We start from the raw sequence: 284,405 nt of genomic DNA, 5'->3' as shown, positions 1-284,405 counted from the left end.
AGGAGAAAAAAAAAACGGAGAAAAGAGATGAAAAGAGGGTGTTTTTTTTATTTTTTATGTCATGGTAGGCATTTGCTTTCTATCATGAAGGTTTCTATTTTACTTCTCACATACACTTTTAATTTTTAGTCTTCAGATTAGATGAATTGAAGCAAATCAAATAACATTAATTAATAAGGGGTATGTGAGAAGTAAAAAAATGTGTGTGGATAGCACAACCCAAAATTTACTGAAGCTTTTGAAAAAGTTTGCATTAGTTCTATCATGCTAAAAGGTTTCTTGAGGTTTTTTTTATTTGAGGGGGGTACGTGCAAAAGATATAAAAGAAAGTATTTTAAATATTTGAGTTGGTCTAAGTTCCTTGGCTTAGTGACAAAGATTTGATTTATTTTCTATTATTGTATTCCTATAAATACCTCGGTATGAAAAAAGAATAATTACAATTATATTTGAGTTTATGAGATTATTAGACAACTTTAAATTTACCCTAAATCTTTTATTTTCATCCATAAGAGAACGAGATGTATATCTGGATGACATGAAAGATCTTCCCAGCCGTATATGCTCTCACATGGGTAGTGTCTACTTGTTAATTAATTGCACATATGTTGGACCTTTGATGTGATCATGCATGTACATACATATGTACATAATTATTTTTAAAAAAATAGTGTTTTTTTTAACAAACGTTATTATCTACACTAAGGGGAGGAGAGTGAACTAAACTTTACAATGGGCTAGCTATGTAGTTCAAATTCACCTTTAGATAATCGAACTTAAAACTTTTCACTTACCAATAAAGAGAAATACCACTAAATTATAATATTAAGTGACAAAAATAATTTGTTTTCACCATCGAGATACTTTGGGATTTGATTTGGTTTCTTTTGTAGGTTAAGATTCAAGGACAATCAATTTTTTCCCATGACAGAGCTTTCAGGTGAATGTTTTATCAAATTAAACTGCTGGTGGATGATTTATATATAACTAATAACAAGATTTGATTTGTGATTACAAATTAATTATTTAGATAGAAAGGTGCACCGTGCACAGTCATAGGCAGATGGGGACAACCGGACAACCACACCCACATGTTCATGTAAATACAAACTTTGTAGGTACATGCATGGTCCCTCACGAATATCATTGATATTATTCCACCTTAACTGCTTATTACAAGTTATTGAGTTTTATCGTAAAATATCTTTATAATATGAAAGGTGTAAACTCTCATATATTAATTGTATATTATTTTATCATACGACCAATGTGGAATCTTATTCTCCAACACAGCCCCCTAACAAGTGGCCCCATATATAGAGATGTGTGTAGAGAAAACTAATTTCTATATCGAAAACTAGTACAAGCCATTATACCAAAGCTAACACAATTTTTCGAAAGCCTGGCCATCAGTAAGTGACTAGAGCCAATGCAACTTTTTCAGGGTCCAATCATCAATATCCTTAATCTGAAGCTAGCACAACTTTTTGAAAGTCCAACTTAAGAAGACAAATTCGAGACCATTAAATTGGGCCCATGACACGTTGAAAGAATATAGCATGCTATGATACTATGATAAAATTTATAGGTCCATGCACAGTTTGCCATCATCACTAACATCTTCTTAACTTAGTTACCTATTACTATGTGTTAGTTTTTATCATAAGGCTTTTGTGATATTAAGGGTAGTTTTTATCACAAGGCTTTTGTGATATCAAGGGTAACGAGTCTCATACATTAATTATATCTATCTTATCATTTGGTCGACGTGAAATCCAATTCTCCAACTATGTGTAGAGACATATATACGACTTTTATTTTAAATTTTATGAAGCTCGAGAGCAGATGGGAAAGATTACTGCACATGTAGGTTCAAATACGGACAATCATTCCACGTGCATTCTCATCTCTCACGCTTACAAAAGATAGCCCTTCGTTCCCTCCAGTTCAGCAGTTTTATCTTCAACTTCTTCAAGATATACACACACACACACACACAGAGGAAGTCTTTAAGAAAATGAATCTTTATTTTTTTTATAAAAATGAGGATTAGTTGTAGGATTTACATCACATCGAACTTTAACGATCTGAACTTTTATTTTGCAAGTTGTACCTCATAAATTATCCTTGAAAAATATTAGTCAAATTGAAAATGTTTATGACATCTAATTGGGTCCAAATAAATGAACGAATACTTTGTTAAAACAACGAAATTTGATCTTGATAACTAAATAGGCAAATGGTTTCATATTGAATTGAATTTTTGCAATGATGATTGATCTATGAATCCAGATTTAAAAAATAGACGGTTCATGATCGTTGAAATTCGATGTGAAGTGAGCCCGATACCTAATTCTCATTTTTTTCAAAAAGGGAAAATTCCTTTGCATAAATAGCCTATATATATATATATATTTATAAATATATATATATAAGGCCCTAATAGTCATGTACATGCATGCATGAAAATTCAATAATTCAACCGTCCACATCACTGTCATTTTCTAGCTGAGGCTAAGACCCTCCTCCTCAACCAATGCTTCCACAAATATGAAAGGGACTAAAGATTATAGCTCTACTACCTGTTCTTGCTAGTAACCATGTCAAGAGACATGAATGCATGTATTCATACTATGTGATATATATATATATCATATATGTGTTATATTATATGTATATCATGTATGTGTTATATATATAACTCACTGATTTGATATCATCTCATGTGATCAGATCCTTGTCACCTCTCCACGCTCGCACATGCTAGTTTCTATCCCTAACCTAACACAGTACACAGATATATGTATTCTCTCTCCAAAGTCCCTAACCTAACACAGTACCCCCAAATAACTTTAAAACAAAAAAGAATAAAGAGAACACCCCCCGCCCAAATAAAATAAGCCATAAAAAAACAATGAGCATGCATGCCTGATGCCAACATGTTCTACACTTTGAGGTCGATTGGTACCAAAGTCTTGTCGATGTCATTCTTGCCACGAGTCGATTAGGAACCCTGTTCTTAAACTTACTGTGTCCACTTGATAATGATCTCATCTTAGGTTTTGCTATTCTCAGCCTTAGTAATTGTGATGATTTCTGACCGTTGAACAAATTGTAAATTATATATCATATACAAATTAAGGGGTCTTTTAATTTAGATTTAACGATCGTGATAATTTTTGACCGTTGAACAAATTGTGGATTAAATATATATAGATCAAGGGGTCTTTTGATTTTGATCCAGTCGAGTTATGGAAAAAACTCACATATTTTATTTTGTCAATTAACTTTGTTATCTTAGACAGTAATCATTTATTTCAAAATTTTATTCCCATTTTGCCATTAAATTAAATGAAGAAAATAAGTTTGAAATCCCTAATTAGTATTTATATGCATCTTTAACTTCATATTTTGATATATGAAATCTGGATATTGTGTTGCTAAATGCCATGATGCACCTACAATCGGACCAAGCTTGAAATTGTGACACTAGACCTCCCTGTGATTTTACAGAAAATTGAACCTCCTAATGAAAAGGTAGAAAACCTCCAACAGAGGTAGTCATGAAATACCAAATTGAAGATGTAGATCTCACTCAAGCTACAACCATAACGTTTTTTTTTCTTACCCAAAACAAAAAGGTAAAATACCAAAAAAAAAAAAAAAAAAGGAAAAACAACAACAACAACAATAGCAACTACTACTATTTTTAATTAGACCTGACATTCGTGTCGTTTTCGTGTCATACCCGTTAAAATAAACGGGTAAAATGACCCGACCCGATAAATTAACAGGTAGTATGACCCGACCTGTTACCCGTTAAGGAAAATATATTTTAAACCAATAAATAATCAAATGAAAAACATAATACTAACTAAGTATATACATACCATATTGTCACATCCAAAACATAAAAATGCATTTTTCTTTAAGTATATTTTCGCTTACCTAAATTGATTGCTCTAGCCTTTTTCTTTGCAATACTCGTATTTGCATTGTCTATCTTTTGCTTCCAAGATTCGTTCTGTTCCCATTATAATCTTCACGGACTCCTCATCACTAAGGTTTACTGAATCTAAATCTCTAGCATCCATTGCTTCTGAAACAAAATAGGTATAAATTAATTAATAGCTTAATTAATTAAGTAAAGTCTTTAATAGTTTTTTAATTAATGTAGAAGTGTAAAAAATATAGAAAAAATATATAAACGCTTGTAATGACAAGCTTTACATCTTTCATGAAGAGCTTAACTTCGAAATTCGCCACTATAATCATATAAATCATAGATCAAAATTTAACCGTTGATTGTTGTTTAAATTTACGCTTCATTGTTCTCATCAAATTTTGTTTTTTTTTTTTTGAAAACATGATCGATTAGAGGATGTAGGAAAATGAATGGTTTGGATCGTTGATATTATATTCAGAGTTTTACGGTTAGTGAAAATATTGCTTGATGTTTATAAAGTTTCTACAAACTATATGACATCAACTCATATTTCAGTTAACCGTAAATATCAAAATGTGATATCAAAGATCTGAACCGTTCATCTTTTTACATCCGCTAGATGATCATGTTTTCAAAAAAGAAATTTTAAAAATGAAATTCAAGAAGAAGAATAAAGCATAAATGACAATCGACGGTTAAATATAAATTTAAAGTTTATGGATTATAGTGTTGGATTTCGAAGCTAACCCCTCTATGAAAGTTGTAAAGTTTGTCACTATGAGTGACTGTATATATATTTTTTACATTTTTTTACACTTCTACAATAATTATTATTAATTTTATTAATTTTGCCCTCAAATAAAAAACATTATTCATGAGGGTTTGGAGGATTTTAAAAATCTAAACAATAATATAAGTGTAATCATTATCTATTCGTGGAGGAATAATGATGAATCACGAGTGTTTATATATTCTTTCACTTTTTCATACTTGTATGTATGTCCTATTAGTTCTTGCCTATACAAATAGTATACTAATTTATTTTAATTTTGAACAACAACATGTTAAGTAAAATTTATCCTAGTAGTAGTGATAATAAGGAACTCTCATAATAAAAATAAATAATGACTAAAACTCTTTTTTTTTTAACTTATATAGAATAATAATACAAAACTATATATTTAATATAGAATATATTGTATATATTAATATGGCTATCATATTTTATAATAAATCTTTTAGCAATTAAACTTTAAAATTATCAAAATATTTTTTTTCTTAACGGGTTGAAACGGATTACCCACGTGTTACGCCGCGTGTATACCCGTTAATGACCAGATTAGTTATCGTGTTGACCAGAAACCCGTTATTTTCGTGTCGTGTCAAAAACTACCGGGTCTATTTATAATCTACATATGCTAACATATATAAACTATTACTTACCCATGAAGAAGATTGACACCACTACTATTTACTTGTAACCGAAACATAATAATGAAGAAGAATTAAGTACCTACCACATAGGTTGCACTAGATAAAAATATAAGACGAATGCTTGACATATATATTGTTAGAAGATAAGCCTCATTAACTCGAACCAAGTTACAAAAACAAAAAAGGGGTTTTTTGAAATAGGTCCAAAGTAACTAAAAATTGGACCTATTTCAAAAATCAAAAGTCACTAAAAATTGGATCTATTTCAAAAGGTAGTCTATAAAATTAGACCTATTTCAAATTTTCCCAACAAAAAAATGTAAATACACATAAACCCATGTCACATTTACAAGAAAAAAAACATGAAGAATAAGAGAAGCAGAACAACAAAGAAAAAGGAAAAAGGAGTGGAAGGGGAGAAGCAGAACGAAGAAGAAGAAAAAGAAAAAAGGAGAGAGCGGGTTGAAGAAAAGGAGGAATAGATTAAAAACATGGAACTATAAATATCGTCTGACTTAAACATATTCATTATCCTGAGCTTATTCTGAAGCTTCTTCACTCTGTAGTTTATGTTTGTGTGCTCTTGGTGAAGACTCTACATTCTTCGACTTTCGTGCTTTTGCTCTCATTTATTTTTATTATGTTTTCTTCTAATTAACCAAAAAAATATGTTTTACAGTAGTATTGTTATGAAACAAAAACCTTATATCAACTAGCCTTCCTTACTTGTTTACCATTTTGCATGACATAATGTTGTTTACATTGAAACCATGCATATATGGAATAGAGGAAGAATTTATCTTGAAAGAAAATTTTCATAACTGCAGTTTAGAGCCATAATTATTAATTTTTTGTTCAACTTCAATGTAAGAACTTATAAAGAAGTTCGATGCTTATGATATAACTATCTCCACGTTAATTTTTTTTTTTTTTTTGTGACTCCATTACCGTCTTTTGATTAAAAAATTTCGTTCAAATACCAAAAAAAAAAAAAATAAATAAACCTTCAAATTTCTCCTATTAGTTATATATATATATATATATTTTTTTTTTTGTCAAAATTTTTGCATATGCCTTATAGGCATTTCCTAGCCTTGATTTATGGCTTTGCCACTGATCATTATGGTAAGTTTGCTGACATAGCAAGCTGATCAAATGGTTTAATTGACAATATATAACTTTTGGGTTTTCACTAAAATACACCAACATAATTGGGCGAAATTTCAAATTTTTTCTGATGAATTAATCATCAAACTTACATACGTGTGTCTGACTGATTGTAGCACAACTTATTATTTTATTGTGTGCATGTTTCTTTGCTTGCGTACATAAATATTCCTTTTTATTTTTAAAAAGAGACAAGCTGGTGATTTGTACCATTACAGTTCACCTTTTTCAAGACCACAATATTCCACCCTTTTCAAGGCCTAGAAAACTGACAGAGACTTTTAAGCCTCTCCTAATGATTATCGTGTGATGTACTAACATCAGAAATCGAACTCAGAACGTGTCGTAATACTACTGTAGATGAGGCCGCGGGCACACGTACGAGTGTGCCTCAGCCTGCCATGTTATCACTTGTCAAAGCTTAAACGTGACAGCGCTTACACTACATAATTTAGTCAAACAAATTGATTTAGGCCGAAAGTTTTATTAAAATTTATACACAAATACCACACCTGTATTAATTTGTAGAGCAAAGTTGGTAAGCGTGTGACCTTTGAAACCGGCCTCCCGCTGGGACTTATTGGTCCATGTAATCCATCCATTAATATAATACAATATAAAATGGTTTAAGTCGTGAGATGCCTTAAGAGGAAACTCTAAAATAGGAGAAATCTTTAGTTGTGATAGGAATACGGATGGTACATCATGTGTTTTTATGTAAATGATGAAAAATTTTAATTTTTAAGTTATTAATCTTTTAACACACCCACTATTTATATAAGGACACGTGATGTATCACATCGTGTGATGATCATATTGAAAAATCTCTTGTAAAATAGCAACAGCTTACTAGGTTTAAGCATGCAAATTTCAACTACCAACAAAATGTGTGGAAAGAGATGGAGAAATACCAAAAAACAAAAAAAAGGTAAGTTCGGTAAGCTTGCCAGTGCCAGTTGAAGTGTTGAATTATCAACTAGGTCAGTCATGGGCAACTGCAAAAATTCAAAAAAGTGTTTTGGCCAGCAGGACCAGCCAAAACCTAAACCAGCAATAGCCCTATAGCAGGTAACGACGGTTTGGGTGGATCATCATGATTCATGACACTAGAGGCAAGATTGTGTGGGCCAAACTGCATGCGCAATCTAGTTTTGTGAACCAAATGTCTTACTTACATATAACTCCAAGGACGTGAAGAGTTGTTCCACATCTAAAAGTTATATAATGATACATAATTTATAAGTTAATCTACTTTGCAGTTACTAATGAATTGATTTTGGGATTAGAGCTTCAACTTTTTTCGTGGTATTAGAACTTTAATTCCTTCAAAGACCTCGTATTGATGCTACTTATCATTCGTTATAAGCAATTCCATCCAATATGTTTGTAGAAGAAAGAAACCATTTAATCTTAGGTTGGTGCTATCCATAGTCTTTTTTTTATAACAGTGCACAGAGAATCAAAGAAAACTAGAAAAACTTAGAGATAGAGAGAAAGAGAATTGTAGAGATAGAACAAAGGAAATGAATTTCTATGTATTGCTTCGAATGAATTACTACAAGATTCTAGCTCAATGCTACCTTATCTCTTAAGCTTTTGATGCTAATAGCTCTAACTAACTAACTAACTGCCTTACTTAACTGTTTGCCACATCATCACCATTTTAATCCTTTGGACCATACTACCTTTCTTATGTTAGTCAATATCCCCCCTCAATCTTAACTTGGGTTACCAAGTTTAAGATTGTCACAATGCTTAACAAATGACGGACCATGTAATCCCTTAGTTAAGATATCGGCAGATTGATCTTCAGTAGGAATGTAGGAGACTTCCAAATCACCTTGTTGCACCTTCTCCCGAACGAAGTGGTAATCCGTATCCAGGTGCTTGATTCTGGAATGAAACACTAGATTTGCACTTAATGCAATCACAGACATGTTATCACAGTGTATAACTGGTGGTGTTGGCAAAAACAACTCCAAATCCTTCAAGACTGCCCTTATCTAAGCTAGATTAGCTGCAGTGTGAGCCAAGGCTTTGTATTCCGCTTCAGTAGAGCTTCTGGATACAGAACTTTGCTTCTTTGACTGCCACGAAATTGGATTATTCCATGGAAGACTATAAAGCCAGTCACTGACCTTCAAGTGTTTAAATCAGCAGCCCAATCTGAGTCTAAGAAAGCATTGAGACTTGGTTTTGTAGTTGTTAAATACACAATACCATACTGTAATGTACCTTTAAGATACCTCAAAATTATTTTCACAGCTCCAACATGAACATCAGATGGTGATTTCATAAATTGACACACATAGTTAACTGCAAAAGCAATATCTAGCCTATTAAAGGTCAGATATTGTAGAGAACCTACAATACTTCTGTAAAGTGTAGGATCATTCAATGACACTCCTTGTGTGATGAGTAATGAGTTGTGTGGCTTACATGGTGTTGTGGCTAGCTTACAAGAGTCTATTCCAGCTTTATGAATCAAGTCTGTTATGTACTTCGATTGGTTTACAAATATATCACCATTTGGTTGATATGAAGTCTGTAGACCCAAGAAATAACTGAGTTTTCCCAAATCTTTTAAGTCAAACACTTCTGATAATTCATGAATAACCTGTTGAACTTGTATAGAACTAGAACCTATCAAAATTATATCATCCACATGCAAAAGGAGTATGATGACATCAACACCATTTTTCTTTACAAACAAACTTGTGTCAAACAATGAAGCATGAAATCTCATAGCACACAAATAGCTAGTAAATTTAGAGTTACATGCCCTTAGTGCTTATTTAAGTTCGTACAATGATTTGACAAGTTTACAGACATGAGTGGGACAAATAGGATCAATAAAACCTTGAGGTTGTTTCATATAAACTCCTCTTGTAACTCGCCATGCAAAAATGCATTTTTAATGTCTAACTGTTTCAACTCCCATTAATTTATTGCAGCCATAACAAGGATGATCCTTACTGTTGTGTGTCTAACAGGACCAAAAGTATATGAATAATCAATTCCATGCTCATGTGAAAAACCTTGAGCAACCAATTGAGCTTTGATCTTGATACACTGCCATCAGAATTCTTTTTCACCTTGTAATCACATTTACTACCAACAACAGATCTGTTACAACGAAGTGGAACTAACTGCCAGGTACCTTGGGCCCTAAGGGAATCATATTTTTCTTGCATAGCTTTCTGCCAATATGGAATACTGGCAGCTTTTCGAAAAATGGATGGTTCTGTAGTATTAGTTATCTCAGTCACAAATGAATACCCACCAGAAAACACCTCATCTTCTATAATTTGTAATGACTTTAATTCTGGAAAATATGCTAAGTATGCAGCATAATTCTGTCTTTGTATAGTCCCACTCTTCAATCTTGTAACCATGGGATGATTAGATAATGCATCTGTTGATATTGGATGATGTTTAGAATTTTCACTCAGTTGTGGAGAAATAAGAAGTAATACCTCTAGTTAAGAGCTGTGATGGACATGCATCAAGGGTGATTTATTGATTGTTGAATTAGAGTGATGATGATGGGAAGTTGATGTTGGAGAAAATTGTGACATACTTGAATTATTAACAGACTGGCCAGATGCTGAAACACCTTCCATATTAGAACTTGAATGCACATTTGAAGCTCGCTGCTGAAAGACAGTCTCTAAAATGAATCTGCTTGTAATTCATGAATAAACACACCACTTGATACTGGTAATGGACTATTAAATGCAGGAATAGGCATTTGAACCACAACCATATCATCTCTTATCCTTTTGGACTGCTCAGAATGACTATACTCTCGAGACAGTTTAGTTTTATATGGAAACACTTCTTCATTATGTATTACATACCTTGACAAGATCAACTTTCTATTGTTCAAATCATAGAATATTGCTCCTTTGTACCCCAAGGCATAGCCAAAAAAAAAAAAAACACACACACAGTGAAGATCGAGCTTGAAGCTTGTTGACAGTATATGGTCTCATTAAGGGATAAATGACAGTTCCAATGTAAGATCTCATATCGACCAACGGAGATGGGGTGATGTGCTTTATATGTGCATGCTCCCCTTCTTATAACACAAGGCATTTTGGGAACTCACTGGCTCCGGATCCTATAAGAACTCCAAAGTTAAGCGAGTTTAGGCGAGAGCAGTCATAGGATGAGTGACTTCCTTAGGAAGTTCTTGTGCTGAAACCCAAAAACAAAACCGTGACGGAATGGTAAGCCCAAAGCGGACAATATTGTGCTATGGCGGAGTTGAGCTGGGATGTGGCAATTTGGTATCAAAGCCACTCTGCCATTCGGTGCGGATGTGCCGGCGAGGACGCCAAGTTCCCCTTAAGTGGGGTGGATTATAAGATCCCACATCAACCAACAGAGAGGGGGTGATGTGCCTTATATGTACATGTTCCCCTCCCTATAGCTCGCAGCCTTTTGGAAACTCACTGGCTCCGGATCCTATAAGAACTTCAAAGTTAAGCGAGTTTGAGTGAGAGCAGTCCTAGAATGGGTAACCCCCTGGGAAGTTCTCGTGTCGAAACCCAAAAACAAAACCGTGAGGTAATGGTAAGCACAAAGCGGACAATATCGTTCTATGGTGGAGTCGAGTCTGAGATGTGACAATTTGGTATCAGAGCCACTCTGTTGTTCGGTGCGAATGTGCCAGCGAAGACACCGGGTTCCCCTTAAGTGGGGTGGATTGTAAGATGCCACATCAACCAACAGAGAGGGGGTGATGTGCCTTATATGTACATGTTCCCCTCCCTATAGCACGAGGCCTTTTGGGAACTCACTGACTTTGAATCCCATAAGAACTATGAAGTTAAGTGAGTTTGGGCGAGAGCAATCTTAGGATGGGTGACCCTCATGGGAATTTCTCGTGCCGAAACCCAAAAGCAAAATCGTGAGGGAATGGTAAGCTCAGAGCGGACAATATCGTTCTACGGCGGAGTCGAGCTGGGATGTGAAATCTAAATACCTTAAAATTATGGATCTCTGGAACTTTCCCAAACAGAAGATGATGTGGAGACTTAAACTCTAAGTTCTTAGATGGCATTCTGTTAATTAATAAGATTGCATGAGAACAAGTATAATACCAAAATATTTGTGGTAAATTTGCTTCTGTCATTAAAGTGATGGCAGTTTCCACTACATGATGATGTCTCATTTTAGCAATATCATTCTGCTGAGGGGTGTATGGACAAGAAATCATGTGTGAAATACCCTTGTTTGCTAAAAACTCTTTAAACCCTTTACTCATATATTCAACTCTTCCATCAAATTGAAAACATTTAATTGAGGCATTAAACTGATTAAACACAAAAGCAGTGAACTTCACAGAAATTGAACAAGCTTCTGATTTATTGATCATAGGAAATGTCCACATGAATCTGGAAAATTCATCTACAAAGATTATGTAATACTTATACCCTTCTACAGATTGTATTGGAGATGGTCCCTATACATCTAAATGAACTTTCTCAAACATACACTTAACTCTATCTTGTCTAATTGAAAATACTTGTCTACACATTTTTCTTTTTACACAAGAAGAACACATAGTTGGACAAGAATCTTTACTAGTAGTAATATCAGCAGCCTTCAACATTGTAGCCAAAACCTCCTCAAATGGATGTCCTAGCCTTTGATGCCAAATTGGAGTCCTTACTTTCTGTCCCAAGAATGCAGCACATCTACTTAACCTTGTAGCAAATGAATTATCAAACACATTCACTGGAATCTCGAAGAGTTCCTCACCATCACTTATTCCTTGGTACAAAATCACCTTTGAGGCCTTGTCCTATATAAAGAAATTCACATCATCACAAATAAACCAACATTCATTATCTTTGCATAATTTCTAAACAAAAAGAAGATTGACAGTTATTTGAGGCACATGCAAAATTAAAGCATTAGTAGGAGTCATAATTGTTAAAGAACCAATATTCTTGACTGCCAAACCTTCACCATTTCCAATTGTTATTTTCTTTTCTCTAGTGTAAAGATTGACTTGAGAGAGAGCATTGACATTATGAATCATATGGTGCGTAGCACCAGTGTCTAGGATCCAAGTATCTCCATTTGAAAACCCATGTCCATTGTTCTGTGGTGCATTATGTCCAATATTAGCTTATGCAGTCATTGTAGTTAGTGAGGAAGGTAATGGATTACCCTGATAAGAAAAATTATTTCGATGATAACACTCCAGTGCAATGTGTCATCTTTTCCCACAAATCTGGCAAGCAATGAAACCTGTATTACCAGTGTCAATTATGTGATAGCAATTAGCTGTTATGTGTCATCTCCTAGAACATATTTGATACTCAGGTGAAATACCAAATCTGTAAGTTGTATTGCCATTCCAAGTATTGTTCTTCTGAAAACCACTACCAGAAAAACTGTTTCCATTCTGTGATTGAAAATTTCTGCCATTGCCAGAAAAACTGCCATTGTTACTTCTGTGACCAAATTGATTTCCATTACCAGAAAAATTTCTAGAACTATTGTTATAGGTGCCATTATATTTTATATTCCCCCCCCAGAAAAGTTGCTCTTCTGCACAGACTTGTTGCCATTCCCCACAAAACCAGAACCTCCATGAAAACCAGACTGAAAAGCATTAGACTATTCTCCATCATATCCCCTTGATACCTCTGAGAATTTGAACTTTCACCAACTTCAAAACTGTTATGACCACTCTAGAACTCATTGGAACCAGATCCTTCGCCTTGAACATACATTGCTGCCATTGATGTACCTAAAGACTTTATTCTTGATTCAATGCTAGCCTCTGCACCAAGAAGTTGAGCCCTTAGATCTTTATAGGATATAGGAGAATCCCGAGCCAATATCACAATCTTTATCATTTCAAACTCAGGTGGTAATCTAGATAGCATAGCTATAAGGAAATCATTTGTAGTTATCCTTTCTCCAGCAGACACTAGTTGATCTTTAATTGCTTTAACTTATAAAATGAACCTATCCACGGATTCCCCACCTTTTTGAATAGTGTAAAATTTACTCTTCAGTTGATTAATTATGACCATGGAGACAGCAAATCGTTCTTGTAGACAAGTCTAGGCCTCACACGCAATCTTACAACTAATAATGTGCTCTATAACATCATCAAACAATGTAGCAATGAGAAGACTAAGTAATGCTAGATCTTTCTTCACCAAATCTTTATACACCACAATGACTTCTTTAGTAACTCCTACCTCTGTATCAATAACAAATCTCGGAGGACATAGAGCTTTACTCGTGAAATGATCGAATAGATCATATCCCCTAAGAACAAACTGAAATTGAAAACTCCATTTGACAAAATTATCATCCTAAAGCTTCACCGTGAGCATACCAAGTAACCCTTCAATCTTGACAGCAGATTCCGCCATTTGAACCTAAAAACAGACAAACAAGATTTGTTCTTGAACACCAAATATACTACCCTTGATTCGTTCCTTTTGGCTATCGGCCTTTTCCCAATGAATCAACTTACTAAGAATCAACAAATCTTGATCAAACAATGGCTATCGACCTCTTATGTGCTCAACAATGGCTATTGGCCTTTTTAATTGTCTAACAATGGCTATTGGCCTTCAAACTTTTAGAAAAATAACAGACATTCTTCGACTAGAACATAACGCAAGCAGATGGTGTGCACTGTGAAATCAGAAAGAAACCTCATCCACCATCAATCTTCAACCGATCGCAAGGAGTCGCACAGCGGAATTAAGATTGAGAGTCGACCGACGATTGATACCATGATAACAGTGCACAGAAAATCAAAGAAAACCAGAAAAACTTAGAGATAGAGAGAAAGAGAATTGTAGATAAAGAACAAAGGAAATGAATTTCTGTGTATTGCTTCGAATGAATTGCTACAAGATTCTCACACACTTATATAGCTCAATACTACCTTATCTCCTAAGCTTTTGATGCTAACAGCTCTAACTAACTAACTAACTAACTGCCTTACTTAACCGTTTGCCACATCAGCACCATTTTAATTCTTTGGACCATACTACCCTTCTTATGTTAGTCAATACTTTTTACCTTTCATACACTTCTTTAATTTGTCATCATTTGATCTTTTTCAATTCATTTGTTCAGATGGTCAAAAATTAAGAAGAGTATGTAAAAAGTAAAAAGATGGATTTCTGAACATGACACTAACTGTTCCTTTACACTCGATTCTCAAATTAAGAGAGAAAGAGGTGAATAGTTCTACACAAGTGAAGTTGAAGGCCCGTCTCAAAACGGTTCACATCTTATACAAAGTTTGCCTCAATGCAAGAGTCTGCATAGAAACTAGAAATCGTATAAGGACATGAGCTTATCAAGGGAAGACGTAATTCCACACCGCCATGGCAGGTGCTAACAAAGGCAGACTGATCTAATTTATTTCGTTGCTTTGCGCGCTAGATTATGCCTCAGATTTCGAAAATGATCTACACTTTGAGATGGATGGCACAGATGAAAAACGGAATAGACAGTTTACCGGCGAGACTCGGGAGATGATTGTATAAAGTTCCGACCAGTATTTGACAATGAAACAACACATTACCAGCATGTCTTGAATGAATCTACACATCCAAGTTTCGTTCATCGGTAATGGGGAGCTCTACTGTACGAATAATGTGTAGAGATTGGAACATCAGCCTCAGCTGAGTAAGAGGTCCCATGCAATGGTCTTTGAAGAGGATCAGCATACACCAAGCTCTGACCCTGACGGGTTGTCACTGGATAGTACCGTTGGTACGTTAATATTCGTTCATAAGACGGTGCTAAAGAATGCGAGTGCAGCATAACATGTGAGGCTGCAGCGGCGGGCAACTCTCGACTATAAGATTCGACCACATAATTGGAACGCAGAGCAATATCTCTCTCTCTCTCTCTCTCTCCTTCGACAAATGGGGCATGTCATACTCGCTTCCATACAAAACAACTTGATCCCTGGGAACCATCTCCTCTGCAAGTGTCACCCTATGCCTGTGAAAATGCATAAGAATGTTATCTATCATATGAGAATTATGCCCAAATCAATAAAAGTAATCCTCTCACGTGCTCAGGATGTGTGAGGATTAACTCTCACTGATGAAAATATAAAGATTGAAAATACGATATTGAGATAATGTAACTGCCGTGGTTTAGCGAGTGCGGTACTGTAAATAGGATAATAATGTAGATTAAGAGAGTTACATAGTTGTTTTATTATTTTTCAAGCTTGTATCAAATGACAAAACTATCCTAGTACATAAAGCTTCAAAAGTTATGAGAGGGATATTTCGGGGAGAAAACGTGAATAGAAAGGAATCTTCTTTGTATAATGAAATTGATGACATATAATGGAGACCGCTAAATGTGAAAAACACTACATAATAACAGCTGAAATAATTGGACAAAGAATGGAACAAATGAATATACCTTCTATACGCATCATGATGGGAAAGGTTTTCGGGCAAGTACCGCTCATGTGCCGCCGCTAAATAATACGAATCGGCATGATGTGGAAGAGAAGCATGCTGAACATGTTGAGGCACTAAGTCACGCCGTCAATCTTCCACATGTGTTTTGACCTCATATTTGATCATACAGTGGAAAAGGGATCGCCTGCCTGGATTGCAAATCAAGCGGCAATGCATGAGTGCGTTGCACACTATATGAATAGGAGCCCTCTTGATGGGACAGCCTTGCTGTTGGACGAAATCCTTCTTCTGCAATAGGAGATGGAAATGAGCCTGGTCTTGCCACATCTCGGAGAGGGGGAGCAGAAGTAGGCACTGACTCGGTAAGAGGCCAGAACAATGAGATTAAAGCATGCACCTTCATCAAACCAAAATGCGTAAGAATTTTTCCTTTAAAAATAATTTTAAGTGACAGGAAACTAGTTTCGAATAAATTTTAAATAAGGAGCTAAAAGATGTAAATGATGTTACTTACCTGTTTGCTATTGAGCTCTTGTTTGAACTTAGAACCTCCCTGGTAGTTGTCTCTGATAGCTGCTTTAAAAGCATTTTCCGGAAGAGGTAAACAATCCTTGAAAATCTTAAATCTGACCTCAATACAAGAACAAATTGCCAAAAAATGAAAGAAAAAAAAATCATAAATTAAGCAAACTGCAGAAGGCCACAAGTTCTGTTCTCAGTAAATTTACAACTTATTATTCTGCTCAGTACTACATATACAACAAACTAAACAACACGCACGGGTGAAACAAATCTTCTTAAAATTTTTAATTAAGTATCACAAAGCTTGATGTAATATCTGAAGAATACAGTAAGAACAAACAAGAAGTTTCGAACAGAAAAACAAGGAAAGGGCAATATATTGTCAAGTTCCAAATTTTGTGCTATCAAGCTGGATCCACCTCTTAAAACTTCTCAATGGAAGGCACCTTCTACCACACTACCACTTTTTACACACAACTTCTGTTGTCATGCCATAACTGCCATTAGCCCTTGTTCCCAATAACACTTACATACAGCTACAACCCTAGAAACCTTAAAAAAGAAACTACAACCTCATGAGAAACCTCCTATGTCCTATTACTAAGATTTGTGCACCATCATCATAGCCACCACTACCACAAAGACACAATTGTCAAAAACCACCACCACCACCATCGTTAATAATGTGCATTCACTTTTTAAGCTGTAACCAGCTGCATCTCCGCTTGAACAATAATCATGTTCACTATGCCATTCCAACCTCCACCATCCACTTGTCACAACGTCTTCTCCATAACCACAACTTTAATTATAATTTTAGGGACTCATTTGGTTTGTTTCCAGAAAGTTTTTATATAAAAGGGAAGAGAAGAAAAAAAAACATCGCTAGTCTTTTGTGACGAAATAGTTCTAGAAATACTAAAATTACATTCCCAGCAAGTTGACAACACATTAAGGGGACTAAACAACAACTTTTACCATTCAACAGTGTCGCATCTTGTTTTCATTATTATAAAACCACCACCAAAAATTGCCAATCCTTCAATTGTGGTTATATCACAGCTAGAAGGATGGAACCCTCAAAATTACAATTCAAGCTTGAGTTTGATATAACTTTGCCTACTTCCCGTTCACAATTTTTTTGTTTTGTTTTCCTGGCCATTGGAGGTTCATGAAACATAATCGGAGGCACTAGGCAGCCATCTTACATCCCATAATCCCTCTTCCTTTTAAAGGCTCAATGACATCTGCCAAAAACACTCATGTATTTATACATCACGAGCATCCAACCAAACCATTCGATAGTAATGATCGACACCTGTTTGGAAAATATGTATATTCATGTATAAACACACAAAAAATCTTGATCAAATAAGTAACTACGTTAAGTAGATAGTTTTAGTAAAGATCGACACCTGTTTGTAAAATATGTATATATACACAGATATATATATTCTCTCTCCAAAGTCCCTAACCTAACACGGTACCCCCAAATAACTTAAAAATAAAAAAGAATAAAGAGAACACCCCCCCCACCCAAATAAAATAAGCCATAAAAAGACAATGAGCATGCATGCCTGATGCCAACATGTTCTAGACTTTGAGGTCGATGTCATTCTTGCCACGAGTCGATTAGGAACCCTGTTCTTAAACTTACTGTGTCCACTTGATAATGATCTCATTTTAGGTTTTGCTATACTCGGTCTCAATGATCGTGATGTTTTTTGACCGTTGAACAAATTGTGAATTATATATCATATATAAATTAAGGGGTTTTTTTATTTAGATTCAACGATCGTGGTGATGATTCTTGACCGTTGAACAAATTATGAATTAAATATATATAAATCAAAGGATCCTTTGATTTTGATCCAATCGAGTTATGAAAAAAACTCACATATTTTATTTTGTCCATTAACTTTGTTATTTTTTACCCTAATCATTTATCTCATAATTTTATTCCCATTTTGCCATTAAATTAAATGAAGAAAATAAATTTGAACTCCCTAATTAGTATTTATATGCATCTTTAACTTCTTATTTTGATATATGAATTTTGGATATTGTGTTGCTCAATGCCATGACGCACCTACAATCAGACCAAGCTTGAAATTGTGACACTAGACCTCCCTATGATTTTACAGAAAATTGAACCTCCTAATGAAAAGGTAGAAACCTCCAACAGAGGTAGTCATGAAATCCCAAATTGAAACTCATGTCAAATGTTCTGTAAACTCAAGAATAATTGTAACCAATAAACGAGGTAGATCTCACTCAAGTTACAACCATAACATTTTTTTTCTTACCCAAAACAAAAAGGTAAAATACAAAAAAAAAAAAAAAAAAAAACAACAACAACAATAGCAATTACTACTATTTATAATCTACCTATGCTAACATATATAAACTATTACTTACCCACAAAGAAGATTGACACCGCTATTATTTACCTGTAACCGAAACATAATTATGAAGAAGAAGAAGAATTAAGTACCTACCACATAGGTTGCACTAGATAAAAATATAAGACGAATGCTTGACGTGTCTATTGTTAGAAGATAAGCCTCATTAACTCGAACCAAGATACCAAAAAAAAAAAAAAAAAAAAAAAAACGTAAATACACATAAGCCCATGTCACATTTACAAGAAAAAAAACATGAAGAATAAGAGAAGCAGAACCACGAAGAAAAAGGAAAAAGGAGAGGAAGGGGAGAAGCATAACGAAGAAGGAAAAAAAGGAAAGGGGGAGAGAGCGGGTTGAAGAAAAGGAGGAATAGATAAAAAACATGGAACTATAAATATCGTCTGACTTAAACATATTCATTAACCGGGGCCTATTCTGAAGTTTCTTCACTTTGTAGTCTATGTTTGTGTGCTGTTGGTGAATACTCTACATTCTTCGACTTACGTACTTTTTCTCCCATTTATCTCTATTATGTTTCTTCTAATTGGTCAAAAAAAATGTGTTTTACAGTAGTATTATTATGAAACGAAAACCTTCTATCAACTAGCCTTCCTTACTTATTCACCATTTTGCATGACACAATGTTGTGTACATTGAAACCATGTATATATGGAATAGAGGAAGAATTCATCTTTGAAAGAAAATTTTCATAACTGCAGTTTAGAGCCATAATTATTAATTTTTTGTTCAACTTCAATGTAGGAACTTATAAAGAAGTTCGATGCTTATGATATAACTATCTCAATGTTAATTTTTTTTTGTGACTCCATTACTGTCTTTTGATTAAAAAACTTCATTCAAATACCCAAAAAATCTTTAATTTTTCTCCCATTAATTATATATATATATATATATATATATTTTTTTTTTTTTGTCAAAATTTTTGCATATGGCTTATAGGGCTTTCCTAGTCTCGATTTATGGCTTTGCCACTGATCATTATGGTAAGTTTGCTGACATAGAAAGTTGATCAAATGGTTTAATTTGAAAATATATAACTTTTGGGTTTTCACTAAAATACACCAACATAATTGGGCGAAATTTCAATTTTTCTGATGAATTAATAATCAAACTTACCCACGCGTGTCTAACTGACTATGGCACAACTCGTTTTATCGTGTGCATGTTTCTTTGCTTGCATACGTACATATTCCTTCTTTTTTTTTTAAAGGAGATCAGTTGGTGGCTTTGTCATGGCAATCCACCCTTTTTAGGTCCACAACAATCCACCCTTTTCAGGGCATGGAAGACTCACAGAGATATTTCAGCCCCCCAATCACCATATTATGATTCACCAACACCAATAATCGAACTCAGGACGTATCGTAAGACTATTGTAGATGAGACATGGGGCCACATGCATATGTAGAAGTGTGCCTCAACCTGCCATGTTATCACTTATCAAAGCTTAAACGTGACGAGAGAGGATCCTTGCTGGATCCTCTTTGTGAGAATTCCAGAAATTCTTCAATCATATTCATTCATCGTATATCGTGCGGTTAGTTTTTGTCAGGTACGGTTTATATTCAATTTTAAATAAAAAAAATTACAATGATTTCTGACCGTACGATGTACGATGAATAAATGTAATTAGAGGATCTCCAGAATCCTCACAAAGAGGATCTGCTCCTGGAAACGTGACAGCCCTTACACAATATAATTTAGTCAAACAAATTGATTTAGGCAGAAAGTTTGGTTATAATTTATACATAAATATCACAACATCTGTACTAATTTGTAAAGCAAAGTTGGTAACAGTGTGACCTTTGAAACCGGCCTCCCGCTGGGACTTATTGGTCCATGTAATCCATCCTTAATATAATACAATATAAAATGGTTCAAGTCGTGAGATGCCTTAAGAGGAAGCTGTAAAATAGCAACAGCTTACTAGGTTTAGGCATGCAAATTTCAACCACCAACAAAATGAGTGGAAAGAGATGGAGAAATACCAAAAAAAAAAAAAAGGGTAAGTTCGGTAAAGCGCCAGTTGAAGTGTTGAACCATCAACTAGGTCGGTCAAGGGCGACTGCAAAAATTCAAAAAAAAGTGTTTTGGCCGGCGGGACCATCCTAAACCTAAAACAGCATATAGCCCTATAGCAGGCAGCGATGGTTTGGATCATCATGATTCATGACGCTAGAGGCAAGATTGTGTGGGCCAAACTGCATGCGCGATCTAGTAAAATTTAGGCGGTGGTGGTGGTGGGAGGTGGGGTGGTTTTCCCTGATACATCATAGTATCATACATGTCATAATCATTTTTAGTGAAACTAGTGTCTTACTTGCATATGACTTTAAGGATGTGAAGGGTTGTTCCACATAAAAAACTTATGCAATAATACATAATTTTATAAGAAGTTAATGTACCCTGCAGTTACTAATGGATTGATTTTGGGGTTAGAATTTCAATTTTTTTGGTGGTAGAACTCGACTCCTACGAATACCTGATATTGATGCTACACACCATTATAAGCGAATCCACTATGTTTGTCGAAGAGAGAAACCCATTTGACAGTTTTAACCTTAGGGTTACACATCCTTTTTTACCTCTCACACAACCCTATTAATTTCTTACATTTGGTCTTCTTCAATTCATTAGATCCAATAACCGAAAATTAAGAATATCATGTGGGAGGTAAAGAGGTGGGTTTCTGGACATGACACTAACTGTTTCTTTACACTCGATTATCAGATTAACAAAGACAGAGGTGAATAGTTGCACACAAGTTATGAAGTTGAAGACCCGTCTCAGAACCGGTTCACATCTTATACAAAGTTTCGACCAGTATTTGACAACGAAGCAACACAGTACCCGCATGTCATGAATGAATCTACACGTCCAAGTTTCGTTCATCGGTAACGGGGAGCTCTAGCGTACGAATAATGTGTAGAGATTGGAACATCTGCCTCAGCTGAGTAAGAGGTACCATGCAATGGTCTTCGAAGAGGATCAGCATACACCAAGCTCTGATCCTGATGGGTTGTTACTGGATAGTACCGTTGGTACGTTAATGTTCGTTCATAAGATGGTGCTAAAGAATGTGGCTGCAGCATAACATGTGAGGCTGCAGCGGTGGGCAACTGTCGACTATAAGATTCAGCCACATAATTGGAACGCAGAGCAATATCTCTTTCTCTCTCCTTCAACAACTGGGGCATGTCATACTCGCTTCCATACAAAACAACTTGATCCCTGGGAACCATCTCCTCTGCAAGTGTCACCCTATGCCTGTGAAAATGCATGAGAATGTTATCTACCATATGAGAATTATGCCCTAATTAGTAAAAGCTAAATGTGAAAAACACCACATAATAACAGCTGAAATAATTGGACAAAGAATGCAACAAATGAATGTACCTTCTATATCCGTCATGATGGGAAAGGTTTTCAGGCAAGTACGGCTCATGTGCTGCTGCTAAATAATATGAATCGGCATGATGTGGAAGAGAAGCATGCTGAACATGTTGAGGCTCCATGTTACGCCGCAAACATTCCACATGTGTTTTGACCTCATATTGATCATACAGTGGATACGGGATTGCCTGCCTGGATTGCGTATCAAGCGGCAATGCATGAGAACGTTGCACACCATATGAATAGGAGCCCTCTTGATGGAACAGCCTTGCTGTTGGATGAAATCCTTTTTCTGTAATAGGAGATGGAAATGAGCCTGGTCTTGCTACATCTCGGAGAGGGGGAGCAGTAGTAGGCACTAACTCGGTGAGAGGGCAGAACAATGAGATTAAAGCATGCACCTTCATCAAACCAAAATGCGTAAGAATTTTTCCTTCAAAAATAATTTCAAGTGACAGGCAACTAGTTTTGAATAAATTTTAAAAAGGCGCTAAAAGATGTAAATGATGTTACTTACCTGTTTGCTATTGAGCTCTTGTTTAAACTTAGAACCTCCCTGGTAGTTGTCTCTGATAGCTGCTTTAAAAGCATTTTCAGGAAGAGGTAAACAATCCTTGAAAATCTTAAATCTGACCTGAATACAAGAACATATTGCCAAAAAATGAAAGAAAAAAATACATAAATTAAGCAAAGTGCAGAAGGCTACAAGTTCTGCTCTCAGTAAATTTACAACATATTATTCTGCTATCAGTACTATACAAAACGCATGGGCGAAACAAATCTTCTTAATTTTTTAATTATCACAAAGCTTGATTTAACATCTGAAGATTCCAGTAAGAACAAACAAGAACTTCCGAACAGTAAAACAAGGAAAGGACAATATATTGTCAGTGGAAGGCACCTTCTACCACACTACCACTTTTTACACCACAACTTCTGTTGTCATGCCATAACTGTCATTAGCCCTTGCTCCCAATGACACTTACATATAGCTACAACCCCAGAAACCTTAAAAAAGAAACTACAACCAGAGAAACCTCCTATGTCCCATTACTAAGAATTGTGCACCATCATTGTAGCCACCACTACCACAAAGACACAATTGTCAAAAACCACCACTACCATCGTTAATAATGTGCATTCACTTTTTAAGCTGTAACCAGCTACATCTCCGCTTGAACAATACTCATGTTCAATATACCATTCCAACCTCCACCATCCACTTGTCACAACGTCTTCTCCATAACTACAACTTTAATTATAATTTTAGGGCTCATTTGGTTTGTTTCCAGGAAGTTGTTATATAAAAGGAACAGAGAAAATAAAACAAAATAAAGCATTGCTAGTCTTTTGTAACAAAACCATTTGACAGTAATGATCGACATCTGTTTAGAAAATATGTATACTCATATATAAACACACCCAAAATACTGATCAAATAAGTAACTAAGTTAGGTAGCTAGTTTAACAATAGCAATAAGCCCTTAAATCAGACACGGACAAAGTCAGGGGTTTACATTTTCTGGTCTTATTTTCTAGGAAATCATATAGAGCATTGTTACCTGTGCAGGGAATTTCCCCTTAAACGCAATTGGTTCCAAATCCAATCCTCCACTTGAAGTTGCCTTATACGTGCCATAAAGGAGCTTCAAGTCAAAATCGTATAGAAATAGCTTTGCACCCGGTCTAATTTTCTTCACAAGATCTACCTTTGCTAACGGCAGCCCAAAAACACGATAGCGATAACACTCGGGTTTCGTTTTCCCACTACACATAAATATAAAACCAGAATGAGAGTGCCCACTATCCTTCTCATTCTTTGTTGGCCGAACCTTTTTTCTACCAGTAGGATTAGCATGGCTAGACTGAAGTTGCATGAGCAACACTGGAAGTGGAAGGGCCGCTGTTAGGCACAGGAGCCGGCGTAGGCACTGAAGATGAACTTATCTTCATAGATTTCTTCTTGTTCTTCGTAAATTTCTTTTCTATCTTCTTCTTCCTATCATTGTGATTTACAGCTACATCTTTTCTTTTTAACGCCGCCTTCCCTCTTTTCTTTGCCATGAATAAACTGTTAAAGCTAAAAAGTTGCGTAATTCTTGCAATGTAATTAATAGTTATGGAAAGATTACATAAAATGTAGTTGATTCTTGAACACGACAATGCGATTCCTAAACATTGATCATCACATTCATCTTAAAAACATCAGTGTACCCTTGTAATCTTTGTTGATTCTTCTACTTCCTAACATGTTAAAATATTTTCGAATTTCGAATTTCAATAAATACAACTCAAGAAACCCAATTTTTACAAGAAAGATTCCAACTTGTCCAAAGCCTCCCATAGCATCAATTAATTATCACTCCATCTCCCTAAGTTACCTTTAAATTTCCATCATCCACCATTTAAATTACACTTTTTCTTCACCTCAAATGGCGATTCCATATTACCCGAAATGCTTGAAATCTTCTCTAAATTAATAACATTACGACAAACAAACGAATAAATCACCAAAATCGGAGAGAAGAGAGAGCAGAGGAGTGATTGGGTCGAAGAATACCTGTAAAATTGTCACGCTGCTGCTGTTGTTGTTGCTGGAGATTGAAGAGAAGACAGTGAAATTGGGGAGGAGACTGGGTGAATGGATGGGATTAACGGCTACAACGACGCCGTGTAGTTACTGATGTGGTGCATGAATTACGCGCATATGCCTCAGTCCAATTGGTGGTGGTTGCGGTGGGCGGGGGAGCTTGGAGACTTGGAGTCGGCGGTTCCATAACTGTTATTTTATAAATTAAGGTCATTAATACTACAATGTTATATATAACTAAAAGTTAGAGAGATAACTTTTACTAATGATAGGATTGAAGTGTAAAATATGTAACTTATAACACAAGGGATGACCAATAAAAAAGGGAGGGATAGATAATGTTATTGATCTTTCTTGTTTTATATGTATTTTGATAGTACATGAAGCGCTCTATTTATATAGCAACTCTAATCACACAACTTTTGAAAAATACGATCTCCTTCATTTTCAAAGTCCACATTACTATGTGGGTATTGAAAAATCTACTAATGTTTTCAATATTACTGTGGGCATTCATTAACCCACCAGTATTTTCAACCCTCCTTCTTGGATGCCCACATATCAACATTAGTTGCCTTGTTAAAACCTTGCTCAGAAAAACCCAGTGGAAAAAAACCATAGCGAAGGAAAAAGAGTACAACTTTATCTAGATTGTTGATATAGTGTTAAGTATACTTATATTGCCTCGTTAAAACCTTGATAGGAAAAACACAATGGGAAAAATCCTAATCGAAGGAAAAAGAGTACAACATGCATGTATCATGGATGCTCCCCCTGATATGTATCTCTTTCTTATTTCGCATTTTTCAAATTTATCTGATTAGTAAATCGACGTAATCCAATATTTTACACTAACTTCTGAAACGTGCACTTTGGTAGAGATTTGGTGAACAAGTCTGCCAGATTTTTATTGGAACGGATTTGTCTAACTTCAATAACTTTAGCATTCTGAAGCTCATGTGCACTGAAAAACTTTGGAGATATGTGTTTAATCTTATCGCCCTTGATGAATCCTTCTTTCATTTGAGCAACACAGACTGTATTGTCTTAACGGATGACAGTTTGAGTGTCTATCTTGGAAGGTAGACCACATGAATTCCGAATATGATGGATCATTGATCTTAACCAAGAACGTTCACAACTTGCTTCATGTAAAGTAAGTATTTCTGAATGATTTGAAGATGTAGCAACTAATGTTTGCTTTTATTTAGAGCCATGAGATTGATGTATCTTCATTGTTGAACACATATCCAGTTTGTGAGCGGGCTTTATAAGGATCAGAGAGAAAACCAGCATCTACATATCCAACAATGACTTGGTCATTTGTGGATTTCTCTGAGTAAAAGAGACCCATATCTGTTGTCCCACGAAGGTCTCGTAATACATCTTTAATTATCTTCCAATGACGAATTGTTGGAGCAGAGCTATACCTTACTAACAAGTTGACTGAAAATGATATATCTGGTCTAGTACATTGTGCTAAATACAGTAAAGCACCTATTGCACTCAAATATGGTACTTCTGGACCAATGACCAGTTCGTCATCTTCTTTTGGACGGAATGAATCTTTCTTAACGTCCAAAGAATTACGATCATTGACGTGCTTAGTGGATAAACATTGTCCATACCAAATCGCTTTAGGATTTTTTCAATGTAAGCTGATTAGTAGACCAAAATTCCACTAGTACAATGCTCGATCTGCAGATCGAGACAAAATTTTGTTTTTCCAAGGTCTTTCATTTCAAATTCGCTTTTCAGATATTCAGGCAGTTTTATTGAGCTCCTCAGGGATTCCAACTAGGTTCATATTATCGACATATACTGCTACTATAACAAATCCAGAGTTAGATTTCTTAATGAACACACAAAGACAAATAATATTGTCGATATACCCTTCTTTGATCAAATACTCACTGAGACGATTATACTACATTCGTCCAGATTGTTTTAGCCCATATAATGATCGCTTTAATTTGATTGAGAGCATACCTCATGGTTTGTTAGTTGTTTCAAGCAACTTAAGTCCTTTTGGACTTTCATATATATGTCAGTATTTAATTCTCCATATAGATACGCTGGTGATGACATCCATAAGTCGCATGTCAAGTTTTTCTGAAACCACACTTATTAAGTAATGGAACGTAATTGTGTCCATTACATGAGAGTATGTCTCCTCATAATCAATTCCAGGTTTTTTACAAAAAAACCTTGTGCAACGAGTTGTGCTTTATATCTTGCAATCTCATTTTTCTAATTGCGTTTTCTTGTGAATACTTATTTGTAACCCACGGGGTTTACACCAAGTAGGGTTTGGACTACTGGTCCAAAACATTTCGCCTTTCCAAGGAATTTAATTCTGTCTGGATTGCATCTTTCCACTTAGGCCAATCTTGTCTCTATTTGCATTCAACAACAGAGCAGGACTTAAGATCATCACTTAATATGATTTCATTGGCTACTACGAATGCGAACATGTCGTCGATGATTATTTCATTTTGATTCCACAATTCATTAGTACAAGTATAATTTATGAAGATTTATTTGCTTTCATATACCTCTGTGTCTTTAGGTACATATGTCTCATCAAGGATATTTTCTTTTTCTGAAAGTACAGAATTATGAATTGTGGATTTGTCATTCATTTTCTCTTCTTAAATGTTTTCATTTGGATTCAGTTGTGCCCTCATCTTTCTCTTTCGAGGGGTTGGATCTTTTGAACCTAGAGGTCTACCACGCTTCAAGCGTGCACTAGATGAATCATTCGCTGTCACTTTATTTTGTCCAACAAAGACATCAATTCTTGCAGATGCATTTACAGCTAGTATATTTGTCACTTTCATAGCATCACTAAATGCATCTGGCATTTGATTGACAATACTTTGAAGATGAACGATCATTTTTACTTCATTTTTACATTGAATGCTTCGAGGATCAAAATGAGATAAGATGGGAACAACTCATGTCAGCTCTTGCCGTTCTTCTCAAATAGTCATTTTCTCCCCCTAACGACAGGAGGACTGTCTCATCAAAGTGACAATCAGCAAAACGAGCTGTAAACATATCACCTGTCAAGGGTTTCAAATATCTAATGATAGATGGTAAATCAAAACCCACATAAATTCTCAGTCAGCACTTAGGTCTTATTTTAGTGCGTTGTGGTGGTGCAATAGGTACATAAACAGCACAACAAAAACTCGTAAATGTGAAAGATTTGGCTGATGTCCAAACACGAGTTGTACTGAGGAATATTGGTGGTTGGCTATAGGTCTTACTCGAACCGATGATGCAGCATATAAGATAGCATGTCTCCTTGCAGAGACTAGCAATTTTGTTTTCATGAGCAAAGTGTGGGCTATTAACTAAAGCCGCTTGATCAATACTTCTGCTAAACCATTTTGAGTATGGACATGAGGAGCAGGGTGTTAAACATCAATGCCCAATGTCATGCAGTAATCATCAAATGTTTGAGACGTAAATTTAACAGCGTTATCAAGTCGAATTGACTTAATGGGGTAATCTAGGAATTGTGCTCGCAACTTAATTATCTGAGTAAGAAGTCTCGCAAAAGCTACATTCCGAGTAAACAAGAGAGAAACATGTGATTATCGGGTAGATATATCAACTAAAACCATTAAATATCGGAATAGTCCTACATGATGGTTAAATAGGACCACAAATATCCCCTTGAATTCTTTGCAGAAATGATGGGGATTCAGCATCAACATTTAGTTGTAATGGTCTAATTACCAACTTCCTTGAGAACAAGCCTTGTAAGGGTTATTATTAAGATAACAATGTGTCTCCTCAATAATGGATGTTTATTAGAGTTGGTAATGATCCTACGCATTATGGTAGATCTGGGTGACCCAGACGGTCATGCCAAAGCATGTAAACTTTTCAATCAATGAACTTATGGTTCATGACAGTATGTGATTCAACTGTCTTTATGTATGTATAATACAATCCACTTGTCAAATCATGCATCTTCTCTAATATACACTTTTGGGTATCATTGGAGGTAATGCATATATACTCCATATTTTCTGCACTTTTCATTTCAATGTGGTATCCATTTAAACGTATGTCTTTAAAACTCAACAAATTTTAGGTAGATCGAGTAGTGTACAACGCATTATGTATGGACAATATTGTTCCATTTGGTAACATAATCTGGGTTTTCCCTGAGCCTTCAATTACATCTGAAGGACCTGATATTGTTGTTACCCTTACTTTTGTAAGCATTAATCTTGAGAAATACTTTCGATCTCAAAGTATTATATGTGTGGCTATGCAGTCTGCTAGACAAATATCTCCGTCATTTCTCATGTTTTGAGAATGACCATGGTTTTTATCCATGCTCTCTGAGTAAGGAATTACAGTTAAAATCAAGTTATAACAGGAAATTTAAACGCCACTTTTATTGAATTTGAAATGCTAGTTTTGAACTACAAGTTTAGTACATCAAATATAAACGATTTAGTCGGACCGGTATATTTCATTCCGCATTTCCACAATAAAATCTGAGACATCTAAGTGGGTTGTGTTCAACTTCTCTGATAAGTCACACATTGGATCATGTATATCTATTGGTTTAACCTGGTCGAGAAAACTGGTCTTAACACCCTTTTCCTTGATGGATGCTTGATATAAATCCATCAGATGTTTTGGGGTACGACAAGTTCGCGCCCAGTGCCCATTGCCACCATACCTATGACAGACTCCTTTAAAGTTTTTGAGAGCATTGTTCATAAGAGCTTTGCCTTTGTGGCGATTCACATTTTTAAAGCTCGGGCCTGAATTATGCCTTGGAATCTGGTTGTGAAACTGAACACCATGATTTTTACTTTTCCTGTTCCACCGTCCTCGCCTGTGGCCATGTTCTCGTTTATAATTATTACCACCAGAGGATGTGGTGTTCACTTCAAGGGAAGCAACATTCATTTTTAGGAATGATGCATATCTAGTAAGTCGGGACTGATAATTTTTCATTAGGAGCTTATTCTTTTGTTCAGCTACCAGGAACACAGATATCAGCTGGTTGTATTTAATGAAACCTCGTTCTCTATACTAATGCTACAGGAGCACGTTTGAGTCATGAAAGGTGTTGAAAGTCTTTTCCAGCATATTATCCTCATTGATGGTACTGCACCATCTTAGATTGCAGTAAGATTAAATTTACAGTTCAACATGGGCAATTGTACAGCACAATCTTGGATTGCAATAAAATTAACATAAATAAATACTAGGTTAGTAATCAAGATCTACACCAAACAAGAAATCAAAAATATATGTAACTGTTAGGTTGAGAACTAAAAACAGGCATGGTGCAAACAGTTCTTCGCAAGAGTATATCCAGCAATTGAGACAGAGAAAGAAGATGAACAGTAAAATCCTTAGAGGAAACTTTTTTTTTTCTCTTTCGTTCGGCGAAGAGAAATGAGAAAATGGTTAGATTTTAGAAAGTCGTGTTGATAATGTGTTATAAATAGGTAAAAGTTAGAGAAATAACATTTACTAGTGAAATGAGCGAAACAGATGTAAAATATCACATTGTAACTATAACACAAGGGGAGATGACCAATAAAAAAGGGAGGGATAGATAATGTTATTGATCTGTCTTGTTCTATCTGTATTTTGATAGTATACGGAGCACTCTATTTATAGAGCAATTCCAGCACACAACTTTTGAAAAATACGATCTCCTTCATTTCAAAGTCGACATTACTATGTCGGTATTGAAAAATCTACCAATGTTTTCAATATCACTGTGGGCATTCATTAACCCACCAATATTTTCAACATACAAATTATTGTATTTTTTATTTGTAAGTAAAATGTTTTATGTTCGACGACATATTTAATATAAGATTTGGACACCTAAATGGTTGGCTCATCGAAAATATTTTTAAAATATGTACGGAATTGTATTAACTGATTATGCGTTGTACTTAATAAAGGCTTGAAAAACAAGAAAATTGAGGTTCGAAAGTTACTTTTACAAAAATTTTGCACTTGCACATTTGAGCAAAACTAGTACAAATCAAACCATGTAAATAAATTTAACAAAATTTAAACTACAGTACCTGAAGGTTGAAGTGACAATGATTGTAAATCCTACCAATTGTGACCTTTTGGGCAAAGATATTTTTTGGCGCTTTAGTATAAAAGTACGATTTTGTTGTAAAAATGAATGGTCTCGTGTCTTCTGTCTATTATTTAGTTTGAAAGGATGACCTATACTTTTATAAAATTGTCAAATAGAATGGTTTGGTAGGTTTGTTAAGTTGAAAGACACTTTGCCTATAAAACAATAATCCAGGCAAAATAGGAGATATGCACGGCAAGAGAAGAGGAAAGAAAGATAGAAGGGAATTGAGAAGAAAAATATAAGTTAGCCATACCAAGGCTAGAGAGAACGAGAGAAAATAATGAAAGTTATTTTGTATTCCTATTATTTTAGATAATAAAAAAAAATATTATTCCAGTCCCCAAGACATAGGCACACTTATCGAATCTCATTTAAATTCAAAATTTTCAAACATTTTTCATTGATTTTTCATATATTTAACTACACATCTGTCCTCGATTTCACAACAAATTTTACTTTATAACGATATTTGTTTGTTTCTTACGTCAATTGGACGAGTAGGAAATGAAATTGAAGCATATGGATGTAAATTTGATGTGGTGAAGTGAATGAGTGAAAAAATGGGAAAAACAGGTCGCAAGTACAAAACTGACATCCAAACAGAAAGAAAATGTCAATCAACATAACACGCTTGCTGGACTCCACCGCGAAGGGTTTTTCCAATTCCCTTTTGCTTCATCAATCTTCAACGTAAACCAGAGAAGAAGCAGACGGCTGCCACTCCACTCCCATTTTCCAATTCGATCCCACGCCCAGGCTTCACGACGCCGTTTCACCCCTAGGTATGCCCCTACACTCTGATATGTCAGCTTCTTTGTATTCACCTCAATTTTACTTCTTTACTGCGAATTTCAATTGCTGTCCGCCAGTAGATTCTTGGGTTTTATTGGGTTTTAGCCACAAATCATGAGAACCCGGTTTCTTTCTTTAATTCTTGTTTTTGATCAATTGATTTGGACTAACAAATTTTCAGTATTCTGAAAAAAAATTGGAACTTTTAGTTGGTATTGGAATCTTGATAGTATTGGGTGTTCAATTATGTTGAATTTTGGATAAAGGAAGTGGAGGAATTAGGGTACGGATTTGTTTGAATGTGAGTGTTGTTTGTTGCTTGTTTTTGTGTGTGAATAGAGAATGCAGAATCCTGAGGGGGTCCAAGTGGATGGGGAAGTGGAGTCCTGCAGCATCGGTTGCAACACCCGAGTTTGATGAGTGGGCAAATTTTGGGGACCAAGATATCATGCAGCAGCACTCCGCGATTCGAGCAGAGGAGGCTGAGAAAATTCCCTTTCTTGGGGACAAGGCAATACTCAAATGTCTAGACTTTGTTAACATTCAATGTTATGCAACCGGGTTTTGAACCTTTTGTTGTGTGTTAAATGTGCAGGAACCACTCTCATCGCTGGCATCTGAATATCGATCAGGCAGCGCTATCTTGTTGGAGAAAATAAAGGTTTCCTAATTGTCGTCTGCTCTCTAGTTTGTCCCTTCCATTCTTTATGATATTAGGTTCTTATGGAACAAATTGTAACTACCCTTTATGCAGCTTCTCGGTGAACAATATGCTGCTATTCGGCGAACAAGAGGAGATGGGAACTGCTTCTTCCGAAGCTTTATGTTTTCATACCTTGTATGTCCCTTGGAACTGCATTCGTTTTTTTATATGTGGGGTGTCTACCTGTAAGCGTGACACAAGTATGTAGTCTGGTCTCTTGGCTGTTAATAAATTTTTGAGCTGTCCAAATAGGAGCATATTTTGGAATCACAAGATCAAAGTGAAGTTGACCGTATCAAGGCCAATGTTGAACAGTGCAGAAAAACACTTCAAAGCTTGGGTTACGCAGACTTTACTTTTGAGGATTTTTTTGCGGTAACTTCCTACTTTCACTTTTACACTGTATTGTTGGTTTATTCATTTCTCTTCTTCTATTCCGAATGCATATGTGATATTCAGTAAAGCCACTGGTTTTATGTGTAAGCCTTTTGGATTTGAACACGGCTTGACGCTTTGCAGATGAATAAGTTTTTTGTATGATCAACTATTGAAAGTCACATGATAGCTGATATATATGCACCATATATTTCATGCATTTAGAGAATATCAGCAGGGAATCACATATTTTACTACCCGATTTTCCAGAGCAGTTTTAGCCCAAATATAATAGAATTTCAAAGGCCTCAGGCATTCACATAAATCTGATCACATAGAATCAAGTTGGACAACCATGCATAGCTAACTCATAGGCCCATGGTTCTATGGTTTGATGCTCACTTTCATATACAAAAGCTACCAAAGAATTTCATCCATTGAGGGGTGATAAAACCATCTAGAATCTGGTGTCGTCCTGTCATGTGTAAGTTGGTCAGGCAAGATTCAAGAATGATGATACATCTATGCTTTTAAAGAAAATGAGATATTCACTTTCTTACATATAGTTATTTGGTCGACGAGGAGGTCTTCATGTCAATTTCAGGAAATAAGGATTTGTTTAAAGTTTCCAGTTAGTTTCATTCCGATCTTTTTCGTGTTCATAAACTTGGCCTGAATTTATAATATCATGAATATCCACTCGTAAAAAAAAAAAAACTATGATCTCAAATTCCTGGAAACTTTTCAGTTATTCCTTGAGCAGCTGGACAGTGTTCTTCAAGGAAATGAAGATTCCATAAGGTGTGGATAGTTCCTTTACGTGGCTTTTTGTTGACTATTAAATATTGAAAGTAGTTTGATGCTAGTTTTGAGATGTGTGCCTAACTGTAATCAGCATGATTTGTTATTTCTTACAGTCATGATGAGCTCATACGTAGGAGCCGAGATCAGTCAGTATCTGACTATGGTGAGTGGCTATAAATGAAACAGTTCTTAGTGTGCTGTTTTATCCCGCTACAATTACCTGACACATTTGGTTGGTTAGTTGTGATGTTTTTCAGATTTGTTACCTCTGGCGAAATACGGAAACGCTCAGAGTTTTTTGAACCTTTTATATTCGGATTGACCAATGCATCTGTAGAGCAGGTTTGTTCAATGAAAACTTTTCAACCAATGATTTATTTGTTCTATAGTGGTTGACCAAATTACTCAATTCAAGGCTACTGCGCAAAGTTTCTTGAGAAAGAATATGAAAATGATTAAATCATATATAATGTAAGATATAGTGATGTGTTTCAACTTTCAATCTATCTTGTCTAGAAAATGGTGGTCTCTTCGCTTCTTATCTACCTAATTCATGTTGGACTGTGCTGCTAATTTTGTTCTCTGCATTAAGCTACAAATTCCTGTGTGGTTGGAAGTCAATCTTGCCGAAAGAGTTTAATTCAGAAAGCAATTTGAGATTTCCATAAATGTCAATATCGGATTTCTCATATGTGGTTTTTCTTAATAGTTTTGCAAGTCAGCCGTGGAACCAATGGGTGAAGAAAGTGACCATGTGCACATCACTGCCCTGTCAGATGCACTTGGCGTGCCAATCCGTGTGGTGTACCTAGACCGTAGCTCATGTGATAATGGTGGTGTTAGCGTGAATCATCATGATTTCGTTCCTGCTGGAAGCGATGCTCCAAAAGCTAGTGAGGGCTCTGAGAAAGTGACTCCCTCTATTACCTTGCTATATCGCCCAGGCCACTACGATCTTCTCTACCCGAAGTGATGCTCTCACCTGTTCCTGTAAGTACATCTTGCATATGTTCAAGGGCTCTCATTTAGTTGGAGAATGTAACTTTGCTCTGAACTGTTGAAAGTAAGTGAGACCAGAAACACAACATTGCCTGAAAAAAAAAGGGAAATCGGTTTAGGACTGCCATCTGTAAGAGAGCAGGACGTAATTTCATCAACGATAAGAAATTGCAATTTAAATAGTGGCTGTTGCTTCTGTAATGGATGTTTGCAATTTGAAAAGGAACTGTTGCTTTGATTTCTGTAATGGTTGTTACTTCATTCATGCGCATGCTTAGGGTTCATTAAGTCGATTTCTTGCGACGAAAACATTTTGAACATAAATAAGTGAAAGTAGACGATTAACTGTTCCGGAGAGATTTACAAGGCGAAGTACTCAACCCCATGCAAGCTGAGTACTTCGACTCATTAATGTAGAAAGTTCATATCGAGCCACAACCAGTTACCATGATGTACGAGTGGGTGGCTGTCGATGAGTGATCGGCAGTTTCCGATCAATTATATGAAGCTATGCATCCCATGGAATCCAGCCACATTATTTCAACACAGAATCTATACAAGAACAATGAGTTTAATTATTCAAAAAAAAAAAAAAAATTAACGCTCTTATGTCTTAATGGTTACAAATGTGTTCCTCCAAAGAACTAAATAAAACATAAACCACAAGAAAAAAAATTACAATCTCTTCTTCCTGCTCAGAAACTGCTATACATAAATTATATTTTTGTTTCTCTTTAAGTAATTACTCTTAAGATCATCCAAAATTTCGAAGCTCCAGCCGATGCTCCTTTTCGTCCTTTGTACTAACTGTTTCGGAATTTAAAGAAAAATGGTGAAAGAAAACCTGGAAAATCGCTTAGCATTGGCTAAGCATTCGTCCTCTAAGGTTTAAACGGGCTTGTAAGAAACACCGCAAGATCTTTCCTTGGCCCTCTCTTAAGCCACCCTAAATATGCATCACCGAAGATTCGGGTGGAAGGAAATTAGAATCTTCTGTACTGTAAGGTTAGTGCCCGGGAAAATATGTGGTGCTTAGTCCGACTCCTTAGCAGAACGGGAACCTGCAGATGTCTCTCCGGTGTAAGAATGCTCTTCGTCTCCAAAACTTGGTGGACTCCCTACATAGCTCTCCTCATGGGTGACTGTTCGAGTTTTCCCAGGTCTTGTGCGAACATTAACCCCCATTGGGAAGGGCACCTGTTGGTCAAGAACTGTCAGTATGTAATCTCTCCATCTTGCATTAATAAGTGTTATCCTCTTATTGTTATTTGGATATCTTTTAAAATTTTGCATTTCCATTTTGAATTTAGTATGCATGCTCCGTCACCATCCGCGTACCTGATCACCGGCATTTGGGCCATCAGTGTTGAAGAGAATGGGACGGCATCGCTTATCCTCATTCATCAAGCTTGAATTCTGGAAGTGTGCAATCAGAGCAGCTTTTCCTTGAATTCGAGCATACGCGAGTGATGCCACCTTCTCACTGTTGAACTTCTCCCATTTCTTCCCGTTGAATGACTGCAAAAATTGGACATTCTTTTTAGCTTCAATTTGCATATGCGTTTTATCATTTTAAAGCTTTACAGAAAACAAACCTGATAAAATGGAACGATCATTCGAGGATCAGTCATATTGATGAACGCATAGCCCACATTGCATTTGTTCTGCAACAGATATGAAGACCATGTTCATCATACAGCTACAAGTGTGAGATTATATATCTGCCACAATATCACAGGAAATAATCCACACAGAACGTCACTTGCCTTAAAATCAATTGGTAGATAAATGAAATCGAAAGTTCCTCGATGGCGTTCATCAATTGCAGCCAATAGCATCTTTGAAGTATACCTATCATCATTCAAACACATTGATCCGAGAATTATTTAAGAGCCAAGAAAGTAATAAAAGGAGCCATTAACAATGAACTTTCTTTCTATTCAGAATTACTTGTTGGGAATGTTCTTTATCATAAGTGTTGTTCGGTTGTCTTCTCCTCGCATAATGCAGTCAACATCCAGTTCATACTGTTTCTTATTGTCTCCCTGATTAACCATGCCTTCATTTCTACGACTTCTTGTACGCTCAGCAGGCAGATCAAATGCATTCATGATGGGAATCATATGGCCTCTTCCAGGAAACATCATGCACCTCTGATGATGGGCTTGCTGCAGTCCTGCATTTTTGTGAGCAATTGGCAGGTCCATGCTGTTTCCACCAACATGAGGAAACATGTTATGAGAAACAAATTCCATTGAATGTGGTGAGTTATTTGAGATTCTCATATTCCCAAGAGAGCCTGGATGAAACCCAGATGCCTCGGGGGATTCCCCTCCATATGATTGTCGTCTGTCCCATAGAGAAGGATTAACCACTGGTGCTGACCCCACATGATGGTTATGCATGGGCAAACCTGGGTTTAACATATGAGATGGTGCTCTAGGAAGTCCATGAATCCGTGTTGGGGGATGGACTGCAGAAATGGGATGAGCTGAAGAAAGTCCATTGACAAATGATGGTAAGTTTGGCCATATCATTCCAGGAGGCTGAGGGTGATAGGAGTTGTTCCATGCATAATGATGTCCAGGAATAGGGCAGTTAACATTGTCGGCAGAGCCAAAAACTGAGGAAGAGAGCAAAAACAGAGGATCGAGATAAGAAAAGATATCAAACTGGAGAAAATTAAAGAAGTGCAGTAGTTTGTTAATCATTCACTTACCACCTTCATTTAGTTCAAATGAGTGCCCGTTGGAGCTTACTCTGGGGAAGTGCCTGTTATCATTTCTTTCTGTTGGTCTGGCATTGATAGATACATTGCCCGGTGAACTGCAGTTGACTGAATTAGTTAAACCACCATGATACTCTGGAAGTGAATGAGGATGGGAAGCTGGAGAGCCACGAATGTCAAATTTCAGCGAGCCTGGTGAATGGACAGACTCAACAAAGCCAGACTGATTCCCAACTGATTCAGCTCTCAGAACAGAAGGTAAGCTGTTAGGAACTCTAGAAGAGACCCCAAAGTGGAATGCATTTTCAAGGGACGCAGCTTGTGCTGCAGCGTGTACAGCCATGATACTTCCATTATCTGTGCAACTGGATGTAACTGATCCATGTGCAACTGGTCCTGTTAACAACTCTTTATGAGACCAAATAAAGAGAATCTGTGCTTCTAAACTAGATCGACGAGGGTTTTTTTAGATAAATACTTTACCAGAAAATCCAGTGATAGAGTCAGAAGGGCTAGTCTGCTGCAGATATAGGCCACATTCATCTTGCTCTAACAAATCTGGAGATAACTGTAGCCCCAAGCTGCAGTGAAAAAAATAATTACCAGATTATAAGAGATTAGTAATTTTCAAACACGGCTTGAGTAAAAAAACACGGAAAATATATACAAGCAAGGAAGCAAAGTAATTGTTCTAGGGCAATACCTCTGTCTTGCACCTCCAGGACGGCTTGGCTCAAGCTTAATTTGCTTCCCGGCAATATCACTCTTGTTTAAGGCATTAAGAGCAGCGTCTGCAGCTCTAATGTCATAAAATTCAATAAATTTGTTATGACTTCTGTTTGGGGTTTCACAGATCTGCAATCCAGATTCAAGAATGACAACGCATTAGAGCTTATGCTTTTGCCATGCACAACTACAAGAAACGGCAGGAAATACTCACCTCTTTGATTTCTCCATAGACACCAAAAACCTGGCGTAATTCATCATTTGAAACAGAAGAATCCAGGTTGAATACAACAAGAGCTCCCTGATTAACATCTTTCTCAGAAGGGTTGTCCTGACAAGAGATAACCCAATTAAAGCAATGTATAGACTACCAATGTAAATCCAACTGTATAACAATAATCATGAAAAATACTGACCCTCTCAAAGCAACCACATGCCTGGTAAAATAACAAAGTTATATCAATATCTAGAGGGATAACATCGTGGGTACTCACCTTTGGAATTGAGTAATGTATGTCAAGCTTGCGACGCCTCAATGGTTTATTCTGCAGTGATTTCATCGCATTACGAGCTGCTCTAATGTCATAATAGGATATCATAACAAAACCGCGGTGCTTGCAGGCTGTATAAAGAGTGCGAATATCTCCATATTGCTGCACATTCGAGTTATCAAAATTTCAGTACTCAATGGCCAAAGAACATGTAATGCTGAAAATGAATACAAATCCCACAACTAAGACGTCTAGCATACCTCAAACAGGGTTCTCAACTCAGAATCTTCAATGTTACTGTTTATATTTCTCACAAACAACGTCCGGGAAGGGTGTTCACCATAAGGGTGTTCCCCCACTACTGAACCATTGCACAACAGACCATTAGAAAGTTCTCCAGCATACTCAGAGTCCTTTAATCCAGTTGCCAAACCGCCATCTCCCAAATCCATCCCTCCAACACTGCTAAAAAGGTCCAACTCCTCCATATTATCCCTAGCACTCAGTTGGACCGAATAGTCAAGCCCATCGGTAACTCCAGAAAGCAACTCGTCATCGTTTGGGAGAAGATTTCCGATGGTTTGGGCCTCAATTTCTTCAAGGGATTCAAAAGCTTCCTCTTCATCATAGTGGGAGGCAACAGTATCAACAGAATGGCCATATAGTGTATTGTTCGACGATAATCTTACTGCATCAGAAGACTTTCATTTTCAACAAAAATCACATAGAAAATAAGCGACAAAACTGAATCAATCAAAGAAACTACAGCCTAGAACAGAGTGGATATCAGCAGAATGGCCATATTGTTTGACAATAATCTCACTGCATGAGAAATTCAACAAAAATCGTGCAGCAAATATGCAATGAAACTGAAGCTACCAAAACAACTACAGCATAGAACACATTAGTCACTAAGAAATTTGAATAAGGCTTCATTTAAGGTTCAAGCACATTAGCTGGCATTGGAAACAGAACTGCACGCAAGGAATACTGAAGTCAGAAGGCTTACACTTCCTACCAAATAGCTCCGACAATGAACTTGAAAAAAGGCTACTCTCATACTGAGCTCCCATCATATTGACTTTACCACCTTCTCCAAAATAAGATGCTGTCTCAACATTTGCATTAGATCTTGCTCCTGAATCATGGTTCATGGTTCTCGACAAATTCAAGGAATGATTTAAGGCTCTCTCTGCTCCCACTGCCTGTCTATTGAAGCCGGGATGCACTTTCTGGTCTTCCATTATGAAAAATTTGGGATGGTCCACAGAATTCACTGTCTGACACTTCTCCAGAGATGATGAAGCGAGTGACTTCTTGCTGGCTGCTCACAAGATTAGAAGCAATACTCAATTGTCAGAATGAAAAGGCATAACAAATACACTTCTTTTTTCCAGGTACAAAAGGGGGCTGACAGCTCTAATTCATACATTTGTTATTAATTCAGGAATTATACTCAATTGTCAGAATGAAAAGGCATAACAAATACACTTCTTTTTTCCAGGTACAAAAGGGGGCTGACAGCTCTACTTCATACATTTGTTATTAATTCAGGAATTACTATATAGTTACTCATGAATTATCCCAATAGAACTTGAGTAATAAGTTGTGACCGAACTTAGCATTGAGGGCGCACTCTGTAACACCCTATTTAATTATAGGCTATTAGGCATGAACATGAAAATTTTAAATGCGTTAGCAAGAGTGAAAACATGGACACGCTTCCAATCCATAATATCAGATTCGTGGGAGAAAGATGTTTCCGAAGAGGCAAAGGTTATGAAATTAATATTATCCACACCCAGAAGCTCAGATGGAATTCACTCAACATTGTAGATCTTCAACTAACTAGCTCAATAGCAAATTGTTACTCCAACCATCCTCTCATTTATTCCTCCACTCCTTATCTTTATCACTGTAATCGTACATTTCATCATGTGGATCGACACCATCAGGTCGTGCTCATCACCACTCCTATCGCCTACTCAAAATTCAGAACTATTTCACTTAACAATAAAACATATCCTCACATTAAAATCCCTCTCAACACCACATATCCATATCCTCCATCTCTTTTCAGGGAAGGTAAGAATAACTTCTGGAAAACTCAAGGTAGATCCAGTTAATGGATAGGTACCTAAGATGATTACTAGAGCTGATGGCACAAAATTACTTTCGGTATGAACACAAGTGGAAAATTCTGTACTGAAATGGTAATATAAAGCGGTAACGGAAACTTCTTGACAGGTTATAACTGTCAGGTAATTTGTCACAGCTGTGGATTAATTGCCACGACATCTTAGACTCTTAGTTCAACAATATATGGTAGTTAGTGGTTACCAAAAGCAAAATATTCTCCCTATTAATCATTAACAGCCTCTAACCGAAGGGTTTCTAATGAATGGTTTAGCAACAAGTTTGATAAGAATTAAAGGGCACGACTGAAACAGTATGCAAGTTGTGGACCAAAATGGTAAGGCAGCAGTTATAGATTGATGGTACTGACCATGATTATCAGGCAAGTTATCTGACTTCCAAAACCCACCCTGCCTCTGCCAAAGTTTTCAATACATAGAATAAGTAAGACTAGAACTAAACAGAAAAAAAGAATTAATAAAACCTCGTTAATATGATAAAACTGCGAATTCACTCAATTTTACTGCAGATAGGAACAGAAGGATGCACAACAAAAATGAATTAATAAAACCTCGTTAATATGACAAAACTGCGAATTCACTCAATTTTACTGCAGATAGGAACAGAAGGATGCACAATTGTTGATTCCTTACTTCATCGGAGAAGAACGACGAGGAGGACAAACCCTTGAGGTCCATTATCTCAGATGGCATGACGAAAATTATACTGCACAAACCAAAACTATTTCAAAAAAATAAAAATAAAAATAAAAGAAGATCTCCAGCGGCCACGTCTAGATACCTATTCAGAATTCTCCTTCCAGCATTTAAAAAAAAATTATGGCACGCCAAAAATCACAACAAACTTGGACAATTTCGATAGTACGAGTTTGGGTGAATTTATGAGATGGAATTCAAAGGGAAAACAATCTACAAGTGGAATGAGCTCAAGATCTCGAACAAATGCAGCTCAATTATGACGAATTCAGAGAAATTCAAACCGCATTTAATAAAAAGAAAGATAGAAATGCAATTCTATCGTAAATACCGAATCCAAAAGAATCACACAATTCATTTAGTACCAAATCCGCCAGCAATACACGAAGATCAGCGAGATCACGAACAACAATAATTAAACAACAAAAAAAAAAAAAAAAGGAAAATTAAATCACTCAGGCGAAAATTGAAGGAGGAATTCAGCTCACCTGTGAAGTTGCAGATTGCAAAATCAAAGTCCGAGCTGCTCAGCTGCCGAGAACACCAATCAAACGACGAACAGCCGAACTGGGACGTTGAAATCGCAATTGGAGTCCGGACCAGACAGAGGAACAAAGAGAGAGAAAGCCAGAGATAGAAGGAGGAGAGAACGAGAGGGGAATTTAAAACGAGGATGCGGAGGAGGAGGAGGGAGAGACGAGGAGGATACAAAAAAAGGAATAAATTACGGCATAAGGCAAGGGGATTGGAGAAGGGATCATCTAGGCATCTGTGCCGTGTAAGATTCTCTTAAGCTTCTCTGATGCTCTTTTTACCTGCATTGCACGTTAACCATTTTTTTTCTCTTCTTGTCTTTATGCCTTGTTCATTCTCTTTGCTGCACGTTTTCTCCTCCCCCTCCTGCTCTTTCAGCTCCGCCGGTCATCGGAATCTATGGAATTCTCCGGCGAGATGCGGAGCCCTCTCGCCAGAGAGAGAAAGCGAAAGAGAGGGATTTTGGGTTTTTCTTTTTTTTCTTTTTTTTGGTTTGGTTCAGTGGATTCTTCTGTTTTCTTCAGGGCAAACGGAAGAGAAATAGAAAACCGGATAGACTTGGACCAGGTTCCTAAAAACACGAGAGAGAAACGAGGGGGAGGTGGCCGTTAAAACTGTTTAACGGCGTTATACCCCCATCCGTTGTGTGGTATCAGCGTCGATGCCACACTGGCAAAGTGGGGAGAGAGATTGATGTCTTCCGGTTTGTGTTGAGCCGGTATTTTGTTAGAATATCTGAAAAAGAGTTGTCAAAACTGTTGTATTGATATATAACAATAAAAAAATGATAGTAAAATTTGTAGAGCTGAATCAATTGAAGACAAAGTTCTTTGACGTCATTTTTAACACTACTATCAAAATGATTTAATGATTTTTTTAATAGGTTTGATGCAATTCATAATAAACTTTGTTGTGTATATGAAGTATTTGATTAATTGTTTTAATTATTACACCTCACAAAGAGATGAAAAAAATTACAAAATGACATTCTTATTTAGCATATCTGGTGGGAGCAAAAAATTGTACACACTGTCAAATTGCCATATAAATTATTAAATATCATTTTGATGTTTTATATTTGATATCTCTTTTAAAGATATATGAAATGATGAAATGCTAATCCATTTTGAAATTGACTTTGTTGAAACGGCTATTACTTTTCAGGTAATTTGTTGACGGAGACAAACTGGCTAAGGGGTTTTGTGTCTAAGTTCTGCAAGGACACGTGATCCGGCCAGACTCCAAACTTTTTATTCGGGGTGAGCAATTTAGAAGGGGAATTAATTGTGACATTGATTATGTGTCATAGCATTGTATTGTTAGTTAAAAACGCTACAATGATAATATAAATGTTACATTCCAATCTTTTTCTAAACCATGACACATCGAAATACTATGACACATCAAAATACTTAATGAATATAACATTTGGTGTATACTAAATAAATTGTATTAAGAACCTTTCGTTGAGCATCTGGTGGGCACATGCCAATAGATGTCGACTATTACTGTGATTTTTATAGGCTTATTGAGGACAATTGCAGGAAAATGTCAAGTATTATTGAACACTACCAAAGCTTTCAACAAAGGCTCATCAAGCCCTCAGTCGCACAATAAAGTTACGCACAATAGAGAAAGCGAAGACAAATGAATGATAGAAGAAAATAGACAAGTAAGGCGGAGGAAGATGTTCTAATTTAGTTTATTTTTACCCTATTGAGTTTGCCCTAATTGTTTATAAGGATAAACACAAGTACACAAACAAATATACATAGGGTTGTGAAGTTGTTAGGGTCATGGGAAACCAACGATCACATTATGGCCCTGCTACTATTATAACATTTTAATACTTTTCAACTAATTGAGTGGTAATGGAGAGTAAGGCAATTGGTTAAGACTAGGATAGGTTAAGGTTTGAATCTCCCACTAAATAGTACGAGTTATCGTTTTTTGTGTTAGTGATGTGAGTAAATTTCAGAATTAGTTTATGAATTTTCATCGTAAATTTGATCTGGTCAATGGACTCAAGATTCGTAAACTTGATTACATGAAATAACATGACCTATAATGAAATTCACAATTACTAAATTTTGCTTTGGTGATTGAACACATATTTAAAACTGGTTATGAAAAACTCACATGTGATATATATCATACTAACATAATCTTTGTCAGAAATTAACATTAACCTCAAACAATAATGCCCGTTATGTAAGTTTAAAGAACCATTCAAAATTTATCTCTACTAATTTTATATTATCATAAGTATTGATCTTTGATCAACTCACGAATCGAAAGAAAACCGTCACAAATATAAATAGGTGTATCCGTATGTGGTCCATTGCATCTACTTCTTGTTGCGTTTGGTAGCAAACGGAAACGGGAAACACTCCTTCCCTCGCCTGGAGATGCGTGCGCGGTTTAAACTGTGACCGTCATGGGGGAAAACTGATCTCCTACAACATGAAACACGCTGTTATTTCCGGTTTTGTGGATGAGAAATGTACTTTACGATTTAACAGACACGCATCCAGCAACTACTAGCTGTACTTTTTTTAGTACATCAATACTTTTACACTAATAAAGAGTTCAGCTAATTCATGAACAATATAATTTGGTATCGAATTCGCTATTCACGAAATTTGAATATAATATCTTTTACTTTCAAATTAAAAAAAAATCATAAAACTGTAGTGCTGTACTTATTTTCTTTGCGCAAAATGCAATCAGAAATCGCTTTACCTGGTAAAATGGCGGTAGGCATGATGGCATTGGCAGTTTAGCGGCCATTATAGGACAAACAGAAAACGTGACCCCTCTGCATATGCGTTTGCCTATCATTTCGTTCATGAGAAATGACTAAAGAGCCCCTGCAGAAAGTATGATTAGCATGCGATGTAGTAAGGACTTTCACCGTGGGATGAGCATTCCAGAGAGACAAAATCTTCAGTTGCAGAAGCACTCTCATGATCAAGCAGGGCCTTCTATGTGGGATAAGCTGTAAAACTTAGAGACAAAGGTAGTTTCACTTCAATTGTATACACGGTCAATCGTGGGAAGCATATATTTATAATCTCTTTTAAATTACAAACAGGGTTTAAAAACCCTACTTACAAGGAAGGTTAAAATTCAAAAAATGCAAAACTGAAATCTACAAAGATTACCCACATCTTTAGTTACAAGAATAATTCAAAATGAAGTCCTACAAACAAGAAGATAAGACTTCTAAGCACAGCACAACTACTCAAGAAATGTTGGTGGTAATCAACTGTTGACTTCGTCTAACAGCTCCCCACAACCTAACAGGTTTTGGAACAACTGGAAGCTTGGATACTAACAACTTGAAACGGGATGAAGACAACCCTTTTGTAAACAAATCAGCGAGCTGATCTTGAAAGCAAATGTAGTTGACTAATAATTCAGCACGAACAACCTTTTCCTGTACGTAATGATAATCAACTTCTAAATGCTTTGTGCAGGATGGAAGACTGGATTGGAGACAAGTGCGATGGAAGAAATATTATCACACCAAATCATTGGTTGACTGAGATGCAATTGCAGATCCTTAAAAAGAGATATGAGCCACGATAACTTGGCTACAGTATAGGCTAACTGCCTATACTCAGCTTCCGCACTAGACCTCGAAACCGTCTTCTATTTTTTTGAACTCCATGAAACAAGATTAGAACCTAAGTAAATGCAGTAACCACCCATGGAACATCAGATATCTGAATTACCAGCATAGTCCGCATCTGAGAAAGCAGTCAACTGAGCACAGCACAACTCCTCAAGAAACGTTGGTGGTAACCAACTGTTGACTTCGTCTAACATTAGCATGCCATGTAGTTATCGTGACTTCTTCAATTAGTGATATATTAATGGGTACTTTGATTGAATTAATGATATATAAATTCATACTAATATATATACAGCACTTACGGCATAGATTAGTTTAACACAGTTAAACTTGTGATGGAGGTTGAAGAAAAAATTAAAATACGAATTAGGAGCAGTAAAAAGAATGAACAATATTTAACCCTAAAATTGGTACCAAAATATATTTTCTTTCATTATTAATTAATACCAAAGTAAAGTGGAATGTCCCGTTTAACAAAAGGCATCAAATTATAAACTCTATTTAAAAATCATAAACAAAAACCAAGAACCTTTCATGCTTGTCGGAAAAGCGCAAGAAAAAAAAATTTAGATGAATACATATTTGTGAGTTGGTGAATTCTTTTGATTGTATAAAGTACATAGAGAGTCAGTTGTTTTAAGTTGGGTCAGTGGACCAAAGAAGTATAGTTTACTCTTTACGTTGTAATTTCCGTTTAAATTCTTATTTTGGTAAATTACGATAGTATCTCAAATCGTAATAACAAAACATGTCAACAACAACAAAAAGACTTAAAAATCTTGATCAAGAATAAGGATTTATTGGATGATTGTTGTTCATAACCCAATCTGACGATTAAAATTTTTATTAATTTTATATCGTTGTTGGTATAATAACAAATTTCTTAAATGGCTGTTTGAAAGCCAATATAATATACAGTTGATCACGTTTGAATGATTGAAAGATATATGCATTTTTTCTCACATTAATTCTCGGATGTAGCGTTTATCATGGGAGCTTCACATAATTATCCAATTTTTTACGACATAATTAACCAATTAAAATAATATTTAATCTTGACCCCTTTAGATCGATGGTTTTAATTTATACGTTAATCAAGTCGCATGAATAGTCTTTAATTAATTTGTATTTTAAAATGGCAATCCTTGGTTCTCCTGCACAGTTGCACCGCATCATCATGTTTAAATCGAGGTGTATATTTTATTTTTCAATTGGTGATATTACGTGATAATTATCTAATAAATAGTGTATTTGAATGATTGAATACATAACAATTATTTATATGTTATTATGGTGTCAGAATCATCGTATCACCAAGACAATATATTGATTCCAAAAGAGTTTCATTCTTCATAAATGGCAAGTATAATGTCGGCACCACTGTGTCAGCAAGACAATATATTAATTTCAAGAGAGTTTCGCTCTTCAAAAAGGACCAGTGAAAACTAAAAACAAATGATATAATTTATATATAACACAAATGGCACAGTTAATAGGTACCTCGTGGACCATGCATGGTGTATCATACTATCAACATCAAATGGTACCTCCTAGACCATGCATGGTTTATCATAATTTGGAGGCTATTAATGCATGCATCTCTGTGTTGAGTTGATTTGTAATTTCCAGGGGATGCATGGAAGTTTAAAGGGGAACAGCCGAACAGGATGTGTATTAAAACCAAAATTAGTTCGGGAAATATTAGCTAAATATGTGAGGTATCTAACTTCCATGCATCCCCTTTAATATTGGAACTAACAATCGAAAATATTTGCAAAATATTAACTAAATGAAAAATATATGAGACACTTAATTAAGTTCAAAGAAATTGATGAACAATATATTATAAGAAACATGTGTAAATGGATTCAGAATGAATTGAATTTTTATAAAAATAATCTATGAATCGAGATTTACAAAATAGACGATTCGGATAATTAAAGTTTAGTATATATAGAGTGGATTTCATAGCTAATCTCCATTTTTTTACCTTCCCCCATAAAGGGCATATATATATATATATATATAGATGGGTGGACCTTCCCCATAAAGGGCATATAAATATATTATATATATATATATATATAGATAGGTGGACCTTCCCCTATAAAGGGCATATATATATACATATATATAGATATGCATTATGCGTCCTCACGATAACGTGAAGCAGAATAGTGATGTTGTCTTGTAAATGGATATGTACAGTTTTAGGTACATAACTGACAACCACAACTTTGCTACACAAGATCAGCATGAGTACTTCCTCATTTGTATGTATGTGGTCCTCTTGACCCAGTCATAGACTTGATCAGCCGTTACAGCTCACTACTGATCAGACGCACGTATGCCTACAGTAGTACGCACGCTTCCCCACGGTTCTGGTTTTTTTATGGTTTGCAATTGCTTGGTGCAAGGTGGTGCACCTATATATACTTGTTGCTCCCCGTAGTTGTGAGCACAAATAATGAAACTCCATATATATATATATATATATATATATATATATATCTATATATATCTGTCACACTTTGATTCTGAAATACATTAAAGAGTAACAAGTGACAGAAAAGTATAACGATATACATTGAGTCAAATATAACTCACTACACACATTTAACTCTAATTTGCAGGCGAACTAGGCTTCAAACCCTACTCTCTTAGCACATGCCGCTACACAACTTGAAATTCATCGCCTCTAACTGCTATATAATGTAACTATCCAAAAGCAACCCTACACCATGAAATGGTGTTTTTCTCCAAAGTAAATTAAAAGGTACCAAGTCAGTACCTGATAAACACGACAGCAGTTGTCAGATGAGCTAGGTCGTGGTATATAAGTTTTGTGATCTTAGTTTGCTGTCCATTACACATATATAATATATTGACAGCTTAACTGCAATATATTCATGCAAGTTGTAACTCGATCTTTCTTTTTCTTCGTTTTTTGGGGTAGCAGGTGGCTGCTGGGGGGTTAACGTGCGTACGCGTGCAGCTGCACACAAGTCATGACTTTCAACCAGGAAAGGACAAGGGCAACCACGTTTGATGAAGGACACTGAATTGCTCAACAGTTCCGGTCACTCCTTGGCTTTCCATGTGCATAAATTTGTCATCGTCCTTATAATTAACCAAAAGCACTCACGTACTAGTGCTACAAGCGAATTAGGCACAAAATTAAACTAAAACAATCTGAAGGGTACAAACCCTAATCTTTGAGCACACTGCACCCAATACCGCTACACAACTAATTCATCGCCTCTAACTGCTATATGTAACTGGCAAAAGCAACCCTACACCATGAAATGGTGTATCGGCTTCGGGTCTCTCTCTCTCTCCAAAGTAAAAAAAGGTACCAAGTCAATACCAAATAAACACGACAGCAGTTCCTTTCTTGCTGGTGCAGTGGCCAGCATCTACAAAGCTAGGTATCTCAGATGAGCTTAGTTTGCTGTCCGCTACACATATATAATTTATTGACAGCTTAATTGCAATATATTCATGCAAGTGAGTTTGTAACTCGATCTTTCTTTCTTGATTTCTTGGGTAGCAGGTGGCTGCTGGGGGGTACAGCTGCACACAATTCATGACTTTTAATTAAGCAGGAAAGGATAAGGACACTTCTCAACAGTTCCGGTCAGTCCTTGCCTTTCCATGTGAATAAAATTGTCATCATCCTTATAATTACCCAAATGCACTCACGTACTAGTGCTACACAAAGGCTGCATTCAAATATGTTGTTTTTTCATTCCACTCTTAAGAGCACTATGAAGCAAAACCTAGTTAGGTTTTAGAGGATATATCGAACGTACTATTTTTGAGATATATGTGTCATTTGTCATCTTAATTGGATGTTAGAGTATAATTAATTAAATCGGAATTCTCTCGTATTTATAGAAATGTACTATTCTATTTGTATTTAATTTAGAATTCCTTCCACATATTGATTTTGTCAAAGCCTATATATATTGCAGCCAGTGTACATTATTAATTTAATGAGTCATATTTCTACATTAGATTATTGTGATGACAATTCCAAACACTTTACAAAAACTTAGATATGGCCAGTCAACTATGTCATTCATAAAACACTTCTCACGAAAGTATGAGAATTCTTATAATTTTGTCCAATCGAACTCTATACTAGTCCCACACAATATGAGAGTCATTATGATATGATAGCCTTATTGAACTTTTTTTCAAACTCATATATGTGTTACATTTTTCGGTGTCATGAGAAGTGTAGGTTGACTGTACAAGGGTGGGAAGTTAAAGCTTAAAAATGTGTTGGAGATGGAGATTTGAATTTTGTATTATTTTATTTATTTTTTGTGTAGTGGCCAATACATTTTTTTTTTTTCGGTCGAAGATCAAATATTATTAAAGATGAATTGAAATGTTTACATCAAATGCTAGAGTATTAAACAACCACTCTGACTCAAATTGATCCCATAAATGAAAATCCCCTACACGTGTGACATAAGAAGCCACTTAATGCGTAGCCCCATTACAGGCACAAGGAGTAAATAAAAACTCTACTGAACTCAATTGTTGTCGAATAAGGTTCATATCCCATAAAATACCTTTCCAAAGCAGCCTCCGGAGCGAAAACACCATTAATCATATCCACCAAGACCTTCAAATCCGTCTCAAATTGAAGAACCCCGAACCCTAGTTCCACACAAGCCATCAATGCCAATCGCAATGCTTCTGCTTCCGCCATCAAACTCGATCCACATCTTATATTTCCCATACCACCAACAGCTTTAAAGATCCCAACAAAGCCCTCGCTACCCACCCACAACCCCCCACACTCGTTTGCTTGCACCAAGCACCATCACAATTCACCTTAATAGGACAAAAATGAGGCTTCACCCACCGCACCTGCATCTCCCCCTCAACGCTCTGCCTATAACCATTTTGCTACATAATTCGCCCGCTACTATCCACAATCTCTCTCACATGTTGGCTCAAAAGCTCCAGCACACCCATCGATGTAGGAATAACTTTCTCAAATACTGCACTATTTAGGCACTTCCAAATCTGCCACAACCCGCATACTACCCATCGCATAAATTGTTCCATGTCTTTAACCTCATCATATTTTCTGCATAGCCACTTCTAGCACTCCAAAAATCTTCACCCTCCACCTTAAGTACATCCAATTGGGGCGGGGAACCAAACCAAAATACACGAGCAAACGGACAACGGAAAAACAAATGTACCTATGTTTCCACCTCTTCATCACATAATGGGCAACAAGTCTCTAATCGAATACCCATTCGTATCAAATTATTCTGTATTACAAGAATATTTCGACAACCCCTCCAAATAAAATGGCATAGCTTGGGAAGAACCCCCAAACGCCATATTGCCCACCACATCGGATCCTTATTATCTACTGTACTTGATTGCCTATCACCCCTCCTCCCCAACTCCCTATTTCTATTCATCTCTTGAGCAACAAGATAGCCAGATTTAACCGAATATAGCCCATTACGAGTATAGTGCCACATAAGATGATCAGGACAACCATATTTGCTAAGCGGCATACATAGAATAATACCAACTTCCACCGTATTAAAGCATATTTCTATTTTCTCCCTGTCTTATTGCCCACCAGATGCTACAATGTCAGACACCCTACTAGGCATATCAATATGTCTCAACAAAGGCTTAAATTTTCTTGGTGTTGGCAATCATGGGTCAGATAAAATACGAATATGTCTTCCATCACCCACCCTCCATTGAACACCTGCCTTTAGTACTTTCCTTCCTTGTAATATACCTTTCCATCCCCACGAAGTTCTTCTACCCACCGGAGCATCAAGAAAAGATATCGAGGGATAGTATTTTGCTTGAAGCACTTTAGCCAGCATTGACTCCAGATTACCAATCACACGCCACCCCACTTTAGCAAGCATTGCTAAATTAAAGGCAATAATTTCCTTAAATCCAAGGCATCCGACTAATTTTTTCTTCACCACCTTACTTTAAGCCACCCAATGTACACCCTTATTAGTCTTCTGATCTACCCACCAAAATCGAGCAATAACCTGCTCAATTTCTTTTGCCAACTGAATTGGAAGTTGGAAGCACAACATTGTATAATTCGGTAAAGCAGACGCCACACTTTTAATAAATACCTCACTCCCAGCAACTGACAAAAACTGCTCCACCCACCCATTAATCCTCTCATCCAATCTATTTTGTACATCTTCGAACACTTTCTTTTTCGATGCCCCAAAGTTCGCTTGAATGCCCAAATATTTACGAAAGCCCTCATGATGTCGAATGCCTAATACATTTGATAATTGATCTTTCATAGTCTAAGAGCATCCCCCACTAAAATGCACCAAACTCTTCTCCAAATTAACAAATTGCCCAGACCCAATACATTTGATATTGCTTTAACAACCCTGTAACATTCCGAGCCTCTGTCTTTGTAGCCCGACATAAAAGAACCAAGTCATCCACAAAGAATACATGGGAAATGGGCTCAGCTAGGGCACTCACGGTGATACCCCTTATACGGTCAACCCTTTCCTCATTATGGATTAAAGATGAAAAACCCTTGGCACAAAGAAGGAATAAGAACGGGGACAATGGATCCCCTTGTCGGAGACCTCTACTCGGTTTAATGTTGCCCTTGGCTTCCCCATTAATTACCACACTATACAACACTGTTAGCACACACTCCATTACCCATTGACAAAAGACATCATCAAACCCCAACTTATGCATCACCGCATTCAAAAAAGACCATTCAACTCTATCATAGGCTTTAGCCATGTCCTATTTAAGTGCCATAAAATTAATACCTTCATCATTCCCTTGTCTCATTGAATGTAAAAGCTCATGAACCACCAAAATATTATTAGAGATTTGCCTTCCTGCTATAAATGCCGATTGATTCGGACTTATCACCTTAGGCAAAACCCTCTTTAACTGATTTGTTAGCACCTTTGAAATAACCTTGTACACCACATTACATAAAAAAATCGTTCTAAATTGAGACATTTTCCTTGGATTATCCACCTTAGGAATAAGCACTATATTGGTATGATTCAACTCATTTAGCATTCATCGCATTTAAAAAAAGGATTTGACCATCCCCATTACCACACCTCCCACCATTTCCCAATGATGATGAAAAAATCCGGCATTAAACCCATTAGGACCCGGCGATTTCGTTGGATGCATTTGATGAATAGCATTTTTAATTTCCGCATCAGTGATCTAAGTAATCAATTGCCTATTATCCACTTGGTCAACCTTACACGACACACATAGCATGAGTTACATTACATTTGCAGGTTGATTCGTGGTGAATAAATGCTGAAAATAACTCACGGTAATATCATGCAACCGCTGCTCATCAGTTCACCAAGTACCGTCCTCCTCCTCCAAACCAAGAATAACATTCCTCCATCTTCTTTTCAATGATTATGCATGAAAAAATCTAGTATTTTTATCACCCTCCTGTAACCACTGCACTCTTGACTTTGTTCACCAATAAACCTCTTCCATCCTAACTGCCCTTGTAAGGTCCACCTCCAATTGTCAGACTCGCTGGCCGTCAAACATCGGTTTTTGATACTCCTCACGAATGATCTCTTTCAATCGACAAATTTCTTTTTGCTCATTACGGCCTGATAGGATTAAAAGCACATCACAAAGTAGCACACAAATGTCCTATTGATTTTCCTTATTAACACTAAGATTTTTCAATTGTAGCATATGAATATAAGGGTCTTTCCTGTAGAAGATTGCTTTATCTACATACTTAAAATGTCACAAAAACTGGACTGATGTCCCTACTAACCAGCCACTGAAAAATAATTATTAGACTGACTTACACTTATCTAAAGTTTACAAAATTTTATATGAAGACACTAGATAAAGCTACACTCACACAAATTTTTGGGATTTTTGGAGTTGATTTGCTATTTAAATTAAATCGAACAAAAACAGGACAGAAACATATTTTAAGTAATAAAAATAGATTGTAATTCACAAGTTAAGAAAAACTCAAATTCCTTTTATTTCCGGATGAAGATGCTCAAGTTGGCTCAATGTTAAAACTCAACCTATTACTCTTTCTTATGTAGTATGTTAAGAGAATGACGTTTTCAACTTAACTTAGTCCCTAGCATGCAATCTAGAATGGCGTGTTCATAGATTTAACAAGTAGAAATCATTAAGAATGAAAAGAGTTTGAGTCATCACAAGGCATCGTAAATACTAGCGTTGTCTTACTGATCCTAGAAATTGGTTCATATGTTAATTGCAATTAACAAGTTCTACTCTAGAACATATGTAGGTTCTCATTTGACAAGGGTAGGCACACACATATTCATAGTGTTAGAATCCTAGATATGCTTACTAAGTATGCATCCGTAGAAAACACATAAAGAATTCATCAATGAGACAAGTAGTGAACCAATTTTCATCCATTCATAAAAGTAATTCAAACGAAATGTCATAACAAACCTGCAATCATATTCGGGGCTTCAAAACAACCCCTAACTTCTAAAAATTAGTTACACATAATCCTTAAATAAAACCAAAAGAAAGACATAAGTTTGAGAAGATAAAACCGAAAGAAGAGAATGTCAAGATTTTCTCCTTCCTCCTTTCCTTCCCCAACGCTGATGCCTTGTCTTTTTTCCTTCCTTTCCGTTGCAACCTGTAACCTTCTTTTTTTTTTCTTCTTAAAATTATTTCTATCAAAACTCCCTTTATTCCCTCCCCAATGCTCTTTTAAACCAATTCTTGCTGCATCATTTCCATAATTCCTCCCACTAATAGCAATTTAGTGATGACAATAAGTGAGAGAAAATGGTAAAACAATTGTAACTCTTTGGGCAGCCTTTATGCCAATTACTCCCACTTAATCATCATCTTTAATTCCATTTCCTCTAATATTTGAATAGGTGTCAACTGGTTTGTTCTTGCCTGCATCAGTTTTGGCTGTTAGATTTATTGGGTTTATTGTTTTCATTGGAGTTACAAATTGCTTAGCCTCTTGTGAACCTTTTAGTGTTAGAACGACCATAACTTCTTCTAAAAAAATGATATTAACAATCCACGAAATGCTCCAAAAAATAGATATATGTAGCTTTCCAAAAATATAAGGCTCATTCTCTAATTCATTTTGAGCTTTCCGCAACTTGCTTCCAAAGTCAGCTGATCTGCACAGGCAGTTTTGACGAATTTGTTACTTAAAATCTCACTTGTGCTATTTTTCTTTTCTTTGCTTGACAAATCCTACAAAACACAAAACAAAGTACATAGCTCAAAAATATAAGGAACTAACTAACAAAAGATAAGTGAATTTGATGTAAAAAATATATATAATATATATATGAGCTTATCACGGCCCGCCTTTTTCTTCCGCATCACTAAACCGTGTCTAACACGTTTTAAATTAGCCGCTAATTTACGGTCTGGAGCTCCACCAGATCCACTACCCCAACAGGATCGCATCACCTCTGCACACTGATCCTCCGGATTCCATCGAGGATCATACATAAATCTCTTCTTTCGCCTAGGTTGATCCACCTCCGTTGAAAGCACTAACATAGCATGATCAGACCCCTTAATCACCACATGCTTAACTACCGCTTGTTGATAACTTTGGACCCATTCATTAGCAGCAAGTGCACGATCAATTCTTTCTAAATAAAACCTTCTTCCCGCCTATTCCTCCATGTATACGGATAAATTCGTGGACTGTAACCTTTTTCATATAAATATATGGATTACCTTCCTTTCTTTCATCATTACTTTTCCTTTTTGCATAAATTCGTAGTTTACTTTCATTTTCAACATAAATCCGTAAATTACTTTCATTTTCTTTCTTTATTACTTTCTTTTTCTCAATAAATTCATAAATTACTTTCTTTTTCTTTCTTTCTTTATTTTGTTAATATTACGAAGACAAGTGTTATTAACTTTCCATATAATCAAAAGTGTACATCACATCGTCACTTAGTACTAGGATTTAATGATATTCTTCTTTACTTGTAAAAAGGTCTTAGGTTTGATTCTCACTAAGTACGAATTTTAATCACATTATCAGAAGCCCATTGTAAGCCTTAGTGTACTCCTTTAGTGTAGAATACCGTTTGTTAAAAAAAAAAAAATGTATATCACACTAGCCACGTGTTGAGTACAAGATGGTCGTAAAAAATTACATTTCTACAATTTTGCATTGATTTACAACCGACAAATGTCTAGATTAATAACGGAAAATTCTTACTTATTCTTGAATTAAATAAGTCCAACAGTTGTGGTACATGTGAATTGAGCTCAAGACGCCAATGATCACCGATCACATTAGTAAGAGTTGGTAGGATAGATGTTGACCGTTAATTCGAAACTACAAATAAAACGAAATTAGTCATCATATCGCATTTATTTGGGCACATGAGCTTATGATTACGTTTTCTATTTATATTATTAAGAAAATGTGTCAATGAGTAGTTCGACTGTTAAAACAGGTAAACAGTAATCACATATTTTTTCTAAAGCGAGCCGACGGCGCCTTATGGCGCGAAAGTATGATTTGCAGTTTTTTATAAGCGCCACCACCGCCTATAGAGTAGGGATAGTTCGGTATGGGATACCATACCGAAACTAATATCCCGAATCCTAAACCAAAATTTTTCAGGACGGGAATTTGAAGACCAATTCCAAACCAAATTTTCGGGAATCCCAAATTTCGAGAATCCCGAAATATTTTCGGGATTTTAGGACAAATCGGGAATCCCAAATTGAAATATGAAATTATGAATTGTTCTTCAAATATATAATTCAAGAACACATTCATGAACTAGGAATTTCATTTCATTCACACTACCATTTAATTGAACACTGGCATGCCTGACTGTTTTTATCATTGTCAAAATTCAAATTAATTAAACCCTTTTTGCAATCTGTTGAGAGACAAAAGAATCAAGCCTTCTGAAATCATCAGCCATGGCAGCAGCAATAATAAAATCCACATGAACATCAAACAGAACAAGAAAAATATGCAAGGTGTAGGGCATTCCAGGTTGCAGAGCATGAATTAGAAACTACTAGCATCAATTATAAAAGAATAATATATATATGTATAAATATATATATAATAATTAATATTATATATTTTCGGTTCGGTATGGGATTCCCGAAATATCGAGAAGCCAATCCCGAATCCTATACCGAAATTTTGGGATCGATTTGGGATAACATCCCGAAAATTTCGGAAATTTCAGTTTGGGAAATTTTTGGTTTGGGATCGGGATTTTTTCGGTTCGGTTCAGGATTTTCGGGAATTTTTTCCACCCCTAATAGTGTGTGACTTACACCGTGAGGTTTTTTATTAATTTGTGCTTCTTTTTTCTTCAAATTTTTTGTTCGATTTTTGCTCATTTATCGGCGACACTCTAATTCTTGAATTAAAACTTCAATTTAAGTTTTGATTCAGAAATAATTTTCCTGCTTCAAATAGGTTAAATTTTAGTTCAAAATTATTAAAAAATTAATTTAGACTTTTTTTTAAATAATTTTAAAAAAAAATTATGTACACTATCTAAACTTAATTTTATAGACGTTTTAATCTAAAAATATTTAGAATCCGATAAATATTGAAAAATCATCAAACCTGACACTTATTAACTACATAAAATTAATTAGTAAATCATAATTACTAATTACTAAACCATAACCTTTAGCTCTAGCAAATATTTTATGCGGGAATTAACGAAAATGTTCACTTGATGTGATTTTATCCTTTATTAAGCCCCGAAACTATTTCTCATTAATTTTTTGAAGTTGAAAAATAGAAAGGAAAAAGAAAAAAAAAACTAACTGTGGGGTCTCGCAAAGAGATATGTAGGTGTCCAAAATCTTGGAAATGTGCTAAATTAATTTTAAGAAACATACGGTGCGAGTAAAATAACTATAACTTTGGCTTATAAGTTTATAACGAATATTGTAAAAGTTCTCAACATCGATTAGAGAACTATGGGTTGTAAATCACAGTTTTTGTGAAAATTTGAAATTTTTAGCTTTAGGAAATATTTGCGTCGGAGTTAAAGAAAATATTGGAAGACCTTTGGACGTAATACCGTTTATTAAGTCCTGAAACTATTTTTTTATTGATTTTTTCAAGTTGAAAATATGAGAGTATCTTTAAATTTAGGTTTTAAATCATTAATTTCAAGTGTTTAAATATTAATTATAATAGATTTAGTATGGGATAATATATTTTGAAGAACATGAAATTTCAAGTGCTAGCGATTGTAACTGAGTGCAATCGCTAGCACGATGGCAACTCCCTTCAAGGAGGATCGGGATCAAAGTATCGATCGTAACATTTCCCCCCCCCCCCCCGCCTTTTTCTTTTTCTTTTTCCATTGAATTTCTTCTTCTTAGTGCGTTACTTTTGTGACATCCCACATCGCCCAGGGGAGTGATCCTTAAATGTATATTCCCATCCCTACCTAGCATGAGGCCTTTTGGGAGCTCACTGGCTTTGGGTTCCATCGGAACTCCGAAGTTAAGCGAGAAGGGGGCTAGATGCGTGACCCATCAGGAAGTTCTCGTGTGAGTTCCCAAAAACAAAACCGTGAGGGCGTGGTTGGGGCCCAAAGTGGACAATATCGTGCTACGGTGGTGGAGTCGAGCCCGGGTTGTGGTGGGGGCCCGGGTCGGGATGTGACAACTTTATTTAGATTCAAATACCTTTTATATTTGTATCCTTATTTTCATATTTTTTGACATGGATTATAAGAAAATTTTCACCAAAAATACATTTTGTAGAACATCAATATGATAGTTTCGTGTTGTGGTATGGGCAAGACGAAAATTTAACAAAAATAAAAAAAAAATAAAAGGAAAACTAATAAAAATGGCTTGAAAACTTTGAGTTTTAATGATAAAGACAAAATAAAGGGTAAAGTGAATAGTACCATGTAAAAATGTGGTTTTTCGTTAAAGTGAACAGTACCGCGGACTTTTCGTTAAAACTCTCAAAAATAAAACTTTAAATAAATAAAATTAAAAGTTTAGACGTAGTCCAAACGTATGCCCACTAGAAAGTTCAAGCCACATTAGAAGCAGTGAAGGCCCATGAGGTTTAGTGTTTAGGGGCACATGAATAGTAACACCATGAGGTTTAGTGTTTAGGGGCGTGTTAATTTTATAGATGTTTTAATCTAAAAATATTTAGATTCTGATAAATATTGAAAAATCACTAAACCTGACACTTATTAACTACATAAAATTAATTAGTAAATTATTAAACCATAACCTTTAGCTCTAGCAAATATTTTACGCGGGAATTAACGAAAATGTTCACTTGATGTGATTTTATCCTTTATTAAGCCCATAAACTATTTCTCATTAATTTTTTGAAGTTGAAAAATAGAAAGGAAAAAAAAAAAAAAACTAACAGTGGGGTCTCCCAAAGAGATTTGTAGGTGTCCAAAATCTAGGGAATGTGCTAAATTAATTTTAGGAAATATGTGGTGCGAGTAAAATAACTATAACTTTGGCTTATAAGTTTATAACGGAGATTGTAAAAGTTCTCAACATCGATTAGAGAACTATGGGTTGTAAATCACAGTTTTTGTGAAAATTTGAAATTTTTAGCTTTATGAAATATTTGCGTCGGAGTTAAAGAAAATATTGGAAGACCTTTGGACGTGATAACGTTTATTAGGTCCTGAAACTATTTTTTTTATTGATTTTTTCAAGTTGAAAATATGAGAGCATCTTTAAATTTAGGTTTTAAATCATTAATTTCAAGTGTTTAAATATTAATTATAATAGATTTAGCATGGGATAATATATTTTGAATAACATGAATATGATAATTTCTAGTTATGGTAAGATAAATAAAATGAAATAAAATAAATAAAAAGAAAAAAATTGAAAATAGGGGGATCGGTATGATAATAGCGACTGTAAACAATTAAAATTGCTAGAATGGTAGCGATTGTAAGCCAAAACAATCGCTAGAACTATACCAACAGCTTTCATGGAGGATCGGGAACAAAGTATCGATCGTAACATTTTTTCCCCCACCTTTTTCTTTTTCTTTTTCCATTGAATTTCTTTTTCTTTTCCCACTGAATTTATTTTTCTTAGTGCATTACTTTATTTAGATTCAAATACCTTTTATATTTGTATCCTTATTTTCAAATTTTTTTTGACATGGATTAGAAGAAAATTTTCACCAAAAATACATTTTGTAGAACATCAAGATGATAGTTTTGTGTTGTGGTATGGGCAAGACGAAAATTTAACAAAAATAAAAAGAAATAAGAGGAAAACTAATGAAAATGGCTTAAAAACTTTGAGTTTTAATGATAAAGACAAAATAAAGGGTAAAGTGAATAGTACCATGATTGATTTTTTAGTGTAAAAATGTGATTTTTCGTTAAAGTGAACAGTACCGCGAACTTTTCGTTAAAACTCCCAAAAAATAAAAATTTAAATAAATAAAATTAATGGTTTAAACGTAGTCCAAACTCACGCCTAAGTCCAAACACATGCCCACTAAAAAGTTCTAGCTGCAGTAGAAGCAATCAAGGCCCATGAGGTTTAGTGTTTAGGGGCATGTGAATAATAACACCCTAAGTTTAAGTGTTTAGGGGCGTGTTAATTTTATAGATGTTTTAATCTAAAAATATTTATATTCCGATAAATATTGAAAAATCACTAAACCTAACACTTATTAACTACATAAAATTAATTAGTAAATCATAATTACTAATTATTAAACCATAACCTTTAGCTCTAGCAAATATTTTATGTGGGAATTAACGAAAATGTCCCTTGATGTGATTTTATCCTTTATTAAGCCCCGAAACTATTTCTCGTTAATTTTTTGAAGTTGAAAAATAGAAAGGAAAAAAAAAAAAAACTAATAGTGGGGTCTCCCAAAGAGATTTGTAGGTGTCCAAAATCTTGGGAATGTGCTAAATTAATTTTAGGAAACATGCGGTGCGAGTAAAATGACTATAACTTTGGCTTATAAGTTTATAACGAATATTGTAAAAGTTCTCAACATCGATTAGAGAACTATGGGTTGTAAATCACAGTTTTTGTGAAAATTTGAAATTTTTAGCTTTAGAAAATATTTGCGTCGGAGTTAAAGAAAATATTGGAAGACCTTTGGATGTGATACTGTTTATTAGGTCCTGAAACTATTTTTTTCTTGATTTTTTCAAGTTGAAAATATGAGAGTATCTTTAAATTTAGGTTTTAAATCATTAATTTCAAGTGTTTAAATATTAATTATAATAGATTTAGCATGGGATAATATATTTTGAAGAACATGAATATGATAATTTGTAGTTATGGTAAGATAAATAAAATAAAATAAAATAAAATAAATAAAGAGAAAAAAATTGAAAAGAGGGGGATCGGTACGCAGCTAGCGACTTTAATTGAGTACAATTGCTAGTGTTATAGCGATTGTAATTCGATACAATCGCTAGTACTATAGCAACTCTCTTCAGGAAGGATCGAGATCAAAGTATCGATCATAACATTTTTCCCCCTGCCTTTTTCTTTTTCTTTTTCTTTTTCCATTGAATTTATTTTTCTTAGTGCATTACTTTATTTAGATTCAAATACCTTTTATATTTGTATCCTTATTTTCAAATTTTTTTTGACATGGATTAGAAGAAAATTTTCACCAAAAATACATTTTGTAGAACATCAAGATGATAGTTTTGTGTTGTGGTATGGGCAAGACGAAAATTTGACAAAAATAAAAAGAAATAAGAGGAAAACTAATGAAAATGGCTTAAAAACTTTGTGTTTTAATGATAAAGACAAAATAAAGGGTAAAGTGAATAGTACCATGATTGATTTTTTAGTGTAAAAATGTGATTTTTCGTTAAAGTGAACAGTACCGCGAACTTTTCGTTAAAACTCCCAAAAAATAAAAATTTAAATAAATAAAATTAATGGTTTAGATGTAGTCCAAACTCACGCCTAAGTCCAAACACATGCCCACTAAAAAGTTCAAGTTGCAATAGAAGCAATCAAGGCCCATGAGGTTTAGTGTTTAGGGGCATGTGAATAATAACACCCTAAGTTCAAGTGTTTAGGGGCGTGTTAATTTTATAGATGTTTTAATCTAAAAATATTTATATTCCGATAAATATTGAAAAATCACTAAACCTAACACTTATTAACTACATAAAATTAATTAGTAAATCATAATTACTAATTATTAAACCATAACCTTTAGCTCTAGCAAATATTTTATGTGGGAATTAACGAAAATGTCCCTTGATGTGATTTTATCCTTTATTAAGCCCTGAAACTATTTCTCGTTAATTTTTTGAAATTGAAAAATAGAAAGGAAAAAAAAAAAACTAATAGTGGGGTCTCCCAAAGAGATATGTAGGTGTCCAAAATCTTGGGAATGTGCTAAATTAATTTTAAGAAACATACGGTGCGAGTAAATGATAGGAGCATATTCATGCGACTTAAATGGCTTATTCTCGTACATTTACGTTATGTTTCTTTAGTTATTTTAGTTCTTTATGCTTCTTTTGTGTGTTTTCAGGTTCTAAGGGCAAAGTATGCAAAAGGGTGCATTTTGGTGCATTTTGGAGTAGTTTGGGGCGTTAAATGGATTGCATATACTTGAAGCCAAGTAGATGGACGAAATTGAAGACCAAAGGAGGCCCTTTGTACCAGAAATTCACACCAACACATCCCATTTCAGATTGCATTCCAATCATTCCAGCCAAGCCACATGCACTCCCTTTAATTTATTCAACCTAGCTGTCAAAGCACATGCACATTCACCCTAATCATTCACATACACAATCTGCCATCATTCACACATTCATTCCACATGCATTCCCTTCATATAAATCAGCCACATGCACCCATAATCATTCAACCAACTTTGCACATGCATTCATCATCATAACCTAGCTGTCATTCCACTTTAATCCACATGCATTCCCTTCACAAATCAGCCACATGCATCTCCCATCACCATTCCAGATTTCCACCAAGTTCCTAGCTGTCATATTCCCTCATTTTCACCTATAAATAAGCATCCATTGCAGCCACAATGGATTCATTCCCATTCATACACAATTCATTCACCATTCACGCCAGAAATTCATCCCCTGTCTATAACACATCCATACTTCACCATTCTTCATATTTTCTGCCCAAAAAGAAGCCTTGAGGTCCCCTACATCCATCCCTATCCTAAACACATCATTCTACACCATCCATAACTCCCCATCCCTCCAAACCTATCCTTAGACCTTGTGCTACAACGAAGAGGAGGAGAAGAGTGCCTAAACGTTCATACAATTCAAGTTTGAGTTGTTGGAATGTTTAGGTGTTTCTTTTCCTCGATTCCAATGTTTAATTTCAATTCTCTTTGTTTTGTACGTATGAGGAACTAAACCCCTCCTTGGCTAGGGGGGGATTCGAAATATATGTTTATGCTTGCATTTTGATTTGATTACTTCTAATTGCGTTTCATAAGTTGTGGATTCAATTTGTTTAACTGTTTGATTGATAACTTATTTATGTATGTTTATTGAGAGTATACGCTTAATTTTCATGCATGAATATGACGCTAGAATATAAGTGAGTTTCACCTAATAGTTACGAACTTATATTCACAAGTAGTGGAGGTTACTTATAAACAATCGCGTTAAACGAATTCTTGGCATAAGTTTCATGCAATCATAGTAACGAATGCCTCGTCAACACTTATAATTTTCATAGAGCGTAATGATTCTTGCTTGTATCTCTATTATGCAATCATGTAGGGGACTTGTGGGGAATGTTTTGGGTTGTCGTATGCAATCATCCAATTCAATAACGTTAGGAAGATTTGAAGGTTAATTAGTGCATCACGGTTAACTTGGGGTGTTGAGAATTCATGGTTTATTGAAATGCAATTGGAAATCTTTTTATTATGCAAGTGTAACATGTGTGGAGATGAACCCCTTAGCTAGCCATCCCATCCATTCAATTCCATCACATTCATCTTTACAATCTGTTTTTAAATACAATCTGTGCATTTTAGTTAATTTCGTCAAAAACTCAATCCCCCTTTACTTTAGTGTCCAATATAGTTAGAAAGTGTCTTAGTTTGTGTTTCTAAGTGTTTTGATTCAAGTTATTACCCAAATTCGTCCAAAGTACTCAAAGTGCTCAAAACTGCCCAAAAAGTGTTTTTAAGGCAGTTTTGAGTGTTTTGGTGCTGTTTTGAGTCTTTTGATTTGTTTTAGTGTTTTAAAGTTTAGTTTTGCATTCTTTGAGTCTAGTATAGTGTTGTATATTGTGTTTTTACGTTTTTGAGTCAAATCCAAGTGATTAACAATCCCTCCTAATCCCCGGTCCAGAACGATCCCTACTTACATATCTATACTACAATTGTCAAAAAGAGGGTTTAATTTGTGTGCGTATAATTCTCGCATCAGTAAAATAACTATAACTTTGGCTTATAAGTTTATAACGAATATTGTAAAAGTTCTCAACATCGATTAGAGAACTATGGGTTGTAAATCACAGTTTTTGTGAAAATTTGAAATTTTTAGCTTTAGAAAATATTTGCGTCGGAGTTAAAGAAAATATTGGAAGACCTTTGGATGTGATACTGTTTATTAGGTCCTGAAACTATTTTTTTATTGATTTTTTCAAGTTGAAAATATGAGAGTATCTTTAAATTTAGGTTTTAAATCATTAATTTCAAGTGTTTAAATATTAATTATAATAGATTTAGCATGGGATAATATATTTTGAAGAACATAAATATTATAATTTGTAGTTATGGTAAGATAAATAAAATAAAATAAAATAAATAAAGAGAAAAAAATTGAAAAGAGGGGGATCGGTACGAAGCTAGCGACTTTAGTTAAGTACAATTGCTAGTGTTATAGCGATTGTAATTCGATACAATCGCTAGTACTATAGCAACTCTTTTCAGGAAGGATCGGGATCAAAGTATCGATCATAACATTTTTCCCCCCGCCTTTTTCTTTTTCTTTTTCTTTTTCCATTGAATTTCTTTTTCTTAGTGCGTTACTTTATTTAGATTCAAATACCTTTTATATTTGTATCCTTATTTTCAAATTTTTTTTGACATGGATTAGAAGAAAATTTTCACCAAAAATACATTTTGTAGAACATCAAGATGATAGTTTTGTGTTGTGGTATGGGCAAGACGAAAATTTAACAAAAATAAAAAGAAATAAGAGGAAAACTAATGAAAATGGCTTAAAAACTTTGAGTTTTAATAATAAAGACAAAATAAAGGGTAAAGTGAATAGTAACATGATTGATTTTTTAGTGTAAAAATGTGATTTTTCGTTAAAGTGAACAGTACCGCGAACTTTTCGTTAAAACTCCCAAAAAATAAAAATTTAAATAAATAAAATTGATGGTTTAGACGTAGTCCAAACTCACGCCTAAGTCCAAACACATGCCCACTAAAAAGTTCAAGTTGCAGTAGAAGCAATCAAGGCCCATGAGGTTTAGTGTTTAGGGGCATGTGAATAATAACACCCTAAGTTCAAGTGTTTAGGGGCGTGTTAATTTTATAGATATTTTAATCTAAAAATATTTATATTCCGATAAATATTGAAAAATCACTAAACCTAACACTTATTAACTACATAAAATTAATTAGTAAATCATAATTACTAATTATTAAACCATAACCTTTAGCTCTAGCAAATATTTTATGTGGGAATTAACGAAAATGTCCCTTGATGTGATTTTATCCTTTATTAAGCCCCGAAACTATTTCTCGTTAATTTTTTGAAGTTGAAAAATAGAAAGGAAAAAAAAAAAACTAATAGTGGGGTCTCCCAAAGAGATTTGTAGGTGTCCAAAATCTTGGGAATGTGCTAAATTAATTTTAGGAAACATGTGGTGCGAGTAAAATGACTATAACTTTGGCTTATAAGTTTATAACGAATATTGTAAAAGTTCTCAACATCGATTAGAGAACTATGGGTTGTAAATCACAGTTTTTGTGAAAATTTGAAATTTTTAGCTTTAGAAAATATTTGCGTCGGAGTTAAAGAAAATATTGGAAGACCTTTGGATGTGATACTGTTTATTAGGTCCTGAAACTATTTTTTTATTGATTTTTTCAAGTTGAAAATATGAGAGTATCTTTAAATTTAGGTTTTAAATCATTAATTTCAAGTGTTTAAATATTAATTATAATAGATTTAGCATGGGATAATATATTTTGAAGAACATGAATATTATAATTTGTAGTTATGGTAAGATAAATAAAATAAAATAAAATAAATAAAAAGAAAAAAATTGAAAAGAGGGGGATCGGTACGAAGCTAGCGACTTTAATTGAGTACAATTGCTAGTGTTATAGCGATTGTAATTCGATGCAATCGCTATTACTATAGCAACTCTCTTCAGGAAGGATCGGGATCAAAGTATCGATCATAACATTTTTCCCCCCGCCTTTTTCTTTTTCTTTTTCTTTTTCCATTGAATTTCTTTTTCTTAGTGCGTTACTTTATTTAGATTCAAATACCTTTTATGTGACATCCCGTCCCGGAAATATTAAAACGTACATGTGAATTGTCAACTTTGCCCCTAGTTCGTTTTGTTTTTGGACGTAATTGGTTGTTTGGTGTGTTGTGGCATGTGTTGGACCACACCCACACCTGCACACACATTGTCTCACTCTCCCTCTTCCTCTGTCACTTTCCCTGTCTCTCTCTCTCTCCCCCGAGTCCTCTATTCTTCTTCTTCTTCCTGCAACGTACGGACACACACACAACTAAACCAAATCATCACAGATCGAAGAAACTAAGGCCATATTCGAGCTCGTGAAGCTCGTAGGAGTACAGCTGTACCATTTCCAGGTGAGAAACCAGTCGTTTTCACGTCGATTTCTTAAGCTCCGATTTGAGTACTGTTCATGCAAATTTAACCTAGCTAGTTTTTGGGATTTTAAAGCTTGTAGTTGTGTTTGTGAGGTTCCCAGGAGCTTGGGAGTGCTTCGTTGGACTAATTTGGACGTCGGGAAAGCTTGGTTCGAAGTTGGCCGGTTTTTGAGTTTGAAGACAGGTATGATCGCGTGGTTTTTAGCCTGTAAAAGTAGTCTATCGTGATTCTCCTAGGTCTAAGCTTCATTTTGGTTCAAGAATCATGAAAATTGGTTGAAAAACGAAGGAGAATAGTGAGTTTGAAGTTTTCTCAGTTTTCCGGTGACCGGAGTCCGGCGAGGGTAGGCCGGAGAAGAAACAGGAATATTCCGTTAACTTTTAACCGAATATTCCTAACGGCAGTAACGGTATCCGGTTAAGTATAATGGAATATTCCGGGGTTTTAATGGAATATTCCTGACGGCGTCAATTGACACCGTCAGTGTGCATGGCACGTGGCCGCGCGTGGGGGCGCGTAGGTCCGTGCCTATTTTGGCGCGTGGGGGCGCGTGAGAGGTCCAAAAATTATTTTAAAAATATGGTTGTGATCCTGAGGTTGTGTAGAGCACGTTGGTATATTCATTTGTCCATTTTGAGCAATGTATGAGAAGTTATTTTGAACGGAAGGTTATGTGCTTTAAAGTTAACGTTTTTATAGTTAATTCGCATATAGGTGATTCCTATCCCGAGGACGAGCGTGCACACTCGAGGCAGGGGGGCTACGACCCTTCCACATACCAGTGAGTGGGCTTTTGGTTTTCCGTATATACCTATATACATATAATTCCCAGAAATTAGTATAAATGTTTATATCGTTATATGCCGTTTCTTTTTATGTTATTGGTCGATATGCATGATTAGTGGCATATAAGTTGATTTATATATTCATTCATATGTCATATATATATATGTTGGTGCTGTGGAGGCATAGGTAAGTGCCAGGTAAGCGTTATTCAACGATTGCATTAAATAGTGGTTAGAGATGCTTAGAGAGCTCATAACCTGCACCCCCGGTGTTAGTGCTCCCGCCCAGAGTAGGGCACAGTCCTTCACGTGTTGTTCACCTCCCGCACCACACGCTCAGCTTGGATCCAAGTTAGGTGCACAGTCCTGTCGTACAGACCACTATAGGTGGTTCCGACTCGTAGGTGACCCGCGATTATTCGCACAGCCTTCACGTAATCGTAGCACTAGAGCGTTTATATGTATTACACCCAGGCTTGTCGTACAGACCACTATAGGTGGTTCCGACTCGTGGGCAGGTTTGGTTGTTGAGATTGAGATTTGAGCTCTAGATTCAGCCGTACAAGTCACTTTAGGTGACTCCGGCTGCCAGTGATGAGTTATTGACACGGTTTATACCTGAGCACTTGCATATTATTTGAGGCTTGAGCATGACGGCATACCTTTGAGCATGATGGCATACCTTGAGCATATTTGGCATATTTATACCTACGTATATATGTTTATTTTCTGGGAAGTATACAGGTTTTACGGCGAGGGGTTAGAATGTATTTTATGAAATGGTTTTCAAAGAATTTGTTTTTGCCCACTCATGCTTTTGTTTTGCGCCCCTCCAGGTTCTAGTAGCTTAGCGGTTTCGGTGGTTTTCCCAGAGGGCGTCTCGGCATTTCTGACAGATACTCACCAATGTAGGGTCACCTTCGGGTGCACTATTGTTGTATCATTTTCTTTAGACTGCTGTAGTCTTTATGCTCTGAATTCAGCGTCTCACTTCGCTAGCACTCATATTGTCACTTATTGTATGCTAGTTTTTAAATTATTCGTACTTTTGTATTATTTCCTTTAGCTTCCGTAATGTGCACATGGCTACTTCACTTCCACGTGACGGCCAGCATGCCCTAGCCTCGGTCGGGGTGTGTCATTTTATATTTGTATCCTTATTTTCAAATTTTTTTTGACATGGATTAGAAGAAAATTTTCACCAAAAATACATTTTGTAGAACATCAAGATGATAGTTTTGTGTTGTGGTATGGGCAAGACGAAAATTTGACAAAAATAAAAAGAAATAAGAGGAAAACTAATGAAAATGGCTTAAAAACTTTGAGTTTTAATGATAAAGACAAAATAAAGGGTAAAGTGAATAGTACCATGATTGATTTTTTAGTGTAAAAATGTAATTTTTCGTTAAAGTGAACAGTACCGCGAACTTTTCGTTAAAACTCCCAAAAAATAAAAATTTAAATAAATAAAATTAATGGTTTAGACGTAGTCCAAACTCACGCCTAAGTCCAAACACATGCCCACTAAAAAGTTCAAGTTGCAGTAGAAGCAATCAAGGCCCATGAGGTTTAGTGTTTAGGGGCATGTGAATAATAACACCCTAAGTTCAAGTGTTTAGGGGCGTGTTAATTTTATAGATGTTTTAATCTAAAAATATTTATATTCCGATAAATATTGAAAAATCACTAAACCTAACACTTATTAACTACATAAAATTAATTAGTAAATCATAATTACTAATTATTAAACCATAACCTTTAGCTCTAGCAAATATTTTATGTGGGAATTAACGAAAATGTCCCTTGATGTGATTTTATCCTTTATTAAGCCCCGAAACTATTTCTCGTTAATTTTTTGAAGTTGAAAAATAGAAAGGAAAAAAAAAAAAAACTAATAGTGGGGTCTCCCAAAGAGATTTGTAGGTGTCCAAAATCTTGGGAATGTGCTAAATTAATTTTAGGAAACATGTGGTGCGAGTAAAATGACTATAACTTTGGCTTATAAGTTTATAACGAATATTGTAAAAGTTCTCAACATCGATTAGAGAACTATGGGTTGTAAATCACAGTTTTTGTGAAAATTTGAAATTTTTAGCTTTAGAAAATATTTGCGTCGGAGTTAAAGAAAATATTGGAAGACCTTTGGATGTGATACTGTTTATTAGGTCCTGAAACTATTTTTTTTATTGATTTTTTCAAGTTGAAAATATGAGAGTATCTTTAAATTTAGGTTTTAAATCATTAATTTCAAGTGTTTAAATATTAATTATAATAGATTTAGCATGGGATAATATATTTTGAAGACATGAATATGATAATTTGTAGTTATGGTAAGATAAATAAAATAAAATAAAATAAATAAAAAGAAAAAAATTGAAAAGAGGGGGATCGGTATGAAGCTAGCGACTTTAATTGAGTACAATTGCTAGTGTTATAGCGATTGTAATTCGATACAATCACTAGTACTATAGCAACTCTCTTCAGGAAGGATCGGGATCAAAGTATCGATCATAACATTCCCCCCCCCCCCCCCCGCCTTTTTCTTTTTCTTTTTCTTTTTCCATTGAATTTCTTTTTCTTAGTGCGTTACTTTATTTAGATTCAAATACCTTTTATATTTGTATCCTTATTTTCAAATTTTTTTTGACATGGATTAGAAGAAAATTTTCACCAAAAATACATTTTGTAGAACATCAAGGATGATAGTTTTGTGTTGTGGTATGGGCAAGACGAAAATTTAACAAAAATAAAAAAAAATAAGAGAAAAACTAATGAAAATGGCTTAAAAACTTTGAGTTTTAAATTATAGAGCCAACCAAGCGGTTTATTAACAACAAATATATCAAAATTATACAAATAAAATAGTTTATAATAAAATATATCAAGCTTCAAATTAAACTAGGAGTAGCTTTCTACTACCCCCGTATACCCAAACAAACCAAAAGGAAAAACGCTTGTAAATTTCTTCCTCATCCTTATCTCTCCATTTTTGGTTGGTGAAATAAAGATTCGGAGCGTGGCATTTCCATATGAGCTTAAACCATCTATGGAGTACCAAATGAAAAAGTGGGGAAAATTCAAAGAATTTAAAAAAATCATACCAAATACTTTCCATATCAAAGCCATGTCATTGGGTATAAAAGCCCACTCTCGCTATCACATTCCTCACACCAGTCAAAACTCAAAAGCTATCACTGTGAAAGAAATGTGAGGGACGTATATGCCTCTCGCTTTTGCAGCATTTCTCCCTAGTCAAAATAGTCTCCACTCCCTTCCCTTGCACCTCAAATGGCAGACGTCGTGCACGCTCCCTTGCGGCGGCGAAGGATTTTGCGTTGTCGATATTTAGTATGTATTGATAAATTATCGGTTCGATGTTTGAGAATTGCACATCATGCAATGAAATCTAGAACCATTTTTTTGCTTCATCTTGCCTTTCTAAGCCCTCTAAATGTAGCATTTTTTTTCTCGTTGAAAACTAAAACCTACAGAAAGGCATATTAAAATCTAACTTATTTGTAATTGTCTATAAATACGCACATTATTAGGGTCTTTTTAATACATGAAGTGAAAGTCTCTAGAACGTTATTTTTTTTAAATAATCGGTGGACCAAAACCGTCGTTCTAGAACCATCCACTTCATATAGTCCCTAAGATTGAGATTATTTGTGCACAATTACACACAAGTTAGATTTTGATCTACTTTGCAGTAGATTTTCGTTTTCCTTGATAAATAATGCTTGTTTTAGGGGTTTTGAAGGACAAGATGATTTTAGGGGTCTTTGAAGGACAAAATGATGTGAAAAAATAGTTCTTGCTTTTCATTGTTTGGCTTGTAATTTTCAAACACCGAATAGATGATTTACCAAGTTACATATCAAATAACGACAATGATATTGTCACTCTTTTATGTTATTTTTTTTTATCTTAAGTATTAATGTTTTAATCATGTGCAATGTAATGCTTAGTATTTTATTTCTTACAACTGTTTTCAACAAATATTTTTGTACAGCACGTGTTTCTCATATGAGAGAAATGAAGGAAAAATATATGAGTTAAAAAACTTCTTTGGTTTGTTTCAAAAAAAAAAAAAAACTTGTTTGATATGTTTATTTTGTTTCACATTTTGTATTAGAATTACAGGGGAAGTCTAAGAGAGAAATAGATTTAGAAGAGTATATCAATGATTGTGGGGAGATGTAGAAGAAATATGTAAGGAAAAACACACACAATGAAAACTCATAAAGTTTGTATTACATTGTAACCGATTTTTTTTTTCTTTCAAATAAACATGTCAATGAGTAGTGCGATCGATAAAAAAGCTCAACAACAATGATGAACTTTTTCCTTAAGCAAATGAATGGCGGGGTTATGGAGTATCATTTACAGTTTATTCAGAAGGTTCACCATCACCTTTGAAAGAAAATTCCTAAATCCATCATTGCATGTACTAGTACTATTTTTGGGATAAACATGTCACTTCTCATTTTAATTGGATTATTGAATAATGATTCTAACACTTTGAATTAAAGCTTTACATATGGAGAGATATCTAATCACGGCTTTTAAATTATCATATGTATGCAAGTGACTTATAATTCAGTTGGCTAAGAGCATTTGCAGTTGCACCCAAAGTTTCGTACTCAAATTCTCCTCCCGTAATTTAAATGCATTTAGTGTAAATTATCCTATTGATTTGTAAAAAAAACCCATGTACATATTTAATCACAGTACAAATTATTTCTTTATTATTCACTTGAAAACTATATATAGATAATAAAGGGATAAAGTATATATTGAACGTAGTCTATCGGCGTACAGGGCGGGCATGTTATCTCTATTCCTAAGATGATCGGTCTACTTGCAATTGCATCACTACTTAAACCGGGACAGCAAGAATGCGAGATGCTTTGTCTGGAGATTAGACTACAATTAAGGAACATAAACTGTCCGCCGGAAGCAAGGGATTAAACAACTAATTAAGTGATTAAACAAATCTTAAGATTAAGAAAAAGAAAGCATAAACTAGAAAGAATGATTAATGAAAGACATGTGAATGCTCAGAGAGTCTTGTGGGACAGAAGAACACACTAATCTGCAATCTGCAAATCTGTATGCATAGCTTAATTAAGCACACACTAATCTATTGGGGACAGAAGCAGTATTAAAGAGTGGATTATTGTAATTAAGATTGGTTTGCACACTTTGTTATTCTGTCTAAGCAATCTTTGTTTTATAGTCCGTGACTACTGAGTAGTTCAAAAATTAAACAGTGAAAATTAACTTTAAGAAATTAAACGGTGAAGATTTAAAAAAAAAAAAAAAAAACCGGACTACTTGATGGCTTTGACTATCAAAGATAAATCCCTATCAAGGTTGATGCTAGCTGGTTTAGTTGTGAATGCGGAAAACCATTAATTAAGGATGCTAATTTTGGAGGCAACGGAAATAAATAGGTTTATTGTGTCGATATGTTGAACGTAATAAATAACTCGTTTGTGATGTAGCTCAAATCTGCACAGCTAACTGAATGTGCGTACACGAAGTGCTGTGTCGACACGAAAGATAATTATTTGTAAGCTTCAATTCAAATTTTCCTCCACAGAAGTACAATTAAATGCCTACAATTCATAATTAAATGGTCATTAGCACAAACTTGTGAAGTTTAAATGATAAACATTGTATTGTAAAAACAATTAATTTAATAGAATATGCTTATGGGGGTTATTTTCTTTTGGGGTAAAATTTAGCAAACATGGACCCATGACACCTATTTAATTTGGACACCACCACTAATAAGGTGGTGATAGTGGATACTGAAAAGGTACACTTAGTGTCAAAATGCAATTAGTTGGAAATTATTTTTTTGAAGTTTTCAATTAATTGTATTATAACATTTGATGCTCGACATACAAAAAAATTTCTCATGGGTACTAGGCAGTTATGATTGTGGCATTTGCAATAGTGGTACTGGTATTGATAGTGGTGATAGTGGCTTAATAAATTTCATTAGTGTCGGTTTCAAAAATAATAGATACATAATATATAATAAACGTGCAAATGGTAGATTGTTATATTGATTAGAATATTTATTATCAATCCACTGCATTTCAACTTTTTAAACTCTCTCCCAACCGTTTGAAGCAGATACAAAAAAAATCAAATGCTATCAAACGAGCCCGTAATCATCACCAAACAAACATAAACTGTAGCAATCTTGGTAAAGCTTAGAAGTAAGACGACAGGTCGTTCCCACTAGTTGCAGAACTACATCTCGAATGACTGCTAACCTTTCAGTTTCCCGCCTGTATCGTTTTTTAAACTTCCCACTATCGGTCTGTGCAGTCCCACAACGTCTTTCTTTTCAAAACCCTAGCGACGTCTCGAGCCCCGAGTATTCTCCTTCCCTCTGTCTTCCCCGAGTTTATCGCTCCGCTCCAAATCCCTCCGTCGTCCGATCGGTGCGATTCTCGCCGTCAAGCTCACTCTCCTTTCGTCCCGAAATCTTGATTCCTAATTTTTAATCACTATTTTCTGTATTTTTGCTGCAGGTTTAGGGGGTGGAAATAGCAAATCGATGGGTGAACTGAACGATTCCGCCGCTCATCGCAGGGTTAGCCCCCGGCTGCAGAATGTTCCGGCGGAGAAACGGCCTTTCTACGGGAGTGCGAAGAGGAAGGCTGATGAGACCAAGGACGACGTCGTCAGGACCAAGAAGACCAAGGTTGCGAAACCCCCTAAACCACCGGTGCAGAATTCTAAGCCTGAAGTTGAACCGAGCAAGGGAGAAGTGACAATGGAGAGCAGCGAGAGCAAAGTGACACTGGAGAGCGGCGAGAGCAAGGATTGTGTGGATTGGAGTTGGTATACAGTTGCTGATTTGCCTTTGACTGATGAGAACGGTGTGAGCTACACTGCTCGCGTGAGGGAGACACTCCGAGCTTTCAATTTGCATTACCTTCACCATGTTCAGGTATGAACTTCATAAAATGTGTTCAATGTCATTTGATTATTGAGCCTTATTTAGTTTTTTAACGATGATATTCTGAACTAGTCGATTCACTGGAATGGGATTCGAAGTTGGGTACAAGGGGGCCGGCACATGGCCTTAATTGACCTAATCCGCATTTCCTATTTACTGTTAAACAACTTTTTCGAAGTTTGATACTATATGGATTAAGTTCAAGAATATATCTTTTGAGCTCTGTTTTTGGGGGGTGCCCTGTTTAAAGGGCCTCTAAAATGTTGATTTGTATCGTAATGGATTTTGACTTGATGATTATATGCAATTTAAAAGGTGGACTCATTGAAAATCTACTTTTTATGAGTGAATTTTACTTGGGTTATTTTTCGAAAATTGACAAATGCAAGTTCGCTTCAAGTACTTCCACAAGTAAAATTCTTAACTTACAAAGTTTGTTGCTTTTCTGCAGGAAGAGGAGAAAAGATGTTGTAAGCCTGAGGTTAGTTTTCATTTTTTTTTTTTTTTTTTTTTTTTTTTTTTCCCATATTACATTGCAGAGTGAAGGAACAACTTAAGCATGTCTATTGGATGCTTCAATGTTTCTTATCTGCAGGAAGAATGTTCCCTTCAATTTTTCATTATCATTTTGTAAAAAGGCAATAAAAGGTATAGTTAGAGATCTTGGCATTTGTGATTATCATTTACTTTAGTTTGACAATCATTTGCAGAATGGGAGTCCTATCAAGAGTCCTTCCAAAAGACCTCCCAAAGGGCCTTCGATGAGTCCTTCCAAGAAAACTGATAAGAAGGTACCTTATGAGTTAATTTAGGTCCTATATGTGGATTCGGCACATGATTATCTATTAAGTGTCGTACCTGAGTTAGACACCACTGATCACACTATCATATTTAAAAATCTGTTCAGAATGATGATGAACCTAAGAAGCAGTCCAAGAGACCTGATCTGAAGGCACTTTCTGAGGTAAGTTCTGTGCTCCATGTAGATCTGATACACGTAATATTTTCTAGGAAGTTTAACAATTGGAAGGAAACCTTTTTTCTGTCATTAGCGATAAAGCATAGGTAATTCATTATTGTAGAGAGTAATAAGAATTCCTTTTCATATTTAGTTTTACAATTGGAAGGAAACCTTTTTTCTTCTGGCATTCATGCGAACAGCTACATCCGTTTTTCTTCGTTCCGTAAATCCTCATAAGCATCAGAATTATCATATGTCTGGTTTTCTGCATTTTGATTTTGTGGGCTAGTAAACTTAGTGATATAGTTGAACTAGTATATTTTTTTTGTAGTAAACAGGCGTTATATCCTTTCAGAAACGTATACTAACCTGGTCTTTTAAGTTTTTAACCCTTCTGTTTTTATGCTAACTGTGACGTTTTTTTGTGCTTTTTTTTGTGTTTGTCATTTTTTATTCATTACAGATGCTGAAGGAGAATCAAATTTTATTCCCTGAAAAGCAAATTGGTCATCTTCCGGGTTAGTTGTTATTGCTTTGCTAGCTGAATCACATTTTAACCTTTTTAGTGTTATCTGGTTTTAGCTGGGTACACTGAGAGAACGTTGGCTTGTATCTTATGCTTGATCATTAGGAGGACCATTTTTCAAAAGATACTTTGCTCAGTGTAAATATAAATGATGCAGGTATTGCTGTTGGGCATCAATTTTACTCCCGGGCTGAAATGGTGGCTTTAGGGTTCCATTCACACTGGTTAAATGGAATTGATTTTGTAGGAGAATCTAAAGGCAAGGTAGTAAGTCTACTTTCATTGAAAGATTGAATCAATTATACACAGTTAACAGAGGAAACTAATGGATAAATTCGGTTCCCTAAATAAAAGCGTTCACAAATAATCAACTCCCATAGGGTGCGACGGTGTGGAGTACTCTTTAAGTTCTGATTATTGTTTCTTTCTCTTAAATTGTTGTTCTTGTTAGTTTGTAATACTTGAGTTTGAGCTCTAGTTAACTATGTGAAGACAGTTGTTTTGAATCAAATGCTATTCCTTACCGTTCGCCAGAGAAATTCAAACATTAGCCACTGGGGTATTTGAACCAAAGGTTGTGATCTTATTAGCCTTTTGGATATTGCAGGAGAAATTCAGAGGCTATAAGCTTCCATTTGCCTTAATAATTGTGGTTTCTGGCCAATATGAAGATGATGTTGATAACGCAGAAGAGATTGTTTATACTGGTCAAGGTGGAAATGATTTGCTTGGTAATAAACAACAAATTGCAGATCAAGTTATGAAACGGGGTAATTTGGCTCTTAAGGTGCGTCATCTTGAAACTGATATTTGTGCTGCATCTGTTGATAATTTGGCTCTTAAGGTTCATGCAATACGCACAGTTTTTGTTGAAGTTTACAAAATTGTCTGACGGCATATGATGCCATGGATCCAAGGAATGATTTATTTCACATACCGACTCCTTGAATGTGTGACATTCTCCTACATGTTGTTTACTTATTGTTTGTGTTTTATTTTCTTGCAGAATAATATGGACCAGGGCATTCCTGTTAGAGTTGTCCGTGGACATGACTGCGTCAATAGTTATACTAGTAAAGTTTATACGTATGATGGCCTATACAAGGTTGGCCATTTTCATGTGTATTTTTCTTTTGCTTATGGTTAATAGTATATATGTGCATAAAATAACACAGTTAAAAGTGGAAATAGGAACACATCTAGTTGAACCAAAATATATTTTCCTTGTTCTCTTTCTCTGGCAGGTTAACAATTATTGGGCAGAAAAGGGTGTTGCTGGATTTACCGTGTTTAAGTATCGTTTAAAGCGACTTCCCGGGCAAGATAGTTTGCGTAGTAAACAGGTTTTCATTTCTTTTCAATATCTAAATACAATTTAGTGACGAGGGAACAAACTGTGGGAAAATTTTGTTGAATTTTTCATATATAATTCTCTCAAGGCTTGGGGCCATACTATTGGCTTTTCATAAGTTTGATTACAAGTTAAATCATCTGAAGGTGTTTAGAGATGCTTAAGTGACTAGTTTTTCAGGTAAATTTTGTTCGTGCGCGAGGGTCCAAAGTTCACGCTGAATTACCTGGGTATGAAATCAGTAAGCTGTTTCCTCAATGTTCTGTTTTAACCCAGTTGTGTTCCTTTGATTGTAAACCCAAGGAAACGTGTTACTTTTAGGTTGGTGTGCAAGGACATTTGTTACGGTCAAGAAAATATTTGCATTCCAGCTACCAACGTCATTGATAAACCTCCTGTAGCGCCTGAAGGTCAGCTACACTTCTCAACTTTTAGCAGATCTTTTGTACTGTTCAGTAGGGCATTATCCGTGCCACTACTAATGACACGGTAAAATTATCAATCTTGCAGGCCTTAAATATATTAACTCTATTATAGTTGAAAAAGATGTGAACATTCCACCGAACGCTTCTGGGTGCCGTTGCAAAGGAAACTGTACTAATCCACTGACTTGCTCTTGCGCTCAACTGAATGGCGGCGATTTTCCTTACGTTAGTAAAGATGGTGGAAGGTAAGGTTTGTAATATGGCATAAGTGCTGTTGTAAGACTATCTTGGTTGAGATCCACCAGTCTTTTTTTTTTTTTTTTTTTGTATAAAGGTTGTGTTGGCGAAACTCTCTGTTTCTCTCTATCTGTTAGATTAATTGAGGCAAAGGCTGTTGTGTTTGAGTGTGGTCCAAATTGCGGCTGTGGACCTGGTTGTGTTAACCGTACATCGCAGCGGGGAATGAAGCATCGACTTGAGGTCTGAATGCTACAACTGCCAATGCTTCTTTTATAATACGCAGTACTTTACAAAATTTATTCTGTAATTTTATTGGACAGGTATTTCGTACGGATTACAAAGGCTGGGGTGTTAGGTCGTGGGACTTTATTCCTTCTGGTGCACCAGTGTGTGAATACATTGGAGTTCTTAGGAAGACTGATGAAGTTGACAGTCTCTTGGGGAACGAATATATATTTGAAATTGATTGCTGGCATACAATGCATGGGATTGGGTCAAGAGAGGTACAATTCCAGCCGTTTGATATGGAAGAATTGAACTCGCAATGCTCTTACAATTTTTGGATTTTTGATGTGTTGATCTATACATTCCTCTAAAGTATCTATACACATTGCAGAAGCGAATGTGCGATGTGACTATTCCAAATGGTGATGCAGAGTCAGGATTCAGCAAGCTATCAGAAAGTGAGCCTGAGTTTTGCATAGATGCCGCTTCTCATGGCAACGTTACTAGATATATCAATCATAGTTGTGAGCCTAACCTCTTCGTACAATGTGTTTTGAGCTCTCATCATGATGTTAGACTCGCTAGAATTGTGTTATTCGCTGCGGATAATATACCTCCATTGCAAGTAAAAATTCTTCTTCCCCTTTAACTCGGGTATCCAACATTGCTTTGCTCTTGAATAGTTGAATAACGAGTTGATTTAATGTTTGCGTGTGCAGGAACTTTCATATGACTATGGTTATGAACTTGATAGCGTGGTCGGTCTTGATGGAAAAATTAAGCAGTTAGACTGCCATTGCGGTGCAGTTGGCTGTCGGAAGCGTTTGTACTAGGAGAAGGACTTACATGCACCCCCGGAAGGCCACCTGAAACAAATGTAAATGTTCTTTGACCTTCTGTATGGTTCCCCCTCCCCACCTTAAGGAAGCAAAAGTAAAGGGTCAAATGATGGTTTGGCAATGTCTGCATTTTTGTTGTATTTCCAACTTTTTGTTATATAGGGGGGTATATAGTACGTCCCTGGGGAGTGCTGAACAGAAATGTTTATGGTAAGGATTAACTGAAAGCGAAAGGATTATCATATGATTAATATTTTGTTAATGAAGGGATTATTGTCTGATTAGTAATTTAATTAAGTATGGTCTGATCTCTGTTGTGCGGGATAAGGTCAAGAACCTGACCTATCAGTGACCTTGTCCAATTTCAAGGATCGATGCCCTCTGATCAAGATTGCAATAGCTAAGGTGTCCTTTTCTTACGCAAATTGTTATTTGGAGACTACAAATGAGTGATATTTACATGACATGGCTTGACTGTCATGTGTAGTCTTAGCTCAATAATACATTGATGTGTAAGTTTGTTTTCACATGACAACGCATTAGGGGAATCAATAACAGTATGTTCCAAATCAAATATGCAACTTAGCTTTGTCAGTTTATCGATAACTATGTTATGTTCCTTTTTCCTTATATGCAAGTAATATGATATGTTACTATTTCACAATAGAATAGTATTGTTATTATTTTATATTTTTTGTAGTTTATACAAGATATATTGAGGACGAGAAATCGAATGTAGATAAACGCTTTTAATAACTTGAGTTACAAGTTTCTTGTATATTACCATTATGTTTCAAATAGAAATGTAAAGGTATCAGTGGTTCCTTATATTAATGGATGCAGTAATGGAGTCAGTGTAAAATGAAATGATTAAGCTCTTTTCAAGTGTTGATAAAAGAAGGAACTTTTGCTATTATGACTGTAGTGATTTATTTTTTGATTCATCCCTGGAGTTGAATATCTCATTCAAGAATTGTTTTTTTATCCAATCCAATAAAAAAGGCAAATCCTTATGATACACCAGATCCAGCTCGATTATTTGTAGAGCGAATAGATCAGCCATTTCTTGAAATCTCTCTTCCGATTCAAAGACATTTATCCAGTAAAATGATGGCTACAGGGACAAAGTTTTTGAGGCAGGCGCACACTTTTAGTGCCTTTCTTTCAGAACCTATTTTGGATTTTCGAATTGAGAAAGATCCATAATTCTCACTATTTCTTAGATTCATGGATCAAATTCAATTTAGTGGGTTCTTTTATTCACATTTTTTTTTTCTATTAGGAGTCATACGCAAACACAACCCATTTTGACCTGCGACTCTGACCTAGGGCTGGGGGACTCCACAAAATCCCCAACCAAATCAAATGACCAATGTTGCTACTTTAATTAATGTTATTAGTTAATGCTCAAAATTTGCAAGTCAAACCCAGACAAATCTGGGTGGACACTCACAAATTATAAGCTTAACAAACGAAGATCTTAAACCCTTGGTGGGCTTGGGATACAGATTGAAATGAAATGGACACAAAGAGATAAGTGGTTCACCTCTCAAAATTGGGCTACGTCCACTGTGTTGCACAAATTATATTCATTGCAAGACCAAAATAGTGCTCGGCTAATGCATATAATCTCTCTTTGTCTTTTGTTCTCCAACCCCGGTATTTAGGGTTTCACCCATTTATATAGGCCCTCAGGGAAACATCATGCCTTGGGTCTTTTTTACTGGGCATTTATTGCGCCACCTATGTAGACTAGCTTACTACTGGCATTTTTCACTTGCCAGCTTGACATTCGGCGATGAAGTGAGTGGTGTCCAGTCAAGGTTACACACATTCCCAGAGTAAAGTTTACCATTCTTCTCGGTCGGTCTAGGTTGTCCAATCTTCAACCTTAAGAAAGAAGGAATGTTGGTCCATTTTTTAGACATCAATCTAATTTACCCAATCTTCAACCTCAAGAAAGAAGGAATGTTGGTCCATTTTTACGATATAATATCCGTATTTTAATTAATTGCTTCGAGTAGCGATTTAGTACTATGGTCTAATGACATTCCTCTTCACTTGTAAGTGAGAGATAGGGATGGCAATTCTAACCGTTAAACCCGTTAATCGTGGATAATCACCCGAATGGATTGGATTTGGATATGAAAATTCGGGTATGGTTTGGATATGGGGAAAAACCGTTAACTTTATTCGGTTATGGTTTTGGATATGGTTATAGGGGTACCCAATCCATATTCGTACCCAAATCCGATCCGAATATTATATATATATATTTGATATATATTATATTTTATTCAATTATGCATTTTGAAGTCTTGGAATCATGCACACAACATATTCAATTATTCCTATCCCTATAGTACTAATTCATTATGCATGCATCAAACCCTATATTATCTTTATTATGCACCAAACATCCTACATGGGGCATACCAACAAACTCATCAATTCAATACTCTTATTGTTATACTCAACCAAATTAATTCATTGAATCATTTTATATATCAATTATCAAAAGTTCCAAGTTTATCAGATTCATCTTTCTTCAAGAGTCTCCCTATCAAGAAATTGGTGCATGTTGTAAGCTCAATAGGTAATCTTGCATTCTTTTTCATGTTATTTGATTCATGTAAATTATCAATTAGCGTCAGTTTTTCAGTTTATTACATATGTTATGAGCCCATAGAATTATGCAAAATTAAATCAATAATTGTCTTCTTGTTTGTTGTCATATATTTAGTTTACATGTTTTATCTTCCCTTCGTATTTGTTTTTGTCCTCTTTTTCTTTTTTATTGGACCAATTTATCATATTGGCTTATCATGAACAACTTCAAATATATATTATTATGTTTTTTGTAATTGGATGTGGCTATTTAATGACGAAATTAGTATCTACTAAAATTTATAGTGCGTCAATTAGATGAATATAATTTTTTTTTTTTTGACGAAGATAGATATAACCGATAATCGATTGAAAATCCGTTATCCGGTGAATATGGTTATGGATAATCCCCGATGGTTATTTTGCGATTATGGGTATGGTTAATTTTCATGGTTATGGGGATGGATATAGCATTTCCGTCCCCAAACCGAACCGTTGCCATCCCTAGTGAGAGATCTTAATTTTAATTCTCGCCAAAGGCGAATTTGAACCATATTATTGCTAGTCCATTGTGAGGTTTAACCCACTCTTCCACCCCCTTAGACCATCTCAACCCTTGGGAGAAAGCCTAAAATTTTTCATCTAGAAACAGTTTTTTTGCTCCATCCTTTTTGAGTTAAATTTTTAGTTCGAGATTATTAAAAAATGTATTTAGGATAATTTTTTTCTTAAAGTAACTTTAAAAAAAAATTATGTAGGCTGTCCTAATTTTATGAACATTTAAACCAAAAAATATTTAGATTTTGATAAATATTGAAAAATCACTAACCGACACCATGAATGACACACCCCGACCCGGAATGTCTATATGGACTCCGAATCAAGCTGTGCTGGCCGACACCAGAAGGGTGACAAAGTCATAAAGTGTAGTGATGTGGAAAATGTGAATAAATTTAAACCTAAAAGTGTCTAAATACAAGAGTGCACTTGCGAGCGGGAATAAACTCACTTCACACGTGATAATAAAGCATAAGTAAAGTACAGTAAGGTAGGATAAGAATTATACCATCAAAGGTAGCCACCTGGAGGGGCGAAAAATAAGGGTGAGTGGGCCTAAAAACAAAGCTTTGTAAAAACCTTTTCGCAAACATAGTAACCCTTCACCGTAAAACAATGTAGTTTCCAAAATATACATACTATGTATAGTAAGAAAATACCTACCGTAGCCTGCAAAATCTCAAGTATTCAATACGGCACAATATTTCGTAAATAAGTACATGACATCAGTAATTACATAATCTCGCATAAGCAAACATATCATATCGAGTGTTCATCGACACATGCTGACACACAAGTTCATGCAGAGGTATTATGACATGAACATGACTGGGGTGTAACAATGATATACGCTTTCATGCTACAATCACATAAAGACTAGTGCTTTGAGCAACACATACAAGTCCTAATTGCCTATAGCAATCTAGGACAAAACTGGCATCTACAATGGATCCAAAGTGAGCGTACGGCGCGATGTGCACATACACGTGAAAGATTGGCCCTGGCCAAGGCGAGTACTAACACCGGTGCAACAACGATGATCAGATAACATAAATAAAATCATACAGTGGTAAATTGATAATCTTACGTCGATAGAATACTATTCATGGCCATCAATATAATTCAGGCATCAATAATACGCATACATGTGCATCCCGTAGGACATAGCATAACCTCATAATTTCTATCAATGCGCTAAATCTTATAAACGTCACGCTAGTCTAGTCGTATTGTAGAAAGCTCTTTATGCAATTTATAAATGCAAACTAACAATTATATATATACTATATAAAGGAAAAGACACACTCACAGATACTTGCGAGGTCGCAGTTGTTCGAACTAAGATAGTCGGAGTTTCTGATAGTAATTGTACCTAACCATTATATTGCGAACCATTAGTAAAACTCCACCAAGACAATTAAATTTGGAAAAATGGAGTGCAGATTTGGAATCAGTGTGTCGAATTACGCTAACAGAGGTCCAGGACAAATTTTATAAAAAGTTAACGAAAAAGTCAACGATCAACCCCAAAAGTCAACCAAGATGCCCCTGTGGTCAACCATGTTAAAACTTTGGAATTTCACTAAATGGATGTCAGAAAGGGACTTGAGACGTCGAAATTAGCCTAGGAGGATTTCTGAGAAAATTCTGAAAAAGTTAACCCAAAGAAAAGAATATTCCAAAAAATTTTCTAGAGAATATTCCAAAGAATATTCCCAGAATATTAAGCTCATTTCAGAACTGGGTCGGCTAGAATAATGGCCCAAAGATTTGGGCCAGGTTTGGGCCAAAGATTTGAGGTAGGTTTGAGCCTTTTTTTTTTCTTGCATCGGGTTGGTCGGTTTTCTACGAAGAAGAACACCAGAATCGCAGCGGGGATGCCCGGAAAACTTTAGAAGGCTAGAATAGTTTCAATTCTAAACCAAATTCAAAAATTCAAAAGCCAAAGCAAAGCTCAAGAGTTAAGGAATCGAAATATACCAAAGTGAGGTCGAGCCAAGGTTAAGATCGACCAGAAAAAAGCCTGCAAAGGCCTGGTTTTCTTGCCAGAAATCTGGGGAGTGTTTCCCAGGGTGGTTTCTGTCCCCAAACCCCACAACAAAGGCCTAAAAACCTTAAAATCTTTCACAAATGACGAGATAGGGGGTTCCCAAGGCCTACCTTGGTCAAAAAATAGTGAAGTCTCGCCGCAGGAGACGATGAACAATGGGCAGAGCCACTGTGCAGCCAAATTTCGAACTAGGGTGCATCGAACTGACTGGATGACAATGATGGTGATCTATCTTCGAGATTAGTGGTCTAGTTTCGAAGGTTTCGATGGAAGACGGCGATGCTCTATCATGGTAGTGTCTGCATAACTACAAAGATGAGAATGGGCGAAAAAGATGTGAGGGATGAGGGAGAAGAGATGACTAGCCTAGGTTTGTGGTGGTGGTGCTCGTCGAAATGGCGAGAGTGGTATGGTCTGGTTTGCAGAGAGAGAGAGAAGATAGAGTTGAGAGATGAGAGAGAGTGAAATGAGGGAAAAAAAGATGGGGTGGCAACAAATGAGTGGAGAGTTGATAAAAAAAATGGGATTTTCGGGGATTGGAAGACACATGAGAGGGGGAAAGAGTTGGGTGTGGGCCCCACGTGACACATAGTTCAAAGTCACCAATGAAAATACAGAAAAAATTTATCCCGTAACGTGAATTTACCAAAACACTCATCACGCTCCGTAGTTTGTAAAATCTTTGTCGTAACTCCAAATTCAGTTCCGCTTGCGCCTATGCGTTCGTATTATCGAATACTTCGAGAATACAAAAAAAAAATAGCCCATACACATCACAAAATGATGGTCAACAAAAGTCAACGATCTCGCCTCTAAGGACATTCAAATCACTCTTTTAAAATTTATAAAATCGTAAAAATATGAAACACGTGGAACATTATAAAAGAATATGAAACACAAGAAAGGAAATTTTAAATTATTTCCTCCATTGGATTTAAATTTGGACATTTAGATTTTCTTTTTTACTATTGAATTTGATCATATTAGATCTTAGTGGTTAAATTTAAAGAATTTATAAATATAAAACTAAAAAAATACACATATATAGTGGGCCAGAGTACTAACCCAAGGGGGAATTCTGACCCAAATTTGCCTCAAAAAAGAGTTTTGGGTTAAAATTCATATCTGGCCTAAGGATTTGACCAAATTCGGATAGGTTTAAAAGCTAAAATTTAAATTTTATTTAAGGATTGTAGTAGATCTTAATGTAAATAATATCGTTTATTAAAAAAAAAAATTAGTTGCTTCGAGTATATATTTCTTTAATGGGTCCCTTCAGAAAATGCTAAACAGATCTATGCACAAGTACTTTCATAATTAAATAGTGAACTGCGTGCAGGAAATCTACAAGTGTCCAATGAACCACCAAATATGTTCGAAATAAACTGTTGAAAGGATCAGATGACTCTCATGGAATCCTAGTGAGGTTTGACATGTTACCAAATTCTGATACGCTTCTGGGTTTTTAAAATTTTTTTGCCACGTTTTTTTGTTATCAGTTGGCTATTTGTATATTGTAAATAGAGTTTTAAGAAATTCAAATAAATAAAATAATTCCATAATTAAAGTACATAGCCATCACTGGAGATGAATGGTACGCGAACTAATGACTCAAAGTACTATTTAAATTTTTTTTTTAAATTAAAATTTGTAAAATGTTAAGTTTAGATAACTACTTAATTTTTAGAAGTGATTTCAAATTAGTCATAACATTTTAAATGTGACATCCCACATCGTCCAGGGGAGTGATCCTTATATGTATATTCTCATCCCTACCTTGCACGAGGCCTTTTAGGAGCTCATTGGCTTCGGGTTCCATGGGAACTCCGAAGTTAAACGAGTAGCGCGCGAGAGCATTCCCAGGATGGATGACCCATCGGGAAGTTCTCGTGTCGAGTTCCCAAAAATAAAACCGTGAGGGCGTGGTCGGGGCCCAAAGCGGACAATATCGTGCTACGGTGGTGGAGCGGGCCCGGGAAGTGGTCATCCCGGGCCGGGATGTGACATTAAAACATTCTAAATAACTACATAAAATTTTTAAAAATTGACATCTATTAGGTTCATTATCGTTCAGTCATGACATGAACAAATATTAAGCGTGATTTAACCTTCAAGTCAACTAGAGAATTTAAAATCTCCTAATTAAAATTGACGTCATGTAGTTAAGCAAATTCATGGTTTTACTTGGCTAATATGGGTCAATTTGGGGGATTAGAACTCCAAAGACGTTGATTAGCGAAAATAAACTTTAGTATTTGTCCACCTCATCATTTAGTGCTAGTATTGTTGTCACCTAATGTTGCTAAGGTCCCCGGTGACCTACCATATGTCTAATTTTGAAAACGTTAGGAAGTTATCCAGAATGTTTTAAAGACCTAATTAGATTATTACTCCCCGTGGTGACAGGGTAGTTGGAAGATAGCCCCTGTGTTAAAAAAAAAACTAGGATTTAAGCTCATGTGGTGAAGTTTATTAGGACTTATACCCAAAATTGAAAATTTCGTCAACTTTCCGTTAATCATTAGCACGCGAGCCAAACATATTAGGCTAAAACGGAACTTTTCGTACACATAATAGGCTAAAACGGAACTCTTTGTTAATTATTAGTACGTGGAGTTGGTGTAAGAAGAATGAAATGCAAAAGTGTGATCCAAGTGAGAAGGTAATCAATGGTCAAGATCAATGCCACTTGTCAAGAGATTAAATAGGCTATTATATGTAGTTGGTTGGAATATGTTTGTGATACGATTTGTTAGAAATGTAGTTAGTTAAAATAAAAAGGAGGTTAGTAACTTGCACTGCAAGTATTGAAATAGCAACACCTATATAGGTGATCATTGTAATCCATTGTGTATCAATCAAGAAAACATTTTCAGCTACAAATTTCTCTCTATCTCTTCCTCTCCCTATCTAGTTTTCTGCATTTCTACAGCCATCTTCATATGGTATCATTGCCGGACGGTCCGGTGCTTCCACTCAATCTTCTAGCTTTCATTTCTCTTCTATACCTTATTATTTGTATCTCTCTATGATATTGGCATCAGAAAACATATCTAATTGCTCAGAAAGTTGGTTTCTTCTCACCTACCCACCAATTGTTCAATCAAAAGCTTCAGTGAAAGATTTCTTCACAAATTCTACACAATGGTCACGACTGCTCAGCTGCAGATTGTTCAATCGCCAATCACCAATCTTCTCTCTACATTCTCCACTTCTGTTACAATGAAACTTGATGATTCCAACTACCTCACTTGGAGTTTTCAATTCAGATTACTTCTGGAAAGCCATGGAATTATGGGGTTTATTGATGGTTCAAGAAAATGTCCCCCAAGATTTGACAATGATTCTACCACTGAAGGGGTTGAAAATGATGACTACTTGGTTTGGAAAATGCACGATTGTGCACTTATGCAGTTGCTTATTGCAACATTGTCTGCGATTGCCATTTCTTGCATCATTAGAAGCAAGAGTTCATATGAGACGTGGTTGAATCTCACTTAGAGATTCTCTTCAGTTACAAAAGCAACAATCTTCCAGATGAAGACATAACTTCAAAATATGAAGAAAGGGATCATCTTGCTACAACATGAGTAATCTTTGAAGATGATGACATTATCATACTAGCTTTGAAAGGCCCGCTTGCAAAATTCAACATTTTTCGATGTGTGATTCGAGGAAGGGAAAGTGGAATCTTTCTCAAAGACTTCAGGTCTCAATTGTTGGCATAAGAGGTTATTATTGCTCAATCCTTTGAGAAGTCATCTGCTTTGTCTTTTGGAAGTGTTATGGTTACTGGGGTTCAATCTGAAAAAGGGAATGCTTTTGTTCTTGATTAAGATCAATCAGGGTCTTCTTCTAGTTAATCTTTCAAGTCCAATAAAGGGTTAAGTTCCTCTAGTTATAATCCTAGCAATAGTTCGAATAACAATTTCAATGGGGGTTATCACAACTATGATAACTATAAGGGTAACAATTTTCGAGGCAAAGGCAGATGAAGATTTCAATACAATTGTTGTCCAAAGTTTTCAAATGGTAATCCTGGCATTCTTGGCAAACTAAAGCCATATCAATCTCACTGTCCAAATCATCATTCTGAGATTCCCATCGGTTAAATATGCAATAAAAAAGGCCATGTAGTAGCAAATTGTTTTCAAAGACATAGCAACACATCTTCTAGCTCTCCTATTCAGTGCCAAATCTGTTGGAAGTTTGGACACTCAGCTTTACAATGCTATCACAGAAGAAACTTTGCTTAACAAGGAAAGCCTTCCACTGTCAATCTCACTATTATGCATGCCAATCATTAACCCTCTGCACCATCTAAGCAATTTTAGATTGCAGATATTGGTGCCACTTCACACATGACATCTGAGTTAGCAAATCTGGATCTCTCCATTCCATATCAAGGAAATGACATAATTACCACTGCAAGTGGTGCAAGTTTGCATATTTCTAGTATTGGTTCTTCTCAATTGGTAGTTCCAAATCATTCACTAACTCTCAAGAATGTGTTACACGTTCCAAAGTTTTCTCAACACCTGTTATCTATTTATCAACTTTGCAAAAACAATAAATACATATTCATCTGTGATGATATTTCTTTTTGGGTTCAGGACAAATTCATAGAGAAAATAATACTCAATGGGCTATGTAGAACTGGTTATTATCATATACCATTCAACATTCTACAGAAGGTGTCATTTACATTACCTACATCCCATTCATGTTTTCTTGCGAAACCAGTTCAATCAAGCATATGGCACAAAAGACTAGGACACACATCAAATGCAATTACTTTTGCAATTCTACATCAATCTCAAGTTCCTGCATCACTAGATACATGCTCATCAATCTGTACACCGTGTTTAGAGGGAAAGTTCACCAAGTTACCCTTTACTTTTCCTGTAACAAAATATGTACAACCTTTAGAGAAAATACATAGTGATGTGTAGGGACATTTCCCTTTACTATCATATGAAAGATTTAGGTATTATATAACCTTCATAGATGATTGTACTCGATATATATGGATTTTTTCATTACATAATAAAACAAAAGTATTTGCAACATTTGTTCACTTTCATGTCTATCTGTGTATACAATTTTCTGATAAAGTTAAGATATTTCAAAGCAATGGTGGAGGTGAATACACAAGCACTAAGTTTCAACAATTCTTGTTAAAACAAGGTATTTTACATGACAAATCATGTCCATATACACCTAAACATAATGGCTTGGCAGAAAGAAAACATAAGCACCTTGTTGAAACAACAATTACACTTCTCCAAACTGCAAAATTGCCTAATCAATTATGGTTTCATGCCTGTACTATTGCATCCTATCTGATAAATATAACGCCCTGTGCTACTTTACATATGCAGTCACCATTTCAAAAGTTATATAATACAAGTCATGGGATTAAAGGGTCTTTGGTTGTGCATGTTTTCCTCTATTAAAACCTTACAACACATCTAAACTTCAACCCAAAATAGTAACTTGTGTGTTTCTAGGATATGCAGGTCAATATAAGGGTTATATATGTTTAGATGTTGTTACTGGTAAACTTCATGTATCTAGACATGTTTTGTTTGATGGAACTAGAGTTTTCCATACTTTAATTCTAGCCTGTTTCAAAACTTAACTATCACATCCCGGCCACGGGTCCACCACATCCCAGGCCTGCTCCATCATTGTAGCACGATATTGTCTGCTTTGGACCCCGACCACACCCTCACGGTTTTGTTTTTGGGAACTCACACGAGAACTTCCCAGTGGGTCACCCATTATGGGAGTGCTCTCGCGCGTTACTTGCTTAACTTCGAATTTCCCATGGAACCCGAAGTAGTGAGCTCCCAAAAGGCCTCGTGCTAGGTAGAGATGGGAATATACATATAAGGATCACTCCCCTGGGCGATGTGGGATGCCACATTAACAGTGTCATCTGCATCATCACAATTTCATTCGTCAAGCACTTTCGAACATTCACCAACTTATTTAGCTCCAACATCACATTAACAAATCAAGCATTTTTACCTTCATCTCATTCACTCACATCTTAAACCATGGAGTCCTTGAATATGCATTCATCTAGTGCCTTAGAAGCTTTGTCTGCATCCAGAGCCTCAAATTTCTTGGAAACAGTTGCATCTAGTTCCAGAGTTTGCTCCTTCACTTACATATGATAACACCACATCATACATACCCTGTGAACCTCAATCACATCAATTGTCACCAACCAGCTATAGTACACAATATCTCATCCCTATGGATCCTGATTTCCAACATGAGCAACTACATGTAGTCTTGCCAATCCCAATGAAAGTACATCCCATGCAAACAAGAGCTAAGAATAGGGTGTTAAAAAAGAAAGTTTTCTCTACAACTGTTACTTCAGAACCCAAGACATTCAAAGCTGCATTAAAAGTCTCAGAATGGCAGAATGCAATAGAAAAGGACATAGTTGCTCTTCATTCCCAGAAGACATGGTTTTTAGTTTGATTACCACCTAATAAGAACCTGGTTGGATGCAAATGGATATATAAAATAAAGAAAAATGCAGATAGGTCTGTGGCAAGATATAAGGCAAGACTTGTGGCATAATGATATAACCTAGAGGAGGGTGTAAATTACTTGGAAACATTCAATCTTGTGGTAAAACTGACAACAATAAGGTTGATCTTTGCATTAGATGCTCGGTTCAAATGGTCTCTTAGGCAATTAGATGTCAAAAATGTCTTTCTACATCACACTTCAAGAAGAAGCCTATATGGCACAGCCTTAGGGTTTGAAAGTTCAACACAAATCAAATTATGTCTGCAAGCTTCAGAAGTCATTATATGGTCTAAAACAAGCTCCCAGAGCTTGGAATGAGAGGTTTACAAGTTTCTTACCAAGTTTGGGGTTCCAACTTTCACATGATGATCTTTCTTTATTTGTGCAACAATCTTCAAAAGGAAATGTTCTATTGCTTATGTATGTTGATGATGTAATTCTCACAGCCAGTAGCTCTCAATTAATCAACCAAGTTATCACAGCTCTCACTACATAGTTTAAAATGAAAGATTTTGGTATATTGCACTATTTTCTAGGATTGTAGATTACTTATACATCAGAAGGATTGTTTGTGTCACATACAAAATATATGAATGAGTTGATTGATAAAATGGATTTGCAGAACTCTAAACCATATGCTACACCATGTCTACCTTATCATAGGCTACTTAAAGATGATGGGAAACCTTATGATAGTCCTGAACAATATAGAAGTGTTGTTGGGGCACTTCAGTACCTCACTTTTACAAGACCTGACATAGCTTTTTCAGTGAGTTAAGCTTGACAATTCATGCACAATCCCATGGTTTCTCGTGTGATTGCAGTCAAAAGAATCATTCAACATCTCAAATGTACATCTACTTATAGTATTCATTTCAAACCAGGACCAATGTACCTGCAATCTTATAGTGATGCAAATTGGGCAGGTGATCCAAATGATAGGAGATCAACTTCGGGCTTTGTAGTATTTCTTGGTTCAAATCCTATTTCTTGGGCATCTAAGAAACAACATACAGTTTGTCGATCTTCCATAGAAGCTGAGTATAAGGCTCTAGCAATCACTGATGCTGAACTTGCCTAGATTCGACAACTCTTCTGTGATTTTCATATCTCTTTATATTCATTTCCAATGATATAATGTGATAATGTTTCAGCCATTGCACTCTCCATAAACCCTGTGTTTCATGCTAAATCAAAACATATTGAAATAGACTACCACTTTGTACGTGATAGAGTCACTCAAGGAGATCTTCAAGTTCAACATGTATCCTCTGCAGATCAATTAGCAAACATTCTTACAAAGAGCTTATCTGCACCATTGTTCCAACAACATTGTAGCAATCTCATGCTCAGTTCCCTCGAGCATCAGATTGAGGGGGATGTAAGAAGAATGAAATGCAAAACTATGATCCAAGTGAGAAGGTAATCAATGGTCAAAATCAATGCCACTTGTCAAGAGATTAAATAGGATGTTATATGTAGTTAGTTGGAATCTGTTTGTGATAAGATTTGTTAGAAATGTAGTTAGTTGAAATAAGGAGGAGGTTAGTAACTTGCACTACAAGTATTGAAATAGTAACACCTATATAGGTGATCATTGTAATCCATTGTGTATCAATCAAGAAAACATTTTCAATTACAAATGTCTCTCTCTCTCTCTTCCTCTCTCTATCTGGTTTTCTGCATTGTTGCAGCCATCTTCATAGCTAGCTCACGTGCTAGTAATTAACCGAAAGTTTACAGAATTTTTAATTTTGGGTATAAATCCTAACAAACTTCACCACATGGGCTTAAATCCTAATTTTTTTACCTCAAGGGCTATCTCCCAATTACCCTGTCACCACGAGGACTATTTATCCAATTAAGCTACGTTTTAAAGGGTTGAGACTAATTTAGAATCACTTCAAAATAAAAAAATAGTTTTTTTTTTTAAATCCTAATTTTTATATAGGTATGGTTTTATAACTTTTATGATAAGATAATTTAAAAATATCAGGTGATTTTTTCGAAGGTTGAATCATATATTATATTTGATATACAATAATTGAGTCAGATGACAATAATAATAATATCACTCCACCATTGTTTCTAATAACAATGTCGGGCGATATATACTGTAAAGTTTCTCTCATGCCTTATATGATATAGTAGCAGCCTTGTAATATCTGGTGACGTTATTGGTTGCATCTCTCACCAAATGTTTTTCTGATCATCTATGTAAGTAAATTTGATCTTCGCGAGAAGTACGTGAAATGGCACATGCGTCGATTGAGTAGCTTTTAAGATAATTAATTAATTATATATATATATATATATATTTTTTTTTTTTGTAATGTAGAAAAAGTTGTTACAAGCCTCATTAACAAACAAAATATTTTGATATTAATTATCTTTCAGAATATTTAGTTTAGGTCACAAAACGGAATGAGAAGTTTTATTCAAACCCATTTATCCTCTTTCTACATCCAACTTATAGTTTTTAATCTTGAAATTTCGAATCTGCCCAACAATTTTCTTTCTACACCTATAATGAAAAAGAACAAAAATATAAAATCCAACACTAGAAAACCCGGGCCATACCATCACTCCAAATCCTAACCACCCCCAATTTCTACCCCTCCCCAACCCCCCACCGCCATCTTCTTATCACCCACAATGAAACCCCCAAAGATCACAATAGCTCTCTCTTTCGTGCAGTCCTTCTAACATGTCCGAATTAGGTCGAAATTATCGACGTGTCGAATCTAATGGACCATAAGTTAATAATACCATTAATTTTTCCAAAGAAAAAAAAATTGACATGTTTCTTTTGGGTTTTTTAATCGTGGGTTGTTGGAAATAATGTTCTATTTTCCAAATTGTTGTGGGTGGTAAGGGAGGTGGCGGTGGGGAGTTGGGGAGGTTAGAAACTAGGTGGTTGAGATTTGAAGAGATAGAATGGCTGGAGTTGCCTATTGCTAAATTATTATTATTTTCTTTTTGTTCTTGTTGGATGCAGAAAGATAATTATTGGGCACATTTGGAATTTCAAGATAAAAAATAATAAGTTAAGTGTAAAAAGAAGATAAATGGGTCTACATAAAATTTCCCAAACGGAATTATACGACCATATGACTCCCAAATTGTAGAGTTTAATTAGGGTAATTTCCATATTATCTAGTGATTAGTCTCATCCGTTGCATCTGTCACTCAAGGAAGTATTTTATTTATTCGGGGTGATGTAAATGATGCAATCTCGCACTACGTACTTATTTGCCATGCATGCACGTATATGGTGCCTTAAAAGGTCATTTAACTGTTAAAGCTTAATAGCGTAGATTGCCATATATGCCCTTCTCTTTTGACATGTTCAAAAGACCAGTTAATTCTTGTAATTACCGTAAATGTATGCACTAATTATAATTATTTGCTCTGATGTGGAATGGAAGCCACTAATTTCCCACTGTCTAGAGGCTAAAAACACACAGCCACGCGTTTTGATGATATTCTTAATGTCCTAGGTCACAACGAACCTGCAGTTCCTTCGAACCAACCCTCAGAAAACAAAAATATGGAAGAAAGAAGAAATCAAAACATAAGTAGCTATCACTTAGTACTATGGTCTAGTTGGTATTCTTCTTCACTTGTAAGTGAGAGGCCTTCGGTTCGATTCTCGTCAAAGAAGAATTTAGACAACATTATTGGTAGCCCATTGTGAGGCTTAACCTACCCTACACCTTAATGTAAATAATATCATTTGTTAAAAAACAAAATAAACATCAGTAAGCTTGCTTGGCGTGTCGAAATCAAGTTGCCCTAGTGTAGTTTGTTTATTTTCCAATTTTGTACCATATAAGAGCTCATATTAATTACTATTTTTGTGTGAAATGTATAGAAAGTCATTATCCCTAAGAGACCCATTAACGCAAGGGACGTCATTAGTATTTCTAATTAGTTACCCTAAAATAATGAAGTTAAGGATAAATTTTTGGGAGCGTTTTAATGAAAATGGCTTCTTCAAACTTTTTCTTAACAAAAAAACACTATAATAACTTTATTTAATAAATAAAACTTAAATTTTAATGAAAAAGACAAAAATTTAATATACCCCACCCATCTCTCTCTCCCTTCTCTCTCTCCCACCCTCCGTCACCGTCCCCCTCTTTTTCTTTAGCCATCACCATTATCTCTCTCTCCTCTCACTCGTTGCCATCATCTCTCTCCTTTTGCATCCATCAATATCATCTCTCTGTTCTCTCTATCACATCACTCCTTCCTCCTCTCTCTTTCTTTTTATTTTTTTGTTATGTATAACTTCAAATTTAGTCATATTTTTTAAGACATAATAATATGAATTATTTATTACATACCAAAATTTAACAAAATTATTATTAACAAATCTTTAATAAAAACACTTAATAAAATTTTATTACTAAGAGTTATGTTTACTTAAAAATAGTAAATTTCTAAAACAATGGCAACTATTTCTAGACAGTGACACTATTTGTAGAAACCATGATACCTTTTTTTTTAAATAATGGTCACTGTTTATATACAATCACACTATTTCTAAAAATAATGACACTATTTTAATAAAAATAATTGACAAAATAATGCTTTTATTAAGAAATTAATAAACAATGAAGTGTATTTCATGAAAAATAATTTAAGCTATATATATATATATAGAGAGAGAGAGAGAGAGAGAGGGTTGGGAATGGTGAGATGGGAGTGAGGAGATAATTTAAAAGAAAAAGAGTATAAGTAATACAACTATGCATCATTTGGACAAACCAATTAATAATATTACAATTAAAAAAATGAAAAAGTTCTTCTATTTTTTTAGTTTTAGAAACAATGCTTATTTTACTTTGAAGATTTTAACGTTAGTTTGAACAAATTTTTTGAGTTTGTGGCATGCCATCAGAGTTAAATAATACAAACTATGTAATAATATAACAATCCAAAAATGAAGATTTTTTTTTTTTTAAGTCAATGCTTATTTTAATTTGAGAATAGTAATTTTAATTTTTACAATGTAAGAGAGTTAAAGGATGGACCCATAAGTCCTATCCAACTTTGTCCAGAGAAAGAGAGAGAAAGATAAGAGGAAAGAGAAAATCCACACTGAGTGGAATATGAGAACGAAATAAATAAAGAAAAAAGAGATGGAGAGACGAAGGAACGAAAAGAAGAAAAAAAAAATCACAGGCCCATGTGAGATACGTGGACAAATAGACCACATGGGCCCACACGTGAGTATGTGAGTGGCATGTGGCACGTGGTGCATGGAGTATAGCATTTGATTTTTTTTTTTTTGTCTTTATCATTAAATAAAGTTATTTGAATGTTTTTTTGTTAAAATTTAAAGTTTTGAAATCTTTTTCATTAGTTTTTCTTAAATTTTTTGGTGTTACAATCATATATATGGTTACTTAATGTTACAGTTCACTCACGATATAAAAGTATCTTTTTTTAGTATAGCTGAAATTTAATATTCATTTCTTTTGAGACGATACGTTTTATTTAATACTAAGAATTAATACAATCAAAGAGGACATTCGAAATAACATCAAAGATGTCCTCAATTCAAAGAAACTCTAACAAAACTTAAAATGCCAACTTGACCAAACTAATTATCACCCAGTGGATTTAAAGGCGATGCAGGTCCAAGAATAAGCAAATGAACGCATCAAAGTCTTAAAATCATCCACACTCAAACTCAGAGGATTGAGGTTACACTCCAAAGCTAGAGAAACCCAATTCTTTATGAAAAGGTCAAGCCCTTCGGGAATTAACATCTGAGAATTTCTACACAAAACCTTGAATATAACGACAGGAGCATAATCTTTGACAACAAGCAGCACCAACTCCAGATATGAATGGACAACAAACTAACTAGTGTTCATACCGACATGAATTTTTGCACAACAACATCAACGAATAACCAATTCCAACAAAGTACCTAGAATGAGCTGATAACACACAACACAAGATTAAAATACTAATGAAGAAAGAAAGAACCTCACCAATGAAGCACTTATTGACGAAATGTGAAGATAAAATGATAGATCAACAACAATCCATGAGAAGATAAAGGAGAAAGGCTAGCAAAATGGGGAGAGGGATTGCCACTCGTATTATAATACATGTAAATGTGTTCCAATCACTTTGTAGAATTTCTAAATACAAGTGACACCAAATAAGAGAGTAGAAGAGTAAATTGTAGCAATGGTCCCTCAATTTTAATCAAATTGAAGTAATGGTCCCTCAACTTATCAAAATGTGTAGCTATAGTCCTTTTCATCAATTTCGTCAAAATAAGTTATGTTGGAATGACCATTTATACAATTAGGATCTCTCAACTTATCAAAGTGTGTAATTATGGTCATTTTCGTCAACTACGTCAAAAATTTTGTCAAAACGAGTTATGTTGGAAGGACCATTGCTACAATTGGGTTAGAGTTAATGGATCATTTCTCCAGTTGAATTAAGTTGAGGGATCAATGGTAATGGATTTTTAGTTGAGGGATCATAACTGCACGTTTTGATGAGTTAAGGGACCAATGGTAATGAATTTTTAGTTGAAGGACCATTGCTCCAATTGAGTTAAAGTTAAGGGATCATAGCTACAATTTACTCATATTAGAATATCATAGATTGGGATGGAAATTTGTCGTGAGAGTGACCATGTAGTAACTGGGAATGAGTCCATGCAAGTGCAGCCCTAGGCGTGCAACAAGAATAGTACTACAAATTGGCAGGCCTTGGCATATAGGGATCATCCTTTGTAGTTTGTCCCCACTACATCACAGGCAGAATATGACCCTCCTAAGTCCTAACCATCTCTACTCACAAATATGATTATTACTAATCCTAGATTATTATTATTAGATAAAATGACCTGATTAGAGAGAGGCGTGATTTGGGAAAGTGACGCATGTTTTAGTAGTAGGAGGGGGCAGTGATTAGTGACCTACCCTCAATAATTTTTTTGTCCAAACTTCATATAACAAAAAAAAAGTGGCTTTATTGTTGGAGGGGCCGTCCATTATCATAAGCATTAGCGACTAAGTAAAGATTAGGGCAAATGATTCAACGGGATAAGACGCTAAGAGAGGTTGAGAACGAAAGGAGAGGTGGAGAAAATTTTACTTAAGTGGTAGGGTAGGATGCCCTTATCACCTTCTTAGCCTCTATATTCCACACCATGGATTTGTCATTAGCCACTTTCTTTATAATTGTAACCCAAAATACATATTTCTTATATATATTGATGTAAATACGATAAAATGTACAAAGTGTCAATGAAAATAAGAAATGCTAAGGCTTTCAAAATATAACTCTTCATAAATTCTATGTCACCTCACAGTTTAATGTCAATTTTCATGTCAATAATATAAAACATTGTATCAAATGGGTAATGCTAGAGAAGTCAAATTTTTTTAACAAAATGATGTGGTTGTAGATTATTGGATACTTATTTAAGTATCGATTAACGTGCTAGTTTCTTATTGGTGACATATCATTTGATAGAAAAAAATTAGTTTCTCTAGCATTATCCGTGCCAAAAACATGGGTTGATTTTCACACTTTTTGAAATCTTCCACACACTCTTTATTTATGACATTCAAATTTAATATTTCAAATGAAAATAACAAACAAAATTAACCTGAATGTGTGGTAGAAAAAAAAATGAAAAAAAAAAAGGCGTTTATAATTGTAACCCAAAATACATATTTTTATATATAGATATTTACATATGCAAGTGGCCCTCTACAAAGTAGTGGAGAGAAGTGTGGCATTTGCACCCCATCATGAATTCAAACATTGTTGGCTTTCTAATCTAACATCTAATTTAACAAATTTATCATTTGACCAAAAAAAAATATAGATATTTATGTATGATAGAATTTGTGAAAATACGACAAACTGTAGAGGGTGTCAAAGTGCCAATCAAATCAACAAATAGGGTGCGATTTTTACATTTTTTTTTTTTAGTTTTTCACATACCCTTTATTTATGACATTCAAATTTAACAATTCAAACAAAAACAACAAATAAAATTAAGCAAAATATGTGGTAAGAGAAAAAATATATGCGTTTATCATGCCTTTATATTCAACCTCCTCCAGATGAAATTCCCATGATTTTTGTTTTATATTAAAAACTTTGACCAAAAGTTTAAGAAACATATCTAAAAATATTCAATACTTGGACAAATTAAACAAAAAAAAAAAAAGGGCAATAAAACAAAACTAAAAAGGATAAAAGGTGGCCCCAAAACGCGTTTCATACCATATTATACACAAAGGAAAATGACCTAATGCAAATGAGATTAGATTAGATTAGATTATTAGAGTGGTTCTAATGCCTAGAGTGCCCTTAGAGATTCCAAGACAGGGAATTAAAAGTTAATTAACCCTTGTTATGGTAACAAACTAAAGAAAAAAAAACATATCCCCATTTATTGGTAATTATAGCCAAAAACAACCTTAATAAGGGATTAAGGGTCAAATTAATCTGTATAATTAAGCAGTAAAAACACCGAGATAATCAGATAACTAGCATTTGCATACACACTTTGTGTGTATGAACACATTTTTTTAGAAAATGAGAAAGATAGAGAGAGAGAACATGGGGGGGGGGGTGGGAGGTTTCTTTTTTAATATTGGAGCTATTTTAACATCACCTGTAGGTGAGGGCTTCAATAAAAACAATAAAATTTGGATCTATGAAATTACATTATTGCCCGTCGTTTTTTTTTGTGATAGAAGACTAAATAGTTATTTCACCCTCTTTTAGTTGACAATGAAAATTTCATTAATTAATAGAGAATTATAGAAATAAACCCCGCCACTCTCCATAATAACCCACCCAAAAAGCCCTCAAACCCCCTCTCTCTCTCTCCTCTCCTCCCCTAATTGTTTTAGGTAGAGAGAGATAAGAGCAAGCTTAACACCCCTCTCCTCTCTTCTAAACGCCGTTTAGGGGGGGACCTTTCGCCTCCGAAAAACGCCGTTTACTTTCAAAGTAAAGCGCCATCAAGTCACGTGCGTTTCAAATATTCTCTCTTATTTTTCATCCGTTTTTGTTATTTATGGTCATGGCCTTGGAGCAGCAGGTGGTCCTGAGCCCCGTTGACGGCGACGCTAACGGCGCTGACGCCCGCCAACCCACGTCCGGTGACGACTCCAGCAAGGCGCCGAGGCTGCCACGCTGGACGCGGCAGGAGATTCTCGTGCTGATAAACGGTAAGCGGTACGCGGAGAGCCGGGGCGGGGGCCGGACTCCGAGGTCGGACTTCGGGTCGGGTCAGTCAGAGCCCAAATGGGCGGCGGTGTCGAACTACTGCAAGAAGCACGGGGTGAACCGGGAGCCGGTCCAGTGCAGGAAGCGGTGGAGCAATTTGGCGGGGGACTTCAAGAAGATCAGGGAGTGGGAGGCGCAGAGGAAGGACGAAACGGAGTCCTTTTGGGTGATGAGGAACGACCTAAGGAGAGAGAGGAAGCTGCCGGGGTTTTTCGATAAGGAGGTTTACGATATAATGGAGGCGGTTCCAGGTACTCCGACTACGCTGGCGTTACCGGGTCCGAACCGGGTGGAGTCCGAGGAGTTGAAGGAGGAGGGGATGGCGGAGGAGGCTGAGAACTTGTTCGATAGCATACAGAGACCGACTGAGGACGGGTTATTTTTGGATGACGAGTCCGGTCGGAGCCCCGAAAAGGAAGTCCGGTTCAAGGAGGATCCGGTGATTTCAGCTCCCTTGCCAATATCAGGTATATTCAAATATAATTTGACTCTTTTTGGATAAAAAGATTTGATTTTTGGGGTGGAAGCTTCAAAATTTGGTACCTTTGGCTGCGTTTTTGTTGGGTTTTGATTAATGTCTTTGGGTTTTTGTTGCATTTTCGAACTCTCTCTTTCTTCCATTCACCCGTCTCGTGTTTTCTAGCCGTTAGATTGATATCAAGGACGAATCAAGAAACAGTTTTTGTTTTCTAGATTTATTCACTGCCTCTTTATATCTTGGGTTGAAGAAAAAAAATGGATATTTTAGTGGTGAAGCATGACCATTATGTCTGATATGCTTAAAAGTTAGATACAGTTCGTGGTGGGGTGGGGTGGGGTGAAAAAAATTCAAAGAGATTGTCTTTTTATGAATGTTTTTGGCTATTGAGAATTACTTGGGGTATTAGGCAGACAGCGTTACTGATATTTCAAATCTTGTTTTGTTGGTGTGTTATTGCTAACAGAGAAGGTGTACAAACCAATGCCACAAGGACATCAAGGACAAGGTAATTCTGTTTGCCTCAACCCTTTCTTGTACTACTCTTTGTTACCGTGAAAAAGAAACTAATACTTGAGCTGCAAACAAAAATTCGTGTCGGGAGTTAATTTCATGAACATGTCCAGGTTGAAAATGAAAGAATCTTCTCATCTGACTGAAAACTACTTAAGAAATTTCGTTAGCTTTTGTCCGAGTAGGATTCATCTCCTTTCTAGCCTTGTCCAGCTTCTCCTTATTTACCGTTGTGAATGACTGCTTAAACATCCTCTATGGATTAAATCCGAGATGTAATGTACATGTACTGCCGATTTGATGTTTTGCCGATTTGCTGTGTCAACTTGGCCCATCACAATTTCTTGTTTGTGTGGTGAACATGCTCGACAAGATTCTTCAAACTTGAAGGGTGAAAATGTGAAATGCATAGTTATTCTGTCCCCGTCTGCTTTGTAGCTTTTCTTTTACTTTCTGTTGTATATGTTCTCGTTTAAGCTTACCATCAAGAACCTGTTAGTTTATTGTGCCAGGGATACAGTTTATCGCCCCCTTTGAATTTAGTTGAGACGATTGGTTGAACAAGGACTTAGTTTAATTAACATTGGTAAATATGTCTGCCGAACTTAAGGGTTAATGCATTTTTAAACGGGAACGGATCAAAGTTTAAGCAAGATCAATTTTTTTGCCTAATGTTTGAGTTGGACGATTTGTAGGCAGTAACTCTTTATACGTGGTCACTGATTTCTATTGTCTACAGGTGCAGCAGACCCAAAACACCCAGCTTCAATCCCAGAGTTTGGATCTACCTCTCAAGACCGGAAGCGGAAGCGTTTTGCAACGGAAGGAGAGGAGGAAGCATCCGATCTGCAGAATCAGTTGGTTGATGTCATGGAAAGGAATAGCAAAGTGCTGGCTGACTACCTCCACGCTCAGAATTCCCATTCTCAACTCGACCGGGAGCAGAGGAAAGAGCATTCCGATAACGTGGTTGCTGTTCTTAACAAGCTTGCAGATGCATTCATGCGAATCGCCGAGAAATTGTAGCGCAGAAATCAGTGTATATAGAGAGAGAAGTCCTCTTCAAGAAACCCCCATAGATGTTAGCGGAGGCTGAGAAAATGGTGGAAAAATTTATATGGTGGGATGGCGGCGTCCAGTAGAGCATTTACACCTGTCATTCTACATTTTCTTTTAATTTTCTCCTATTTTTATTTTTGGTGTGTCACTTTGTGGCATTTTTTCCCCATTTATATTTCATAGGGTCCATACACACAAGGGTTTAGAAATTTCAAAGGAGTTAGCACAATGTTTTAAGGTTTAATGTTTTTCTTTCATATAAATGTCCAGCTCTTATGATATTTTCCTATCAAAGGAATAAACTCTCAATAATGCCTTGTGGTTATATTCCGCCCGTTACCAATCTCAATACGAGATGAATTTTCCATCCAAATTTCTTCCACTTCATACCAATATGCACATCACCTGCATATGCAAACAGCACACGAAAAAAATCTTACAGAATTTGGATGTAAGGTTTGATTTGAACTGAAATCAGTGACGAAGCAACAGACACCAACGCAGTGACATTTATATTTGAAAAAAAAAAAATGAAAAAACATCAAACGAACCAAATTCTTACACATTCATAACACCAGTCGGATAACCCATCATTCCGCGAAGCTTAAGTCGTGAGGCTACATGATTGCGTGGTTTCAAGTATGAGAGGACGAAAAATCCAGCACATCAAGAATCAGACTCATCGGATACTGTTTTTTTCCGATACTTCCGACCAGATTTCTGTACACAAGCACTTGCAACTGGTGCGCTTGGTTGCGAACCTTCTTCCTCAACCGCATTAACATCACTTTGGACTTCAACGGCTGCAATGCCAACGGGGATGCCTGCTCGTTTTAAGGACTCCGTTTTGTCATCTTCCTTGTCTAGCTTCATTCTGTTGCTATCATTAACTGCATTGTCATCTCCTCTCTTCTTCTTCGAACTAAAGGTCACAGACACGGGAAGTTTAGGTGAAGAATCCTCTGTCTCTGACCTTGACTCTGAATTTGAACTCTCATCCGGAGTAAGGTACTCTGTACAAGCCTGGGCGTTGGCAACTTCATCGACTTTGGCTGTTGTATCGAAGCTATAACATGTATACTTTGAAGGATTCACCAAATAATCAGGTACCCCACGGTATTTTGGGCGCTTACTTTTTGCTTTCATAGAGAAAGGGCTTGGACCTGAAACCATTCCATTCACATCAGACTGAACTTCTGCTTCTTTAGAATGACTATGAGCTACAAAAGCAGGATCAAACCTGACACGTTTCTGCACCTTCGTATCTGAGGTATGGCCTTTCCTTTTCAATATAGACTTTGGCCGGCCACCGTCTTCAGGTGATTCTACAGTCTGTTTCTTGACTGGTAAAGCAGTAGCCAGGGTAGAATTTGACTTTCGAGCTTCAGCATCATCTTCTTTCAGCCGAAGTTTAGCAGCCAGGAAATTGGCACGCGGATCTTTGCTGCTACCATGAAGCACATTTTGAGAATTTAAAAAGGGCCCATGATTGGCAATCTCATCCATGTACAAACGCTCGCTAACGCCTTCTGTTCCCGCCGCCACTTTGTCATATTCATCTTCCTCTTCCTGCACCCAATGGGAAACAAATTAGATGACCATAATAATTAATATCAACGATTCAGTCTTTACTATAACCAACAGCAACAAGTTAACTTTACAACTAAAGAACATAAATTGGATAGTTTCTTGAATCAATTAGCCGAAAAAGTACTAAAATTTCGACTTATTGTGCCAATTGGGACCAAGATCGAGTATTTGTAAGCAAACATTAATTCTTCTTCAAATCAGTCAAAAAAAGTACTAAAATTTCAGCTTATAATTCTAATTAGAACACAATAAGTACTAAAATTCCTATGAATTCAATTGGGGTTATCAATTCACATGAACAATGCGTGTAAATGTGTGACAATTACTTCTTCTTCTTCTAGCTTAATTTCTAACGAATTATCTGGAAAATAAAAATATTTACCTCGAAATCCAGAGTGGGGTCCTTGCCGATCGATGCTTTGATCCCCCATTCGTCCTCCAGAAACGACGACGAGCACGGCGTTTGGTCTCTGTTGGATGAGGTACCGGCGTCCTTGCCCCGCTTCCATTCTCTGCGCTCCACCGCGTCGCCGGTAACGGACCAGGGCGAGGATTGCTGTACTTTCGGGAACGACGAGGTCGACGAAGGGATCGATCCAAAAACCTTGTCCGCGCGAACTCTGAAGCTGTCGCCCATCGATTGTTGTCTAAGGATTCGATTGCGTGTGTGCTGCTGTGTAAGAATTTCACTGATTCGGGAGGCTTTTATGCAAAAGCCAGAGTTACCGATATCAAATAGGCAAAGCACCGCCTTGTGATTTTCTTTTTTTTTTTTCAAGTTTCCTAATCTGTTTTGGTTTGGGCCAGATATATGGGACATCTAGTCCATCTAATGGGCCGAAGGTTTAAAATTGATACACGAACAGTTAGTGGGTCCCACTAGGATAGTTGATACATCGAGCAGGTTTCATTGCCACGTTGCATAGCGTTCAACTCATTATTGGATCGAAACATTACGGTGACGGTAAAACCATTCATAAAATTACTTTCTATGAGAAGGTCTAATTTTTGGATTAGATTGAAATCAATATTCTATTTTCAATATAAAAAATTGCATAATGAAATTCTCTTTTCCAATTTCGTTACATATCTTTTTGAAAATTTCAAAATCCATTCCTAACAATTCAAAAGTTCAAATGTGAAAACATACACAAAAAGCCAAATGAAACTATCGCGTACTCGTACTCACATGTTATTTTTTATGGAACAACTAATTTATGTCATTTTCGATCATCATATCCTTTTTATTTTTGTTAAATCAGATAGTAATTAGTTCAAACTTGAAACCATAATACATTTAGAAAAAAATGACGCTAGTTAGGCAAAATAGGGGAGCACATTTGCTCTAGGAAACGAGTATGGGCAGTAGAAATGCTTCATGATGATGAAGAATTGAAGATGAAGCATTACTCCATCCATCGATGTTGAGGGTGGCTATACCAAAGCGATTCAAAGAAAATGAGGTTAAATGCATGGATCGCATCATGCCATATAGACACTAAATTAGGGTTCACAGAACATCATGTGGCACAGAAGGCCAGCACAGAAAACTAGTTTAGGGGTTCACAGAATACCATAACATCCACTAAACAAAGCTGAGCACATAACAGAAGATCCAAATTTCGAACTGTCTTTCAAAAGAAGCTAGCTAGTTTCTTTCTACCCAAGCAACCTTAGAGTGACTAGCTAGCCTTCACTTGGTTTGAGCGGTTCTAGGCCCTGCGCGGCAGCAGTTCCAGGAGAGCTTTCTCACACTCTCTAGCTTTCTTCTGGTCTCCTTTGCACTATCCAAGTCCGGCTTTAGTAGGGAAGCGCATGACTTGATGATATGTTGAAGCTAACGCTTGCAGCGCAGCCAACCCTCCGCATCCAAAGATGTCGTACGCATAAAGATTGTCCATCACCATAAATTCAACCATGACCGTGCGGTCTCTGGGGCTGTCACCAGCTGTGATAGGGAGGGTGATTGTCCCAATAGGTTCGAGCTTTTCGCCATAGTTGCCCGCATAAGCTTGTTTAGACAGGTTCCGGGTGAGTCCCAACTTCTGCTCCAGAGTGGAAATGTAGAGAAGATTGAGCTTAAAGCCACTGGTGACAAAGATCTTGTCCAGTTTAGTGTTTGCCACCGTCATGGAAACAACGAGTGGATCGTTGTGGGGGACTTCAAGTCCCTTTAGATCCTCATCGGAAAAGGATATGCCATCTCTTTCTCCAGAACGCTTAGAGTTCGACATGATCACATGCTTCTTGAATGAAAAACACCGAAGATTAAACAAAAAAAGAAACCATATGTCTAGAGGAAAAGAAAAACTTAATCAAATAGAAATAAATCAAATTAATGACAGAGCCATGAATCAGGTATTTCTTTTGACAACGATAAAAGACGTCTAACCTCTCCCTCCAGGGACAGAGCCATGATTGAATCACAATAAGAGGCGTGATATATGTTGATATTTATTATTGGGGTTCTTATAAAATTAGATTTATTAATTGAATGAAAATTAGTAGTGGTGTATTTTGATGGAAAGATGCGTCTCTCTAAACATGAAATTCAAATGAAGAGTTACAGTTTTGACTCTTCATTAATAGTCACATGTTTTCCCAATAGACTTTCATATTTACATAATCATACATAGAGTGCACTAAATATTAGAATGTCTCGTTGAGTCCACCTGAGAGAGTATTCAACAAAATTATGGTTCACTGAAGCCTTGTGATTTGGTGCTACTATTACAAGAATATGATCGTTGTATCCTAAGAGAGAGACAATAGCTAATCAATCATGAGCACCATAGTGAGGTGTAAACTTGGCTTAAGGACAAAATGTTTAACATTTGCCTCTCACAATTTTCAGGTTTTTCTAATTCATTTCATGATTTAGTTGCATGAATTATATTGATTAATATAGCAATTAAACTCTATCTCGATCTTAATATATACGTCATTCGAAAGAAGTGAAATATATGCATTCTTCCATGAGAAAACACAAATATTTTATATACACACACATAAAACTAATTAATAGGAGCAAAGTTTCATAACCATGGTTGCAGTTAAATATTTATCATGAGAAAAATTACAATAAAGTCGAAGGAAAGTCGAAGGCTTTTTTCACACCCTTCGTCAAGACTGCTGTTTTGAAGAATGGAGGAAAATTTGGCTCTCAGGGTTCCTCTGACAAGCGGCAGCCTACAGTGTGACGGGACACTACCATTAGTGTGCTTTATAAATGACTCACAACGCGAGGAAGCCCTAAACTTTGGCACAGGCCAGCCGTGTGTAGGGCTCCGGTTCATGATAGAAATCCGACAGAACGAGGCCGCACATATAGGGCGTTTTGATACATGCAGGATAAAGTAAAGACCCGCATGAGGGAATAAATTTAAGAAAAAATAATAAAAATGATTTGAAAATTTTAAGTTTTAACGTAAAGATAAAATAAGGGGTAAAATGAATAATACCAAGATTGATTTTTAATGTAAAAATTTGATTTTTTGTTAAAATGATTAGTACTAAAAATTTTTCGTTAAAATTCTCTAAATTTTATTCATATATTTCTTACCGGTTCTGGTACATTTAAAATTTGTCAAAACAGCCCATAGGCCTTGTTCCTTCGATTTATTTCCTACCGGGCTTTTTGTGTTTTTATATGTTACAGAGTTGTGCACAGTATTTGCCATCGATATGTGAACATTTTAAATGAACTAAGAAGTTGAACATACTTGTATCCCTCATCTAGAGGAGAGATTTTTCTGTGCATTTGAAATACGGATCGGTGCACCACGTGTTACAATACAAGCGGTCGACCCATATTCCAAGAACATAGGACAATCTCACCCCTTGGAGAGATGAACTCATTCTCCTATTTCATATAGATCAATCATCTCTCGACACATGGTTTAGGAGTTTGAGCGTGAACATGTGGCAAGAGAGGATTGGTCCATGTCAAAACGGAATCAGCTCATCTCCGAATGAGGAGAAGAAGTTACATGGCACGAATTGACCCACACGGCGGTGTCGCATGTCAATGAATTGAAAGCATGTGAAAGTTTTTGTTCATATGTCTTTATTTCATTGCTATGAAACATCACTATAGCGATGAACACATGTCATGTAAGTTGTTCTCCTAAGTGAGGGATGCAAGTATTATTCTTTGAATATTAGCAGCTTTCCAATTGTTGTTGGCAATATAACCAGAAAAAAATTCACACATCTTATGGATCTTGAAAGAAGGGAATTGGATACACAGTTACTGTACAATTAATGAATTTTTGAAGAAAATGAGTGTTTAATAAAAAATTTATCTAGTCTCGTTCATACAATTTGGGTGAGTCAACACATATAAGTGGAAAACCATACATTACTAGACCAAATAGTCGTTAGAAAATTGTTGGTTCCTTGGAGATAGGAGTCCCTGTTGCAACTTTCTTCAAAACCGCAGCAAAATTGACAGTAAAATAATCAAACCTAAAAGAGTTACAGACGCCCGTGCATCGTTCTGAGTCTCCTGCCTCCTCACTTGCTCCAGCTGGCGCCGGGGCTTATAGTACTCTCTAGCTTGCAGCTGATCCCCTCTGACTTGCCCTATTCCGGCTTCCGTTGGGAAGCGGAGGAGGAGGTGGTAAGTTGACGGTACTGCCCTTAGGGCGTTTAACCCCGGAATTCCAAATATGATGTTGTAACCTAAACAAAAAGAATCATCCAGCACGGAAAAATCCGCCATCACAGTGCTGGATTTGGGCGCAATCCCAGCAGTGACCGGGAGAGTTATGATCCCCAGAGGTGTGGCATTTGCCCCGAACGCGGCCACGATATTGTTTGCTCGGCGGCATTGAACAATGTCTCTCTCGCTGAGCCCCATCCGCTTTAGAACGGAAAGGAAAATAATGTTGACTGAAGCGCCGGTGTCGATCAGTATCTTATCCACTCTGGTGTTTGCCACCAACATCTGGACGACAAGTTCGTCGTTGTGGGGGACTTCGATGGGTCGTATTAAGTCCTCGTCGGAGAAGGTTATAGCCGAACGTGCCGGTTTGCCGGTACGTGATTCGCCTACGTCCTTTGCATGCATGAAGTTGAAGAAGGATAAAAGTTGCAAGATGATTATTACATGGGAAGAGAGAAGAGCTGAATTATTGGTTTAGTTGAAGAAGGATAAAACTATCGCCTACGTCCTTCATGTTTGCTTGCATGGGAAGAGAGAAGAGCTGAATGGTCTGGTCTCTGCGAATTGCTAAGGTATACGGGCAGGGAGGGACATTTTATAGGTTGCAGATTATTGCAGTCCGAATCCTAATTGGCGTGGAATTCCCAAACATTGAAGGAAAATGGGAAAGGTAGACTGGGCCTCGTTCCACTGCAGCCCAAAACTCATAACCTATTAGGCCCAAGAAATTCAAAGTCCAAATTTAACTAGGAGTAAGGAAGATACAAAACTTATAATTCTAATAGATTTATTTATTTAAACAATGTTTGAGTTTGATTACTATAACATTATTGTAGCGGCATTGATGCATTCATTTTTAATAATTTTGGTACCTTATCATAGTACATTTATTTTCTATTTTCTCTTGGGCCCATTTTTCTATAGGAAGATTTGTATGTAACACTCAACAATAGTACTCACTCGCAAGTGGTCATTTACCACAGTGGTGGAAAGGAGTTGAGCTCTTACATGACGGCACGGGCTTGAACCCGTCAGTAGCTAATCTAATATATCGTTTGACAAAAAAGAAAATAATAGCACTCACTCCTATTAGTTCAAATTTTCCATCCTACCAGATTTATAAGCATCAAACTCAAATTTTTGGAACACCAAAATACCTTACAATGAATGAGCAAAACAATGCTCGGAAAGGAACGTGTCAACTAGCAACAAGAATGTCAACTCAATAAAAGTTAGAAACCGGCATATCATGCACATTAATTTTACACAAATCATGTAAAATGTGATTATTTTATGCACAATTATTGGTTTAGGGGGAACTTTTTGGTGCACAAATGTTGACAAAATTTGGAAACTCTTAAGAAATGTGGGAGGAGAGAATACGACCTCCAACACCTTTACCAAACCGTAATAGGGTTTTGGTTTTGGAGTTATGCAAAGAGACTCATGTGGGAAAATTGAATAACGACAATAAGACTGCATTGGTTCGGCCTCTCAAATCGCCTCAGAACAAAAATGTGGGCCGTCGTTATTTCCTTGCTGAGATATGAAATAGACTTCAGATGGGCCTAGCTCTTGCTCTATCTATTGTCCATGAAAGACAAGTTTTGGGATTCTTTAGGAGCCGATAGCGACTAGGGTCAATATTAAAGGGGCTCAAACAAAGTTCATTTGCCCATTTCTTCTTCTTCTTTAAGGAAATTTCTTCTATGTTGCGAAGTATTGAATGATACGGAAATAAACGAGACTAAGAATAGAGAATCAAAATATTTGTAAACATAAAATCTTACGGTTAAAACACTTGTAGCGTTGAAGCCACACCACTTCGTTTTAGACAAAAAATGTATTTTTCTTTTTATACCATTAGCTAAATGGATGTTGAATTACAATCATTTTCTTTTACTAAATGACGGATTGATATGGGGTCGTTAAACCATTGATAATATCGGTAGATAACATTTTAATGGTGTAACGTTTCAATATTGTTATCGATATAGACGTTAGACATTATCGATACCACATTCATCTCGCATAGAGCATTTTAGTAATTTTGTGACAACTAGACATGTTTACTTTATTTAGAGAAGTACCACTAAGAACTAGTTGGTTTTAACATACTAACTGATCCTTCAATAACAAGAAACATTCATTTGGTAATTGGTGTTTTGTAACTTGTTTAAGGTAGGTAAAACCAAAAATATATTTAGGGTTTGTTTGGAGGTGTACTTTTAAAATGATTAAAATTATTTTTAGAGAAAATATTTTTGGGCTGTAAAAGATTTTGAAGTGCTTCCTTCGTACAAAAAACACATAACTGGTATTTCTTGCATGAAACATTTAAGTACTTTTTCAAAATTCATTTGAATTTTTACTAAGGACTGATTATAAAATCATTTTTCACAAAAAACGCTTTTAGCATTTTAAAAATACTTTCTAAATGAGCCAGTAATCAAAATATCATCATCTCAAAAAAGATATGCAACGAGATAGAGGCAGCAGCAAATCGAAATATTACAGGCTGATTAAGCGGGGATTAATAGTTTAAGGATTGAAAGCAACTTGTTGATCATATTCTTTTCATATACAAGAGAAGAAAAGCAACACAATGTTTCACTTTAGTTCTTCGTTCATATGGCATGTCCTAATCTGTCGGTGCTTTAGCTAAACCCTTTCCTTTTTCTTTTCCTTATTTTTCTCCTTCCTTCTCCTTTCTTTTGTTTCTTATTCCAACTTATGATGATGCATCGATCCCTTGCCTTTTTCAGTGTAAGTTCCTTGGCGATCTTGGTTGTCACATAATGCATCACACGTGTTTTGATTTAAATTATGTATCATCCTTGAGAGATTTTTAAGTTATTTGGAACACGAGGTGATATGCCACATGTCATTGTACAATTGCAAGTGAAGAGATAAGAACAAAAAATTTCTCCACTTATATAATCATATACGGTGTACCTCTATATTCTGGACACATTGAAAAATCTTTTGTTCCAAAGTCCCAACCAAAACAACATAGTTTATCGATCATTGCAACATGTGTGTGTGTGTGTGTGTATTCCTTTGTTCTCCGAGCAAATTTTGCTATAAATCGATGCCAATTTTGCATACAACTCATGACCAAAGATTAAGAAACTTGCAATTCAACTGGTTAAGAGTTTATTCCTATATCCATAGCATTTCGGTCGAATTTTTCCTGTCAAATGTTGTTTGTATAAAACATAAATAGTGAAAATGGGAAAACTGGATTGAATGATAGACAACTTAAATTGGGTAAGCTTATTTCATTGATTAATATACTACGTGTCTACAACTATATTGGAGTTAGTCCAATATCATGTTGCATCAACATGTAATGATAAATTTTAAGAACAGATATAGTAATGCACGTGTAACTATTAGACTTCATAAAAAGGATAACATACTTTGATACAATGACGAAAGAAATTGAACATCCACAATAAAATCAATTGATAATATAAAAAATAACCAAACTCTTTATAAATACCTGAAAAATTTCCTATTTTTCCGACATGTGATGCACTCTCCACATTTTGTTTGTATAATTTGATCAATGATCAGTCCAGTACATGCCTGCAAGTCTAGGACTCTTGTTCCTCATCGGCAACTTTATGCCTGTGTATGCAACTATCATCGTACGAATTAAAGATTCCCCTACCCTAGCTTGCTTGCTTGTGTCATACTGCACATGGTTTCGTTAAATTTCAAGTGTTTGTGTCCGACCCGTACAAAGTGGTAAATTTATTTAACAATTATTCACCCAGTTAATTGGTAAATTAATCAAACTGCAGAGGGAACAATATTATTTGGAATCTTTGCAATGCTAGATGATAAAGTCGTACTAGGAGCTGCAGAGCTCCTTCGGAGAGGGAGGCAAATTTTCTACCCTTCTATTTTCCGTGTCTTTTTATTTGTATGGTCACGGTTAAATCATGTTAACATTTTATATTAATATTTATTTTTATCTTATTATTTCTATAAAAAAACAATATAAAATATTGATGTGGCTTAACTGTGACCACACAAAACAAAAGAGAACAAGAAGTGGGGTAAGAGAATCTGCCTCCTTGGAGAGGACGATAATTTTATCCAGAAAGTGAAGGCTCTAGGTTCCTATAAAATTAATTTTGTAATAAAAATGCAAATGGTCAAAAGGTGAGCAAGATATAGGACGTACAAATAGTCACATTCTTTACTTTACTAGTTTCCTTTCCTCCTTTTTACGAAGAAAATAGCATCCACCGCCGTGGAAAAAGCAAAATACTTCACCATCTTCGGCAAGTGCTTCCTTCTCCACATTGGGACAATTTTCACGGCTGCTTAGCTAATCTAGTATGGCTACAGTGTAATTATCGAGAAACATCTTGATTCTGTGTAAACTAGAAGAGTTGAATCGAATATCATTGTACTGAAGCTTGGTTTGTTTAAGTTTGAACTACCGAACTGAGCTCAAGCCTATCTCGAGCTATCTCGTAAAAAATTCAAACTACTCACAAGCTTTACCAACCGAACATACCAATACTCAAGCTTGGTTTACTTTTCAATCGAGCCAAACTACGCTTGACTTGATTCTTTCATGAGTTGAGCTTCAACGAGCCAAACATGAACCGAACCCGATGCAAACTTGAACAGTTTTCGAGCCTAATGTGTACATTGTCACTTAGTGTTGTTAATATCTTTATTTTATAACATGTATTTGTTTGTTAGTCGTCTATAATTATACTATATAATATGTATATTAGTAACGCTACTTGATCGGTTAAACGTAATTTAAGAAAATTTCCTTGTACCCAAGTCTAATAGGTGACAATTATTGTCTAATTATGATTAATCTTTACACCCAATTTTTTGCCGGAGCATCCAAGGAAAAAACTATGCTAACTGATAAAGGAAGAATTACCCTGAAAAAAAATTGAACCATATTCGGATATTCCTTCAGAATCCATTGTGCATAATGTCACGTGTGAACACAAATAAGAAATTCATATTTGTTGACTCTAAAAATTACAAAACCTACGTGGCGCGCAGGCCGAGTAACTAATGAGCTAACTACGTCCTTCGGTCGAATGCGGGGCGTGCCAACTCGTCGGCCGAGCTCGGCCGAGGAGTAAAATTTGATGTGGTCGCGTTGAGCGCGCTGTTGACTTCTGTATCTTGCGATTGCGACCGAGGAAGGAACGCTCTCGGTCTCTGGATTCTATAGCCTGAAGACAAGGCTACTAATTCTACGGAGTTCACAAATCGTCGAAGCCTGATTCGGTCACTGTGATTATATTCGTAAGAGTATAAGCACGCCGAATCGAGACCAAACTATACGGGCACAGGTACTCGAATGTGATATATGTCTTGATAGTAAACGTAGTTCGGCCGTCGGAATGCCAAACCCTGAAACTTACTTGCGAGTATCCAATCATAAACTCACTCGGCGTCCACTGCGCCGAGCAATGCAATTCGTAACACCCAACTATGCCAAAAGGCTTAGTAGGATGACCTCTACCAACAAGAGTTCGAAAACCCTTCTCGGCCGAGACTTAGATAGATAATCGGTCGACCTTGACGCAGTGCTGTTTATCCAAACTGAAGGTGCTCATCGGTCGGCTGATTCTGCGGCAGCAGTGTTGTTTATCCAAACTGAAGATGCTAGCCGGGTGCTTCCACAGTGTTGTTTATCCAAACTGAAGGTGTGTCGGCAGAAAAAGAAAAGGAAAAAAATCTCAAGGTGTTTGAGAGGTTTTTTGCGCAGGGCAATTGTATGCTGATATTGAAGATCCTTTCTATTGCGTAATTTCTTGTATTTATAGCACCTCGTTCCCTGAAACCCATTCGGATTTGGATTGGGAGTCCTTGTCCCATTTTAACTCTAGCTCGAACAATCCTACCCCTTCTGGGATTCTGAATTTTCCTCCTTTTGAGGCTTTATTTCTTGCTGATCAAGAATCCTGGTCGCACCAGGACTTCCTCGACCTTTTCTACTCATCTGGACTTCTTAGGATAGGATTCGGCCGACCCTGTCAGCTGGCCCGGGTTTTATTATTCGGCCCATAACATTTGTCATTACCTTGGGCCGAGTACGTCTTGCTGCTCGGCCCAACCATATTATTTTGGGCCCAAACAATATTACACTTTGTAATTCCAATGTGAGACTCCCATTTTAATTGATGACGAACAAAGATTTTTGTTTTCTTAAAAGGTATTACAAACTAATTAACCTTTCATTACTGGAATAATAAATAAAAGGAAAAATCTCGCCTTGTGTTTTTTTAGGTTTGATCTCAATTAAGTATATATTGCAAGTACATGTTTTTCTTTCTATATATATTACAAGTACATGTTTTTCTTCGTCTATATATATTACAAGTACATGTTTTTCTTCGTCTGAGTCAGATTTGAGAATTTTTTTTTTTTAGCTAAGACTATTATATTGTTGCTTGTACTATGACGTTGTATGCGAAACTATGGCCAATAACAGACTAAAAGAAAAATGCAACTCGCCAGAAGATATTCTCACATGTAGTCAAGTTTTAGTACCAACAGTATCACCATTCAACAAAACGATTGCCACTTGTTTATGTTTTTAGTAGAAACGACATTACTTGCCGATTGTCACCACGACAATCCAGGTTTGGATCTTGAAAGCAACACACTAAAGAAAAAGATCCTAATTATCAAGATAATCCATCATTTATCACACGTCACTTGTTTAAAATACCACGCTAATCTATGTTCCATGGCCCAGTTGATCAATTTCCCATTTCCCCCACCCCTCATTTTCAGATCTGAGAAAATGAGTGATTTCTTTGTGTTTTAATTTATTATTGGTAAATTGCACTCTTATTGCAATTTTAATGGGAAAGGGATCTTCTCCGGATCCTTTTTATCAAGTTATCCCCATTAAACAATTCGGATTCTTAAAATTTGATCAAGTGACTAAAGTTATTATAACTTTTAAAGTGAACTCCTGTTTGTAGCCGTTTGATCAAATGTTAAGAGTCCGAATTAGTTAATGAGGATGATTTGGTGAAAGAGATCTGGACATGATCCATTTTCTTTTAGGGGATCCACACATCCTTTTTACTTATTACATATCCCTTGTTAATTTATATTCGTTGATTTTTTTCAATTCAACAAATCTGACGATCGAAAACTAAAAAAATATGAAAAAAATAAAAAAGAATTTATGGATATGACATCCCTTCCTTTTAAATGTTGATGGGTTTCCTCTGCGGTTCGAAACTCCAGAGTTGTCTGCTGGGCTTGGATGTGGAGGGAAATTTACGCCGGGTCCCACCTTGATGAAGTGGCCATTCCGTGAGTGACAGAAGCATCTCTTTCACTCCCACGCTTCTCAACTGGCCGCTTGGAGCGTTTCAACAACCGGATTCGTTGTAGCTGTCGGATCCAACCATCCAACGACTCGCGATCCAGTCGTCCTCGTTTCTCGTCGGATTCAATCCACGCGCCGTGGAGGTGCGTTGGTGCGACCTGTTGTCCTCGTTTCTCGTACCCTGTAAAGTGAACTGACAGAAACTCGGCAGGCTCCCTGGTTTCACCTCGAAGAGGACTAATTGCCCAAACGACGTAGTCTCAATGAGCTGCCGCTCACAATTTTTATGTAAAATTTGCCAAAATATTTGAAAAATTAGATTTGAATCCCTGAAATAATCAATTTTTAGTAGACCGTTAATACCGATGGATGAATTGTTGATATTCGATTTTAAGAGTTCAACAATAGTAATCGTAAAATAATCAGTTCAGCTAGATCCCATCATCTTTATACTTTTAATGGGTCTTTAAATGTATGATCATATTGTAATTTATATAAAGAAAAAATCACTCGTTATCTTAATCTTGTTGAAGAGTAATGCATTACACTGTCATTTACAAGGAACGATTCATTCTACATAGGTTCGACACAAGATTTTTGAAGATGTAACACATCCCGAACTATTCTAATTTAATTCTACTTAAATTGTAGTTTTTTTGTTGAGATCGAGTCCATGTCAATTAAATGTGTTTTTCACACTTTACTATGTTTATTTGTATCATACTTCACCAATTTTGAAACTGTCGAGTACCGGTTAACTTCATATTTTCAAGGACCTACTTGAAAGATTCGTGTTAAGGCACCCCTGCCAAAATACAACAGTTTCTTTCCAACCATGAGGCAATCACAATGCGACACGTTTCAACGTCAAAATAAAACTCCTAGAGTCCACATCGACTGCAGATGGAAGCTGGAGACTCTCCTTGACAATAAAAGTAGACATTTCTCCTACAATTAGTTCCTAATGCCATTATTGTACATAAACTCGTCATTAGAACTCACTAGTTGATTATGCTTGAACCTATGTATTGTGTAAACTCTTCACTATTATTGAGAACTACTCTATCCTCTTAGACGTAGCCCAACTTAAAATGAACCTCATACATCTTCTGTTTGTTTTCCTATCCTCATTAGGTGACCACAACAACCTTATGAAGATCACAAACTTGACATTTACATAGTTCTAAAATCTCTCTAATTTTATGCATCAACAAAGTTCATCATTCAACAAGTAACAAGTAAGTCAAATCCCGGAAACTTCAGCCTTCAACAAGTAGCAAGAAAGTCAAATTCCGGAATAAAGCAAAGATGAAAAAAGAAAGTGAAAGAAAGAGAAAGAATTTTGAATATTTTTCCTTGTCCCAATTATTAAAAGAGAAGAGAGAGAGCGCAAATAGAAGGGTTTGGTACTAAGATGTTTTTATAAAAAATAGGTATAAAAAAAAACTGAATTAAAAAAATATTTGGTAAACACTTAAATATACCTTATTTTCATAATTTTGGATGAAAAAAGCTGAAAACGTAAAGTAGCAACAATAAACTTATTCTCATATCATAGCATGAGCAGTTTTTTTTCCAAGCATAACAATGCCAAACCAGCCTGTAGTAGTGTCAAGTTTTTGTAGCAGTCCCCTTCGACGTTTTCAGGTTAATACTAAGGAGACTTTTGCAAAAATAAAACTCAGTATGAATTTTCTGTCAGTTTTTTGAAATAATTTATATGTTAATATTATAAATATTATGCTAAAAATATAAATGATCGAAAAATTCACAAAGAATCATATTTAAAGAGAGTCCCCTCATCATTTTTCACTGAAAAATGGCCTAATCGCAATCCAAACAACACAAAAACACTCGCTCTCAATTCCCAAGACTCCCATATTCTGTAATTATAGGTGTGCATCTATGTGCGGCTTAAGCTTAACAAACACTCAAACCTTCGTGCGATAATGTTTTCTTGCGTCTTTCTTTCTTCGTAGGGTTCCTTCTCTCCCCCTCTCTCTCTCATCTTTTGGGCCGTACTGCTACTACTTCTAGGGTTTTGAAGACTTTAAAATAGTGAAAAATAGGAAACTAAAAATAAAAGAGGGTTTTTGGTTTGGTGGAGGTGTGTAGCTCCTCAGAGTGTCTAAATTTATGCAAGCTGGAGCTGATTTGGCAGATATAGATTGTGATTTGGACTTGGGTTTTTCCTTAATTCTGGGGTTTTATTGGACCTGAATCTAAAATGTGCAAAGATCTTGGTGGGCGAGATTGACTGCTTGGACCCGCCGGAGAAGATGAAGCAGAGGAGTTGTTGTTGTACTGATTGATATTTTTGAAGAAAGAGTTGGAAGGGAAATCAAAGCTCTCAAAAATGCATTTCACTAAGCTCGATGACTCTCCTATGTTCCGCAAGCAGGTTCCTCTCTCTCTCTCTCTCTCGCTCTGTTTCTGTTTCTGGGTTGTTTGGTTGCATGGTTTTTGTGAGAGCTTTTTGTTCTTTCTTCCAAATGCCGTGATTGGCTGCTGAGAAAATCCGGAAGTAAAAAGAAAGTTTAGAACTTGAATCTCATTTGGGGAGTTGGTGGGTGGTGATTTCTGAGTTCCAAGGCAGACCCAACTTTGTTATGGATAGATTTATTATCTTCCGATTGCTAATTGCTTTTATTTTTGTTTCCGTAGTACTGTTTGTCTCTAACTTTCAATCATTTCGGATTCCATAGAAAAACAGAAAGTTATATTGCAGTTGTGTTCTCTGCTTAGGACCGAAGATACTAACGTTGCAAAGATGCATGTTAAATCTGCTAATGCTCTGCTCGGGCTTTAGATTACTCAGTCTCTCCTAGTAACAAGTGTAGCGAATGTTAAATAGCTCACCGTTCCCCTTCTTATTATATTTTCTTTGTGATGTATGTGATGAAATAATACTGTCATGGTCAACTTCTGAATGCAAGGATTCCTGTCATTGCTTTCTGGTTATATCCATTATTCATGGGCATTGAACTTTCACTAACAAATATCACAGATGCTGTTCATAGTTGTGACATAATTTCTAGTCATAAGCTTGGCGGGGGTATGTAGTAACTTATGTTAGTTTTGTTGGTGCAGATACTATCCATGGAGGAAAATGCGGAAACGTTGAGGGAGAGAAGTTTGAGATTTTACAAAGGATGCCGAAAATACACGTATGCCTACTTTCTGGACGCATTTTAGCTTTTGCATTTGCAAATTCATTTACATTTCTGATAATGTAAAATGTAAATTTGTCACCGTAACAAACTTGGCCACTTAGTATCTTTTGCTGTTTGCACTTTTATAGCTCTCAAATATGGAGAGCATTTGAACTTCGAGACTAATATAAATGTGATGAAGTGGTTCTGGATCTTCCTTCCTTGCCTTTTTTCTGGATGGAAATCAACCCGCACTAGACTTGGCTGTGAAGTTTTGTCAGGGAATTACTTAAAGGCCTTTTCTTTTTTTGTTTTGCTTGCAGGGAAGGGCTTGGGGAAGCATATGATGGGGACATTGCCTTTGCTAGCGCCCTAGAAACTTTTGGTGGGGGGCATAATGATCCAATTAGTGTGGCTTTTGGAGGTATGCCAAATTGTCAGCATAAAGAGTACCAAATCGCGCATTGATGATTTTCAAATCAATAGTTGAACTCATGTTTTCTTCACCAGGTCCTGTTATGACTAAATTTACTATCGCATTGAGAGAAATTGGGACGTACAAGGAAGTTCTTCGATCCCAGGTAATAACTTTGTTTTGTTTGTAATCTACATGTCAAATCTATTGCTGGAAGCTAATTGACTTCATTATGATTTTACAATTCAATATACTAGTTGAGAAATATAGTTATTAGTTGAAACTTGAAAGGGTTTCCCCATAATTTTGGCTTGCGATGGATTCCTTTTGAAGCTTGATGTTATTTCCATTTTTTAACTCTTGCGTTAGAAAGTAGTTTTACTTGAACAAAAGGAACTCAACTTTGTACATGTCATGGCTAACTGTAATACGCTGCGGCTTATGCAGTCACAAGAAGTTTTTGGTGCATTAGCTTCTCTAGTCCTTACATATATCAAATGTCTTTCATGCTCTTCATTTTCAAGTTCTCTGTGTTTGTTGCCTGTTGGATGATTAGTTTATTCTTTATTATGGATAATGTAGAGTTGTTATCTTGTTTAACCTGTTTTTCCCTTCCCCCTACAGGTTGAGCTTATGCTAAATGACAGACTCTTACAATTTGTGAATATTGATTTGCATGAAGTCAAGGTATTGTGAAAGATTTGTTCGTTAGATAATTTAGGTTATCACTTAGTTTATTTTCAATATCATTAGCGTCCAATTGAGTACTGTCCTTGTGCAGGAAGCACGGAAACGTTTTGACAAGGCTAGCCTTATTTATGACCAGGTGTGTGCTTCATTTCCTTAATTAATTTGATAGATCTTCCAGCTATATTGAGATTATCAAAACAATTTGAAATAGTTTTGGTTTTGGACACTTGGTTTGATACTTTGATACTATTTACAGGCTCGTGAGAAATTTCTCTCTTTGAGAAAAGGCACAAAGAGTGACGTGGTTACCCTTCTTGAGGAGGTAATTTGTGGTGCTAATTTCTTGTTTTCATTTTATTTTATAAACCTGGGCTCTTATCTATATTATTGGAAACTATCCATTCTTTACGTTCTAATACGCTATAAGAGATACCGCAGGAACTTCATAATGCAAGAACTACATTTGAGCATGCTCGTTTTAGTCTGGTAACTTTCTCAGTCTTGTTCTTCCAGAAATCAATGAGTTCACGCCATTGAGGCCTTGGATTTATGATTTGGACCTTTAAATTCGCAGGTGACTGCTCTTTCTAATGTTGAAGCGAAAAAGAGGTTTGAATTTCTGGAAGCGGTCAGTGGAACAATGGATGCACATCTTCGTTACTTCAAACAGGTAGACTGAAAGTCAGGCTTGCTCTATGTTTTGCTTGCTTTATCATTAGCATGCCGACCTTAAACTGTTGTCATGTGTAGGGTTATGAGTTGTTGCATCAAATGGAGCCATATATTAATCAGGTTTGTTACATGTTCTGGACTTTTTTCATATGTTTGTAGTAAGAATCATTTTAAATTGGACCTCTTGTTATTTCCTAGGTCTTGACATATGCTCAACAATCAAGAGAAAGATCCAACTATGAACAGGCTGCTCTTCATGAAAGGATGCAAGATTACCAACGACAGGTTGATCGAGAGAGTAGGTGGTCTTCTAATGGTTCTAATGGATCTCCTAATGGAGATGGGATACAAGCCATTGGTAGAAGTTCTCATAAAATGATAGAGGCTGTTATGCAGTCTGCTGCAAAGGGAAAGGTTTGATGAAGCTTCATATTTTGCCTTTAATTTATTGATGTGACCTATGCTCAACTTCTTTATGCATTTTCATGGTGCAATTGTTTTTATTTCATCTCTACGTTTAGTACTATAGACAAGTTTAACAGTAGCAATAATCAGGTTCAAACCATTAGGCAAGGTTACCTCTCAAAACGTTCCTCAAACTTGAGAGGTGACTGGAAGAGAAGGTTTTTTGTACTTGATAGCCGAGGAATGCTCTATTACTATCGGAAACAATGCAGCAAACCATCCGTAAGTACTCTTTCCAAGAAAGAAGTTTGGAGTCTGGACGCAGGAGGCTAGAAGTTTGTCCTGGGTTATTATATTAATATCAAATTTTGTTGTTTTTTTTTGTCTACAAATTTTAGGGTTCTGGTAGTCAACTTTCTGGTCAGAGGAATAGTTCTGAGCTTGGTTCTGGACTGCTGAGTCGGTGGCTTTCTTCTCATTATCATGGTGGAGTGCATGATGAGAAATCTGTTGCTCATCACACAGTGAATCTGCTTACATCAACTATCAAAGTTGATGCTGACCAGTCAGATCTGAGGTTTTGTTTCAGAATCATTTCACCAACAAAGAATTATACTTTGCAGGTTCGATTCAGTGTAGCTGGCCCTTGTGAGCTTAGGCTTGCTATGTATTTATCTGGTTTTTCAACTTGCCAACATGGCGAGTCTTTTATGGTTATTTTTATCTAATGGTTCCTGCAATGATATTGATTTATGCTTGTCAGTGCAGGCAGAGAGTGCACTTGATCAAATGGATTGGATTGAAAAGATAACAGGGGTTATTGCTTCATTACTTAGCTCTCAAGCTCCTGAGAGGGTAATTGTTTTGAAGTTTTACATGATTATGTGGCCATTGATTTTCATAGTATCATTGATGGGTTTGGTTCAATTATATTTCAGTTTTTGCCTGCTAGTCCCATGGGAAGTCATCGTCGTTCTGCCAGTGAGAGTAGTTCATTTGAGAGTTCTGATTTTGATCACACTGGAGTTGAAGAACTTGTATCTGAGAGGAGCCTTACTTCTAAAAATTCTGAGCGCCCGTTGCGAAGCTCACAACACCAAAGATCTTTGTTAAAAACCGAAAAGACGATTGATATGCTACGACGAGTATGTGGGAATGATAAGTGTGCTGATTGTGGTGCCCCAGAGCCAGATTGGGCATCATTAAATCTTGGTGTTCTCGTTTGCATTGAGTGCTCTGGTGTTCATCGTAATCTAGGTGTACATATCTCAAAGGTTAATAACAATTTTTTCTCACTTGGCCTTTTTACATGTTATATCTGTGAGCCATGCACTGTTTAACAAGTGTTGTGCAGGGATAACTATTATTTTTTTCATGTTCTTAATTCCTCTACCTTTTTACACGTACAATCTCAAATATTTATTGAGTAGGAGTCTAAAGAACCTTACTCATATGATTCCTACTAGTATGTGGTTTACTTTTCTAAATGGCAATAAGAAAGTTTTTGAGATGCGTAAACTGCCAATGGTATGTTAAATCTTTTTCCAAGATTTTCTTTTCTTTGGCAATGAATTGTGAGTGCAATTACAGGAGAACCAAGAATTATACAAATGATAACTTGGTAAAGTAGTTAATATGCTGGAAATTACCAAATTTTGTTTTGGTTTGTATATTTATATATGGACAGTAACTTCTTCCTAGTAATTATTTTTGTTTATAATGTACTTATCCTATAAAAAATTGGATATGTACCAGTTACTGAATTTCTGCAAATTTTCTTCTTGGTGTCTTACTGCAGGTAAGGTCTCTTACACTGGATGTCAAAGTGTGGGAGCCTTCCGTTATAAATTTGTTTCAGTCTTTGGGTAATGCCTTTGCCAACTCTGTCTGGGAGGAACTTTTGCAATCAAGAAGTGCCTTTCAGGTTGATCTTATATCCACAGGGTAGGGATTCTCTGTTACAACTCTTTCGAGTATTGTATATGTTTCTTCTCTACTGGACTGTTGTGAGTATTCACTTGTATTCTTCTGGTGAAGGTCATACAAGTCCGATAAAAAACAACTAGTTTTTATCAGCAAACCTGGTCAGAGTGATTCTATACCTGTAAAGGAGAAATTCATTCATGCAAAGGTATGTCCTTTCGTGGCTCTCAGTTACTAGTTGGATAACTTGAAAGTATTTCAATTTATGATCTAATTGCTAAGATTATAGTATTAAATGCTAAGTTGATAGGGAAGCAATTGTTTCAGAACATCAGCCAATCTGAAAAACACATTTTGTAATACTAAAGACAAAAAACAATTTTGTCTAGACTTTAGTTTGAGACTGAACCTTTTTTGGCTCGTTGGGATACTTGTTGTCCTCTCTTTTACTGCTTTTTAGTGATCATGGCTTAGGGATCTTGCAAGAACGGCTGTAGAGAGTGTATAAAGGCATAACATTACTGTTCCTGTATGACATGGATAAGCCTTGCTTGAATTCATCTTAGTTTTTGAAAGACTAATGATTTCTGGACTAACTTTTGTCAACTTATGATACATGAGCATTCTTGAAAATCTTGTATTATATAGTGAACTGATCTCCTGACTGTACTTGCTACTAGTTGAAAATCTACAGACTGCTTCAGAAATGTGGAAGTTAATGTGTATTCTTTTGTTAATTGCAGTACGCAGAAAAGCTTTTTGTCCGGAAATCAAAAGATGCACAATATACTCATTTGGTAGCACAACAGATTTGGGAGGGTGTTCGCGCTAATGACAAGAAAGCTGTATATCGTCACATTGTTAATTCTGAGCCAGATTTGAATGCGGTGTATGAGCAAGCTGCTTGTAACTCTTCATTAACCCTTGCCAAAGTAATGCTGATGCATGAGCAGACTAGCCATGACCAAAGCTCGAGCTGCTTAGCTGGGGATTCATTGGACAAGTCGTCTCCTAGCTCTTCAAACTTGAGTGGTACAAGTGAAGGCCAGCAGGTGGAGGATCTAGATGGGTGCACTCTGCTTCACCTGGCTTGTGAAACCGCAGACATTGGTATGCTTGAACTCCTCTTACAGTATGGAGTGAATATAAATGTGACTGATTCAAGAGGTCAAACACCACTCGACCGTTGTATTCTCAGAGGCAAAAGCACATTCGCAAAATTGCTTCTTACAAGGTGATAATTTATCTCATGGTTGGATTTGCGGTTTTTAAAACCCATTTATTACATTTGCCTAATCTGTGCATATTGAACAAACTCTCAGTTTCTTTAAAATGCTGTGTTTCTGCCTTTTTGTGTGATTTGCAACTGAAAGGGTTATATTGCATCTGCAGGGGAGCTGATCCACGGGCATTAAATGGGGAAGGAAAAACCCCCCTCGAACTAGCAGTGGAGTCGAACTTCGATGATAGTGAAGTCCTTGCTATGTTATCAGACTCCAATGGGTGAAACTGTCGTATAAGTAATGAAACTATCCGAGGCCAACTTCATGAGTGCTGGGATGATCATTATCAAAAGAAACAAAGGTATCACATTTGTATAATTATAGTCAGTAAATTTGAGAGATTGTTATCCTTTGAACGAAATATCAGCAAGTGTTTTGTGGTTTTGAGAGTTGGAGGATACCGATGGGGTGCATTGTTGAAAAATGTCAGCCGGTGTTGTAATCTAAAATGGCTCCGGTGGTCTAAGCCGAAAGCATGCGGTAGCTTTCAGCCAAGGGCTCTGTAATGTGTTCTTGTGAGGATTTAGTGTAGGCCATTGTGTATTTGTACATCATTTCTTTTAGTGAAAGCTTTTGGTGGCTGTAACTCTATGAAGCTCGAAACTTCGACCTTATGTTGTTCTACGTTTAGGGTTTCCAAAGCCGCAATAGAAAATATGAAGGTAATAGAAAAAAAAATTATGCTATATTTCTTCTTATTCGTCTTTCAATTGTGTTAAAGAGTTGATTACAAATAGCAGGTAAGAATTAAGCTAGTTGATTTGGACAGTGTAATTGGAATGTTACACTTTGCACCGAGTGTAATTGAAACCTTGCACGTGAGTTTGAAATTGTTCTCTCGTAAATCAGAATAATTTAGAATATTCTTTTCAACTGATCTTGCATAAAATTTGTACCACTCGCGTTTAACTAGACTTAGCTACTTGATTGCATCTATTCTTCATATTGTGCAGCGTAGGTTCCGCTAGTGCATAATCAGACGAGCTAAGATCCTACACCCCTAGCTTTCGAGAGCATTTTCAAGCATTTTTCACATTTGGACAAAACCACCAAGCAGCACTTGCCACCGAGAATATGGAGTTTTGAGCACATTCAATTGATTGGCTTATGAATTCTAATGCCTTTTCCGTGAGTGAAAACTGTCCGTTTTCCGTCCTTCAATCGTGTATGTCACTGTCGTGGACGGGACCAGTAAATGTAAATATAATTTGCTCAAGAGACAAGGCAATCAAATATACAGATTTTTGGATCACCAAATTTTATCCATGTCAGCGTAAAATACAAAGTTTGTGAATTGAAGTGTCAAATGTGTTGCGGTGGCACTGACATTTTCTGAAGGTCAGGGATGATGATGTTACGCTAGCTCTTGGAGAGTCAAATGTAGCAAGTAGGCCAACCCAACCCCATCACGTACCAGACAGCCTTGCATGGGGTCTCCCTCCAACAATTGTAGCAACTAAACCATAAGCCCTATGGGTTCGTTTGGCAGGTGGGAAGAGATCGCGTCCTAGGATGAGATTGGTAGGACACGTACGACATGACTTATAATTTATATGTAAGAATAAGTTAAATAGTTTACTTTATTGTAGATTCATAACTCATCATGTCCAGTTTAGTTCTGTTTATCTCACATTTTGACATAACAAGTAAATGATTAGACTCAAATAGGCCCCTTATGTTATGTTTACTCGCATATGTTACCCGTTAGCTAATTATGATTTTTTTGAATTGCAACAATTAGTAACCTAGATATGTAAAAACCGCGACAATTCAAAATACGAAAGCTATAACAAAACTCTACGCAAACCATAACGAATAAAATTATAACTTTTCTTGCAATTTTGGATATGACAGTCTGACCAAATGCAATTGTTAGACGCTCTCACAAAGAAATGAGTCAGACTTTATGAGTATCATTCCACTCTATCTACGTAGGATTGCAGTTCACACGAGCCCATAGTGGTATGAGCAACGATGAGAACTTCCGTCTACGAAAGTACAAATACACTACCGTGTGTTTTATACTAACGATACAATGAAAGACTCACGCATCGATAAATAACATCAAAGTAACGATATCCTCGTTGTTCTAAAAGTTGTTCCCATGACAAGCTGGTCGGTCTAGTGGATACTTTATCCAGTGACTGATGGTGCTAACTCATAACTCAACTGCCATGACTCATGAGTAATAATAGTGGAATACTCTGTTGGTTTATGACACAAAACATGATAAGGAAGCATAATTCCCATTAAAAAAAGGTTTATTTTTATTTTTATATTATTTGTTTATTTTTATTTCTGAAATTGGATGCGAAAAAGAAAAGCCCTTGACGCTCATGTTGGGCCTGAAAAGGAAGAGGCCCACAGGTGCACGCGTGTTGGCCTTTCACCGGTCCCGAGACAGACCCTATCATGGTCTACAACACAGACACTGGAAAGCGAAAACCGAGCCAACCATAAAACAAAGATTGTTCCCTTCAGCTTTCATTCCCACACAAATTATTAATTATTGTTTCAATAACAAACCCAAAAGGCAAAAAAGATAATCACTTTACTGATCACCGTTCGTTTAATCTGTAATCCCCGAAAGAGACTCCTATGAGATGGAGACACTCGTGTCATGAGATGTTTCAAACTAATTAATTACGAGACGTTTGGTTAAAAAGTAAAATATAGGACGACACATGATTTATTTGAGACATACTGTTATTTTAGAATTTTCGAATTTCTTATAAATATGATATATTAAAAATAATTTATATGAACCGAGTTTACAGTAATTGAATTTTCGATCTAAAAAACAGTACTATGTGAAGAGATTTTTGTATGCATCATTTTATTACGAGAAGTGATATCACATGCCCTCTTTTGACCACTCATCTATTACAGAAAACTGTATTTTGGGGACCAATGCTTGTCTAGTGTTGGAAGGTCATGGAAGTTGGTGACCTGATAATAGGTGAGGTGGCGATCGAAGCTTTGGGGAACAACCGTAACCATAATGGTCCTAAGGTAGCGAAATTCCTTATCATGTAAATCTTTATCCGCACGAAATGTTTAATTCGTCTGTTGATTTTATTTGATTATTCAATTTAATGACTAAAAAAAAAAAAAAACTGAACTGGAGGTATAGAATCACTTCCTAGCATTACACGAAGACAAACAGCGGCACACTACGGTAATAGATTGTCGCTTTAGTATTATTCTAATCGGAATAAATTCCCGCTGTTGGTTCCCTGTAGACGGCCAGAATCTCCTCCCCTCACCAACCAGCGGCGGAGACGTGTTCAGCGTTTTCCTGGCCTTGTCTCACGCAGTTCGATGTTTAGCTTTCGGGCCACTCGTGATAGCGACACAGTGCCAACGTGTCTCCGTGGACCCCACCGCTTACGGGGGTTCGAAAGGCGGGAAGCCCAGTTTTGTCCTCCGCAGCATGAGAGAGAGAAAGAAAAAAAAAGCAAACAGCCACAGAAAGTGTCTCTCTCTCTCCTCCCAAAACCCAGAGAGCGATTTTGTGCAGTTGGGTAGTTTCAGTTTGTGAAGAGAAAGGGACTCGCTTTCTGTGTGAAATTCAAGCTTTGGGACTTGTTTTTTTTTTTTTTTGTTCTTTCGGTCGCCATTTTTTGCAAACATTTCAACTCAGTAGTTTCAGTAGTGGGTTTAAACTTAAAAGAGTAAAAAAAAACAAAGAGTGTTTTGATTTGAAGAGAAAAAAAATATGCGAATCGGTGACGAAACGATTCGTTGCGTCTTTTCTCTGAAGATTTTCCCATAAAAAAATTCGAATTTTATCTGATATTCTCCCTCTCTATCTCTCTCCCCTCCTTCATGACTCCTTGAAGCTTTCTCCTTGATGGGGTTTTCTCACTTTCCCGCAGAGCTGCAAGCGTTTCTCGGCGGCGTTGCATTTTCTGCGCCTCCATGTTGCACGGTGGCTGAAGCCCTGAGAAAAATAGAACAAAAATTTGAGCTTTTGATGCCAAAGCAGCTGTTGCTTTGAGTATTTTTGGTTGGATTCTGAAGAAAGATTGCAGCTTTGATGTTGGTTTTGCTAATTTTCATCTGGGTTTTACTGGGTTTCAGTTGATTTTTGCTGGGATTTTTTTTGGATTTCTATTGGAATGGATAGAAGAAGAAGAAGAAGAAGCACCTCGGAAATGAACAATCCAATCCCAAGGCTTCTCCTTTTGCTATTGATTTTCTGCTGCCGGCAAGGGGCTGTGCAGTCCCAAGAAACCGAGCCTCCGTCACCGGCGAAGCATCCCCACTCGAAGAACGAGCTCCAAAGAATCATTCTGAGCATCGTGTTGGGAGTCCTGACCGGACTAATTTGTGCCCTCCTCACTGCACTCTTAGTCCGGTGCTTTGTCCGCTACATCAGCAGAACCCCAATTCTCAAAGGGCCCGTCATATTCTCCCCGAAGATCGACCCCAAAACGCTCCAATTAGCACTAGCTAGTGAAAACCGGTTGCTGGGTTCTAGCCCCAATGGGAAGTACTGCAGGACTGTTCTGGACACTGGGCTGATTATTGCAGTCAAGCAGCTCGGACCCTTTTCAGAGTGTGGCTCGCCGGAGGCTCAGAGCAAGGCGGCGAAGCGGCGGATACAGCAGGAGCTTGAAGTGCTTGCTGGCCTGAGACACAGGCATTTGATGAGCCTGCGGGCTTATGTTCGCGAACACGATAGGTTCTCTTTGGTTTATGATTTTATGCCTAATGGGAGCTTGGAGGATGCTATGAATAGAGTTAGAGAAACCCAGCTGCAGCTTAGTTGGGAAGTTCGGCTTCGGATTGCTGTCGGGGTAATTAAGGGGCTTCAGTATCTGCATTCGTATGTTCCTCAGATTATGCATTGCAATTTAAAGCCTACAAATGTTATGTTGGATTCGGAGTTTGAGCCGAGGTTGGGAGATTACGGGTTGGCCAAGCTTGCGCCTTATTTGAATGGAGCAACATCTGGCTACAGTGCTCCAGAGTGTTTCCAGAATGGCAGGTACACATATCAATCTTGGATGATATTCGAAATTCGTAAATGTTTCGTGTTATACAACTACTATGCAATTCTATTGACGGAGCTATGTAGGTGTATGTGTATATGCGGAAATGGTAATTGTGTTTTATGATATTTCCCCATTGCTCCTACTAATTTCCTTTGCTTTTAGAATACTTATCAGGAGTTTGGTATTCCACATCCCAAAATGTTGGCACACGTTTGTAGTTTCGGGCAGGATTGAATTAGGTTTGCCAGCTTTTATTTTGTATTAGCCATTTAGCTTCTGCCCTGTCAAATGGCTTTCTCTCCTGCACAAGGCCATGGACATCCCCCTAATACTGGGATGCGTGACTGTTGTGGTTGGCATTGCAATCTGTCTCCAGTTTTTCGCGCTTTTTGTTTCCCTGCGCTGGAGGGAAAAATGCTCCCTCCCAATACTCTTCTACTCAATGACTTGGGATTCTGATAATCATCCCTCTTTGACAAGGCATAGAACTCCGAAATTACCTCGTGATGGTTTATTGATAGTTAACAGTGAAATGCTTGTTAGTTAAGATTCAAGGCTATATTAATGGTTTATTGATGTTTGCCTTAGAATTTAAGCTGTGGGGTTTTGTATGTAACAGTTGCGTTGTTTGTACTGAATTATTAGCTTTGTAGTATTGAAAACGAAAAGAGAAACTCCCTTTAGGAAGAAAGCTTTGGCTGTGAATAGGTGAATGGAAAGAACAACTAGAACAGGAGCTTTTTTTCATTTTTTTCCTTCGAAAACATATATGCTCTTTTGCTAAAGACTACATATTCAATTTCACCAGGTACACGGATAAGAGCGACATTTTCAGCTTTGGGATGATATTGGGCGTTTTGTTAACCGGAAGAGATCCAACCGATCCCTTCTTTGGGGAAGCAGCTAGTGGTGGAAGTTTAGGGCGCTGGTTGCGGCACTTGCAGCAAGCAGGCGAGGCACGGGAAGCATTAGATAAGAGTATAATAGGGGAAGAAGGGGAGGAAGATGATGAGATGTTGATGGCAGTGCGAATCGCAGTTGTATGCCTATCCGATCTGCCCGCAGAGAGACCCTCAAGCGATGAACTTGTTCACATGCTAACCCAACTGAACAGTTTTTGATCAGATGTAAGTATTTTATGTTGAAGCTCCTATTTCTGTAGATTTTGGGGAACTTAGACTTCAGAAAGATTTGCTTCTGCAATCTGCACATTTCTCTTAGAATTGTATACTTTCACTGTTTAAATCTGTGGATATTCACTGTGGCGAAGAAGCTGGAAGTCAAGGAAGTATCGAACTTTTGGAGTAAAAGTGAGGAGATTAACAATGTGGGGGCACATATCAATTATTTTTGTTTTTCACCTCCCAATGATTGTAGGGCTTTGCTGGCTGTTTTCAAAATCACGGGAAAGATCGTTCTACCTCTTCACCCATCTGAGATTGCCAGCGACTCGTATAATTCCAATGTCGATGTCGTAGTCCCATGTATTGGAATTTGGTGGTCTACTTACCTTCTTTTTTTTTTTTTTTTTTTTTTTTTTTTTGTCAAACGATAGATTTGTTAGATTAGAGAGCTGGCATGATTCAAACACGCCGTGGTGTAATGTAACACTCCTCTCCACAACGGTGGTTGAGGGTTGCTTGTTGGCTTTTTAATGTATTTGGAATAACTAGACATAATATAACTGTAAAATTAAGGGTTTGTTTGGTATGCAATTTGAATTAATTTTTTTTTTAAACGTAAAAATAGTTTTAAGTCTTAAGTCAATAATTCTTATTTGGTCAAAATATTTTAAAAAGTGAATTCAATCAACTTGAAAAATAGCTTATTTATGAAAAACAAAAAACAGTAATTTTTAACCTCATTTCTCTCTCCATTTTCTCTCCTATATTTTCTCTCATTTTCTTTTCTCCTCTCACTCATTGATCATTTCCTTCTCTCCTCTCTTCCAATATGTTATTATTTTTCTCTCTCCTATCCCCTCTTCCTTTGTCTCTCTCTCTCTCTCTCTCTCTCTCTCTCTCTTCCAATATGTTATGATTTTTCTCTCTCTTATCTCCTCTTCCTTTGTCTCTCTCTCTTCCAATCATTTCCCTCAGCTTTCCGTGTCTCTCTCACTTCCACTCTCTCTCTCCGTTCTCCCTCCCAGTTCTCCCTCCTTTCTCTCTTTTTTTCGATTTTCTCTCTTCTCTCTTCCTTTCGATCTTCTCTCTCTTTTTTTCGATTTTCTCTCCTCTCTTCCTTTCGATCTTCTCTCTTCTCTCTTCCTTTCTTATTTCTTTAATTGCTAAGATTTATCAATAAATTTTAAATTTCATATCAAATAAATTTTTGGGTCTTATACAAAATTGTTCTTAAGAAATGGTTTTAATATATTTTTTTGAAATTGATAATTTTTTTTAGTTGGATACCAAGAAGGCTTTTAATGAACCAAATGAAATGCATTGGGAGCTTCTTGGGCCTTGGCCTGCATATGTCGATATTTTTAAGAACAATATTCTTAGGCTTTGCTTTTATTTTTAGTATTAATATAATCAACTACCCCTTACCTATAGATTGTCATCTATCTCTCACTAACCACAATCACCAACGCTGCCAGCAAATCGGAAACATGGATTCCGGAAAAGCTCCCAAACCACCCAGTAATTGTGAGCTAGAAGAGAAACATGGGGACTTGGGAAATCGTAGCAAAAAAGCAATGTCAGTCGAGTACTACTGCAACAACTACTTTCCTGTAGAGATCTTAAGAGAAATCCTCCTAAGACTACCCTCAAAATATTTAAAAGAAAACTAATGAAAATAATTTGAAAATTTTGAGTTTTAACGATAAGGACGGAATAAAGGATAAAGTGAATAGTAGCAGGATTGACATTTTAGTGTAAAAATTTGGTTTTTCGTTAAAATAAACAGTACTGAAGCTTTTCGTTAAAGTTTTCAATATTTAATCATATGCTGCGCCGTCTGCAAGTCATGGCGCTCTATGGTCAAAAGCTCTGCCTTTATTGCGATCCATCTCAGCCGTTCATCACTAATCCAGTCTAACCACAAAAACCAAAACGATGGTTTTGATCAGCTCCTTCTCATAAACTGGGGCCATGCCTTCTACTCTTTGTATTTTGGGGATAACCCTAACCCTAACCCTAAACCAGCAGTTCAGTACATTGTGCTTAATGCACCACTAGTTATGAAACTCGGAGCTCCTGCGCAAATGGTCGGAAGTTGCAATGGGCTTACATGCCTTTCTTGGTACCCTGGTGGCCACACAATAATTTTGAACCCTTCAGTTAGAAAGTATGTGGTTTTGCCTTGGCCTAGGACTGTTAACATAGAGAGAAGAAGCTAGGGTTTCAAGTATTAAGAAAGAGAGAGAGATCGAAGAAGAGAAGTTTGTAGAGAGAGAATGAAATCTGTTGTATATTATATTTTCTTACTTACTAAGCTATTACATTGAGGTATATATAGAGAATAAGATCTCTAACTAACTAACTAACTAACTAACTAACTAACTAAGACATACATCCTTATGACAAGTGTCTCAATCCTAACCATTCTCTATATTCTTACATCCCCCCGCAAACTCATGGGAAAGAACACCAAGCATGAGGTTGAACCAATGAGATCGAAATAAAGGAGCACGAGACCTTTTGTTAGTATATCGGCAAATTGTTCGCAGGAGGAAACAAACTGAACAAGCAGTGTCTTCCTAGCAAACCTGTTCTCTCACAAAGTGAACGTCAATTTCAATATGCTTCGTCCGTTGATGCTGAACAGGATTGAAGGACAAAGCAATAGCAGAAAGGTTATCACAGAAAAGCACAGGAGCATGAGCAGGTATAACATGCATGAACTGCAGTAATTGTTGGATTCAATCGAGCTCAGCAGCGGTGGATGACATAGCTCGATACTTAGCTTTTATGGAAAAACGAGAGACTGTGTGTTGTTTCTTAGGGAACCACGATATAGGATTGTTGCCTAAAAACACCACCATACCAGTTGTTGAACTGCGATCATTAGGGTCACCGGCCCAGTCTGCGTCACTAAAAGCCTTTAATGATAAGTCACCCCTATTATACGAAATGCCAACTGATAATGTACCCTTGAGATAGCGCAAGATATGCTTAACGGCGGTGAAATGAGACACCATAGGAGACTGCATGAATTGGCACACTTGATGAACTAATAATGCAATATCGGGACGAGTAAATGTTGCAACGCACCAACTATGCTCCTGTATGCAGTTGGATTGTTATAAGGAGTACCATCATCCTTAAGTAGTCGGTTGTAAGGAAGACATGATGTGTCACAAGCTTTACACTCCACAATCTCAACTTTCGCTAATAGGTCCTATATATATTTTGTTTGCAATAGGAATAAACCCTGAGCAGTCTTAGTGATTTGAATCCCCATAAAGTAATGAAGCTCGCCCAAGTCCTTGATGTCAAACTCAGTAGTAAGAGAGTGAATGACTTGCTGAATAATGATAGAAGAACTACCAGAGTTAATAATATCATCCACATATAATAAAAGGATGACAATATCACTCTCAACAGTCTTGACAAATAAAGAAAAGTCTGAATAAGTAGACTGGAATCCAAGGGAAGGAAGAAAGCTGGTGAATCTCTCATTCTAAGCTCGGGGAGCCTGTTTCAAATCGTATAAAGACTTATGCAACTTACAAACAAAGTCAGGATGAGAAGCATCTTCAAAACCAGGTGGTTGAGCCATATAAACCTCTTCATTTAACACTCCATGCAGAAAAGCATTCTTAACGTCTAACTGTTGAAGAGACCAATGAAAATGAGTTGCCAAAGCTAGAACTAAGCGCACAGTAGTTGGCTTAACCACTAGACTAAATGTCTCCCCATAATCCAAACCAGGTTCTTGATTAAACCCCTTTGCAACCAGGCGAGCCTTATGGTGATCAATAGAGCCATCTAAATTCTTCTTGAGTTTAAACACCCATTTGCAACCAACCAGATTTTTATGGGATGGTAAAGGAACTAAACTCCAAGTTTGTTGATGATGCAATGCACCAAGCTCTTCTTTCATAGCGTTCAGCCAAACAGGAACTTTTAATGCAGACTTGTAAGTGGCAGGCTCCACTTGAGTGAGATCAACACCACTAGAATCATGTACCTTGCTAAGAAACACTTTCTTCTTGATTATACCATTTTTACTTCTAGTTTGCATGGGATGCAGATTAAGTGGAGCGATAGGCAGGACCACTTGAAGTAGACCAGGACTAAAATCAAGATCCACAGGGAGTGAAGGTGAAGAGCTGGCAGGTACAGTATTGGACTGAGATGAAACAGAAGCAGGTGATGTTCCAGGAGACAAGGGAACTGATGATGAAATTGCTGGTGAAACTAATGATGAAACTGATGGGGGAACACTAGATATGGGAGACTGTGATTGTCATTGGGACTGTGAGTGAAATGATGAGAGAGGTTGGACAAGCATGTTATCCATAGTAGGGACAAGGAATGGAATAAAGGGCTGAGAAATAGGCAACTGAACAAACTTAGATTGAAGTACCTGAGTTAAATAAGGATAGGGAAATTAAAACTCATAAAAGACAACATGTCTGGATATATAAGTTCTACCCTTTAAGACATCAAAACAGATAAAACCTTTGTACTTCGAGGTATATCCAAGAAAGATACATTCAATGGTTTTAGGTTGTAACTTAATGTTGTTGTAGGGTCGCAACAATGGAAAACAAGAGCAACCAAACACTCGAAGATGACTTAAAAGAGGAGGGACTCCAAATAGACGTTCAAAGGGTGAACAATTGTGCAAGGTTGGAGTAGGCATACGGTTGATAAGGTGCACATCTGCTTGACAAGCAAAAGACCAGAACTAAGAGGGTAACTGTGCATATTGCAATAAAGTGATAATTGTTTCAATAATGTGGCGATGTTTACGCTCAGCCAGTCCATTCTGTTTTGGGGTATGTGGGCAAGATTTATGATGTGAAATACCTTTGATGTGAAGGAAAATTTGAAGCTTAGCACTGATATACTCTCCACCACCATCAGTTTGTAAAGTTTTAATACATACAAAACTGAGTTTGCACAAATGAATGAAAAGTAACAAAAGTGTCAAAGAAGTCGGATTTATTCACAAGAGGAAATAGCCAACAATATCAAGTGTACTCATCAATAAATGTCACATAGTATCGATATCCATCAATGGAGGTACAAGGAGAAGGACTCCAAAGGTCACTGTGTACAATTTCAAAAGGAACATCAGACTTATGAGCACTAGACTGAAATGGTAGCTTAGTGAGTTTGCCTGCTAAACAACCATGACACAATAAAGGAATAACATCTTGTGTACAAACAATGGAAGACTTGTGCAACATTATTTTGGCAATGGTATTAGAAGGGTGCCCTAACCTACTATGCCAAAGATGAGAGCTAACACGTTGACCAAGAAAGGTAATAGTGTGAGAAGAGCTGCGAGTGGGAAGAGAGGGATGACTGACGACTGAAGGTATATGATAGAGTCTATTACTGCACTTCCCTTTGTATAATATCCTCCCCGTGACTTTGTCCTGAATCTAGAAAAAATAAGCATAAAATATTAACCAACAATTGTAATCGAGGCAAATCCGATGTACGGATAACAAGTTGTTGGAAAGTTGAGGTACATAGAGAACTGAATTAAGTTTAATAGAATGCAAAGGTGTGCGAATAATGGAACTACCAATATGAGATATGTGCAGACCTTCACCATTCGCAGTTTGCACAGTCTCATTGGTAGGATAAAGGGAAGCCAAAGACAGATTGCTGAGATCGACAGTCATATGATTTGTAGCTCCCGAGTTAGTGATCCAGAGTTGGGGTTGTTGATGAGAAGTAGAGCCTGAAGAAGGTTGAGAAGTAATTGTATGCATTGCTTGCATATGAGATTGAGGAGGATATATTGGTGTGGAAGGAGCATATGCATTGGTAGTCGATTGAGAGTGGTGAGGACCACCAAAATTTGGACCCTTATCATTGAAGAAGCAATACCAGGTAGTATGATTTGCTTTACCACAGATGTGGCAACCCTGTTTGTCCATTGGTTTTGAGTTACAAAATGAAGCAGTATGACCAAATGTGTTGCACAACTGACAAGGAACCTATGGATGTGTATTTTGACTAAAGTACCGAGGTGGATGCGAACCAAGAACTCGAGAAAAACCAGGGTTCGGATTAGAGAACTGATTAGAAAACTGCGGTCTAGGATTAGGATTAGATACCTATATCCTTGATTAAACTTCCCTTTGCCCTTCCTGTTGTTATTAAAAGATCGAAAACCACCAGAAATTCCAGAATAACCATTATTATGAGCAGACGGATGAGTTATGAAACTTCCAGATTGAGATTGACCAGTAGAGAATTTAGGGCTAGAATTATTAGCAATCATGGCAGTCATGAATCGAGAGGACACCGTGCTATCAACAATCAGTTCTTCAGCAAGCAATTGCACCTGAAATTCCTTGAGAGAAATAACATTCTCACGACCCCGTATCACACTGTGAAAAGTATTATACTCAGGAGGAAGACCATTAAGGGTAAGAATAACAATATCTTCATCAGCAAATGTAACCCCAGCAGCAGAAAAATAGTCCCTAGCTTCTTTGATACACTGTAGATATTGAGACACCGAGTTAGATCCTTTTCGAATAGTTTGAAGATTAGATTTAAGCTGAAAAATACTTGTCCGAGACACAGCTGAAAGCTATTCTTTCAATCGATTCCACAAATCACAAGCACTGGTGCTACCAATCGCACATGAAATCGCAACTGGTGATAGAGTAGTAGTGATCAGCTGCATTAGGGCACGATCATGCATTTTCCAAACAACATAATCTTCAGTCTCAGACTGAGTCAAAGAATTTGCAGCATCAAGACCAGAAGCAGTAGAATTTTCATAACAAATGACATATCGAGGTGGACAAACATGCGATCCATCAAAAAACCCCATGATACCATGTCCCTCAAGCAACAATTGCATTTGAAATTGCCAATTCAAGTAATTAGAATCATCAAGTTTAACATTCACATATGTGGAAATAGTAGAAATAAGACTAGTGATCGGAGATTGTAAAATCTGCAGTTGCAATGCAGTCACCATAGTTGCAGATGCTAAAAACCAACTGATAAACACCTTGCGTGCACACAATCTGGAGCAAAAAATCAAGATTTGCAAAAACCCTAGAAATCACAGATGACGAGCAAAATACCAGAATCTGTCGAGAACCAGATAGTGTCAAAGACGAAGAAGATGAGCGGAAGCAGCCAGAAGATCGAAAGAAGCAGTGTGAGCATCAATGGCTCTTGATACCATGTTAACGTAGAGAGAAGAAGCTAGGGTTTCAAGTATTAAGAGAGAGAGAGAGAGAGAGAGAGAGAGATCGAAGAAGAGAAGTTTGTAGAGAGAGAATGAAATCTGTTGTATATTATATTTTCTTACTTACTAAGCTATTACATTGAGGTATATATAGAGAATAAGATCTCTAACTATCTTAGTTCATACATCCTTATGACGAGTGTCTCAATCCTAAGCATTCTCTATATTCTTACAAGGACCACTGCTACCGTAGGGGATAAAGAAACTCATTACTTTGGCTATGATTCTCGGACTAATGACTATAAGGTATTGAGAATTGTGAATAATTTTTGCAGGCACACCCGATTTGCAGTTAAGGTTTACTCTTTGGCCTGGCGCTATTGGAAAACCCTTAGTGCGGCAGCTCTTCCTGCTTATGGGAAGCTTTCCAAAAGTGTTTTGGTGAATGGTACTCTGCATTGGGTTCAACTCCGTGGCAAAAATGGGCAAGAACATATCAATATTGTGTCTTTTGATTTGAACACTGAATTATTTGGCGAGATTATGATACCTGAAGGTTTGAGAAAAAGAGGTTCGAATACCTGTGTCTTTTTGAAATACGGAGAGTCTCTTGCCTTGACTGATAATGAGATTGAACATACTAACGACGCGGGAATGTGTAGGCTTCAAGGGTAGGTCATGAAAAAGTATGGTGTGGCGGAGTCGTGGACTGAATTCAATGTTAGTGTAAAACTGCAAAAGTATTATATGCCAAATTTTGAAAGGGAGGGTTGGATGCTTCTTGGTTTTAAAAGTCAGGATGAACTGGTGTTTGTTGACTCTACTAAGCTGGGAACCATTGCAGTGGTGGATTTGAAGACCGACGAAGCTAATGACATCGCAATTTTTGGCGACAGCTACCAGTTAAAGTGCCTTCCGTTTGTAGAAAGTCTGGTCTTACTTGACCACGTTAATGCAGTTTCCTACTAATTAAGGAGCAAGCAAAATACAACAGCAATAGGTGTGACTTATGGATTTTAGCACTTACACTATTTATGTGTTCTTCTTCCTTCAAATTTTATTTGAAATTAATTGCTAAGCTTGTTAGATTTCTGGGAACTTTTATCCTTTGTAGTAGTTAAATTAAATCCTCCATTAATTATGCGGTATTATTTCACTACCCAAAATCCTCCTAGGTGTTTGCTATTTAACTGCCTCATGCCTCTTCTCTTTTTCTCACTTCTAAGTTTTTGGCAATGCATATTCATGCCAGTTTACTGATACATCTGTTTTACAATTCAAAAACGTGTTAATGTGAATGAAATAAACACATGCATATTTAGTGTTACACGGTTACACCTTAAAGTGCAATGAATACATGAATACATGAATACATACAAAAGAATATATATATATATGTGTGTGTGTGTGTGTATTTATATATATAAATTTGGGGACAAAATTATATTACAGGAATAAACATAAAAATCTAGAAAAAGAATACTAGATTTGACATAAAGAAACTTGACAAAGCCACTACTAGCTAGTTACATTATTGAAGTCTTTTGATATAAAATCGCAATGCTTGTTGTGATAGTAGGTGATAAAATGCAAATTGAGGATAATATTGATGTGATTAGTAGTGGGCCGCATACCTTTGAAATCTTGACATGCAATAAGAGCGGGTTGATTGACTAAGGCCAAATTTACCTTCCCTTGCCTGAATTACCATCTTAACTGTCTTAGCTTACATCTGCATTTGAATGATGTCGATTTGATTGCATGCATGTGTGGTGGTTCCATACGTGTAAGAGGGCACGTTGAACTTGAAAAATACACTGAATTATTTGGCAAGAAAATGATGCCCGAAGCTTTGAGGAAAAGAATTTTGAACTGTGTGATTTTCAAATATGGGGAATCTCTTGCTTTGATAGACATTGAAACGACAATCGCCTTGTCGAGTATTAGCAAGAGAAGAAGAATGTGCAACAAAGTGATTGTACTAGTTACTTGGATAGCCCAATGCATCTGTTCGGTAGTTAGCCAAACTGAGTCATCCTTTTGACTTGGGATGCAGCTGGTGGTTAGCCACCTTCATCCCCCGACTTCGTTGGTGAATTTATTCCCCATAACTGAATCCACAACCATTATTTCAAACGTGAATTCCCATCCCCAAACCCACCCATGCCTGTTTGTTGTCCTTCACCACACCATTAGGTTGGGTATCCACGAATATCCAAGCCCATGGAGCGTTTTGTCAACTTTAAGGCGGTACCTTCCTTTTGTGCATTCTATATAAACGTCTAAAAAAAAGGAAGACGATTTCACACTTGTTTCGTTTCCTGCATAGTTTTTGTCTTTGAATTGAATAAATTAGAGAAGTATAAAGTGACAAAAATAAGCATGGCGTGCAAAGAAGGAGAAGAAAAGTGCATAAATTAATCTAAAAAACAAAGGGGAAGATATGGAGAATAGGAGAGAGAAAAGTCCAAAGTTCATGGGTGTCTCTCAACGTTTTATGGTTCACCAATAAATTTCTTGTCTCAAAATATCTATATGCCCGCCTTATCCAATATCCATCCAAGTCATGTCCCAAAGCTGATGCTATATAGTTTGGTTGAAACTTTGCCCCTCTTTAGACTCAGCAAATTAAAACCAACTTCCAAATTACAAGCCATCAAAATGCAGGCCACTCTACATCTCTCACCAATTTCATCAGTGTCATCTCTTGCTTTTGCAACCACCAAGTCCCTGGCCTTGCCATGCAGCTCCCTTCCGAGGCCACTACAACCCTCAAGGTGCCCTCCCCTCAGGGCAACCAACGTGACAGACGACCCTTCATCTGTCGATTACAGCTCCATCACTTCGTAAGTCAATTCGTTTTTTTTTTTTAATCCATCTTGGACTTAATCTTCCGATTGATTGTTTCAATCCTTGACTGTGGAATGTGCAGTGTTTTTCCAGCAGAGGCTTGTGAAACAGTCGGAGGAGAAGCTTGTGATGCTGAAATGTATCCCGAAGTGAAGCTCAAACCGGAAGAGGGCAGGAGCAGCACAGCCAGGACTAGTTCTGAGCAGCTGGATAGAGATTATCTAGAGTATGACAGTCCCAAGACGTAAGATCGATCGATTTTCGTACAACTCATCTTCAAATGCTTTAAGATCTCTAGTTTTCGTGTTATGATTAACTGATTAATTGTCTTGATGATTGCTGCAGGGTCTTTCCTGGGGAGGCTTGTGATGATCTGGGAGGAGAATTTTGTGAGCCAGAGTATCAGAAAGGGGTAAACTAAGCCCCTCCATGGGATATTTTCTCGTCTCTTTTCAGTTTTTACTGCTCACTGTAATATTCTGTGAATAATTATGTACATGAAACTGTAATAAACCCAGTGGGAAGATTCTAGTTACAAACAATTACAACTCTCCGAAACCGTATAAGTTGATGAATCAGTATGTTCTCCATATATTTGAACTAACAAGAGACGTACCTAATTTGCTTCTGGAAACTTGAAAATCGAAATACTGATCAAATAGTGTTTCAGAGAATGCACATCACAGAGCCCAAAGGATTTTTACAGAACTTACACTGAGCAAAACTAATGAAGGTGAAGCAGATATTAACTCTGACATAATGCACGGATCGAAAGTAATGGATCCTGGACCAATTTTGAGCCTATTTCGATACATCTACGATTCACTTGCTTCAGTGATCTCCTCTAGCAAAAGATTCTGGAGAGCCACCGAGTACTTAGCAGTCACTCTTCTTCCCCCTGAATTGCTATAGTCTTTTACAATGAACGATCCTGAGCCATCGCCTTCAACATACCAAAAGAAAAAAGAAAAACCCTGCTTATAATAGGCAATATGTTCTACATAAATTTATAATGTATAACCACCCCTTCTGCTAAACTAAACCAACCTTGAATTGTAAAAATGGTCGAAACCCATCTTTTGTAGATGAAGAGCAACCGCGGGGAGTCTCCGCGGTGTGTATCTGATAACACAAGCTTGCAAGGCCTTGTTTCACTACCATAAAAAATCAAACCGTATCAAAATGTTACTAACAGAGAGAATAAAGTCGCCAACTGAAATCACATAGTCACTCACTTGGCATGGATCATGGCATTGTGACACAAAGCCAGTGTCCGAACCATTGCCAAGTCTCTTCCTCGTGGGTTTCCATATCTTTCTTGGCAGCTCCTTCAAATCAATTGCAAGCACAAAAGAATTAATCTTTGTAAAAAGTTGAAAGTCCATGAACAAAGAAGAAAGGAAGCACCTTTCATCAAAGAAAGCTCCAAAATCATCGATGACAACTGCGACCGGAAATGTATCGTGCAGATGAAATGCAGCAAAATACTTCTTAATTCCTTCCTCATCGTCCACATACCTACACAAAACACTTCTTCTCTCAAAAATCCCATTGTTTGCATCACCATTGTTCATTCTCTAAAGGGTCTCTTGACTTACTTCATTTGTATTCGTTGAAATGCTTGAGAGGATGAATCAACGCCCTGAGCAGTTTTAACGCAATTATTAATTACGTAGGTTGAGGTTTCACTTTCACCCCAAAACCAAAGGGCGGGGAGTGGCCCAAAATATAATGCTTTTCAGTTTTCAGATTAAAAAATACAGGTAACATAGGAAGTGGAAAGCTACCTGGGAAAGATAAGGGGGTTTGGCCTCTAATCTGCGTCGGTTGCAGATGAAAACTACTTGATCATTTTTGCAATCGTGGGCGGCCTCCATTGCGGAGTTGAATGCAAACTGGAATAATAAGGAGGTCTTTCCGCTGCAAAAAAAAGATACCCCAGAAAGCAATCAGAGAGAGAGAGAGTGAGATAGAGAGACAGAGAGTTGGAATTGTGAGTAATACCAGGAAGGAGGGCCGGACAGAAGCACAACAGGGTGGGAGTGATGGTCTTGTTGGAGGTCCATTTGCCGAACTGAGAAAAATCTCTGCACCATGGTTGAGCTGCTGAAGCTTTACGTTGTCAGCCGTCTGATGAAAATTTTATACTTGCTTCAAATCACAAAACGCAGGCCTAATTCGTTTTTTTACGGGCCTAGCGTATAATGTGCCCATCTTAGTTTGTCCAATGGAAACACGAGAACCACGGCAGAGATTTGCTACAGATTCTTTGTTTCCAAAGATGGGCTTGAAGAGTAATTAGACATCCTGTTTTGGGTGGTGCGGGAATGATATTCAAAATTAATGAAAATGTTCTTACAATCTAGGTACCAAAAAAAAAAAAAAAAGAAAAGATTTTTATTTTTTTTTATTTTTTTTATTTTTATCAGAAACACATGATGAACAATCTTTCATAAAGATATGAGGTTAGGACTTTCGTGAATAAGTTAAAATTTGGGAGCGGTTGAACTATGATAATTAAATTAAAGTTTGGTGACACTGATAACTTTTTTTTTTTTTTTTTTTTTTTTTGTACTAGTGATATTTGATGAGGCCGACTCATTTCCAGATCCACATTCTGGTACTAGCCTAGACAAGTCCCTACTCTAAAAGCCACTTTATCCCCTTGCCTTACTTTACTCGATAACCACTTTATCTCCTTCTTTTTCGGGTCCCCTTTCACATAACCACGACTCCATCTCTTTCTCAATTGATAGATCAACATAACTTTGGTGAGCTTTTGAACACTACACCACCAACAACCATCACCACCAACTGCCCTTTTGCCACAGGTCCACAGACGTACGTTGTGGTACCTATCACATCCCAGGCTCGACTTCGCCGTAGCATGATATTGTCTGTTTTGGGTCTCGACCACGCCCTCATGGTTTTGTTTCTGAGAACTCACACGGGAACTTCCCAGTGAGTCACCCATCCTGGGATTGCTCTCGCGCGAACTTACTTAACTTTGGAGTTCATACGGAATCCGAAGCCAGTGAGCTCCCAAAAGGCCTTGTGCTAATTGGAGGTGGGTATGTACATATAAGGTATATAGGATCCACTCCCCTGGGTAACATTATAACATCCCACATCGACCAACGGAGAGGGGGTGATGTGCCTTATATGTATATGCTTCCCTCCATATAGCATGAGGCCTTATAGGAACTCACTGGCTTCGGGTTCCATCGGAACTTCGAAGTTAAGTGAGTTCGGGCGAGAGCAATCCCAAGATGGGTAACCCATCGGGAAGTTCTCGTGTGAGTTCCTAGAAACAAAACCGTGAGGGCATGGCTGGGGCCCAAAGTGGACAATATCGTGCTACGGCGGAGTCGAGACTGGGATGTGACATAATGGTATCAGAGCCAATCCCTGGCTGGAAGTGTGCCGACGAGGCCGAAAGTATGCTGACAAGGACATCGGGCCCTTAAGGGGGTGGATTGTGAGATCCCACATCGTCCAGGGAAGTGGGTCCTCTATGCCTTATATGTACATACCCACCTCTAATTAGCATGAAGCATTTTGGGAGCTCACTGGCTTCGGATTCCGTATAAATTTTGAAGTTAAGCGAGTTTGCACGAGAGCAATCCCAAAATGGGTGACCCACCGGGAAGTTATCATGTGAGTTCCCAGAAAACAAAACCGTGATGGCGTGGTCAAGGCCCAAAGCGGACAATATCGTGCTACGACGGAGTCGAGCCTGTGATGTGATAGAAAAATGGTATCAGAGCCTAGTTTCAGCAGTCCTGCATATTTTGTGAGTATTCTAATCGTTTTGATCTCTTATGTCAGAACCATGCCGCCTCGTAGAGAGCCATGTACTTATTATGAGTCTAATTTTCCAAATATAGCCCAACTTGGGGAAGCATGTACATATAAGGCACATCACCCCCTTTCCATTGGTCGATGTGGGATGTTATAGTACCTGTGTGTGATTGGGGTTGGTAGAGATTTGAGGACTGCCCAGATGGAAAAGGATTGGAAATCCTATGGGATGAGATTCCACCAACATATATGGTGGTTACCTGTGTGTGGCTGAGGTTAGTAGAGCTTTGAGGACTGCCCAGATGGAAAATGATTTGAAATCCTAGGGGGTGAGGTTGTATTCTTTTTAGTCTTGGTTATATATACTTCTTGCTCTCAAATCTCACAAAATCCACAACTTATTGAAATCCTTCAAAATCTTAATTTTTTTAATACACTTAGATTGTTGAGGAAAAAAAAATTAAAGTACACAACTCTAACACAAGTGTTGGAGAGACAAAACAAGTAAACAAATTACTTGTATTAACCTCACAAAATATTACAACACAAAATCTCAAGGACACTCTTTAGAAACTATGACACTCACTCTTTCTAGAGACACACTCTAGACCACTCACACTCCTCACAAGACTACTCTTCTCACTTTCACTTGGTTGCCTTGCTTACTCTCTTCTTGATTCTTACTTCCTTCTTGATTGGTTGGTTGGTTGGTTGATACAAATGGTGCGGATGCCTTCTCCTTTTATAGGCATGGATGGAACCTTGGAGAAGCATGGAAACATCATGCTAGAGATATCTAGATAATTCCACTAACTTCCTATGGTAGAATTATCTACACTAATCTTGCATGTTGGTGGAAACCTCATCATTCTTCTAGACTCATCCACCAACTTACGAAACAACCTTCTAGTCCTTTCTACAAAGGACTACCTTAACTTGGATAATCTAGCTAACCAACTTTAGTGAATGTTCTAGAATTCTTTATTCTAGATTTGTGTAGTCTTTCAATGAGATGGGGTTCATTTCTGTAACATAGATTTGGATGGATTTTAAAATCTTTTAAAATATTTTAATTGACTACACCCAGATTTGAATGGATTCTAAAATCTTTTAAAATATTTTAATTGACTACACTAGGATTTTAAAGTCTTTTAAAATCCTCTCGAATATGAGTTTGACTACACTTACTTGATTGGTCTGAAGAACATGGAATGCATGTGACAAAAATAGTCCATGATCTGAGATAAGAAAGAAGAGGAAGATAATATGTTGATAATTAAGGAATTATGTTTGTAATTATTTCATCACACACACACACATACACATATATATACATATATTATGTGTTATTATCTCACCATATATATTTAGTAGGATACCAAATCGGCATTAGAGTTTGGGTTTAGAGGGTATTTTCCTGGGTTTAGCTAGAGTTTAGGGGGGATAAATTCCATCCAAAAAATAGCGAAAATAGAGTCACCACCCAGCCCTGTTCCCTGTTATTCACGAAGGTCCTATAACTTTACCCGCTCTAACCTATAATAATTGCCAATTCCTCCCTTATCAACAACTCTCTTTCACCACCGCATCCCTTGTAAACAATGGATCGTAACGTAGACTTGAGAACTCCAAGTAAAAAAGCAATATCAGTTGACCACTTTCCTGACGAAATCGTAGCAGTGTTGGAACTTTACAATTAGCAAGAACCCTAAATTACAATATACATACATTTATCTGAAGAAAAACTTGGCTATGAATTCAACCGAATGCATTTGTTAGAAAGAAAGAAATAACTACTCTCACCTTTGGGTAGGTATGCCTTGACGTTATGGACATTGACACAATGATCAAGCACCATCACATTGAGGGACAAGTTCAGAACTCAAGAAACAACGCTGGGCAGCTTCATTAGGTAGACTTGGATGGGCATGCCTGATAAAGCCATGGAACCGTGAATAAGGAAGTATCTTCTACTCAATGGGGCCTTATGCTCTCACTAGAATAGGGCTAGTTTCTGTATAGAATCATTTCCTCTTGAGCAGGGACCATTCCATATATAGATGCTGATCCAAACTGCCTTCCACCTATTATGGACAGCAGTTGGTAACTGACAGCACTACTCAATCCTTATAGACGTGGGGCTTTCCATCACTTCAACATGTTTGCCTTACGGTTCTACTTTAAAGGAAGTTAACCTAATAATTAACTCTAACTGATTATAATTATAATGTGACAATTCCTTATCATGATTTGTAGAGTCCAAATAAGATTCCAACAAGCAGATATCTTGATGAGGCTGCCCGTCAAATCTATAGTCAAATTTACAAGAGTGTGCAAGTCGTGGAATTCTCTGATCAAAAGTCGCACCTTCATTGACGCCTATCTCAGACGCTTATTAACACAATCCAAACACAAAAACAACAAGGATGGTCGACGCCAGCTCCTTCTACTAAAGAAGAATGGACCGCAGTATGTTAATAGTTTTTACTCGTACAATGGGAATATCTTTAGCCTGTTGAGAATGAATCACATTGATGAGAGGACAGACCTTGCATGTGGTTATAAGTAGTTGAGCTCCTCCCCATATTGCCAATTGGTTTTATGGTGGAACCTCAACTCTCTTCATGGTATTCGAGCTAAACTCCTCAAAGCACGCTGGATGAAACTTCCTTTTGACTTCGTCTTACATAGCCATGCATCTGGTTACACCGAGCTTATCAAACCACCAATTCTGGATGAAATAAAACGTTATTTTAGTTATTTGTCAATGGTCGGGACTCGTAATGGGCTTATATGCGTTGCTGACAACTAAGACTTTCAGGACAAAAGCAGGCTTTCAGGACGAAGATGCCCCCACAATAATTTGGTACCCTTCAGTCAGAAAGTATGTGATTTTGCCTAGTCCTAATATTAAGAACAATTTTGAGGGTGCACAAACCTATATTTTTGGCTATGATTCTCAGACCAATGACTACGAGGTCTTGAGAATTGTTACTGTGAGGAATTCTTTGTTAGGGGTCGAGGTTTACTCCTTGGCCAAGAGACGTTGGACATGTCTTAGTGCTGCTGCAACTTCTGTTTTTCCTGCTTATTTGTGCGCGTCGTTCTTGATTAATTTTTTTATTGATGCTATGCATTGGATTCTACCCCGTGACAGAGATCCCCAACATCTCATGGTGTCGTTTGATTTCAGCACTGAATTATTCCACGAGATCGAGATGCCTGAAGATTTTGGAACAACAGGTTGCCCATGTTGCGTTTTAAGATATGGAGAGAGTCTGTTGCCTTGTTTCAGATTGACAACAGAGAATATTTTGTCTTTAGGCTTTATTTATGGGTCATGAAAGAATATGGTGCAGTGAAATCGTGGACTAAACTAGATAACACAATAGTGTACTCTTCAAAAGATACTGTCCTATCCCTCTTGGTTTGAATAGCTATTGTTGAATGAAGATTGGGGGGCCATAGTGGTGGATTTCAAGACTGAAAAAGAAATGGCTGCAACTGCTCTAGATGGCTACCCATCAATGAATCCTTTCGTAGAGAGTCTCATCTTACTTAGCCAGTCCAATGTTGTTTCCTACTAATCAATTGGCTAACAGCATGGAGCCCTACTTTCTAAAGTATCAGCAGGCAAAGAATAATAAAGGCCGATCCCAAGCCAATAAAGCTCCTCCCTTTATGAGAGTCGGGGGACGTATATCGTATGCAGCTTTACCCTTGCTTTGTAAAGAGACTGTTCGCACGGCTCAAACTTTCGGTCACGAAGGTGCTACCTTTCTGCTATGCAAAAACTCGCTCTCATGCAAAGAACAATGGGTTACAAAATTTTCCTTTCTCCTTTTATTTTCTAATTTTTATGATTTTCTTCCCAACTTACATTTGGCATGCTCGAATACTTTTTCCCATGCCTAAGCTATCTGATTCCTTACATCTTCACTATGCGCTCTCAATTCATTTTGTTGGTTTACTAAAAAAAAAAGTGTAATGTTGAATATTTGTTATTTGCATATCCATGTCAGTTTATTGACACGCCTGTGAGAAAAATAGTCCATCAAATTATATATATACTAAACGCCTAACTTTTCAATTAATTCCCTTTGTGTCCTTTTTACTGTTCATTCGCCAGTGTTCTTCCAATTTTACCCTTCAGTTGCTCTTCAAATCTTGCTTTTTTGGTCTTTTACACAGTAAAATGACGGTTTTGGCCCTCTGCGTCCAATAGATGTCTCTCGACTCCTGCCTCAGAAACACAAGTGGCTCTTCACAAGACTTCTTTCTACAGTAATGATTCTATCACCTGGCATGCTTAGCATAGTGACGCGTGTTGAGCGGGACGCGTGTCACTTTACTCATCTCCTCTTTCTCTGCTTTTGCTTCCACCTTATCGTTGAAAACCAATGCATCTGGTGTCGGTTCGAATGTAATTTCAAGCCCAAAAAATGTATGGTTTTCTGGTCTCCAACCGATCTTGAGGAAATGGTATGCTATCGAATCTAATTGACGATTTTTTTGTATGATTGTTTGTTTTTGAGATTGGGATTTGGGATTTGGAATGTTCGGGTTTTGGGATTAATTTGTTTGGTTTTTGTGTGGATACAACTCAGCAACGACAGGTTGATCACATCCTGAGTTTTCCGACTGATTTATTCAATCCTATCGGTTCTGATTTTTTTCCCTCCATAGTTTCTCCAGCACCATCTGCCTTGCTCTCATCACAACTTCTTTCAGTTCCTCAGGTAAAGTTTCCACATTTTTTTCTTCAGCAAAATAACAAAGGATTCCAAATTTATTGAACAAATTAGTGATTTTCTGTTGAGTTTTTTCTTCAAAATTTTAATTTTAATTTTTTTAATGGGAATAGGTGGAATGGTAAATGTGAGTTTCTCTTACCGTTCTTCAGAGGGAAGAGCTTGAGAGACAGTAGACTCTTCTGCTATTCCTCCCCAATCACTTTTACCAATCTGCACAACCCAAATTGAGAGACGGTGCTCTTCCCTGAGGTATGAAAAAGCTTCGAATTAATTTGAGTTGTGCAGAGGAAGCGAATAATTATTTGAATTCATTAATTTCGCTGGGGTTGTGCATATTTCCTTTGAATTAATTTAGGTTGTGTTTGAGCATTGTACAGGCATGAACGCGGGTAGAGAGTATGAGGATAAAGGAAAGAGAAGATGCTGTGATCATCCAGCTTTATCGATTTGTTAAGGCACTTTTCGTACTTTTTGTCTGTTTAAAATTATATGCTTTTCGTCTTTTGGAAGTATTTCATTAAGGATTTTCCATGAATTTCTGAGAATTCCATTTTATCCAAGCTATGGGCGTTGAAATGTCAGTACCTTTTTATTCAAATTTTTCCTTATTTGAATATTATGTGTTTAGAAGTGTAAATTTGCACAATTGAATTTTAGTAAATTTTTCATACTCTAATTAAAACAAACCAAATTAATTCCCCATTGTGATTTAATATAATTGAATGTTAATAATTTTTCATGCTTTTGTAAAAAATTTCGTCTAAATTTCAGATTTTTGGAGGATCCGTCATTAAATTTATGGGTTTTTTTGATATTTTTATCTGAGATTTAGTATTTTTTTTCTTCTAGATTTTGTAGAGTACTTCGATTAAATTTGTGAGTTTGGTAGTTGTATTTTTTCTGTGCATTTTTAGTGAACTTGGTTGTGGGTTTTGATGTTTGTCTGCAGCAGGGAAAGGGAAGAAGATCGTTCCATGCCCTCCACCAGTTCCAGATTCTCATTGTGCCTGGCCACCTAGCGAACCAAGTGGTCTTTCAGAACCTGCAGGAGATGATCAAAGCGAGATGGTATAGTTTTTTGTATTTTTTGCTATTGCTGTATGTAAATGACCAAATCGAATGTCTTTGAGCTCCTTACAAATTCACTTTCCTGACTTATTTTTCCTATGAAACTCTGTCCAACCATATTTTCTTATATGGTTAAAGTTGGTGGCAGAATTCTTAAGGAGATCTTCCACATGCAGTAAGCTTAACATTAAAGGATCAATCTTCTTCATTATCTTTATCGGAGCAATACATCTTTAATGCATGTGTACATTAAAGGATCATTCTTTTAATTTTCTCTTTTTTCTTTACTGAAAAAATCCCCAATTTGGTTGTTTTTTGTTTGAAAAGAGTAACGGCGTCCAAGGATGATTTGGAGCTAGGAAAAAATCCCTAATTTTCTCTGCTTCTTGAGATCGACATGGCTTCCTCGACTATTTTCACCGAGGTTTCTCGCTTCAAATTGGTATGTTTTATAGCTCTGTTCAAATTCGTATGAAAAAGTAGTGAATTATTTTGTTTGTAGGTTTTTTCAAATGGATTTTTTTGTGTGGGATTTATTTGAATATTTTGGGTTTGTTGGGTTTTGCTGCCTTGACCTTGCTCATGAGTGGTCATGTAAGGTTATTAAAACTTTCTAGATTTTTGGGTTTTGCTGTAATGAATTAAAGATTTGATAAAGACATTATTTATTTTGTGGAATTCCTTTTAAACATTAGAATTTATTTTGTCTCACATTTGATGATTTGGGTGTTGTGCAGCAATGCTTTGATGATAATCTCTTTATAAAAAGGAGCCATTAGAATATTTGAGGCTAAGCTTAGTACTAATCAATGTAGCTTCAAAGTATTTTATTTTCAATCTTCAAATTAAGACTAAAGATTTAACATCATGCAATATAGTTTCAATTGTTAAAGATAGTAGATTGAGGTTCTTTGAATCATGGTGGTATTGGTTTTTGGCATTGAATTTTAGTTTTGAATGTGACTTTTATGAAAGAGAATAAAACTATCCATTCCATCATTAATAATTTGTATCAAACTTGCCATTTCATAAGACTCAAACCTCAGAATTGTATGAAAAAGGATAAAACTGTAGCATACCATTTTATTTATGTTTGATTACATTGGTTATTATTACTAATAGTTATGTTTTGTGCATATTGTAGCTTTCATTTTAACTTCCCTAAACTTTCTTCGACTTTCCCTTTCTTATAGGGTTTTATTTAAGACAAACTTATACATCCTAACGCAAAGGGAGAGAGTAGGCAAATGCTGGCATTGTTGATATTGTAAGTGAGTTTGAAAATAGGATTTCTAATAGTTTGCTAGCCGTAAAGTTATTTCTTCGTCTCCCATAAGGTTCAACTTTTTATATACACATTCATGCTTTCTCCATTTCTCTTTTCAACTACTGAAGCAAAGAGATATTGTATGTCTACTAAATTCAGAAAATCAATAATGTTTTACACAATTCTTTCAAACGGTTAATTGTTGTGCTATATCAAATTAGTCGCAGAGTTGAAGATAGAAAATTTAATCGTGTCAGTAATTCATGGTGTTCAATTTTCATGCTTTGCCATTCTTATCCACTTTATTACTTCTTTTTCTTGGATCAAGTTTTTGGAACTTTACCTTATGTCTAATGGCTTTTGTTGCTGTTTGTTTGCGTTAACTAATATTTTTGAATCCCTGGTAGTATTTTTATATTCTTTTGAAAAGAGAATGTTATTTCATCCTGTGTTTTTTTCTCAAATAAATCCATGCTTTGTTAATTGTTAGCTATTCTTTGCTCACTAAAATAAGCCACCTTAATTAATTAAGGTCTCTTGCTGCTGTTTTTGTGATAATATTACCATCTTTATTTCCTCTTCTTTTTTTTTTTTCATTACACTTTGACTTCATGTTACTTTTTACAATTGGTCCTTACTTGACTGAGCCATAGTAAATTGTCCATAATTCACCTATATACACTCTCGATTTTGATGATTACTCAAATGAAATTTGTGATTAGTTTTATTGAATTGTTTTTATTTAATTTAATCTGTATTTTTTTTTTAAATATGCAGGGGGAGTTGAAAGTCAAGAGGAGGGGGTAAGCACGTATTAAGTTTTTGTATCTCAATCTGATCGTTTGATTTCAAATGCTGATTGTCTTTCTCTTTTCCTTTTCCTTTTGTTTATAAAGAATCAAACTGTTTCAGTTGCTAACAGTGTGGATCAAGTTGTGGTAAAAAGGTCCTCCGCTTATATGATGATTTAATATATGAACAATTTAGATCATCCGTTAATTGACATTTCAATTGAATTTTACTTTCATATAATTTGCTTCACATAATGTAAAAACTATTTTAATGGTTTCAATAGGATGATATAGAACAACTATATTCATTTTCTTGACTTTTTTTTTGGCAGCTCATGAAATACTTTTCTCGAGCCTTGGACCAATAAGAAAGTAAAGCACAGAAGTTCTATATTACATGTTAGTTTTAATCCATTACTAAATTTTTTTTTTTTTTTTTTTTCAGGAAATAAACTTTATTAAGATAAAGAGGACTGAACAACAACATGAAAAGCTGAGAATGAACAGTCGAATACCGAGTAAATTCCACTGCTACCACCCAACAAATCCAAGTGCTGAAATTTCAATTATTGTTCTTCAGGTAGGTAAAGTTGCTATCTTTCTATACAAGATGTTGGATTTTTGATTTGCGGTTTTTTTTTTTTTTTTTTCGTTGTTGGAAATATTGGTATTTCTGTTAGTTGTTGATGGGTAGCTTGAATTTTGTTCAAGTCGTAGTAATTTCCGTACAAGTTTACATTTTTGTGTGGAATTTGTGCAACTTTTGGTGTTTGTGTGGTGTTATTTTGATTGGTTGTTGGCCTTTGATTTTGTTATGGTGAAAATGTTTCCCTCTCTTTGCTTGATAAAATCATGTGTTTTGGATTATGGTGCTGATTTTGGTTCTTATCTATGACTGTTGGTGATGTAACATTATAGGCTTTAGGTAGTAGGTTATGTATTCTTAAAAGATAACCGAGTACATCCTAATAGCTGCATCCCTTGGTTTGTGATTTTGTTGCTCGATTACTGAGGTTTATTTTTCGGTGCTCTCTGCTTGGTTCTCACATTTGAGTCATCTCATCAAATCATTATATAGATTTCCACTTGAAATTTTAGCTTTGGAATAGTTAGGTGGCGATCTCTGCTTGACTTTGTTGATTGAGTCACATCACCTAATCATTGGAGACTTCTTTTCCTTTGATTGGAAAAATCATTGGAGAGTAGTATTTCCTATTGAAATTAACTTTGGAATGTAGTGCTGCTCTGCATTTGTAAAGGTGAAAACTGACGAGTGCCAAGTATGATTGTGTAAACTTCGATAAGTTTTAGAGTTTTATCATACCACATATCAAATGAGCAATATGTGCCGACGAATTTATTATGTTAGAAGCTTAAAATTTTCCATTCCAACCTAATTGAATTTTCTTCTATTTTGAATTCGATATAAATGCATTAAGGCCACTCCAGTTTCATGTGTGTCGTCTAAATTATTATTATTATTGTTACGACTTTCTACATGATTTAGCTATATTCTAATTTCTAGCTTTTAAATTTAATATACTATCGTAACTAAATTTATGTTACGTGTTGGTAGCCCCATTGACATATATAACTCCATTTTGCCTTCTCCATAACAGGCCTTGGACATTGGTAAAGAACAAATGGTTGATTTGCTGAGGAAGTATGAATCACTAGAACTAAATACATGAGCCTTAGAGTGTTGTAATATATTGTACAAACATGTATCATAAAGATGTAAATATGTTTTGATATAGAAGTAAATATATTTTAATATGTTTTATATGTTTAACATTGTTTTAGACCCGCAGCATCGCGCGGGCTAAGTTTCTTGTTCCTTCTAAAAGAAGAGGAAATAATATGTAGATAATTAAGGGATTATGTTTGTAATTATCTCATTTATATATTTATGTGTTGGTGTTATCTCGAATTGATATAGGAGAAAATTTATCCCTTCTAATTAATCTCTACAAAAATTTAGAGTTTAGGGTTTAGGAGAGAGAATTCCTGAGTTTTGCTAGAGTTTAAGAGTGATAAATTCCTTCTAAAAAATAACGACAATGGAGTCACCACCCCAGCCCAATTCCTTGTTATTCACGAAGGCCCTGTAACTTTACCTGCCCTATCCTATAAATTGCCAAAATTTTCTCCTTTAATCACCAACTCTTTCACCGCGGCATCTCTTGTAAACAATGAATCGGAACGTAGACTTGGGAAGTCGAAGTAAAAAAGCAACGTCAGTTGATCACTTTCCTGAAGAAATCTTAGCCGAAATCTTGCCGAGGCTGCCTGTCAAATCTGTAATCAAATTTACAAGAGTGTGCACGTTTTGGAACTCTCTGATCAAAAGTTCCACCTTCGCTGACAATTATCTCAGCCGCTCCTTATTAATCCAATCCGACCACTACACCAAAAACGACGGTCGTCAGCTCTTTCTACTAAAGCAGATTGGGGGTAAGTATTACTCTTCGACGTTGTCCTATTATAAAGATAACCCTAACCCTGGATTTGGTAGCGCTAAGTTCACCGAGCTTCTCAAACCACCAACTTTGGATGACATAAATCGTCGGTATGAGGTTTTGCGAATGGTTGGAACTTGTAACGGGCTCATATTGGTTGCTTCTTGCGGGTACGCTCATGCCACCGATCCCACCCCCATTATTTGGAACCCTTCAGCTAGAAAGTATGTGATTTTGCCTAGGCCTTCTATTAACATCTCTTCCACCAGGACGGAGAATTTGCCTGAACAGAATTACTTCTTTGGCTATGATTGTCGGACCAATGACTATAAGGTCTTGAGAATTGTGAGCATCTCTAGACACGTTAAGATTGAGGTTTACTCCTTGGCCAAGGGCTATTGGAAAAGCCCTAGGTCTAGTTTTCCTGCTTATTTTATGGCTGTGCATGTTTTCGAAAATGTGTTTGTGAATGGTGCTCTGCATTGGATTCTACCCCGTGACAGAAACCTTGATGAATATCTAATTGTGTCCTTTGATTTGGGCACTGAATTATTTCACAAGATCACGATGCCTGAAGCTTTACGAAAAAAAGGTTCCAACTGCTATGTTTTAAGACGTGGGGAGTCCCTTGCCTTGATTGAGATTGAGTCCACATTCCTCGACAACGAAAGACATTTTGTCCATCAGCTTCATTTGTGGGTCATGAAAGAATATGGTGACGTGAAATCGTGGATAAAATTAGATAGTGTAGGCTTGCAAGGGACTGATCGTCCTAGGCCTCTATGTTTCAAAAGCCGTGATGAGCTGGTGATCACAATGTTCGATTGCAATAGGCAGCAAACCGCGGTAGTGGTGGATATGGCTAAAGAAACTGCAACTCGTCAAGAACGTTGCTACTCGTCATCAATGGATCCTTTTGTAGAGAGCCTTGTCTTACTTAACCATCCTAATGCACTTTCCTACTAGTTACTGGGATATATAGCCTAATGCATATCTATTTGGAAAACTTATTGCTTCTTATTAGACAATTACAGAAACAGTTTCTGGAGTTTAGTAAGATAGAATAACAATATCTAACAAAAAGTTCGTGATTAATTTCTATGTTTTCTTCTTCCAACTTAAATGAGATATGCTCGTATTGAATTTCATATATACATAATTGTTTTCGTAGTGCAGTAATGCATTATCCAAGATTTGCAATGTATTACGTTGAATCGTCTGTTGTTTGCATATCACCTATCTGTTTTAGAATTAAATGCCAAATGTGTTAAACTGAATGAAACAAAGCTTGCTTAACTTCTAAATGCGCCACTAATAATTTCGAAGGGATCCTAGCGAGCAGCTTCTGTGCACTTGTCATGCTCAAGTCCTTAGATTCATCAAATATGTTCTTCATTCACATGAGCTCCAAAGTCTGCTCTCAATTATTGAAGGCGAGCCCCAACCCATTTTCGTCCGCTTTATTACTTGACACGCCCCAACCTTGATATCCCCACATACCAGGGTAGGTACGTGCTGGCCGACACCCGAGGGTGACGAAGCCATTTTAGAACACGGATATAACTAAAATATATGCAATTAGAACGATTATACTACAACAGGAATGTATTTAGAGCATACAACTAACTAAGAGTAATATGGAAGAATTACTATAAAAAGATACGAACAAGGGAATGATACCTACACTAAGAAGACTCGAGGATACTTATGCCATTGTGTCCTGACGCCAGGATCATGTGTCTCAATCCTAATTCCTAAGGACGCGCAAAAAATGCATGATTTTACTATTAAAAATGCATACATGAAAAGCATGATTTTAGGGATACGTTTTATGAAACGTTTATGAGTAAATTGGTTTCACACTTTATGAATTATCATGCTTTGTCGACTTTACGTTCTTTGTGGTATATATGATTGATGATTATATACATACTTATGAATGTGGTTTTACGATATGACGTCTTAGTTACTGAGCTCTGTTTGGCATATATATATTAGAAATATTATATTCATGTTTTTATGTGCTTATTTAGAGGTTACTCATACGATTTGCTTATGGGCGAATGTCCTGCCTACGGGCGAATGATACTGCCTACGGTTGAATGATACTACCTACGGGCGAATTATATCTATATATGGCTTCGGTCAGGTGATGTAGAGGCCTACAGACGAATGATATCTATTTATGACTTCGGTCGGGTGATGTAGGGGCCTTCGGGTGAATGAAGATTTACACACACACACACCTTTGTGCTACTACTATTAAGCACACTATATATAATATATGTTTTATAAAGTTTTATGGCATGCTAGGGGTTTCGGAAAAACCTATTACATATTATACTATTGAGTTTTCATAAACTTTGGGGTTAGTACATTGATGAATAACTGTTTCAATATTACTTATATATCAACTTGGTCCACTCATGTTTTGTTTTGCGCCCCCTCAGGACTTAGAATCGAGTCGTACAATCCTGGCGTCAAGGCATTCCCACATCGGCATCCTCGAGTCCTCTCGGTGTAAGACCCATCCCTTGTTCATTCAATTTAATATTATTTCTTTTTAGTGTCTCAGATTAATTGTATGCTGAACACGTTCCACAATTGCATATTCATTATAATTAAATTTACAAGTTTTATTTATGTCGGTTAATTGTTTTTGGTTATCATGTATCCTAATATGACTTCGTCATCTTCGGATGTCTGCCAGCATGTGCCTACCCTGGTGTTTGAAGAATATCAAGGGCAGACCTGTCACACCGCGCGCCCCCCCCCCCCCCCCCTCCCTTTTCTCAATTCCGATTCTCCACAGTGTCGGCAAGAGATTGAATGAGAGTAGGCAATAGATTCAAATTTAACGATTAATTTCATAATATAATATTGATTGGTTGGTTAATATGATACCGGGTATTAGAGATTTGCTCAGGATTTAGCATTTAGGAGGGATAATTTCTGGTTTTAGCTTAAGTTTAGGAGAGATAAATTCCTTCCCAAAAATAGCGAAAATAGAGTCACCCACCCAGCTCTTTTCCCTGTTATTCACGAAAGCCCCATAACTTCACCTGCCCTAACCTATAAATTGCCAAAATTTTCCCCCTTAATCACCAACTCCTTTTCACGGCGGAATCTCTTGTAAACAATGGATCGGAACGTAGACTTGAAATGTCCAAGTAAAAAAGCAATGTCAGTCGACTGCTTTCCTGAAGAAATCGTAGCAGATATCTTGATGAGGCTGCCCTTCAAATTTTTATAATCAAAGTTAGAAGAGTGTGGAAGTCATGGAACTCTCTGATCAAAAGTTGCACCTTCATTGACACTTATCTCAGGCGCGCACCTTATTAATACAATCTGAACACGAAAACAACAACGATGGTCCGCGCCAACTCCTCTTACTGAAGAAGAATGGAGGGCACTATGTTAATAGTTTTCACTCGTACTATGGGAATATCTTTAGCTCTTCATCTGGTTACACCGTGCTCATCAAACCACCAACTCCGGATGTAATTAAACGTTGTTTTAGTTATTTGTCAATGGTCGGAACTTGTAACGGGCTTATATGCCTTGCTGACAACGAAGGCCTTCGGGACGAAGATGCCCCCACAATAATTTGGAACCCTTCAGTCAGAAAGTATGTGATTTTGCCTAGCCCTAATATTAAGAAGGGCAACTTTACGGGTACACATACCTATTTCTTTGGCTATGATTCTCTGACCAATGACTACAAGGTCTTGAGAATTGTTACCGTAAGGAAATCTTTGTTGGGGGTTAAGGTTTACTCCTTGGCCAAGGGATGTTGGACAAGTCTAAGTGCTGCTGCAACTGCTGTTTTTCCTACTTATTTGTGCTCGTGGCTCTTGAGTAATTCGAAAGACGCATTTTTTAATGATGCTATGCATTGGATTCTACCCCGTGACAAAGATTCCAAGGAACGTCTCATTGTGTCATTTGATTTCGGCACTGAATTATTCCATGAGATCGCGATGCCTGAAGATTTTGGAAAAACAGGTTGCCCATCTTATGTTTTAAGATATGGAGATTCTCTTGCCTTGGTTCAGATGTTTCAGATTGATGACGGAGGAGAATATTTTGTCTATAGGCTTCATTTGTGGGTCATGAAAAAATATGGTAACCATAGTGTACTCTTCGAAGGATATCGTCCTAGCGTTCTTGGTTTCAATAACTGTGATGAACTGGTGATGACAAAATTGGTGGATGGCCATAGGCGGGCCATAGTGGTGGATTTCAAGACCGGAACTAAAGATGCCGCAACTGCTCTAGATGGCTACTCATCAATGAATCCTTTTGTAGACAGTCTTATCTTACTTGGCCAGCCCAACGTTGTTTCCTACTAATCAATTGGCTAGCTCCATGGATCTGTACTTTCTAAAGTATCAGCAGGCAAAGAACAATATGTTGCAAAATTTTCCTTCCCAACTTACATTTGGAATGCTTGAATACTTTTTTTCCATTCCTAAGCTATTTGATTCCTTACCTCTCCGTTATACATAAAATTGAGATTATTTTCTTTATTTCATGCCCTGAATGCGTTTTGTTGGTTTACTAAAAAAATGTGTGATGATGAATCATCTGTTGTTTGCATATCCACGTCAGTTTATTGACATTTTTGTTTAGATTTAGTGCAAAACGTGTTATGCTGAATGAAATGAACATATCATGCACAAAAGTGTTGCGTCTTTACTGAGAATAAATTCTGGTTGATAGATCATATCATGGTTGCAAGTGAAAGTAAAAGGGAGCAAATTAAAGAAACACAGCTTTTCATGGTAATAGGCTTTGTTTGAATTGGCTCACCTAAGAGGAAAATAATAAATACCAATTGATCGATCATATCATCTTCTTTCACCCCAATCCAATCATTTGCATCTCGAAACTTGAATAGGCTCACCTAATAGGCTGCGGTTGGTCTTGATCGAAGTAGCACATCGAGTAATCCCTGAGGCAGTGGAGCGTTGTCCCCTACTATTAGGAATGCTTAGTCTCACTACTGCACATAAAGCCATTTTATTGAAGATAGTTGTAACTTGTAACGCAAGAATTCCAAGCTCGTGGTCGTACAAGGAAAACACGTGTGTGATTTAGGCTATACAGTGCCATCTTTAAACAATATTTCTCCTTCTCTTTATACCAGGGAACAAGTTGTTCCACATACACTTCTTCTTCAAGTAGTCTTTGAGTCTTCACTATAGCTACAAAGATGCACTTTTGACCACGATCAAGAAAGCTTGTAAATTGTCATAATTTCTCTCTTCGCCTTCCAACAGAAAAAGGCTTGGAAAATTGATCAAGTAAAAACTAAAAAGGCAATGTCAATCGACTACCTTGCTGAAGAAATCATAGCAGAAATCTTGCTGAGGTTGCCCGTCAAATCTTTACTCAAATGTAGAAGAGTGTGCAAGTCGTACGTGGAGCACTCTGGTCAAAAGTTGTCCCTTCATTGATACTCATCTGGTCCGCTTCTTATTAATTGAATCCGACCACCGCAACAGAAACGATGGTCGTCAGCTCTTTCTACTACAGGAGAGTGAAGAAGGTGAATATATACATCACACATCGTATTATGCTGAGTAATGTACCGAGCTTCTGAAGCCACCAATTTTGGATGAAGTAATCCCCTTGGGGATTTGAAAATGGTCGAAACTTGTAACGGGCTTACATGCCTTGGTCCTGAGTACGGCACGTACATGAATAGCACGGCCACAGGCGCTGCCCCGTTAAACCCTTCAATTAGAAAGTATGTGGATTTGCCTTTGCCGCCTAATATAGAGGAAGGGAATGGAAAAACTTATTTCGTTGGCTGACTGTCGGACGAATGACTAAGGTCCCGAGAATCGTCACCAAACCTACAAATGTGAGGAATTTGAGATTTTCTCCTTGGCTAAGGGCTACTGGAAATGTCTTAAAGCTGTTTTCCTGCTTATTGGCGCTATGAGCTAACCGGAGATGCCGTTGTTTTATAAAGCTCAATTCTTCGATTTCTGATGTATTTGAAACCCCGCAGCTGGCGGCCTTCTCCCCAGCCTAAATGCATACATTATACACAAATCACAGCCATTCAATCTCATCATTCTTAACCATTTAAATCAGACAATTAAAGAAACTAATTACACAATTATGAAAAGTGCATTACAAGTAAGAGGTTATTAGTGGTCTTCCCCATGGAGCACAAGTGCACAACGACAGGATTTTCATCGGGAAAACAGACAACGAGCTGAGCAACCTCTTTCGTCCTCTCCGCAGACGCCAGTTACGATCCTCCTAACTTCATCACGCACGTAAACGGCACCGCATCGGAGCCGCGGCTCTCTGTCGCATTCTCTTCCCCTTCTTCTCCACGCATAGCTTCGATTCTTTTCTTCTCGCTCTTCGCTCTCGGCCTACTGCTTCTGCATGCATTTTCGACAGCAGCGTAGAACGATCACGACGGCGCAGCTGGGGAGGACGGCAGCGGCAAGTGCGAGAGTCTTGGACTTCGCGAGTGGCAGGGGATTCTACCCCGCGGAAATGCAAGGAAGCCTCCATTTCTGCTTGCAAGTTGTTGGACGAATTATCAAACTTTTACACAATCTTTGCAGGTGGGAAATAACTCGGAATTTTAACAAAAGTTAAAATTTATAAATTGACAAGCACTAATTTTTTTTATTTAAATTCATAAACATAGAAATTTAGAATTTTTACTTGGAAAAAATTTGAAAGTTGAGGCCTCCAATTCCCAAGTTTAAATTCAACGTAAATATGTATCATTTCTAAACTTTTATGGTGAGAGTTTAAAAATAACAAATTTCGTATTAAAATTTCATTGTTCTTTTAAATTAACCAAACAAGAAAATTTACAAATTTTAGGAAATAAAATTTTATCATTTTAAAATTCCTTAATAATCTTAAATTTCTTCATCCCAACATAATATAAGAATTTCGATTTTGCTGGATTTTCATTCGTTTTCCAGAATTTTCTCCTCAACCAAACAAAAAGCAGGAGTGATAGAAAAACTAATGAAGAGACTTACGAACTTTGAGTTTTAATGATAAAGATAAAATAAAGGATAAATAAATAATATCAAAATTAACTTTTTAATATAAAAATATAAATTTTCGTTAAAATAAGCAGTATATGAGCTTTTCATTAAACTTCTTATTTTATTTCGGAAATGGTTTTCTGCCGACTTTTTTATAGAAATTAAAATTTTTCTGGCATTTTTCAACGGTTTTTTTTTTCTTCTTTTCCTGCGAAATCCCATGCGCGTAAACTGTAAAGTAAAGATTTTTGGGAATCAAAAGCTTAAATTCGAATGTCGTCTTCCTTCGCTGTCCAATGTTCTCTGCTGCATTCCCGCGCTTTACAGCATCCCGATCAGACTCCGTTCGCAAAAGCTTCCAACTTTGCTCAAATTCCATCGTGGGTGTCTCTTAAATCCACATGTCCGTCGATCGAAACCCGCCAAACAGAACTGAGCCAGGTCGAAAATGTGCACTTGGTTTCTCTCTCCAAGCAAGGGAAGCTCAGAGAAGCGCGCCAATTTCTCGAGCAGATGAACGAAGCCGGTGTATCCGTGAGTCCTCAATCGTATAAATGTTTATTTGAAATGTGTGGATTAAAGGGTTCGTTGTTAGATGGAAAATCTGTGCACAGATGGTTAAGGAGGACAGTGAAGAACCCACCTGAGTTTCTTGAGAACGACGCTCTGCAGATGTATTGCGAATGCGGAAGTTTATCGGATGCACAGAAGGTGTTTGATGAGATGCTTGAGAGGAATTTGGTTTCTTGGGTTATAATTATATCGGCATATGCGCAGAAGGGTATTCTGAAAAGAGCTATTTCGATGTTTTCAAAAATGCTGGAGACTGGGATTAGACCGAATGCATCAATTTTTACAAGCGTTTTAAGTTCCTTGACGGAGGATTCGCTTTTGGAGCTTGGGAAACAGATACATTCTTATGTGATAAGAAGTGAAATGAGTAGTAATGTTTCGGTTGAAACGGCGATTGCAAACATGTATGTGAAGTGTGGGTGGTTAGAGGGTGCTAGGCTTGTTTTCGATAGGATGGAAGAAAGGAATGCTGTGGTTTGGACTGGATTGATGGTAGGCTATACTGAAGATGAGAAACCGGAGGAGATTTTGGAATTGTTTGCTGAGATGGTTAGGAAAAGTGTAGAGGTGGATGATTTTGTGTTTTCGATAGTTCTCAAGGCATGTGCTGGTTTGCAGGACTTGAATATGGGAAGGCAAATTCATGGCTACAGTGTTAAACTTGGGTTGGATTCTGATGTTTCTGTAGGAACTCCTCTAGTGGACTTCTATGTCAAATGTGCAAAATTTGAGTCTGCTTGCAGAGCATTCGAAAGGATACATGAACCAAATGATGTTTCATGGAGTGCTATAATCTCTGGCTATTGCCAGAGTGAGAAATTTGAGGAGTGTGTAAAGATTTTTCAATCTTTAATTACTAAAGGTGTTACCTTAAATTCGTTTGTATATACAAGCATTTTTCAAGCCTGTTCTGCAATCGCAGATATAAATTTGGGGACTCAAGTTCATGCTGATGCAATAAAAAGAGGGCTCATTGCATTCTTACATGGAGCAAGTGCATTGATTACAATGTACTCAAAATGTGGCAGATTGGACTGTGCCTATCGAGCATTTGAATCAATAGATAAACCTGATACTGTGGCCTGGACTGCAATAATATGTGGTTATGCTTATCACGGCAATGCCTCCGAAGCTCTTACGCTTTTCAATAGAATGCAGGATTCCGGCGTTAAGCCAAACTCAGTTACATTTATAGCAGTTTTAACTGCTTGCAGCCATTCAGGTTTGGTGACTGACGGAAAACAGTTTTTGGAATCAATGAGTAGTGTGTATCATGTAGAACCAAACATTGATCATTACGATTGTATGATTGACATATACTCCCGTGCTGGGCAACTACAAGAGGCACTTGATCTGATAAAGAGCACGCCGTTTGAACCCGATGCAATGAGCTGGAAAAGTTTATTGGGTGGATGCTGGATACATCGAAATCTTGAGCTCGGAAAGTTAGCAGCTGAGAACCTCCTCCAATTGGACCCGGAGGACACTGCTAGTTACATTATCATGTTTAATTTGTATGCATCATCCGGGAAGTGGGAAGAAGCTGCAGTTTATAGAAGAATGATGGCTGAAAGGAACTTGAGGAAAGAAATCGGATGCAGCTGGATAACCGTCAAGGGTGAAAAGCATCGGTTTATAGTGGGTGATCAACACCATCCTCAGATAGAACAGATATACACGAAACTGAAGGAGCTGAGCATTTCTTTCAGGGATGCTGAAGATTCGCTTCTTACCGAGGACGACGTATTGAGCGGTTTTCCTGAAAGGAAAGAACAGCTTCTTGACCACAGTGAGAGACTTGCTATAGCATTTGGGCTTATTTCCATACCAGGTGATGCTCCTATTGTGGTTTTTAAGAACATCAGGGCGTGCAAAGATTGCCATGAGTTTGCAAAACATGTTTCTGTGGTAACGGGGCGTGCAATTGTTGTGAGAGATTCCAACAGATTCCATCACTTCAAGTTTGGGGAGTGTTCTTGCAGAGATTATTGGTAACCTAAGAAAATTTCAAATGTAGATTTGGGCATGACACATTTTGGATGGTTTGAAAGAGCAACCTCATGGTTACTAGTTGATATCCGAGAAAAACGTAACTACATCTGGAATGTCACTATAACGACATATCAAGTTAAAGAACATGATCAAGTGAGAAAGTTAAACAGCAGCATCATCGTATAGGTAAGTCATTCCCCCGGTTTCGGGCAGGCCACATATCTTGTCATACATTCGTGCGTCTAATGGGGTGCATTCACTTAAAATTTGATACAAAAGCAAATGATTCATGATGTGATTTGTGATGGTAGTTTTGTTTTGATCTTAGATTTTAATTTAAACTTTTGGATGTATAGACTTAGATACGTGTTGGTGATGCACGTTTTTAAGTTGTTTTTGTGGGTTGTTCCCGCTTTAGTTTTGCCCTATCAAATTGATACTTTTGCACTTCTATTGAAATTCATGTTGAACACGTCATTGATGTATGATAGAAATTTTAATAAACATCATTATGTTCACGATTTGATCTACAATATTATGCTGATATTATATGTTGTATTCAATACAATGTGAAATGAACGATTGCAATTAAAAAAAAAAAAAAACAGATGCAATTTTAATATGTGATACACTTACAAGTTAGTGTACATATCATATAATGTGAAATGAACAAATACGATTTAAAAAAAAAAACAGATTCAGCCGTCGTATGTGTTACTTTTGCATGTTAGTGCACACGTGAAGCACGTGTCTCTTGAAGATTGCTGCATCAAGACGGAAGCACTACCCACCTTCTCAATTGATGCCCAATAGTACAGAGGAACACTGATATAGCCATATAGGTAGTTAGTGCGACTCCGAACTCACCCGCTTTTCTTTCCTTTGTGTGTGTGTGTGTGTGTGTGTGTGTTCAGTTCGTTGACACGTCTTTGAATGAGAATCTCAACATTTTTCTGGCCTTTTTAGTGGTTCAAAATCACCGTCATTATTAATGTTATTTACATATCTATTTTTATCTTTTACACATTTTTTTTATTTATTATATCGAATCGAATGAATTAAAGAATATTAAAATACAAAAATTAACAAGGCATAAAAGCTATTCTTTTCTACTTATTCTCCTATTTTTTTAAAAGTTTAAAAAATCTAAAAGAATTCAACAGAAGTTTTTGTTTGTATGATATCCATTATTCGTTGAAATAATATAAGAAGAAAAGCCTTTACTTGACGGTAAAAGCCGTCTAGAAAGCCATTTCTTGACGGAAAGTCATTTTTGACGTTTTTTAACTGTCGAAGTCAAGGATAGTTGATAAGAACTGGTAAATGTGCTTATTTTTATTTGTGATACATTATTTAGTTTATCAATTTTGTTTCCTCAATATTATCCTTTGTTAAAATTGTTAAAATGTCTAAGCATTTTACCATTGACATGTTATTGGCTACTCTTATCAAGATTATAGAAAACAGTTTGTTCTTTTATGTTTAGAGGAGTTTAACCTGCCAAAGTATTAAAACATTTTCAAGAGAAATTTTAAATTTTTGTTAAACTACAAAGTAAACAGTTTCGAAAAAATTATTTTAACTATTCAGTTTAAAATCCCCACCAACACACTCTATTTTAACAAACTTGAATATTTTATTATTAACAATTTAAACTCAACATGCTCATTTTCTAGGGAAAGGATTCTCGCCCGATCTTTTTCTAGGGATCCTGTGATCTCATCTATTCATTGTATATCGTGCGGTCAGAAATTATTTCAAAATTTAAAATTTAAAATTAAATATGAATAGCACCTAACGAAAATTGACCGCATGATATACGATGAACGGATGAGATCAAGGGATTTCTAGGAAAAGGATCCGTAGAGGATCCTTTTCCCATTTTCTAAACCAACCTCCTCTCTCCCTTTTCTCCTTGCTCATGAGTCCATCCTTGAATTTTATAATTATTTTTAATTATTTAACGGATGACAATGACTCTTCAAATTTAAAAAGACCATAGTTTTGATTGTTTTACATCATCTCTCTCTCTCGGAGATGCTTTAGAATACGAGTTAAAGTTTGCTGGATACGATCTAGCTTAATAAATAAAAGAAAATAAAAATGATACTTTGAGACTAAGAATAAATATATAGTGATATTGGGATCCAGGGTATCTGCTTAGAGACCAGTCTAAAGGATTAATTAGTGGAAAAAACAAAACCCACCTCCAAAGCTCCTTCTATATCTATATGATTGTATCATCTCATCAGTTTTGGTATTGGCAAGTTGCAGGTTCCATGTCGCTGAACGTTGATGGTATTGGTACTGGTATTGCCCATGTTATTGGTATTGGTAAATGGGAGGGTATTTGTTATTTATTTTCAGTTGGCGCCAAATAAAACCTGTGGTGGGTTTGTATAAAGTACTCCTAGTCCTATCCACATCCACTCCTCTCCCATTCCTAGAGTCCTACTACGGCTATTTACGTCTCAGCACAGCCAGCCAATCCCTGTCTTTCTATCCGTTTTGGTTTTGCTTCTCTCACCTCCTTGAATTCTCTCTCTCTCTCTCTCTCTCTCTCTCTCTCTCTCTCATCATTTTTTCTTCTGGGTTTCTACCTCTCTTTCTTTTCTCGGGCAGTTAACTTTAGGAGCTGAGTTTTATTGTGTGCAGCTTTCCTTGGTTGGTTTCGTTTCGTTGAGGTGAGCTTTGCTTGTTTGTGTTCCTTTTTTTTCCAACTTAGCTGTGCTCTTGATCTTAACAATGCATGTATTAATGTATTGAATATTGTGCACAAGGAGAGAACGGGCGTGCGGAAATCATCTCTCTTTTGACGATGCCTGATATCCAATCTCACAATTGTTCCTAGTAAGTATCAAACATCAAGTAATTATTTAGTGTCCGCCACCCTTACAGTTCGAGAGAAACTTACCGACACCTGAGATGTCACGGTGGCGGCCAATCATGCATTGCCGTGACTTTTTCTCGCTTCAATTTGTGATTGACTCAGAATACGATGGCATGCCAGGTGCATGGAAGTTCTTTCTACAATTCAAGATTGAGTTTGCTAGTATTTAACAAAACAGGGCAAGTGATCATTGTAATTTGAAATTGCATGGGGGTGGCACCACCACCATGAGTTGATTAGGGACTTTGCTTCTGATAAATGATGTACTTTTTGTTTAGGGACTTCCTGGACACAGCTTGAATGACTTGATTTTGGCATCTTCAAATTTGCTTCTGGTAAAAGCACTTTCTTGAAGTCATTCAAGTTCATGGATGTTGGAGAAACAAAATGTTCCTATGGAAAGCCTCCATGGATATTCAGAGGCAGGTAAGTGTCCAAAAACTTCAGTTTTTTTGGCTCTCTGTTCTCAATCATGACAAATGACTCTGCTGATTGCCCGGTTTTTCTGATCAGCGCGTTGTATCAGCTCCACCTTGTCAAAGCAACAACTGTTCGAGCATGCATCCCGAAAGAGTTCAGACTAGTTGAAGCATTTGGGTAAATGTACTATTAATTGTTGTTTAAATGATGGCTTTTTAAGCAAAATGGTCCTCAAATGAATACATCTCCTCACTTTGGTCCATGCAAATGAAAATCGATAGAAGTTGTCCCTGAGTTTGTTGACCCTAAGTCATTTTGGTCATTCTATGAAACAACTGACAATATCATTGTTAAGTGGAGGGTTGGTTTCGTGTGACAATTTAACAAGGATATTGACAGATTTTTTGTGATTACAGTGGACAAACTCAAGGACCACTTTTATCGATTTTTATTGTTGGGACCAAAGTGAGGAGTTATACCAATCTTGAGACCAGCTTTGATAAAAAGCCTTAAATGATTGAGCGATAAAGAAGAATAAGGTTGATATGATTCGGGATGGTCAAAGAATCCGATCACCAAATATGTGTTTGATTACACTTTACAGGTACACTCTTGGTGGCTTCTTTCTTGCCAACTATGATGACAGTCCAGTTGGAATGTTTGATGAGGTTCATATCTTCTGCATAATCATCACCTTACAAAGTCATACTTTTTCGGGCCTCGACACAGAAAGCTAATGAACAAGTTTTTGTTCACTACTTTTGTTTATCGCAAGAGTAATCCATGTTTGCTTTAGCAAAATATAGATAGGAATTCTTCTGAAGTTTCTTCAACCACTCACTAACAAGACTGTTTATGTTCTCCCTCTCAGCTCGTTGTGATTGCTGGACTTGTTTGGAGCCCTCCAACATCTTGCGCGTATGTTTCCTCAACCCTTTCTTTCTTCGTAATAAGCCGAAGAGCATGTAATCTTTAGGAGAGACTTGTTCTAGACTCTAAACCCTAAATCATAAGCATTTTTACTTGTTTTTTTGTCAAACAGCTGGGCAGCTAAGGTGCTTGTGAATAGTGATGAAGCTTGTGACCATGGACGAAAGGTGTGAGGCTGCATAAGGCACTCTGCCGCAGAGCTTGTCAAGGTTTCTTATTTTTTGTATGTAGTTCTTATGTTGGTTGCAGTCCCCTCTTGCAGGAAGTAGGGCTTCCAAGTCAAGTTGCGAGGTTTTCGAAGGTGTGATTTTCATTTGAATTATAAGCATTTTTTTGCAGCTTGCATATGGTGAACTCTTCCTCCCTAAGGTGGACTACGGCTAACGAAATTTATTTCTGTACAAAACAGAGGATTACAGCAGTTTCAAGGCAACCAAAGAGGAAAAACATTGGATTTCTTAATGTAATTGGTAGCAGTGCTGCTTTCTGTGATCCAAAAGAATGTATGGAAGTTCAAGTGACCGAAATCAAGGCTTCATCGGTTAAAGATTCCTTTAATTTCAACCTTACCACTTTCGGTAAGTTGGTTAATCCAAATATCTCATCTCACTAGTATACGTTTGATGTTTTTCTTCTGTGGTTTCATCCTTTGGCGTGATTCAACCATCGATATTCTAATTGCGAGTTGGACGATGGCAGTGCCTGAATCCAGTGCTGGGTGGAGGGGGCCGGCGATCAAATTGTCACTTCCAAGTTTTAGGTAAGTTTCTCCCTTTGTGTGTTGTGCACATTATTATCTATGCTATTAGAGTGTATCTTTTTCCCTTATATACTTCCTTCTGTTGTGAAATTGTAGCGGCGGCACAGAATATTATCCCAACCTTCTCAAGTACTCTTGCCGGATTGAGTGCAGGTTTTCTTTTTGTTTCAGTTGCTTTTTTATGTTCATCAAGCTTCATAAATGTTAAAACTCGCATGCTTCCATCGTTTTCTACCTAACTCAAGTGTTAATTATTAGTTTGCTACCTGATCGATTTTTGATAGGGTACGAGCAGTGCATCCAGCAAAAGTATCAGGACCATCTCCGATGCCAAAGACCAAGACAAGACAATCATCAGAAATCCATACTAGCAATACAAAGAACCACGCAACTGAAGAACTCGTGGATAACGGCAAGAACCTCTGTGAAGCTGTGATGTTATCAAAGCCTGTATTGGCATTGGAGTTCAGTTGTATGAAAATGCAGGTTGAAGCTCCAGTTGTAGTTTCCAACTGCAGGAACTCTTTAGCAACCTCTTGATCTTGTGTTCTTGTGTTGAGTTACATAATATTCCAACTAATCTTTTGGAGTGCTGTAATTTATATTTTTAATATCAAACAGATCAATTGTTTGAAACTATTATAAAAAATAAAATAAATAAAATGGAAACTTGGGATTTTACAAAAGCACCTTCTTTCTTTCCTGTTTTTCCTTGAGATGTTTACAAAATTCTTCTACTTTCCACAGCATGGACAAACCCATGTAACCTGTTACAAATAACAAACAAATGCAATTTTTTTCATGCTCAGATGATTAAACCTTTGCAACCAAACTTCTTATAATCTCAATCCGGCGACAATGTAACTTATCAGTAGATCAGAACACTTCTGGCAGAGGCCGGCCCTTCAAAAACGACTTGAACAGCACGAGTGATCTCTCAGGCTGCGAGAATGGCGCTTCGTGTGATGCTCCTCTAACGGTGGCAAAAGAAAGAATATTACCGTAAACTTGAGTCCATCCACCAACCTGCAGGTGATAAAAACATGAAACATGCATTCATCGCGTTACAATTTATGACAGAAGCAACCAAAAATTCTTAGATTTTAGTAATCTTGTAGTAAATTCACCTGTTGTCCTTCAAACCAGACTCTATAAGGCACAGTGGTGTTTAGTCTTAACTGCTCTGCAAGTCCATGAACTAATGTTCGACTTCCAGTTAACGGGATAACAGAATCTTGGTCGCCGCTGAAAGTTTAAAACTTGAAAATTTAGTCCACTGCAATAACATTTAAGATGAAACACAATGGTTTGATGCTGTCTAAAATTCTTCTACCTGTAAACTAAGACCGGTATTCCTGCTTTGATAAGTTTGCCTACGATTGTGATCGTTGGTATCTCCACATCCAGCACCTGATAATCCAGTATGCTGCCATAACACACAAGATATTTTCATAAGCAAAACTGTTGACATGAGCACTACTTTGAGGCGCATTCAAATTTTTTTAAATGTACATCTTCAGAAGAGAATTACTTGCTGCAAACTGCCCACTGTCGAACTCCAACAAGACGAGCATGAAGCGCCTTCTGCACGTCTGGCCTGTTCAGATAATTAACTACTTCATCCTCAACACATACATCTATTGAATCAGCAACTTGCTGCCAAAACGAACAAGTTCAATTAATTAGAAGATGGACACGAACTTCGTGAAACCAAACCAAAATTTCACGCTACAATGGAGCAATAGAGGGTATTCACCTGAGGAAGGAGGGCTTTGGATTGGGAAAACACAGATGATATACAAACATCAAGGGTGACATCATACTTGTCAACAAATTTACTGGTTTCTCTGCTCACTTGGCTCATCACCCTCGAACAAATAGGTGAAACTGAGCCTCTGTAATATTCACTCACAAACCGCGAGTAGTTGCAAACGGAACTGAACATTTTGTAAGTTGAATCCGATATCAATCCATGAGACCAGAAGAACTCAGCTCTTGAATTGAAGTCAGTTGCATATTCTAGGACTGGATTACCCAACTGCAATGAAAACGAAAAATTTAGACCAAAATCTAGACGGCGAAAGCTGGTAACTTCGAGATTTTATTACTCACAGCAATTCCTTTCAAATTGAAGTGATGTTCCTTGAACTGGAGCATGAGTTCTGCTAGCTGAGGAACAAAGTGACCTACAAATAAATAAATAAAATCAGTTCCTCCATTTCTTATTGGGGTATTTCGTTTGAAGTCGAAAATATTTTCAACATTAGGATCGAATCAATCAACATCGAGAAATAATCAAAAGTGACAAGATGATATACCAGCATAGCTTTCTCCAGTAATATACAAGCTTCTATTTCTGTATTGCGGGAATTTTTCAAACCACTTTTGCAAGAACAGAAGATTGTCCCTGGCTGTAGATAACAAGGACAAAATTCAGAAATCACACATAGCCTGTAAAGGAGAACTTTTTGTCAACCACAAGGATGATTACAAAACACCATCACACATGGCATATCTGTAAAGTGAATTTTTCGAAATTAAAAAAAAAATGAAATTAGTGCAAACCCCAGCATGAAATATTCTTTTGAATATTTGGTGTAAAAAGGAAATTAAAAGATTTCATGTGGATCTTTTGAAATTAGAAGAATACTTTCTTCGTCTTTGGGAAATGAACAAAGGAAGATGATAGGAAGACAAGTTGACTTGAATGTTGGGTGCAGAAGATTTTTCTTTTCTCTTTTTTCCTTGCTTAGCAAGATTTTCTGCTTGCTGAGAAAATTTGGAAGAAATTTGGAAGACGGAATGTAGATAAAGATTTAGGACCCGTCTTATAACCACTTCGATTTTAGTTTTAATTTTTTGACGGAAAAATAGAAAACCAAATTTGAAATTGGTGAGTCATGCCTGTGATGTGATCGGCTACAGCCTCATAGGAAGAAGTATCCGTTGAGTAAGAGAACCCCACTCCAATTGGTGTCTCCAGGTACAGCATGTTTGCTTCTGCAAATCAGTAAGCATGTTAGCAATCTGCACCGTTGGATTGTTTCGAAACACCGCATTGATAAAAAAAAAATCTCACCTCTATTCCAGCTATGTTCATTTCGAACCAAGACTTCTCCTTTAGGCCTAAACGGTCCGTTCTCAGAGAATGCTCCGACTCCAAGGGAAGAACAACCAGGACCTGGAAAAATCACAACCCATAAAAAACCCAGAAGTAAAACCTCATTGTTTTAAAAACCCAGGTGGTAAAAAGTAAAAAGATGGAAAATTTAATGGTGGGTAAGAAATGGGGACCTCCATTGAGCCAGAGGACAAGAGGCTTGGAAGCTGGATCTATTTCTGCTTCAGCAAAATAGTAAAACAGAGCTCTCTGTTTTTTCGCATCAACGGTCACATAACCAGAATACTGCTGGAACCCGACGGGGGGCTGACCCGGCAACCCGGTAATTCTGTCGAGCAGAGAAGGAGAAGCTTCTGCTTCAACGGAGGAAGAAGTTATGTGGAAGAGAATTAGAGTGAGTACAATGGTGTTCCATGGTAGGGAAATCATGGGTTGAGTGGGAGGAGAGAGCAAAGAGCCCAGAGAGAAGGAAGGAAAGAGAGAGTGAACGGAGGTCAGCTGGGGCTGCAATGTTGGCCGGAGTGGGGGCTCTATATAAAGATGAAGGCCTGATTTGGTACATTCTGAAAAAAATTGGTATAAAAAAAAATTGGGAGCTGTTTTTGTATTTAGTAAACATTTTTTTCATAGTTTTGGGTGAAAAAAAGCCAAAAACAAGAAGCTGCAAAATCTAGCTTTGAAAAATTGATTTTTTTTCACATCTGTTTTACATAAAAGTTTACCAAATACTATAATATTGCTTTTTTTTTTTCAAAAACATTTTTACAAAAAAATTTACTTAATACTCTGCTGCTTTATTTCACAACTGTTTATTCTCTAGTACAGCAAAAACAATTTTTTTTTTAAAATACAAAAATATCAAACTAGCCCTAAAAGAAAGGGGATATATCTTGTTTTTGTAATTATTATTGTTTGAACTGTTGTCCTTTCAAAGACTTGGGCCTGAAACAGAGATGTGTGTGATCATGTGAGGAGGAGACCCCTGGTGTGAATTCACCGAATTGGTCATTTTGGGGTCACAACTCACAAAAGAAAGTCTTTGGTCCGACTGATGCACCGCGTCATCCGTCAATTTCAATATTTAGTAATTTACTTTTTTTATTCGTTTAATTATTTTATAAAACTGACTGTCAATGTGAAATGTGACTTACTATTTAGTCGATGAAATTGACAAAAAAATTAAATTAATGTAATTCAGAAATCACGTGATTTAAAATGCAAAAATTAAATCTCATAGCTCATTTTGCAAATAACTCTTAAACCTTGTAATGGAAATTGCAGTGAATCCAAAATTGAATTAAATAAATCTTTTCTATATGGAAATGAAAAGGAGCCATAAGCATGGCATCACTCAAGAGTTGAAGGTGACAACCAACCAGAGTGTAATTAATAATTATGTCTCCACGGAAATGCACTACAACTAAACTTCTAAGAAATAGTGAGGGTTGAAATGAGTGATGATTTAGGAGGTCAATGCCAATAGTAAAGACTTATCGCATCTTGATTCATGGGCTACGATTAAAAAAAAAAACAAAAAAAGCCATTGTGCATTGATGATTTTAACGTTAATCATATTTCAATCTATATTGGTCCATATTGAAGATTTTTAACGTAATCCAATCTACATTTGATCAATTCTCTAAAAACGTACAAACATATGAACGACTAATCTTAGTACAACATTCAATCTTTCAGCAATAACTTATTTAGTTATCCTAATAAATGATATAAGATTGTATTTGCACGTGGGCTGTACAGCACTCAGCCGCAGCTGGCTAACCTCCTTTTTTCCACGGTAGATGGTTCCGTGTGAAGTAGGACAAAACAACAAAACATATTCCGTTATATGTCTTGTTTGCTTCTTCTCAGCCATCGAGCTCGCCTTAAGGTAAGGTCTCAATCTTTGCTCGTGACAACTTGGAAACTGGTCCAACTTATTATCCGTTTTATTTTTCCGCACAAATTAAACCCTAGTTAATCCGCATGAAAATTTTTGTTTTTATCGTGGCCAAACAAAATATACTTACTTGTTGGCTGTTGCAGCAGCTAGCATCTCTGCAATATTTAGGTCACTTTTGAAGAAAAAGAAAACAGGGTTTCAATGAAAAGTGCCTGTGCTCAACTTTGGTTGGGAAATGTGCCTAAGAATGGAAGTGGAGCCATGAGCAATGAGCAATGAGCATTCTGTGAGTCTTCAAATGGAAGCAAAGGTTTACCTTAATGGGTTTCTTTCTTTTGATTATATTTTAGTTGTTTACAGGTGGAAAAGCTGGCCAACTTTCTGAGTCGATATTGTCTATTTTTTGTTTCTTGTATTGGCCTAGAGTCTAGACACGCATGGTTAGAACCCATAAATTTTGGTTTCATATTCGATTAGGGTTTCTGTGTATGGACAAGTAAATGACAGTGGATTGAGTTTTTTCGTTTCTTATTTAAAACCCTTCAAAGTTTCAATTTACATGATTCTAATACTTAGAAAAGGTAGTTTGTAGATGTATACAAGTCGTTGGTAGTTAGTTTGTCTCAGCAATACATGTATACAAGTAGAGAATTCCTAAAGCCTATTACGAGAATTTCTTATCTAGCAAGTAACCCACTATTTATTATACTGATATTGTTTTTTTATCAACATATTGTCCTAAACTTAAGCCTATTACAAGGATCTTGTATCCAATAACTCAACCTTTTATTTGTACAATCAATAGGTGTTAGATTTTATCATAAAAGTTAAAAGTTGAATCAGTTTACATATTGTAATTTATTTAGTTAATACTCACAATATTTGGCCTAGACACACATTTTAGAACCCATAAATGTTGGTTTTCACATTTGAATTGGTTTTCTGTGCGTGGATAAGTGAATGACAATGGATTGAGATTTTGGCCTCTTTACTCCATTTCTTTTTATTTATTTAAACCCATTCGAAGTTTCGGTTAATTGTGAAACCCTAAAGAAAAATTAGTTAAATTTGTAAAAGTCAGACCAGCTTTTAACTTGACAAAATGGATGAATTATTGACACAGGTGAAAACTAGAAGGAAAAAAAAAAAAAAAAAAGAAGATCGATGCGTTGAAAATCTCTCTCTCTCTCTCTCTCTCTCTCTCTCTCTCTCTCTCTCATGAGTGTTTGTGTGGTGATGATGGGGTCAAGAGGCAATGATTTTCACTCGAGCACGTTGGAGAAAATATTTGCGGTTGAATACGCCTGCAGGCAAAACATGCTATGTAATGTGACATTTAATTTTTGAATAATGTGAAGACTAAATTTATAGATAAATTTTTAAAAATTAAAGAATATGGAAGTTGATGATTGATTTATTATTTACACGTTGATAAATGTGCTTATTATTATTAGTGACACATCATTTAATTTGTAAATTTAGTCTTCAAATTTGGTCCCTCTAATATTACTCTTAAATTTTTTTTTTTACAAACCCTAGATCACTCGTTTTGTAGACACAAAAGGCAAACCCTACCAAAAGCCACTGCCTTGCCGCCCGCCCACAGCATGTCTCTACATTTTCATCTTGGAAACCTCCTCCCCCCACCCACCACGTTTGCCTTTTCTTTTCTTGCGGTCCCATCTCAAGCTCAACTACCTTCCAATGCAATTGTGGAGAGAAAAGTATGAGAGTTCCAACTCCAAGCCTCTTAACCAAGCATAATCTAATCCAGTATAATGATTTCAGTGTAATAATTATGAGGAAAACCATGATAGATACGTCCATTTGTAGGCTAATCTTTAAATTTGAAGGTGAGTTTACACTTTATCCTTCTCGTTTTGGATTAATGACAATTGTGATCATATTATTTAATGATGCTTTTTCTAAACCCAGTCAATGATATGATATTTGAAGAAACGAAACTTGCATATCTACAGTAACAATATGAACCATTTAAGCAACCGGATGATAAGAAAAAAGATTCAGATAAGCAAATTATAGCTCAACACTTTTTTGTACAAAATACAAGGATTGTGGTCAAATAAACTATCGGTTCCATTTTTCAAAACTTTCCATGCATTTCAATATTTGCTATGAACATGTTTATCGGTTAAACTTTTAATTCAAACAAGCAAAAACACGACCTCATATAAAACTCCGGCTAACAAAACAAATTCCATAAATTATATATGGACCATTTTTTTCCTTGTACGGACATCAAAGATAATATGTAGACCAATAGAAATCTTTATGAGCAAGAAAATAAGAACCTTTCCAGAGAAAGCATTAACTTTATAGATATAACGTGATGAACATTAACTCATGTGACATTAATTTATCGTCCATGTAAGTTAATATTAAGTTGATTAAATGCTCAAAAAAGTATCGACTTAATAGTTTGACAGATTGATAGGCCCAGGGTAGATCAATTTGTAATTTTAGGGTTGTTTCTTTGCTAATTTTTGTAAGGCAATGCATTGTTACATACTCTAAATCACAGATATGCAAATATAATTAATCACCATAAACTTTAATTATAAAAGAGGAAGATTCTAAATGATGTAAAACATGTAGGGTTGTGTGTGCAATGTGTGTAGGGTTCATAGATTAGGGTTTATAATAATCCTAAATTAGCAAAGAAGGGACCCATTGCACAAAATGGGAAGGGGAAAAACCGATGGGGAAGGGGAATTGGGTCAAAATTACCTTTAGAATTCCAGTGTCTTTACTCTTACTTTCTTTCGTATGTATGCGCACCTTTTCACCAAAAGAATGCTTTGTTTTTTTTCTCTTTTCTTTTTACTGGGGTGGGGGGTGGGACTGGGGAGTCCACCAAGAAGGCCATGGCCCCAATGGGGGGCACTACTTACTATCATATTCAAGTGCACATGCTGCCTATCCTCCTAAGTGCCATCCAATCCTCCACAATACAAAACAAATTGTACACATCTCTCTCTCTCTCTCTCTCTCTCTCTCCCCTTTGTTAATTTGGTCCCAGTTGGTTGATCAGTTGCCCATACTCTTGTGGTAAGCTTATGTTATGACCCCCCCGGTGGGCACTTGCAATATTTTAGTTACAGTGGCCAGCGGCTTCAGTAAAACTTGCAGAGCGTGCTAAGTGCCATGGACCGCGTGACAGACAGTCCAGTGAGTGAGAGAGAGATTAGGAATATTTCTTATCCTTCAACGGCCATTTTACAACGTTCCATCTGCGAGAGGACAAAACCATTTTCCTAATGTTATTCTTTCTCATGACCCATAAATGAAGTGAATCATCAATCATGTAAACAAGTATTTCACTACAAGCACTGCAGGTCTTGTGTGGAAAATATGATTCATAAAGCTAAAAAATTTTAGTCCAGATTGCCTAATCACGTGACACGTTTAACCACTTAATATCAACAAACGTATTGCCATATTATCGACTTCGATTACATAATTGTCGATATAAGTTGTTTGCACATTTCACTATTCACAAACATTATTTTGACAAATAATAGAATAATTACAATAAATTATTTTTAAATTGCAAGACGAGAGATTCAAACTTTGTTGTACAAAATGAAGGACACTGCAGCACTTGGCCATTCGTACATATTACCATTATTACTTGGTCCAGGTTTCATCTCATAATTCTGAGAAGGGGTGGTTGTGGAGGGATTTTTCGGTGTACCCGGCACACCAAAAAAATTTGGTGTACCCTCACTCATAATGGTGAGGGTGCACCAAAAAAATTTGGTGCACCCTCACTTTTTGTACACCAAAAAAATTCTAATGAGTGAGGGTACACCAAAAAAATTTGGTGTACCCGGTACACCTAAAAATTTTCGGTGGTTGTGGGAAAAAGATATCCATAGTCAGCAGAAAGAGCCGTTGAAAGATAAGAGTGGACTTTTCCGTATTCTTCAAAACCACATACACAAACATACACAGAAGCATCGGAACGGACGACAGGAGTCATTGTTATGCCTACCATATATTGGCATGAAAATGGTTGGTGGATAACTGAATGCCGCAAGGTAGAAAAACCAACAACAGTAGATGGTGATACTCCGATCAGCTCCTATGCGTTCAGAATTCAGAGTAGGAACTTAATTGGGTGGAATTAAAAGAAGAAAATTTTAATAAAAAACTTTTGGTACTGTTCGCTTTAACGAAAAACCACATTTTTACACTAAAAAATCAATCATGATACTATTCATTTTATCTTTTATTTTGTCCTTATCGTTAAAACTCAAAGATTTCAAGTCATTTTCATTAGTTTTCCTTTAAAAGAAACGTAAATGACGTACTAAAATTTCGATTTGTACAAAAAAAGGAACTCTTTGATCGTGATTCGTGACTATGTATATAGAGGCATTACAAGGGAGGAACTCACTTCTCATGTGTATCAAGCAGAAGCTCAGATGAAAATTGCTACAACAAAACCAGTTAACACGAATAAAAGAAGTAAACGTAAAATCGCTTGCAATAGCTTATACATCAAACAGATCTTTACTTCCAGAGTTTCAAGCACAGGTTTTTCACCGTGGAGCAGATTTCTGTGCAACAGACACGGAAGAGTCTTGATCAATTGCCTTGCGGGATTCTTCCCACAGCCGGCTCTCAATTCCCAACTTCCTGAGTTCCATCAACCCTTCCTCAACTGATCAAAAACACGGGTATAAACAAAACCCCATAACGCTGTAATACCGAATCTCAAAAAGAATGCAATAGTTTTGTGTGCAAGGACTGAGTGAAACGTAAAATTTTGAGGAAAAAATAAATAAAACTTACCATCGACAGCATCATGTGAAGACGGTGCATGCCCACTGCGGTTAATCCAAAACTGAACTCTTTCTTTGGCAATGTCCTCCTCTATTCCAAGAACTTTGGCTCTTCTCCAAAAATAAGTAAGCCATGCCTGTGACAGTTGAATATGCTTAATATCATTACATTAACAATAATTAAGATCATGTCCTTGTGAAAAATGATTTGTAACAAAGAAACGCATAGACAAGTATGTTTATTAGACCAAAAATGAAATGACTAATAAGTTTGAAGATTATGACAAGTAATTACCTCAACTTTTTTTATTGAGTTGTTATAAATCAAATGGATGTGGCAGTTGATTAACAAGCTGGTATATTTCTATGGATAGAAACCATATTATTACGTTGAATATTAGCCACAAAGGTAGGTCAAAATAGCATCAGTTAAATAGAATTTCAGCAATTGAAGTGTACATGTAATTACGTAAATGCGTATATGGAAAGAACGATTTTGTATGAATGGGACACAAATACGTAAAAAGAATGGAAATTTCAGACCTCCTTAAAAAGAACATCCTCTGACTCCTCGGGACTCAATTCTGCAAGAAACCATTAAGTTAGTAACAGTACTAAATTTTATTTGTTTATTTTCAAATATGGCAAACTATGGATCACCCAAAAGACCTGATGTATAAAAAAATATAAAATGCATACCAATAGCCTCCGTAAACTTTGGATCAGCAGGTGATTTGATATCTGAAAATACCCGTATGTGTCAAAAGACAGTAGGAACTTTAGATGATAACAAATAACAGAAGAAAAGCCAACCAGCCAAGCCAACATGATATAAAAACACAATGCATACCCGAGAATGATAATCGAACAGAGTTTGGACGCCGTTGTTGAGCCAATGCAAGCACAATTTCATCCTCAACCTTCGTTGAACAAAACATCATATATTAGTGAGAAAAAGAAAAAACAACAGATTACCGAAAGAAAAACACTGAAGCAAACTAATACAGACTGTAAAAAGAGACCAACGTTAATCTAGCATGGTGAGTCTGAGTCGGAGAATAACAGAAAAACAAAAAAAACAGTATGAGAACAAAATAAGACAGGCAATGCATCAGAAGTGCACCTTCAAGGAAGCAAGCTCCTTCAACCCCATTTCAACTGCAAGCATACTCTCAATGTTTCCTTCTCCGGTAAGATCATCCAAGTCTTGCAACAGTTTGTTTCTCTTCTCAAGACCACCATTACCTGTTCAATGTAAGACGAATTAGAGCATGCCATAACTACAATGAACTACTGTTGTCACGGAACCGAACAATACAAAAATATATACTAAACAAAAAACTCTGCAGTGATGATTACTAGCTTTTTCCCAAAGTTCCTCCTTAGCCCTTTGTCCTGCAGAAATGACGACCTCAAATGGGAGAGGAGCTAATGATGACCAGTATTCGTACTTAGCAACTGCAATATCTGCACATATACCTACAAGGCACAACAGAGATTGAGTAAAATTGAGTCATATGAAGGGTGGGCATCATGAAATCCTATTATGCTGGTAACAGCTCTGACTACTTAAGAGATTGCCCTCTTTTTATTATCTTGTACAAGTTTTCATTTTCATTACCAAATTTAGTTTATTTTCTATAACATAAAATGCAAACAAAAGCAGATATCAATGGGTAATTAATTGTCAGAATTAACGTAAAAAGAAAATAAAAACATATAAATGTATAATGAGTTCCTAGCTAAATGCTAGAAATTACGACATAGCATATCATGTAGAATACCAAGCTTTGCAGCTAAACCCCAATTGCGTGCAAGCCAACACCTCTTGAGGACTACTTCTTCCTGAAATATGGATACACTAAATAATCAGTCCCCAGACGGCTACTAATATGCTCCATCAAGTGCTTATACTATGTGTATGCATACCATTTCTTCCTGAGTCAATATCATTCTTTGTGTCATTGACCGTAGAGATTTCACTTCAGATTCAGCTCCATGGAGTTGTCTCATAACAACTGCACTCGCTTCTTTTGCTTTCTGATCCAAGCAATTAAGTTAAAGACAAAAATTAAAAGATGTTCCAGTAGTAGCAATAGAAAATTCCTCAAAGATCCAATGTAGAATAAATCATACTCTCAAAATACTAATTAAAGCACTTTCCCGAGTACTGTTTCCTAAAGTTATATATTTGTATATTGAATCTATATATTTAAAATTTTGTTATGCTTCAGACTTGAATTTAGAAACTCTTTTTGGCAGACTGACAATGACCTGATGGTAGCATGCTTACCTCAACTTCAGACTGAAGGGATGCAACCTCCTTTTCGGCCCCATCTTTTGATTGTTTTGCATCTTTTAGTGCAACCTATAACAATAAAAAACCTCTTTAGCTTTATTTGTTTTGTTTTCTCTAAAACCAATTCATGTGAATTCTGGTTTAGCAAACTCCAGATTAAAGTTAGATAAAAACAAAAAATTTCAACCGAGAGTCACCTATGAACAAATTTAAGTAGGTTTGACTTGTACTTAGGTGGGGCAAACATAAAACATTCAAGTTTCCTAATTACCTCTTTTTGCCGCAAGGCAGCTTCCTTTCTGCAGAGCAACGAGAAAAAATGTCATTAAAGGAAAATGAGAATGAAAAAGGCAGGCGTGAAGGTTATGTGAACTTTAGTACACCTGCTCAAGAATTTAGCATCCAAAGACATGCCTTCTCCAAATGCAGCAACCTGAAGACTCACAAACATATAGCCAACTTTGTATTTAATAAAAGCACACTCTCAGACATTATGCAGCTGATTATTGTATTATAGAACTTACCTGTTTTTCAAGTTCTCTAATTCTAGCCTCTGTCTCATCGCATTTCTCTTCTTCATGTCTAAGCTGTAAGATAAATTTCACAGTGGAATCAGTCAGAGATAAGGTCGATTCAACTAATTACTTATTTAAGAAATGGAAAGGATGACTTATGGCACCTTATCAAGAATATTCTCATTCTCTTCTTGTAGCATTTCAAGCTGCATTTTAAACAGTAAATAAATACCGATAGGAAATAGAAAATAATACCATATTTATCTAAAGTAGTATAAAAATGGCACATATTCAGATGTTAGGGGCAAATAAACTGAAATAGATGCAATTCATTGGCATACTTCATCACGGAGTGCAGAAGCATCACGTTGATCTCCTGGATCTTTTGATTTGTAATTTCCTATTTCTGATAAGAATCTGCAATTTGTGCACATCCATTAGCTTCACTTGTTGTATTATTCAACCAAATTGACTGTCCCACAGGCATAGAAGCGAACACAGAAATCTAATTAAAGTAAGAAATAAGTTGCAAAGATTGGCATATACACATAAAGTATTAATTTTTTAGTCAGCTTGTTCACGTGTAATGATCCCCCAATCGCAAAAGCCCATAGGAAGTTCAGTTTTCCGTCCTTGTTTAGGGTTATATCAACCATAAAAATGACATTGTTAGCAAGATATTAATCGGATTCCTTACATAGTATGTATACATTTGAAATCCCGAAAGAGAATGATAGTCAAAACCAAGGTAAACTATGATATGAGCAAGACATTGACAGAATTCAAAAAAATTATCCCTTTACTGTATTCCTAAACCTCTGAAACACAGAGTTCAACTATATAAATGACATCAGAGAGAAGATTTTTTTACCGATTCTCTTTTTTGCTATTAGTGATGGGAGGGTCCAGTGGTGGCATGGAAGTTGCTGTCCTCGGTGTTCTATTGGGTGGTACCAATGGAGGTGCCGCACGAAGAGACATTGCTGGCCTTCCTGTTGATGTTGAGCGAACCTGTGGAGTTTCGTCTAAAGAGGTCCGAGCTAACTAATTAAAACATCCAAACATTCAATTAGCCATCTGCATTGAAGCCTGAACCTCCCCATCCATTCACAATACCATTCATAGACACACACACACACATTCCTTGCTAAATACAAAAAAGTAAATTTCTACTAATCTAAGCTGTGTATGAACAAATCTAGACGTCTTAGTTTCCGGTCAACTCACTCACAGTCAATCAAACTTTCCACTCACTGGTCTAAATCCCCACAAAAGGCAGCCTTTTTCAACCAGAAGACGGCAGAATTTCACAAAATTCATAGTATATTAGACTACACAGAGCAACGTACAACCAGAATTCAAATACAACGAGCAACTAAATCCACGTTCAGTTCCCTTCCGCTCAAATTCAAGCACGGTCTGATTGCATTTCGACGAATTCATTCAAGCACTCAGTACTCACAACCGGCAAATTTCAAATTCCAAAATCTCAATAAAATTTCACAATTGGGAAAGCTCAGAGATTTACCGCGGGCGAAGGCGATCTAGTAGTGGCCCTCAAAGACGGAGCCGCAGGCTTAGCACCGGGACTGTTAGCATTCCTGGAAAGAGAGAGCGGTGGGGGAGCACTGTACCGGAATCCTAGATCATCATCTTCGTCGTCGTCGTCGTCGGCGGTCTGAGAGGCCATGACCTGAGCGAGGCGCTGGGCCGCGGCCTTGGCGGCAAAGTTCTGAGTGCGTTTGATGTTGGAAACTCCGCTGGTGGAGGAGGACCGCGCGTGGTGGCCACGAACCGGCGACATTGCCGGAGATGTAGCTCCGCCGACAGTGGCGGTGGACTCGCTCGTCCACTGGCGGGCGTAGACAGGGCTGTCGGTTCGCCTCCGGTCCATGGAGCGGTAGTTAGTCAGTCAGTTCGTTAGAGGCAATGGGAGGCCTAGATCGTCGTGCGGGAGGTAGGGATGGAGTGGACACCAAGGCTCCAAGGTCGGAGCCTTTTTCAGCTGAAGACTGAAGAGGGTGCGGTGGGGTGAGAGGTATTTGGGTCTTTGGATTGGAGACCGCTGTCTGTAAAATCTACTATACGTTAGTCAGACGTTGCATTACGTCACGTGTACTCGTGTACTCTGTAAGGGTAAATTGAAGGTGGAAACGTAATTTAAGCTCTAATAAAAAAAATTAAAGACATCAATGTCTTATCTTAATTCCACTTTACCTTTGTTAAAAATTCTATCAAAACAAATCATATGCTGCTCATTTGAGAAGAGATTTTTTAATGTGTCAGAAATATGGTTTAATATACCAAGTGTTATAACATAAGTGGTTAAATACTTTGTATATCAAAGTATGTTCTTAACACGCTAATTTTAGTTCACTGAATTTTTACCCTAAGCCATAAACTTGAAAAATAGGCTCACTTGAGGTAAAAAATTACATTTTGACCAAAATTTGAAAAAATTAATAGAGGTGGGTGCACTAAAACATGAGTTTGGTGGAAAACTGGCATTTTTTTTTGTTTTGTTTGGATGGTGAGATTTTCTAACCATGAACAACTTTGCTAGGGTTAAAATTCACCCCGAACAAAAACAAGTAAATTATTTTGATCTCTAAAACCAATTCGTTAACAACTTCATGTGTATAATGATAAGTTAACAGATACATTAATACATTTGAAATTTTCTTAAACGCTACTTAGTTAAGTTGAAAAACCGGCTAATCAAGATCAGTAACCAGTAGTTCATCCAATGAACCTTCCAAGGATCGATGCCCCCATGGACTTGGATCTTGACAACATATCAGATCTTGCATGATCGGCGTTACGGCTTGCCAGATGACTCTGCAAAATTCTACTCTCATTCCTTAGCCTATGTACCTCGGACGAAAGCCGCTCAATTGTTTCTCTTATCCGTGTTTTTCTTGATCAACGCAGCCTGGTTCTGCATAGTTTCGTCGATGAGCTCCAACATCTTTTCGTTCCACAAATTTTCTGTGTCACCAACATTAGCATCAGATACTTCATGGAATTCTTGGTCTATCTCAAACCATGCCTTAAGAGCCTTACGGTCCATGGTCTCAGCAGCGGGATGACCTCTCGAGATTGTCCTCCAAAGCCCTTAAACCCTAATTAAATCAATCAAGTATTTTGAGACAAAGTGTATAAGAGAGCTCGAATGCTTAGAATTAATTGACCCTTTGAGGAGGGGCCATGAGGCCTTTATATAAAGAGAGATCCAATAACCCTTCTAGAACTAGGATCCTTTGGATCTCAGCAGGTACGGGATGACTTAAGCCTATTTGGGTCTATAACTCTTTTTCGGGTAACTAAACTTCATACCTTAGCGAATCTGAAATATCTTAGCCTTTTTAGGACGGGGAGGAAAAATTCGAACTTGAGACCTTTTCCAATATTGAAAAGGTAAGTTCCACTAAACTACTCCAAGTAAACTTCGACTCCAAGCTACCATACTACCATATTAAAATTTAGGGTTTCTGGCCAGGGTGGAAAAAGTCTTATCAAACCGACACTCATATTTATTAGTATTTAGCAGTATACACTACCACATGTTATAACTGGTGTGAAAAAGTACACCACATGAAACAAGTAAACATTCGAGCCCTCTAAATCAAAATATTAACAAATTCTTTATAAGGTGCCAAAATCAAAACAATTGTCATAATTTACTCGAAATATTCATATGTATTATGAAAACATATAAATAGATACATTTGAAAACTTAAAACGCTACTTTATTAAGTTGAAAAGTAGCTAATTAAGATCAAGTTCCAGTGCATCCAGTTAGCCTACCAAGGAAAGATGGCCCCTTGGATTTAGACCTTGAAAACTGAGGCTTGTTTTGCCTTGTAATTGTATGATCAGTAGCATCCTTATGGCTTCCCAGATGACTCCACAAATTTATGTTCTCATCCGTTAGCCTATTCACCTGGGACAAAAGCCGCTCAATTGTTTCACTCTTCTCCTTGTTCCTCCTTATCAACTCAGCCCGCTGCTGCATATTTTCGTCAATGAGTTCCGAGATCTTTTCATCCAACATTTATCTTTTCCACAAACATTACCATCAGATTCTACACCCTGATCAATATTCTCTTTTTCCATATGTTCTTCGATGGATTCTTGGTCTGTCTCAACCTGTGCCTTCAAAGACTTGGCTTTCAAGTAAGTTGAAATTTCTTTTTCACATTTCTGGATGGTTTGGACTTTCAAGGAGTTTAATGAAGAAAATGATCTCAGATGAGAGGCTTGAATCAGTTCAGATCTAAGCTGATCATACTTCTCGGCGAGCGAACGGTACGACTTGTAAAAGTCCTCTAACATGTTTATGAGCTTAGGTTTTCTTTTGAATAACATCTCAGACCTCTTTGCAAATGAATCTCCATCTTCTTCTATTATATTTAGCATTAGGTTGGTCTTCTGGTTCAACTCTACAACAATAATATCACATCTTTGGTTAAAAAATCAGTCCTTGGTTGGAAGTGAATAATTCAACTCATGTACTACTTTTCTTTTCATATTTTCTTGATATCCCCAAAAATAATATTAGTCCGGATCTGAATCCATATATATATATATTTAGGGATTTAAATTGTGAAAAATTTTTGTGCTGAGAAAGAGTACCAAAAGATACAAAACCTAGATTCAAATAAAATTTCTTGTGCCAAAATAGTGAAGAATACTGGTATTATGAGGCGTGTGAGAAATTAGGAAATCTTGTTAGCAGTCTAAAATAGTTATCATGCACTTTTTCTCTATTAATTTCTAGATTAAAGGGAGTGCACGACGAGAATTTTAGAATGCCAATAACCACACTCTCTAAACCCTTAACCCTAAACCCTAATCCAGCAATGAAAGGAGTAAGATGCAATAGTATGGTGATATACCACGCAAAAGCTGATTTTCTATTAACTGGGTGGTCATATACTCAAAACCGCAGATCAGGAAGATGACATGAAGTAGTAGTATTACTAAACCTGAGAGAGTAGCTTCAAGCCACTGAGATTGATTGGGACGATTATGGCTGTCCCACCACCATGAAAAGGAGGCAGCCTGGTCTTCCAGCTTCTTCACCATCTCTTCTGAAATTGAACCCATCGTCTTCTCCACCGCTATATGCTGGCACTGTTGATTGAAGCTATGAAGCCAGAAACCCTCCTCCCTCTTATACACGCTTTGTCAATATCCTCCAGATTTTAAGGGCTTTAAAATAAAATATTTTCGAGAATGTGACGCGTCTTAACTCTTAATTAAGTTAAGTTTGAAATTATATGATTTTGTGACCTTTAAAATATTCGCCATGCATTTAAAAAAAAAAAAAAATCTTATATTTTAACTATGTTCTAATGTATTCTTTCTCACTGGTAAGTGAGAGGTTTTTTATTCTAATCTCGTCAAAATGTAATTTGAACCACATTATTAATAGATCATTATGAAGCAAAGATCACCCCTTTCGTTAGAGTAAATAAATATTTTTTGTTCAAAAAAGGAAATTACAGTATTAGGTTGAATGTGATAGAATCAAAACCGCAGTTTCAAAATAATTATTGAATCAAAGGTTCTTATTTAATGTATATAATATTTTATATATATATATATATATATATATTTTTTTTTTTTAAATATCAAATTCGATAATGTGTAAATTAATTTGGGATGATTAATGTGAAATTGACCGAAATTGAAGGAGTCTCAAGAAGTCTAGTTAATTTGGGAAGTCAATCTATCGATTTAAATATGAATCCCTTAAATAGTCACTGAAAATTTATTATATTTAATTATTATTCAGTACTACGATTTGATGATATTCTTTTTCGCTTAAAAGTGAAAGGTCTTAGATTCAAATTTCGTAGATGGCGAATTTGATACTAAATTAGGCTACCCATTGTGTAGTTTAACTGAATTCTCCATTTCTCTAATGTAAAAATATCGATGTACTAAAAAAAAAAAAAAAAAAGATCAAGCCAACAAAGAGACTTTACCTCAAGAAACATCCTTCATAAAAAGTGAGTTAAGCCAAATGATACGAACAATGCATCCGTCTTTTGCACGCATACTCGACCCTCTCCCCAATCCCCGCAATTTTTTTTTCATTTATTAGAAGTATTGTGTTAAAAATTAAGAAGAGGAGGAAGGTTCAAACCCGGAACATAGTAAGTTAAATATGAAGACCATAATTACTAGGTCAATTTACCACTTGCAATTCAACCTCTTTTTACAAGTTGAAGTAGTTTGAAAAATATAACCACTTGTGAAAAAAAATATAGATTTGGACCATTGCTTTTGTATCAAATAATGTTGCTGTAAAGTATAGGCAACCATCGCGTTTGCTAAATAAGAAAGCTCACGTCCACATTACCTATATAACTATGCAGAAGTGCTAAAAAAATGTAATCTCATTGAATTCTTAACAACCACTCGAAATAGCCTCATAAACTTTAATGCACCAGCAATCCCTCGACTAAAAAGATTTCTGAATTAGCGGACGTTCCTGCCCGTAGAATACAGATGGTAGTTGTCCTCCTTAGGTTTACCAGAATCCATATGTTAAGGGTTCAATACCATTAGCGTGTATGTCACGTGAGAAGAAAGATACAAAGAACGGGATTTGGTATCGAACTATATGGTAAAAGTTAAAACAATATAAAAGGTGATTCAGGCAGAAAAATCTTGTATAACATACTTCGTGTGCATGAAAATCCGTTAATTCGCTTGTTGTCGATGTTTTCTTTCTTGGAAAACCAATTTTAATTAGGAGGTGAATGCAATAGCTAAATCATGAGTTAGCTGATTAGGGACAAGGATTAAGTATAATCAGGCACCATCACAACCAGCCCAGCCATTTTTCCCACCGTACCAATATCCAAATGCTTGCCTCAAGCTTTGGATGACCAATTTCTCCCTTGCCAGACTTGGTCTTTCGTACCCCATATATACAGTTTTGTATCCCCGACAACCCCCACCGCCACCTTTCCCTTCATACGCTCATCATCCTTCACCGAAATTTACCTCCTAGTGCAGCCAATTTGCTCCATCACTAGGTTTCAATCTCTTATTTTGCGTTTTGGCTCTAGAAAACTTGCATTTACAATCCTCGTCCCGAAGCGACCATGTCTGGCAACCAATCTTTTATTTGATCGGGAACAAAATGTGCCCAACCAGAACCATCGAGCCCAAACAGAGCCACCAAAGCTCGACCAGAGTTTACCACCTCATTCCTCTTCTCACAATGATACCGACCATGAAAGCAAAACCTTGGGCAATTTAAGTGCAACTGCCAATTATTGGGTGGAAAACATGAATCAAAACGACGCCAACCAGTGTCAGGCCTAGGGCTTAGCTGGTTCCAGCATCATCTAAGGTTTCCATCCCGACTCCAATGCGACTCTTGATCCTACGTTAATCAGTTTTAGTTATCGGAAGGGTTAGGGTGCTGATTGTTTATGGTTTAATGGCAAAATCCTGCTCATTTGCCCTCCGGTAAAGCAAAGCTGATGCTTCCACCCTGGTTAATTAGGAGAGGGAAAACCATGTCGAATTCAAAATCCAAAGAAATTAACATAGACAGAGAAAACAAATGAACAAACAAGATATAATTTCTCACCAGCCAGGATGGACAACAAATTTCCCCGAAGAAATAGCCCAATTCACCTGCTCAAACAATTAATGTCATGCCTCAACGCAAGAGAACCTAGCAGAAAGGAAAGCTGAGAAAAACACTGAAGTAAGAATTCTAAAAGTAAATTTTTTTCGGTTTTTTCAAGGCTTTTCTGGCAGAGGCATCGGAGTTTTGGGTTGTTCTCTCTCTTTGTTTCTTTCTTCCTTTTTCAGGTAATCAAGAGTAGGTGGGAAAGCCCGAAAATCATATTTCTAAATGATATCAAGTCTTAGTAATTCGTTCTCATGGCATAGATTATGGGAGAAACAATACCTTGTCAGTCCCGAGGGAATTGGCAACTACATGGGTGACCTGGTCATCTATATAGTTGGTACACACAGCACCAAACTGTTCAGCTGTCTGCCACAGCGGATGTAGGTGAGGATTGACCTCACCAACTGGAAATACCCTGCTAAATAGTATACGACAACCGTTCAAAATCTTCCGCTGCTCAGAGGCTAGAATATTTCTAACATCTGCTTCATCTAGGGAGGGATGGGAGAAAAAGATCTGATGCATCTTCTCAATAACCTATAGATACAAAACAACAGATAACTGATTACTCTCAATGAACCACAGAAGCGAATGAACAGATAATCAAACAGAAACATGTAAAATTATCTGCAATCTCAGACAGTTGAGCGGCATCCTCACCGACAATGAGGATGCCAAAGTCCCATCTTCTTGTCTCTCGTCATGGTCAATCTCCAGCAGAGAAGGACCTAAAAGCCCAAATTGTCGTCTGCTACAAGGAAAGTACGTATACCTGCAAAAGCATTTATAAATAAGCATTAGGTAACAAGGCAAGCAAGCCCATCAAAGTACAGAGACAGTAAGGATTATTATATCTTAAATTGAAGCACGGTTACCGTTCCACAACTATCAAGTTCATTTTGTTATGCGGCCAGACCCTCACAGAATCATCTATAATCACAACAGCTGATTCCATACCCAAAACTCCTTCCAAATCCTTACTCTTCGGAGCATCACCATCATCGGGATCTCCATCGTCGCCTCTAGAAATAACTCGTCCAGCAAAAAGTACCCCTGTTGGATCTAACACCTTTGCCATTTCCGTTGCATATAGCTTGTTCCCCATTGTGTAAAGATGCAACTCAAAAAGTTGACTAGCCTGATGTCCAAAGAGGCAATGCAATGAATTCTCCACTTTCAAATAAACCATAAAATGAGAATTTATGCCAAAATAAATTTTATATACAAAATTACCCTCTCCAAAAAATTCCAAACCCCAGGCCGTAATTTGGTCCACATTCCCATGTGATGGAATCGAAAGAGATGTCGCTGTGGTTTTTCACGATCCTGTTCCTCTTTCTTTCTCAAAATCTCGTCATGCACTGGGTCTACTTCAATAAACTGAAAAGGATAATATAAGTTAGAACAAATTTACAGAGGAAACGGTCCCTTATAATCACTGGTCACAAGGACCAAATCCTACCTTAGCTGAATTAAGAAGTGTGTGATCTAGATCCAAGACAAGGCAAAGCTTGCGTGCTGCAAACATTTTCTTCTGTTCTTCTATCCTCCTTGCTCTCTCTCTCTGGATAGCAGCTTTTTGCTGGTCATCATATCCTTCAAACAGATGTTCAACATCTCCCCACATGGGGGCAGAATGAGGGGGACCTGCTGCAGCTGCTTCAGAAGCAGAAATACTTCCAGTACCCTGCTCCTCAGTCTTTGGATCTATTCTCTCAGTCTTGATTGGAACTGGTTGGGAAGAAACACTCTGAGAAGCTAATGTTGGACTCGTTGATCCATTAGAAACAGAAATGATATCAGCAATATTTTTCAGATTCTTTGTGAATTGGCGAGCAATGTCAGGGGCCTCTACTGATTGAGAAGTGACTAGCTTCATATCCACCTGACCATCGTGCTTTTGGCCATTAAGATTATCCTTATTCCCCTGGCTGCTTGACAGTGGGGTTACAATATTTCTGAACTGCTCTTGTCCCAGACTCCCACTCTTTTGAAGTGCATTACCATGGAGAACACGGCGAGGGTCACGGGGTTTCATGCGGACTTTCCCTGACTCATCCTGCAAAATTTGCAGCGCCAAGAGTTTTTATAACTCGTAACATGACTTATGGATCTAAATAGTACAAAAGGTTATCCAACAACCCATCCGCTAAAAACAGAATATTAAAAAAGAGAAGATAAAAATTAAACTAAATCAATAATTAGGAAAACTAAAATATATCGGGGCAATCATACAGAATAGGAAGAAAATGCCAAAAACACATGCTTTAGCCCATTCTAAAACAACAGTTAGGAAAAGGATATAAGTACACAAGCACTAACCGTTGGAGCTTTTTGTGAACTCACGGGAAGTGTTCCTGCTAGTGTCTGCAACATGGCTGTGGTCTTTGAAGGAATATCCACTGATGCATTTGATCTTAGTATTGAACTTGAGCTTATAGGATTTGTCATGCTTTTTTCAGGATCAGCAGACTTCTGCTGGGCTTCTGCAGCTAACCTTTGCTGCTGTCCCAGCTTAAGTATGTTTAACAGCATGGTTGGATTCACAGCAATATCTTTAAATATTGCAGAATTCACAGCAATGTCTTTAACTAATGCAGGCAGGGAAGCCGTGCTTAAATCCGTCACCGACAAATGCTCATTTGAACTGTTTGCGCCATTGGAGTTTCCATCTGCAGTACTACAACTACTTACATCATTAACCACCTGTCTGGGATCAGACACTGTGTTCTCCACTGTCTGATTCTTGCTAATTAAATGAGGTCCAACACCACCAATGTCCTCCAACCAGCCACCACTTCCAGAAGCAGTTTTTGGATCTTTAACAAAACCTGAGTTATCCAATGTGTTCCTTTGCCTCTTTAATGCAGGACCATCAAATTTAGAATCCTCAAGGGGTTTTTGCTTTCTGGAGCTTAACGTTATAACTGAATCTACTTTAGGTGCATTATGCACTGTCAAGGGCTGTGGGTTGGGATTCAAGGCACCCATATCAGAATTGGAAAACCGAAGCCTAGGATCTCTATTCCTAGTTGGAGCTTTTATGGTAATATTAGATCCAGAACTTCCAGGGGCAGCACTTTTACCTGTAAATCGCTCTTGCATGCTGGAGCTAACCACAGGAATAGGGGAGGGAGAAACAACTTGCTGTCCCAAAATAGGAGGAACTGAAGATCTTAAATTACTAGCAGAAGAACTAGAAACCTCTCCAACAGTATCATCATCCCCATTATCACCGTCTTCTGATGGGGTTGGACTTGGAAGTCTTTCACTCATGAAAAAAGAAGTCCGATTAATTTGTTGATAAGTGGATACAGCTTTAATAGCATCAGTATCATAAGGATGCAATCCAGAACCTCCAGCATTTGGTGTCACCCTAGAGGTATCAGGCCGTGGTTTTACCATCCTATCAGTAACAACCAATGTGTTCTGAACAGGAAAACATGATGGGGACTCTCGTGTTGGAGAAGGAAGGCTATCTGCATCATGATCCTTGTGAGTGTCCAACAGGGGAAGCACGACCCTCCTACCCTTCAAAATAGACACTCCTGGTTTTGGTACTTTGGAAAACATAAATGGATTGCTATAAACCCCAGACACAACAGTGTCTGAAGCAAAATTAGCTGACGAACCGGCATTTACAGCTTCAGAATTCGTATTATTAACCCCACCAATAACCTGTATCTCATTATCTGTAATGCCTGCTCTAGTTTGGAGGAAAACATCAGGGGAATCCAGAGAGGATATCATGACCCCTATCTGGAAGAAATTAGAAACCGTGTCAATACTTTATAACATCAACTAAGTATCCTAAACTGATTACACTTAGGACAGTGAAAAGTGCACCTCTTTTATCTGCTCAGAGGCAAGAAGAGGAGGATCATTCTTCACAGAAGAGAGTACCCTGTTACCAAAAACAAAACAAAGGAAATAACTACACTATCGACGGGATTAGAAACTCTAATAACGAAAAAAAGGAGGATCGGACTCATAAGAACCTTGATATAATATCTTTGTTTTGTTCCTTTTGGTCAGGTCTCATTGAGCAGAACACCTGCAACAAACAGCAATTAAACCTCTACAACTTCAATAACCAGAATCTGGAAATATCTGGACAGAACAACATCAATGTGAGCAATCCTTAGGTGGCTTACGGAGCTGATAGCTTGTACTGCAGTGAAGGACAGTTGAACAAGAGCTTCCTTTGTGGAAACATTAGTTTCCGAAAGCACTCCACGCAAGATCTCCAAAGTGTTGAGTAACTGGAGGCAAACATCCCCAAATGATCTACAAAACATAAACCAAACTGTAAGAAAACATTGTCTAACAGCTACAGAGCAAATTACTCAAACTGGGCAATCATCATTTCACTCCCACAATTCACCAATCAATCCGATTTCGACAGCAATCATTCACTTACTTCTCTGCTTCATTTACAGTAACACTTTCCAAAGCCTCCCGAATCGAGCTCACTCGCATCTTCAAACCAGTCTCGGAATTATCAACATCCATATCATCACAAACCAAAACACCATCTCTAGCCTCCTCAGCTGTCGCCGTGTTTTCGCCATCGGCAGGCTCCGAATCCAGATCAATCTCGCCTTCCTCCAACTCCCCTTCCTCCTTCTCAGCATCCATTTCATCACCACTATCAACAATCACCACTCCATCCACTTCCTTCGCGTTGCTCCTTTCGGACGAAATCACCGACGGCGACGACGACGATCGCTTCAATTTCTCGTCGGGGTCATTCACCTGCAGAAGCTGATTGAGCGGCTTATTCTGTACGGCCTGAGCCCAAGCGAGGTTAACCAAGCCGGACCTGTACCCCCGAAATCCCGGGTAGTTGTAGATATCGCGCATCGTCCAAACCCTAGCATCATCTCCGCCGTTGGATTTAGACTGATCCTTGGGCGGCGGCGGCGGCGGAACCACCACCTTAACTTCCTGCTGCTTCTCCTGCTTGACAAAATCTTCCTCACTGATCTCCTCCACCGAAGTCGAATCCGAAATTTCACCTTCTTCTACATCTTCAACCACTTTCGCACTTTCTTCATCTTTCCCCATCACACCACCCCCTAGAATTTCCCCGATTTCTTTGAAATTGTTCCACCCAAATCCACCAGCGACCATAAATCGCTAAAAAATTATCCAAATTTTAACACCACCAAAACAATTTCCAAAGACTAATTACATAATCTCTTTCGCTTACACAAAATTGACTTTTAGGGTTTAATTTTTCCTCTTTTTATATTTTTTTTTTCCAGAGATGTGGAAATTTAACGCCGTAAATTACGATGGGATTCAAAAAATGAAAAGAATTTGAATCTTTCGTAGAAATTTCTGGGTTTTCAGATCTGTTTGGCGGAGTTTTGAGATCCCGATCTTTGGGATTATTTACGCTTTCGGATCGGGAGAGGAAAATAAAATTACGGAAAAATATGAGAAAAGGACGATGAGAGAGTAAAGACCTGGGGAGAAGAAGGGGAGAGAGTTTATAAGGACGAGGGAATCTAGTACACGCAATGAGTTTAAATCTGGACCGTCCACGTCATCAATCCGGAAAAGCTAGGTGATCCTTTTTTTCTTTTTGGTCGTAAAAAGCTAGGTGATCCTGGTGAGGGATTTAAATGACAAAAGCAAATTTGCTCCATTAGGAATAAATTGGTAATTTAGTCTCGGTGGGAGTTTTATCCATACGATTGAGTCCTTGGGTTTCCGAAATAGTGTATAAAATAAAGAAGTGCTTCGAATCATTGCTATTTGACTCGGACCTGTTCTAAAAAAGTCGAGGTTTCATTTGAAGGAAGGGGATCCTTTTCCGGATCCCTTCTTTTTAATTCATTAAATCTAGAAATCTGAATAGTTGAAATTTGATTTAACAATTAAAATTATTATAGTTTTTAAAATAGTTCGGAATTTGTAATTGTTAAATTAAATTTCAACGATCTGAATTTTCAAACTTAATAAATTAAGAGGAAGGAATCCGGAGAGGACCCCTTTCCTCATTTGACTAGTTGAGGGTTGTCACCTGGAGGCTTGGATAGATCGCCGCCCAAAGACTATTCCATTTTCTTTTTCGCCTTTTTTGCCCTCACATCAAGTCATAAAAAATTATTAAAATTGGTGTAACAAAATTAAGAGTAAACTTTTAAAATATCATATAAACTTGTATTCGTTTTTTTAATTTATCGTATAAATTAAAATTTTAAGCGTTTGGTCGTATTAAGTTTCAAAAATCATTAATTGTTCATCTGATCTTATTTGCATTAAGTTTTCTATCTAAAATAAATCATTTGCAAGGTTATTTCAGACATTTCAACTTTTCATTCCGGTCCCTTTTCAAGCTTATTTTGAAGATTTTAAAGTTATTTCGAACATTTTGACTTTCGTTTTTTTTTAATGAAAATGATTGATCACGATGAATTTTCAAAACTTGTAATTAGTTAAACTCTATGTTAATGAGCTTAATATACATTTTAGTAGTTCAACATAAGTTTTACATCATAAGTTTCAATAATTTGAAAACCAAACTTAATCGAACCAAGTTCTATTACAAGTTTTACACTTAACCCAAATACACTCCTACGACGTCGCACATCCGTATTTCAAACTCAAAACCCTTACTCTACATGATACTGCCGTCGTCTCTCACACCTCGCCGTCCTCAATTCCTCACCCATATTGTCGTCGGTGTTCATCTCGCCGTCGCCCATCTCGCCATATAGCTTTCAATTTTTTTTTGTTTATCTTTTTTTTTGGCTTCTCATTTTTCAATATCTTGTTGTTGCTGTTTGTGATTCGTATTTTCTTGCTATTAGTGATCTTTGTGTACATTAAGTAGTCGGTTTTTTCCATTGTTTTTGGTGTTTTGCTTTTTCGGCACCAACAGTTTCCAGGATTTTATTTTGCAGCAAATGTGATTAACTATTTATAGTATTGAACACAATTGGTACTGGTTTAGTACCAATGTACTTTTGTAAAAAGTGGGTATAAAAAAAAGATGAACTCAAAAAGGTGTTTGGTGAACACTTAAAAACAGCTTATTTTTACAGTTTTGGTGAAAAAAAGCTAAAAACGTCAAGCAACAAATATGAGTTTATTCTCATAGTACAGCAGAAATAGTTTTTTTTCAAAACACAGTAATACCAAACCAACCCTTAGTCTAGCCAACTATTGTGGGTGCAAATATATCTATGTCAGAAAGCCTTATGATACATTGCCAACTCAAAAGTCGAACAACTTGAATTTCAAAGGCAACATGGAAGACAAAAGTATACCAACTTCGTATAATCTTTGTTAATAGCATATCCATAAGACTAACAAGCAAGCAAAAACAATATTTTCTCAATTGAATCATGATTGTTCATTTTCATATTATTGAGAAGTCTGAACTATTGAAGAAAATTTGATTTTTTTTTACCGATTGAAGAAAATTCAAATTTGAAACACTTCTAATTAGTTGTAAGAATAAATAACTCGAAATCTTATGTGAGTTAGGAATTCTTAGGAAAATGCACGTGGGAATGTCATTTGACAAGTACGCATTGCTTCCTCTAGTGGTAGCTGGGTGTCGTTGTACATTACACTCGCCGGCTCCAACCACATCACTACCACTTTGAGGACAACACAGCCAACACTTGAACACGGTACACTCCCACAAAGCACACACAACCACTTCAGTGTTCAGACCGAAGAAAACCAATGTAGTAGATGGAGAAGAATTATCTCCCTTCTCATTTTTGTTCCCGCCTGCCCTCTCTTTTTAATCCAGATTGTTCAAAATAAATCTGATGGTTTGGAATTGTGCCGCATATTTAATGAGACTCTTTAATTATGCGGTAAAATTTCAAACGGTCAGATTTGTTTTAAATGCTCTAAATTAAAATGAGAAGACGGAAGAGGACAGAAATGGAAGCAGAGAATTCAAGCCCGTAGTAGATGGAGAAGAGAGATGTTTGAGCTCATAGTTATGATGAAATGAACAAATGGGGCTCCAGCTGAGACTTTATTTAATCTCTCCTAATTGGACCGATTATTACTGGGTTGGTTGAGTTTGAATTACAGAGAAAAGATAAGGTTTAATTATTAAAACGTTGCAAGATTGCATTAGTAAACGAAAAGAAAAATAGAAAAGGTACATATGAAAATACTGCTAACATAAAAGACTTTTTTCTTATTTAATTTTTTTTTTTTGACACAGACGATATATTTACAATCATATATGAGAGAATATATTTACGAGGATCCTCTTCGGATCCTCTTTGTGAGGATTCTCAGGATCCTTCAATCGTGATCATGTATCGTTCGTCGTGCAATCAATTTTCGTCAGGTACTGTTTGTCTTCAATTTTGAATAAAAAGAATCTACAAGATTTTTTGACCATACGATATACGATGAACGGATACAATTAGAGGACGAATTCTCTTTCAGAATATATTAGTATCGAATTCGCTTTCATAATATTTAAATACAAAACCTCTCATTAACAACCGAAGAGAAATAGCAAAATCCATGTCCTAAGCGAAACATCACAAACTTTTAAATTTGAAACAATTACATGCATGCGTTGATACATAAAAGAATAAAACTTTACATGATGTGGTGCTTTCCTCTGAGTCTGATTCTCAAACAAAAGGCCCACTCTCCCTCGCAGTCTCATCAGCCAACGTATCTGTCACATGTACCCTGAAGAACCAGACCCATCGAACTTTACAATTCAACACCCAAGCTACTCATAATTTTGCAGCCTTTGGCCTTTTTCCCCAATACCTCCCCCACCCAGATAGCTCTCTCCGCTCGTATTTCGTGCCCCAAGAGCCAAGAAACTGTCTACCCCATTTCGGGAAACAAAGCAACCGATCCCTTTCACCGCCCGTTTCTCTCCAATTATACTAACTCAGATGGGAGAAAAACCCCAGGAGATTCCCCTGCGTGTCCATATCCATGAAACCTTATTAATTGATGAGCTTCTCGATGCTCGAAAGCTGGCTCATGGGGGATATTGGATTAGTCCCTTTCGGTGCTCCATGCATTGAAAGTTGAAATACTTGAAACATACATGTCGTGGTGCTCATGACTCAAAAACCCTAGTGGAGAAAACAGAGGAAGAAAATGGTTTCGCAGGTAGCATTTCACGTTGCATTTGGGGAGTAGGGTTTTCATTTTCTTGAAAGCTTGGGAATTGGGTTTTGTTTTTTGGGTCGTTCGGGATTTTTTTCTTCCTTAAGCAGCAGAAGATTCGTCGTTGGGTCAGGGTCTTGTTCACAATTAGAATGGTTGGGGTGGTGATATGGGAATTGGGTTTTATTTTCTTGTGCGAAATGATGCAATTAACACTTAATTAATTTTTGGTGGTTAATCTTGGTTAGGAAGAAGAGAAGCTCACCAAACAGATGAACAAAAACAGAGCAAATAAACAGAGCAAAGTTGCTGCTGCAGATAAAGCGGTCCAATTCCAAAGAGATGGGGTTCGTGTGAAAGCAAGAAGGGGTCAAGCAACTAATAGTCACAGCCTTGCTGAAAGGGTATTTTATTTACAAGTTCTTCCTGTTTTGTTTTGACTTCGAGCGATATTCTAATCTAATCTAAATTGCCGGAGCGATGTTCTAGTCTAGTTAACCTGGCTAGGCAGAGGCTCGACTCTCCTATATTTTTTACAAAATAACTTGAAATGGATGTAAATTTCAAATTTGATTTTCCAGGCAAGAAGAGAGAAAATTAGTATGAGTATGAAACTTTTGCAGTCTCTTGTTCCTGGTTGTGATCAGGTACCGCCTTATATTCAAGTTTTGCGTTATTTTTTACCCGATTTTCTCAGAGAAAATTAGTAGTTGAGAGTTAAAATCTTTCATTTTATATGCATGACAATTATAGATAACTGGCAAGGCTCGGATATTGGACGAGATCATCAAATACGTCCAGTTACTGCAGAATCAAGTCGAGGTAATAAGTACATTACTATTTTATCCACCTTTAATTGAAAAAGCTAGAGCTAGAAGAAGGTTGCTTAATCTCCCGTATTTTCCATTCGATTAATTAGAATATTGCTTGAATTAAAAGAAAAAACCTGGTATATATATATGATCAGTAAGACAGTTTAGGTCCTGTTAATTTGCGCAGTGCCTCACAGCTCAGCTTGCTTCGGTGGATCTCATGCTGTACTTCTGCGAGCTGAACCAAAGTGCAAATCCATCTGCTTCAGAGGTACTAAGATGGGAGAATATATATCATTAATCATTATGTTGTTAAACTACATTTTGAATCTTCTGAACTGTCCTAATTCCTACATCATATACATAATGATACCTCAGAGACTATGTTGCTTGGAACCTCAATTTTCGTCTGTGCTAGAGCCTAGCCCTACCCAGTTCGGGTCTCTGGTAGACGTTACACCGACTTCCGCTTCCATATTACTCACAGAGGAACAGAAAGCCAGCTTAATCCATCAGGTAGTGACACTTAACTTGATCAGGAACAGAAAATTACTTTGAGGATGCTGGATTAGTCAACTCCTGCACCCTCTTAACCTCTTAAATGCCCAGTTCCATTGATTAGAAAACCAAATAAGAAAAAGGTCCTCTATATATTTCTTACGTCATTTCTTGAATGCTTTTAATTGCAGGCAATCTGGGAAAAGAAAGAAAATAGCGAGATGGGAAACAGACTCGATTAGTTTACTATTTGTGGTTAAAAGCACAAACTTCGTGAAATATGTAGGAGCTGTAAAGTAACTGCGTTAAGTTTAACTTGGCAGTGTCCTCCGCCCATTCTGGTAGAAATCAATGAGAGGAGTATCACTATCCTGCTGTATTGCATCGGAGAGAATGTTGTCTTCCCTCGAATTTCATCGTATAGTCTATCACCTCGACTTTCTTCAGTGAAGAGCTCCAAATGCACTTTCATATCGTCCGACTAGTACATTGAAATACTTCTTCAGAGTGGTATTTTAAGCACCGGACTAGCACATTATTACTCCAAGCACGCAAGCTACAACTATTCGCACTTAGTGCAGCGAAGCGCTGAAGAAACACAGCTTTAGTTACCAACCATCAATCTCAAGTTTCTTCTTCTCAAAAAGAACCGAACGAGTTTCCAATAGTATATGATTTGTTGCCAGCAGATTTCCTTTGGCTGATACACCGTCCAATTTATTGCCAGCAGATTTGGTAATTGGATGGTGACTGGTTCAAGAAGAAGCTCTGCAATTTTCCCGTTTTTTGTAAATGGTAAAAAAAATTCTCACATGAGGAGGGAGGCCACATAGTTCAAAGTGACCCAACTACCGAAGCCCCCACAATGCTATGTATTTTTGTAATTTTGGCCCATTGTTTAAGAAGCAAAAAATAATGCTAAAAATATCTTGGCGCCCACCGTGGGGCTCGAACCCACGACCACAAGGTTAAGAGCCTTGCGCTCTACCAACTGAGCTAGACGGGCTTGTTGACTTATTCCTGTACAAACATTTTATAGATGTAAACATAAGTTGGTAGGATATAGTTCCACAGATACGTCATAACAAAAAATCAGCAAAGAATACATCGTCTCATAAATACATCTGTCCTAAAACAAAATGACGAGATAGATACACTTATCGACTTACATCAAGTCTCTCGTCTCTTTTCGTTATGTCATTGCAAGCATGAAAGTTTTATTTGGGTGACGAGAAGTTGAAGTCAAAGTCCATTTGACCCATACCAACGTCCCAGAAGTCATCTATTGGATTGCCAAGCTCATATGAGGATCTAGAAGTATCACTGCCAAATAACGGTGATAGTGACGGCAATTTAAATGAACTATGGTCATCCAAACTAGGAAAAACCATCTCGTTTGCAACATTTACGTTATCACTAACGTAATTGTTCACATTTATCATCATTGTTTGATGATCCTCCGTAACTACGGCTGTACCAACATCATTGTTCTCATTCACTGTAGTTTGATGATCTTCTACAACTGGAGCCACTGCCACCTCAACGTTGTTGTGCTCGTGCACAGTCGTGCGCTGATCCTCTTCAGCTTGGACATTGACTTGATTGTTGGTGCTAGGACTCGCATCCATAACCCCAATGTTGACCGCAATGTTCTCTATTGTTTGATGATTATACTCCAAAACTCGCGGTACAACAAATAAGTTGACCCCAAAATCCTGCAACGGGTCACAAGGTAATCTTTGGGGTAACTGAACGGGGTTGTGCGTCGTAGGATGAGCTAAAAGTCGCATAGCATCCCTTCTAGCTCGGATAAGCTGCAAAAGTGTTAAACCAACAAGCATTAAGTCAATGAATTACCTTGATGTGTGGTTGTACATATTATAAAAATGTACATGAATCACTCACGTAGGATCCAAGACGATCATCTTTAAACAATGTTATCGTATCCCCGGCGCCCAAGCCATGCGCCTGAATGAAGCTCCCTGAAAAAACTATAATGATCAGAATATCCTCAAAACAAATCTAGCCATCATAACTATGCTAAGGAGAGGTGGGTGAAATGCTAAAAGTGGTGCGTGAAAATCAGCTCTGTTAAGAAAAAAGCGTGGTCTGAGGACGTGATGATATGATGAATTGTGTAGTTGAGTTAGAGCTTAGGCTCACTTGTATGATCAAGTATATACATCCTGCTCCTTTCGTTGGGCCAAAACCTGCAAAAAGATTCGATAACATTTTAGAATTTAATTAAAGCAAAAAAGAAAAAGAAAAAAGAAGGTTAAATAGGGAGTTGGCTTGATATTAACCTGAACCTGACAGTCCAAACTTGCATATAATCCATATCGTCCAAGTGCAGCCACAGTCCTCTTTCCTTTGATGCGAGGACAGGGAAATGGCTTTCGGCTTCTCGCTGAAGCAATACATATATGGTCATGATACAACTCAAGCAGAATCACATTGCTATTATATACGTATGATATCAGAACTACATGGTTCTGAGCATATGTACTTTATTTTGTTCTAACCTTGGGTACTACAATGCGACCATTCGCCTTGACGTCGCTATTCTGTAATTTTTTCTGGAACAAAAACCTCATCTGTTGTGGATTGAATAGCTGAAAATAATGCAGAAGGATCTACCAATAAGTAATCATTTGTGAATGTAGAGAAATAATAAGCAAAATTACACTTCCAACTCATTTAAATAAGTGTGCATATAAATATGTATACTTCAACTCAGTTAGGTAATACCGTTGATTTTAGACTGATTTAGCGTTTTTTTTTTTTAAGAGCTAGTAAATTGTATTGTGCCACGTGCCATCAATTGTATGAAATATAAGGCAAGTTAAGTAATACCATTGATTTTAGACCGATTTGGCTTGTATATAATTTTACAGCGTTTAAAAATTGTTTATGCCGTGTGTCAATTATATGATGAGGTAAGTTAGGTAATATCGTAGATTTTGTACCGGTTTGGCCTGTGTTTTATTTTCAAGATATTTGCAAATTATTTTGTTTCACGTGCCAATTATATGATACAGTAAGTTAGGTTATATCATCGATTTGCAACTTATCATATAATTGGCACGTGATACAAAACAATTTTCGGACACTACGAGATATATGAACCAACAAATCAGGCCAAAATCAATGCTGTTATCTAACTTAACTATATATCATACAATTGACGATACACAAAACAAAACTGTTACAAACACTTTGAAAACAATATACTCACCAAATTGATCTAAGGTCAACGCTACTATCAAATTTATCTTTTATAAAATTGACACACGACACAAAATGAACATTTAAAAGTCATATATGCGCCAAACGTTTCTTAAATAATCGCTATTATGCCTACTTACCTTTTTTATAATTGACACGCGACATAACACTTTGAAAGATTTAGGCGCGAAAGTACTCTGAAATCGACGCTATTACCTAAATTGAAATATGTAGATGTCGTGCTTTTGTAAGCGCAAATGTTTGTGAAAGTATTACAAATTTACATTATATTTCAATTATTAGAAATTTTCTTATTCATCACTACAGGAGTTCATGTGTAATTTCAGATCAGAAAAGAAAAGGAACTCAGTGATTCGTATATGAGAAACTGAAGATTAAGAGGTTAGGTAATTCATATCAGATCAAGGCATGACATGTATATATCAGTCATGAGAAACATAAAGTCAGCTATGTAAGAAAAAGCATTTCTTGAGAGAACCCAAATATCAATATGTACGGTGAAAAAGCTACAAGGACATCACAAGGCAAGTAATTAGCTTACACGGGGATCTGGAGTCGGAGGGGGACAAGTCAAGACAGGGGGTTGGCGAGCAGCTGGTTCGTGAACCAGTGGCTCATCCCTAGGGTTCCGTCGGTACGAGTTCTCGCTACGTAGAGGCCCGCTACTTCTACTGCTTCCGGCCAGATTATCTTCGGCAGCAGATGCTGCAACATTGTTTTTCTCGTGAACACCGGCCATTTTTGGTTTTTAATAAATTTTCAAAGAATGATATGAACTAATAAGTTAGTAACGCCTCCCCACACTAAACTGCTTTCTCTCTAAAACTCTCACTCTCTAAGCTGTATGGTCATATGAAGGCAAGGCCTGGGCGCTATAAAGAGAGGGAGGAAGGTGTTAGACTCTTCGCTGGAATTGTCAGTTTCTAGGAATTCGCGGATCAGTGTACGCCTGGAGGTCTCGCTCACTGACGCCCGTCAACCACACCAACTATTTGAGTGACACCATTTACTCAGATGAAGTCGGGATCTTTTCGTCACCACTCTCATTTCACTTTAATCAATCTCTCTCTTAATAAGATTATTATATGTAAGTAACGTTTGTTGATATGGTTCATGGAATCCAGCTCTCTGAGCTAGCAAGCTGCCGTTTGCATTTAATTATTTAGTTTCTTCTTTTTTGTTTGTTTGTTTTTTGGATTTTGTTTCATCATTTTATGTACATATAATTACGTGTGATGAAGTTCCTGGGATATAATCAAAAGGGCAGTACTAGATGATGCTATAGAGAAACGGAGAGAGAGTTGAGGATAGGGTTTTGTTGGAGGGGTGAGAAAATTGTTTTGACAGATGGGAGGAAAAAGTTGGGAAGAAAATAAAGTGGGGAATAGGTGTTGTTCCAGTTCTAATTAGGAGGACACGATATCAATACAATTAATGGTGCAAACCAGGCAAGGTGGTTTCCAAATTCCAGAGAAATCCTGTGGAAACGTGATTTTTATGCACCACTTTCTTGGCACTCATCACCTTATGTCAAGCGAGGGAAGAAGACGACCCTTTTTTTTTTTTTTTTTTTTATGGGTCTACCGAATTCTAAAAACCATCTTAATACTCTATATAGGGCTGCGCACGGGCTGGGCTGGGCCAGGCCCAAATTTGGAGGAACCAGATCTATCTGTTTTAAAATGTAACAGGCCAGGCTGGGTAGATAGATTTTAAGTTTGAGAACCGAACCTAATCTGACCCGTTTGAAATGGGCTAATTCCAAATGGGTCCATGGGTTCCATTACTTCCATTACTTCTTTTTTTTTTCTTCCAGTTTTGGGCATACTACCAATGTTTTTTTCTTTCTCATCTTCACATCAACTCTGTAACGCCCCGACCCGAAAATTTTTATTTCAGAATTACATTTAGTGATAGGCCAAAAATAAACTCTTGTTTACTTACTACCATTAATCACAATTTATTTAATAAATTCTTAATTTCTCACAAAATCTATAGCTAAATTTATTTACCAAAAACATAAGGTTAACCTTTAAACTAAACACCCAATCCTTTTTCTTCTTCTAATATTCAATAAAGATTAATCTCGATTATTTTAAGGCTACATCTAACTCCTGTTAGACTGCCTACGTATCCTTGAACGAAATCAAGCCTTTCGTAGTTCACAAATCCTTTTTAAACCATTTTCGGAAATATTCAAATAACCGAAATATCCAACATTAGTGTTAATAATTGAACCCATCAATTCTATTAGAATATCAAAATTTGCATAAAAAGGCAGTATCGATTCACTGGCCACGCGCCGCCGCAGGTGGCGGTTTCTAGTGAACAGAAATCCCAAATTCTGACCAACACTAAAATTCACCAAATTTTACAGGCAAGTAGAGCTAAATGAGAGGAATAACTTTCATACATGGGCCGAAGTTCAATTCTACCGGGAAAAGCCCCAATTTCACTCAAACCCACCGGAAACCCTAGAAACGGGGTGCTTCGATTTTCCTTCCTCGGTGTTCCACCGCCCTTCGAACTGATTGGGCTTTGTTCCAGGGCTCAAAGGGAGTCTAATGGTGAAGAAGATCGACATGTTTGCATCCAGAATTGGCCAATTTGCTAGCGTGGTCTGTCGCATCCACCAGTGCGATTCCTCATGATTTCGAGCCCAATCTCTTCGGATTTGGGGTGGAAATGGTAAAGGAAGGGTGGTGGGGTACTTCCCAAGTGATGACTCGGCTTAAATTGCGAGAATTTGGCCGGAGGAACCCTCGAAAACCATTGTTTCCAACCGGGTCGGGTCGGGTCGCAAAGGGTGCGGGTCGAGGATCCTGTGCCTCCCCTTTCTCTCATTTCCCTCTCCTTTATTTTCTCCTTGATTGGTCACTTTCTTTCCTATCCCCCATTCTGATTCGTTCGTCCCCTCTCCCTTCTCTCATTTCTCTTTTTTTCTTCCCATCACAGCCACACACGTGGCTCCTGATCAAAGCTCCAACAAATTTGGAGCCTTCCAGATTAATAATTAAATGACCATTTAGTCCATATCTTTATTCGTTTATAACTTTTTTGCTATAACTCCAATTTACATTCCATTTGCGCCCATGCGTTCGTATCAACGAGTACTATCCAAATACATCAAGAAATACAATAAAATATATGGGGATTATTTAGTCCTCATATAACTACATTAAGCCAAATCAGGCCATGTTCGTCTTTTTCACTTATTGATACATTTTACGACGTAAATTATAATAATTTCCGGAAACAAAATTTTAAAATTTCTCAATTAAATTTTCATAACCATAAATCAATTTATTTTCGATTTCCTCCACATATTCATATATTTAAATTTTCAGGGTATTACAATCTCCATTCTCTCCTCTTCCCTTTTCCCAAATGAAAAAATGAAGAAATCACCATTTCCTAATTATTGCATCACCTAGGCCTCTGCCACTGCCGATGTCTTCAACTTCAATCATCTCTCTGTCTGCAACTTCAGTCATCTCTCTATTTGCAACTTTAATTGGTCCCAACGCCATCACTTAATGATTCGATGACAAGTTTCCACCTTTTCCAAATCTTCGACTCATTCACACTTTCTTCTTTTTAGTTCGTCGGATTTAATGGTTTCTCGACTTGCAGGTGTTGAGAGGTGGTGGATCTACGATATTGTCAATTTCTAGGACTTAGGACTTGGGAGAGAAGGAGAATGAGAGGAGTCGAAGAGGATTTCGAGTTGGGAACTGAAATGGCTGATTAAGGAGGGTTAGGAAGACGGGGTTTGCTGACTAAAGGATGTTTTGGTGAATCAATGATGATGGTCTAAGTTTGGTGATGTCATCGAGGAGATGAGTGGGAAAATATGAGCCAAGTAGGAGTCTGGGAGAGGAAGAAGGGACTAGGTCACTTGGAGAAACAAGTCCAATCTAAGTGAGATTTGATTAATGATTGTTGATCATTCCATTTTAGCAACGGATTAGTTCAGGACCCCGTAATTCTAAAGATTTGGACCCGGCCTCGCCCGTAAATACCACCACCTCACCCTGACCCACCCCGAACCGCAAATACCTGCCTCGACCCACTGGTCATTGACTCATTTGTCCACCCCTAACTATATATAAGATACGTTTTCCTAGCATAGTTGAAAAGTGCTAGTACTTTTCATGTGGCCGTGCACGGGTTCGACTGCCAACTTTCTTGTATTTGTTATTTTTTATTTTATTTTTCAACCATGTTTCATTCATATTGGCCTTTGGTCATGTGTGGGGTAACTATTTGGGGCCTTTTTGAGCTACACTGTTTTTTTTTTATTTATATTTTAAAATATTTATAGTTTAATTTCGTTCATTATAAAAGATAACTTTTGCTAATAAATTTGTAGTTAGGAATATCATAATAAATTAAAATTCTTAAAAGTCCAATATAATTTTTAAAAGGGCCCCCCCTTTCTTATATGATATCATTTAATAAAATACATGTCATAACCAGAATCATTTATTCTTTTGGCCACCATTTAAAAGTCATCTATTTTTCATTCCATTTGAAAACTATTTAGTCATCCATATCAAAAAGAAAATTATAGTACTACTACATCTACTGTTAGATTAATTTGGTTTAATTGTTTAAGACATGAATCTTGAAATTTTAACTAACCTGACAAAAATCAACGAGAGAGGGGGAATGTGACAGCCCGTCCCAGAAATATTACAACGTACGTGTGAAAAGACGAAATTGTCCCTAGTTCGATTTCTTTACGTTTAATTGTTGTTGTGAGTTTGGTTGGCATGTTTGGAGCCACGCACACCTTCCCACACACCCCTAACCTTTCCTTCTATTTCCCTACATCTGTCCCGAGTCCCTTCTCCCACCCCATTCACCATATACGTACGGACACACACCCAAAACCCATTAAACTTCCACAGATCGAGGGAACCAAGACCATATTCGAACTCGTGAGGCTTGTAGGAGTCTAACCGTACCATTTTCAGGTAAGAACATCATCGTTTTCACGTTGAATCCACGATGTCCGATTTCGAGTACTGTTCATGCACACGTGATTTCTTACGTTTTAGGGAATTTCAAGCTTGTAGGTAGCTTGTTAAGGTCTCTAGGAGGCTCAGGGTGGTTCGTTTGAAGGATTTGGACGTCGGGATCACTAGTTTCGAAGTTGGCCGGAGTTGGGTTGAATTTTGAGGTGAGATTTCGTGGTTTTTAACCCTTGAAAGTAGTATAATTGTGTTCCTCTAGTTCCAAGCTTCATTTTGGTACCAATTTTGTGAAATTTGGATGAAAAACGAAGAAGATATCAACGTTTGAAAAATTCCCGATTTTCCGGCGCCGGAGGCTCACCGGAGAAGACGACGGAATATTCCGTCAAGTCTGACGGAATATTCCTGACACCGTTGACGGAATCTGTTAAAACTGACAGAATATTCCCTACGGCGTCAATTGACGCCGTCAGCGTGCCAGGCACGTGCCTGCGCGTGGGGGCGCGTGGGGCGGTGGAAATTTTTTTTAAAAAATTGGGGATGTTCCTGAGGTTGAGTAGAGCACGTTGGTATATTCATTTGCCCCATTTGAGCATTGTATGAGAAGTTGTTACAAAAGGTTGGTTATGTGCTTTAAAATTAACGTTTTTGTAGTTGTTTCGCATATAGGTGATACCTATCCCGAGGACGAGCGTGGTCACTCGAGGCAGGGGGGCTACGACCCTTCTACATACCAGTGAGTGGGCTTTTGGTTTTCCGTATATACCTATATACATTTATTTTCCCAAAAATTGATTGAAAGGGTTATTTGTTTCATGCCATGCACTATATTATCATTGTTTATGCATCATTACGTGCATTATTAGTTGTATATATATTCATATGCATATTGGGTGCTGCAGACGCACAGGTAAGTGCCAGGTAAGTGTTATTCATGTTTATATTCAGTAGCGATTCGAGATGCTTAGAGAGCTCATAACCTGCACCCCCGGTGTTAGTGCTCCCGCCCAGAGTAGGGCACAGTCCTTCACGTGATGTTCACCTCCCGCACCACACGCTCAGCTTGGATCCAAGTTAGGTGCACAGTCCTGTCGTACAGACCACATTAGGTGGTTCCGACTCGTAGGTGACCCACGATTATTCGCACAGCCTTCACGTGATCGTAGCACTAGAGCGTTTATATGTATTACACCAAGGCCTGTCGTACAGACCACTTTAGGTGGTTCCGACTCGTGGGCAGGTTTAGTTATTAAGATTGAGATTTGAGCTCTAGATTCAGCCGTACAGGTCATGTTAGGTGACTCCGGCTGCCAGATTATATGTTATTGATATGATTTATACCTGAGCACTTGCATTTCATTATGAGGTTCCGACATGGCATATTCTTGAGCATATTTGGTATATCTATATATATGTACATATGGTTATTTTCTGGGAAGTATACAGGTTTTACGGCGAAGGGTTAGAATCTTGTTTATGAAATGGTTTTTGAAAAGCTTTGTTTTGCCCACTCACACTTTTGTTTTGCGCCCCTCCAGGTTCTAGTTGTCTAGCAGGTTCGGTGGTTTCCCAGAGGGCTTTCCCGGCATTTCTGACAGAAGATCACCAGCGTAGGGTCACCTTCGGGTGTACTGTTGTCGCATCATTTTTCTTTTGGACTGCTTTAGGCTTATTGCTCTGAACTTATGTCTCACTTACGCTAGCACTTATTTCTATCACCTTATGTATGCTAGTTTTTTTGTTGTTCGTACTATTTGTATTACTATTTTATTAGCTTCCGCACTGTGCACATGGTTACGTCACCTCCATGTGACGGCCAGCACTCCCTGATCTCGGTCGGGGTGTGTCAGGGAAAATATCATCGTCACTTTAGGGCGTGAGGAAAAATGCAATAAAAAAGGTTCATTATAAGATGCTACTAATATCATAACCAGTTATTAGTTTAGCACATAAATTTTTCTCAAAATAAAATCTAGATGATAATAAGAACATGAATGGTTCTGATCATGGTATTTGTATTTGTATGGTGATATGATAGGTACATAGCCATCACACCATACTTTTGTATTTAAAAGGTAAGGAGATTTGAACCAAAAATGTAGAGAACACAGATAGGTACATGACCACCACATTATGCTTCATTTTGCTTTGTTGTTATTTATTTATTTATTTATTTTGGCATTATATCTATTTACATACAATAAAAAAATATAAAAGGAAATATAGCAACCAAAACTTTAAACCATGTAAGGGCCTCCGTTTGAGTCTCACTTAGGACCTCCAAAATCTCAAGACCAACCTTGAAGAAGAGTATGTGAAAGGTACAAATATGTGTGTGGATAGCGTCACCCTAAAGAATAAGGTATCATTACCATTTGATTTGAACATGCAATAAATTGTAGAGTAAACTAGGTAGGCTAAAATTGTAAATTAAATGATGCGTCACCAGTAAGAAATAAATATGTTAATCAACACTTAAATATTAATCCAATTATCAATTTCCACATCATTTAGTTTACAAAAATTAGTCTACACATTTAGTTTCCCTAGCATTACCCTAAATTGTAATACAATAAGGTCCAACCATAATAAACTGCAATTAATTAACGTGCTTATTTTCTGTTAGTGTCATATCACATTGTTTATAAATTTAGTCAAAAAAGTTGATTTACGTAACATTACTCCTACATAGAAGAATATCATTATACCTAAGAAAAATACACTTATCGACGTGCATCTAGTCTCTTGTCTCTTCGTTACGGAGTTGCATGCATAAAAATTTCATTTGGACAGCGAGAAGTGATGAAGTCAAAATCCATATGATCCATACCAATGTCCCAGAAATCGTTAATTGGATAGCCAAACTCATAAGAGGATCCAGAAATATCACTTCCACACAACGGTGATGCGAAGACAATTTAAATGCACTATGATCATGTAAACTAGGAAAAATCATCTCATTTGCAACATTTACGTTATCTCTAACGTTGTTGTTTGCATTTATCATCATTGCTTGATGATCTTCCATAATTACGGCCATACCAACATTGTTTTTCTCATTCACCGTAGTTTGATGATCTTCTTCGACTGGAGCCACTGCCACATCAACATTGTTGTTCTCGTGCACAGTTGTTTGAAGATCCTCTTCGGTTTGGACACCTTCTTGATTGTTGGTGCTAGGACTTGCATCCATAACGCAAATGTTGACTGCAATGTTCTCTGTTGTTTGATAATTATACTCTAAAACTCGCGGTACAACAAACAAGTCGACCCCAAAATCATGCAAAGGATCATAAGGTAATCTTGGAGGCAACCGGTTGTGCGTTGTTGGATATGTTAAATGTCGCATAGCATCCCTTCTAGCTCGGAGAGTCCAAGTCGTAAATAATCCATGTCGTTCAATTGTAAGTGGAGCCATACTCCTCCATCCTTTACCTCTAGGATATGGTAATGGAATTCTGCTTCTCTCTAAGAAATATTCAAAACAAGAAAATTAATATTATACTTAGAAAAAGGCATAAATAACATGCCAAAAATGAAAACCTCCAACAAGTAAAAGGATAAATGTGGAAATCAATATATAGATTTTGTTCAAATTATATATATATAGCATTTCGATTTTAGAAAAATTAAAACAACGACATTTAAATTGACTAAATAGAAAAACAATTACGGTATCAAAGCTCCTTTGACACACCCCGACCCAGAAAGTCCACTTGGACCCTGAATCGAGCTGTGGTGGCCGACACCTGGAAGGTGACGAAGCCATAAAATGTGATAGTCCATAAAAAGTGAATAAATTTGAATCTAAAAGTGTCTAAGTACCAGAGTGCGCTACGAGTGGGAGCGAACCCATTTCACACGCGATGTCAGAGCATAAGTAAGGTGCAGTAATGTGGGTAAGAATCATACCCTCAAAAATATCCATCAATACTAAGATTCGCCATAGATTCTTGTCGATACAAACTCAGCAGCTAAAACCTGGAGGGCACCAAACAGAAGGTGTGAGTAAGCAATAAAACCAAGCTTCCCAAAGTTACTACCTCTCAAAAAGTAATGCCCTTAAATGTAAAACCCGTATCGTTTTCCATAAGACAGTACAACATATATACATATATCCAAACCATACTCGGAAATGACCAAAACCACGGTTTGCCATCACATCCACCATACATTAATAAGTAGGCCAAATGAACTAAATCAATACAAAGTGATATATCAGTCAGAGTCAGCTAAAATGACATGTACAACTTATCCATATCTCATCAATCATGGCTAGCATATAAGTCGGAGTCACTTATAGTGACCTGTACGACTTATCCATATCTCGTCAATCCTGGCTAGCATATAAGTCTGAGTCACCTATAGTGACCTGTACGACTTATCCATATCTCATCAATCCTGGCTAGCATATAAGTCGGAGTCACCTATAGTGACCTGTACGACTTATCCATATCTCGTCAATCCTGGCTAGCCAATAGCTCAATAAGTATACCTGCACACGAGTCGGAACCACCTAAAGTGGTCTGTATGACAGGACTGGGTGTAAATAAATACGCTCAAGTGCTACGATCATGTGAAGACTGGGCGAATAATCACAGGTCACCTACGAGTCGGAACCACCTAAAGTGGTCTGTACGACAGGACTGTGCACCTACCTTGGATCCAAGGTGAGCGTAAGGTGCGGGAGGTGAACATCACGTGAAGGACTGTGCCCTAGCCATGGGCAGGAGCACTAACACCGAGGTGCAGGTTTATGAGCTCTCAATGCATCTCAATATAACATGTGCAACTCATGGCAACCAGTACGATCGTATCGAAGTTGTCTAACTCATAACTGTAGTCATGCTATAACGCAATCGATTCAACTAGTACCATAAACTCACCTGAACTTACCTCGGTGTCCTGAGTTCACCTTTGCACTTGGAAGCATTCCCAATAATTATATGCAAGTAATATACATATGGATATATCATGATGCAATCTACTCCTCAACCATGTCGTAGCATTTTCAATTATAAACAATATAGTGTGAAGTGTACAATCAATAACGCCCTACTCCCCAACTACTTCTTTTCAAGGATAATTATTCATGACAACCCAATTAACACTAATTTAGCTAACTAATTCATAAAACTAAAACTTGCCTTAACCAATTTCCTTCGCATTACTCAATTTCCCAAGCAAGGCTTTTGTCTCAAATATTTTATGGCTGCATCTAATGTCTCGTTAGACTGCCTACGTACCCTAAACAGAGATCAAGCCATTCGTAGTTCACATAGTACTTCAAGCATTCACAATAATTATATATGAAAGTAATATGCCTAATCAATTTAAAGGTGTCGATAGAACTCTCAATAATATGTACGATAAAAAGGAAAAGATGCACTCACCTGGAGTCCACGCTATGATTCTCTAGCGCACGCATCGAGGCGTCTTGAATGATTGGTCCCTGTGACCAATTATCAAATCATATCTCAGAACTCTTATCCGTAGAATATGTAATTCACATAAAACACAACCTCAACGACATTCTAAAATAGTTTGAGACCCATTGACCACAAGTCAACCGTCGATCAAAGATCGACGATAGGGTTTACAACCCTGTATAACCTGACCCGGAAGATCCACATATCAGATTTCCAATCCGCAACTTCCAACGATCCACAATATGTTTCTAGAATAACATATTAAAATTTCATTACGATCCAACGGTCAGATCTCCGCCAATTGCCTAAAACAAGTGGCCGTGAACATTTATTTTACTAACTTACAAATCCAATTCGGGAAAATCCGTACATCGGATTCCCGATCCATAAATTCCTATGATCTTTAAATATTACGTATTATAATGTACCCAAGTTTGGTGACGATACAACGGTCGGATCGTCGATTCACATTTTCATCAAGCAATGTATCGTAACGAATTTAGGTTCCAACGATCAACCTATGTCATTCAAATAACAAAACTGAATTCAAGACATTCGACATAGCCTAAAAATAGCATTGGCGGCCCACTGGCCACGCGCCGCCGTGGGTGGCGGTCGGCCGCCTCGACTCGCCGGAAAATCCAACTATTTCAAAAAATTCTCAAACTTCACAGAAATGAAGATCTCAGTGAGTGGAGCAACTTTCATACCTGCCACAAAGTCCAAAAGTGGACAGAAGATGGTCAATTTTTCCCACGAAGCCAGCGGGTGCCTAAAACTTCCCGACGTCGATTCGTCGTCTACGGTGGTCCAACGGGGTCAAGGTTGGTTGGGTTTTGCTCCTGGGACGATGGGCTACAAAGCCCAAGTGGTGGCATCGGCCATTGCTTTGCCGATTTGCCGGAAAATCGAAAAGGGTGGCCGGAGCACCATTGATTTTCGTCAACTTTCGTGGCCTCAAACCTCCACATCCCATGGTTAATCAAGGTGGTTCTTGGGTGGGTTTTGTAGAGGGGAATGAGAGCTTCAAGATGGTGGTGGTGGCATCGAAAAACTCCACCGGAGTTGGCCGGAATCGGCCTTGGAAAATGGGTGGTCGCGAGTGGGAAAACCCACGGGAAAAGCTGGGATTTTTTTTTTTTTTCTTTCTTTCCTTTTTCTGATTGGGCTTCACCTTAAATAACCAATTTCTGATTGGGGATTTAATTTAATTAACGCTAAACCTTGAATAACCAATTTCAAACGTCTGTAACTATACCGTTATAATCCGGACTCACAAACGGCTTTCGCCTATGCGTTCACATCCACGAGTATTACGAGAATATGTTAAAAGAATAAGTCATACGTCTCTCTAGACGATGGTCAACAGAAGTCAAAGTCCTTGCCTCTAGGGCAATTTCGTAAATTCACGCTTTTAAAATAAAATAAAAACGTAAAATTTGGAACGGGTTGTCACATCCTTACTGAAAGTTTGAAAAGGGATCGATAGCAGTTTTTTTTTTAGCCCCTTACTATATATAATACGTCATTGTTTAAATTTTTTTTTGCAAAAGGCATTAATGTTTAGTGAAAAAAAAATGTGAAAGATGACAGAGAAGTTTTAATATCTAAAAAAAATTCTTTGAGAAAAACCCACAAATTAATATGTATTAGAAAAAACTGCTCGACCTTACCTGACGTGGAGACAGCGGAGGATCAATCGAGACAGGCGATTTGTGAGAAGCTGGTTGTTGAACCAGCTGGTCATCCTCAGGGTTCATTTGGTACTGCTTTCGTCTACGCATACGCCAGCCATTTCTACTTCTTTTGGTCGAATTAACGTTAGCTGCAGCTCTAAACTCGTCTACGCATACACCCATGCAAACTGTTTTCTCTGGAAAACTCTCACTCTCTCTCCCGCTCTGAGTTGTGTGGGTCATGTGAAGGGCAAGACCTGCTTTCAAAAAGATGGAGGAAGGTCTGAGGTGGAGATTAATGTACGTTTAAGGGGTCTCACTACTGATTGACAGCTGCAATCACACCACCTATTTGAGTGACACGGTCTACTCAGATAAGTAACGTCAATTGATGTGGATCTTGACTAGGTTCATGGAACCTAGATCTTTGAGCTAGCAAAGCTTAAAATGACAATTTTTCCCTTAGTTCGGGTCGTCGTGGTTCGCCCCAAATGGGTCGTGCATGAAGAGTAGAAAAATGGAGAATGCGAAAGGGTTTGGGAAATTTTTTATCAAGGTGATTGGGGCAGGACAGAGATTGTATTTTCACCTTCGACCCAAACCCGCCCCATCAGCACTTCTATATGTACTCAATGTTATCGGTCCTTTTTTTTTTTTTTTTTTTTTTTGTTTAAATTTCATTAAGGTTTAGTCGAACGAGATCGTCAAGAAAGGTTCGTATACATTGGAACACTCGAGGATTAACCTGTTAGGGCCACTTTAAGATTTTGTGCTTTTTTAAGAGATTGATTCTTGTATGCTTTAAGAATAATTAATCATAAAATAAATAATTCAACTATTTAATAAATATTATTTTTAAAAATAATGTGAGTATGAATAACAATGGAAAGACGCTCAGTAAAATTTATTGGAAAACAATATAGTTGTGTGTAATGATAAAAATAGACATAGTGGGGTGGTGGTGATAACAATAGTGGCAACGATGGTTGTTGAAGTAATAGGTGACAGTTGTCACTTTTTTTCTTTCTTTCTTCTTTGTTTTTTTTTATTTTTTTATTTTTTTCAACAGAGGAAATACATGTGTAAAAGTAAATAATGCCATTTGTACAAACTAATGAACGTATATATTCATTAGCGCCCTAGCTCTAGTTTTTAATGAAAGCATGATTTTAAAACTAGGATATTTTATTACTAAATATTTTTTTTATTTGCTTAATTTCAAAGTGAAGTAGTTTTTTGGTGAAAAAAATAGCAATACTAAATTGGTGACAAGTGATTTTTATATGCTATGTCAATTAATAAATTTATTTCATTGAATGTTGGTTGTATTCATAGCTTGCCACATCAGATGATACAATTGGGCCCGGTCAAAGATCTAAACTGTTTATTTTTTTATTTTTTTGAACAATCCATATTTCTATGTTAATGTGACGATCCGTTCCTAATTTTATATTTAATTTCTCCCCAAATGTGTAAATTGACATTTATGTCCTGGTGGGCAAAGTGACGTGAATGTTTTTATTAGCTTTTAATTTATTTTTCTCATTATCGTAATTAAATTGTACTTATCATTACGAATGTGCATTAAATTGTTCATTGTCAAAAACATTGTTTTTGATAAAGCACAGTAGATTTCTTGTGATTTCATCTGTACAAAATCCTATCCTTTCTCTTCTTTAAAACCAGACATGTGCCCTACACTTCACCACCAATTAGAGCACTTCCAGCGTTAGCTGGAGCTTGGGGGACAGGCCAGCAAACAGGGCCCGAGAGCCCGGCCTATTGACTTCAGCGTGTGGGAGCCGGAGGGACAGGGCATGCCTGAGCACTAGGCCCATCACGAATTGCCAGCTCGTGAGCTCGAAGGCTATCTGACGCAAGGCTGACGTCAACCCGTTTTTTTTGTTTTTATTTGTCAAGTGCGTGCACTGCACCCGCGCGTAAGGGTGCGTCACCCAACATGTTTTCAGCAAATGGGGCCCGCGGTGCAGTTTCAAATTGTTACCGTTGGATCTCAACGACAAGAAAACGTGGATTGTCAGATTTGCAACGGTTAAAAAAAATAAAAAAATCTTATTTAATATCAACCGTTGGATCTGAGATCAACGGTTTATATTATTCTCCTTTATAAATAAAAAAAAAATAGTTTTAAAATTCAAAAATGTTACCATTGTGCCACGTGGCACAATCTGGAGTGTTGGAATTCATTTTTTTTTTAAATCCAACGGCAAAGATTAATTAGTTGAATAAAAAAAATTTTAAAATTGTAAAAAATGAATAAAAATCCAAAAAAAAATTTGAAAATTCTTTTAAAAAAAATTGTTTTTACTTTTCTATAAATACTTTCTCATTATCATCTTCTTTACACCATAATTTCATAATTTGGTAATTTATTTATACGAAGAGAATCTTTATTCAAAAGACATTTAAACACACCAAATAAAATTACATAAACAAACCAAATACTCAAAAAACTCACTAAATGAACTAAAAAAAACACACCAAATAAAATTAAATAAACACATCAAAAAAAAAAAAACAAACACACTAAATGAACGTAAGTATCTTGAGCTTGTTTCAATTCCTACTGGTGCTCTATCAAATCAATTTGCCAAGCATTGTGCATATATGGCTTTTGAAGTGCAGTATATCGTTGAATGATCAATTCATTGTAACATCCATCCTTTTCTAATGGCTCATGTTGCACAGGTTATTCGATGGCTTCATGAGCACAATATATACGTGTTCTTGAATTGTTCATCGTGTCTGACTCATATTCATCAACGACATCATAATCGTACTCATCTTCTACAATCATGTTGTGAAGAATGATGCACGTCATCATGATGGATCGAAGCGACTCTCTATCAAACAATCTGGCAGCACCTTTGATGATTGCCCAGCGAGCTTGGAAGATACCAAAACAACGCTCCACATCCTTCTTGCACCCCTCTTGACAGCTTGCAAAGTGTTTTTCCTTTGCACTTCGCGGACGTGACACTGTTTTGACAAATGTTGAGCACCTTGGGTAAATGTCGTCTGCTAGGTAGTATGGCTCGTCGTACATACGTCCGTTGACGCAATACGTGACTTTTGGTGTCTTTCCTTGCAGGACATCGTTAAACATTGGGGATTGGGTAAGGACGTTGAGGTCATTTTGAGCTCCCGAAACCCTGAAAAAGGTGTGCCAGATCCATGTATCAAAAGATGTCACCGCCTCCAAAATGATACTTTTTGCTCATTTTCTGTCCCCATAAGCACTTTGCTATGCATTTGGACAATTTTTCCACGTCCAGTGCACACAATCGATGCTTTCAATCATCCTAGGAAAACCTTGCATCTCACCCTTCTTCAAAAGCCTTTGCAAGTCCATATCAGTAGGTTTCCGGAGGTACTATGCGGTGTAGATAAATTTGATTGCTCTACAAAACCTCATCAGGGACTCAAGAATGGTTGATTTCCCCATCCTCGTTATCTCATGCACTTGATCTACAGATGCTTCATATGCAAGCATCCCGCAAGGTAGCAGTAATTTTTTGCTGAGGAATGAGACCCATAGCACCAAAAGCATCATTCTTTTGCACAGAGTAAGAATCATGGTTGTAAATAGTAATCATGATTCTGTTGAAAAAATGTCGTTCCATTCTAAAACGACGTTTAAAGTATGTATCAAGGAATGCACTATTACGGACAAAATAATCGTCCAAGTTCCGTACCTCGTCGTTGCCTGTTTCTATCAAGGTTTTTGAAATGGCTAGGCCTGCATATCTGACCCACAACTTGGATGACTCAACGGGAATATGAGGCTCTGCCCATTCTTATTTCGTCATCTCTCCTTCTATGCTCTTCATATTATTCCCTCTCATTTTGGGCCACTTGGAGATTGAACATTCCTTCTAATTGGTTAAACAATTCTTCCCTTTGTTGATCGATTTCCCACATCATCCTTGAAGAAGAAGACATTGTAAAAGTGAAACAAAAACTATGAATAATGATAGAGATTTTGGTGAAGAAGGAAGCATAAACTATGAATAATAATAGAGATCTTAAGAAAATTGGTGTGAGATTTGTGAGGATGAATGTTGGATTATATGGAGGATTCATAAAAGATTAGGTTGTAGATAATGTCAAGTGACATGGCGTCATTCGTTAAAAATCTGATGGAAATCTATCCTTAAAGATTGTAAACAGATTATGACATGTGACGTGACGTGACTGGTTAATAATCTTATCGGAAATCCATTACCAATAATTATATTTTCAAATAATGACACGTGACGCAATGACTACAATTAAAAATCTTATTGGAAATCCATCACCAATAATTGTATTTTTGGATTTTATGACACGTGGCGCAACGAGAACGATTAAAAATCTTATCTGAAATTACAAATAAAATTATTTTGTATTATTTTATAACTTTTTAGATAATGACACGTGCAACGATAACGATTAAAAATCTTATCTGAAAGTACAAATAAAATAATTTAGTATTATTTTATAAATAAAAATAATACTAACATTTTATTGCATATTGCCAAAGCTATTGTAGTATAATAATTTTATCCATGAACGAATAGTATAGTGTATTGGCTGGGTTCCCACGCTCTTATTTTGCTTCCCTCATTATTGCAACTTTTTACTCCTCACTCACCCTCTCTTCCTTTTTCACCAATCAGAACTCACTTTCCTTATCTGCCCTCTTTTCCCCCTCTCTCCTCACCCGGGCTTCTCCACCTCTGCAACTACAACGACCTTCACCAAATCTTCACAGATCGAGTTTAAAAACTCCACCATCGTACTCCTCTCGTCACCACGAACCCAACCATACAACCAGATCGTGAAACGGACGAGTTTTGACTCGTCAACTCGGAAGGTCCGACTCGGACAAGTTTATTCCGACGTGATCCCGGCCGAGTCACGACGTTTTGAAGGTTGTAGGAGCTTCCTTACAACTCCCCGAGGCTCCTAGGTCAAGTTTGAAGAAGAAACAACCTCGAAAACACACGGTTTCGAGGAGTGAAGTTTTGGTTGCCTGTAACCAGTTACTCGTCTGCCTACGTATATTGGCTTGTTCATTCAGAACTCTTTATGAAATAGAAATACTTTGAAACTAAAAGTCTATAAGTTGTTTTCCTTGTGCGCGCGATCGATATGGCTGAGGCAGTGGTTTCCTTTGTGGTTGAAAGGCTTGGAGACTTAATCATTCAAGAAGCGAAGTTCTTGATTGGAGTCAGCGATCAAGTTGAGGCTGCACGAACTGAGCTACAATTAGTGCAGGGTTTTCTGAAAGATGCAGATGTAAGGCAACGAGATGATGAAACGGTACATATTCTGGTCGCGAAAATTAGAAATGCTGCTTATGATTTGGAGGATGTCATAGAAATTTTTGTCCTCCAAGTGGCCTCGAAGAGGGAAGGAGGTATTATGAAGGTTCTGAAAAGGTTTGGTTGTGTGCTGAAGGAAGGAGTTGATCTTCACAAAATTGGCTCAGAAATTGAGAAAATTACCACCCAGGTTTCCAATTTCAGGTCAAGCTTGCAAACTCATAACATCATGGAAATAAGGGACCCTAGAGGAGCCACTTCTTTGTATGAGAGGCGGCAACAACTAAGAAGAAGCTATTCTCATATTATTGATCGTGATGTTGTCGGTTTGGAAGCTGACGTACGAGAATTGGTTATGCAGTTGGTGAAGAAAGAGCCCAGACACCAAGTTGTTTCTATATGGGGCATGGGCGGTATAGGAAAGACAACTCTTGCAAAACAGATTTATCGTCATGATGAAGTTAGACGCCATTTTGGCAGCTTTGTGTGGGTATGTATCTCTCAACAATGTCAAGTAAGAGATGTTTGGGAACAACTTTTAATTAGACTTCTTTCTGCTACCACCGTGCAAAGAGAAGAAATTGCAAAAATGACAGATTATGAAATAGCCAAGAGAATTTATCTTCTACAGCAAGAAAGTAGATGTTTGGTTGTCATCGATGATATTTGGAGCATCGAGACATGGGAGACTTTGAAAGCTGCATTTCCACTAAATCAGAGAACAGAAAGCAGAATATTACTCACAACTCGAGTCAAGGAAGTAGCTTTGCATGCAGCAGATAGAAATGGTATCCTCCACCAACCTCGGCCGTTGAACGAAGATGAAAGTTGGGAACTATTGGAGAAGATAGCAATCTTCGGAAGAGAAGAAATAAGTAATTTCTCACCCCATTCTATTCTCCTGGATTACTTTAATTTCTTATTTCAATTGATTTCATATTCCATTTGACCCAAATTAAAAAGAAATACGTTTTCAAACCTCCGTGTATGCTAAAGATTCGAACAAGGAGGACATGAAGAAAACAAATGGGTTTCAAACAATTTCACATGTATAAGTACATCTAGTTATTTCAATTACATTGCTAAACGATATATGGGAGAGTAAACCTAGTAGGAAGACTACGTTTTGTACCAAATTGATGTTCGATATTCTACACTAAGGGAAGAGAAAAAGGTTTGAATGCATGACACAGTAGGTTTAAGAGGAAGATCCTAACCACTAGAGTAATTCACCATTTACCTTGGTGTATATAGATAAAAAGATAGTATCTAAGATAAATTATATTGTTTTTTCAGTTATCTAGAACTATATGTGTGTGTGTGTGTGTATTTGGTGAGATATCTAGCATCCGTTTAGTAAAACCATTAACTTATACTTTATGTATTTGATAAATTCATTTCTTTAACTCTCCATTAGACAATGCAGTTGTCAATATGACAAATAATTAATGTGGTGTTTCATTATTTATCAGCCCCGGAAGTTTTCGGAAAGATGAAAGAAATAGGAAAGAAGATGCTTCAACATTGTGCCGGTTTGCCATTAGCTGTCATTGTGCTCGCAGGACTCCTTGCTAGAAAGGATACAATTGAAGAGTGGGATACAGTGCTTAACAATGTTTATGCATACATAAGAAGAGGCAAAGGCCATGAACAAGAATGCATGGGTACATTGTGGGTGTTGTCATTGAGTTATGATAACTTACCCTATCACTTAAAATCATGCTTTTTGTATTTAGGCATTTTCCCAGAAGATTTTGAGATACCAGTGAAAAGATTGACTCAACTGTGGATGGCAGAAGGTTTTATATCTATGCCACTACAACAAGGACAAGGTTTAGTAGAAACGATGGAGGAGATAGCATACAACTACTTAAATGAACTGGTGGACAGGTGTGTGGTTCAAATTGGGGAACGGGGTTCTGTTAGAAAGATCAAGTCTTGTCGTCTTCATGATCTTATGCGAGACTTGTGTTTGATAAAGTCAGAAGAGGAGGGCTTTCTCCAAAATGTCAGATCATTGCACAGAAGTGAGACTATGTATTCTCCTCCTTCTCTGATGATAGCCAAGGCAATACCAACGGGTAAGGTTCGAAGACTTGCCATCTGCTTGGATGAAAATGTTGATAAATTAGTTCCATCAAGTTATGAAAGAGATGACCGTCTCAGGTCTCTTTTATACTTTTGCCCATTAGATTGGTATCCAAAAAATGAAAAGCTAGTATCATCACTGTTTAAGGACTTCAAATTGCTCAGAGTTTTGAAGATTGAAGGTATGACTGCATTAGTATACTTGCCAAATGAAATTGGGAATATGGTCCACTTGAGATTCTTAAGTCTAAGATATAGTCATATAAAACGGTTGCCATCTTCCCTGGGCAATTTGATACTTTTGCAAACTCTGGATCTTCGCATTCATAATGACCCGGATATGTTACCAAATGTATTTTGGAAGATGGTGCAACTGAGGCATTTGTATTTACCCTTGTATTACACCGCACGTGGTAATACACTACACCTATCTACTCTTCACAATTTGCAGACTTTAAATTATGTTTCGAGTCGCTGTTGTGAGTTGAATGATCTTGCTGGGTTAACCAGTCTCAGAAAACTGGTCATAGAATTGGCAAGCCCCTTGAAAAATTTGGAGGAAACCTTGAAAGGTATAAGCAGCACACTCAATGGCATTCGATCTCTATTTGTGCACAACTTACTTGGAACTGACAGTGGCCCGGAGGTAACACAAATAGTATTGAGTTGTCGTCATGTGTACAAGCTGCAATTGATTGGTCGAACAGTAGAGTTACCTGGAGACCTTCAGCACTTTCCAAACCTCACTAAGTTATCTCTGCGCCGGTGTGATCTCAACCACAACCAAATGGCGGTACTAGCGAAGTTGCCAAATTTGAAAATCCTATGCCTAATGGAAGAAACTTTTGAGAGTTCAATTTCAGACACACTGGTTTTCTCCAACGAAGGCTTTCGTCATCTTGAATGTCTTTCCCTTAGTTTTATGTATGAGTTAAAGGACTTGAAGGTGGAAAGAGGAGCCATGCCGAGCCTCCGCCGATTGTTCATAAAAGGTTGCTACAGATTGACCGAAGTTCCAAACGGGCTGAGGTATCTTACTACGCTCAGGGAGTTAGGCTTCGTAGCGATGTCCACGACATTTCGTAACAGGCTTCAGGTAGGAGGAGAGGATTTCGATAAAGTCCAACACGTGCCTTCCGTTGTATTTGCCGACATGAGGGACAGGTACTTCTTGAATTTGAAAATCTCGAGGTTACTTCTGGAATTTATATTGATCTTCTTTAAACTTTTACTGTTATTCTCCATTGTTGGTTCTCTGTTTTTTGCTGTTTTTCTACTTCATGTTCATGCTCCTACTCTGACAGTCTGACCTGCCCTTTGTTATATACTGCTTGTTCTAATTCTCGATTCACTGTGTTTCGCTAAATTTTCAATAATTGTAACCTAAGCATATACCATATAGGGAAATTGTCGGTAATATAGTACTACCGTTCGTTGAGCAGCTAGAAAGAAGCAATTAAAAGGAATATATCTCTTATATTGCACAGCAGCACAAGCTGCAACTGATACAAATTATGTTATTAGCTTCTTTGTGGTGTAAAAATACTTTATTTGTTTCTTGCTTCCTTGTACAAGCTCTAATATTTTCTCAATTTGTTATTAGTTCTGAGATTGCGAAAATCCTATCAAGGCGTCGACACCTTTCTGCCCAAGGCTCGCGAGGTATTTCAGTAGGGTTTTTCATTTTGCAATCCAGTTTTTTCTTTTAAAATACGTATGATTTCTATCCCAGTGTACTGACTATTGTTGTTTTGCAATTTTGATCTAATTCATTCCAGGAAAAAACTTGGCGAGGTCTATATACGGCTGAAAAATAAGAAAAAATAGACGCTTTAGTTCGGTACTCAAGCAAGGTTAATTGGCGCCTACCGTTTCAGATTTGGTGCTTCTGGATGCCCAACATGGTGGTGCCAAAATTATTTGAATGGAAGCTGGATGACTTTACGTGTGATTAATTGAGACTATTTAAATTTCAAAATTGTGATCATCTTCTTTCTCCATCTGCGATCGTCAAGGACAATTTGGCCGAACAATGCTAAATCTTGTCGTTGTGATTGTTTGCAACTGCCTACTTTGTTAATGTTTATGCGATCTTCGGTTACAAATTTTGTTCAAATTTTTAATTGGTATCAGATCTTCAAGTTCAAAATTGGTTACTAATTAGCTCTTAATCTAGTGATGGTTCATTCGGTCTTTCCAGCATTGGAACAAGTAGTCGGTTCAAAGTTTTTCCTCCATCCGTAGAAAACAAAGTTGACTGGAATTTGCGGTGGTGGCTTCGAGGCTTCAAGTTCACGGTAGTGGTATGAGATTGACAGGTTTGATGGGAAGAATGAATTTGAGGTGGCCAATCATCAAGATAAATAGATAGTTTAAAGCACAATGATTAATAATTCAAAACTTGCATGCATAATATCATAAGCAAATTGAAAAGAAATTACATATTCTTACTAAGACTCATGATCTTTCCTTAGCAAACGAAACTAGTTAATAACAAATATAAAACAAAATATTATTAAGGACATGGATAGAAAACACTTTGAAAATAAACTTGAATCGTCAAGGCTCACTGAAAGCCAAAGTTTTGCATTCTCCCCCCTTTTAATCTAATGGCTAAAAAGTCTTATTTATACTACTACAAAATAAAATCCTACCTAGAAAAGGTCTTAGAATAAAATTAGAAAACATAATTAAATGATAAAACAGAAAATAAAAGGTTTTCTATTTGAACTAGAATTCGGAGTTCTCAGAAAATCACACTTTTGACCGATCAAATAAACTCGGATTTGGTCCCAAAATGTCTCTTTTTAAAGCTGAAGATGTCCCCTACCAATTCTCAGAAGGAATCTTCCTCAAAATACGCCATCTTGACCTCCAAAATACCCAAAACGTCCAGAAATGTCAATCTAGGAAAGTTGCGCGCTGGGTCTTAATTTCATCACCACGGTCAAACAGCTTGGTAGAAAAATCTAGAATTTTGATACAATCATCTTGAAAGACTCACAAACATCCTCCAATTAGAATCACTCGAAAATTCATCCTTTTGATCAATTTTTGCTTCAGAGGAAGTCTAATGTCTTACATTGAAAATATATAAGAAAGTATCAAAATTCTACCAAAATAACTAATAAATTATAACTAAGATTAGGGTAAAATATATAATATAATATAGACTCATCATGTATACAAGCTGAAATTGATTGGTCGAACAGTAGAGTTACCTGGAGACCTTCAGCAATTTCCAAACCTCACTAAGTTATCTTTGTGCCGGTGTGATCTCAACGACAACCAAATGGCAGTACTAGCGAAGTTGCCAAATTTAAAAAAACTTTGCCTAATGGAAGAAACTTTTGAGAGTTCAATTTCAGACACACTGGTATTCTCCAACGAAGGCTTTCGTCATCTTGAATGTCTTTCCCTTTTTTCTATGTACGAGTTAAAGGACTTGAAGATGGAAAGAGGAGAGCCATGCCGAGCCTCCGCCGATTGTTCATAAAATATTGCTACAGATTGACGGAAGTTCCAAACGGGCTGAGGTATCTTACTACCCTCAAAGGAATTAAGCTTCGTATCAATATCTACGATATACTTTGTTCAAATATAGGAGTGGCCAAGAATAAAATTCAAGAAAAAAAATCTATTGTATATAAAATATCTCAAGAAGTTATGTAAGGCATCCCGTATTATTATACAGGTCGGCTATTTCCAATCCATTTTAGTAGAAGGACGGTTCTACATACGAGTCCATAAGGCAAAGCAACGGAGCGCTCCAGGCCCAAATATTTTGAAAATCCCATCGCCCTTACCTCCGCCGTTGGATTATCAACCAATAATCCTGATCCAACGGTGGACATTGAGACAAGGATGCTTATCTAGAACTAGCGGATCCCTTATCCTACGCGCACTCTCTGTACCCTTTTCCCACTTCACTCTCATGGCAGCTGAGCTACAGCCACCGGAAGCTCCAATCACCGCCGGCCCGACAATTCCAACCACCACAACGACACAGCTGATAAATACAGAAGCATCCTTAACTGCCACAACGGCAATAGCAACCACAACGGTCGTACACGCCGCGGAGAACCACGGCCCCCGATTGGGCCCCAAAAGGCAGCGACGCCCCAGCGTCCGATTAGGCGAGATCGGCGACCAGCCCGCCGCTACTGGCTCATTTGAATCACATATGCGACGAGCCAGGCCCGGCTGGAGGCTCCGTTTGAGTCTCACTTAGGACCTCCAAAATCTCAAGACCAACCTTGAAGAAGAGTACGTGAAAGGTACAAAGATGTGTGTGGATAGCGTCACCCTAAAGAATAAGGTATCATTACCATTTGATTTGAACATGCAATAAATTGTAGAGTAAACTAGGTAGACTAAAATTGTAAATTAAATGATGCGTCGCCAGTAAAAAATAAATATGTTAATCAACACTTAAATATTAATTCAATTATCAATTTCTACATCATTTAGTTTACAAAAATTAGTCTACAAATTTAGTTTCCCTAGCATTACCCTAAATTGTAATACAATAAGGTCCAACCATAATAAATTGCAATTAATTAACGTGCTTATTTTCTGTTAGTGTCATATCACATTGTTTATAAATCTAGTCAAAAAAATTGATTTACGTAACATTACTCCTACATAGAAGAATATCATTATACCTAAGAAAAATACACTTATCGACGTGCATCTAGTCTCTTGTCTCTTCGTTACGGAGTTGCATGCATAAAAATTTCATTTGGACAGCGAGAAGTGATGAAGTCAAAATCCATATGATCCATACCAATGTCCCAGAAATCGTTAATTGGATAGCCAAACTCATAAGAGGATCCAGAAATATCACTTCCACACAACGGTGATGCGAAGACAATTTAAATGCACTATGATCATGTAAACTAGGAAAAATCATCTCATTTGCAACATTTACATTATCTCTAACGTTGTTGTTTGCATTTATCATCATTGCTTGATGATCTTCCATAATTACGGCCATACCAACATTGTTTTTCTCATTCACCGTAGTTTGATGGTCTTCTTCGACTGGAGCCACTGCCACATCAACATTGTTGTTCTCGTGCACAGTTGTTTGAAGATCCTCTTCGGTTTGGACACCTTCTTGATTGTTGGTGCTAGGAATTGCATCCATAACGCAAATGTTGACTGCAATATTCTCTGTTGTTTGATAATTATACTCTAAAACTCGCGGTACAACAAACAAGTCGACCCCAAAATCATGCAAAGGATCATAAGGTAATCTTGGAGGCAACCGGTTGTGCGTTGTTGGATATGTTAAATGTCGCATAGCATCCCTTCTAGCTCGGAGAGTCCAAGTCGTAAATAATCCATGTCGTTCAATTGTAAGTGGAGCCATACTCCTCCATCCTTTACCTCTAGGATATGGTAATGGAATTCTGCTTCTCTCTAAGAAATATTCAAAACAAGAAAATTAATATTATACTTAGAAAAAGGCATAAGTAACATGCCAAAAATGAAAACCTCCAACAAGTAAAAGGATAAATGTGGAAATCAATATATAGATTTTGTTCAAATTATATATATATATATATAGCATTTCGATTTTAGAAAAATTAAAACAACGACATTTAAATTGACTAAATAGAAAAACAATTACCGTATCAAAGCTCCTTACTGAAAGTTTGAAAAGGGATCGATAGCAATTTATTTTTTTAGCCCCTTACTATATATAATACGTCATTGTTTAAATTTTTTTTTGCAAAAGGCAATAATGTTTAGTGAAAAAAAAAATGTGAAAGATGACAGAGAAGTTTTAATATCTAAAAAAAATTCTTTGAGAAAAACCCATAAATTAATATGTATTAGAAAAAACTGCTCAACCTTACCTGACGTGGAGACAGCGGAGGATCAATCGAGACAGGCAATTCATGAGAAGCTGGTTGTTGAACCAGCTGGTCATCCTCAGGGTTCATTTGGTACTGCTTTCGTCTACGCATACACCAGCCATTTCTACTTCTTTTGGTCGAATTAACGTTAGCTGCAGCTCTAAACTCGTCTACGCATACACCCATGCAAACTGTTTTCTCTGGAAAACTCTCACTCTCTCTCCCGCTCTGAGTTGTGTGGGTCATATGAAGGGCAAGACCTGCTTTCAAAAAGATGGAGGAAGGTCTGAGGTGGAGATTAATGTACGTTTAAGGGGTCTCACTACTGATTGACAGCTGCAACCACACCACCTATTTGAGTGACATGGTTTACTCAGATAAGTAACGTCAATTGATGTGGATCTTGACTAGGTTCATGGAACCTAGATCTTTGAGCTAGCAAAGCTTAAAATGACAATTTTTCCCTTAGTTCGGGTCGTCGTGGTTCGCCCCAAATGGGTCGTGCATGAAGAGTAGAAAAATGGAGAATGCGAAAGGGTTTGGGAAATTTTTTATCAAGGTGATTGGGGCAGGACAGAGATGGTATTTTCACCTTCGACCCAAACCCGCCCCATCAGCACTTCTATATGTACTCAATGTTATCGGTCCTTTTTTTTTTTTTTGTTTAAATTTCATTAAGGTTTAGTCGAACGAGATCGTAAAGAAAGGTTCGTATACATTGGAACACTCGAGGATTAACCTGTTAGGGCCACTTTAAGATTTTGTGCTTTTTTAAGAGATTGATTCTTGTATGCTTTAAGAATAATTAATCATAAAATAAATAATTCAACTATTTAATAAATATTATTTTTAAAAATAATGTGAGTATGAATAACAATGGAAAGACACTTAGTAAAATTTATTGGAAAACAATATAGATGTGTGTAATGATAAAAATAGATATAGTGGGGTGGTGGTGATAACAACAGTGGCAACGATGGTTGTTGAAGCAATAGGTGACAATTGTCACTTTTTTTCTTTCTTTCTTCTTTGTTTTTTATTTATTTTTTTATTTTTTTATTTTTTTTCAACAGAGGAAATACATGTGTAAAAGTAAATAATGCCATTTGTACAAACTAATGCGTATATATTCATTAGCGGCCTATCTCTAGTTTTTAATGAAAGCATGATTTTAAAACTAGGATATTTTATTACTAAATATTTTTTTTATTTGCTTAATTTCAAAGTGAAGTAGTTTTTTAGTGAAAAAAAATAGCAATACTAAATTGGTGTGTGACTTGATGTGACAAGTGATTTTTATATGCCACGTCAATTAATAAATTTATTTCATTGAATGTTGGTTGTATTCATAACTTGCCACATCAGATGATACAATTGGGCCCGGTCAAAGATCTAAATTGTTTATTTTTTTATTTTTTTTTTGAACAATCCATATTTCTATGTTAATGTGACGATCCGTTCCTAATTTTATATTTAATTTCTCCCCAAATGTGTAAATTGACATTTATGTCCTGGTGGGCAAAGTGACGTGAATGTGTTTATTAGCTTTTAATTTATTTTTCTCATTATCGTAATTAAATTGTACTTATCGTTACGAATGTGCATTAAATTGTTCATTGTCAAAAACATTGTTTTTGATAAAGCACAGTAGATTTCTTGTGATTTCATCTGTACAAAATCATATCCTTTCTCTTCTTTAAAACCAGACATGTGCCCTACACTTCACCACCAATTAGAGCACTTCCAGCATTGGCTGGAGCTCGAGGGACAGGCCAGCAAACAGGGCCCGAGAGCCCGGCCTATTGACTTCAGCGTGTGGGAGCCGGAGGGACAGGGCATGCCTGAGCACTAGGCCCATCACGAATTGCCAGCCCGGGAGCTCGAAGGCTATCGACGCAAGGCTGACGTCAGCCCGTTTTTTTTGTTTTTATTTGTCAAGCGCATGCACTGCACCTGAGCATAAAGGTGCGTCACCCGACATGTTTTCAGCAAATGAGGCCCGCGATGCAGTTTCAAATTGTTACCGTTGGGAAGCCATGTGGCTTCCCATGGTCCGTTGGATCTCAACGACAAGAAAACGTGGACCGTCAGATTTGCAACGGTTAAAAAACAAAAAAAAATCTTATTTAATATCAACCGTTGGATCTGAGATCAACAGTTGATATTATTCTCCTTTATAAAAAAAATAGTTTTAAAATTCAGAAATGTTACCATTGTGCCACGTGGCACAATCTGGAGTGTTGGAATTCATTTCTTTTTTTAAATCCAACGGCAAAGATTAATTAGTTGAATAAAAAAATTTAAAAATTGTAAAAAATGAATAAAAATCCGAAAAAAAATTGTTTTTACTTTTCTATAAATATATTCTCATTATCATCTACTTTACACCATAATTTCATAATTTGGTAATTTATTTATACTAAGAGAATCTTTATTCAAAAGACATTTAAACACACCAAATAAAATTACATAAACAAACCAAATACTAAAAAACTCACTAAATGAATTAAGAAAAACACACCAAAAAAAATTAAATAAACACACCAAAAAAAAAACAAACACACTAAATGAACATAAGTATCTTGAGCTTGTTTCAATTCCTACTAGTGCTCTATCAAATCAATTTGCCAAGCATTGTGCATATATGGCTTTTGAAGTGCAGTATATCGTTGAATGATCAATTCATTGTAACATCCATCATTTTCTAATGGCTCATGTTGCACGGGTTCTTCGATGGCTTCATGAGCACAATATATACGTGTTCTTGAATTGTTCATCGTGTCTGACTCATATTCATCAACGACATCATAATCGTACTCATCTTCTACAATCATGTTGTGAAGAATGATGCACGTCATCATGATGGATTGAAGCGACTTTCTATCAAACAATCTGGCAGCACCTTTAATGATCGCCCAGCGAGCTTAGAAGATACCAAAACAACGCTCCACATCCTTCTTGCACCCCTCTTGACAGCTTGCAAAGTGTTTTTCCTTTGCACTTCGCGGACGTGGCACTGTTTTGACAAATGTTGAGCACCTTGGGTAAATGCCGTTTGCTAGGTAGTATGGCTCATCGTACATACGTCTGTTGACGCAATATGTGACTTTTGGTGTCTTTCCTTGCAGGACATCGTTAAACATTGGGGATTGGGTAAAGACGTTGAGGTCATTTTGAGCTCCCGAAACCCTAAAAAAGGTGTGCCAGATCCACGTATCAAAATATGCCACCGCCTCCAAAATGATACTTTTTGCTCATTTTCTATCCCCATAAGCACTTTGCCATGCACTTGGACAATTTTTCCACGTCCAATGCACACAATCGATGCTTTCAATCATCCTAGGAAAACCTTGCATCTCACCCTTCTTCAAAAGCCTTTGCAAGTCCATATCAGTAGGTTTCCGGAGGTACTATGCGGTGTAGATAAATTTGATTACTCTACAAAACCTCATCAGGGACTCAAGAATGGTTGATTTCCCCATCCTCGTTATCTCATGCACTTGATCTACAGATACTCCATATGCAAGCATCCCGCAAGGCAGTAGTAATTTTTTGCTGAGGAATGAGACCCATAGCACCAAAAATATCATTCTTTTGCACAGAGTAAGAATCATGGTTGTAAATGGTAATCATGATTCTGTTGAACAAATGTCGTTCCATTCTAAAACGACGTTTAAAGTATGTATTAGGGAATGCACTATTACGGACAAAATAATCGTCCAAGAGTTCCGTATCTCGTCGTTGCCTGTTTCTATCAAGGTTTTTGGAATGGCTGGGCTTGCAGATCTGACCCACAGCTTGGATGACTCGACGGGAATATGAGGCTCTGCCCATTCTTACTTCGTCATCTCTCCTTCTATGCTCTTTATATTATTCCTTCTCATTTTGGGCCACCTGGAGATTGAACATTCTTTCTAATTGGTTAAACAATTCTTCCCTTTGTTGATCGATTTCCCACATCATCCTTGAAGAAGAAGACATTGTAAAAGTGAAGCAAAAACTATGAATAATGATAGAGATTTTGGTGAAGAAGGAAGCATAAACTATGAATAATAATAGAGATCTTAAGAAAATTGGTGTGAGATTTGTGAGGATGAATGGTGGATTATATGGAGGATTCATAAAGGATTGGGTTGTAGATAATGTCAAGTGACATGCCGTCATTCGTTAAAAATCTGATGGAAATCTATCATCAAATATTGTAAACACATGTGACGTGACATGACTGGTTAATAATCTTATCGGAAATCCATTACCAATAATTATATTTTCAAATAATGACACGTAACGCAACGACTACGATTCAAAATTTTATTGGAAATCCATCGCCAATAATTGTATTTTTGGATTTTATGACACGTGGCGCAACGAGAACGATTAAAAATCTTATCCGAAATTACAAATAAAATTATTTTGTATTATTTTATAATTTTTTAGATAATGACACGTGGCGCAACGAGAACGATTAAAAATTTTATCTAAAATTACAAATAAAATTATTTTATATTATTTTATAAATAAAAATAATACTAATATTTTATTACATATTTCCTAAACTATTGAAGGGAAATGATGAAGATGCAAAAAATAATTAAATGACAAATTTTACCCATGAACGAATAGTATATTGTATTGCCTGGGTTCCCACGCTCTTATTTTGCTTCCCTCATTGTTGCAACTTTTTGCTCCTCACTCACCCTCTCTTCCTTTTCCACCGATCAGAACTCACTTTCCCTATCTGCCATCTTTTCCCCCTCTCTCCTCACCCGAGCTTCTTCACCTCTGCAACTACAAGGACCTTCACCAAATCTTCACGGATCGAGTTTAAAAACTCCACCATCGTACTCCCCTCGTCACCACGAACCCAACCATACAACCAGATCGTGAAACGGACGAGTTTTGACTCGTCAACTCGGAAGGTCCGACTCGGACAAGTTCATTCCGACGTGATCCCGGCCGAGTCACGACGTTTTGAAGGTTGTGGGAGCTTCCTTCCAACTCCCCGAGGCTCCTAGGACAAGTTTGAAGAAGAAACAACCTCGAAAACACACGGTTTCGAGGAGTAAAGTTTTGGTTGCCTGTAACCATTTACTTGTTTGCCTACGTGCGTATATTGTCTTGTTCATTCAGAACTCTTTATGAAGTAGAAATACTTTGAAACTAAAAGTCTATAAGTTGTTTTCCTTGTGCGCGCAATCGATATGGCTGAGGCAGTGGTTTCCTTTGTGGTTGAAAGGCTTGGAGACTTAATCCTTCAAGAAGCGAAGTTCTTGCATGGAGTCAGCGATCAAGTTGAGGCTGCACGAACTGAGCTACAATTAGTGCAGGGTTTTCTGAAAGATGCAGATGTAAGGCAACGAGATGATAAAACGGTACATATTCTGGTCGTGGAAATTAGAAATGCTGCTTATGATTTGGAGGATGTCATAGAAATTTTTGTCCTCCAAGTGGCCTCGAAGAGGGAAGGAGGTATTATGAAGGTTCTGAAAAGGTTTGTTTGTGTGCTGAAGGAAGCAGTTGATCTTCACAAAATTGGCTCAGCAATTGAGAAAATTACCACCCAGCTTTCCAATTGCAGGTCAAGCTTGCGAGATCATGACATCATGGAAATAGCCACTTCTTTGTATGAGAGGCGGCAAAAACTAAGAAGAAGCTATTCTCATATTATGGATCGTGATGTTGTCGGTTTAGAAGCTGACGTACGAGAATTGGTTATGCAGTTGGTGAAGAAAGAGCCCAGACACCAAGTTGTTTCTATCTGGGGCATGGGCGGTCTAGGAAAGACAACTCTTGCAAAACAGATTTATCATCATGATGAAGTTAGACGCCATTTTGGCAGCTTTGTGTGGGTATGTATCTCTCAACAATGTCAAGTAAGAGATGTTTGGGAACAACTTTTAATTAAACTTCTTTCTGCTACCACCGTGCAAAGAGAAGAAATTGCAAAAATGACAGATGATGAAATAGCCAAGAAAATTTATCTTCTACAGCAAGAAAGTAGATGTTTGGTTGTCATCGATGATATTTGGAGCATCGAGACATGGGAGTCTTTGAAAGCTGCATTTCCACTAAATCAGAGAACAGAAAGCAGAATATTACTCACAACTCGAGTCAAGGAAGTAGCTTTGCATGCAGCAGATAGAAATGGTATCCTCCACGAACCTCGGCCGTTGAACGAAGATGAAAGTTGGGAACTATTGGAGAAGATAGCAATCTTCGGAAGAGAAGAAATAAGTAATTTCTCACCCCATTCTATTCTCCTGGATTACTTTAATTTCTTATTTCAATTGATTTCATATTCCATTTTACACAAATTAAAAAGAAATACGTTTTCGAACCTCCGTGTATGCTAAAGATTCGAACAAGGAGGACATGAAGAAAACAAATGGGTTTCAAACAATTTCTAGCACGTAGATATTTCAAAACAATTTCACATGTATAAGTACATCTAGTTATTTCAATTACATTGCTAAACGATATATGGGAGAGTAAACCTAGTAGGAATACTACGTTTTGTACCAAATTGATGTTCGATATTCTACACTAAGGGAAGAGAAAAAGGTTTGAATGCATGATGCAGTAGGTTTAAGAGGAAGATCCTAACCACTAGAGTAATTCACCATTTACCCTGGTGTATATAGATAAAAAGATAGTATCTAAGATAAATTATATTGTTTTTTCAGTTATCTAGAACTATATGTGTGTGTGTGTGTGTGTGTGTGTGTGTGTGTGTGTGTGTGTGTGTGTGTGTGTGTGTGTATTAGGTGAGATATCTAGCATCCGTTTAGTAAAACCATTAACTTATACTGTATGTATTTGATAAATTCATTTCTTTAACTCTCCATTAGACAATGCAGTTGTTAATATGACAAATAATTAATGTGGTGTTTCATTATTTGTCAGCCTCGGAAGTTTTCGGAAAGATGAAAGAAATAGGAAAGAAGATGCTTCAACATTGTGCCGGTTTGCCATTAGCTGTCATTGTGCTCGCAGGACTCCTTGCTAGAAAGGATACAATTGAAGAGTGGGATACAGTGCTTAACAATGTTTATGCATACATAAGAAGAGGCAAAGGCCATGAACAAGAATGCACGGGTACAATGTGGGTGTTGGCATTGAGTTATGATAACTTACCCTATCACTTAAAATCATGCTTTTTGTATTTAGGCATGTTCCCAGAAGATTTTGAGATACCAGTGAAAAGATTGACTCAACTGTGGATGGCAGAAGGTTTTATATCTATGCCACTACAACAAGGACAAGGTTTAGTAGAAGCAATGGAGGAGATAGCATACAACTACTTAAATGAACTGGTGGACAGGTGTGTGGTTCAAATTGGGGAACGGGGTTCTGTTAGAAAGATCAAGTCTTGTCGTCTTCATGATCTTATGCGAGACTTGTGTTTGATAAAGTCAGAAGAGGAGGGCTTTCTCCAAAATGTCAAATCATTGCACAGAAGTGAGACTATGTATTCTTCTCCTCCTCTGACGATAGCCAAGGCAATACCAGCGGGTAAGGTTCGAAGACTTGCCATCTGCTTGGATGAAAATGTTGATAAATTAGTTCCATCAAGTTATGAAAGAGATGCCCGTCTCAGGTCTCTTTTATACTTTGGCCCATTAGATTGGCATCCAAAAAATAAAAAGCTAGTATCATCACTGTTTAAGGACTTCAAATTGCTCAGAGTTTTGAAGGTTGAAGGTATGACTGCATTAGTAGACTTTCCAAATGAAATTGGGAATATGGTCCTCTTGAGATTCTTAAGTCTAAGAGATAGTCATATAAAACGGTTGCCATCTTCCCTGGGCAATTTGATACTTTTGCAAACTCTGGATCTTCGCTTTCATTATGACTCGGATATGTTACCATATGTATTTTGGAAGATGGTGCAACTGAGGCATTTGTATTTACCCTTGTCTTACACCGCACGTGGTAATAGACTACACCTATCTACTCTTCACAATTTGCAGACTTTAAATTATGTTTCGAGTCGCTGTTGTGAGTTGAATGATCTTGCTGGGTTAACCGGTCTCAGAAAACTGGCCATAGAATTGGCAAGCCCCTTGAAAAATTTGAAGGAAACCTTGAAAGGTATAAGCAGCACACTCAATGGCATTCGATCTCTATTTGTGCACAACTTACTTGGAACTGACAGTGGCACGGAGGTAACACAAATAGTATTGAGTTGTCGTCATGTGTACAAGCTGCAATTGATTGGTCGAACAGTAGAGTTACTTGGAGACCTTCAGCACTTTCCAAACCTCACTAAGTTATCTCTGTGCCGGTGTGATCTCAACCACAACCAAATGGCGGTACTAGCGAAGTTGCCAAATTTGAAAATCCTATGCCTAATGGAAGAAACTTTTGAGAGTTCAATTTCAGACACACTGGTTTTCTCCAACGAAGGCTTTCGTCATCTTGAATGTCTTTCCCTTGTTTCTATGTATGAGTTAAAGGACTTGAAGGTGGAAAGAGGAGCCATGCCGAGCCTCCGCCGATTGTTCATACAAGCTTGCTACAGATTGACCGAAATTCCAAACGGGCTGAGGTATCTTACTACGCTCAGGGAGTTAAGCTTCGCAAGGATGTCTACGACATTTCGTAACAGGCTTCAGGTAGAAGGAGAGGATTTCGATAAAGTCCAACACGTGCCTTCCGTTGTATTTGCCGACATGTTGGACAGGTACTTCTTGAATTTAAAAATCTCGAGGTTACTTCATTTGTGTTTTGTTTTCTTATTAAACAAGTAAAATTACAGCAAGGATCCGCAACGGATTTCATTTGTGTTGTTTACTTCAGCAGCTTCATATTACCTTTTTTTCTAAAATTTATTTAATCTTCTTTAAATTTTTACTGTTATTCTCCATTGTTGGTTCTCTGTTTTTTACTGTTTTTCTACTTCATGTTCATGCTCCTACTCTGACGATCTGACCTGCCCTTTGTTATATACTGCTTGTTCTAATTTTCAACTCATTATGTTTCGCTGATTATTCAATAACTGTAACCTAAGCATACCCGATAGAGAAATTGTTGGTAGTATTGTACTACCGTTCCTTGAGCAGCTACAAAGAAGCAATTAAAAGGAACATCTCTCTTATATTGCACAGCAGCATAAGCTGCAACTGATACAAATTATGTTATCAGCTTCTTTGTGGTGTAAAAGTACTTTATTTGTTTCTTGCTTACATGTATAAGCTCTAATAATTTCTCAATTTGTTGTTAGTTCTGAGGTCACGATGCTCCAATCACGGCAACGTATATAGCTTTCTGCCCAAGACTCTCCAGGTATTTCAGTCTAGGGTTTCACATTTGCAATATTTGCAATCCAGTTTTTTCTTTTAAAATACGTATAATTTCTATCCCAGTGCACTGACTATTCTTGGTATGTCGTTTTGCGATTTTGATCTATTTCATTCCGGGAAAAGCTTGTTGGGATCTATAGACACGTTATTTGGTGCTCAAGCAAGGTTGATTGGATACCAAAGCTTCCGTAGATTCAATTGTGAGTATGAATAATGAAGTGCGACGAGAATTCTCAAATCAGGATGTTCGAGCGAGAGGCAAGTACTCCTCCTTCGTCGGTGCCTCCAGTTTCAGATTTGGTGCTTCTGGATGCGCAACATGGTGGTGCCATAATTGTTTGAATACAACCTGGATGACTTTTACGTGTGATTGATTGAAACTACTTCCATTTCAAAATTGTGATCATCTTCTTTTACGTGTGATTGGCTGAACAATGCTATATCTTGTCTTTGTGATTGTTTGCAACTGCCTACTTTGTTAATGTTTATGCGATCGTTCGGCTACAAGTTTTGTTCAAAATTTTAATTGGTATTAGATCTTCAAGTTCAAAATTGGCCACTAATTAGCTCTTAATCTAGTGATATTTCCTTCGGTCTATCCAGCATTGGAACAAGTAGTGAGTTCAAAGTTTTCCTCCTCCATCCGTAGAAACAAAGTTGACTGGAATTTGTGGTGGTGGCTTTGAGGCTTCCGGTTCACGGTAGTGGTATGAGATTGAAAGGTTTTATGGGAAGAATGAATATGAGGTGTGGTAAGAAAAAAGCAATTCGAACATTCGGTGATTGTTGTAGGTCCCTAACTTTTATTATATCAATGTGGATTGCGTGGAGAAATAACAATAGAACTTTTCTAGACATTTGTAATTCATGATTTAATTAAAAAATACTTCGTTCGAATATAGGAATGGCTAAGAGTAAAATTCAAGAAAAAAAATCGATTGTATGTAAAATATCTCAAGAAGTTATGTAAGGGCATCCCATGTTATTATACAGGTCAGCTATTTCCAACCCATTTTAGTAGAAGGACGGTTCTACATACGAGTCCATAAGGCAAAGCAACGGAGCGCTCCAGGCCCAAATATTTTGAAAATCCCATCGCCTTTACCTCCGCCGTTGGATTATCAACCAATAATCCTGATCCAACGGTGGATATTGAGACAAGGATGCTTATCTAGAACTAGCGGATCCTTTATACTACGCGCACTCTCTGTACCCTTTTCCCACTTCACTCTCATGGCAGCTGAGCTACAGCCACCGGAAGCTCCTATCACCGCCGGCCCGACAATTCCAACCACCACAACGACACAGCTGATAAATACAGAAGCATCCTTAACTGCCACAACGACAATAGCAACCACAACGGCCGTACACGCCGCGGAGAACCACGGCCCCCAATTGGGCCCCAAAAGGCAGCGACGCCCCAGCGTCCGATTAGGCGAGATCGGCGACCAGCCCGCCGCTACTGGCTCATTTGAATCACATATGCGACGAGCCAGGCCCGGCTGGAGGCTCCCCAAGGACTCCAAATCGGTCAAGGCCCGGTCAATCACCAACCTCGTCAACGGCAACGAGTCCAACGAAATGACGCCGCCCGATGAGAGGAACCAAAACGGCGACGGAGGGTTCGAGTTCGGGAGCCGGAGAGTCAAGGCGAAGCGAGCCACGGGGACCAAGAGGATCCGATCGAATTGGGCTTCCAATTCGAAGCTCGACGACGGCGATAGCAGAGAGGAGGGTGGCGAGTGGTTCAGCGCGGATCCCGATCAGGATAGTCCGGTGAGGGGCAGCACTCCAGTGAACTCGGGGGACGACGCGGGGGAGGATATGTGGGATGGGCAGAGGAGGATGGCGGGAAATTGGGCTAGGGCGTCGGTGAGCAGGGAGAATGATGCCGTTGAGGCGGATAACATGCCGGAGTCGAATTGGAGTGGGGTGAGGTCGTGGCTGATAGAATTGGGGCTGAGCCGGTACACGCCGGTGTTCGAGATACACGAGGTGGACGACGAGGTGCTGCCGATGCTGACTTTGGAGGATCTTAAGGATATGGGTATCAACGCCGTCGGTTCACGGCGGAAAATGTACGCCGCCATCCAGAAGCTCCGGAAGGGGTTCTCGTGAGTCTGGCTTTCCTTGTTCTTTTTGGTTTAGTAGAATAGTGTAATCCTTTTGTTCTTACAATAACATAATTACAACAATGAGAATCATAGTTTGTGTTGTAACATTAGCTATTTGTTCATCTTTTTGTACTTTAATTGTTGTTTTCCCATCAACGCAATGGGAGTTTTCTTTAGTTTTTGAGCTAGAGTTTCGACTTGTAGTTTGTTGATGTAACACTACCATATTTTGATTCAAATAAAGTATATGTTAAATGAGTAATTTGGAACCGGCGTTCATTTCATCCTTCCTTTTGTGATGCCCTTTGCTTCTTGCATTTATTGTATGTTCGTAGGTTTCTAGCAGCATGTTGCGAATTCAACTAGCGTGGCAGTTATGTTGTTGTCGGTTGAAATGATACATAGCTCGGATGATAGGATTGTATTCTTGCTTGGCTTGGATGATAGGGTCGTTATATTGGTATTCTTTTGAGGTTCCTTCGTTTATGTCAGGAAAGCTTTGTTCTCCATACTACTGTCTGTAAACTGGTAACCGATAGTGTTGGCTTCAATGCTTAGCGTGATGACATACTTCATACAATATAGTTTGGGGGATGGGAGGACAGGGTAGGAACCATTTGGTAGGGGTTATAAGAAATGAATATTGATGGTTCACTCGTTTCTAAGCATTAAAAGGGGTTATTTATCATTTGTTAAAAAGGATGCTGCGGTGGATTTGATCCGAAAACTCAAAAGTAATGCCGTGTGTGGTATTGCTTTTGGCAAGAACTGAATCGGATACCTTAACTCGACCCCAGTACAGGGCAAGCATAACAACTGATTGTGAATTTGTTTTTTGTTGTGTTTGAGTATATGGTCTAGGACCAACAGCAAAAGAATCATAGTTTTACAAGCTACGCTAATGTGTGCAAATAACCTTTGATAGATAGTTGGGTGGTCATGCAGTCTACACAGAAATCGTATGTTCCTTGGCTGCATAATTGATGATGTAGGAGTTGTTTCTTTTAAATGATTGTGGAGCTGGTGAAATTTGAGTATTTCAGAAACAGTGGTGTTGTTAACCTACAGACGGTGCACTTGCGGTAAAATATTTGGTGTACCGTATTTTGCCTTGTCAGTTATTCTTGTACTATTTCTACTGGATTTTGCCCTAAAGCTTTTCCTAATCCGTAATATGTTTTAGGATGTTTTTCCTCTTTGGCCCAACAGTTGTAATTGGTCTCTGCTGGAATGTTTCATAAAACTTGACCTTTTTTAAAGTTCATTGTGCCATAATATGATCTGGATGCTCATATTTCGTATGGTTTGGCCTTGTTAATCTTGTCACGTTGTTTTCCTTTAGCATTTCGTACGTAGCTCTGTCGTACTCTCAGTATTCGTAGGTTCGGCTTCGGTCTAGATCTCATATGATTCTCAAGCTAACTTTCTTTCTTTAGGAGGAAAACTGTATGCACTCATCTGGGCTGTGTGCTTTGAGCGAGGCCATGGCAATTTCTTCGTAAGTCATCATCGGTCATCATCAACTTCAAGCAATGCCCAGGTCTTTCGATATCCATGAATCCTTACGTCCAAAGCCGGTTCTCAAGCACATTCACTTTGTTGGCAATCGGGGCAGAAGTCATTGCCTGCGTTCACGAAGTTGAAAATCCAGTGAATGTCCTAACATTCTTTCGTCGGCTTCAATTTTCGGTTAGTAATGCACAACCATCTTTGTTGGATACCTTGTGCCGGTACACCGGCGGCAGTTAGTCTTGCCTTTTTGAGAGTTTTGCAGAAGATGTACTTGCAGCAGATTCACGAGAAAATGCTGCCATCATATTCTGAATTAATCCAGCTAAAACATAAAAGGATTGGAGCCTCAAATTCATCTATGTTGTGGGCTTGCCTTGGATCTTGAAGCCCAACAAAGCAATCCACGTCCAAGTGCATTGGTGATTACGTCACATACTACTTGATTTCCCATGGTTTGGTTTGATCATTAACCAAAGATAAACCAAATTGAAAAATGTAAAAGATGCATATTCTTTGAGTTTATAACTATTATGTATATAAAAAAAAGAAAACTAATGAAAAAAGCTTGAAAACTTTGAGTTTTAATAATAAGGATAAAATAAAGGGTAAAATGAATAGTATCAGGTTTAACTTTTTAGTGTAAAAATATGATTTTTCATTAAAGTAAATAGTATCGCGGGTTTTTTGTTAAAACTCTCTACAAAAAATCGAGATTGAAAATAGCTTAAAATTGTTTTAGTATTTGTTTTGTTTGTTAAGATATACATAAATTTTAAAATTTAAACTCGTTCAATGATAATACGTAAATAAATAAGATGATAAGCATTACGAGAAATTTTTCTTTGTTCCGGGAACTCCATCTCATGCATGACAGGTGGAATACCTAACCAACAGGCATATGACACGTGGCTATATGCTTTTACACAGAAATTTTTTTTTCGGTTACTCTTTTCGTTGAAAATTAATTCATTCTTTGTTTTTATTAAAATTTATTCTGAAACTTCATCTTCTTCATCTGCAACCCCTAATTCATCTTACTTTTAATCATAATTGAAATTGGCTACTCTCCCGGAGCCCAGAACTAGAAATTGGGTTTTGTCCTTGTCGTTTCATCATTTGGATTTTTGTTCTCCTTTACAAAATTCTTGGAATTTCTGACCATTTTACTTATGCGGGTTTTGGGGTTTTGAATTTGTTCAGATTCATATATATATATATATATATTGATCGCGATACATGCATCTGCATAAGGAGAGAGAATATAACGTCGGTCTTTGAGTGAAGGTTGTCGACCAGCCAGACAAGCCAAAGCCAGGTGGTGGTGGGTGTTCTCATTCCTCTGGATTGGAGGTCACTTTACTAAAACGTGTGGAGTGGTAACTTTATTGGGTGGGTACTCCAGCTGTTTCATGTACAAGGTACTCTGAAAAATTTCTCGAGCGTTACCATCACTTGAGTCTGGGAGAAAAATGCACTTTTTTACTTTCATTGTTTCCCCTGGGAATTGATTGTGTGATGAGATTTGGGTTATATGGGTATTCTTGTTAGAGGTTGACTTTCCCAGAGAGAGAGGTAGATCGACGATCTGGGGAGAAGACGGCAGTGCAGGAGGAGATTAAAAGATGAAAATACATTTAATTATATTAAGAGTAATGATATTCATACCATGTTTTTATACCATATTTATATATCATCTTAGATGACATGTTATGTGGACAACTACATTATTTGAAAAATTTGCAAAACCCAAGGAAATGAACAAGCAAGACTTCTCGTATATCACAATCATCATTTAATTAACTAGTTTTTCTTAATTATTAGTTTATTAAATAATGAACTAAATTTAAAAATTTGATTAATTCAAATGATATGGCTGTCCACGTCAAATGCCATCTAAAGTGGTATGAAAATGTGGTATAAAAACATAGTATGAATAACATTACTCGGATATTAAATGACATGATATATAAATGTCATCTGCTACATCATGTGGTTTAGGATGTGATTCAAATAAGATGGGTTCTTAACAAAATAATAAATGTTACTTAGTATTACGATCTAGTGTTACTCATCTTCATTTATAAGTAAGAGGTCTTAGGTTCGATTTTCGCCAAAGACGAATTCAAATCACATTATTTCTAACTCATAATGAGACTAAGCCCACCATCTTCCTCTTAATATAGATAATATCGTTTGTTAAGAAATAAAAATAAAATAGTCACTCTGGATCTTGTACTAGTTAACATAAATAATGAGAATAAATATCAATAATCCCGTCGTAGCTTAGAGATACACTTGGATTAATTAAGGTCATTAACCCCAAAACCATATAATAAACACTGCTTTTGGGGTACTTTTCTCCATCAATTAGAGAAGTGAGAAGTGAGAAGTGAAAGAAAAAACCATTATAAATTAAGGGGGAGAAGAGTAAAAGAATGCCAAAACGAGGAGAGGGCCAAGGGTTTTGCATAATTAAATAAACAATGATACAAGAACATGGGACCCGAACGATCGCTCAAATTATAGGGAAAAACTCTCAATCGAGGAGTAGCTTTAATCAAGCGGTTGTCGTAGTCGTAGTCGTCGTCTTTGTCGTCGTCGTGGTCCTAGCATAGTTCAACACCATGACATGATCAGTGGTTGAGGACTCTGGAAGCAAGGTGAGTGCGTCCCTTAGACTCCAGATGTTGTCTCTTACGTGCTGCAACGTCAAGAAAGGTAGAAGCTCCTGTCCTCTACATGTTATCTCTACCTGCTACCATTCATATCAATCCCAATCATATATATGTATATACACCCACATATATACATGTACACACACTTGCGATATACACGTAAATTTATTATTGAAGAACTAATTACATGAATTAATAATGATAATTAACAGAAACAAACAAGTAAAGAAGAAACAAAACTAATTATTAGTATCGATGGGATTTCACGTGCATGAAAAAGTGAAGTTCATAGTTGCAATCATATCATACGTGCATAAATATTGTGCATGCAAGGACAACATTATGGTGCAACTCGCTTTTTTCTAATTTTCTTTAGCTAAGTGTAATTGATAGCCATGCAGATTTTAATCGAGCATATAATAAACCCTAGAAATTAGGTGCAATACTTCCCAGCCACACAACACACAAAAGACTCTACATTGTAACCGATTGTATAATATTTTAGATTTGTTTATCGATTTATCTTATCACGTCACACAAACTAAACATACTATGTATATTTCACCTGCAATTATATTTATTTTTTATGTTCAAAAATTATATGAGTTATGTATTAGAAATAAAAAAGACAAAATCACTGAATATTATGTAGTGTTCAAGTCATGCTTTGTCACTAGCTTACGTCTATTCCATGCTATGCTCCAATACAAATCTTTGTAACGTCTGCTTTACCCATAAATCTTTCTCAACTTTTTATCTCTACTCCAACAGATTCTTCGTACCCCACACCCACAGTCCCCGTTGATATATCTTCTATTCCAAAAAATATAAAGGAAAATAGTTATATGTGAAAAACCAAAGTATTACGGGCAGTATGAGGGGTTGCCCGCCATGAAAATCAACTGTATGAGAGGAGCTGCCCGCCATCCTACCATCTTAAACTTCCCGGATTTAATGATTACAGGACCTACTCAGACTTTGCAGGTAAGCCAAAATCATTACGCTTTGGACTTTAATATGATACTAATAAGATGCATCATATAATATAAATGATTAAAAATAAATCCAAAAAATCACGTAATGGATCCAAAAAGCACGGCGACGAACAGGCACTACCTATCTTTTTATATTTTCGAAAGGGCCCAAAGCCTAACTATTCCAACTTTCCAATCCAATTTCATCTTCATGCACGTCTCTTTCACGTTGCTTCTGAAAACCCTAATACGAAAGGTCAATATTCCTTCATGAAGTAGCTTCCACCGTATGTTCTTCTTTGGATAATAAAATAGATGTTTTTTTAACTTAATATTATAATCTCTAATACACTGCTTAAATTCTGGCAAAACCAAGTTGTTAAAGTGTCGTTTTTATATTAGCTAACAGGGATTATCCTTGTATTTCTTTAGTGTGCATGCATCGCATTCACAAACTGTAAAGTATTCATTAAACTTCATGGTTCTTATCTGTCTCTCGTGATTTTATTTTTGTTCTTATATGAACAACTTGATTGGAATTGTTCAGTTGCAGATTTACTCATTAACTCTTATACTATTAATATATAAATTAATACTTTGGGTCTATCTATTCAAGTTTGGTTTGGCGATGATGATGATGGGGTGTCTTTTAAATTCCATGCAACTAAGTGCAGCACTTAAGGTTTTGGAGGACCTTTTTTTATCACAAACAGTGCAAATTTAGGAAAAGAATGCAAATTAGAAGGCCCTACAATATTAGCTTTCGAATGGAAAAGATGAAAGATGAGTTCAAAGAAACGAAGGCGTGACGAAAGGAAAACAAGAGAGAGAGAGAGAGAGAGAGAGAGAGAGAGAGAGAGAGAGAGAGAGAGAGAGAGAGAGAACATGCAATGGGTTTCGAGAATGACAGGGTCCACGTGTGATTTTTGAAACCCTACGATATAATTTAGACCGACCAATATGTGTTATTATCGACACTTTTTCGTATGGTAATAAGTGTCAACTGGCCACGATAATCCAAGATGATCGAAGATGTTTGGTTTGCAAAAGCCTAAAGTCAATGAAGGAATTACAAAAAAGAAAAGGTTGGAAAAAATCCCACCTCTGATTATTGCACTAGATGATATATATTCATGTCCATAAAAAATAATTTATCATGCTTCTCATGGATTGTGGCTAATCATAACAAAATATATTAGAGATATATATGATGCATGCCTAACCAAAGAACACAAAAGATCATATCTTGATCATCTGAGAATCGTATCATAGGAACAAACCTAAGTTTACGCAAGAATCATTAGAGGTTATATTTTTTTTTTTTTTAAAGATTTTTTATACATGAAATTTATTTTTATGTAATAAGTGAAATGGAGTTCATCTTTCACACCCTCCAATTATAAACCTAATCATTGGGTATTTAGTTGCATGCCAGGTGTGAAGGGAACGAGTTGGCTTTTAGGAGAGATTTTTCAGGGTGATCCGTATACGGGGTGGTACATCACGTGTCACTATACAAATAGTGGAATATGTGTGCTAAAAAGTTAATAACTTCAAAAATAAAAATTTCCACCACTTCTATTAAAATACGTAGTGTACCACTTATATTCCTGTCACAATTAAAAATTTCTCGACTTTTAGATACTGCATGGAATTTAATTAAATTTCTCCCTAGGAAAAGTATGCAGCAACGGATTCACACCACCCTGGACGGTGGATCCTAATGAACAAAAAAATTGCCAATTCAATGGTGTATGATTGACTTTCATTTAACAAAGTACGAGAACTAATTAAGTTATATTAATATATAAAAGCAAAGAGAGAATGTTTAGTGTGTCACACATCCTAAATAATGCTATATTTTATTAATATGGTATAGAATTAATTTGGAAATATATGGGTGCATGAAAACACTATCTGCAAAATTTGATTGTTGGTTGTTGCACACAGATTAGCTGTTTTGTGAGGATTGATTATTATTATTATTATTATAAGATAGTGTCTCCATCTTATCTCCTAACTTGGGGGCATGTTGTACAAAGAAATAATTAAGTAACGTATCAAATCATCGTAAAATATTGACCAGTAAGATACATACACGTGTTGTTGGTTTATCATTCTTTCAACTATTTTATATTTTCGTTTAACTTAAAACTGTTCAACGTGTGGAGTCTATGAATTTTAACCAAAAAATAACGATCCAACTTAAATTGCAAAACTTATTTATAAGAAAATTGGCATGTAGAGTATACAGCTCAAACATATATCCCTATCTATATATTATTACTAAAAAAATTTAATAAGGTACCTGGACATCGATCGTATACGCATATAATATATAGTTTTTTTTTTTTTATTTAAAGATGCAGATGATATATAGTTTAGGTCAAGAGAAGACAAATTCAACTACACCACTACATGGTTTTAGTTATTAATTTATATTCCTTCAGTTTTGATTTCGTTTTGTTTTCGTTATTAAAATTCATGAACCATGACAAAAACAAAACTCTGTTTTTTTTTTTTTTTTATTAAGTTGTCAAATATTTTAAGCCTTTGGATCTAAACTGATATAATCTTATGGTTAATATGCATTTGGTCCTCACAAGTAAAACGAGGATCTTAGGAGAGCAGAACTGGTGTCATATATATGAAAGTAATATCATTTTTTTTGTCTTGCTTCACACATATTATGAAATTATAGTTGTACATGGTATATAAATGTACCTTTGAAATGTATATAGTATAATCCTGGTGGATATGGTGTTGGGTTTTTACCTATGGGCCCCAAGTTCGAAACTCCTCATTCTTCTAAATTAATGTAATAATTTATGCGCCTTGAAATGAACCGAGTTCTTCTATTATATACATTTATTTTAGGAAAAATTATTATTTGGTCCCTAGTTACTAATGTTCATTGACTGGGACCTTATTAGTTTTTAGATTTTGATCGAAGTTCCTAGCATTAATGTAATAATGAATTTATAGGTCAGTTACATAATTTTTTTGAAATAAAATTAGTAATTAATTTAGGGTTTTAATACTCACACCTTTATTAAACTATTAATTAATTTTCAATTCAAAAAGTTTCCAAAATTTCCAAAATAAAATTAGAACAAGTTTGAACCCCATTAGTTTTTATAAAAAGATTACCCGTTCTTAAATATACTAATTTGCTACATGCAAAATGCACCCATTTTTTTTTATATAAAATCCATTCAATTTTTTCTAATCCATTTTTAAACTTATATGGATACATTCTTTCTCGTTGATTGGAGAATGTATCCATGTCAAGTTTAATCTAAGAAATTTACTAATGTTATTAGACCTAATAACTATTATTTTTTTGTGTGCTTTTGAAGAATTTACCAATGTTTTGGTACAATAATTTTTTTTGTTAATTTTGATGAGTGTACCCATGTTTATGCATATACAATATACTGTAGAGTGTAATTTATATTTTAATACTTTTAATCGCACAAATTATAGGTTTGATTTAATATCACATTAATTTAAACAATTACAAATTTCATTTTTTTTAGTTTAAAAAATATAGTTACTTGCATAGAAATACATATTCATATTAATGTCAGGGATTTCGATCAAAAACTGAAAATCAACAAGATTCAGTCAAAGAACATTGATAGCCAAGGATCCAAAGTCTCTCTTTATTTTATTTAAAAAACAATAACGGGGAGTGTTATTAGGCCTACTACATAATGTATTTCAATAACTTGGACCGCATAAATTTTTTTTAATGAATCTCTAATTTTTAGATCATTCTTATATTATTCATACATTGTTGGTTTAAAACCTAAATTTAAGTACCTAATATACGATCAGTACATGGGTCATAACTTAAAACCATTTTTGCTACGCCCTTCGACATTTTATTTTTCCATTCCAATACTCTTCTATACCTAAAAGCAAACTGGCATCCCTGTATAAGTTTATAATTTTGTTTTTCTTAATTATTTTTATTTTGTTGACGTATATTACTTACAAACCAATTTTTTTCTTCCAGGCAACTTCTTTTTATTGATGCACTCGATGATCCACACAGCTGTTTTAATTTGAATATACATACTTACTGAAGAACCACAGATAATTTAGCAGAAATTTGTATACAACGACCCATTAAGCCATATATATTCAGAAACACAATTTGCTAAACTAAGGATCATAATTTTTTATTTATTTATGTACCTTTTCTTTAATAAGAAGAGACGTATGTTTCTTAGATCAATTGGGACAACTAGATATTAATTATAACTTAAAACAATCGCTTATAGCTTAAACTTGCATGCACGGAATTTAAATTTAAATATATCATAAACATATATATCTACATGTATATGCATTACGCCTCGATTTTTTTTTCATGAATTATGCCTCGAGTTTTAAATAATAGATATATAAGATGGCTTTAGAATCATTTAGGCCTCCGCGTAACATTTAGTATTGAATACAACTGAGGTTTCATTTAATTTTGTCTACAATTATGTCTTACTCATTAAGCTGTTAATCTAAATTTCATCATTAATTTTCTTTTGGGTCAAGATTTTTTTCCTACGATCCATGATCAATGAACTAAATCAAACTTTGCTCACTGCATAAAAAATTCAATAATTTTAAGAAACCTAGCTAGTAGTCAGGCCATGACTTCACTTGTGCAAAGCTTAATTAAGTCTGCTTATATTGGTACGTTCTAACATGAATTGCATACGCATATTTTTAAGATACAGAAGGAATTTTAACTTCAGCATAATTATTAGGAAACATATATTGGTACTTCATGATGAAACGTGTGTTAAAAGAGTTGTGTAAAATTATGAGCCGCAATAATGTGCACATCATATACAAATTATCATTTCATGCTGTGCATTGCATTGCATATCATTCACCTATATAATGCTTTCTGCATACTACTACGGTTAAACCTAATTTTTCTATACCTGTTTAATGCCAGTCATGGTTTCACTTAACAAAAACATTAATACTTTTTGCATGCGGACAAAATAGAGGGAGTCGTTAGTAGGGAACAAATAGTGAAGGGCTACTGGCATATATAGGCTCAATTGTTTTGGGGGTCTGGATTTAAGCTCAAAGTGTTCAAATACCACATCTTATTTTATGACTTTCAGTAATAGATAATCACAAAAAATTACTGTGATTTTTTTATTAAATTTTAGTATATTTAATATTATATAAAAAATAGTTTACACATCAATTCAGGACACCGATACTCATTCCATCTATTTGAAGTGAAAAAACTCCAAGTGAATGTCTATGCTCAATATGTATGTATACGTATATATTAGTTATAATATAAAAAAAGAAAGAGAAAAAAAGAGAAAAGAAAATATATTAGTTATAATATGGGGGAAAGCACTGGTTTTGATTTGCAGCGACTTGTTAAACCAGTTCTCAAGTAACAACTAAAAACCATTTCTCATATAGGGTTTAAGCGTAACAACTTCACTGCAGGCTCAATCACTGTCTTATTTAGTGTGTGGATAAGAAAGAGTTGTTTTGAAGTGTGCAAGGAAGGGCTTACATCTATATATTGTTTGCTCATCTTTTTTGTCAATCCATTGTTTCTTTGTTACTGTCTTTCTTAATAGTGGTGTTTCTATCTTTGGTATTGATAATTTACATTTTTTTCTCTATGTTTTTTGAATATTTGTTGTGCTTTATTCTGCTTTCCATGCAGGAGTATTGCCATTTCGATGAAATGTTACTTTCATTATTTTTAGTTATGAAAGAGAAAACCTCTTTATAGAACCATTAATTTTGAGGTTTGAGCAAAGCGGTGGTAGGTAAAGTACCTCTTGGCCAGTAAGTATGTTAATTTCCATCACCAATTAAACACTCCGTAACTAACTACACACAAGCAGATGACCCATTTTAGTTTATCCCTTTAATAGAGAAATAGATGATTATGAACAAAAAAAAGGGAAGACCTAAATCTACTTAACTACCTAAATATGGTTCTATTAGCAAAAGAAACAAATAGCACTATAGAACCCCATTTTAGTTCTGCTGTTTCTATCATGTCTCTAACACCATGTGCTTATACCTAGTTACTTGACAAAAACAAAAGGTCAGTTTTCTGTATGTTCTTTATTAATGTTTGTCATCATATTTGCTTCTGCATGGTGTTAATTAAGTTCGTAAGCAACTTGAATATTGCAAGGCACTAACAAAAATTAACTATAATTTTCTATAATTTAACACTTTTCGATTCAATTTATATTGAAGTGTGTATGATGATATACATACCTCTGATTCGCTATCCAATCTCAGCTTATTAACCAGATACTTCTTTATCAACCGAACTGTCATTCTTCCATCCCTAAATTTTCCACACACAAGAAATTAATAAAAATCGAACTAAGTAAAAGGAAAATAGCAATTAATTGAAGCTGAGAAAATGAAAAAAGAACTGGAGGAGATGGAAAGATAGAAGATGTTACTTGATTCTTAAGTAGCTTTTGGGTATCTGGGGCAAGAATGGTTCTTTTGCTCTGCATTGACAAACCGATTAATTGAAAATGTAGTTTCATCATCAATATTTTCCAAATTGTTTAACGAAGAAACAAAAAGGGTTCTAGTACTAGTAAACTTTTTTTTCTAACAAACCTCGACGTCTGCAGGAGGGGGGAGTTTTATAAATCCAACAAAGAAAGTTACACCTACTCAGGGGGAGTTTTATGCAATAATACTTACTGATTTTGGGATGCTTGGAGTGTAAACCAAATGCCAGATTGGGGCCTTCTCGGAGGATCAACAACTCTGAAATCTAAGCTCGGTCCGGCGACGTTAAATTCATGAAGAGGATGGTGGAATGGGCGTGCAAAATAGGATGGACCCAGTTGTATAAAAGAGGAAGCAGAAGAAGATGAAGTAGAAGCCGTCATCCCTATATTATTATGAGGGATTGCTGGCCTAAATGCCCAGTTAACATCCTGGTGAGGAAATAAACCCGACGAGGAGCTACTCATTCCCGGCCCCGGTTGCTGGAAGTATAAAGCCGTAGCGTTACTCGAATTAAACGGAGGCCTGAAAGACGGATTCGAAGGAGGAGCACGGAAAATATTTTCGTGTTGAGGAACATGAAACATTGGAGGCATATGTGGCATGGACCTCACTTGCCGTAATGACGAAAAACCACCTTGATCATGGCCTGGTGGTAATAGATCAAGATCAAGTTCAACCAATCCGGGACCGGAAGGAGTAGTACTACTTCGTGAGCTTCTGAGGGTTGGATGTTCCGTAGTCGCAGGTGGGTGGTTGTTAGAGCCGCCGCCTATAGTCAATTGGAGCCATGTTTTGTTATCTTCCGGAGCATCTTTAGAACTCGAACCTGCTTCGTTTACGCTGTTAGTTCTAGACTCATCCTCGGCCATTGAATCAATTCCCGCTAGCTGATGATGATGATGATGATGATGATGATGATGATGATGATCAGATTCAATAACAATATTATTGCAATAATTGTTATACTCATAACCTTCTACAACTTGACTAGTACTCATAAGACCGAAATTGCTGATCTCCGCCGTGTAATTGGAACCGCAACCACCATAACCGCCGTAGAGATTGTGTTGTTGTTGTTGGTTGGGTATGTCTTGATGATGAGCAGCAGGAGGAACCATGGTCATTTCGGACTGTTGACCGACCCCAAATAATAGAAGTTTGGATTGTTCTTGAGATTGCAGGAATATTGCTTGGTGGTCTCAAAGACTTGAGCCATGGAATATTAGTAATAAAGAAAATGATTCCTGAATCTGGTGTTTATGTGCCATGGGAATGTTTTGAAATACTGATTTTGAGAGAGACACCCATGAACGTCCTGCAGCTGACCATGTGGGTTTGTGTTTGCTGCTGTTTCATCCTAGAAGAGAATAAACCCTGCAAATCTCACTTTCCATTAATTCTATTTCTTTGGAACCTTGTGGACATATGAAACAGTTGCGCAGAGAGAGAGAGAGAGAGAGAGAGAGAGAGAGAGAGAGAGGGAGAGATGGAATAGAAAAAAGAGAGAGGAGATGGTAGTCAGTCAGGTATATTATATATGTATATATTGTTCTTCTGTATATTCTATATATGCTGAAGGAGCAAGAGGTCGAACTGTTCCTATCTTTTTTTTTTTTTTTTTTTTTTTTTACTTTATTAAGAAAATACACATTCACCTGTTTTCTAATAAATTAATAGTGTAGCAAATATCTAGATTCGTGTGCAACATGTATGTACAAATACAGGTAACATACTTAATTCTTATGCTAAGTTTTGCAACATTAACTACTGTATATATTGTTTTGTAGTACAACGATATATTTAGGATAGTGTTATTCACACATTCATTTTCACCTCCTACACACCCTTATTAATTTTCAGTCATTGATCTTCTTCAATTCGACGGCTCAAAATTGAGAGGGATCTGTGAGAAGTAAAAATGAGCATGTGGATAACATTATCCTATATTTATAGTAAGAGACTGTAAAATTGAGATTAAGGTTAATCATACTCTTTGCTGAATATGAAAATTAGTATTGAACTAGTCATCCATAAAAATCAAACCTTATAATTGGAGAGAAGTATCATTAAATTATTGTTCTAAGCGACTTGACTATTGTATATTTAAGTTATTATTTATCATTGATCATGAAAGTTGCAATAGTATTTCTACTTTTTATGTCACAAATTGGAGATAACACCCATTGAAGAGATCAAATCTTCTGCACTTAAAATAGGTGTGGCCTCTCTATGGCTCCAATAAGTGTCTGACACATATTCATTATCTTCACTTTTCTAAATTTTATTGTCATAAGTTTAATGTGTCAGACATTTATTGAAGCCACAGAGAGACTACATTCACTTTGGTTGCAGAAGATTTGATCTCCCCATTGAACCCATGATAATAATAATAATAATTATATGTAAAGTATAAGTAACTTTATCGATCGGAAAAGTAAAAAGTAACAAGCTAAATTAATGTTTGTGCATCTCTAATTGCAAATGGTGTGTGTGCATCAAAGAATTGCCATATGTTCCAAAGATAAAATGACATAACGGCTCTCTCCTTTTGAGATATCTCTAAAAGATCCCTTTCTAGCATACATAGCAATAGTGGATTTATGTGCTAAAGCCATCACTACTGCATATATTAGGCCCCATCTCTTGTATATTTGCTTTTCAATTTGGTACTCTATCATAATCATATATAAGACATATCAATTATGCTTTTGAGAATCATTATTTTGAAAATATCCACGAACTCGATCATCACAATATTCTGATCGATCATCAATATGTCCTGGGGAATGTTAACAAAGCGACACCACCGGCCTTATTCAGTTATTTAGTTGAGCAAAGTTTTGTTTCTCGATCGTCTATATTTCCAATTACTTAAGAGTAATCCCAATAAATGTTATACTAATTCATCATTACTAGCTCTCGAAGACTCAGCTCAGACTCGAGGGACTTTTGATGTATTCGGAACATCATTACTTGGTGTTATAGTTTTAAAGTAATATTAGAGAGACAAAATTTGGAAACTAAATGATGTGTTATTAATAAGCACGTTTATTAATATTTCAGTAATCAATCAATCATTAACTTCCATATCTTTTAATTTTCAAAATTTTGTTTTCAAATTTTGTTTTTTTAGCATTACCTTATAATTTTATTCAATTATAATACATATATTTACTTTATTCCTATAAATAACACATATCAATCTTATTGTTTACTCATATTATAAAACTCAAATAAAATAAATATTTTAGATACACATAAAATTTTCTCAAACTCAGCTTGTTCTAGTCAAACATTAGGATGCAGTTTTGGTGGGTACGTACTTTTGAAAGCTTAATTAATTAAGTAAATGGCTGAAATTGAGAAAAGAAGGCGAGTGGCAGGGCATAATGACATTACCTGTCTGTGTCTGAACAAGCCTAATTGAGATATTAATACACAAAGAGCACATCGACTGAGTTTTATATTTAGAGGTAAGAGGTAATTATTTACATTGGGGACTTGGGCATGCATATATGATGGTGTTTTGCTTCCCCACAACCCAAGAATCGAAACACCGCGACGTGGGCTTTAACTGTAGGAACTAGGAAATTTAGGAGAAATGTTTTATTGTTATCGGAACACGAAAGGTACACTATGTGTTTTTATATAAATAGTAAAAATTTTAATTTTTAAACTATTAACTTTTTAACACACATATCTTATTATTTGTATAATAACACGTGAAGTATTATGTGTACGTGTCATATTGAAAAAAATTTCGAAAATTTAGAATATGTAATCCGTCCAAAACGCATGTGCTCCCCACCCTCTCTCTGGTTGTCCTGTACGGCCACTGATTTGTCAAATGTAATTCCCTCCCTCTCTCTCTCTCTCTCTCTCTCTCAACTCATCTAATTAGGTTTAGTTAATTTGTTTTCCAAATTCTATTTGCAGGATGCTCAGTTCTAATTGGGTAAACTTCAAGACACTGACATTTTAATTAGACACATATATGGTGGTGGTTGTTGGCTTGGCTGCCTGATCGTTTCTGAAAAGCTGACCATTTTTCTTTCCAGCCCATTAAACATGCTCTCTCTCTCTCAAAGAAGCACTTTTATATATTTCAGTTGTTTTCGAAACATAGGGGACTTTTCAAAGACGCGTCAATCAGCAAATTCTCTGAACCCTTGGAAGGGAAATATGTGGCATGGCAAGGAACATGCGATTTAAATTAAAATTGAGCGCCAGCGGCCTACATATATTTTTCATCATTATATATGGATATGGCTCATGGCGCACTAGTACTATAGCTGATGAGACTACTCTATACCCATCCAATCCTTGCATATCAATCTTCATGAAGACTGTATTCTACCCAATAATCAAAGACCCCACCAATGAATAAAAGAACAAAGAAAGTTCAAATGAAGTAATTGTAATTGTGGGCAGAGTAATTTAAGGTGGTTTGATCATCATTTTGTTTTTAATTTTAGTTTTTATTTTAAACATCCTTTTTTCTCAAAAAATTGACAACAAAACATTAAAACGGAAATATTTGTCAAACAGACCCTTAAGTTCATCCACTTTTGTTCTTCTCTCTTTTCTCCCTTGTATTTCTCTATATTTTAACAAAAAATTAAAACCTAAAAAAATGAAATGTTTATCAAACAAATCTTTAGGCCATCTTTAAGTGATACATGCATAATCAAATCAAATGATACATTTGCCTCAAAACTTTGCTCGATGCCTAGAGCATGTCTAATTAATGCAAGACTTATATTTGAGTCTTAAAAAGGTGGTGCCACCGAGCTTTTGATTTTTTACTTCAATGCCAAGATTTGTATTGTTGTGGTTTGATTTTTAAGATTTGAATCTTTCAATGGAGAAGAAAATATTAGAGTCAAAATTTGGATATTGGCATTGTGGATTGTTGGAATCAAAATTCAAATCTTAACAAGGGTTTTACTATGGACTCCAATACGAGTTTTATGTCTTCAATACATCGAAAATGTTTTGCCGCATATTTGAAACCAAATATAAGATTTAAAGTACTAAATCTCCGGTGCATTAAAGAAACTAAGAGTTACACCCTCGTGGCTCATTTTAATTGTTTGATATTTTCCTTCTCTGTTTCTCCGAAGGCGATGCAATGTTGTTATAATTTCATAATTTATAATACTTTTGTGCTGTTTAGGTTGACAGTATTAATTTCATATTGAAGAAAGAAAAAATGTTGTATATACTTATAAGTAAGTTTGGATATTTCTTATTTTACTAATTGGTTTTAAGATGAAATCTTAACTTTCTTCCTGTTATCAGAGCAAGATGTACCATGTGTAAAGCCTAACGGATACAAGTGCTCGACGTCATCCAATTTGTGTTATTCACGTGCTAGGCTTGAAAATTCACCGCACTTGACGGGTCTGAAAATTCGACACATGTGAGGAAGCGTATGTGTCTAAAATATAAATGCCACATCAGGAAAAAAAAATAACTTTGCATGAATTTACAAGTATGTTGTAGTTGTACTGTTTCTCATCTTTTCAATTGAATTTACGATAAAACCTCAACTTTTGTCAATTTACTCTTGAGTAATGTTATTCATACTATATTTTTGTACCACATTTTCATACCACCTTAAGTGGCATTTGATGTGGACAGCCATATCATTTGAATTAATCATATTTTTAAATTTAATTCATTATTTAATAAACTAATAATTAAAAAAAAAACTAGTTAATTAAATGATGATTGTGATATATGAGGAGTCTTTCTCCTTTATTTCCTTAGGTTTTGTAGATTTTTCAAATGATTTGGCTGTCCACATTAGATGCCATCTAAGATGATATAGAAACATAATATAAAAACATAATATGAATACTTTTTAACTCTTGTACAAGTGAAAAAGTTGTTGTCGTGCATGTACATAGGTAGATATAGAGTAGTGTAGAGAGAGAGAGAGAGAGAGAGAGAGAGAGAGAGAGAGAGAGAGAGAGAGAAGGGCAAGTAAGTAGCTAGTGTGATGATGCGCTTTGATTTATGGGGTTATTTAAAAGGAAGGGGAGCAGTGGTGAGATGGCATGCCTGGCTGGTGACAGTGCTTGGGCATGGAATGACTTAAGCTTCGAATAAAAGAATGGAAAGCAAAGCAAGGGTGAAACTTGAAAGGCCATTGACAGAGACATTTTTCTACCCAAAATTCATCCGCAAGATATTGCCTAGCTAGCAGTGCACTCAACGGTCCTACGTCACGCCGACTCCTCCTCCTTTTTGATTAACTTGGACGATCGATTATATGACATATGGACAAACATCTTGAGAGTTAAATTTATAAAGAATCTTAAACCGGAATAAAATAAAGCATGCAAAACCATGGCTATGGTCTCTAATTAAGATAAGCCTTCATCGTCACTAAGCTGGCTCGAATATTGTTCAACTTGCTATATATGGAAGTCCTCGCAGAAGACTGCAATTTCAATTCGAACCTTGGTCCCCTAATGTTCTGGTTTATTACTTAATTTGAACATTAAGATCCGTAGAAGCATTTATGCTTAGGAGCAATTTCAATATACGCACTTCTATTACAAGCACACAGAATTTTTAATGTAAGTGCAAGTGCTTGCTGAAAATTAAAGTGTTAGACAAAACAAAAGATGAGAAAAGGACGAATTAGGAATTGCAAACTTTGAATCTTATTCCATAGAAAAATAAAGAGCACTCCAAAATTATCAAGAATGCTACATAACCCGAAAAGACTACAATGTGCATTACTTATTTCCTACAAAGTTAACAAGAGGTGTATTTACAAAGAACTAATCCTGAAACAAACATGACATCAATCTTAAACTCTAATAAAAAAAAGTAGGAAAGAAACCCTAATCCTTATCCTACAAGACAACCTTAAAACAAAAAAATACCAAAATATCATAATCTTTATATATCCTTCGAATTACTTTTTAAACCCAAAATTAACAATTTTGATGAACGAAAAGCAGTTTTAATTATTTTAAAAGTACTTTCAAACAAATTTTAACAATTACAACAAATTTCATCAATTGCTTCAGTACGTGTAGGTGTTGATTTAATCTATAGCAGATCAGTTATCTATTGTTTTTGTAGTTGGTCAACTTATATGAGTTATCCATAATTTTGCCCAACTGGGTTGGACTAAAGATTTTGTTATTATGAGCTCAAATTGTATGTGAAATCAATAATATTGACTAATTATATATACATTTCACATAGACAGTATCCATAATGTACATCAAGCTTTCTTGTAGTACTGAAAGAACCAGGACATTATTGGGCAAAACAGTTGGAAAAATATCTGAAAGACATCGCTTTTGCCTTTCGAAGGGTGGAGAAATATGAAAGAAATTAAGCACGAGGAATACGTAATAATCATGCATGGGATGCTGTGCAATTCTGACTTCGGAGAGAGATGTGATCATTTCATGCATTAGAGTCCATTGGTTTTGATTAAATACCGTACTAAGGGCCTGGGGACCAAATAATGATGGCTTTCTAATGTGCTTGTTCCCATTGCGAGAAGTGGGTTTTGATTTGCGTTCTCAATCCCCTTCCCAATCCCCCACTAATTGTTTGGGAATCGTTGGATGCTCTGGATGTTTCTACTTGAAAAATTGGGAAGGAAAGAAAAAAACTTGGGAGGCTTTAATCTCGTCATCATGGCATCATCAATGCCATCATCAGAATGCTCCTAATTCTCCCATGCATGATTGGTTTTCTTTCTGTTCTTTCCTTTGTTTTTCTATAAAATAAATACTTTAGGGTTCTTTCTCCTTTTTATTGGTCAATAATTTTACTAGCTAGGGTTATTGTTTAAACTATATGTTTGGTTGTGTCTGTCTGCATGTGCATGTGGTGTAATGAGTGCTGGATGTCAGCCCATCTGTGCATGCATGTGATTGTGAGGGCAAGGGAATGGATAATTCAAGTTTGATGAAACCGAGAGAGAAAAGAGTGCATGGCGTATATGGGGGTTTGTCAGGTATTTTATAGCACGGCACAAACTGCTTCCTCTGAGTCACGTCCCTTTAGTTTTTGCTTTTGGGTTTGAATGTATTTGATGTGAGATGTCCTCCCTTCCCATCCTATATATGATATCTTCTACTAATTAAATTCAGAGCCCAGTCTAGTTTAGTCAACAGATTCCTCATCTGCCTGCCATAGCCATAGGGGTGTGTGGACCATTTTTTACTTCTTTCAAATTTTTTTGTTAATTTCTATTATTTAATTATTTTTAATTTATTTTATCTGATAGTTATAAATTAAGAGACTGTGTGAAAAGTAAAAATAGGTATGCGTATAACACATTCCTAACCATGTACCTTTTTTTCTTGCAATACATTAATCATATATAATTAAATAATTGATTAAGTCTATGATCTGAACTCTCAAGTCAATTGGGCCAAAGTTATGTCTTTTATTTTTGGGGTGCTGGGGCTTGGCAAGAGCTTCAACTGCATTTATGACGTGCATAATTTATTTTTTTTAAATGGAATTGGAGGAACTAATACGAGAAGGAAGAATTCGTCGTTTATTAATTTGTAAACGGAAATTGAATTAAGAAGAATTTGAAATAAGGAAGAGTCAAAATTAGAATCATGTTGAAGTGCATACAAAAATATTTATAAAATCGAAGTAAGATTAATATAAATTCCGTATAAGCTATTTACTAAGGGCTAGTTTGAGATTGTCGTGGTTTCTAGATAAGCTATTTTTTTTTATTTTAACTTTCTATAATGGGGGAGGGGGAAATGTTTGTCGAACACAAAATCTCGAGTGCAAAGACAAATGGTTATTGGAGTTGAATTCCACTTTTAAAATCAACATATATGTTTTTAATATGCTATGGAAGGCCATTGTTTCTAAAATAAATAAAATATTTAATTTCTACAAACAGTTTTTATTATTTAACGGGTAAAGATATGGAATTCTGAATTCCTTTCTCCTACATGGAATCAGTAGGATTCTTATTTTGATTCCATATTGTTTGGTGAACAACCTTAATGGGAATAAAAATTGAAATTTATCATCTATCGTAAAATAAATTGACAATACGAAGAGCAACCAAACTTAATTATAAGACTATGCAAGGTCTCTTCTTTCATCAGTAAGATTCATTCTCAACATGCTCTCTCGCACGTGGTGAATTTTCAAGTCTAACATATGGACAACAAAACGGTGTGCCATGGAGCATGTGTGACTGTTGAACTTCACACACAGGATAACCTGACTTTGATACCATGAACTGTATATTGGAGCTTACCCAAAAAAGAACATTGACCATGAGGAGTGAAGACTTTAGTTTGGATTTTCGTACTGTACTGTATCACCCGATATATACGAGCCATCATTCATTGCCTCATACACGTTCATTGATGGAGATAACACCATGTATAATAGTACTCCCGACTGGTGATGACCGTACAAATAATCAAGTTAAGAGTTGATTTTTTTTGGGGGGGTCAGAAGTTAAGAGTTGATTAATTAGGATGTCAAACGTAAAGTAATTAGGATATCAAACGTAAAGTAAGAACCAACTTGATTGTCCAAAGAATATTGCTCTAAGGTTCTCATGAAACAATTATGCAGCAGTAGATCAAATTTCTGTCCTTCCCTCCGTGTATTGCTTGCTTGGTGGGCAATTCAGTTCTCCAAGTATTGGGCAAACTTTTAATATTAGGTCATAGTGTGACAATAGGTAGAGTGATCTCTCTCTCTCCCCATAAAACTCATCACACAAAGAAGGGAATGAACAATATAGCATATGACATGCTTTATTTCTTTTACAATCTTGTAACAGGGACTGTTCTTAGAGAGAAAAGGAACGTAGGGTTTGGGTTTGTCTACTTTGTTGGTGGAAAATAAAAATAGAAAAATGAAATTGTATATGTGTGAGCGATCAAGGAGAGATGCCTTTTGTAGGCTTGTTGGATAGCTTTTGTCTTGGCTTAGGCGCCTCGATCTCTCTCACATAGGGGCATGTGTGGGTGATCGTGGAGAAATGTTAAGAAGATTCATTTAAAGTGAAATTTTCTATAAATTTTCTGCTACTTCATATTTTTTGCATAACGTAATGTTTGCACGAGAATTAACTGTAAAGTATCAGAAAATTCATAAAAAATCTCACTTTGAGAAATTTTCCTTCGCATTTCTTCAAAGTGAAAAGGGGGCCAACTTTCTATATATTCCTTCGTTTTGGGTTACCACTTTGCATTGCATGTTCCCTTTAAGTGCAAGAAAAGCTTCTCGCGCGCGTCTACAGAACATTAATATCTTTGAATATTTAAAAACCGTTATCTGCCCACCCCATTTTTTGGTAAATGGGGCGCACCCTTTTAATTAATTTGAATAAATATAATCCGTTCCCCACTTTATGGACTAATCTATGCATAATCACTTGTTAATCAAGAAGTTAATCAACTCCAATGAATTTTACTCGGTTTCATAAATTTCTTGATTCACATGTAAGTGTTCACCGTGCTTAAACCCTAAATCCTAAAGATAATAATTATGAGCTAAATTTAAAATGATGGGGCAGTACTACGTATATATGGTGTAGTACTATTTAAGTGAAAAGGAAATTTTTAATTGTGATGGGAACACAAGTGGTATACTACGTGTTTTAATAGAAGTGGTAAGAAATTTTATTTTTTAAGTTATTAACTTTTTAGTATACATATCCCATGATTTTCATAATGACACGTGGTGTATTATCTTATATACCAATCATACTGAAAAATCTCTCGACGGTAATGAATTGCTGGGGCCGCAGGTTGAGTAGCTCAAGAAACAGATGTCTTGTTTTTTCATACATGAGAGCTGCGAGCACAGCAGGCACGCTTAGCGATTTGATCAAAAGCATATATGCATGGGAAATTACGAATGAAAACAGAGTACTTAGCAGTAAGTAATTATAAACCAAAGATTGACAGAAGCAACGAAGTGCGCCAGCTCTTTGCATGTCACCAAACCCTAAATATTCCATTCTTTTCTATTCCTTTTTTCTTCTTCACTGCTTCCCACTCACCATGATTACTACAAACCTCATCATTTTCCAACTCTTTTTCGTAGTCCTTGATTTTTATACATTTTCTTGGCCGGCTGGTTTTCAGAGATAAAGCTTTCTTTACAAACCTACCACTTTCTTCCCTTTTATCATTGTTTTGCTTCCGTCTGTGCGATTATTAGTTTTACTACCAAAAGGGTACTTGCAATTACTCTCAAATTGACTTGGAGATCACCTTTTGTGTTTTTTGTTTTCCTTCCTTTTCCTTTTTTTTTTTTTTTTTTTGTAACTTTCCAAATGGTTCTGAGTCAGGTTAGCTAGCTTGTTAACCTCTTCTTAAAACATGTTAATTAGTTAGCGGATTATATTACAATTTAGTATGCTTTTCCCTTCAAAATGTACATTTTTATTCAACTAAATCCAAGAAATTTACCCCACTATTAGGTCATCTCCAATTATTTTTTTATAAAAATGGACAACTACTTTATCAGAAGAGATGGGTATAAAAGAACAAGATAAGAATGTATGCAAAAAGCTAAATTACATTTGCCATCTTAAGTTTTCACTTCTCTTCTCAATATTGACACTTATCTTGGGGTTGTTTATGAGGAAGAATAATTTGTATGACCGTATAGTTTTTTGTCCATGAGAAAGAAAAAAGTAATTCAACGGATTCCACTTTAAATTTATGATTATCTTTGATATCACTAGTAGTCACAAGAGTTAGATATGGCACACCGACCCCAAAAAATTTATATTTTCCGGTTGAGAACATATTACTTTGCGACAATGTAAATGTTGTAGTGTGAATTTTAATTATATTGATTGCTTTAGATTCTAACTTAAAACGTAGGGTTCATGCAATATAACCGTTTGTATGGTAATTAAGGTATAAGTACTATATATATGAATGGTCACTCTTGCATGTTATATCTAAAAATTATGAACATTTAAACTTTTTGCCACTTTTGCATGTAATATTAAAAAACTATGAACTCTTAATTGTTTACCACTTTTGCATGCCAATTGATGACCTTGGAAGGCAATCAAACCTTTTTTCGCTTTCCTTTTCTCTCACTCATATTTGATGATGGTACCCTTCATGGCTGCTAGCCAGCTCATCTTTTGCGAAGACAACGTAGAGTATTGAAACAGAATTTCATTAATACATCCGCCAAATACAAACAGTGGACAAAAAAATTACCAAAAACCAAAACAATTTAACAATTCTTGCACATTCCAATTCCACCACCACCAAATATTAATATAGCTCCAATGATGATGATTTACATGCATATATAGCTCCAACTTTATTATATACGGTTAACAACTTGCATGCTAATTACTGGTTTACTTAAAACATCAAGGCATTTTCTTCGGATGTTTTAACCCTTAAATTTTAAATTTTTAAACAAAAAATTAATAGTTAAAAAATTCAAGTATCTCATACTCCGGAATATCATAAAAAATATTTGTATATGTACCTGAACTAAGTCTTGCTTTGTTGCTTTCATGTAACATTAAGAGAGAGGGCCCATATTTTCTCCCTCACCATATCGTTTGATGTTTAGGATTGACTTGGTTTGGACAATTCATTAAATTGAATGTTGAATGTAAATCTGGTATTTTTTTCTAAATGAAAGTAGAAAATGGATAAATTTTGAAGAAAATTTATCCCTCCTAATCTATATAAAAATGGTAGGATTGAGAGAGAGAAGTTTCTTCATGACTTCTCCATCTTCTATCTTCCTAAAGTAAAACTTCAAAATCCAAACCTGAAAATTTCAAATCCGAATATTTTTCAAAAAACTGGAATGATTTTCCGATAATTCCATATTTATGATCCATATTTTTCCAAGGTGTTTCGAATTTTTTTTTTCTTTCCAAAAGTTCTGTTTCTTGTAGTTATTTACTCAAAATATGTATTTTGTAATCAAAATTTATATTTTATTGTTCGTTTTAGATACCCTTTGTTCATTGATATTAAACATACAATAATACATTAGAAAGGATAAGGATACTAGTATACCAAAAAATTATTTCAATTTTTACATAAGCATATATCATATATTAAGAAAGAACAATAACTTGCAGACTTTTTAGCAAAAAATTGTCCCTTAGATTAGTATATATCATATATATTAATATTTCAATACTTGGAATATAAAGTACAATGCTATTGAATAAAATCTCTCCTTTTCAATTGGTAGAAGTTATATATATATATATATATATATATGTGTGTGTGTGTGTGATTCCTTGCAATTTTGTTAGGATTCTTTTTATTGTTTTTGGGTGGTATGTATCGATATTTCAGATGGAAAAGAAAGTAAGTTGGAAATCAATGGCCAGTGGTTGGTAACTCGTAAGGAGTACATATGTGAAGCAAGGCGTGGAGTAGATTCCCTTGGCAGCATAGCACAGTACTTCTCTCTGTCTCTGTCTCTATCTCTGTCTCTGTCTCTATATATATATATATATATATATATATAAATATGTTGTTTAGGGTTAAAGTTGAGCTATCTTGTAACTTGTAAGGTAGGTTAGGTTTGGTTGTATTGGTTAATAAACTTGGAAGGGCAAGAAAGCTGAGAGGAGAAGAAGAAGCATGATAATTCATAATCAAATGGCAGCCAACGCCATGCATGCGCATGCATGATACCTCTATCTATGTGTAGAGAGAGAGAGAGCGCTTTCTATTTGTTATGGTATGGGGTGCGTGCAGGTTCACGGCAACAGCGATAGCCCTTCGAAATTCCCGACAAGACAAGGGCTGCCTGGGCCATAAAATTCCACGCTCGCTCTCTCTTTTCTGATTTTTTGGTTCTCCCTTTTGCATGGACTGAGGCGTGGGCCTGTTCCTGGGTCCCCACCTCCTGACTGCGCGTGCAAAGCCGGACTTCGTGGGGGGCTCTCCTGTGGGCCCCCTGGAAAACCCTCAACATGTATTCTCTCCTCTCATTTTTCTATTACCGCCATCATCACCACCACCTTCTTTTACTAATCCGCATTTGGCCTGGCTAGTTAAATATTTCATTAAACTAATCCCCGTTTGATTGTTCTTTAATTACTGTATTATTTTACAACCGGCTATCATAACAATGAAATTTCTTTTGGGGATGGGTTGCATTGTCGTGGTTGGGTCACGTGGACGTTTGATTATTGATGAAAAGTACTGAAACAGTTACTTTGTAGTTTGTAATGGGAAAGTGAGTCTTCTTGCTACCTGGTGATCGATGATTCAATACCTCCGCACCTACAATGGAGAGAGTAAAGCGAGAGAGAGAGAACACTAATTACCAATGCTAAGGAGATTATCTAAAAATGAGATTTTGTATGATATCTCTGGTATCTCACAATTTAACATCTATTTTTATGTTAATATTATACAAAAGCAATGAATCTCACTTTTAGGAGAGTCATATTCTCTTGGCTTTTCTTACATCGATCAATCGTCTTGTAATTCCACTACTAAGATCTTGACAAGATGGCTCATATGCCTCATCATCATTCATCCACTTTTATACATCTACATGGTCAACTGCATGCCTCAGACATATATAGATTAATCACATAATAAATCCCTTTTTTTTTCTTTTTCCTTTTTTTGCTTTCTAAGAGGTTGAGCTCGCAGCTATGAACCCTAACTTTCTAGCTACAGTTGATTTGGGTCGAACAAATTTGAATTGTATATTTCTTCTGTTCACCATGTAAACGTACATTTTGTTTTGCAGGTTTCAAAACAAAAAGGTTTTGTATTACGTACATGAACAATAAAAGAAAAAAGTGTTGGTGTGGGCACCAGCCTAGGCTAGCTCTAGTTTGCTAGGTGTACGTGTACAAACAAACAAAGTGGAAGAGAAGTGATGAGTGCACATGTCAATTGTCAAGTGTCAAATAAGACAAGCTCATCGTGTTCAAATTCCTCGTTAGATTATAGTTTTTGAAAAAGTAAATTATAAGTTTATGATGTTTAATTATGTTATGCAGATTAACTTTTATTTATTTAGTTTTGTAGGAAAGGTGACTCTTCACATCAACATATTATATGTTAATTCACCAAACTTCATCCATGATGTATTATGTATATGCGTGTATTTATGCATGTCAATCTAGAGAGATTTTTCAGTGTGTCAAAAATATGGTCTGATATACCAAATGTCATAATACAAATGGTTTGATACTAGAAAAAAAAAAAAAACTTTAACTACTTATTTAATGACACTTGATGTATCATACCGTATTCCCAGTACATTGAAAAATTTCTCGTCGATCTTATGGCTTTACCTAGCAATTTTGTCCGCAATTATTCACCTACACAAATAGTACAAGTGTGCTAAAAATGAATTTTCAACCATGTCATGTATTTTAAATAATACAATTTTATATTATAGTAGGTTCGTTCACCGTTGGTTACACTTTTGTGTCGCTGGCTAAAAATTATTGCTTTTTGACATATTTTACATTGAACAATACGAATGCGTTTTGTTAACTTTAATAAATATCGAAGGAGGATTAGAAGTTCTTATCCAAGCAATTCCGTAAAGACCCACTAATCTTGAAAGTCATACTTAGTGAGAAGCTAATACGACGGTCGATGAGTTATTAAGGTCACAACTACGGTCACTCATATACATCTAGTTAAATGATTTTTAAAATATAATGTTGTCAAGATTAAAGCTTGACTTGTGATGTTTCTCTGATCTGTTTCTTTTTTATGTGGGGTCGTTTCATTGGTCGAGTGCTTTGAAACTTCAAACGTAGGAAAAATATATTCTTCCTTAGCAGGACCGGATGAGATGCGAGCGTTCCAATTTCGTCGCGACGATTCTGTGTTTGGTAGGTTTCATAGACTTCCAACGTTGTGGCCCTTGCGGCTGCATGTTTCTCATCCACGAGACACACCCTGTGCGGCTGTGCCTTAATTTCTCCCCTCGTGAATGAATTTTGGTACGTAAACAGTAAACTCCCACGATAGTTATCATTCTATACTCTTAGGAGATACAGTGAAACTGTAACATATAACGGTTGAAAGAGTTTACCTTAGGAGATACTGTGAAACTGTAACATATAACGGTTGAAAGAGTTTATGTTTATGTATAACATACATCCTTGTATGACATAATTTTCCCTCTTAATTTTTTTGTTAATTATTTTTAGGGATTTTTAGCTAAAATGATCTCTGAGATAGCTCCACAGTTTGGTCATTGACAATGAAAATCGATAGAAATGGTTTTTGAGTTTGTCAAACCTAAATCATTTTAGTCATTTCGTGAAAAATGTCAATATCCTCATTAAATTGTTACATGAACAATCACGTGACCACCTTTTAAGGGTTTTTTTGTCAAATAAACTCCTCCACTTAACGAGGATATTTGCAAATTTTTCATAAAATGATCAAAATGATTTGCGGTAAGACCAACTCAGGGACCATTTCTATCGATTTTCATTGTCAAGGAACAAAGTGAGGAGTTATGCCAATCTCGGACATCAATTTAACTAAGAAGCCAATTTTGATTGAATGGATTATAGTCTCATTTTTAATTAATTTGTGGTAGTGCATTTTCTACTTGTAGCTTCTGCTTTTGCAAATGTTTAGTTAATTTAAAGCAATGACTGATCAGATGGGCTCGCGTACAACTTAAGACATGGCCCAAGGAATTTTGTACAAGGGGAACAGTGAACAAATGCTTTCTCATGAATCATACATATACATTATGGAAGTTCAAGACAATTTACATCATCCTCTCATATTCTGTTTGGAAAGTCACTCTTAACCACCAAAAAATGGAAACTAAGAAATGCCACTTACAAGTTACAGCGTACATTCAAATCTCTGAGAAGAACATGATTTTCCTACAAGATGCAGCACGACGTAACCATGAGCAGGAAACGTAGGCGCCATATAATCACAACTGAATTTAAGGAGGGTACAAGAAGTTTGAATTCAGACCAGTACAAGTAATAGTCACACATTCAAGATTTATATATCTGTACCTTGAACTGCTCGTAAAACTGTATCCAAGTATTCTCATACGGAAAAAATATGGTTCTGAATAATTGGCAAGACAGGATTTTGACAACCTTGTATGACTTGGAACTTGGAAGCATATAAAAGCTTGACAAAAGCAACTTTCTAACCTGATCAAAAAATTGATGTAAGCAATCTCTGAAAAGAGAGTTTCTTTAGCCTTCTAAAGTCACCTTCCTCACCTACATTCTCAGAATCAGAGTGGTCTTAAGTATCACTGTCAAACAGAGGCCGCTTGTATTCTCTTGCTTCGACAATGGAACACACTGTGTAGCGCTAGCTTACAAACTGCTGCCGACATATCAAGCTCCACGTCTTCTATAAATTTTAGTTATACATCTAAGTCGAGCACAAAACAAGATTCAATAATAGTTAGCATCAGCAACATGAACAATGAAAGCATAAAGTAAAAAGATGGAAACAGTAATTATCCACACAAATAATTTGGAAAAGAAGATGAATGTAAAATCAGTTTCTGCTTGCAGCGAGATGCTATAGAAATTGGACGACCAGTTAAAAACTCCAACTTTTGCTACAGTATAGACGCGAAATTAAAATATACAAGTTTATAGCTATGTACCCTGTTATTTTATAGATTTGGTGACATAAAGTGTCCAAAATTGAGTCTAAGAGAAATTAAAATTCGGAAAATATTAATCTTAGACATTAGCTTGTCCTCGCTGATGCCAAAAGCAAGTTGAGCCATTGACAAGAGCTCCTACTTTTGCCAAGTTCCCTATAAACACACACGAGTAACATATATTATAAGACAACCTGACATGTATGCAATCACACACAACTGATTCGTTTAGGAATGTTTGGCATTAAATCTCTTTCAAAGTGGTAGACAAAAAAGTGAAACAATGTCCAACCTTTGGTGCACCATCTGAAGGTAGAGATAACAAAAGGTCTCAGAGGAAAAATGAAAACGGTCAAAGAGTAATTCAACCGACCGGGAAATTGGAACAAGACAAGATTCTTCTAGGGATAGTGGGAAATAAGTAGTTGGATAGTCAGTTCTCTTTTGAAGCAAAGCCTTACTAATAAACTATATTGTTTTTCAGTAAGATGAACTGTTGCTTTCTCTGAGCTAAAATCTCTCAAATCAAATGTAAATAGTTCTAGAAAATTATAGATAAATTTTCTCCCGGGGAAGCACAAAGACAATTGACAATGTGATCCATGCAATTGAAAAAAACTGCAGCTAAGATGCAATATGTTTCCAGGTTAAGATGTACTGTATTTCCTGCAAAAAAGGGGGAAAAAAAACTGACACATAGTTTGAGGTTTGTAAGCACAAAGAAACGATCTCAAGACCAATTCTCAAAATATTTCTTCATCAGTTGATTTCTTATCATACACCTGATGAGTCAGTAGCTCTCATAATACAGTGCATTCCTGTTTTATACTCACAGTTGCCGCCCCAAGCTCTGTTTGCATAGTCATATCCTAATATGTTTAAACTCACACTAGCCCCAAGTTCCGCTAATTTAGTCATATCCCTGATGATGAGTCCCACAAAGTGAGCAATTAAGATCTGTGCAGCAAATAAATGGAAGGATATTTCATATTATCCCAGGCTTGGATATGGTTATGCAACTATTGTAGTGGTCATAGTAATAGTAGACTAAGTAGTTGGTGATGCCGTCACAAACGATTTTCTAAAGTGAAGATCCAAAGGCTAGACTTTCACCCTAGCCTAAAAAACCACTTGCAGTTTATGATGATTTGAAGAAAGGGAAATATGCCTTTTTTCCCGTTTATCTTTCCACGTAGCAATTACAGATACGCTTACCTAATTCATAATGAGATTTACGAATCCACTACCACCTAAAATGCTATCGACAAGATGAGAATCAAAAGTCAAAAAGTCATGATTCAAAATCGCAATGTTAGACGATTCAAAAGTTGAAGTGCTAATACAGAATATTTTAAAATGTGACACGATGACTAATTCCACAAATGACTAGGAAGTTTGATACGACACGCAACATATAGAAGATATTTTGATGGATACCGCATATCACCATGAACATAAGATTATCCACGCTTAGATTAAAACTAAATAAATGAAAAATGCACTCTTTCGCATCAGGTCAATGCGTTCACAATGTTATTATGCTTGTGCATCAATCTACTTGAAATGACAGGGAAGCCCACAATATAATAACCCCTCCAATGTTATACCATTAAATTTGAATATGGATTAAGCTCATAAATATACAACCATATGTATATAAACTATAATTTGGTAAAATACTAGATACACATGGGTGCATGCACTCAGATTTTAAAGGATCAAGGTTCACTTTTCCTTTAAACTGGTGTGATCCCCACATGGATAGGGAAAAGATGATCTGCAATTCATATACTCTGTAATCATCTTTAAACTGACAATGTCAACGCATGCAGATGAATGTAATCTCATGACTACAGATTAGTAATGGACAAAATCATTACATCAAATGGTAGGCTAAATTATAGTGAGATTGAACATTTTATTTCAGTTAATTGTTCTGAAACTAGAAAATGGAACTAAAAAAACAATACAATAGGAACAAGAAAGTTTCTAGAGTTAAAAAAGAACAATGATAAAGGAAAAAAAAATTCCCGAGTATCAATGAGAAAGCAATTAACAAGTTCAGTGGGAGTTGCAGTTCACATTTAGACAATTGTACGAGTCTTTTAATTAGGAAAATGCTGCAACTTTCCAATCAGCAAAAGAAATGTAAACTTCTTTATGATGATTATCACAAAGGCCAAACTAGAAAGTTAATCCCTACTAAAAGGCTGCAAATGTTTTAAGAGAAATGATTAATGAATGAGTACTGCATTCGTTTGGATTGATAGATGTTGAAGATACAGCCAATGGTCTAAACTTGACACAACTTTTTCTTCTTGGTCTAGAATTACTTGAAGATCAAGAAAAAACAGACAATAAACAAGTGGGTGATACCTATGTGCACAAGTAATGGAATCAGCAGAAGGTTTTAATAGTCAATTTCTAGCCATTAAGAACTGCAATGGAATAAATTAGCAGATAAAACATACAAGATGTGAAGCAAAGCAAAAACTTGGTAAATTTCACATACTTGGTCACGGATATGGAATTACCTGGAAGGGAGTGAACCCTTGAGGACAAGGACACTTCAGTTCAACCCTCGAAGAACCATAGATCTGAATAAAGCAGATCAATCACCAGTAATCACCACAAGAACAAACTCCGTCCTGAAAGTGATGGAATCGATTGAGATCTCTAACAATAATATCTCGCTGCACAATCTTTGATATTAACTTCACTGTGGCATGGCAATCCATACATATCCGAAGATTTTTAATGATACGAATGGGGCTCCCAGATGGTGCTCTAATCAGCCCAAATGCTAGAGCTAATCTTTCACTGTGTACCCACAAGAGACGCTCCTTTTCATCCTCCGCCACATCAAGCAAAATGGCATTACAATTGGGAACATGTCCTGCCTTCAAGGTTCTCAATTTCAACCATTCCAGCATGCCGTTGATCAGTTTCATATCAGGATGTGAAGTATCGCCCACAGTGAAATAATGAACTGTGCCCTGGTTCTCAATCCAACTTAAGCCAGGTTCCTTCTTTACTCCTTTCCTTTTCATATTTTTTCTAACATAAGCTACATTATCCCATCTCTTTGCGGTGGCATATATGTTTGACAATAACACATGGGTCGCCTCATCCTGAGGATCCATTTCAAGAACATGCTTGGCAGCCATCCTTCCAAGTTCGACATCATTATGGATAACACAAGCTCCGAGCAAAGCACGCCACACCATAATACTAGGTTCAAATGGGATTTCATTAATCAACTTCACAGCCTTATCAAGATGGCCTGATCGCCCTAAAAGCCAGACCATACAAGTGTAGTGCTCTATGCATGGTTCAACATCATAGTCTTGTACCATAGAATCAAAATAAGCTTGTCCTTGATCTAGAAGTCCTGCATTGCTGCAAGCTGACAGGACACCAACAAAAGTTAACTTGTTTGGTTTGCAATTTGTTTCCTGCATCATTTCAAAGACTTTTAGAGCCTCAAGGGCAAGGCCATGCATAGAATACCCTGAGATCATGGTATTCCATGAGACCTCATCTCGTTGCTTCAACTTATCAAACACCAGGCGAGCATCTTTAATGTTCCCACATTTGGCATACATGTCTATTAAAGAATTACCCACTACAGTATCCTTGTCATATACGGTTTTGACTGTTACAGAATGTATCTGAACTCCTGATTCCAACGCTGCTAGGCCAGAAGAAGCACGGAGAGCACTAGAGTACGTCACTTCTGTTGCCTCGACTTGGCATCTAATCATACCTGAAAACAACATCAATGCCTTCTCTCCATCACCTAACTGGGTGTACCCAACAATCATTGTGTTCCAAGATACATCATTTCTATTTGGTGATTCCACAAATAAGTCCATAGAGTCATCTATCTTTCCACATTTAGCATAGACACCCATGAGGGCATTTGAAACATAGACATCTGAATCAATACCAACCTTGGTTATATGGCAATGGATTTGCATCCCGAAATCTAAATGCTCCATAGTTGCACAAGCTTGCAGCGTGCTAGCATATGTAAACTGGTTTGGAACAACAAATGCTTGCCTCATCCGACAAAACAAGTCCAGAGCCTCTTCACACCGGTCACTCTGAGCATACCGTGAAACCATAAGGCTCCAAGGAACAACATCATTTTGGGGCATCTCTTGAAATACTTGCCGAGCCTCCTCAATATCTCCAAACTTGGTGTACAAATCAAGTAATGCCGTACCCACATACAGATCCCCTTCATAACATGATTTTATTACACACCCATGGACACTCTTCCCTCCATTTAAGGCCTCTAATCCCACACAAGCCTTAAGCGCACCCGTAAAAGTATAATTATTAGGCCTGAACCCAATCACCCTCATTCTAGAGAAGAGTTCGAGTGCTTCTTCAGAACAACCATTCTCAGCATAACATGCTACCATCCCAGTCCAAGCTACCATATCTTTACAAACAACCTCATCAAAAACATCCCTAGCAACATTAACGTACCCGCAAACAGAGTAGGCATCAATGAGAGCAGTCCCAACGAAGGCACTAGACCCATGCGCAAGCTTATGAATACAAGCATGAACAGTCCAAACCAGCTCAGCCCACCCCGTCCTCACAAGCAACTTCAAAATCGTAGTAAAAACAAATTGGTTAAGCTCATGGCCTTCTCTATGCAGCCCACTAAACAACTCTACAGCATCAACAAAACACCCGTAATCCGAAAACCCCTGGATCAACGTAACGAACGAAATAACATTTCTCTTGGACATTTCATCAAACAGGTTAGCGGCATCAACTAGCATACCCGCCTTCACATACATATTGAGAAGAATGTTGTCAGCAAACAAGTCCAAGCAGCCGCCTTTCTTCAGAATCTCGCAATGAAGACCCATTGCGGACCTGGCGTCGCCGTTTCGGATGCAGTGCTGGAGCAATACGCCGTATGCGTGAGAGTCGAACTCTGAGCTGGGAAGCTCTGGGTGGGTGGTGAAGTTTGGTAGGGGCAGTTGGGCGGCTTGGGCGGCGAACCCGCATCGTGAAAAGGTTGTCAGGGCGGTGGTTTTAGAGTGAGAAGCGAGATTTCCAGAGTGCAACGTTCTCTGGGAAAGCAATCTAAGCATGCCAACGAGATCGAAAACGAAGAAATATGTAAAGTTGTGAACTTTGGCTTCCTGTAAGAAACTGGACTCTCCGTTGAGAGTTTGAAAGAGGGCACTACGTTTCAGCGGGAAGGCTAGTCACCTTCGCGGCATCAACCACTCGACCATGTCAAAATTCAAAGACCCAAGACACAGACCTCAACATACCCACCATTGCACCAATAAGTTCTTGAAGCCCCAAGCCCGCTCTTCCTAATTATTTTTGACAAATTCAATTAGATGACCATTGTTGACACTCTCTAAATGTGAAAGTCATTGTAATTCTTTAATTTTTTTTTATTTTTTTATTTTAAAAAAGAGAGTGCAAAATGATCTTTTGGGATTTATGGCCATAAGTAAATGGTGAATTACCAAGTTAATTTCTGAATTGTCACTTAAGTAAAAATTAGGTTTTTAAACTATTTTTTTAGAAAAATCAGTCATTGAATTATAAAAACCTGTCAACTACATCCCTAATATTAGATTTGAAGCTACTGTATTCAATTTAAGTCATGTTACTTGCATATGATACACATTGAATGGTAGATTGGTAATTTTCATAAATAAATTATGTGAAATCCCGTCCCCGGATATCACTATTTAAAATTATGTATTTCGTATTCTTAGTTTTGACGCGTTTGTATTTGCGGTGTTTAATTTTTTTCCAATAAGTAAAATGACGAAATTGCCCCTATTGTATTAAACATGATTTCTTTGCGGATGTATTTGATCCTTTCATGATTTTTCAGATTTCTTTACTTATTCAAATAATACATCTCAATAGGGGTGGGTTCAAAAAACCGAAAATCAAACCAAACCGAAAAAAAAAACCGAACCGAAAAAAAAAACCGAACCGAAACTACCAAACCGAACCGAATTGAACCGAACCGAAAAAAAATTCATATATAAATACTAAAAAAGACATGTTGCCGTCGGGGTTTGAACCCTTTCCCTACGGGTTGGGGTTGGTTGTTGCAAGCCAACTTGACTGTAGGCTTTGTGTTGTTATAATTGTACTAGTAATTTATTTATAGGTTTCTTATGTTTAATGCTTTATAAAATTTCTTAACTTTACAAACCCTAGCTGTCTCACTCCCATTTCATTTCAGATCTCAAACACCTCTCTGTTCTGTCCGCTGCTTCCTCTTTGCCTTTGCTTCCTCTCTTTCTCTCTCTCTCTTCCTCCCTCTCCCTCTCCTTCCTCTCTTCCTCCAAATCACTCTCTCCAATCTTCTCCTGTCCTCCTCGCGGATTCCTTCTTCCAAACCATGATTTTCCCTTGCCCTTTTCGAGATCTGACAAAAAGAGGAATTGAAAGAGCTTGCGACGATCATGGCTATATCGCTGCAACAAAGGTTGTGGTTTTATTTATTTGTCAGTTCATAGGTTTTTAATTGTATGGTTACCCATTTGAAATTTGTGTAATTTAAGGTGAAAAAGTTTGTATTTTTCTCTAAATATGTTTTGGAATTTTCTAGATCTATTGTGGACTTGACTATGAATTTGAATGTGGGCACTGGGCATGCGCTATTGAAGTCCGATTATGGTATTTAGAAGAACCCAATTGCTTTTTTTTTTTTCGATTTGCATTGATCATTTAATTTGTTGAGTTATTTCATGATTTTGTAAATTTTAAAGTTTTTGAATTTTGAATCTTGGCGATGTACATTTCCTTGAAGAATATATGTTTATGTATTTGCTTAACTTTTGAAAATTTGAATTCGTTCTGCTTGATCACAAGTAGTTGAATTACTTGAATATATTCAGGATTTTGAGGCTCTCAATTCTCTGATATATGAGAACTGGGAGGTTGATAGGTAGGTTCCTTCCATTTACATCATTTAAAAATAAAAATAAAAAACCGAAAAAAACCAAAACCGAACCGGAAAAAACCGAAACCGAAAAAAACCGAACCGAAAAAAAATCGAAAAAAAATGAACCGAACCGAACCGAACCGAAATTTCGGTTTGGTTTCGATTTTGGCAAAAAACCGAACCGTTTTGAACCGAACCCACCCCTACATCTCAATACAAATGCATGGGCGCAAACGGAATGTAATTTGGTGTTATAAATGAACGAAGTTGAGGAAAAAATGGTCATTTGACCATAAATCTAAAAGGCTCGTCAAATCTGATGTGCCACGTGTGTGGATGAAATTGGAAAAGGAAGAGAGAAATGAGAGAAAGGAGGGGATGCTGCCCAATTAGAAAAGAAAGAAAGGAGGGGAAGCGAGAGAGAGGAGAAGCACGAAATTCCTCGACCCGTTTCCCTTTGTGACTTAACCCGGCAGGAACCATGGAATCTGATGCTTTCTCTGGTCAAATTTCAGAGAATTACGCCGAGACACCACCTGGGAAACACTCAACGACCCTCCATTTACCAATTCCACCCCAAAGTCGATGAAATTGGGCTCAAATTTATGAAGAACCGCACTGGTGGGTACAATGGTTCCACGGCAGTGAAGTTAACTCCATTGATAACCACCACCAATATACTCCTTTTGACCCCGGGAACAAGGCCCAAGTAGTGGTTGAGGCGTTAAAGTTCGTTTTGAGGTCGAATTGCTAAACACCCATTTCTAGGGTTTCTAATGGATCAAGGGCAATTTCAGGTATTTCCTGGTCGAATTAGACTTCGACTCAGGTATGAAAGTTCTCCCCCTTACAAGATTTGGTAATTTTTGGAGTTAGGTGAATTTTCTAGCGAGTCGGGGCAGTCAGTTGCCACATGTGGTGGCGCGTGGCCCAAGCACCCACTTGACCCTTCTAAGCTAAATTTGATACCCTGATTCCATATGTGACATCCAATGGATGAAATCCCATCGTTCGAACATAGTTTCATTAGGGTCCTCCTCTTGATCATTATAACCATCGACGATCCGACGGTTGGATCGTCACCAAACTTTAATGCGTTATAGCAAGTAATATTGGAGAACATTGGAAACTGACAGATTGGGAATCCGACTTACGGATCTTAATGAATTGAATTTTAAGTTTGTAAAACCAAACGTTGACTGCCACTTAATTTTAGCGATTGGAAAAGATCTGAACTTTGGATCATTTCAAAATTTTAGGAAATTGTTCTAGAAGACTAATGAGACTCTTGGGAAATTACGGATCGGTAATCTGTTGGTAGATATTCCAGATCGAAATACGTAGGGTTGTGGACCCCACTGTTGACTGAGAGGTGACTTTTGGTCAACATGTCTCAAATTGTTTTAAATACTAAAATTAGTACTACTAGAGACTAAGTGAAGTCTAGTGGGCCTACATTGGTTAGCAAGTGACTTTAAGATATGTGACATGGTTCTTACCCTGATTTCGTATTTAGTATCCTTTGTGGATATGACTTGGTTTTGATAAATGTAATTTCTATTAAAATGTGATTTTTAATGTTTAGCCATTGATCTATTATTATGAAATGTGATTTGACTTGTGTATTAGAAATGTTTGTGAAATGTGATTTGAAATGCATGTTGAAGTGTTTGTGAAATGTGAAGGCTAGTAATGGACCGTTAACCCATTGTGATGGGGATTTGTTGCTTCGATATTGTTTCATTTCTCGTTTCGTTGATCTGTTCTAAATTTAGTACTTGTGCTTGTTTCATTTCATTGAGCCTTTATGAATTGAGTAACTTGATTCATGTCTTGTTTCTTCGAGCCGTTGTTATGTTCATTGGACTTCTGCTCAGTTCCATTGAGTTATTCGGAACTGGGTTTTGTTGAGTGGTCTGGTTCCCTGCTCCTTTGGATTTTGTTGAGTGGTCTGAAATCCCTCGTGCTCCGTGATTCTGTTGACTGGTTCGGAATCGTATCATGCCTTGGATTTCATTGAATGGTCTGATATCCATTGTACTCCGTAATTCCGTTGAGTGGTCCGGAATCGTGTCCACTAGGATTCCGTTGAGAGGTCTAGAATCCCTTCTATTCCGCGATTTCGTTGAGTGGTCCGGAGTCGTATCCTAATTTGGATTTTATTGAGTGATCCGGAATTTCGCTTGGAATTTTGGTTCTGTTGAGTGGTCCAGGACTCAATGTTGTTGGATTTCGTTGAGTGGTCGAAATCACAATTTTCAGAGATGTAGGTTTCGGCCAAATTGTGTCGCTCTAACCCTGCATCTTGGTGTATTGTATGTGTTATGATTGATGTGATTGTTGAATGGTGTTGGAAAGCATGTGTGTGTGAGACTAGCATGATGAAAACTCTTGTTTGTCTTATGGTTGATGTGAAGTGTGGTACTCTATGTTTTCTGCTAGAAAGTGTCTTACGAAAAGTTTAGAGCTTAACAAATGGTGAACTACGAATAACTTGATCCCTATTTAGGGTACGTAGGCAATCTAACAAGGAGGTTAGATGCAGCCATAAAGTATACAAAAAATTACTACGGAATCCGAATCTTGAGTTGTGCTTTGTCCATATCCCGGAGGCGGGGTATGTTAGATATACGAGTACTTGGTGATGTCACGTGTCGATCTTGAACATATGTTGGGATCGGTGTGTGACAGATTAGATGTTAAATTCGTAACCTATATGAAATGTTAAGGGCTTATAAGTGAAAAAATGACGGTATTATACTTTGAAGTATGTCAAATGATTTAAGTTGACGAAAAATTGAATAAAATAGTTTTAAATATAATAGTAAGAATGAAGTTAGCAATTTTTAATGAATTTACAGATGTATTCTACCCAAAAAATAATTCCAAGACCTAATTTTCACTAAAATGATAGTTCAATGACCAAATAAGCACTTCATCCATAACTAAAATAATCTTTTCGAAGTGCCATTAACATTTTGCGACAATCTAGCACTGTTAGATCGTGATGAATAAACACTAATTGAGAGATTTAGCATCAACCATAAAAGGTAAAAGCCGGCGGGAGTTTCGTCTAGCGAAACAATTAACTCCGTACACTCGAGATTTTTTAGATTAGAATTAGGCAGTACGTTCTGCATAAATTGAAACAAAGAGATCGGTTGAATTGAAGGACATTTCGTTCTTGGATACAATGATATCCTAATAAATCTGGTGTTACGCATTCCGGCAACGGGATTGTGTTGCAACGATTAGTAACATGCACATGTTCTGGCGTTTACAAACAAAAAAATAAAATCTGCAGACAAAACCGTTCACATCAAATCACTTACAGAATACTGAATTCATCAAGAACACGATGCATATCCAATGCAATTAGAGAAACATTCCAACACAAAGGTTGCAAGGTTTATACCAATACTTTCTCCAGTAACAAAGATCGCTAATGCAGCATTTAAGGACAGACGATAATGATAATACAGCCTTAATCAGCACAAAACACAAAGTACGAAGCAGCCAATGAGATCGTTGTGCAGAGAAAGAAGATGAAATCTACAAATTCCCCACTAGTCAAATGCCTAAAATCATAAAAGGAGTTGTTTGTAACAGCCACCCTTTGATTCAGTGTCGAATAAGTAATATTTCTCATACGCCCAACTACAACACATGATCCAATTCTAAGCATCAGAGTACTTTCTCATAATACCAAAGGGTTATCGCTACGCAAGTGCGATTCCAGATTGCAATACAGAAAAGTTCACTAAACATAACATAGAAAAACAAAGCATAAGCCGAATTAACGATTCAGTATTCGTCCCTCCTAAATAAAACAAGGTACAACCCAACATTCGAGAACAAATAAGTTGAGAATCATTTGAATATCAACACCCAGAATACATTGAAAACAAATTGGCATCTCAAATAACGAAAGTAGCAGCTATAACATTTCCGTGACAGAGAAACTGATCACTGATAATCTGTCAATGAAACTTAAAAGGGTAGACACATGAACACTTAAAACAATGCTTCAACTGAAGTGCAAAAGATAATGTTAACCACCAAAATTAACTAAACATTCATAACATAACACTCCCATGGTAAGGTCCAGACCGCTGCCCTAACAAATTACATATGCAAAACACTAAAAAGGCAAAGGGAAAAACGAGGATAACCCATATTTCAACCCCAAAAAGCTCTTCTGCAATTCCCAAATAAATGTAAATGCGATGAAAGCAAGAGCATCAGTCTCCCTTTCTTCTGAAAGAGCAACCTTCGGTGAGCCTGGCGCGTCCTCCAGTAGGCTGGCACAACACCGTCTGGCAGTTACCGCACACCACAACTGTTTGTGAGTGACTGAACACGGTGGTTCTGCACAAATGATTTTCCTTTTGTTATACTTTCATTCAAATTTAAATCATATACAGAAAACATATATAAAATCATCACAAAGTCAACGGGAAAACATCAACATGAGCAGAGCGGCATTACTTACATGCTAAAGCATCCTTGGCACTTAACATCCTGCCACATTAAAAACAATCAAAATCAACAATTCACCCAAAAACCTAACAATTATACGAAAACGCAAACGTTGAAAAACCTTCGTAATCAAATAATTACTAATAATTACCATGAAAAAAGAGTTGGGAGTCTGCACAAGCCTCTTGAGCTTGTGCTTCCTCTTCTCGAGCTCAGCTGGCGGATGAAGCAAATCGATGTCGTTCTGAAGCACCTGTTTACAACCAGCCATCAAAATCTACCACCAAGCGATCCATTTTCTCACAAATCCAATATATTTCCCAATTAATATAACAAAAACAGAACGACCCACGTAAAAAAATAACCCATTCAGTGGCATTCAAATATAATCTACACTTTAAACAGGCGATTTGCAAAACTGGGGATAAATCAGTGAGCCTAATGAAAATAACGATTCATATCAGAGCAATTGGTTGATGAAATATGAAAAGCAACAGATTTAAACGTTGGGTTCTAACCATGTTGATCAATGCAGATCGTAACAAACCAAAAAAAACCAAAGAGCCGCAAGAAACCCCTGAATAGCTGGAGTGCGAGAGAGGGAGCGACCGAGAAGATTTTAGGGTTTATAAGGCTACGAATATAAACGAGTGTCTGAGCGATGTGGGCCGTCGGATCCAACACAAACTTATATCTCCTCCTTTACCCCCAACACGGGGCATTATCGTCCTTTCATCATTATAACCAAGACGAAACGGCGTCGTTGTGGTTGTCGGCGAAGGAATTAGGGTTTCGCGGTTCGATTTGGCTCCTCCTTCCCTCTATATAATGCGTTCTAGAGATGCTTATGTAGTGTCTTCGTCCTCCCGCGGCCGCTCGGGAGTGCACAATGTGCTGCTCAAATTCATCGTTTGTCACCGCCGTTAGATGAATTTGGTTGCCGGTAAACTCATCAAACACATCTAACGGCAATCAATGGTGAGAGAATGCAATCCTTTTCTCCCATTTATTGTATTTTTTTTTTCTTTCGAATTTTTGGTATTTATGTTTTCCGTTGAAGTGTTGGTGAGAGCAAATGATGAGAAACATTTGGAAATGTAAACTGATTGGCGAAAGCCATGAAGCTTCCAAAATTCGAGCTTTTTAAAACTGATGCTCCTTCAACTCCTCTCTCTCTCTCTCGTTTCTCGTACAATATTTAGCTTCCTTTATTGAGTTTGTTCTTAAATCCGATTAGGGTTTGTGCTTGATCGATTGAATCGGATTAGAGGTCTAAAATTGCCTATGAGAGATCCGAGCGAACTTAATTGTCGTGGCGCTCGAGTTCCGTTGCGGGCATATAAAAACCCCAAAAAGTAAGGCCTGCCTTTGAGCGAGAAGATGTTTGCATTCTCCTCTTGCGTTGAAGGAAGGTTTTATACATTATTTTTCGGTCATTTTTTCTTTTGACAAATGTTATAACGAGTAAAAACTCGAAAATATAAAATACACCGGGAGCACGGTAGAAAATTTCTTGGGCCGTTTCAAATGGGTTCTTGTTTCTGATACGAGATCTCAATTTCACCCGGCCAATATGTGATATTATTATATGGGGCAGTATCAAGGTTTTACATGTGTTTTTATTCACCTTGTAATTCAGGTTACTGCCCTAAATTTGTATCCCTAGGAGATCGAGAATTTTACCTCTAAAAGTTAACCAGGAACAATATGTAAGAGCTTTCGATGGAAACAATCAATCCCTTGTTACAAATTTATAAAATTCTGTAAGTTAATATCGCATGCGGATTATTTCGAAGTAAACAATCAATCCCTTTTACAATCCTCATAGAAAATGGTAATGATTGGATTTGAACTCTTGATGACATGCTTGCTTATGTGAAATGCTTTCACATTAAAATTTAAAATTTGTAATCTTACAACACATAAAACTTGGAAAGATCAATTGGAGGATGAACTCTTACCTAGACTCCCTTGAGCCTCTTATAACCACAAATAATGTGTTTTTACTTGCATACAATGATTTGTTTGAGATACCGTTTCTACGTGTGTTTTGGTCCATGAAATTACCTTCAATAGTAAGGCAAGGCATTCCTATTTATATATGATGATTCATGGATACAACAAATGGATGGAGAACCATCTGTTACTCTTGGGCCTGTGGGCATTGCCCAATAACTTCATTTCTCTGGCACTGTTGGGCTCTCACTTAACCTATTTGTCCAACCTCCCTTATCACTTTTTTTATTTGTTTTTTGTTTTTTTTTTTCGCTTACCATTTCTAAATTCATTTGCTTTTACCTAATAGGTAGAGCTATTCATACATTTATTTTTATTTTTCACATATATATGTTTTTAAAAGTTCGATTGTTGGATCGAATGAGTTGAAGAAGATCAATCGTCAAAAAACAACAAGGGTGTATGTTCGGTCGTTAGATCGAAGTAAAATGATATGATAGAGCAATAAGGTTGTACGAATTGACTATTTCGTGGGGCCAACTTTGTAAAAAAAGCCCTATTTTCTGGTAGTGACGGCACATTACATAAACTACTCATACACACACTTTGCACAACTACTACGACAATGTTTGAAAACAAAGAAGGCATGTCTCTATTTATAATAGAAAAGTCGGCTGCTAGATTTACAGACCAAGTAAACATTTAGTAAAATATAAATATCCCCTATATTAACTTTAAAACTATCCAAAATGGGATAAATAAATCATGTGGAACACTAATGGAATTGCGCATGGCTAATATATGTATTAGGGTTCGACACTTGGTATGCAAGTGTCATCATGATACAAGAAAGTTTAAGGCTTATCACAATGTTTGCAGGAGGTGTCCTAATCTTATGCAACGCCTGAAACGAAAGATATCTATACCACTATGGTTTAATATATATATATATATATATATATATATATATATATAGACACACACACATGCAAACATGAACAAAAGATAATATGCTATTTTTTTTAAATAAGGGTTCTCACAAACTCAAATTGTTTTTAATTTGAAACGCAATTTTAGAATTCTAGAAATAAATGAGTGTATAATAAGGAGGAAAAGTCTATACAAATACTATCATAGAGTTGGATTTCAAAATTTGTGTAGGTCTCACCAAATGTTTGATTCCTTAATACTTAGTAAACACTTGAGTATTCTGTAATCGAAATTCAATTTCGCTTTTTGATTCCAATTACTCTTACTTGAATGTGCCACTAAATGTGATCCATAGTTCTTGGCTGGAGATGACTTAATGCGCACGAAACTATATGTTTCTTTTTCCATGCCTATTTTAGCTACTAGGCAAATATTGACTAATTTTCACGTATTTAATTGTTTGTGTTAAGAGCTTTAATAAGTTGCTCTCTCTCTCTCTCTCTCTTCAGTCTTTGGATTCTGTTCAGTTCTTGGTTTTTATTGTTCTGCATAAACTTATGGCATTCCCTCAAATTTCCAAGTCATACAAGTTTTGGAACCCTACAATACTTAATAAACCCTCCACTAACTAGCTTTAAATTGTTGTCCAACACGATTGGTCTTCTCCAACATAATTAATGTATGGGATAATGGCCATCGGGACGGTGAGGAAGATGAACGGTGGAATGTGAAAGAAAAAGCATAAGCAAAAAAATAACAGAGGACAAAGGTTAAAAAAGGAAAATAATTTTTACGAGTAATTGCAGGTTGCATGGGAACATTGAAACACGTCGTACGTGCGGCATGGTATTAGGAGTGGTTAAAACTGATGCTCC

General features: G+C 36.7%; 25 protein-coding genes, 5 long non-coding RNA genes, 2 other non-coding genes and 1 pseudogene across 58 annotated transcripts; 20 read left to right on the top strand and 13 right to left on the bottom strand.

Annotated features, from left to right (window-relative positions):
• Window positions 1-14,694: 14,694 nt before the first annotated feature.
• On the bottom strand, window positions 14,695-17,877 carry LOC125471399. Its single transcript, XR_007253583.1, has 3 exons — window positions 16,502-17,877; window positions 15,986-16,384; window positions 14,695-15,550 (listed from the first exon to the last, which is right to left on the bottom strand). It is a non-coding gene; the product is annotated as an uncharacterized LOC125471399 (long non-coding RNA).
• Window positions 17,878-21,631: 3,754 nt separating this feature from the next.
• Window positions 21,632-25,123, bottom strand: LOC103944767. Of its 4 annotated transcripts, none has more exons than XM_048572282.1 (5): window positions 24,889-25,123; window positions 23,891-24,408; window positions 22,846-22,962; window positions 22,332-22,729; window positions 21,632-22,202 (listed from the first exon to the last, which is right to left on the bottom strand). In XM_048572282.1, exons 2-5 carry the CDS (start codon window positions 24,203-24,205, stop codon window positions 21,824-21,826), a joined length of 1,209 nt encoding a protein of 402 aa, XP_048428239.1. In that variant the 5' UTR covers window positions 24,206-24,408; window positions 24,889-25,123; the 3' UTR covers window positions 21,632-21,823. The 4 variants fall into 4 exon arrangements, with proteins under 4 accessions (XP_048428239.1, XP_009353515.2, XP_048428240.1 ...); XM_009355240.3 differs by having other exon boundaries at window positions 23,891-24,399; XM_048572283.1 differs by having other exon boundaries at window positions 23,891-24,378.
• Window positions 25,124-32,200: 7,077 nt separating this feature from the next.
• On the top strand, window positions 32,201-34,981 carry LOC103944768 (OVARIAN TUMOR DOMAIN-containing deubiquitinating enzyme 1-like). Its single transcript, XM_009355241.3, is given in 9 exon segments — window positions 32,201-32,245; window positions 32,247-32,369; window positions 32,454-32,519; window positions 32,613-32,696; window positions 32,814-32,936; window positions 33,685-33,737; window positions 33,854-33,903; window positions 33,982-34,082; window positions 34,450-34,981. Coding segments are annotated over 9 exon segments (909 nt in total). The 3' UTR covers window positions 34,714-34,981.
• A 273-nt stretch (window positions 34,982-35,254) lies between these two features.
• LOC103967251 (protein MEI2-like 4) lies at window positions 35,255-42,164 on the bottom strand. 5 transcript variants are annotated; one of them, XM_009380527.3, is made up of 15 exons: window positions 42,025-42,164; window positions 41,474-41,546; window positions 41,191-41,236; window positions 39,694-40,008; window positions 38,945-39,372; window positions 38,688-38,846; window positions 38,408-38,524; window positions 38,171-38,322; window positions 37,951-38,048; window positions 37,459-37,875; window positions 36,690-37,362; window positions 36,506-36,590; window positions 36,335-36,403; window positions 36,078-36,257; window positions 35,255-35,936 (listed from the first exon to the last, which is right to left on the bottom strand). In XM_009380527.3, the coding sequence occupies exons 2-15, from the start codon at window positions 41,531-41,533 to the stop codon at window positions 35,772-35,774; spliced, it is 2,964 nt and encodes a 987-aa protein (XP_009378802.2). In that variant the 5' UTR covers window positions 41,534-41,546; window positions 42,025-42,164; the 3' UTR covers window positions 35,255-35,771. The 5 variants fall into 5 exon arrangements, with proteins under 5 accessions (XP_009378802.2, XP_048427410.1, XP_009378803.2 ...); XM_048571453.1 differs by having other exon boundaries at window positions 37,462-37,875; XM_009380528.3 differs by having other exon boundaries at window positions 37,459-37,863.
• A 31,534-nt stretch (window positions 42,165-73,698) lies between these two features.
• LOC103967252 (histone-lysine N-methyltransferase, H3 lysine-9 specific SUVH4) lies at window positions 73,699-79,417 on the top strand. 2 transcript variants are annotated; one of them, XM_009380531.3, is made up of 17 exons: window positions 73,699-73,863; window positions 73,954-74,375; window positions 74,836-74,865; window positions 75,095-75,175; window positions 75,292-75,348; window positions 75,809-75,863; window positions 76,029-76,138; window positions 76,479-76,658; window positions 76,878-76,976; window positions 77,116-77,214; window positions 77,403-77,452; window positions 77,544-77,632; window positions 77,733-77,892; window positions 78,022-78,127; window positions 78,208-78,390; window positions 78,504-78,737; window positions 78,832-79,417. In XM_009380531.3, exons 2-17 carry the CDS (start codon window positions 73,980-73,982, stop codon window positions 78,943-78,945), a joined length of 2,043 nt encoding a protein of 680 aa, XP_009378806.1. In that variant the 5' UTR covers window positions 73,699-73,863; window positions 73,954-73,979; the 3' UTR covers window positions 78,946-79,417. The 2 variants fall into 2 exon arrangements, with proteins under 2 accessions (XP_009378806.1, XP_048427527.1); XM_048571570.1 differs by having other exon boundaries at window positions 73,701-73,863; window positions 76,029-76,135.
• A 20,364-nt stretch (window positions 79,418-99,781) lies between these two features.
• Window positions 99,782-102,384, top strand: LOC103967253 (trihelix transcription factor ASR3). Its single transcript, XM_009380532.3, has 3 exons — window positions 99,782-100,476; window positions 100,954-100,995; window positions 101,740-102,384. Exons 1-3 carry the CDS (start codon window positions 99,798-99,800, stop codon window positions 102,024-102,026), a joined length of 1,008 nt encoding a protein of 335 aa, XP_009378807.1. The 5' UTR covers window positions 99,782-99,797; the 3' UTR covers window positions 102,027-102,384.
• A 166-nt stretch (window positions 102,385-102,550) lies between these two features.
• Window positions 102,551-104,410, bottom strand: LOC103967254. Its single transcript, XM_009380533.3, has 2 exons — window positions 104,032-104,410; window positions 102,551-103,628 (listed from the first exon to the last, which is right to left on the bottom strand). The coding sequence occupies exons 1-2, from the start codon at window positions 104,284-104,286 to the stop codon at window positions 102,726-102,728; spliced, it is 1,158 nt and encodes a 385-aa protein (XP_009378808.1). The 5' UTR covers window positions 104,287-104,410; the 3' UTR covers window positions 102,551-102,725.
• Window positions 104,411-117,844: 13,434 nt separating this feature from the next.
• LOC103967262 (ADP-ribosylation factor GTPase-activating protein AGD3) lies at window positions 117,845-124,883 on the top strand. The gene is made up of 19 exons (XM_009380539.3): window positions 117,845-118,058; window positions 118,748-118,824; window positions 119,133-119,233; window positions 119,320-119,390; window positions 119,849-119,911; window positions 120,006-120,050; window positions 120,171-120,236; window positions 120,353-120,400; window positions 120,489-120,584; window positions 120,665-120,706; window positions 120,785-121,000; window positions 121,142-121,273; window positions 121,390-121,614; window positions 121,760-121,846; window positions 121,930-122,265; window positions 122,790-122,935; window positions 123,029-123,122; window positions 123,658-124,148; window positions 124,307-124,883. The coding sequence occupies exons 1-19, from the start codon at window positions 118,014-118,016 to the stop codon at window positions 124,419-124,421; spliced, it is 2,496 nt and encodes an 831-aa protein (XP_009378814.1). The 5' UTR covers window positions 117,845-118,013; the 3' UTR covers window positions 124,422-124,883.
• A 2,533-nt stretch (window positions 124,884-127,416) lies between these two features.
• LOC103967260 (inactive leucine-rich repeat receptor-like protein kinase CORYNE) lies at window positions 127,417-130,943 on the top strand. 2 transcript variants are annotated; one of them, XM_018652367.2, is made up of 3 exons: window positions 127,417-129,190; window positions 130,006-130,324; window positions 130,575-130,943. In XM_018652367.2, the coding sequence occupies exons 1-2, from the start codon at window positions 128,319-128,321 to the stop codon at window positions 130,316-130,318; spliced, it is 1,185 nt and encodes a 394-aa protein (XP_018507883.1). In that variant the 5' UTR covers window positions 127,417-128,318; the 3' UTR covers window positions 130,319-130,324; window positions 130,575-130,943. The 2 variants fall into 2 exon arrangements, with proteins under 2 accessions (XP_018507883.1, XP_009378813.1); XM_009380538.3 differs by having other exon boundaries at window positions 127,421-129,190; window positions 130,006-130,943.
• A 9,146-nt stretch (window positions 130,944-140,089) lies between these two features.
• On the top strand, window positions 140,090-140,929 carry LOC103967258 (light-regulated protein, chloroplastic-like). Its single transcript, XM_009380535.3, has 3 exons — window positions 140,090-140,383; window positions 140,470-140,631; window positions 140,733-140,929. Exons 1-3 carry the CDS (start codon window positions 140,118-140,120, stop codon window positions 140,806-140,808), a joined length of 504 nt encoding a protein of 167 aa, XP_009378810.2. The 5' UTR covers window positions 140,090-140,117; the 3' UTR covers window positions 140,809-140,929.
• Window positions 140,930-141,022: 93 nt separating this feature from the next.
• On the bottom strand, window positions 141,023-142,678 carry LOC103967257. Of its 2 annotated transcripts, none has more exons than XM_009380534.3 (7): window positions 142,392-142,642; window positions 142,175-142,307; window positions 141,986-142,029; window positions 141,795-141,905; window positions 141,623-141,715; window positions 141,435-141,541; window positions 141,023-141,330 (listed from the first exon to the last, which is right to left on the bottom strand). In XM_009380534.3, the coding sequence occupies exons 1-7, from the start codon at window positions 142,481-142,483 to the stop codon at window positions 141,203-141,205; spliced, it is 708 nt and encodes a 235-aa protein (XP_009378809.1). In that variant the 5' UTR covers window positions 142,484-142,642; the 3' UTR covers window positions 141,023-141,202. The 2 variants fall into 2 exon arrangements, with proteins under 2 accessions (XP_009378809.1, XP_018507884.1); XM_018652368.2 differs by having other exon boundaries at window positions 141,223-141,361; window positions 142,392-142,678.
• Window positions 142,679-146,971: 4,293 nt separating this feature from the next.
• LOC125471404 (F-box protein CPR1-like) lies at window positions 146,972-147,775 on the top strand. Its single transcript, XM_048571726.1, has 2 exons — window positions 146,972-147,431; window positions 147,642-147,775. The coding sequence occupies exons 1-2, from the start codon at window positions 146,972-146,974 to the stop codon at window positions 147,773-147,775; spliced, it is 594 nt and encodes a 197-aa protein (XP_048427683.1).
• An 808-nt stretch (window positions 147,776-148,583) lies between these two features.
• Window positions 148,584-149,398, top strand: LOC108868704. Of its 4 annotated transcripts, none has more exons than XR_007253575.1 (4): window positions 148,584-148,670; window positions 148,796-148,927; window positions 149,053-149,191; window positions 149,320-149,398. It is a non-coding gene; the product is annotated as an uncharacterized LOC108868704 (long non-coding RNA). The 4 variants fall into 4 exon arrangements; XR_001954888.2 differs by having other exon boundaries at window positions 148,595-148,670; window positions 148,805-148,927; XR_007253574.1 differs by lacking the exon at window positions 148,584-148,670 and having other exon boundaries at window positions 148,722-148,927.
• A 43-nt stretch (window positions 149,399-149,441) lies between these two features.
• Window positions 149,442-153,860, top strand: LOC103967263. 2 transcript variants are annotated; one of them, XR_670292.3, is made up of 6 exons: window positions 149,442-150,010; window positions 150,338-150,452; window positions 151,204-151,277; window positions 152,055-152,080; window positions 152,514-152,652; window positions 153,688-153,860. It is a non-coding gene; the product is annotated as an uncharacterized LOC103967263 (long non-coding RNA). The 2 variants fall into 2 exon arrangements; XR_007253572.1 differs by having other exon boundaries at window positions 152,055-152,648.
• Window positions 153,861-154,260: 400 nt separating this feature from the next.
• LOC103967281 (F-box/kelch-repeat protein At3g23880-like) lies at window positions 154,261-155,493 on the top strand. Its single transcript, XM_009380558.1, has one exon. The coding sequence runs from the start codon at window positions 154,261-154,263 to the stop codon at window positions 155,491-155,493; it is 1,233 nt and encodes a 410-aa protein (XP_009378833.1).
• Window positions 155,494-158,057: 2,564 nt separating this feature from the next.
• Window positions 158,058-158,879, top strand: LOC103967282 (F-box/kelch-repeat protein At3g06240-like). The gene has a single exon (XM_009380559.1). It carries the CDS (start codon window positions 158,058-158,060, stop codon window positions 158,877-158,879), a length of 822 nt encoding a protein of 273 aa, XP_009378834.1.
• Window positions 158,880-161,711: 2,832 nt separating this feature from the next.
• LOC108868705 (pentatricopeptide repeat-containing protein At5g13270, chloroplastic-like) lies at window positions 161,712-164,644 on the top strand. The gene has a single exon (XM_048571787.1). It carries the CDS (start codon window positions 161,835-161,837, stop codon window positions 164,127-164,129), a length of 2,295 nt encoding a protein of 764 aa, XP_048427744.1. The 5' UTR covers window positions 161,712-161,834; the 3' UTR covers window positions 164,130-164,644.
• Window positions 164,645-166,547: 1,903 nt separating this feature from the next.
• On the top strand, window positions 166,548-169,807 carry LOC103967283 (protein NEOXANTHIN-DEFICIENT 1). 9 transcript variants are annotated; one of them, XM_048571793.1, is made up of 13 exons: window positions 166,555-166,810; window positions 166,910-166,976; window positions 167,119-167,195; window positions 167,295-167,442; window positions 167,530-167,613; window positions 168,041-168,104; window positions 168,308-168,354; window positions 168,479-168,533; window positions 168,629-168,667; window positions 168,776-168,944; window positions 169,066-169,126; window positions 169,223-169,279; window positions 169,411-169,807. In XM_048571793.1, the coding sequence occupies exons 4-13, from the start codon at window positions 167,384-167,386 to the stop codon at window positions 169,664-169,666; spliced, it is 891 nt and encodes a 296-aa protein (XP_048427750.1). In that variant the 5' UTR covers window positions 166,555-166,810; window positions 166,910-166,976; window positions 167,119-167,195; window positions 167,295-167,383; the 3' UTR covers window positions 169,667-169,807. The 9 variants fall into 9 exon arrangements, with proteins under 9 accessions (XP_048427752.1, XP_048427750.1, XP_048427747.1 ...); XM_048571790.1 differs by having other exon boundaries at window positions 166,907-166,976; window positions 167,137-167,195; XM_048571791.1 differs by having other exon boundaries at window positions 166,907-166,976; window positions 167,119-167,136.
• Window positions 169,677-172,777, bottom strand: LOC103967264 (serine carboxypeptidase-like 45). 2 transcript variants are annotated; one of them, XR_007253626.1, is made up of 11 exons: window positions 172,421-172,777; window positions 172,206-172,307; window positions 172,031-172,126; window positions 171,445-171,537; window positions 171,239-171,312; window positions 170,883-171,164; window positions 170,658-170,782; window positions 170,460-170,552; window positions 170,254-170,371; window positions 169,817-170,152; window positions 169,677-169,718 (listed from the first exon to the last, which is right to left on the bottom strand). XR_007253626.1 is itself a non-coding variant. In XM_009380540.3 (10 exons), the coding sequence occupies exons 1-10, from the start codon at window positions 172,674-172,676 to the stop codon at window positions 170,003-170,005; spliced, it is 1,389 nt and encodes a 462-aa protein (XP_009378815.1). In that variant the 5' UTR covers window positions 172,677-172,777; the 3' UTR covers window positions 169,803-170,002. The 2 variants fall into 2 exon arrangements, 1 of the variants encoding a protein (XP_009378815.1); XM_009380540.3 differs by lacking the exon at window positions 169,677-169,718 and having other exon boundaries at window positions 169,803-170,152.
• Window positions 172,778-178,492: 5,715 nt separating this feature from the next.
• Window positions 178,493-183,663, bottom strand: LOC103967265 (coiled-coil domain-containing protein SCD2). Its single transcript, XM_018652376.2, has 17 exons — window positions 183,298-183,663; window positions 182,641-182,813; window positions 182,111-182,186; window positions 181,934-181,975; window positions 181,779-181,841; window positions 181,638-181,687; window positions 181,526-181,553; window positions 181,249-181,323; window positions 180,885-180,995; window positions 180,740-180,800; window positions 180,315-180,434; window positions 180,079-180,200; window positions 179,806-179,875; window positions 179,655-179,696; window positions 179,499-179,539; window positions 178,966-179,092; window positions 178,493-178,834 (listed from the first exon to the last, which is right to left on the bottom strand). The coding sequence occupies exons 1-17, from the start codon at window positions 183,661-183,663 to the stop codon at window positions 178,713-178,715; spliced, it is 1,689 nt and encodes a 562-aa protein (XP_018507892.2). The 3' UTR covers window positions 178,493-178,712.
• A 1,703-nt stretch (window positions 183,664-185,366) lies between these two features.
• LOC103967269 (protein NETWORKED 4B-like) lies at window positions 185,367-187,150 on the bottom strand. The gene is made up of 2 exons (XM_009380545.3): window positions 186,758-187,150; window positions 185,367-186,211 (listed from the first exon to the last, which is right to left on the bottom strand). Exons 1-2 carry the CDS (start codon window positions 186,876-186,878, stop codon window positions 185,763-185,765), a joined length of 570 nt encoding a protein of 189 aa, XP_009378820.1. The 5' UTR covers window positions 186,879-187,150; the 3' UTR covers window positions 185,367-185,762.
• A 1,237-nt stretch (window positions 187,151-188,387) lies between these two features.
• LOC103967268 (RNA polymerase II C-terminal domain phosphatase-like 3) lies at window positions 188,388-194,907 on the bottom strand. Its single transcript, XM_009380544.3, has 12 exons — window positions 193,853-194,907; window positions 193,587-193,719; window positions 193,431-193,486; window positions 193,279-193,336; window positions 191,755-193,191; window positions 190,895-191,491; window positions 190,666-190,812; window positions 190,308-190,570; window positions 190,093-190,204; window positions 189,712-189,969; window positions 189,385-189,431; window positions 188,388-189,285 (listed from the first exon to the last, which is right to left on the bottom strand). The coding sequence occupies exons 1-12, from the start codon at window positions 194,563-194,565 to the stop codon at window positions 189,222-189,224; spliced, it is 3,885 nt and encodes a 1,294-aa protein (XP_009378819.1). The 5' UTR covers window positions 194,566-194,907; the 3' UTR covers window positions 188,388-189,221.
• A 3,493-nt stretch (window positions 194,908-198,400) lies between these two features.
• LOC103967266 (transcription factor bHLH137-like) lies at window positions 198,401-200,311 on the top strand. 2 transcript variants are annotated; one of them, XM_009380542.3, is made up of 7 exons: window positions 198,401-198,558; window positions 198,804-198,959; window positions 199,137-199,202; window positions 199,309-199,377; window positions 199,555-199,638; window positions 199,746-199,883; window positions 200,057-200,311. In XM_009380542.3, the coding sequence occupies exons 1-7, from the start codon at window positions 198,547-198,549 to the stop codon at window positions 200,105-200,107; spliced, it is 576 nt and encodes a 191-aa protein (XP_009378817.1). In that variant the 5' UTR covers window positions 198,401-198,546; the 3' UTR covers window positions 200,108-200,311. The 2 variants fall into 2 exon arrangements, with proteins under 2 accessions (XP_009378817.1, XP_048428237.1); XM_048572280.1 differs by lacking the exon at window positions 198,401-198,558 and adding an exon at window positions 198,570-198,710.
• Window positions 200,312-200,798: 487 nt separating this feature from the next.
• On the bottom strand, window positions 200,799-200,871 carry TRNAK-CUU. The gene has a single exon. It is a non-coding gene; the product is annotated as a tRNA-Lys (tRNA).
• An 18,942-nt stretch (window positions 200,872-219,813) lies between these two features.
• Window positions 219,814-224,715, top strand: LOC103936260 (putative disease resistance protein At1g50180). Its single transcript, XM_048571841.1, is given in 6 exon segments — window positions 219,814-221,397; window positions 221,995-222,311; window positions 222,314-222,373; window positions 222,375-223,774; window positions 224,214-224,272; window positions 224,389-224,715. Coding segments are annotated over 6 exon segments (2,916 nt in total). The 5' UTR covers window positions 219,814-220,349; the 3' UTR covers window positions 224,421-224,715.
• An 8,428-nt stretch (window positions 224,716-233,143) lies between these two features.
• Window positions 233,144-238,283, top strand: LOC103967272 (annotated as a pseudogene).
• A 681-nt stretch (window positions 238,284-238,964) lies between these two features.
• LOC103967271 lies at window positions 238,965-241,974 on the top strand. The gene is made up of 2 exons (XM_009380546.2): window positions 238,965-239,890; window positions 241,327-241,974. The coding sequence occupies exons 1-2, from the start codon at window positions 239,010-239,012 to the stop codon at window positions 241,364-241,366; spliced, it is 921 nt and encodes a 306-aa protein (XP_009378821.1). The 5' UTR covers window positions 238,965-239,009; the 3' UTR covers window positions 241,367-241,974.
• Window positions 241,975-243,792: 1,818 nt separating this feature from the next.
• Window positions 243,793-253,457, bottom strand: LOC103967274 (protein LAX PANICLE 2). Of its 2 annotated transcripts, none has more exons than XM_009380551.3 (4): window positions 251,778-253,457; window positions 251,525-251,575; window positions 251,331-251,403; window positions 243,793-244,157 (listed from the first exon to the last, which is right to left on the bottom strand). In XM_009380551.3, exons 1-4 carry the CDS (start codon window positions 252,710-252,712, stop codon window positions 243,960-243,962), a joined length of 1,257 nt encoding a protein of 418 aa, XP_009378826.1. In that variant the 5' UTR covers window positions 252,713-253,457; the 3' UTR covers window positions 243,793-243,959. The 2 variants fall into 2 exon arrangements, with proteins under 2 accessions (XP_009378826.1, XP_009378827.1); XM_009380552.3 differs by having other exon boundaries at window positions 243,793-244,154; window positions 251,778-253,456.
• Window positions 253,458-268,278: 14,821 nt separating this feature from the next.
• LOC103967275 (putative pentatricopeptide repeat-containing protein At5g13230, mitochondrial) lies at window positions 268,279-274,553 on the bottom strand. 2 transcript variants are annotated; one of them, XM_048571988.1, is made up of 3 exons: window positions 271,751-274,553; window positions 268,747-268,975; window positions 268,279-268,461 (listed from the first exon to the last, which is right to left on the bottom strand). In XM_048571988.1, exon 1 carries the CDS (start codon window positions 274,331-274,333, stop codon window positions 271,832-271,834), a length of 2,502 nt encoding a protein of 833 aa, XP_048427945.1. In that variant the 5' UTR covers window positions 274,334-274,553; the 3' UTR covers window positions 268,279-268,461; window positions 268,747-268,975; window positions 271,751-271,831. The 2 variants fall into 2 exon arrangements, with proteins under 2 accessions (XP_048427945.1, XP_009378828.1); XM_009380553.3 differs by having other exon boundaries at window positions 268,279-268,975.
• A 160-nt stretch (window positions 274,554-274,713) lies between these two features.
• Window positions 274,714-276,192, top strand: LOC125471518. The gene is made up of 2 exons (XR_007253654.1): window positions 274,714-275,706; window positions 275,830-276,192. It is a non-coding gene; the product is annotated as an uncharacterized LOC125471518 (long non-coding RNA).
• A 3,867-nt stretch (window positions 276,193-280,059) lies between these two features.
• On the bottom strand, window positions 280,060-281,312 carry LOC103967276 (40S ribosomal protein S27-2). Its single transcript, XM_009380554.3, has 4 exons — window positions 281,163-281,312; window positions 280,796-280,897; window positions 280,658-280,686; window positions 280,060-280,533 (listed from the first exon to the last, which is right to left on the bottom strand). The coding sequence occupies exons 1-4, from the start codon at window positions 281,163-281,165 to the stop codon at window positions 280,407-280,409; spliced, it is 261 nt and encodes an 86-aa protein (XP_009378829.1). The 5' UTR covers window positions 281,166-281,312; the 3' UTR covers window positions 280,060-280,406.
• Window positions 281,313-281,458: 146 nt separating this feature from the next.
• LOC125471653 lies at window positions 281,459-282,423 on the top strand. The gene is made up of 2 exons (XR_007253753.1): window positions 281,459-281,622; window positions 281,882-282,423. It is a non-coding gene; the product is annotated as an uncharacterized LOC125471653 (long non-coding RNA).
• On the top strand, window positions 281,714-281,803 carry LOC125471704. Its single transcript, XR_007253789.1, has one exon. It is a non-coding gene; the product is annotated as a small nucleolar RNA SNORD36 (small nucleolar RNA).
• Window positions 282,424-284,405: the final 1,982 nt, after the last annotated feature.

This window comes from the organism of the source record quoted next, unplaced genomic scaffold, assembly GCF_019419815.1.
Source record: "Pyrus x bretschneideri cultivar Hongxiangsu unplaced genomic scaffold, Pyrus_bretschneideri_v1 Contig6, whole genome shotgun sequence".
Taxonomy (NCBI): domain Eukaryota; kingdom Viridiplantae; phylum Streptophyta; class Magnoliopsida; order Rosales; family Rosaceae; genus Pyrus; species Pyrus x bretschneideri.
Note: the sequence above shows the minus strand (reverse complement) of the source record. Positions and strands in the feature narration are given on the sequence as shown.

Bases quoted from the DNA above. Each gene is read 5' to 3' on its own strand.
- LOC103967274 (XM_009380551.3), bottom strand. From the start codon at position 252,712: ATGACCATGGTTCCTCCTGCTGCTCATCATCAAGACATACCCAACCAA. The intron at 251,404-251,524 runs GTAACATCTTCT...TGGAAAATTTAG, and splicing joins AAAAGCTACTTAAGAATCAA to GGATGGAAGAATGACAGTTC. The intron at 244,158-251,330 runs GTATGTATATCA...TATGAATGGTAG, and splicing joins GATTGGATAGCGAATCAGAG to CAGGTAGAGATAACATGTAG.
- LOC103967262 (XM_009380539.3), top strand. From the start codon at position 118,014: ATGCATTTCACTAAGCTCGATGACTCTCCTATGTTCCGCAAGCAG. The intron at 119,391-119,848 runs GTAATAACTTTG...TTCCCCCTACAG, and splicing joins AGGAAGTTCTTCGATCCCAG to GTTGAGCTTATGCTAAATGA. The intron at 122,936-123,028 runs GTAGGGATTCTC...CTTCTGGTGAAG, and splicing joins GTTGATCTTATATCCACAGG to GTCATACAAGTCCGATAAAA.
- LOC103967269 (XM_009380545.3), bottom strand. From the start codon at position 186,878: ATGGGTTCAATTTCAGAAGAGATGGTGAAGAAGCTGGAAGACCAGGCT. The intron at 186,212-186,757 runs GTTTAGTAATAC...TTATTGTTGTAG, and splicing joins GCTTGAAGCTACTCTCTCAG to AGTTGAACCAGAAGACCAAC.
- LOC103967265 (XM_018652376.2), bottom strand. From the start codon at position 183,663: ATGGACCGGAGGCGAACCGACAGCCCTGTCTACGCCCGCCAGTGGACG. The intron at 181,976-182,110 runs GTATGCCAATGA...TTTAAAATGCAG, and splicing joins CTTCTGCACTCCGTGATGAA to CTTGAAATGCTACAAGAAGA. The intron at 181,324-181,525 runs GTAATTAGGAAA...TTATTGTTATAG, and splicing joins CTGCCTTGCGGCAAAAAGAG to GTTGCACTAAAAGATGCAAA.
- LOC103967252 (XM_009380531.3), top strand. From the start codon at position 73,980: ATGGGTGAACTGAACGATTCCGCCGCTCATCGCAGGGTTAGCCCCCGG. The intron at 74,376-74,835 runs GTATGAACTTCA...GCTTTTCTGCAG, and splicing joins ATTACCTTCACCATGTTCAG to GAAGAGGAGAAAAGATGTTG. The intron at 76,139-76,478 runs GTAAGTCTACTT...TGGATATTGCAG, and splicing joins GAGAATCTAAAGGCAAGGTA to GAGAAATTCAGAGGCTATAA.
- LOC103967282 (XM_009380559.1), top strand. From the start codon at position 158,058: ATGGTCGGAACTTGTAACGGGCTTATATGCCTTGCTGACAACGAAGGC.
- LOC103967266 (XM_009380542.3), top strand. The intron at 199,203-199,308 runs GTACCGCCTTAT...TGACAATTATAG, and splicing joins TTGTTCCTGGTTGTGATCAG to ATAACTGGCAAGGCTCGGAT. The intron at 199,639-199,745 runs GTACTAAGATGG...ATGATACCTCAG, and splicing joins CAAATCCATCTGCTTCAGAG to AGACTATGTTGCTTGGAACC.
- LOC108868705 (XM_048571787.1), top strand. From the start codon at position 161,835: ATGTCGTCTTCCTTCGCTGTCCAATGTTCTCTGCTGCATTCCCGCGCT.
- LOC103967258 (XM_009380535.3), top strand. From the start codon at position 140,118: ATGCTATATAGTTTGGTTGAAACTTTGCCCCTCTTTAGACTCAGCAAA. The intron at 140,384-140,469 runs GTAAGTCAATTC...TGGAATGTGCAG, and splicing joins GATTACAGCTCCATCACTTC to TGTTTTTCCAGCAGAGGCTT. The intron at 140,632-140,732 runs GTAAGATCGATC...TGATTGCTGCAG, and splicing joins GAGTATGACAGTCCCAAGAC to GGTCTTTCCTGGGGAGGCTT.
- LOC125471404 (XM_048571726.1), top strand. From the start codon at position 146,972: ATGGGCTTATATGCGTTGCTGACAACTAAGACTTTCAGGACAAAAGCA. The intron at 147,432-147,641 runs GTTGCCCATGTT...TGTTGAATGAAG, and splicing joins TGAAGATTTTGGAACAACAG to ATTGGGGGGCCATAGTGGTG.
- LOC103967275 (XM_009380553.3), bottom strand. From the start codon at position 274,333: ATGCTTAGATTGCTTTCCCAGAGAACGTTGCACTCTGGAAATCTCGCT.
- LOC103967251 (XM_009380527.3), bottom strand. From the start codon at position 41,533: ATGCCATCTGAGATAATGGACCTCAAGGGTTTGTCCTCCTCGTCGTTC. The intron at 39,373-39,693 runs GTAAGCCTTCTG...CTTCTGATGCAG, and splicing joins GGAGCTATTTGGTAGGAAGT to TAAGATTATCGTCGAACAAT. The intron at 37,363-37,458 runs GTAAGTGAATGA...TCTCTTCCTCAG, and splicing joins ATTTGAACTAAATGAAGGTG to TTTTTGGCTCTGCCGACAAT.
- LOC103967283 (XM_048571793.1), top strand. From the start codon at position 167,384: ATGGATGTTGGAGAAACAAAATGTTCCTATGGAAAGCCTCCATGGATA. The intron at 168,355-168,478 runs GTATGTTTCCTC...TTTGTCAAACAG, and splicing joins AGCCCTCCAACATCTTGCGC to CTGGGCAGCTAAGGTGCTTG. The intron at 168,945-169,065 runs GTAAGTTGGTTA...GGACGATGGCAG, and splicing joins TTTCAACCTTACCACTTTCG to TGCCTGAATCCAGTGCTGGG.
- LOC103967271 (XM_009380546.2), top strand. From the start codon at position 239,010: ATGGCAGCTGAGCTACAGCCACCGGAAGCTCCTATCACCGCCGGCCCG. The intron at 239,891-241,326 runs GTGAGTCTGGCT...TTCTTTCTTTAG, and splicing joins AAGCTCCGGAAGGGGTTCTC to GAGGAAAACTGTATGCACTC.
- LOC103967264 (XM_009380540.3), bottom strand. From the start codon at position 172,676: ATGATTTCCCTACCATGGAACACCATTGTACTCACTCTAATTCTCTTC. The intron at 172,308-172,420 runs GTCCCCATTTCT...TGATTTTTCCAG, and splicing joins TGTCCTCTGGCTCAATGGAG to GTCCTGGTTGTTCTTCCCTT. The intron at 170,783-170,882 runs GTGAATACCCTC...TCGTTTTGGCAG, and splicing joins CCAAAGCCCTCCTTCCTCAG to CAAGTTGCTGATTCAATAGA.
- LOC103967254 (XM_009380533.3), bottom strand. From the start codon at position 104,286: ATGGGCGACAGCTTCAGAGTTCGCGCGGACAAGGTTTTTGGATCGATC. The intron at 103,629-104,031 runs GTAAATATTTTT...CATTGGGTGCAG, and splicing joins ACCCCACTCTGGATTTCGAG to GAAGAGGAAGATGAATATGA.
- LOC103967257 (XM_009380534.3), bottom strand. From the start codon at position 142,483: ATGGTGCAGAGATTTTTCTCAGTTCGGCAAATGGACCTCCAACAAGAC. The intron at 141,906-141,985 runs GTAAGTCAAGAG...TGTTTTGTGTAG, and splicing joins TTTCAACGAATACAAATGAA to GTATGTGGACGATGAGGAAG. The intron at 141,331-141,434 runs GTTGGTTTAGTT...GGTATGTTGAAG, and splicing joins GACCATTTTTACAATTCAAG to GCGATGGCTCAGGATCGTTC.
- LOC103967253 (XM_009380532.3), top strand. From the start codon at position 99,798: ATGGTCATGGCCTTGGAGCAGCAGGTGGTCCTGAGCCCCGTTGACGGC. The intron at 100,477-100,953 runs GTATATTCAAAT...TATTGCTAACAG, and splicing joins AGCTCCCTTGCCAATATCAG to AGAAGGTGTACAAACCAATG. The intron at 100,996-101,739 runs GTAATTCTGTTT...TATTGTCTACAG, and splicing joins ACAAGGACATCAAGGACAAG to GTGCAGCAGACCCAAAACAC.
- LOC103967260 (XM_018652367.2), top strand. From the start codon at position 128,319: ATGGATAGAAGAAGAAGAAGAAGAAGCACCTCGGAAATGAACAATCCA. The intron at 129,191-130,005 runs GTACACATATCA...CAATTTCACCAG, and splicing joins GAGTGTTTCCAGAATGGCAG to GTACACGGATAAGAGCGACA.
- LOC103967268 (XM_009380544.3), bottom strand. From the start codon at position 194,565: ATGGTCGCTGGTGGATTTGGGTGGAACAATTTCAAAGAAATCGGGGAA. The intron at 193,487-193,586 runs GTAAGCCACCTA...TGTTTGTTGCAG, and splicing joins CAGTACAAGCTATCAGCTCC to GTGTTCTGCTCAATGAGACC. The intron at 190,205-190,307 runs GTAACCGTGCTT...ATGCTTTTGCAG, and splicing joins AACTTGATAGTTGTGGAACG to GTATACGTACTTTCCTTGTA.
- LOC103967276 (XM_009380554.3), bottom strand. The intron at 280,687-280,795 runs GTAATTATTAGT...TTAATGTGGCAG, and splicing joins CTCCCAACTCTTTTTTCATG to GATGTTAAGTGCCAAGGATG. The intron at 280,534-280,657 runs GTAAGTAATGCC...TCATTTGTGCAG, and splicing joins TGCCAAGGATGCTTTAGCAT to AACCACCGTGTTCAGTCACT.
- LOC103944767 (XM_018646846.2), bottom strand. From the start codon at position 24,205: ATGCAACTTCAGTCTAGCCATGCTAATCCTACTGGTAGAAAAAAGGTT. The intron at 22,963-23,890 runs GTAACAATGCTC...TCTTGTATTCAG, and splicing joins AGGGGAAATTCCCTGCACAG to GTCAGATTTAAGATTTTCAA. The intron at 22,730-22,845 runs GTAAGTAACATC...GGTTTGATGAAG, and splicing joins AAGAGCTCAATAGCAAACAG to GTGCATGCTTTAATCTCATT.
- LOC103967281 (XM_009380558.1), top strand. From the start codon at position 154,261: ATGAATCGGAACGTAGACTTGGGAAGTCGAAGTAAAAAAGCAACGTCA.